At 53.0% G+C, this 244,473-nt stretch overlaps 2 protein-coding genes across 4 annotated transcripts; both read right to left on the minus strand.

The window, feature by feature from the left end:
* Positions 1-18,129: 18,129 nt before the first annotated feature.
* MYL9 (myosin light chain 9) lies at positions 18,130-24,672 on the minus strand. Its single transcript, XM_066236460.1, has 4 exons — positions 24,545-24,672; positions 21,525-21,734; positions 19,538-19,699; positions 18,130-18,836 (listed from the first exon to the last, which is right to left on the minus strand). The coding sequence occupies exons 2-4, from the start codon at positions 21,706-21,708 to the stop codon at positions 18,664-18,666; spliced, it is 519 nt and encodes a 172-aa protein (XP_066092557.1). The 5' UTR covers positions 21,709-21,734; positions 24,545-24,672; the 3' UTR covers positions 18,130-18,663.
* A 9,016-nt stretch (positions 24,673-33,688) lies between these two features.
* Positions 33,689-208,787, minus strand: DLGAP4 (DLG associated protein 4). 3 transcript variants are annotated; one of them, XM_066237976.1, is made up of 13 exons: positions 208,677-208,787; positions 153,153-153,370; positions 102,283-103,351; positions 99,301-99,542; positions 97,059-97,173; positions 94,499-94,549; positions 90,601-90,841; positions 48,179-48,540; positions 45,599-45,687; positions 44,689-45,101; positions 37,241-37,332; positions 36,177-36,332; positions 33,689-35,386 (listed from the first exon to the last, which is right to left on the minus strand). In XM_066237976.1, the coding sequence occupies exons 3-13, from the start codon at positions 103,276-103,278 to the stop codon at positions 35,168-35,170; spliced, it is 2,976 nt and encodes a 991-aa protein (XP_066094073.1). In that variant the 5' UTR covers positions 103,279-103,351; positions 153,153-153,370; positions 208,677-208,787; the 3' UTR covers positions 33,689-35,167. The 3 variants fall into 3 exon arrangements, with proteins under 3 accessions (XP_066094073.1, XP_066094074.1, XP_066094075.1); XM_066237977.1 differs by lacking the exons at positions 90,601-90,841; positions 94,499-94,549; positions 97,059-97,173; ... (2 more) ...; positions 153,153-153,370; positions 208,677-208,787 and adding an exon at positions 80,179-81,213; XM_066237978.1 differs by lacking the exons at positions 45,599-45,687; positions 90,601-90,841; positions 94,499-94,549; ... (3 more) ...; positions 153,153-153,370; positions 208,677-208,787 and having other exon boundaries at positions 48,179-48,318.
* Positions 208,788-244,473: the final 35,686 nt, after the last annotated feature.

Here is a 244,473-nt window from a genome sequence, read left to right on the forward strand (position 1 = left end):
GAGCAGACGCTGTCAGCGCTAGGGACTGGGAAGGGAGCTGAGGCAGGGTACCCGCACAGCGAGGGGGCGTCGGAGCTGCTGTGGGCTGGTTGGGCCGAGGAGCACCATCTCTGGAGGTGACATTGTGTATAGACTCTCTAATGAACTGGAAACTCCAGCCATGCGTCCATCTTTGGGGTGGGGGTGGGGTTCTGCAGGCAGAGGAAATACCAAAAGCCAAGACCCTGAGACAAAAACAAGTCGGGCGAGTTTGAGGAATAATAAGAACAGTGTGGCTGGGGCCCCGCAGGCAAAGGGGAGAGAGGTAGGGGCCCAGATTATGCGGGGCTGGTCTGCCAAGGCAAAGAGCGTGTATTTTATTCCACGCACAGGAGATGGGGATGTGAATGTCGTTAAAAAGCAAGGCAGTGGTGGTTCTATAGAGAACAGGCGTTGGGAGGAGGCCAGCGCCCTGACTCCAGAGCAGAGAATGGTGACTGGGACTGACTCTGGGGTGGGCCGGACCAGGCGGAGGAGCAGTTGGTGACATTTCGAAGGTAGAGCCAACAAAACAGATGGGCTGAAGGACAGGATGGGGGAGGGGAGGAAACACAACGGGGGTGGGGCAGTGATGAATTCAACTTGACAAGGTACTTAACATAAAGTCTTTCTTTCGTTGATTCTTTATAACTATTTGAGAAAAATTAGATACCTTTTTGAAGAGTAGAGGAAGTGAAGGCAGGTAATCTGCCTGCAATCATATCCTGGTCACTGGAGCAGGTGAGATTTTATTTCTGTAAGATCAGAAGTTAGGGTCCCTCTGCAATTTCTGATGTTGGTAGTTCCAAGTCTTCTCCCTCTTGTCTTGGTCAGTCTAGCTAAGAGATTGTCCATTTCTTTTCTTTAAAAAAAAATTATTGATCGTCCTGGCCAATGTCCTGAAGCACAGAGGTCGCCGGTTGGTCACCAGTTCAGTCCCCAGTTAGGGCACGTGCAGGTACAGTTCAATATTCCTGTCTCTCTCTCTCCCTTCCTATCTGCTGAAATCAATAAATTAAAAAATAATAGCCTGACCAGGTGGTGGCGCAGTGGATGGAGTGTCTGACTGGGACGCAGAGGTCCCAGGTTGGAGACCCTGAGGTCGCCGACTTGAGAGCAAGCTCTTCTGGTTTGAGCGAAGCTCAGCAGCTTGAGCCCAAGGTTGCTGGCTTGGGCAAGGGGTCACTTACTCTGCTGTAGCCCACCCCCTCCTGTCAAGGCACATATGAGAAAGCAATCAATGAACAACTAGGGTGCCACAACAAGGAATTGATGCTTCTCATCTCTCTCCCTTCTGTCTGTCTGTCTGTCCCTATCTGTCTCTGACTCTCTCTGTCTCTGTCACAAAAAATAAAATAAAAATAAATAATTCATTTAAAAAATTTTAATTTATGGATTTTTAGAGAGAGAAGAGGGAGGGAGAGAAAGAAACATCAACTTTTGCTTATTGGGAGCTATCTGGCCAAGGCCAAGGGCCCGTTAGTTTCAAAATATATATATATATATATATTTTTAGATAACCAACTTTCGGTTTTGTTAAATTTCTCAATTGTTTTTCTGTTTTCTGCTTCAATCCTTTCTGCTCTGACGGTTGTTATGTCTTTCCTCCGCCTGGTCGAGGTCTGGTTGGCTCTGCCCTTTTCCAGTGTCCTAAGGCGGAAGGTTGAGTGACTGATTTGAAAACACACACACACACACACACACACACACACACACACTTAGTATAAGCCTTTACAGAAATGGAAATGATGCCTTGGAAGGAAGTTTAACTAAATCAGACTTGGAAAACTTTTCCACATTAGGACAAAGGCAGTTTCTCATCCCAGCGCAGCGGGACTCTGGAGGCTGGTGCCCTTTATCTGTGTAACTATTTGGAGCAGGACAAGGTGGGAATTTGTAGATGGAGGTGATGGCAGGCAGGTCCTCACCAGGCTCCAGAGGACGCAAACAGAGGGCTGTGACATTAAAAACCATGCACCCACCCAACTGAAACACACACAAAAATTCAGAAGTTATAGAAGCCCCATGGTATTAAACAAAAATAAAAATTATTATTTTTTTTATTAAGTGAGAGGCGGGGAGGCAGAGAGACAGACTTCCACATGCACCCTGACTGGGATCCACCCGGCAACCCCCTGTCTGAGGCTGATGCTCTACCCATCTGGGGCCATTGTTCTGTTGCTCAGCAACCAAGCTATTTTAGTGCCTGAGGTGAGGCCATGAAGCCATCCTCAGCACCCAGGGCCAACTTACTTGAATCATTTGAGCCATGGCTACAGGAGGGGAAGAGAGAAAGAGAATGAGGAGGGGTAGAGAAGCAAATGGTCACTTCTCTTGTGTGCCCTAACCCAGAATCAAACCCAGGACCTCCACACGCTGGGCAGATGCTCTACCGATAAGCCACTGGCCAGGGCCACAAAAATAAAATTCTTAAAAGCATTCATACCTATAAATTTCCTTTCAAGCACTGAGTTAGCTACAGCTCCCAAATTTTGGTATTTTCATTCATTTCGTAGTATTTTTCTAATTTTCCTTGTGTTTTCTTCTTTGCATCATTCGTTGGTTGTTTAGGAGTATGTTGTGTAATTTCCACATATTTGAAAGTTTTCAAAATTTCTTTTGTTATTGTTTTCAAATTTCATTGCATTGTGCCCAGAGAACATACTTTGTATAAGTTCAATCCTTTTAAATCTATTGAGTTGTTGTTGTTTTTTTCTGAAGTTGGAAACGGGGAGGCAGTCAGACAGACTTCCACATGTGCCCGACCGGGATCCACCCAGCACGCCCACCAGGGGATGATGCTCCGCCCATCTGGAGCGTTGCTTTGTCACAACCAGAGCTATTCTAGTGCCTGAGGCAGAGGCCATGGAGCCATCCTCAGCGCCCGGGCCATCTTTGCTCCAATGGAGCCTCAGCTGGGAGAAGGGAAGAGAGAGACAGAGAGGAAGTAGAGGGGGAGGGGTGGAGAAGCAGATGAGCGCTTCTCCTGTGTGCCCTGGCCGGGAATCAAACCTGGGACTCCTGCACGCCAGGCTGACGCTCTACCACTGAGCCAACCGGCCAGGGCCTATTGAGGTTTTTTTTCTTTTTAATTTATTCATTTTTATTGCTAAGCAGCATCTTTTTTTTTTTCCTTTTTTTCTTTATTCATTTTTAAAGAGGAGAGAGAGAGGGAGAGAGAGAGAGAGAAGGGGGAGGAGCTGGAAGCATCAACTCCCATATGTGCCTTGACCAGGCAAGCCCAGGGTTTTGAACCAGCGACCTCAGCATTTCCAGGTCGATGCGTTATCCACTGCGCCACCACAGGTCAGGCTATTCATTTTTAGAGAGGAGAGAGAGGGAGAGAGAGGAGAGAGAGACAGAGAGAGAGAAGGGGGGAGGAGCTGGAAGCATCAACTCCCATATGTGCCTTGATCAGGCAAGCCCAGGGTTTCGAACCGGCAACCTCAGCATTTCCAGGTTGACACTTTATCCACTGCGCCACCACAGGTCAGGCTGAGTTGCTTTTTATACAAAGCTTCGCATGTGGTCTCCCCTGGAGAACGTGGATATGCGCTTGAGAAGAATGTGTGTGCATTTGTTGGGTGGAGAGTTCTATAGATGTCTGCTTGGTCTGAGTGGTATATAGTGTTGTTCAGGTTCTCTGTTTCCTGGTTGATCTTCTGCCCCGTTATTCCATCCATATTGAAAGCCGGGCGTTGAAGTGTCCAACTATAATATTATTGTTGGATTGTCTCCTTCTCCCTTCATTTCTGTCAGTTTCTGTTTCATATATTTTGGTGCGCATATGTTGAGAGATTTTATATCTTTCTGAAGGACTGACCTTTTCGTCATCATAAATTGCTCATCTTGATCTCTGGTAGAGGATAGTATTTTAAACCCAGGGCCTCCGCCTTCCAAGCCCATGCTCCTACCCCCGCGCCAGCTGCCCTGCCCCGACGGTGAGTCCTCAGGTGCCCCTCCAGCTCCTGTGTTCTCAGTCACTGTGGCCTCACCCACATGATCTGTGTCTGCTCCATCTTCCTGCCCTGGGTCTTGATAAGACCAGCAGAAATTCTGTCTCTACTCTGGGGAGGTCCCAAGCACTTCCCACAATGCCTACAGATTTCTAGAAGTTCCTCTTCTCCAGCATCTTGGGCCCTGGAGCTCGCCTGCCTAGCAGCGTGCCCGGTGGTGCCCAGTCTTCTCACCTGAATCGCTTTCCGCCGCCCTCTCCCGTGTCTCCCTGCCCCTCAGCACGCCCTCCCCCCCCAGCACCAGGGAAGTAAGCCAGTTGCCACGGGAGAGTAGGGCAAAGGTGTACTCACAGAGACACGGGGGACTTCCACTTCCATGTGGGAATCCCTCAGTGCCTCAGCTGCTGGGAGCTGTGTCACGGCCCCGCCTGTACCCGCCCCCTCCACCCCCGTTACCTGCTCCTGGCTCGGGTCTCCTCCCCCTCCATGTCGAGACCCCTACCCTCTCCTTTCAGCCCTTTCCTCTCTGGAGCAAAAACAAATCTCCTTTTCTTTTTTTTTTTTTTTACAAGTAAATTTATTTATTTATTTATTTTTTTTTTTAAGTATTTTTTTAATTTTTTTATTTATTTTTTTTATTTTATTTATTCATTTTTAAAGAGGAGAGAGAGACAGAGAGGGAGAGAGAGAGAGAGAGAAGGGGGGAGAAGCAGGAAGCATCAACTCCCATATGTGCCTTGACCAGGCAAGCCCAGGGTTTCAAACCGGCGACCTCAGCATTTCCAGGTCGACACTTTATCCACTGCACCACCACAGATCAGGCTATTTATTTATTTGAATTTTATTTATTTATTCATTTTAGAGAGGACAGGGAGAGACAGAGAGAGAGACAGAGAGAGAGGAGAGACAGAGAGAGAGAAGGGGGGGAGGAGCTGGAAGCATCAACTCCCATATGTGCCTTGACCAGGCAAGCCCAGGGTTTCGAACCAGCGACCTCAGCATTTCCATGTTGACGCTTTATCCACTGCGCCACCACAGGTCAGGCACAAATCTCCTTTTCTGCCAAACCATGTAGCGGCCGGGTTTACTGTCCTGACTTCCCGCTGTCCTGACAGTGTACTGACTTTTCTGGTGGTTGGAGAAGTTCTGTCATTTCTGATAATTTGTGGGAGCAGAATATTTGCAGCCAGGACTTTCCCGAAGAGTCTCGGAGACCTGTGAGGCTGAGTGAGTCATCAGACTGAGGCACCGGGGAACCGGTCCCCAAGCGCCGGGCCTGGGATTTCCGTTGACCCTGGGCAGCCCTGAGGCCGGGCACACCTTGGGTCACCCCCTTCCGCTCCCCTCCCTGAGCCTGACTAACTTCCTGTGCGGGGAATGGGATAACGGCTCCATCTCCTCCCGAGGCGGTTGTTAGAGATCGATGACAAAATGCCTATGCCATGCGTGCTTTGCCCAATATTTGGCAAATAATAAGGGAAAGTTGCACAAAAGAATCTTCACTAGTTACACTTTACGGTCATACAGTTTTGTAATCTGAGCTTCATGGATCGTGCGTGTGTGTGTTACATGGGAAAGACACGCTTCTTCAGTAAATCAAATTAATAGCAAGAGAATACATATTTTTTGCATGGAGTAGCAGGAAGTACCATGAGAAGTCTATCATTTTTGCTAGAGAACAAAGTATATGTCCACACAAAAACTTGTGTGTGAATATTCATAGAAACCTTATTCACAATGGCCCCAAGCTGTGAGCAACCCAGATTTTCACCAACCGGTGAGAAAATAAATTGTTATATCCTCACAGTGGAATACTATTCAGCAGTGAAAAGGAACTACCGGTCCGGTCCATTAATTAACATAAATGAATCCCAAAAAACATGCCAAATGGGAGAAGCCAGGCACGAGAGAGTAAATAGTACATGACCTAGTCGTATGAAATTTGGAACAGGCAAAGGAACCTGAATCTGTAAAACCCAGATCAGGGTTGTCTGGGCTGAAAGGCAGGCAGAAGGCCTTCACCGAAAATAGGCACAAGTAAACATTGGCTAAAATTACTTTCATTTTGCACTTTATTTTTATTTTTAACCATTTTAAGATTGTATTTATTGATTTTAGAGAGAGGAGAGAGAGAAGGGGGAGTGGAACAGAAGCATCAACTCATAACAGTTGTTTCTCGTATGTGCCTTGACCAGGCAAGCCCAGAGTTTCGAACCCGCAACCTCAGCTTTCCAGGTCGATGCTTTACCCACTGCGCCGCCACAGTTCGGGCAAAAATGTAGGCATTTTTGTGTATATATAAAGTAAACGAGAATGGGTTTTTAAATATGAGAACAAAAGACTGTCATGGTGGTCCATGTGAAGTCCAGAGGCCAGAGGAAGGGGCCCCAGGCCAGCTGGGAACCGTGGGATAAGTCAGGGACTGGAGTGGATAGAGTTCTGATTGCAGCACTGCCAGAGTCTGAGGGGAGCCTGGGTGGGACGCCCACAGGAGACGTGGGGGGCGGAGCAGGGGCCAGGATTGGGAGGAAAGCAGGTCATGTTCCGAGCACTGCAGATGAGTATCTCTGGGCGGGGCTCAGGGGCCCTGAGGGGTGAACGCACTGACTGCAGCTCTAAGATGCGGCCAGGACAGGGAGCCAAGACAAGGCCAAGACCCACCCTCGCATGTCGTGGCTTGTGGGGAAACGGGACAGCCTTCTCGGGCCAGTTGGGGATGGCATGGAGGGACTTTGGGGGAGGGTGCAGCCGTCCCTCATGACCCCCTCCTACATGCACTCTCCTCACCTGTTTGTCCCTTCTCCTAGATTTGTCTGAAGGTGGGGGATTTGTAACCAAGTGACAAAAGATCTGACCCGTCTGGTATGAATTCTGCTCTGAAGTTCCCTAGCAGTGTGACCCTGGACAGGTTGCTTAACCTTGTTGAGCCTCAATCTCTTTCCCGGTAAAGCGGGAAATAATATCCTTTTTGTAGGCATGTGACTGCCCACTCTCTCCCTTCCTAAAAAATGCAATTAGCAATTTTCCTGCTACTTTGTAATGTGCCCATATTGTGGACGGAAGGGGATGGGGTAGAGTGTGGCTCTTGGGCACCCCAGAATGAAGAATCCCTTTATTTAAGCTCAAGGGCTCCATGGGTCTGGGTACACTGGTCGCTCCACTGGTCGCTTGAGCATCTTAAACGGGAGGCACCTTGCAGGTCCTAGAGGCAGCTGGCTTCCGGGAAAGCAGACTGGGCTGGGAATTGAATGAATTTTTCCTCCCTAATTCTCTGGGTGACCTTGGGCGACCCCTAGTGGGGAAGTGTCAACACACCATCCTGGCACAATGGTAACCTGCAACATACGAATTTTTTTTTTTTTTTTTTTTAAGATATGAACTGTGACTCAGTCCGTATTTTTGTTCGATATCCGAGTGAAATTCCCAGATACGAGTTGTGATTTGGGAAGCTGCCACTAGTTGGCATGTTGGCGCACGGGTTCAGTATCGGTGGCACAATACCAGCATCTCGTTCTTTCTCACGTGTTACCGGCAGAATCAAGTTGAATCTTGTATGCTGTACTTGTTCTTGCATCATTTTTGCACTTTTTACTAACTTTTTTTGTGTGCTATCATGGGGCTGAAGAAAGTGAGTGTAAAGGACAGTGGTGAGAAGAAAAAGAGAATGATGTCGATAGAAGTAAAGCAAGAAATAGTAGAAAAACATGAGCGTGTTGTATGAATGATTGAACTGGCAAAGATATAGGACTGCAATACATCTACAATTTGTAACTTCCTTAAACAAAAGGATGCCATCAAAAGCACAAATCCAGTGCTTTTGTGGTTCCGGAAAGGAACTACAATTCTGTCCCAAATAAGGGAAAATATCCATGAAGAAATGGAGAAGTGCCTGACCAGGCAGTGGCGCAGTGGATAGAGCATTGGACTGGGATTCGGAGGACCCAGGTTCGAGACCAGATGAGCGAGGACTCATCTGGTTTGAGCAAAAAGCCCACCAGCTTGGACCCAAGGTCGCTGGCTCCAGCAAGGGGTTACTCGGTCTGCTGAAGGCCCGCGGTCAAGGCACATATGAGAAAGAAATCAATGAACAACTAAGGTGTTGCAACAAAAAACTAATGATTGATGCTTCTCATCTCTCTCCGTTCCTGTCTGTCTGTCCCTGTCTATCCCTCTCTCTGACTCTGTCTCTGTAAAAAAATAAAATAAAATAAAATAAAATAAATAAAATTAAAATAAAAAAGAAATGGAGAAGTTTCTGCTGGTGTGGGTGAAAGAGAAAGAGCTGGCAGGAGATACAGTGATGGAGACTGTAATATGCGAAAAGGCACATGTTATTTACGGCGACTTGAAGAAGAAAGAACCATCCACCTCAAAAGAAGCAGCAGAAGATAGGTTTAAGGCAAGTCACAGCTGGTTTGAAAATTTGAAGAAGAGATCTGGCATCCACTCGGTGGTGAGGCATGGTGATGCTGCGAGTGCTGACGTTAAGGTAGCTGAGGAGTACATCGCACGTTTTGCTGCGCTTATTGCAAAGGAAGGCTACATCCCCCAACAAGTGTTCAACTGTGACGGAACAGGATTGTTTTTTTTTGTTTTTTTTTTTTTTTATTATTCATTTTTAGAGAGGAGACAGAGAGAGAGACAGAGAGAGAGAAGGGGGAGGAGCTGGAAGCACCAACTCCCATATGTGCCTTGACCAGGTAAGCCCAGGGCTTTGAACCAGCGACCTCAGCATTTCCAGGTCGACGCCCCATCCACTGCGCCACCACAGGTCAGGCGGAACAGGATTGTTTTGGAAAAAAATGCCCCAGAGAACTTTCATCACCACAGAGGAGAAGAAGCTGCCAGGCCATAAACCCATGAAGGACCATCTGACCCTTGCATTGTGTGCAAATACTAGCGGTGACTGTAAAGTAAAGCCACTGCTAGTGTATCATTCCAAAAATCCTCGAGCCTTTAAAACCCATAAGATTCTTAAAGAAAAACTGCAGGTTATGTGACGCAGCAATGCTAGGGCATGGGTTACACAGCAGTTTTTTATTGAATGGGTAAATCTCATCTTTGGTCCTGCAGTGAAGAAATATCTTCAAGAAAATAAACTCTCGATGAAAGCATTACTAATCCTTGAAAATGCTCCAGCCCACCCACCTGGTCTTGCAGATGACATTCTCGATGAGTTCAAATTCATGAAAGTCCTCTGCCTCCCACTCAACATGACTTCAGTCTTGCAACCTATGGATCAGCAGGTCATTTCCAACGTTAAAAAGCTTTACACAGGCCTGACCTGTGGTGGTGCAGTGGATAAAGTGTAGACCTGGAAATGCTGAGCTCGCTGGTTCAAAACCCTGGGCTTGTCTGGTCAAGGCACGTATGGGAGTTGATGCTTCCTGCTCCTCCCCCCTTCTCTCTCTGTCTCTCTCCTTCTCTCTCTCCTTTCTAAAATGAATAAGTAAAATAAAAAAAATAAAAAAAAAAAAGCTTTACACAAAGTACTTGTTCTGCCGCTGCTTTGAGGTGACTGAGAATACAATTCTAATCCTTTGAGAGTTTTTTTTTTTTTTGTATTTTCTGACGCTGGAAACGGGGAGAGACAGTCAGACAGACTCCTGCATGCGCCCGACCGAGATCCACCCAGCACGCCCACCAGGGGGCGATGCAGTGCCCCTCCGGGTCGTTGCTCTGTTGCGACCAGAGCCACTCTAGCGCCTGGGGCAGAGGCCAAGGAGCCATCCCCAGTGCCCAGGCCATCTTTGCTCCAATGGAGCCTCGGCTGTGGGAGGGGAAGAGAGAGACAGAGAGGAAGGAGAGGCGGAGGGGTGGAGAAACAGATGGGCGCCTCTTCTTTGTGCCCTGGCCGGGAATCGAACCCGGGACTTCTGCATGCCAGGCTGACACTCTACCACTGAGCCAACCGGCCAGGGCCTCCTTTGAGAGTTTTGGAAAGATCACTACATCGTGATATGTTTACTCATTATTGACTTGGCATGGCAAGAGGTTACAAGAAGAACCTTGAACTAGGCATGGAAAAAATTATGGCCTGATGTTGTTGCAGACAGGGACTTCGAAGGATTCGAACCAGAGACTGAGACTGAGGTAGAAGCGTTGGAGGAGATTGAGTCCCTCGGAAAGTTGATGGATCTGGAGGTAGATGAGGGTGACGTAAACGAGCTCATTGAGGAACATGAGGAGGAATTCTCAACTGAGGAGTTGAAGGAGCTACAGATGATGCAACATACGGAGCTTCTGCAAGAGATTAGTAGTGAAGAGGAGGTAGAGTCAGAGGAAGTGACTTCTACAAGTGAAATTAAAGACATGCTGGCAATGTGGGAGAAGCTTTCAAGTTTCATTGAAAAGAAACACCCAGAAAAAGTCAACTGGTCGTGCTTCAGCACTTTTTAATGACACTTGTTGGTCACATTTCTGTAACATTTTAAAAGGTAGGCAAAAGCAAACCTCTTTGGATAGATTTTTATTCACAAGTCCTTGCAAGTGAAAATGCCGAAAATACAGCCAAAAAGGCAAAAACAGGTGATGATTAAATGAAAAATACATAATGTTAAGCTTAGGTTAAGTTTAAAGTTAAGAAAGTGCATTTTTGGCCCTGGCCGGTTGGCTCAGCGGTAGAGCGTCGGCCTAGCGTGCGGAGGACCCGGGTTCGATTCCCGGCCAGGGCACATAGGAGAAGCGCCCATTTGCTTCTCCACCCCTCCGCCGCGCTTTCCTCTCTGTCTCTCTCTTCCCCTCCCGCAGCCAAGGCTCCATTGGAGCAAAAAGATGGCCCGGGCGCTGGGGATGGCTCTGTGGCCTCTGCCCCAGGCGCTAGAGTGGCTCTGGTCGCAATATGGCGACACCCAGGAGGGTCGCAACATGGCGACGCCCAGGATGGGCAGAGCATCGCCCCCTGGTGGGCAGAGCGTCGCCCCCTGGTGGGCGTGCCGGGTGGATCCCGGTCGGGCGCATGCGGGAGTCTGTCTGACTGTCTCTCCCTGTTTCCAGCTTCAGAAAAATGAAAAGAAAAAAAAAAAAAAAAAAAAAAAGAAAGTGCATTTTTTTACAATTAAGTTTTTGTTGTTTCATTTTAAGTAAAGAAAATGCAGTTTTAGTTTATATTTAGTGTTAAGAAAGTGCAGTTTTAGTTTACGTGTCTACAGTGCCTGCATCCCTTCCTCCCTCCCTCCTCCTCCGCCATTCACCTCCGTTAGCCACACTCGTCTGTCTCCAAAGTAAGAATACAGTACTAAATAACACTTTTTCCTTTTATTTCATACATATATTTTGTTATGCGTTGGTAAAGTATACACGTGTGTTTCTTAATTAAAAACATGTCTTTTTTAATAATTTAGGATGGTTTGGGAATGTTTCACGAGGCTGGGACAGATTAAATCTATTTCAGTTATTTTACATGGGAGAAATTTGTTTGATATACGAGTTGACTGACTTACGAGCTTGGTTACAGAACGAATTAAACTCGTCTTCAGGGTATCACTGTATATTTTTGCATGTGGCTTGCTTTTTATTCACTTGGGTGCAGTACTGATATTTATTTTGTGTGTGTGTGTGTGTGTGTGTCAGAGACAGAGAGAGAGACAGAGAAAGGGACAGACAGACAAGAAGAAGTGGCAGAGAAGGAGAGATGAGAAGCCTTAGTTCATTGATTGCTTCCTCATAGATGTCTTGATGGGGGTGGGTGGGAGAGGCTACAGCAGAGCTAGTGACCCCTTGCTCAAGCCAGTGACCTTTGGGCTCAAGCCAGTGACCCCGCACTCAGGCTGGATGAGCCCGCACTCAAGCTGCAGCCTTGGGGTTTTGAACCTGGGTCCTCTGCATTCCAGTCCAATGCTCTACCAATGCAGCTCCGCCTGGTGAGGCGTTATTTTTATTTTATATTATTGCATGCATGAAGTGGGCTTTGTTGGCCAGTAAGTCCAGGGTGTCTTGTTACTTACAGTGTTTCACTATTTACTGATGTAAATTTTTCCAGAGCTTGTGAATTCCTACCAGAATCCTCTTAACTGTATTTACATAACCAAAGTGTTTCTTTCTTAAAACCACTTTAAGATTACATTCAATACGGGTATTTTACAATTCATTTTGTGTAATAATATTTTAAAAAGTAGCATTTTCTGCCCTGGCCAGATAGATCCGTTGGTGCAGTGGTCCCCAACCCCCGGGACATTTGGTACTGGTCCGCAGAGAAAGAATAAATAACTTACATTATTTCTGTTTTATTTATATTTAAGTCTGAATGATGTTTTATTTTTAAAAAATGACCAGATTCCCTCTGTTACATCTGTCTAAGACTCACTCTTGACGCTTCTCTTGGTCCCGTGATACATTTATCCGTCCCCCCCTAAAGGCCGGTCCGTGAAACTATTTTCTGACATTAAACCGGTCCATGGCCCAAAAAAGGTTGGGGACCACTGGGCTAGAGCATCAGCCGGAAGCACAGAGGTTGCCAGTTAATCCTCGGTCAGGGTACATACAGGAGCAGATCGATGTTCCTGTCTCTCCCTTCCTTCCTCTCTGGCTAAAATCAATATATAAAAATAAATTTTAAAAAGTAGCATTTTTCCCATTAAAATAAAAATTTATTAAAACAAAAAACAAAAAACAAAAACTCCAGGGGGACCTAGTCCAAGGGTGTCCCCACACTATTGTGAGATCTACCTCCAAGAACTTGACCATAGGGAATATATTTTACTATAAATCTAAAATTTAGTATTGAATATTTAATCTATATTTTATATTTTGGTATTATTATTATTATTTTTTTAATTTATTCATTTTTAGAGAGGAGAGAGAAAGACAGAGAGAGAGAAGGGGGGAGGAGCTGGAAGCATCAACTCCCATATGTGCCTTGACCAGGCAAGCCCAGGGTTTCGAACCGGCGACCTCAGCATTTCCAGGTCGACGCTTTATCCACTACACCACCACAGGTCAGGCCTATTTTGGTATTATTGATTGATTGATGCGAGAGGGGGAGAAGGGGAAGAGAGCAAGAGAAAAAAGCATTTATTTATTGTTCCACTTTAGCTGTGCACACATTCATTAGTTCCCATATGTGCCCTGAGTGGGGATCAAACTCAGACCTTAGATTTTGGGATAACACTTTAACTGACTGAGCTAACCAGCCAGGGCCTTTAATCTGTGCTTTAATTGGAAAAATCAATTTTTCTCTGTAATATATTCTAACTCCTTATATCAGAATGCTATTAGCTTTGTATATTTTTTTAGTCACACATTGATAACATCGGAAGCATTATAAATAGAAGCTATATTAATCATCTACTCAATCCTGTTCTATTCCCTTCAGGGTAAAAAAAAAAAAAAAAAAAAAAAGTAGCATTTTCTGTGTACCAGATGTTGTTCTGTATATTTGGTAGCCATAGCCTTATTTAATCCTCATAACAACTCTATGAGGTGGGTATCATAATCCCCTTCTATGGACGAGAAACTGAGTCTCAGAGATGTTAAATAGCACGCTCAAGTTCACACAGCTAATAAATGGCAGAACTAGGACTGTAGTCTAATTTTGTTCTTTTAATTCTCCTAGTGTGTCACTTCTGACCTCTAAATTATTTCTCCAGAACTTTCCATGTAGAATTGGGATGCATCTTATGTACTTGCGTATCTTACTCATAAGCCAATAGGTATGAAACTAGTGGCAGAACTTGACCCAACTTAACCTCGGGTTTGAACCCCAGTTCTTCTTCAGGGTGACCCGGGGTTCCCAAAGCTTCTTCTTTTTTTTTTTTTTTTTTTTGCATTTTTCTGAAGCTAGAAACAGGGAGAGACAGTCAGACAGACTCCCGCATGCGCCCGACCGGGATCCACCCAGCACGCCCACCAGGGGCGACGCTCTGTCCACCAGGGGGCGATGCTCTGCCCATCCTGGGCGTCGCCATGTTGCGACCCTCCTGGGTGTCACCATGTTGCGACCAGAGCCACTCTAGCGCCTGGGGCAGAGGCCACAGAGCCATCCCCAGCGCCCGGGCCATCCTTGCTCCAATGGAGCCCTGGCTGCGGGAGGGGAAGAGAGAGACAGAGAGGAAGGTGCGGCAGAGGGGTGGAGAAGCAAATGGGCGCTTCTCCTATGTGCCCTGGCCGGGAATCGAACCCGGGTCCTCCGCACGCTAGGCCGACGCTCTACCGCTGAGCCAACCGGCCAGGGCCCCAAAGCTTCTTCTGTAAAAGGGGGAGAGGGGTGTTGCGCCCTGGCCGGGTAGCTCAGTTGGTTAGAGTGTTGTCCTGATACGCTACAGTTGCAGGTTTGATCCCTGGTCAGGGCACTTACAAGAATCAACCAATGGGTGAATAAGTGGAACAACAAATCAATGTTTTTCTCTCTCCCTCTCTTCCTGCCTGCCTCCCTCTCTTTCTCTCTCTCTAAAATCAAATTTAAAAAATTAAATTGGGGAGTCATCTGAAGAATTGAGTTGTTTACAGTTCTTTCCTCAGATTTATTTTGATGTGCAAAATACATCCTGGAATATTCCCCTCCCCACCACACTTTACACAGATCCACTGTAAAATGTTTCCTTTGGCTCCTTGAAAAATGTATGTACAATGCCTTGAACAACCATACTCTGGTTTTCAAATCCTATGCATGTTTAACAAGGTCACAAATTGGGCGATAGCTCTCATTCTGTTTCGTCCCCACCCCTGCACACGCACAGTGAACATTAAGTTCATTGCATCACATGGTAGTCCACAGCATGCATCCGTCACATTTCACTATTCATTCCCCTCGTGACAGTCTCAGAGGTTCCCTCCAGCGACCTGCTGCCATCGGCCCATCAGTGAACACGCTGCCCTGCCCTGCCCTGCACGGCTGTGTTTCCCGTCACTCACCGCAGGGGCAGTCAGCGCTCTCCTGCCTGGTGTCCCTTTCCCGTCTGTCTCCTCTCCCGGTGTGTGTGCGTCCCCTTCCTCTCTGCATCTTTGCCCGTGTTTGGTATCAGCCATCTCTCCCACGTCTGGCAATCTGATGAGTCTAAAGGGTCTCTCTTGTTTCTGATTGGCTCTCTGAATACCAGGGAGGTTGATCTATTGTACTTGGTTGAAATTTCCCTTTTGTGAATTTTTTTTTTTTTTTTTTTTTTTTTTTTTTTTTTACAGAGGCAGAGATAGACAGGGACAGACAGACAGGAACAGAGAGAGATGAGAAGCATCAATCATCAGTTTCTCGTTGTGCGTTGCGACTTCTTAGTTGTTCATTGATTGCTTTCTCACATGTTCCTCGACCGTGGGCCTTCAGCAGACCGAGTAACCCCTTGCTGGAGCCAGCGACCTTGGGTCCAAGCTGGCGAGCTCTTTGCTCAAGCCAGATGAGCCCGCGCGGGACCTCGGAGTCTCGAACCTGGGTACTTCTGCATCCCAGTCCGACGCTCTATCCACTGCGCCACCGCCTGGTCAGGCTGTGAATTTCTTATGTATAAGCTTTGCCCATTCACCTATCAGATTCTCCAACTTCTTGTAATATTTTAGATATTAATTCCTTGCTTTATTCTAATGCAGCAAAAATCCACCCTTTAAAAAAAATGAGTCTTAACCGAGAGCGGTCACATCCCCCTGCCAGAGTTCCCTCACGCCCCTTCTACAGGTGGTTTTTCTTCCTCCTCTGGCCCCTGGCGGTCACTGAGCTGTTTTCTGCCCTGTAGTTTTTGCCATATCCAGACTGTCATATAAGTGGAATCATAGAATATAGTGTTTTGAATATGCTTTTTTCTTTTAGCATAACGACTTTGAGGTTCATTCATATTGTATACCTATAGGTAGTGGTTACTTTTTAAAAAGTTATTGATTGACTTTAGAGAGGAGGAGAGAGGAAGGGGGAGAGAGAGAGAAAGGGAAGCACTTGTTTGTTGTACCACTGAGTTGTGCACTCACTGGTCACTTCCCGGATGTGCTTTGATTGGGGATCGAACCCGCAACCTTGGCATTTCACTTTTGGAATGATGCTCTAACAGAGCTAATTGGCCAGAGCCAGTTGGCCACCTTTTTAAAATTTTTTAATTGATTGATTTTAGAAAGGAAGGGGAGACAGACAGACAGAAACATCCAGCTGTTCCTGTAAGTGCTCTGACTGGGGATCAAACCAGCAGTCTCTGCGCATTAGGACGACGCTCTAACCAACCAAGTTATCCGACCAGGGCTTGGTTACTTTTTATGGATGAGGATGAATGTGACCATTTGTGTATACAAGTTTTTTGTGTGGATGTCTGCTTTTATTTTCTCGGGTGTATACCTGGGAGTGGAATTGCTGGGTCATATGGTAAGTCTGTGTTTAACCTTCTGAGGAGCTCCCAGACACTTCCCAAGCAGCTGCACCATGTTACATTCCCACCAGCAGCATGTGAGGGTCCCACCGTGTTTTCTGTTATTAGTATTGGCATTGCCGTCCATCTCCCAGTGCCTAATGATGGTGAGCGCCTTCGCGTGTGCTGATTGGCCACGTGCTTGTCTTCTTTGGAGCAATGTCTTTCACATCCTTTGCCCATTTTTAAATAGGGTTCTTTCTCTTTATTTGTGAGAGTTCTTTATGTACAAGTCTCTTATCAGATCTAGAATTTGCAAATGTTCAATTTTTACTTTGTGTGGATCACTATTCAAATGTTGTTGTGTCTTGTACTTTCACCCAGATTTCCAAAAGGCTTGTGTTTGCCTCTTACCCTTACTTGTTAGTTAAACTTTATACCTAGTTAACAATTATTTATATGAAATGATCTCTGTTGAAATAACCAGCGTGGTTCCTGTCCCCTGATTGAATCCTATGCCGGGTTTTTTTTTGCCTGACATGTTGGTGGCGCTTGTCCATGTGGATGCATGGAGCTGTGGTTCCTTGTCATGTGTCTGGCCTGTTGGCGGGCAGGGTGGGTTGTCTCCAGTGTGGGGCTGTCAGAGCGGTGCTGCTGTGACCGTTCTGGCACCCGCCGTTGGGTGAACACGTGCGCCCCCTTCTGTTGGGTGTGTGCACACGAGGAGGGGAATCACGGAGTTCTGGGGTAGGGGTCTGTTCAGCGTCAGCCAAAGCGGTGGTACCTGTTTACACCCCTCCTGCATGTGCAAGAATTCTAGCTGCTGCCCAGTCTCACCCTTACCAGTTCTTTCATCGTCGCCCCTTCCGTCTATGTCAGCCCCATTCCAAGTCAAGTCCCTCTGCTTTCTCCACTGACCTGTCACCTTTGTCAGGTAACAAGTTCCACCGTTTCTGGACTCTCCATTCCGCTGATAAATTTACCCCACCACCAGCGTCCCTAACAACATGCTCCCACCTTCTTCCGGGAAGGCCTTTGGTGCAGAATGACCCGTGATCCTAGCGTCAGGCTGACTGCCCCCATAGAAGGCCGCAGGACCAAGCCAGGCCCCCACCCGCTACCTGACATGTGCTGGGGCCAGGTGGGATGCGTCCAGTCCTGGCCTGAGCCCGCAGAGGGTCCAGAAGGCAGGGCCCAGCCCCCTCTCCGTGCCCCACACACTAGGTGACCTCAGGCAGCCCCTGCTCTTCCTGGCTGTGTTCATTCAGCTAGTGTTTCTGCCCCTCCCCCTCAGCCCAGGCCCTGTTGTCAGTGTGGTCCTCATTCGGTTTAATGGGGATCCCAGCCCCGCCGCCTTGTTGCATGGGGGACAGAGGACATAGGAAGCTGTGGCCTGCTGCGCTGCTGGTCACGTGGCTGAAGTGTCACCCCCCGGTCTCGGAGTGTGCAGTCCAGAGCACCCTGGTGGCTGCCTGGAGCTGACCCCAGGAGTCTGTTAACCCCGTTCATTTCCCACTCCATCCCTGAGCTACTGGGACGCGCCCGCCTCAGTTTCCAAAGTCTCCGTTTTTTCAGGAGCACCGAGGTGTCCCTAGAGACCCAGGCACTAGTCCTGAAGGCCATGTGACCTTGACCCCTGTTCCCTGCAGAGGCCCAGGACCCCCCACCTGGATTTCCTATGGTGATTCCTGTGGGTCCTCCCCACCCTGACCTCTCCCTCCTGGGAGGGGGGTCTCCCTCAGCACCTCCGTCCACTCCCCCCTGCTGGGCTAGTCTCAGCTGAACACTGGGCGTGGGGCGTGGCGGGGAGGGTGAGGCAGCCATGGAGATGGGAGAGCACGGGAGGGTTTGGGGCCCAGGGGACCGCTATGTCACAGACCACAGACACACAGACCCAAGGCAGTGCTCAGCCTTCTATTGGAGACCCCGCCGCCCCGGGACGAGCCGCCCCTGCAGCACCCTCAGGGCCGCTCCCAGAGGGGGCCGGCAGGGCGGAGGGCAGGGGCTGGCATCCTCTCCTCTGAGAAGGGACCTGGTGAGGTTTGTGTGTTGTGGCAGTGACTGGGGAAGGGTTTTCACGCCCTGCATGGATTGCACGTGACATGGGCTCCCAGAGCAGGACACAGGGTCCTTCCTGTGGGGACGGCCCTGGAATGGGCAGGTGACAGTCGAGGCTGGGGCTTTCCTGTGGGGCCTTCCCATGGGGCCTCCAGGCCCCGCCCCCAGCTGACCCTTTCTGGTGGGAGGGTCACAGTGGGCATGTCTGTCTGACGTTGCCTGTGTGACTCTTGCCTGGCCCTGTTCTCTCCTGTTTCCTCCACTGGGATCTGGGCCTCTAAACCCTCAGAGGGAGGCTCCCAGGGGTGCGGAGCTGGTGCGGACGGTGTGGGGAGCAGGTGGCTGGGCCGGGCCGGGGCACGGGGGGCCTGGGGCTAGTCGTCTTTGTCCTTGGCGCCATGTTTGAGGATACGGGTGAACTCCACATAGTTGAAGTTGCCTTTCTTGTCAATGGGTGCCTCGCGGTACATCTCGTCCACTTCCTCGTCAGTGAAGCGGTCGCCCATGGTGGTGAGCAGCTCCCGAAGGTGGTCCTCGTGGATAAAACCTGGGGGCGGGGCCGAGGTCTGTGAGACACAGGAGCTCAGTCCTGGGACACAGCCAGTATCCCCTAGCCCTCTGCCCTGCCCGTCCTTGTTTTAAGAGCATGAGCCCCAGCGTTCTACACCTGAGTTTGAATGTTGATCCCCTTCTTCCTAGCTGTGTGACTTTGGGCAAGTTACATACCCTCTCTGTGCCTGTTTGAACTGGAAAATGGGGATGAGAATAATGTTAACCTGATAGGGGACTGGGAAGGTAGTCAGGAAAATGTTTTGAGCACACTTAGGCTCGGGGACGGCCTGCCCCCCCCCCCCAAAAAAAAACACAACAGAAATGACCGCTGCCAGCCTCATTCTGGTCGGGCCCTGGGCACACTAGCTGTGGGTGGGGAAGTCCTTCTGCAGAGTGAGGGTGGGGCTGGTTTCCGCGCCTGGCTGGCCAGAGGGCCTGGAAGGGTTTCTGGAAAGGTCTGAAGCAGAGGCAGTGTGTTGGGCCAACAAGTGAACTAAGTGGGAAGCCTCAGTGGACGTGGGCCATTTGGGTTTAGTGTCTGCGAGGAGAGCAGCGTGCCCTTACAGTTCTGGTGCCCGAAGCCAGCAGATGGGTGATTCCTGCTCTGGCCCCAAAGCCCCAGGACAGCCCAGCCGCACATACATCCCCAGGTGAGGGGCCCAGCCCCAACCCGCGGGCCGCCAGCAGCCGGCCCACCTGAGGCCTCCTCGTCGAAGCAGGCGAAGGCGTTGCGGATGACATCCTCCGGGTCTGTGCCGTTCAGCTTCTCCCCAAACATGGTCAGGAACATGGTGAAGTTGATGGGCCCAGGGGCCTCGCTCATCATGCCTTCCAGGTACTCGTCCGTGGGGTTCTTCCCTGTGGCGGGTGGGGCATTCGTGCCCGTTGTCACCGTCTGTCCCCTCCCTCCTCCCTGACCCACCCTTCACGGCCCAGTGTGGGCCTCCCCCCCCAGGAGTTAGGACGTCTTATAACTGTCAGGTATGGTGCTGGGCGTCCAGCTGTCTGATTGCCCCCTCCCTGGGCTTCTGCCGGGAGCCGTGATGAGCGTCCCCTCTGGGCTGGGTATGATGGGAAGTGCTCTCGGACACGTACCACCCTGAGGCCGGTGTCCCTGCACCCACTTCACAGGTGTGGAGCTTGAGGCACAGAGCTGAGGGGACTTTGGTCACACGGTAATGAGTGCAGCTGACATTCGAACCCAGGCAGACCCCAGATTCCAAGCCCAGTGTCAAAAGTGGTTAAAACAGTGAGGTTTGGTGTTACACAGGCGCTACACCTCAGTTTCCCCTGCCTCTTAGGAGAATTATGAAGATGATGAAGGCAGAGGTTGTAAAATGCACGCAATGATTAGCACACATATTCAAATCTCAGCTCTACCACTTAGTAGCTGTGTGACCTTGGGCAAATTACTTAATATCTCTGAGCCTGTTTCCTCATCTGTAAAGTGGGAATAAGTCACATCTGCCCACCAGGACTGCTTTGAAGTTTAAGATGGCAAAGATGCAAGCTGTGATACCTGCAGAGCTGCTTGTGGTCATTTTGTGCTGCTCTTGTTTTTAATCTGAGGGTGATGTTCTCAACAAGGCCATGAGCTGCGGCTGGGCCGGGGGTCATCTGCCCAGACACCAGGACCGTCATCAAGTCTCTGGGCTGAGGGCCCCGGTGTAGGCTGCTCCTCATCAGTGGGAGGAGTCATCATGTTCCTGTCTCCTCTGAGCTGGGCTCACCCTGCTGTGTCCCCAGGGATGGCTCAGGCCCCGGAGGAGCAGGAGCTGGGACATTAGGACCCACAGCCCCGCCCTGCCTCAGGCCTCAGGCCTCCTCCCTGCTGGGGGGCCTCCTTGGGGAGGGAGCCTTCCACTCAGTCTGGCTGGAAGCTGGGAGTGGTTTGGTGCCCAGCGTGGGGAGCTCATGTCAGCCTTCCCCACCAGACGCCGTGGGGGTCCACATTGAGGGCCGTGGTCACCAAGTGGGGCCACCCAGCTGTGAGGGGCAGTGCCAGGGAATGACACAGGCCGATGGGGCCCCAGAGCTTTGAGGTTTGACCCCCACAGACTGCTTCCTCTGCTGCCAGAAGTTCCCCTCTTCCGCAGCCGGAGTCTGGCCCCGGTGATCTCACCTGGGTAGAGGGGGCGCGGGGCCTGGGGCTGCGAGTGGTTGTCTGGCCAGCGCACGAGGAGGGCTGGGGCCAGGGCCACAGGCTGGTGTGGGCTGTCTGGAGGACTGGCCTCTAGGCCTCAGTTTCCCCATCTGAGCAATGGTGGCTTGTACTTGATTCCTGAGCCCTTTCAGCTCTGGGGAAGTCATGAGTCAGAGGCCCTGAGAGCCTCGTGTGGGTGATCTTTGAGCGAAGGAAGGGGCTGTGGCCTCCCCTCTAGGCCTCAGTTTCCCCATTCATACAATGGAAAGTTTAGCAGTTCAGGCTTCCTTTTAGTTGCTGACCCCTTTCTTTAAATGAAATGGTACCAGGCAGCCCAACCCACATGTTGGCCTGAGGCAGTCCTGCCCTGGCGTGAGCCTGTCTGGGTTCATATCCAGCGCCAAACTGCTCCGTGCCTTAGTTTCCCTATCTGTCAATGGAGAAAGCGATGGCAGCTACTCCCCAGGGTGGCCCCTACTTGTCGCCGCATGGGCAGGGCCCTGGCCCGCCCAGACCCCACCCAGCCCTGGCCCTGCTCACCCAGCGAGGCCAGCATGTCATGCAGATCTTCCTTGTCAATGAAGCCGTCGCGGTTCTGGTCGATCATATTGAAGGCCTCCTTAAACTCCTGGATCTGGGACTGGTCAAACATCGCAAAGACATTGGAGGTGGCCCGCTGTGGCCGCTTCTTGGTGGTCTTGGCCTTGGCCCGTTTACTGGACATCTTGGCTTCAGGTGGGTGGGGCTTCCCTGCAGGAGGTGGGTGTGGGGGGAGCGCCCGTGACCCTGGGGCAGGGGATCCTGCCGACCCCCCGGGTCTGCAAGCAGTGCCCCAGCCTGCCATTCTGGTGTCCCCCAGGCTTGGGGCTCCTGCCGCCCAGCTCGTCCCAAAGCAGACAAGCGAGGCCCTTAACCAGCTTCCTCTGTCCGAGGGAGTTTCCTGGTCTGGGAGCGGGACATGAGGAGGGCCCCGCAGCAGTGACTGACTGACTTAGTGCCCGAGAAGGCCCTGGAACGGCGCCAGGCACGGAGTAAGCCGTTTCTGCTGCGACTGTTGGGTACACTGCTTAGGGCTGGGTTCAGTGCCAGCCATTTTCATGCTTATCTACTTTAGTCCTCAATATCATTTACATGCTGTCCCTCTCTTTCCAAGTGAGGGGCGGGTTCCCTGCCACCCCCCAGCAGGAGGGAGCCGAGGGCAGCCCTGCATTCCTGACATTCCTCTCCCTCTCCCCATCCCTCTGCACTGCCCTCTCCACTCTGGAGGTCCTGGAAGGCCGCGCTCCGCGGTGTCCTCCCCGCAGCTGCCCACACTTGAGCAGCCCCTCGGTGGGTGGCTGACCCGACCTGGGCCCTAGTCCTCCTTCTCCTCAGTGCTTATAGGGCCGTGAGGCTCGCCCAGGCTGAGAAGCCCCAGCTCTTGTCACCCTGTGTAGCCCTGGCCTTGCCTCCAGCCAGTCTCTCCCACCCATAGAGACCAAGAACTGTACCTGTCACTTCACCTTGAAAGCCTCAAAGGTTCCTGCCACCGTCTGGAGCAGGTCTGGGCCCCCCAGCCTGGCGTTCAAGGCCCTTCTCCCTGGCTGCCCAGGGGCCCCTCACTGTGTGCTTCCTGATCTTGGTCCTGCCAAGCTGGACCTCTGGCTGGACCCTCGACACCCCAGGCTTCTTGGGCCCTCCCGGCTGTGCTTCCCTCTCCAAGCCTGATTTACACCAAGGCCCACAGTGGGGCTGACAGATGCGTGGTTTGTTTGGGTTTTTTTTTTTGGGGGGGCTGATGCTTGTTTATCCAATGACTGTGAGGGTAACTGTGGCTGGTCTGCTGCCCCCACTGGACAGCCCTGTCATGGCTTGTGGGGACTGTGCCCCCGAAGACTTAGTGCTGTGTGCCCTCAGCGGGGGCAGTTCTGGGCCTGGCCATGGCCCCAGGTTGCGGCCCCCTCTTCCTGCGTGCTGAGCCCCTTGGTCCAGGGCCTCCAGAAAGCCCTCTCTGCCTGTTTGTTTGTTTGTTTGATTTTAATACCCCAGATTGTGTGGCTGTGAGTGTCCCTCAAGCTGTCTCCAGACCTCTGTTCCATGGTCCTCTTCAAGTCATTCTTGGGGACTGGCACTTGATGCCTTAGATTCTGAGCGGGGATCCTACCCGTCCCTAGTCTGTCCCCAGGGCAACAGGTGCCTACAGTCATGAGACACTGGCTGCTGTGTCCCCCTCGGCTGGCACACCTGGCCCTCACAAGGTCCTGGGTGGGCACAGTCCTTCTCCCCCATGAGTGGGTGGTGTCGCCGGCAGGGAGTGCCACCCTCTCCTGTGGTTTAGTGCTTGTAGGGGCCCAGTCTTTCCCTGAGCCCAGTGTTCTCTGGGCACTGACTCACGGCACCCGCAGAAGGCGGCCAGAGGGAAGGGAGTCCCGCAGAGGCTGAGGGTCGGCATCACTGTGTCTGCAAAGCTCCGGGCAGACATGGCCGAGGCGGACACGGCCAGGAGCTCCCCCTGCGCTGACACGAGCTGGGTCCCTCCACCTTCATGGCTGCCCCCTCCCCGCCCTTTTCTGCCGAGGGGCGGTGACAGGGCTGCGTGCACAGAACTTTCCCGCTTGGCCATCCTGGCCATCTTGGGGAGCAGGGTGGAGAAGCGGGTGCCCCCACCATGCATTTAGAAGAACCGAGGCCTCAGGAGGGAAGTGGAGTGCCCATGAGAGTCCAGTAAGAAGCCAGGACCCCGGGCCAGGCTTGGGTCAGTGGGTGGCAAATGGCCTGGTGCCCTCCAGGTCTGAACACAGAAGGCTCATGGCGTGTCTGTGGCAGCGACGGCTCCGGGGGCCAGAGGCCGTTCTAGGCTTGGCTAAGGAACTGGGGTCAGAGACAGGCTGGGGAGCCATCACCTCCCCCCACTGGGAGTCCTTGGCTGGGCTGTAACTAGGTGTCCCCCCTCTGGTGCCTGAGACCCCACCCTAACCACAGACAAGGCCTGTATCCCCCATTCCCTCCCGGTCCCTGTAGCTGGAGGTGCTGGGTGCCTCCCTTGTGAACTCACCCCATCTCAGGCTGTTACCTGACTTTCCTGAGAGCAGTCTGAGTCCCGGGAGGGCTGCGAAAGGTCAGGGCTGGGATCTCTTGTCCAGGCTCCTGTGCTGAGCCCCGGGTGAGCCCACGGGGCCCTAGCAGACCTTCGCCCCCCAGCAGGCACAGAGGGGCAGAGGGCCCGGAGCCTTGAAGGCCCCCTTCATGGCACACGGCTTCTGTGCGTATGGTGGGTTTCCTGTCTGAGACGCACATGGGTCTACTGGACAGGGAACACCTGTGACCATCACCGACACCCCGGAGCAAAGGGACAGTGCCCGGACAGTCTTCCTTTGCCAGAGGACCACTGGTTCCCAGAGCCCAGAATAGTCTCCCGGCCAGGATCCCCGCAGAACCTGAGCCACGCCGCAGCCCCAAGCCCACCACGGCTCTCCCTGCTCAGACTCCCCGACATCCCCGTCCGTGGGGTCTGCCCAAGTTCCAGCACCGGCAGCCATACCGCCTACTCTGGACCACCCGGGCCGCCGGCCGGCACCCACCTGGTGCGGAGAAGGGGCGCGGGCTGCGCAGATCGGTGTGGAGCCGTGCGGAACCGTGCGGAACCCGGTGCGCAGCGCAGGGAGCGGAGCGGGACTGAGCGGGACGGAGCGGGGCGGGCGGGGCGCGGCACCCGGCCTTACAAGGCAGAAGAATGTGCGCACGGTGGGGGGCGGGCCGGCCGGGCGGGGCAGGCGCGAGGCCGGCCTTATTTGGCCTCCACCCACGGGCTGGGAGCCGGGAGCCATGGCGTGCTGGCGATCCCCACCCCACGCCCCCTTCCTGTGGTGGCGGTGTCCAGGGCCTCCCATCTCACTGCGGGCGGGGGAGGTGGTGGGTGGGATGGGGCCCGGACTGCCTGCGGAGGGGGTGTCACTGGGTCGCCCCTTCCTCTCCAGTGAGGCAGGCCGGTAGTCCAGCCCTGGACCTTACCCCCAAGGCCCCGCTACCCGGCGCTGCTCAGGGGGCGGGCGTCTCCCACCAGGCCAAGTACGGCTTGTTTCCACGGGGAGAGGCAAAGCCTGGCAGAGAGCACCCGCCACCCTCCCGCGCGGGGCCACCAGCCAGGCCCTGCGGTGTGGGGCGAACTGAGGGGTCCGGTGGGACCGCGCTGGTGCAGCCCCCCCCCCCCCCCCCCGTGAAATGGGAGGGTGGTGGTGAGGCTTCCGTGGGAGAGTGGCCAGGGAGAGCATCGTGGAGCCACCAGAGGGGCAGGGGTGTGGGACAACGGAGCAGCCTGGCGGTGGCAGCTCCCAGTGAGGCAAAAGTCTGTCCATCATTTTAACCCATTAGCCCAGGGTCCTCTCCCCGCGCCCTTTGGTCCAACACAGAAGTTCCCAAGGGAATTTTCCAACACCCAGTTACTTATTCTGTCAATATTGACTGACACCTACCACCCGCCAGGCTCTGTGTGGGGTGCTGAGGGAACAGGGTGAATTCAAGTCTGCACTCAGCAAGCATTTGTTCCTGGGAAGAGAGAAAAACACAATGAACAAGCACAATGAACATGGCGTGGGGAGTAGAAAGAAATGCTCTGAAGGAGACTAAAGCAGGGTGAAGGGAGAGAGAGTGATGGGTGTGTGTGGGTGGCTCCCAGGAGGTGACAGCCGGGGACACCTGCAGGAGGGCCCTGTCCAGCGAGCGTCTAGAACCCCCTGGAGGAAGCTTGCCTAGCTCCCGGTCCAGGGAGCTGTCTGTGACACACAGACACAGGGGTGTGAGTCTGTGCGGAGGGCTGAGCCGCAGCAAGGACCTAGCCTGTGGCTTCTTGGAGGCCACCATGACAGAGGTCTGAGCAGGTGACATGATTTGGCTTAATGTTTCCACTGAATCCCTCTGGGTCTTGTGTTGTAAATGGATGGAAGAGGGCCAAAAGCCAAGCAGGGGGACCTGCAAGGAGCCCCGCCCCCAGAGGCGTAGACTAGTGTGGGCGCAGCAGAGGAGGGGACGGGGGCTCTGGGAGCACCGAAGTTACATGCAGCAGGATGTGTGCGTGGATTGGCCCGTGTGGGAAAGGGGCAAGGCTACTCCAAGGGCTTTGGTCTGAGCAAGTGGCGGAAGAGCCGCCATTTTTCTAAGATAGGCTGGCCACGGGAGGAGCAGGAGTTCTGTTCTGGACAGACTAATTTTTTAAAAACTGTTTCAAACTGAAAATTAAAAAAACTGTACAGCCTGACCAGGCGGTGGCGCAGTGGATAGAGCGTTGGACTGGGATGCAGAGGACCCAGGTTCGAGACCCAGAGGTTGCCAGCTTGAGTGCGGGCTCATCTCCTTTGAGGAAAATCCCACCAGCGTGAACCCAAGGTCGCTGGCTCCACCAAGGGGTTACTCGGTCTGCTGAAGGCCCGCGGTCAAGGCACATATGAGAGAGCAATCAATGAACAACTAAGGTGTTGCAATGAGCAATGAAAAACTAATGATTGATGCTTCTCATCTCTCTCTGTTCCTGTCTGTCTGTCCCTGTCTATCCCTCTTTCTGACTTACTCTCTGTCTCTGTAAATAAATAAATAAAAAAACTGTACAAAGAGCTCCGATAGACCTACATTTAGATTTTCCAGTGGTTGACGTTTGGCTTTATTATGTTCTCTCTCTCTTTCTGTGTGTGACTTAAAATAATATAAAATTTACCATTGTAAATGGTTTTTGGTGGCCTGCAAGTTGGGTGGGTGGGGGGTCCCAGGGAGTCACCAGGGCAGGGCACACAGGGAGCCAATCAGCTGCGGGCCCTCCTGTCCGCTCTGTGCGGGGAGGGCCCAGAGAGGAGCAGTGGCCTCTGCCCTCACTCCTGTCTGGGAGAAAGCTCCGCTCCAGCTCGTGTCCTGAAGCCGGATAGATTCAGTTCCTTGCCATATGTCCCTGGTGCCCTTTGAGCTCGTGTCCCATCGCTGGAGCTCAGAGGGAGTGGGTCTGAGCAAGTCCATGTGCAGGTCCCTAAGAGGAACGCCTGGGACTCCTGCAGCCCTCGGTCTCACTCAGCCACAATTCCCGCTGGTTTTCACAACCAGGAGTTACGGAACTTCTCTTCCTGGAAGTGGAACCCTGGGTTGGATGTTCTGATGCGTGGCCGGGACCCCTCACTCCTAAGGGCGGGGGTCCTCTGAAGATGAAATATCCCTCCCGAGTTTTTTTATTTTTTAATTTATTTATTCATTTTAGAGAGGAGAGGGAGATACAGAGAGAGAGAGAGAGATGAGAGACAGAGAGAGAGAAGGGGGGGAGGAGCTGGAAGCATCAACTCCCATATGTGCCTTGACCAGGCAAGCCCAGCGTTTTTTGAACCAGCGACCTCAGCACTTCCAGGTCGACGCTTTATCCCACTGCGCCACCACAGGTCAGGCCTTTTTTTTTTTTTAATTTATTTCCTTCCAAGTTTTGATTTTTAACGGCCACACATGGGTGAGGGACCTGCCGTTCTGCATCTTCGCCCCTCCTACCAGTCTCTATGTGGCTGCTGCTTCCCGTCCTCAGTTGAGGACTGCTGCTCAGCTAGACTTCACGTGGTTCTGAGTGGTGGTGGTTCTGTAATTTAGCTGTAATTTTGATGTGATCCTGGGAGGTTCCAAGTATTGTATTTACCTTTGCTGCCATCTTGACTGGAACCTACAAATACCTTTTGAGTCCCTGCTTTTGGTTTCTTGGGGAATATACCCAGAAGTGAAATTGCCTGGCCGTTTGGTAGTTCTGTTTTTAATTCTTTTTTTTTTTTATTTTTTACTTTTATTAATTTTTAGAGAGGAGAGAGAATGAGAGAGAGAGAGAGAAGGGGGAGGGAGGAGCAGGAAGCATCAACTCCCATATGTGCCTTGATCAGGCAAGCCCAGGGTTTCGAACCGGCGATCTCAGCATTCCAGGTTGACGCTTTATCCACTGCGCCACCACAGGTCAGGCTGTTTTTAATTCTTTTGAGGAACTGCCGTCCTGTTTTCCACAGAGGCTGTACCATTTTACTTTCCCATCAACAGTGCATAAGGTTTCCAATTTCTCCACATCCTTGCCAACGCTTGTTATTTGCTATTTTTCTTCTTTCTTAATAATAGCTATCTTGCCTGACCTGTGGTGGTGCAGTGGATAAAGTGTAGACCTGGAAATGCTGAGGTCACTGGTTCGAAACCCTGGGCTTGCCTGGTCAAGGCACATATGGGAGTTGATGCTTCCAGCTCCTCCCCCCTTCTCTCTCTGTTTCTCCTCTCTCTCTCTTCCTTTCTCTCTCCTCTCTAAAATGAATAAAAAAAATAATAATAGCTATCTTAGTGGGTGTGAAGTGGTATCTCATTGTGGGTTTTGTTTGTTTTTTTTTTCCATTTTTCTGAAGCTGGAAACAGGGAGAGACAGTCAGACAGACTCCTGCATGCGCCCGACCGGGATCCACCCGGCACGCCCACCAGGGGCGACGCTCTGCCCACCAGGGGGCGATGCTCTGCCCATCCTGGGCGTCGCCATGTTGCGACCAGAGCCACTCTAGCGCCTGAGGCAGAGGCCACAGAGCCATCCCCAGCGCCCGGGCCATCTTTGCTCCAATGGAGCCTTGGCTGCGGGAGGGGAAGAGAGAGACAGAGAGGAAAGCGCGGCGGAGGGGTGGAGAAGCAAATGGGCGCTTCTCCTGTGTGCCCTGGCCGGGAATCGAACCCGGGTCCTCCGCACGCTAGGCCGACGCTCTACCGCTGAGCCAACCGGCCAGGGCCTCATTGTGGGTTTGATTTGCATTTCCCTAATAATGTAAGCATCTTTTCATGTGCCTATTGACCATTTGTATATTTTCTTTGGAGAAATTATTGAAATTTTTTGTTCATTGAAACAATCAGGTTATTGTTGAGTTGTAAGAGTTCTTTATGTGTTCTGGATATTAACTCCTTAACAGGTATATGACTCGCAAAAAATTTCTCCCATTCTGTGGATTTCTCTGTTTTAATTTTTTTTTTTTTTTTACAGAGACAGAGAGTCAGAGAGAGGGATAGATAGGGACAGACAGGAACGGAGAGATGAGAAGCATCAATCATTAGTTTTTTTGTTGCACGTTGCAACACCTTAATTGTTCATTGCTTGCTTTCTCATATGTGCCTTGACTGCGGGCCTTCAGACCGAGTAACCCCTTGCTCGAGCCAGGGAGCTTGGGCTCAAGCTGGTGAGCTTTGCTTAAACCAGATGAGCCCTCGCTCAAGCTGGCAACCTCGGGGTCCTGAACCTGGGTCTTCCGTATCCCAGTCCGATGCTCTATCCACTGCGCCACCTCTGGGTCAGGCTTAAAATTTTTTTTTAATAATAAATGGCCCTGGTCGGTTAGCTCAGTTGGTTTGAGTGTCGTCCCGAAACGACAAGGTTGTGGGTTTGATCCCTGGTCCAGGCACATAAAGGAATAGCTCAATGTTCCTGTCTATCTCTCCCTGCCCCGCCTAAAAACAAACAAAAAAATCCCCCCCCCTGCTGTTTTCAAGTATACAATTCAGTGGTTTTAGAATATCCACCAAGTTACATAACCATCACCGTTGTGTACAATAATTCCAGAACATTTTCATCAGCTCCAGAAGACACCTGAACTCATTAGCAGTCACTCCCACCTCCTTTTCCTCCCCTCCTCTGGCAAACACTAATCTACCTTCTGCGCCTGCATTTGTTTACTCTGTGAATTTAATGCAAATGGAATCACACAATATGCGGCCTTTTGTGACGGCTTTTCTCACTTTGTATAGTGTTGTCAGGGTTTGTCCATGGTGCAGAGCCGTGTCAATACCTCACTCTTTTTATTGCTGCATAGTGTTCTGTTCTATTGCTACACCACATTTCGTTTCCAGCAGCAAAACATCTGGGTTGTGTCCACCTTCTGGCCATGAAGAGTGCTGCTGCCATGAACACTGGTGGACAGTGTATGTGTGGATGTATGTTTTTGCTTTTTTTGGCTATATATCTAGGAGAGGGATTGCTGTATCTTTTGGTAACTGTGTTTAAATTTTTGAGGAACTTCTAAATTTTTCATTCTCACCGGTGATGCCTGAAGGTTCTGGTTTCTCCACAGCCTCACCAGCCTTTCTTCTTGTCGTCCCGCTGGGTGTGACGCGGCCTCTCCTTGTGGTTCTGATCTGTGTTTCCCTGATGACCGGTTATGTTGGACAGCTCTGCATATGCTTAAGGACATTTATTTTCTTTGGAGAAATGGTAATTCAGATGTTTTGCCCACTTTATTTTGTTTTAGTTTAATACTTTTATTTTTAAAGGGGAAACAAGCATAACTGAGAAGTGGCTGAACCCCCCAACCTACACTCACGGGAAACCTTTGTAGTTCTGTTTTGCCTGTTTTAACATTCGGTTGGTTTTTGTTGTTGGGTGACAAAGGTGCTTTATATATTCTAGCTTACCAGATACATGATTTGCAAATATTTTCTTCCATTTTGTGGGTTATCATTTCATTTTCTTGGTAGTTTCTAGAAGCAGAAGTGGTTTTTTTTTTTTTTAATTGATTTGAAGCAGAAGTGTTTTTAACTTTGATGAAGTTCACTTTTTCTTTAGTTTCTTACCATTTTGGTATTGTATCTAACAAACCATTGCCTCTGCCTGACCTGCAGTGGTGCAGTAGATAGAGTGTTGTCCTGGGATGCTGAGGTTGTGGGTTCAAAACCCGAGGTTGCCGGCTTTGCCGGCTTGAGTGCAGGGTTGCCTTTTTTTTTTCTTTTTTGTATTTTTCTGAAGCTGGAAACGAGGAGGCAGTCAGACAGACTCCCGCATGCGCCCAACTGGGATCCACCCGGCAAGCCCACCAGGGGGCGATGCCCTGCCCACCCGGGGCGTCGCTCTGTTGCAACCAGAGCCATTCTAGCGCCTGAGGCAGAGGCCATGGAGCCATCCCCAGCGCTCAGGCCATCTTTGCTCCAATGGAGCCTTAGCTGCAGGAGAGGAAGAGAGAGAGACAGAGAGGAAGGAGAGGGGGACAGGTGGAGAAGCAGATGGGCACTTCTCCTGTGTGCCCTGGCCGGGAATTGAACCCGGACTTCCTCACGCCAGGCTGACGCTCTACCACTGAGCCAACCGGCCAGGGCATTTTTTTTTCTTTTAATATTTTTATTTATTTATTCATTTTAGGGAAGAGAGATGGAGAGAAAGATAAGGGAGGAGGAACAGGAAGCATCAACTCCCATATGTGCCTTGACCAGGAAGCCCAAGGTTTTGAACCGGCGACCTCAGTATTCCAGGTCAATGCTTGATCCACTGTGCCACCACAGGTCAGGCAGGGTTGCCATCTTGAGTGCAGGGTCGCTGACAATGATCCCAAGGTTGCCAGCTTGAGCATGGCGTCAGTGGCTTGAGCACGGGGTCTTCAACCCAGTCCCCATTGCACATACAGAAAGCAGTTGGTGCACAACCAGGTGGAGTAACAAACGAGTTGATGCTTCTCTCCCTCTCTCTCACCCTTCCTCCCTCCCTCTCAAAAAAAAAAAAAAAAAAAGCCTCATGCGATGAAATTTGACACCTATATTTTGTTCTGAGTTTTATAGTTTTACCTCTTAAATTTAGGCCCCTAACCCATGGGGACTCCGCAAAGCTTGGTGTCCCGCAACCCTGGGAAAGCAAAGGGTGGAGGGAGAACCGGGCTTCCTTGTCCGATCCACAACCTGTGGCTGGTTCTCGGGGACAGCGGCCAGTCTCCTGCTCCCTCTGTCCCCTCCCCAGCACCCTGCAGCCTCCAGGGTTCTGTCCTGGTCCTTTCTGTTCCCTCAAGGACTGGGCTTGCAAGTACTGAAGCCAGGGACTGAACTCCCAGCTTCTCTGGAAGTGGCTGTTGGCCTTTCCCCGAAGTGGCAAGTGCCTCCGTGATAGGACAGAAAAAGATGGGACATCATCTAAGTCCCATTCCTTTTCTAACTGGTCATGAGAGTATGGTCATGAGAAAACCTAAATCCAAATTATGCAACGTTTGACAGGACGCTTGGACACTTAGAAACGTCAGTGTCAGGAAAAACAAAAAGTGGGGAAACTGTTTTTGACTCAGTGAGACTGGGACACGATAACTGACCACAGTGACTGGTCCCTGATGGGACTGGGAGGCCAGAAAGGGAAAGCCATGGTGGCCGCCAGCCGGGCACTTGGAGTGTGGCTGGGCCTTCGCCAGTGTTGACGTCCGGGCCGCCTGTCCCGGGGAGGGAGGCGCTCGGGAACCTGTGGAGTTAGATGGTGATGATGGACCTGTGGTCACGCGGGGAGTAGGGTGGTATTTATATGGGGGCGACGGAGCGTGGTGCGCGCCACTTCCTTTCAGATAGTTCCGAGGAAACCGTGTTGATGTGCCTGAGAGGGATAGTGCAGATACCAGGGCAAAGCGTTGACAGTGACTGGGTCGAGGACATGGTGTGGTGTTCATTCTACTCTTCTTTCTCCTCAGGGCAGGGGCCTCCTCCACTGCTGTGCTGGGTGGGCGGAGCCACACAGCAGCACCTCCCTCCTCTCTGTGCTCTGCCGCAGGGGGTGCAGGGTCCCTCCCCGAGACCCTGATCGAACTGCCAAGGTGCACCCCCCGCTGCACTCAGGCTTGGAAGGAGCAACACAGGCCCCTTGGTAGAGCCGGCTGCTCGCTGGGTGGTGGCCCTGAAGTCCCGCCAGGCCGTCTCTTGCATTCACTAACACCGAGTGTCTGGTTCAGACACCTCTTCACCTACCCTTTCGGTCACCCTCGGCCAGGGCTCAGGGTAGGTGGAGGCCCCGGAGGGCTCCAGTCCTGGGAATTCATCAGAGCCCCTCACAGTCGCTGCTTAGCGCCACGAACAGGGTCCACGGGTGGGAGCACACACAGGGCTGGGGTGAGCTCCGCGGGGCCCCACTGCGGAGGGTGGCAGACTGGGCAGAGCTCTTGGGAAGGTGGCTCCGTGCATCCCCTGGGCCCGAGGTCACCGCAGGACCAAGTGTCTGCAGCTTAGTCCGGCTCGAGAGCTTTCTGAGAGGCATGTTCTTACTGCAGGGCATTGGAGCCTCCTTTCCTGCTGCCTAGAATCCTTTCCCAGGTCCCCCTGCATGCCACCCCGTCTGCCGAGGCTGGTTAACACCACCCCTCTCCTCGGCGGCTTTGGTGGCACTGTCACGGCTTCCCACAGGCACACTGTGCTGTCTTTTCTGCCACCTGTTTTAGAGTTGGGCTCGTGTTCCGTGTGTCTCCCCGCCAGGGCGTGACCTCTGAATGGCCTGCAGGCACCGGGCCTGGCAGAGGAGCTGCTCAGGAGGGCGGTCAGTGCCCGTGCCGTCGGGAGGCAGCAGTGGGTGGGGCACTGAGCACCCCAGCCCTGGACACCTGCAGCGCTGGGCCTGTGGAGACAGGTGCGAGCTGTCAGCGCGGGCAGCCATCTTGGCTCCCACACAGCAGCTGCAGATGACGCGTTTATTTCTCAGAGGAAGCTGCAAGGTGGATGTTGTACCCACTTTCCAGGCGAGGGCACTGAGAGCTTCGTTTTCTGGCCCAGGATCATGGAGCCGGTGAGGGACAGAGCCCACACCAGCTCTGTCCGGGGACAGCCTCACGGGCTCTGAGCTGGAGGCACAGTCTGTGCCCAGGTCCGCCCGTCTCCATGGGGCTGCCCTTTGGAAGGGGGTCTGGCCCTCTCCTGGGGATCCACACCCCTGCCTCCGCCCTGCCTGGCCCGTCCCACCACAGAACACCAGGAGCCCTGGGTACACGTTACCTCATTTATTCTCACAACATGCCTGTGAGGTAGGGAGGGGCAGGGACTGTCCCCATTTTACAGAGGAGGAAGTTGAGGCACACAGAGGTCAAGTGACTTGCCCAAGGTCACAGACAGCGGCCAAGCTGGAATGGGGCCCCAGAGCAGGCCCTCAGTGCACCCGGGGCCCCCTGCAGCAAGTGCCAGACATGGGGACATCCCTGGTGCTTTCACCTACGCACAGAGCAGCTGGTGCGCTGAGCGCGGCCGGGCCCCGTCCTCCCGCCTGCCCTGTGGGCCCGGGCCGTTGCAGCTCAGGGCTCATGACACCCCGGGAGTGGGGCTGGGGGCAGGAGAGATGATGGTGAGGGTAAAAAAAACAACAGAAAACTCAGAGGCTGGGCAGGTGGGAGACCAAAAAAATAGGGGGGCTGCTTACACACAAGGTATATATTTTTACACACACTTGTACACACACCTAGATATAGTACATGTAAAAATATATGCTATTCACACACCCGCCTCCTGCCAGGTGCCCCGAGAGCCAGCGGTGGCGCTAGTGGGCACGGGTGAGCAGATGGGCGTTTGTTAAATATACACTCTAGGTCTATGTGCATATGTACACAAACGTACAGACACAGCCGCCCGCCCCCCCCGGGGACTGTACACAGGCTCGGCCAGGGACAGACAATTGGGGTCCCTCTCTCGAGTGTCCCCTGTGAGTCACTCTGAGTCATACGTTTTGCTGAAGGAAGAAGGGGCTGGAGAGAAGAAAAAGGCGGGAGTCTGGAGTGTGACACTGTGGTTTTTATCTTATTTCCCCCCAAAGACTTAAACCCTCGTCCTCTCCTCTGGGAGGCGGGTCGCAGGGAGGGCCGCTTTCGCCGCGAGGAGCCTACATCTGTGTGCGCGCGCGTGTGTGTGACTGTGTGTGAGCACTGGGGGGAGGGAGGGAGTGTCCATCTCTCTGTCCTCTGCGCTCCCAACCACAGAGGGCTGAGAACCAGAAAGCCGCCAGCCAGATGGTGACCCCTGTGTGAGCTCTGCAGGGAAAGGAAACGTAAGAATGGAAACCCCGAGGTCAGAGTGGGGAGCTGGGAAGAGGAGGGAGGACATGGCAGGTGCCCAAGGCTGCCCTGGGCTCTCGTCGTCTTGTAAACAAGCTAGTTGGAGTTCATTAGATAGAACAAGTAAAAAGACTGCAGTCTGCAGCTGGGCCGGGGCTGCCGAGTCCGTCTGTCTAGTCCACCACGGCCAGCGAGAGGAAAAAAGTTTTCTAGTTTTGTGTAGACTTTTTGTGTGAAGTCTTCATAACCTAAAGCTGGGAGGGACCCAAAAAAGCCAAATCGTGAGCCCTTGAATGCATCAATTTGAAAGTTGGCTCAGGGTCTCTGGATAGAATAACCATACTAAAGGTTGAGAAAATTTGTTCCATTTGCATTTAGTTTGTGTGGATTTTAAAATGACTTAAAACGGTTTGCTTCCTGGTCTCAGAGCCGGGTCTGGGCCTCGGGGACATAAATCTCAATGCTGTCCGCACTCTCTGTGGCTGAGTTCTGCCTCACGGACGCCGCCCGCTTGGCTGCCAGGAGTCTCTTGCGCGCCTCCTGACGCTGCTTGTCCCCCGCGTCGGAGGCCTTGTCGCGGCTCACTGCCGGCTTGGATTTGGCTGGCTTCTTTGGGACTGGAGGGGGTGGCTTCTTTTCTTCCTTTAGTGAAACAGTGAGGAGGGAAGAAAAATAAAATAAAGGTCCCACTTTTCGTGTGGCACTGCCACCCTCCGCATGTCGGCCGCTGGCGTCTCCGCCCCGGCCTCCCCGCATCAGGCACGAGCAACACACATTTGGAATCAGGAAGCCACGAGAAGCGATGATAGAATAGCACAAGGCAAGCTCAGAATCCTAGAATGTTCCAGCAGGAAGGGTCGGACAGGTCACCTGTTCCCACCCCTGCTTTGAATCACTGGGAGCCTGAGACTCGGGCAGGAATGAACCTGAGTTACACGGCCCGAGATGGGACTTAAATTCAGGGTCCCAACTCCCAGGTGACATGCTGTTCTAGAGGATCAGAACTTACAAGGCCCACCGTTCAGTAACCAATAACCACAGGGTCACTGGCTGCTCCAGATGGAAGCCTGGGCCTCAGGGCCGAGGCTGGCCCCGTCTACTCCGGGCAGTGTGGCCCCAGGAAGGACCATTGCCTGCCCCTTGAGCTCCGGCAGCCATGCCTACACTAGTGTCCAGGCTGTGGGCACGTTCCCCAGGAGCCCCCCTTTCTGAATGTGCATGGCAGGATGCATGCTGGGGGCAGCCTCCACCTCACAGCGAGCAGCATGCAGGACGGTGCTGAGCATGGACCCCGCGCACGGATGGACGTGAGCCCCCAGCTCAAAGACGACACAGGGAGAAGGGAGCCAAGCAGCACTGACCGATGTGGGCAGCGTTATTGCCGACCAGGCATTTGTCCCTGGACTTCCCCTCCGCACTGCTCCATGCTCACCTTCCTCTTCTCGGGGGTCTCCACCAGCTGCCAGCTGTTGGCCTTGAGGTGGTAGAGTTCATCGAACTTCATGCTGATGTCCTCGATGGACAGCTGCAGCAGGTCCCAGAACCCTGCCAGGTCCTGGGCTGTTGGACGTGGGTTGGCATCAGGGTTCTGTGGGGCAGAGCGGTATCAGTAGGACCAGCGAGGCAGGGGCTTGTCCTGCGCCCCACCCCAAGTAGGGTCCTCTGGCCCTGCCAGGCGTGGCTGCGGGCTCCTGAGGCCCAGTCCTGCTCCCGTTCCCAGGGTCAGTATCTGCATGTCTGAATGGAGCCAATTCCTGGTGGTTTCCCTCCCATCACTCTGTTCTCCACCTCCTCACTGATGGTGGAGATCTCTGGGAGAGAGGCAGCCCTGCACATGGAAGGGGACTGAGGCTGTGGCCACCACTGTAGGGCCGCAGTGAGGAAGGCCCTCGTGCCCCTCAGGCATGCCAGCTGCCGACTGTTCTCATCTGACAGGGAGGAACAAGTTCCTGGCTGTGGGCTCAGCGAGGCAGGAAGCCCGGAGCCAGCCAGGTGGGAGGATGCAGAACCCGGTGGTTCCCCGGCATCTGTTCTCCAACAACGCATTCCTCATCACGACTGCCCGAGCCAACCCACCCCTCAGGTCCCAGACAGGCGCTACTGTCCCTGCACCTGGCAGACAGCCCCCACCAGCTAGTAGAGTGAGGCTCCCACACTCCCAGCAGGTAGGGCTGAGGGACAGGGAAACCCACCAAACCTAGTGCTTGTGTTTTTAGGGTTCTTACCTTGACTGTCTTCTTAGATATAGAATATGTTTATATAAATAAATCAGTGCTAACTGATCTTTAACTTTCACTGGTTATTATTAGGTACTTTTCTACTTCAAAAGGTATTAGCAGCCGGAAAGGATCATTCCAGCCCTTTCCATGCACTAGGTGTGCACATACGGTCATGGTCATGGCCTTCCCAAGGCCCCAAAGCAGCCAGGCTTCCAGGGGCTGAGCCCCTGCGGAGCGGGCAGGAGGCCCTGCTGTTGAGGAAGAGAATCACACTCACCAAGTTCTGCTCGCAGAGGCCCCGGAACTGCTGAAATTTCTGGGACATCAGTAACTGGGCACTGCCCACAGCACTGAGGACTTTTCCTAAGACTGGGAGAGAGAAGGTGGACAAGACTCAATGAGCTGAGGGTTTGCAGGGGGGGTGTGGGGGGAGAGGGGCAGGATCACAGCTGGCACTGCCCCGCCCACCTGAGGAGACCAATCATTATTTGGTGGTGGCAGGTGGTCTTCATTTTATGTGATCCGTTCTCACTGTGAGAAATGCAAACGATACATATAATATAAAGTGAACTGCCTCTCCTGAGTCCTAAGGGCCTTTTATGACAATAAGTTTGAAAACAGTTTAAATGGAAAAAATTTCCAGAAAATATTAGACCAATAACTGTTTTTAAAAACTGAAGCGGAAGTTAAAAATCTTCCAAGAAAAGTGAAGCAAGTCTGTAGTTTTACAGGCGAGATTTTACAAAATCCTTCAAGGAACAGATAATCACTGTCTTACAGTCAAACTCTTCCAAAGAGTAAATATAGAAAATGACACAACTGATTTCAGCCTGACCAGATGGCGCTGTGGATAGAGTGTTGGTGTAGGTCACTGGCTTGGCATGAGCCCCACCCCCACCCCCAGTCTAGGCATGCATGAGAAGCAATCAATGAACAACTCAAGTGATGCAACTATTGATGCTTCTCGTCTCTCTCTCGGCTCTCTCCCTCTAGTAAACAAAGACACTGACCACTCCTTTCAGGAGCCCTGACGGCAGACAGGACATGCCCCAAACAGATCCCTTTCACTATGGACATAAATGTAAAAGTCTTAAGAAATAAGGAAACGGAATCCAACACAAGTGTTAGCCATGAAGTATTTCGCCAGGAACACAGACTGATCTTTCAGTGTGACTTCAGTTTTAAGGTGATGGTATAGGAAATACTACCCCCCATTCTCCTGAGAACTCCCTGAAAAGCAAAATCTGAGTCAACAAAAGAAACGGAATGCGGCCCTGGCCGGTTGGCTCAGCGGTAGAGCGTTGGCCTAGCGTGCGGAGGACCCGGGTTCGATTCCCGGCCAGGGCACACAGGAGAAGCGCCCATTTGCTTCTCCACCCCTCCGCCGCGCTTTCCTCTCTGTCTCTCTCGTCCCCTCCCGCAGCCAAGGCTCCATTGGAGCAAAGATGGCCCGGGCGCTGGGGATGGCTCTGTGGCCTCTGCCCCAGGCGCTAGAGTGGCCCTGGTCGCAACATGGCGACGCCCAGGATGGGCAGAGCATCGCCCCCTGGTGGGCAGAGCGTCGCCCCTGGTGGGCGTGCCGGGTGGATCCCGGTCGGGCGCATGCGGGAGTCTGTCTGACTGTCTCTCCCTGTTTCCAGCTTCAGAAAAATGAAAAAAAAAAAAAAAAAAAAAAAAGAAACGGAATGCAAACCCTCTGACAGAGCCCGGTGCACAGGGAGGACAGCTACCACTGCAGCGGCAGCCACACACGGAGGGGTCTGGCGCTGAAGGTCTCGGACAAAGATGGCCGTTTTGAATTCTCTGAAGTAGCGCAGCTCGAGGGGCGAGGCCAGTAACCTCCTGACATGAAAAGGGGGTGTGGCCTGCAGCAGGGTTTCCTGAACCCCATTCAGCACCAAGGACTCGGGGGGCAGGGGGGGGAGCTGTGGTGGTGGGCAGCCCTTTAGTTGCCTGGGGAAAGACGATGCCGAAAAGACGATGCCGAAGGGACACAGTGCTGGTCCCCCCACAATGAGGTAGTAACAAGAGCTCATTGAAAAATTAGTAATTAAGCCCTGGCTGGTGGTCTAGTGAATAGAGCATTGTCCCAACACGCCAAGATCACCTGTTCGATCCTGGGGTTGCCGGCTCATTTCCTGAGGGTGCTGGCTGGACCCCAAGGTTGCTGGTTTGAGCCCTAGTCAGGGCACATATGAGAAGCAATCAATGGGTGCGCAATTAAGTGGAACAATGAGCTGATGCTTCCCTCTCTCTCCCTTCTTTCTCCTTTCCTCTCTCTCTCTCTCTCAAAAAAAAGGGCAATTAAAAAAGAACCAACATAGGAGGTAAACAGAGGTTTTAAAGAAACAGCAAATGAACGTTCACCAGAAAACTGTTGCCAGGGACTAAATGAAAAGTGTGACATTTCGCTGTGACTATGTAAAACAGCAGGTCAGAGACGGAGGTGCTTTGAACAATCCGAGGCCGTGGCAGGAGACACACGTGAGCTCCGGAACCAGGGCGGGAGGAAGTCCGGCCTCCCAGCCGACGGCGGTGCAAACCTGCAAGGCCCGGTGGCCACGAGTGCAGACGTCACACTGCTGAGTAACAGTGGCTCTCTGCAGGAACAGCTCCGCTGTGGGAATAAAATGAGTGCCCGACCCGAGGGCGTGGGCCTGACTTGGTCTAAAGTAGAGTGGGAATAAAAGGAAAAGTCTTCTGAGAATTCCTAACCGGAAGACTGTACTTGGGTACCTTATTTATTTATTTTTTTTCCCTGAAGCTGGAAATGGGGAGAGACAGTCAGACAGACTCCCGCATGCGCCCGACCGGGATCCACCCGGCATGCCCACCAGGGGGCGATGCTCTGTCCATCCTGGGCGTCGCCATATTGTGACCAGAGCCACTCTAGCGCCTGAGGCAGAGGCCACAGAGCCATCCCCAGCGCCCGGGCCATCTTTGCTCCAATGGAGCCTTGGCTGCGGGAGGGGAAGAGAGAGACAGAGAGGAAAGCGCGGCGGAGGGGTGGAGAAGCAAATGGGCGCTTCTCCTGTGTGCCCTGGCTGGGAATCGAACCCGGGTCCTCCGCACGCTAGGCCGACGCTCTACCGCTGAGCCAACCGGCCAGGGCCGGGTACCTTATTTTTTAAGAAATAAAAGCAGCAGCTAAATGTTTTAAAGAGAAACTATCTAAAGGAATGTGACTGAGAGGCATGGAAAGGAGGGAGACTCAACCAGCATTCTAAAGAAGAGACTAGACTGAATGGAAGAAAAAAATATTCACGCCTGACCAGGCGGTGGCGCAGTGGATAGAGCGTCAGACTGGGATGCAGAGGACCCAGGTTTAAGACCCCGGGGCCGCCAGCTTGAGCACGGGCTCATCTGGTTTGAGAAAAAAAAAAAGAAGCCCACCAGCTTGAACCCAAGGTCGCTGGCTCAAGCAAGGGGTTACTCGGTCTGCTGAAGGCCCGCGGTCAAGGCACGTATGAGAAAGCAATCAATGAACAACTAAGGTGTCGCAATGAAAAACTGATGATTGATGCTTCTCATCTCTCTCCGTTCCTGTCTGTCTGTCCCTGTCTATCCCTCTCTCTGACTCACTCTCTGTCTCTGTAAAAAAAAAAAAATCTAAGAGATCGTGATTTAGAATTCTCCAGAAATGGCTGACCAGTCCTCAGAGTCAGGAGGTCAAATGAATCCCAAGCAAATCCATACTTATTACGGTAAAACCAAAGACAAAGAGACACTCTTAAAAAGCAGCAAAAGGGAAAGGAAAGAATACTGCCAAAGGAATGAATTAAACAGCAAACCTCTCAACTAGAACAATGGCTGAAAACAACATGGTACTGTGAGAAGTGTAGTGACTTAGAATTCTGCATCCAGAGAAACAGTTCTTCAGTAATGAGCATGGAAGCTTCCAGTCAAGATGGCAAAGGCTGTAAACCATACTTGCCTCCTCCCTCAGCCACTTCAAAGTTACACCACCACTACAGAAGCACCCCGTTTAGGACCTACTGAACCACGGCAAGCCCGGTGGGGGGTGGAGATGCTCAGCGGGGCCCCACACCATGTGGTTAAAAATCAGGAGAGCTCTTGGCTGCAGAGGTTCCTGCTGAGGAGTGAGGGGCCCAGGCCAGGGTTCCACTGCTGGGAGGAGAAGTCCCCATGATTTCTGGCTGTGAAAACCAGACCCAAGTGTGGCTGACTGAGAGAGGGGGATCCTGGAGTCCAGGCATTTCTCTTAAAGGGCCCGCACAGACCTTCTCACTGACTGACTCACTTGCTCCGAGTTCCTGCGTTGGAGCAGCAGTCTGAAAGGTGCCAGGCACATAGAGGGAGGAGCTAAATTGTCTGGCTTCAGAGCGAGTGCTGGAGAGGCAGTTTCCTCCCCAGAAGGAAGTGCTGGCAGAAGCCGCTGTTCCTCTGCTGAACCCTCCCCTGCAGGTGCAGGCTGGCACCGTATCTGTGCCCATCAATCTGACACACCATTCGCCCTGCTACAACAGGGATCAATCTTGCAAACATTAGGCAAAGCAGAAGCCAGACACAATTAGCACGTATGGTATAATTCCATTTACATAAATGTCCAGAAAAGGCAGATCCACAGAGTGAGAATTAGAGGTTGCCAGGAGCTGGGTGGGGTGGGGGGGAATGAGGGGTGACTGCTTCTAGTTATGGGGCTTCTTTCTGGAGTGATAAAAGTGTTCTGAAATTAGATAGTAGTGATGGTTACACAACACTGTAAGTATACTAACGGCCACTGTGTTGTGCACTTTAAAAGAGTGAATATTATAGCATGTGAAGATCTCGCTTATAGTTTGTATTGGGTCTAGCGGACAGGCTGTAGGCAGGCCGGGTCGTTATAGCCTAAGGCTTAGTTTTTATTTGTTTGTTTTTTTTGTATTTTTCTGAAGTTGGAAACGGGGAGGCAGTCAGACAGACTCCTGCATGCGCCCAACTGGGATCCACCCGGCACGCCCACCAGGGGGCGATGCTCTGCCCATCTGGAGCGTTGCTCTGTTGCAACCAGAGCCATTTTAGCACCTGAGGCAGAGGCCATGGAGCCATCCTCAGTGCCCGGGCCAACTTTTGCTCCAATGGAGCCTTGGCTGCAGGAGGGGAAGAGAGAGACAGAGAGGAAGGAGAGGGGGAGGGGTGGAGAAGCAGATGGGCGCTTCTCCTGTGTGCCCTGGCCGGGAATCGAACCTGGGACTCCTGCACGCCAGGCTGACGCTCTACCACTGAGCCAACTGGCCAGGGTCAGCATGTGAATATCTTAAAGTTGTTACAGCATGAACAAAAAAAGAAGGCCTTCCAGAAAGAGACGAGAAAAGATCAGAGACTGAGGATCAATCCAGCAGTCCAACATCTGAGTGACAAGAATTTCAGAAAGAAAACAACAAATGGAAGAGAGAAAATTATTTTAAAAAATCAATGCAAGACTTCTCAGAAACATAAGACCTGAGTCTCCACAGAGAAATGCCTATTTATCACTCCGCGCTGATGCTTATGGCTGCCCTCCCTTCTCTCTCCCTAAAATCAATCAATAAAATCTTAAAAGAAAAATACAAAGGACTGAGAATTGGAATGTCATCAAACTTTTCAGTACAAGTAGTGAAACCTAACACACTACAGGTTTGAAGATTCTGACAAAAACTAGTTGCAACTTTATTTATAGATAGAAATTATATATACATATAATTAAATACATGTATATATAATTTATATTTATTACTTTCAACTCTATACCCAGCAAACTGTATGAGGTCTGAATTAAAGACAGGGCTGTTTCCAAAAACTGACTTCCAGTTGAAGGTGCGCTCTAGTAAAAAGGGGCTGAAGCCAAGAAGGAAAAGACCATGTGGTCCAGGAGGCAGGTGTCCACCGTGGGCAGGTGGTGAAGGGCAGCGCCAGGGGGCGACAAGGGAAGTCACTGGGAGCACCCTGGCCAGATCAGAGAGAGAGCAGAGGAGGGCACCAGGAAAAACAGGAAATCATGTCTGCACGTCTGGGGGGTTGGCAGATCCTGTGGAGCATGTGAGAAAATGACAAATAAGAGCTTAGAAAATAAAGTATATAAGAAAGGAGGCAACAATTCATTCTTGGAAAAACAAAATGTATAAGAAAAAGAAATCATAATATATTATTAGGCTCTGCAGTGAACAATATTTACATGCTCCTAGCAAACAAATTTGGTTGTTGTTTAACCCAAAACTGTGATGTAATATAGGGAGGGTGGGCACAGGAAGTGGTGACAGAGCTAACTACACATCTTATTATGGCAAGAAATCAATATATTGATATGACAGTGAATTTCAAAGATGAGATAAAAGGTAATCACATAAGCCTGACCAGGTGGTGGAGCAGTGGATAAAGTGTTGGACTGGGATGCAGAGGACCCAGGTTTGAAACCCTGAGGTCGCTGGCTTGAGTGTGGGATCATGGACATGACCCCATGGTCACTGGCTTGATCCCAAAAGTCGCTGGCTTGAGCAAGGGGTCACTCGGTCTACTATAGCCCCCCCCCCCCGTCAAGGCACATACGAGAAAGCAATCAATGAACAACTAAGGTGCCACAACGAAGAATTGATGCTTCTCATCTCTCTCCCTTCCTGTCTGTCCCTATCTGTCCCTCTTTCTGTCTCTATCTCACATACACACACAAAAAGGCAATCACATTAAAAATATAGGTAAACATAAATGCAGAACACAGGGCTGAGAGACTGACGGTGAAGAAGGCTAAGGCAGGGTGGCGGCTGGGCGGCTTGTTAGAGGCCTTTCAGTGCTCTCCTGACCCTTGCCTCCGCTCCAACCTTTGAAATACTATTACTGTAAAAAATCATGAAGTATATACCTCATGACAGTTCCTTGCACACACAGTGGGTGTGACATCAGAGAGGGGAACTGGCCTCGAGATCAGTGAAAACAGTGACTCTGAATCATCCAAGGGGCTTCTTTAGGCCCCACCCCATCAGGGGTCAGTGTGGTGCTGGCTCTGTCCCTCTGGAGGCCTGTCCTTCCGGAATGTTCTGTGGAGGGGGCTAACCAGGGCAGCACAGGCTGTGGCTCCTGGGACCATGGCCTGGAGCTTCCTACAGGGGCCGGCCTCCAAACCGCCGCTGTCCTATGTCAACCACCTGCAAACTGAGGCTCCCTACATATTTTTAGCTTTCTTGAAATAATTTCTCAGGGGCATTTTTAAAGAGGTCCAGAAAGAATCATAAGAGGAAAAGAAGATGACTTCTGTCTTACCTATTCCCAGTTCCTGTTGAGGCACACAGTAGGTGCTTAATACAGAGCTGCTAAAGGCGTAATTATGGCACAGTAGCACGTTGTTGGGTCGTTCACATGCATTGCCACATCAGTCCTCACAGAATGCTTACGCATTAGAGGGTAGGATTAGCGTCACATGACAGAGATGGAAACCGAGGCTCGGAGTAACCTGATCAAGGTCACTTCACTGGGAAGGGAAGAGCTAGGATTCAAACACAGATATGGCTGACCCCACAGAGTACTCAGCTAGCCACTGCCACCATAAAGCCTTTTTGGAAGGACGTTTGGCTAGCAAGATGGGTCGATGGAAGAAACAATGAAACAAGAGCTGAGCACACGGCAGAGCCAAGAACACCTGACAAACCCTTCTCACACGGAGGCACGGGGTGGGGGGCGGGGCGTATGGCCAGAAGCTGGGAAACCAGCTGTGTCCTTTCTCCCGTCACCCTGGGGATGTCCTGGTGCACCCACCTTCTTCAGAGAGGTTGTTCTCTTTGGTCTCTTTGTCCATCTGGCAGCACCAGCCTTCCAGCCGCTCGGTTTCTGCCTGTAGTAGCTTCAAGAACCAGTAGCCGTCTCGGCGGCAGGCACCGGGCTGTGCTGGCTCCGCCGGGGAGCTGGATGAGGTCTCCAGCCAGGGGTCGGGCGGGGGCAGTGACGACGCCTCTAGGGCAGGGTCGCTGTTGTCTCCATAGGAGAGGTTGCGCTTGATCTGGGCAATCTTGGGGGCCTGCCGGGGGCCAGCATCAATGCTGATGGAGTTGGGGTGCGGGGTGCAGTCTGGGAGGCTCCTCTCAGATGACTTACAGCTCGAGTCATTGGCATCCTGGGTATCTGAGTCGGTGTCCCGCCGGGAGGACATGCTGTGAGAGGGGGCACTGCTTCTGTGGGTGGGGGGTGGAGTAGGGTGGGGACAGGAAGAGGTGAGAGTCACCAAAACGGCCAGAGATCGGAGGCCACCCCAACCCGGACACGGGAGACAGAGAAACGGATGCATCATCTGCTCACCATGCGCCTGAAGCGGGTCCCACAGCCCCCATCTCATTCTCTGCTCAGCCCTGCCCGCGCCCACACGCATACACACACACGGACAGGTCATAAGGTTGTCTGTTTACTGCAGTGGGGCCAGGAAGACCACCAGCATCGGGGTAGCTCATGTCTCAGCTCAGCCTTGGCCCCCTGCGGGCTGACTCATCTCACAGAGCAACTGCTCGTCTGCCCGCCCACCTGCCTGGGCCGCAGCCCACACCCCAGACCCAGCTTGATTATGAGCAATCCAGCAAGGAGGGGTGGGTAGGGAGAGCAGGAGAAGGCGCAGGGGAGGTGAGAGCAGAGGGAGGAGAGGAGGGGGAGAAACAGCCGTCACCTCCACACGACTTACCGCCAGTCGTCCTCTACCTGAACCCCGATGGACTGGAATTTGGTAGCGGGACTGGGCTCCTCTTTTGGCACTGGCTGAATGCAGTCAACCTTATTGAAGGACAATGACAGCAACGGCACGGAGACAAAGACAAAAATAAAAAACAAACACCACACTTGCTGCTGAAATTCACATTAGTGGGACGACGCGAACACAGACGGACGTGTGGACGGACACACGAGGCATGCGGACACTGCACGCGGGCCCGTGGCCGGACCAGGTGAAGCCGGGCACTGCTCATTCGCGCGGAGGCGGGCAGGTGGGCGGGACAGGTTGGGGTGAGATGACTGGCTGTCCCTACTCTGAGGAGGGTGCCATCACATCGATCGCTTTGGGTCCGTTGTCCTCCGAGAGGTGGGAACCGTTCCTTCTAGTCCTCTCCTTTATACGCATCAGAGAGAAGAAAAAAAAAAAGGACGAAAGAGAAAGAACACACACACACACACACACAAAGCCACAGCCGTTATCTGGTGTAGTTGAAGAAGATGGGGCTGTCTTGAGGCAACGGTCAGTCCCCCAACCCTACAGCTGAAGGACAGGCCGGAGGCGCCTGCACTAGGGGCCGGCCTCGGCCAGCAACTCTGGATTAGAACACTGCCACCAAGGCCAAAGCTGCCCAAGTTCCTGGACACTATGGGGTGCCATCCCTGGCCCCTGATCTCACTTGGCTGAGGTCACCTCCAGCACTAGTGGACCAGGGCCAAGTGCAAAGCTAGCACTTGCTCTTTGCTCCTGTGAACTGGAAAGGAACGTGGCAATGGTGACGTGCGCGGCCATGGGCCAGCTGGGCCGGCGGTCTGTCACTGCTCCTCAGTGAGGGAGAAGCTCACTCACAGCTGGCTGAGGGTTCTAGGATTCGAGGCACAAAGGTGTGGGGAAAGGGTGTCAGGCTATCCTTGGAGATCGGGGACTCCATCTCTCGCTTCACAGAAGCAGGGCCAGGAAGGCACTCTGGGCAGGGGCTGGGCACTGGGCTCCTCCTCGCCCCGGGGGTGCAGCCACATTTCCCCCTCAGCAAGCGCCCACTCGGGAAGTGCCGAATCACCAGACAGGAGCATGGAAGGGGGGTAGAAGAGGCGACTCCAGGGAAGGGAAATCCTGGACGGCCCAGAAACTAGAGTCCTTATCCCCGAGTGAACTTCTGGGTAAAAGGAATCAAGGATGAGCCTGACTCTCCTTCAGACCTTCTGGAAAGATGAGAGCATCTGATTTGGCCAGGAGAGGGTGGGCTGCCCAAACTAAGACCCTGGGTGACCAGGACCAAGAGTCAGCAAGCAGGCTACTGTCTGTGTTCCTGGAGCACGGTGCAGGGCAGGGGCTGGGAACCTCATGAAGGAGCCCAGAGAACAGAAGTGTCTTCTGACCAACTCTCACCTGTCTGTGGGGAGACTGAAGTCCAGAGCTGCCTCTTGGGGAAAACATTTCGGGCAAGTGCAAGAAATTGGCCCCCATTCAGTCCCCCTTGGTGTCCCATGTTCCTTCTGCATTCTAGTGCTTTGTCACCTACTTGGCCAGGTCCAGCTGCTCAGGGGCAGCTGGGAAATGGAGATCCTTCCAACCCTAAGCCACAGTGCACACCACCTCCATCTCCTTGATCGTGCCCTGGGCTTCGAGGGGCGGTTTCCATCGCCCCCAAGCTCTCGGCCCACTGTAGCTGCCGTGTGCTCTACTTTAGTCTGGAGGTCTAGCCAGGGCAGGGAGACTCCTCTCAATCTGTATGCATAGCAACTCTGGGAAACTGCACAGCAGGACCCAAGCTCCCCCCTCTACCAGGAAACATCACTGAGGCTGCTGTATGCAGGAGGCGCGGTGCCGGGCACGCTGGCACACCCTGCCCTGCTGTGTGTCATGGCCAGGGGTACACAGTGAACTGGGCTTCCAGGAGGGACTGCTGGCTTTGGCTGCTTGGTCCTGGGAAGCTATATCCCTGGGTCCTTCCCCACGGAGGGCGGCATCTGGAACAGCACCACACTTCTCAATTTGACATGGGCCCGGTGCCTTGAGACACCTACCTGTCCCCAAGGCCTGAGAGGGCTCTGGGCAGAGTTCCCCTCGAGCAACCCCCATGGCTCCAGGGCCCTGGGTCCTGGGCCCCTGGCCCATCCGCGTCTATACTCCACGCTGCTCCCACCACCAGGCGGGGCTGTGGCCTCCACACCCGAGCTGACCTTGGATTAGAGAACCGTTAGGCCAGTCCCGCCTCCCATGTGTCGGCTGGCAGGGCAAAAGGTGGAGTGGACAGACAGACAGTGGACAAACAGTGGACAGGAGATGGCTGGCTGAGTGTAACTACATTCACTGGGACGACCCATTGGAGGAGCAGGGACAGGACCCATGTTGCAGACTGCAGCACACATGGGTGAACTCAAGGAAGGTGTGGCTAGGGCTGGAATTCAGTTTGGCCACTTGGAACTGCTCCCCCAAAATACACAGATACACTGCTTTTGCCCAGGATGCCTAGTGGGCCTCTACCGTATGTAACTACACACAGACAGGCACGCGGAGAGGGCCGAGGACACAGAGTACGAAAGGGTCCCCTACTTGTATTCCTATAGATGACAGTTTCCTTTTGGGGATGGCCTCCAGGTGGGATTCGGAGCTGGTCAGCGTCCCCTGTTCACTCTTCAGAGCTGCATGTTTTGCGGGTGGTTCAGGGGCCTCGGAGGCTGCGGTGATTCCGCCCCGTGTCACGCTGGGTGGTCGGGTACTGCTGTCCAGGCTGTCTGATGAATTGCTCAGGCCTGACTGGCTCGTCACCTCGCTCTTGTGGTCCTGGCTGTCCAGGTAGGTGTCCTGGGCAGACTCAGTACTGCTCTGGACCGTGACTGAGATGAACGGCTTTGACGTGGTGCGTGGAGGGACCGGTGGAGGGGTCTTCTTATACGCCACTAGGCATGATGAGCCTGGAGAGGGTGAAAGGAAGGCAGGGAGAAGGTGAGCCCATGAACTCTCTTAAGCCCCTTTCAAGTCAGAGGCCCTACCTGATTTGGCCCTAGCTCTGGCCTCAGCCGTCCCCACAAGGATTTCCGGAGTGGGAGAATGAGGGTCAGATGCAGCAATGATCAAGACAGGCACAGGCACAGGCCCTGGCCACTCTCATGCTAGGCCAAGTCTAGTGGGGATGCCAACAAGGACTACAGACACCCTCCACCTCATAGTCACACGCAAAGGTATTATCCAGCTGGGGCATGGGCTAAAAGGTAGAGTTCATGGTGCCACAGGCTGTGACAGAGCCTGACCTGTGATGGGGAGGCAGTGACAGCAGAGTCAGAACAACTAAGGAATAGCTGATCTTGCTTTTCACAGGCTCAGTGAGAGATTCCTGCTCATCTCCTCCTGCTGTACCGTCCTCTATCCCGCTCCTCTACTTGGATGCCCCCTCCATGTCTGATCAGAGACCGTAACACATCCTTCAGGGCCCAGCTAACCCTTCCCCCATCTTGCCATTCTCACCTGCCTCCCTCAGTATGTGGTATGTGAAAACAAGACACCCCCTGTCTGCCTCTCTTGAGATTCCATGACTCCTGGTCTGCCTCTCTGTTCACCACCAAGATTCAGGGAACCGGGACCTGCCCTGGGTGGGAGCTGAGGTTACCTCTAAACCCCATTCCCAGCCTGGTCTAGGCAGCCCTCCTGGCTCACAGCAGGGGAACAGAACATCAAAGGCCCACAGCTGGACCCTTAATGCTGAACTTTTGGTCTGAAATGGAAGGTGCTTTGTAAACAACAGGAGCTACTTTCTGTGAGGGGCTGGGTCAGATCCTCTGGCTTTTCTCAGCACCTTAACCCCAGGGAGGACTGTGAAACAAGCCTCTAGCTGGGTCCAGGCCCCTGCTGGCAATGGGAGCCAGATGAATGAGGTTAAGCCCTGCCCTCACTACCACTTAGGGAGACAGTGATGGCCAAATGGAAACCCACAAAATGAGGCCAGTGCCACAGGGGCTGGCCCAGAACGAGGCACAGAATCTAGCCACCTGTCACTATGAGTTATCACTAAACAAATCTAACAGAATTGCTAAAATAGGGTGACAACACCAAAAGCTAGCAACAATGTAGAGAAACTGAATCAGGTAACATTGCTGGTGGAAATGTAAAATGATATCATCACCCTGGAAAATGGTTTGGCATTTCCTTTTAAAGCTAAACATGCAATTACCATACAACCCAGCAACTTGCCCTCGGACATTTATTTCATAGAAATGGTAACACGTTCACAAAAACACGAATGCTCATGGCAGTTTTATTTGCAGTCACCAAACACTGGAAACAACCTCAATGTCCTTCAGTGGGTGTCTGGTTAAAAACTGCACCCAGACCATGGACCGCTGCTCGGCGATAAAGAGATGAACTATTGATATAAGCAACAACCTGGATGAGATCTCAAGTGAACTATGCTGAGTGAAAAAAACAATCTGAGAAAGTCGAGTGTATTTAAAAAAACATTCTTGAAATCACCTAATTATAGAGATGGAAACAAACTGGCAGTTGGCGGAGAGGCCGGCAGGGAGGCGGGTGTGGTTTTAAGGTGACAAGAGGAATCCTTGCGTGTGCTAACTGATGGAGCTATCTGTCGTATCCTGACTGCAGACACATGAACTACACACGTGATGGGACGGCACAAGCTAAATGCACGCACACAGGAGTGACTGCACAGGCCGCATCACGGTGGGGGGGGGGGGGCGGTAAGGCTCAGACAGACAGGCCCCAGCCCAGCATGGCTGCGCCTGGGTTCTGGTGGAGAGAGCCAGGCCTCGATGGGGGAGGGGAGCCAAACTTTTACCACTCCTAGCTACTGGCAGGGAGGATGGGGTGGTCTTCTGACTTGCTGAGGGCAGTTTTTCCTAAGAGTCAGACACTTAGAGCAACCCACCACAGCTGGTGGCCACCAACGCCCAGCAGACAGGGCTCCCTGCGGATTCAGGAATTGACGTGTTGGCCTCTATCTCACCAAGGAAGCATGGCTTCACTGGCATCTTCTGCCCTACATCAGGAAAGGGAAGCCCTAATCTGCTCAAAATGTTCATAGGGGGACTATCTCCCCAAAGAGGGGAGCAGTGAGGAGGAGGAGGCAGAACTGCGCTCTGAGCCCGGCTGAGGCAGCGGCTCAGGGGGGCCAGGCCGACACTGGCCTGGAGGGGTCTGTGTGTGCAGGAGTCTGGTGGGAGGGGCAAGCCCTCACCCCAGGAGACAAGGGGCTGCCCACGGCCAGGAGTCTGGACTGAGGACTAACCCTCCAAACCTGCTCTCACAGTATCTGGACCCAGAGGCCTGCTGATGTATTTTCAGAGGCTGAAGCAGCCACTCATTAGAGGAAAAATAAACTAGTGAGAGGCCAGGCCAGATGGCCAGATGCGATTAAGAGGAAAAGTAAACTTATCTTGGATTCTCTATGTCTCCTGGGGCACAGGTCACAGACAGATAAGCAGTGTGACTAACAGGATTTTGGGGCCTTGTGGGTTCCCTGGGTGGCAGGCACTGCTCAGCTCTGAGCTCTGTCCCATCCTGCCCCCGCCCCAGGCAGGGCGATGAGACCAGATGGCACAGGACACCTCTTCACCGTGTGAGCTGCTGTTTAAGAGGCCGTCACCCCCCTGCCTCTTCCAGCACTGCGCTCCGGACTGTTTCCAGTACCGTCACACTCGTCCCGCCGCAGGGACTTTGTGCTGTTTCTCCTGCCTGGGAAGCTTCTCTCACTCCTCACGTTTCCGCGTCCCCCCCCCCCCCCCCCCCGGGGACCTCCCGACTGTCCTCTACTCTCCTGTCACTTGGGACCTCCCGCAGAGTGCCTATCACCTTTGTCTCAGACTTAGGGATCTCCGTGAGGGTTAGAGGCCAGGGCGTTTGGGGGAACTGTCTTAGCACAGCGGGTCGCATCTCAGAACCAGGCAATACCTCAAACACTGAAAGCTCTCAATAAATATTTGTTGAATGAGAAAATGAACCTCATCATTGCTACAAAACCAGCACCCTACCCTAACCCCAACCCACTCCCCTCTCCTCATTACCAAAAATCATAATAGCCATAGTGAAGGCTCCTGAAGTTCTAGTCCCCTCGCAAACTTGGAGCCCTTTGGCTTGGCCCCACCCATCCACCCACTCCTGCAGTCCCACCTCCTGCCCTCCCACCCCCAGCATGCCCCTTTGCAGCGCCAAAAACCAAACACACGTCGCTTTTCGTGCGCCCAAGCCTGTGCATGTGTCCTTGCTTCTGCCAGGACCCCCTTTCGTGTCCTCCCTGCTTCCCCTCCCCCAGCCAGTCTCTCCCCCCACTTCTTTCCGGCCCAGGCAGTTTCCCTCTCTCTTTTCTCTGTGGATCAGCTGGAGTACTCAGGGCTGTGGCCATGACTACGAGTGACAGTGTGTCCCATGTGTGCCGGTGGCCCAGTGCCCAGCCCAGAGTGCATAACCAGCATTTGCCAATTAAACTTTAGAGAAGCAAGTGCCCCAAAGGGGGCCAGACTTGCACCCTCCAGGATGTGACTGTGGCCCTCCCCGCTCTAGGGAGACGTTCTGTGTGCCACAATGAACCCCATGGCACACGGTCTAACTCTTGAGGACTGTCCCCTGTGCCTGGGGAGCTTAGAGGTGAGCATCCCTCCAGGATGACCATTTCTTCCAGCTGGTTCCCTGTGCCTCTTTTCAAAGCTCCTGACTGGTGTCACTGCACCACAGCGGCATGGGCACACTGACCCCCCCCCCGGGAGCCACATGCTTTCCTGCCCCCCATTTGGCCATGCCAGTCCCTCATGCCCAGGCTCAGACAGAAGCCAGCTGTGCAACACCTCCTCCAAGCAGCCTGCCCTGGCCCCAGACACCCAGCCCGGCCTCCCTGCCCCCAGCACACAGTGCCTGCTTCTTCTAAGGAGATGCTCCCTCTGTCTCATTTCTGCCTTCTGCCCCAAGATTTTTATCTGGCAAACTCTATGGATTAGGTCACAGTGAATTTGTTTCTGCATTTTGTTTTTTAGTGTCAAGGTGTGTAAGATGGCTTCAGATTCAGAGGAGTGGCTGTGACTCCACCTGAGATCCGGAGGACACAGCAACCCCAGGAAGCCAGCCCCCCTGCAAGAACCTGGGAGGCCCAGGCGGACTCGGTCTGAGGCCCAGCACAGCCCTCATGCTTGCCTGCTGCCTCCCAGGGCTCTGAGCGGGGCAGGGGCTGAAGGGGCCTAGAACAGGAATGGGTGCAGGGGACCACAGTCAGCATGGGAGCCACCGCCACAGGCTTTACAGGAGAGAAGGGGGCCCACTCAACGCCCCACAGGAAGGGACAGAGCTGGGCTCAGCGCCAAAACCTCCTTAACTGTCCTGGCTGCCTCTGCTGAGCTTAGGAGAGGCTTGTCAGAGGAAGGGCTGAGGACCTAGAAGATCCCATCCTCTGGCACTGCGGGACCTGTCAGGCCACCCGGCTCCCTCAAGCACTCACCAGTGTGGGGCACAAACGAGGCTCCCGCCGCCCACACTCAGAGCTCCCTGCTTCCCTCTGCTTCTTCCCCCCAAGCAGGGAGGCTGGGAGGGAGCTCAAGCAGCCAGGGCAGGGTCAGAGACAGACTACTCGCAGAGCCATTTTCCTGTTGGCAGCCACGTGACCCCCACTTTCCCACTGTGGCAGTCCAGGAGTCACCTTCCTCGCTGCACCTCAACAGCTTCAAGTGATCACACTTGAATTTCAAACTCCAGCAAGAGGGACCGGCAGCACCTCTCCTCTCAACATCCTCCTGGCTCCTCTAACCCCCTAACGGCCTCTCGTCCCTCCCCTCCCCCACGGACCCAGAGCCATGTCCCCCACACCATCAACAGGGCTGCTCCCTGGCCCCCAGCCTCCTGCCGTTCCTGTCCTTTCTCCACCCCTACCAGATGTTTGAGGGACCCACCCAGTTGCTGTGTGGTTCAAATTCTTTCAGTGGTGCCACAACTGACCCAGTGGACTTGGAACGAACCCTTCAGGGGCATTCAGGGCCTCCAGAACCTGCACCTGCCTTGGACCACCATGTCCATAGGAGTCAGAAAGGCAGCCCGCTGGGGAGACAAAGCCACCAAGCGCAGGGAGCCCTGGCCTGTCCTCAGCCATATCTGGAGCCAGGACACACTCCTGTTGGGGACGGTTCCAATGCCGATGGTGGCCCTTCACTGAGCACTGACTAGGCAAGCACTTTCCTGCATAATGGGTCCCTGTTATTCACAATTCTTTATCTGCGAATTTCCCTACTTGCTGAAATGTATTTGTAACCCCACATCCACATGGGCTTGCATGGTCACAGACACTGACAAAGCCCGAGCCGAGCCCAGCTCCCAGGTGAGGCTGAACAAGGTGGCGCTCTGCCTGCCGCTCCCGCTCTCACGCTGTCGGCAAGTGTCCTTTTCCTGGTCTCCCCCCACACGTCCGTGCTTTCTGCTGGTGATCTGTTGAAGATGGCCCTGTGCTGTGCTGAAGTGCTGTCTAGTGCTCCTAAGTGGAAGAAGGCCATGACATGCCTGTGTGTGATGAGCGTCAGGCATGAGTTATTCTGTTGGTTGAGGGCAATGCTGATAAATCAACATGTTAAATAGGTCTTTAAACAGAAACACACATAAAAGAAGCTTATGTGTTGTTGACTGGTTGGTGCAAATGTGAGCAGAGGCTTGCAAGGACCCTGCGTTTCCCTAGGAGCAGTGGTTCAATATTTGCTAAGTCAGTGTTGGTGAGCCTTTATGAACATAACTACCACAAATAATGAAAACTGACGGTACTTTAGCCAATTGAATCCCCCAAATAGGTATGTGTGAGCCGTCTGTCACTGCCCCACTCTACAGATGAGGCTTGGAAGTGGAGTGACTCGCCTGGCTCACCTCTCAGCCTGGGCAGTGTTGGGGCCGAAGGCTGACCACTCCCTTACGCCCCATCCATTCTGTAACCCAGTGAGGACCATGTGGAGGCGCGCCTTGGGTATGTTCATCGTCTCACTCAGAAAAAGGAGTGAGAGACCCAATGTGCTGAGTAGGAACCAAGGAGATGACAGACATGACAGTGCTTTGTAATCATGGGGTGGGAGGGACCCTGTTAACTCCTGTTACCACGGTTTCTGGATGAAGGAGGGGGGATCCACCTCTGGGGGACAGCCTGGGGCAGGCTTTCTGAAAGGTACTAAGGTTGCCTGGGTCTGGCCCACAGCCACTGAGTGGCAAGGAAAGGCAGGGCTTCCAGGGGAGGGAATCGTCCGTGAGCAAAGGAGCAGGCAGGGGAGCCAGACACAGGAAGGCAGACCTGAGCAGGGCACAGCTTGGCAGAGTGGAATCAGATAATCTAGCTGGAGGAGGGAGACAGGAACAGAGGCAAGGAGGCCTGAGAGAGGGCTGCCTCCTCCCAGACAGGCTTCCCGGAGCACCTGGGCAACAGAAACAGACATCTTCGTTCTGCACAGAATCCCTCATAAAAGTCATCCCAAATTAGCCTGCAGTCAGAGGCCTTTACAGCATGCAGACCTGACCGCAGCTGGCAGGGTGTATCCCCCCTATCTCAGAAGCCCAGGGGATTAGGCAGTTCTGCGTGAAGTGTCACGGCCACCACAAGCTGCGCACGTCCAGCGTGAGTCCTAGTCTCCTCCCCCTCGCACTCAGTTCCACACTCTGGAAGCCTGGAACTCCCGTCTCCCCCATCCTACTCATCCCGTACGAGATCACACTTGACAGAGACCCGCTTCTCTCAGCCCCAGCAGCCTGGTCTGGGCTTCCACTTCCTACCCTCTGGCCTCCGGGCTTTGTTGGTGGCCCAACTCTCCATACAGCAGTCTGAGAAATTTTAAAAATACAAATTGGGTTACTTCCTCCCCTTTCTAAAGCTTTTCAAAGTCTGCCCACTCCATGAAGAGGATCTGCAGTACCCACCTCGCCCTACAACGGGGACTGGGCACTGCCCTCTCTCTCCGGCCTCAGCCCCTGCTCTTTCCTCTTGCTCGGTCCATTTCAGCCTCACCAGTCTCTTGCTATTCCTCAAACACGCCAAGTGTGTGCCTACCTCAGGGCCTTTGGACCTGCTTGAAATGATACCCACCCCCCATATTTTCATTTTTTCTCCTTTTCATCCTGATTTCAGGTCTCAGCTCGGGTGTCATCTACTCAATGAGGGACTCCCGGACCACCCTATTTAAAGCTGTGCTTCTTTCTCTGAGGACTCTGTTTTATTCAAGCACTGATAAACTTATTGGTTCATTTGTCTCTCTCCCCTACCAGACAGGGATCCTGAGTATCTTAAAGAGGGTCGGGGACCTTCCTTAACTGTCTCATAAAATTAGGGTGCCTTCCCAGCACCAGGCCCAGTACCATGGCTGGGCTCAGTAAGTATTTACTGAATGAATGAATAAACCTCTATTTGATAACTGGGTAAAATGAGACTCAGGGAAACTGAATGACCTATTTCTGACTCTTAAGTTGGCATCTAGTGCCCAGGGCCGGGGCTTTGAACTCCCTTTAGATCAGTTTCCAACATATGCGTGTGCGCACACACACACACACACCAATCTGGTGGGAGGTAGAGCTTTGAGCTGTGCTTGAAGTTCGGTAGTGAGACCATAATAATGAGAGCTCAACAAACCCTAAGCACTGAGCATCAGAAACTGTTTGAAAAATAACCATCTCCGGAAGGTGGCAGAGAAAGCAGGCAGTGCTTCCGGCCACATGTTCCCGGCCAGGCACATCATATGTACAGATTTAAAGGCATCATTATGGAGTGAGTCCCGGGCCAGGTGCCACTTTGTTCCAGACACAGGCCTAGGGTAGGAGATCATTATCACTGATGTTTTATAGATGAGAGGCTTTTTCCTTTTAAGAGTGGTGATGGTCAGAAGCTCTGCTCTGCGAGGCTCCGGTGCCAGGTTCCAAACTCAACACTGACGAAGGCCCTAATCTCTTCTGAGCCTTACTTCCCAGCTGTAAACTAAGGGCACTGGCCTTGGAGGTCAGCTCAAATGTCTACGGGAGACTGGGCATCTAACTCCTCTGGCCCAAAGCTGCCCTGAGGAGATTTGGGCCTAGCATTGTTAGAGCTGCCAAATCTGTGCAAAAAGCCAGAAATTTGGACTCAAAAACATAAAACCTCTGGAGTTTAAACTGGTAAGAACAGGTACCTATGTTTGATTTTAGCCAAAAGGCCAAGAAGCGATAAAAAACCTCTAAGTTTAAAAACGGAGTTTGTTAATTCAAAGTTTTAAAAAACACTGTGCAGATCCACGCTTGCCAGCTACCGTGGCCTGTGGCACACAACTGGTGACTGCTGGGGCAGCTGCCCCCAGACCTCCTTCTCCTGCCAACGCTCCAGCCCTCTGCCCTGCTCCCGGGAAGCCTGTCCATAAGAGCGCCTCCCGGGAAAGGCAGGAGACCCACAGGGACCTTGAACTGAGGCAGCCAGAGGCCCTGCTGGTTGTGCCTGAGTCTGGCGGGGGAAATCCCTTTCTGCTGGCAGGCCAGGTCTGGTCTGGTCTTAGGCTTGCGGGGCCCGGACACAGGGGGCAGGCCAGCCCCATCTGGTGCTCAGAGGCCATCTCCCTTCGCGGGCCCGGAGCAGCTGCCTGAGAGGACCCGCCTGGTCGCCAGAGCAGTGCTCGCTGTCCCTCTGGAGACAGGTGCGCCCCAGGAGCCTTGTTCACGCCCCAGTCAGGGTCAAGGGTGTGAGGGGTTTTTGTCCTGGCGTGTTCAAGCCAGTGGGGCGGAGGGAGGGGTTTAGGAGTGCCCTCCAGGTGGACCCCCAGGTCAGGCCAGGTGGTTCTCAGAGGATGGGGAACTGCTCATCAGGTGATGTCCCGAGCTGCAGAGCATCACCCCGGCTCAGCAGACAGATGTGCTGGCCTCCAGTCACAAGCCGGGCTCTGAGCTCAGCCTCCTGGTTCAGAGCCTGCCTGTTAGCGGCTCCTCTACCACACTGCCCAGGGCTGGAGGGAAGGGCCACTTAGGAAATCTTGGCTAGGCCAGTGCTCTAGTCAGAGCGACCGGGGCCTCTAGCCCTGGTCCGACGATCTCCCGAGTCAGATGATGCAGCCTCCGTCTCTGCTGGCCATGGGGGCTGAGGCCTGGTGCCCCTCGTCCCGGAACCTGAACACATGGAGAGAAAGCGGCCCTGGCCGGCCTGTGACCCCTGCTGCCCACAGCCTTCCTCCGGCCCTTCTTCAGATGTGGGGTCCCGGATGCCCTCTCATCAAAAACACCAAAACTGCTGACATGGGTATCCTGGTTACTTAGGACTTCTCCAGCCTGGCTAAGTCTCACTACAACCTCTAAGTAAAGCTCAGAGAGGCGAGGCCACTTGTCCCAGGTCACACAGCACAGACACTGAGATTGGAACGAGTATGTGGAGCTTCCAAATCCCAGGGCTGGAAGGTTGTCCTAGGAGACAGTAACTCCAGTGATCTCAAACCAGGCTTCTTTACCCCACCCACTCCAGGTGCCTGAAAGCAGCTTAGTTTTGTGTTTTAAACCCATACAGAATTCCCACATGATATTTTGAGATCTACTAGACTAATGTGACCTCCTCACAATACAAACAAGAAAACCGAGGACCAGAGAGGCAAGCAAATGCGCTCCCTGAGGGTCACGTGGCAGAGCAGGGACCCCTGCCTGAGGCTCCGAGTATGGGCACGCTCCCTGTTACCCCCACAACGAGGAAGGAAGACGCCTTGAGGCCCTCCAGCCTGGAACTCCAGAGTTCAGGAAGGCAGCCTCCTGGGAGCCCTGCCTCCTCTTGCCCCCGACAGTGGTCCCCAAATAGCATGCCCATTTTCAAAACCATGGCTACAGTATATCCAGTAAGCAACCTGTCAGACAACATTTACTCCTCGCCCATTCTGTGCTGACATCTGCCACAATCTTCATCTTATTTATCCTTAGAAACCCATCTGTGGAGTTGGCTCTGCTAGCAGTTCGGCTCAGGAGCCCCTGCCTTACCCCCCCAGCACACCTTATTACATTACCACCACCCCGGGGAGTCCAAGCTTAAGAGATGCCAGCTTTCAGGCTGTGGTTATTGAGTCACGACCTTCTCACACATTAAAAGCTATCCACTAGTAGTGGGTGCTGATGAACTGGAGAAGATAGCCCTAGTCACTGGCTGCTATGGTTCCAGTCCAGTGCAGAAATTTTGTGTACAGCCCCTGTCTGACCTGGTGCGGTAGTGGCAGGGGTGGAGAATGCAAGATCTGGCTTTCCAAATATGATTTGGCTTTTCAAATACTGGTTCTAACATGTGGACCTTGTTGCTGTCTTTCAAAAGCCCTAGAGTCCAGCCCAGCCTGGGAAGGACTGCTTAGAAGAACCTCAGAAAACCACCCTCACTTCTGGAGGGCTGACATCAGACCCTGGTGATGGGGCACAAAAGCCTGACTTTTTAAAAGCTGTCCCAGGCCCCGGTGCCCAGTGTGCGAAGCCAGACACTGCCAAGCCCTGCACACCTCTAGATTGCTGGCTCCTCTCGTCACTCTGAATGACCAAGCGTATCCCAGAATAGAAAGATTGTGTTAACAGGCTCATTCACTGTGTCTGGAGTGACAGGTGGTATATCGGGTGACAGAATCAGGAGCCAGGAACCCTGGGCGGCCAAGAAATGGGATGAAATGAACAGTACAGAATTGAGTGGGGAAACCACGAGTTCAGTTCAGGTCAACACAGGCAAAGCTGATTGCCTCAGTGCCAGGACTGGGGACAGAGACGTGGGACAGGACAGGGCCTTGTCCTCAGAGCTTATATTAAAATCCTAGTTTTGGGATCACAAGTAAGACAATTACAAAGAAAGCAGCATATGTGGAAAAGTGCCTTAGCGACTCTTGCTGACAGACACATGACCTGAGGCTGTGCTAACAGGTGCAGGGCCAAAGGGGGGCAGCTTCCACTAAACTCTGGATAAGGGGGGTATTGCTGTGATTCCAGAGAAGGGACATTGCCAAATAGGGGTCTGATGAGAAGACAGCAATTCACATGGAGAGAAGTCTCAAACGCACTCCATTATGAAAACTGCTTATTTACAGAGGGGAAGCCTCGCGTGGGGCTCTGGACAGGCCCTACGGACCAAGGGTGAGGAGTCCTTGTCCTCAAGGAACTCACAATAAAGTGCAGAAGCCACAATGAAATGCTTCTCCTACTGATATATGCAGCCACATGGAGCAGCAATGCATGAGAAAACCTGGGACAGGCTGAACAAGAGAGCTGTGACTGATTGCAGTGATGTCTGTCACAGATGTGCCACAAAGGGAGTGTGACCCAAGTGCATGAGTCACACCTAGTCTGTCACGTGTGTGGGCTCAGAGACTGGGACAGTGACCAGGAAAAGAGAGGCAATCGGCAAGGCACGGCTACTGTCCTCCACCACCCAGAGGATGATCACACATACATAGTCCTGGTCGTCACACCACAACCAGATCAGGGACAGGGAGGTGAGGCTGTTAAGGGCAAGCAGATTCTACATGATTATCAGGAGACGCTTTCTAAGAAGCAGAGCTGCCTAGGAGGTGAGGCCAGACATGGGCACGATGGCTGCTGGAGAGGGACTCCAACAAACACCCACGGGTGTGACCTTTAAGATTTCTCCCAGGCCTGAAATGTTCTTGTTCTGCCCTCCTACTTCAAACCCAGTTCTAGAAGTAACATCAGATATCATTTCTGTGGATATGACATTCATAATTCAAATTTTTTTTGTCTCCAGGGAATTGTCATCAACAAGCAGAAAAGACAGAGAACTTCATACAGCCTAGCTACATGGGAAATGATGTGAGGGCTGACGCCAGGGCCTCAGACAGCCTCCTCTGGGAATGTGGCCGCATGGGGCTCCACCTGAGAGCTAAGCCCATCCTCAGAATGTGCTCAGCTGCCAATCGCTTCCCCCCAACACCTGCCACGGAGTTGGCAGCGCACTGAGCACGTGCGCTGGCTCCTGCACCCACTCAGCGATCAATATAGGTTCCCTGGGCTTCAAGTTCCCTCGTCTGGGAGATGTGAACACTGGCTTGCCCTGTCCACTGCCCTGGGACTGCTGAGTCTCTTGAGAACAGATGGGAAAGGCGTTGGCAGGTGAGGGCATGGCATTACAATCACTAGAGAGACCCAAACATCTCCTTAGCAAGGGGGCCCCTGGAGCTGCTGCCCAATCTCAGGCCCTCCGGGGACTTTCCAGACTGGAGGCTGGGGGTTCCTGGCTGAGGCAGAGGTGGGGGTCATCTCCCTGCAAGGGGCTGAGTGAGGAACGTCCAGTGCCAGGCCTGAGGACCCACAGCCACCCCCCCATGCCACTTTTGTGTCACCATTTTAAGATTTTTTTTTTTTTTTTTGGTATTTCTCTGAAGTTGGAAACGGGGAGGCAGTCAGACAGACTCCCGCATGCGCCCGGCCGGGATCCACCCGGCATGCCCACCAGGGGGTGATGCTCTGCCCAACTTGGGGCATTGCTCTGCCGCAATCAGAACCATTCTAGCGCCTGAGGCAGAGGCCACAGAGCCATCCTCAGCGCCCGGGCAAACACTGCTCCAATGGAGCCTTGGTTGCGGGAGGGGAAGAGAGAGACAGAGAGGAAGGAGAGGGGGAGGGGGAGGGGTGGAGAAGCAGATGGATGCCTCTCCTGTGTGCCCTGGCCGGGAATTGAACCCGGGACTCCCACACGCCAGGCCGATGCTCTACCACTGAGCCAACCGGCCAGGGCCTGTGTCACCGTTCTAATACTTTAGGGTGTTGACTACTGGCATCCCTGCCTTGACAAGCACCACTCTAACTTCTCTCCAGCACCCCCTTCATGCCAACACACCATGCTCTCAGCTCCCAGGCCTTTGCACCGGCCACTCCCTGCCTGTGTAACACTGCCCCATTCCACCTTCTCCTGCAGATCTGAGGTCCAGCATTCTTCTCTCTGAGAAGCCTTCCCTGACTGCTCCTGGCCTCTGCCTGGTTCCCCTCACTGGATCAATACCCCAGATTTAGATGCACCACAGGCTCTCGCCACCACACTGTTGTACAGCCCTCTCCCTTTAGATCTGAGCCCTGAAGGAAGGACCACATGACTCCCATCCCTGTGGCCCCATCCTGGCCCAGAAAAGGTACCCTGGCCAATGCCTGCTGACACGAGATAGGACCCCATCGCTGACTTTGCCCCAAGAGTGGTACAGGCCTGCAGGGCCTTCCCACTGGAAGACCCTAAGGAGGCAGCAAGCAGGGAAGTCTGTAAGAAGTGACTTGACAAGCAGAAAGCAGGTGCTGGGCCCAGCTAGGACCACAGGCCTTCCCTCACACCCCCTACCCCGCCCTATTCAATTCTTCCCCCAACCGCCTCTGAAACCACAACATGGTAACAAGCGGGATGATCTCTTTGAAAGAACACAGGTGGAAGGGAAGGTCCCCACCCTATCTACAGAACCCTGCCCCCGCAAGAGCACAGTGGAAGGCACACTTTAAGAACTGGCTGAATATTAGCAGCCAATAGTCAGCAGTGTTTGTCACATACTCAGGAATTGGTGGCTACTGTGTGGCCCTTTCACTGTCTGATGTCCTCATACCCGTGTCTTATATTTGATTCCCACAGATGCTCTCACCATCTCCCCTTGTGCTGTTGGGGAAACGGGGTCTCAGAGAGGCTGAGGGCTCTGCTCAGCATCACAGAGCAAGTCACGTTCTATTTGCTAAATGAGAACAAAGCCCGCAGGTTTCAATCTCCAGAATCTAGCCTTGACAGCGCCCAGTCTCACAAGTAACAAAAAGTGCAAGTGTACTGACCAGCCAGACTGAAACACGTTCCTACGAAGCTTAGAAGCCGTGGTGTAAGAGAAGCCTGGGCTCTCCTCTCTGCCGCAGGAACCCGGCTAGAGTGCACTTCCACAAGGACCTCAAGCCCAAGCCGGCATCCCATGGAGCCCGTGGAGAGTGGACTTTATCTTGGTGACTTCTGCCCCGATGTCTCAGCAAACATACTGATCACCTCCTCAGGCTTTGGGTGTCCTGTCAGACTCTTTTCTACTCTCACAAAGAGACCTGTGACATCACTCAACTCTCAAACAGTCCCTTCCCCGCCCAGGACTGCCACCCATGTGTAAAAGCTGGAGACTGTAGTAGGTTGGGGATGGTACAGGTTCCACTGGGTGTTACCTCAGGTTGATTGGTAGCGCCTGCCTATGTTAAGAAAGATCCCACAGCTGTGTCCAGGCTCAGGGAGAGAGTTTTGATTGATTGGTGCTGTCTGCCACCGGCCTAATATTGGAAGTGACTGCCAAGAGCAAGGTTATTTGTTGTCCCTGGGAAAGATGATGCCACAGAAGTGTTTCAGTACTCTGTGCCCCTAGGCAGAATCCCCTTCCTTTCCCCCCACCAAAACCTCTGCCCCCCATCTTCTCTTGCAGGCCCACTGACAGCAGAGCTCTTGGGCAAGGTTTTAGATCCTGGAAGATGGGAAAGCAACCATCTGGTTCACAGTCTGCTGCGCTTAGAAAGACGGACCAACAAGACACGCTACATAGCTGCAACCTAGAGAGGGAGGGAGAGAGGCTGATGTCAGCCAGTTTCCTCACTTAAGTGTTGAATGACCTTGGGCAAGTCACGTTATTTCTAAATCTCTGCTGCTACCTCTGTAAAATGGGGACCAGGAGGCCTATTTTCCTTGCATTTAACCACATCTGAACAATACGCTAGGATTTTCAAGGCTGTAAAGGGAAGGCTATTATCTGTCTCACTGATTTTGGGATGTACACATGCCAGGAAGTATTGTTCCGTTTCTCAGAGGAGGATGCTGAGGCTGAGTGAGACGGAGGAACTTGGCCCCAATCTCACAGCAAGTGAGCTGCTAATGGAAGAATTATACTTGGGTCCTATGATTAAATCACAGTCTTCCCCATTCCATTACTCCATCTCCACAGGGTTGGGGGGAATGTGCACAGACTCCATGCAACCACCCTCCAAAAAACACCCTAGGATTTGGAACCAAGAATGTCTCTATGAAGAAAGCCTTCCCACAAGATGTCTTTAGACAACTCTGCTGGAATCCATCACATCAAGCTTAGATTTGTAGTGTATATTAACTTGGAGGGCTGATCACCATCAAGAGTTAATTATTCAGAGATATCACCTACTCCCTCCCTTTCTAATATACTTTCTTAAAATGGGCTAGTGCCTGGTCTGTGGTGGTGCAGTGGATGGAACATTGACCTGGAATGCTGAGGGTGCAGGTTCGAAACCCCGAGCTTGCCCGGTCAAGTCACATCGAAGACACCAACTACCACGGTTGATGCTTCCTGCTCCACTCCCTCCCTGCCTTTCTCTCTCTCCTCTCTCTAAAATCAACACGTTTTAAAATCTTAAGAAAAAAGGGCTAGTGAATGAGGTACCTAGAGAGCATTCAAATATAACGCAGAACAGTGGTTGCCAGGGGCAGGGGAGAGAAGAATGGAGAGTTGTTGGGGTACAGAGTTTCAGTTTTGCAAAATGGAAAGAGTTCTGGAGATGGACAGTGGTGACGGTTATAAAACAATGACTGTGTACTTAATACCACTGAACTGTGTATTTAAAAAGAGTTAAAATGGTAATTATGCATTTATCACAATTTTAAAAAATGGGCTGAGACGTCCACTGAAGAATGCTCCACAGTGAGCCCCAGTTACCATACTGCTTTAACTTTTCCACCTAAATCCAAGAGTCACAAAATAAAATATTTAAAGGCATGAATTTTGCCCTGGCCGGTTGGCTCAGCGGTAGAGCGTCGGCCTGGCGTGCGGGGGACCCGGGTTCAATTCCCGGCCAGGGCACATAGGAGAAGCGCCCATTTGCTTTTCCACCCCCCCCTCCTTCCTCTCTGTCTCTCTCCTCCCCTCCCGCAGCCAAGGCTCCATTGGAGCAAAGATGGCCCGGGCGCTGGGGATGGCTCCTTGGCCTCTAACCCAGGCGCTAGAGTGGCTCTGGTTGCGGCAGAGCATTGCCCCCTGGTGGGCAGAGCGTTGCCCCTGGTGGGTGTGCTGGGTGGATCCTGGTCGGGCGCATGCAGGAGTCTGTCTGTCTCTCCCCGTTTCCAGCTTCAGAAAAATACAAAAAACCCCCAATAATAATAAAAATAAAAAAATAAAAGCATGAATTTTAAAAACTATGATTTGAGTTAAATATAGTTGTGAGCAGGGGCTACTTTATAATCTGCCTACAATCTCTTTCCTGAGATTCATGTATAAGAAATAAAAGGAGGCCCTGGTCGGTTGGCTCAGTGGTAGAGTGTCAGCCTGGCGTGCGGGGGACCCAGGTTCGATTCCTGGCCAGGGCACATAGGAGAAGCGCCCATTTGCTTCTCTACCCCCCCTCCTTCCTCTCTTCTGTCTCTCTCTTCCCCTCCCGCAGCCAAGGCTCCATTGGAGCAGGGATGGCCCAGGCGCTGGGGATGGCTCCTTGGCCTCTGCCCCAGGTGTTGGAGTGGCTCTGGTCGTGGCAGAGTGACGCCCCGGAGGGGCAGAGCATCGCCCCCTGGTGGGCAGAGCATCGCCCCCTGGTGGGCGTGCCGGGTGGATCCCGGTCGGGCGCATGCGGGAGTCTGTCTGACTGTCTCTCCCCATTTCCAGCTTCAGAAAAACACCAAATAAATAAATAAATAAATAAAAGGAAAAAAAGGATTTCAAACAAAATATATAAAAAAGATTGGAGGTCTACAAGGACAGTGATAAATATTAGTATTATAGAACCTTGGAAAGGAGCTAGATGGAAGATTGTGTGGAAATAAAAAAAATATTAAAACTTAAAAAAATAGAATTAACTGTAATATATTTTATAATATTATAGAAAATGGGGGGGAGTATTTTTAATCCTATTGTCCTAATGCGATTATCATATCATTATATACCAAAACTTTTTTTTTTTTTTTTTGTATTTTTCTGAAGCTGGAAACAAGGAGAGACAGTTAGACAGAATCCCGCATGCGCCCGACCGGGATCCACCCAGCACGCCCAACAGGGGCGATGCTCTGCCCACCAGGGGGCGATGCTCTGCCCCTCCGGGGCGTCGCTCTGTCGCGACCAGAGCCACTCTAGCGCCTGGGGCAGAGGCCAAGGAGCCATCCCCAGCGCCCGGGCCATCTTTGCTCCAATGGAGCCTCGGCTGCGGGAGGGGAAGAGAGAGACAGAGAGGAAGGAGAGGGGGAGGGGTGGAGAAGCAAATGGGCGCCCCCCCTATGTGCTCTGGCCAGGAATCGAACCCGGGTTCCCCGCACGCCAGGCCGACGCTCTACCGCTGAGCCAACCGGCCAGGGCCTTTTTTTTTTTCTTTTTTTTTTTCCTGAAGCTAGAAACGGGGAGAGACAGTCAGACAGACTCCTGCATGCGCCCGACCGGGATCCACCCAGCACGCCCACCAGGGGGCGACGCTTTGCCCCTCTGGGGCGTCGCTCTGCCGCAACCAGAGCCACTCTAGCGCCTGGGGCAGAGGCCAAGGAGCCATCCCCAGCACCCGGGCCATCTTTGCTCCAATGGAGCCTCGGCTGTGGGAGGGGAAGAGAGAGACAGAGAGGAAGGAGAGGGGGAGGGGTGGAGAAGCAAATGGGCACCCCCCTCTATGTGCTCTGGCCAGGAATCGAACCCAGGACTTCTGCATGCCAGGCCGACGCTCTACCACTGAGCCAACCGGCCAGGGGGACTTCAACTCTTGATAAAGCTGTGTGACTTTGGACAAGTCACTTCACCTCTCTGCATCATTTTCTGTAGGAACAGCAATAATTGCCTGACCAGGCGGTGGCGTAGTGCAGTGGTCCCCAACCTTTTTTGGGTCACGGACTGGTTTAATGTCAGAAAATATTTTCACGAACCGGCCTTCAGGGTGGGACGGATAAATGTAACACGTGACCGAGACAAGCATCAAGAGTGAGTCTTAGACTGATGTAACAGGGAATCTGGTCATTTAAAAAAATAAAACATCATTCAGACTTAAATATAAATAAAATGTAAATAACGTAAGTTATTTATTCTTTCTCTGCAGACTGGTACCAAATGGCCCACGGACCGGTACCGGTCCGCGGCCCGGGGGTTGGGGACCACTGGCGTAGTGGATAGAGCATCAGACTGGGACGCAGAGGACCCAGGTTTATAAACTCCAAGGTTGCTGGCTTGAGCGTGGGCTCACCAGGTTGAGCATGAGATCATAGACATGACCCCGTGGTTGCTGGCTTGAGCAAGGGGTCACTGGCTCTGCTGTAGCTCCCCCAACCCCCATCAAGGCACATATGAGAAAGCAATCAATGAACAACCAAGGTGCTGCAACGTCTAATTGATGTTTCTCATCTATCTCCTTTCCTGTTTGTCCCTATCTGTCCATCTCTCTGCCACACACACACACAAAAAAAGGAACAGCAATAATAACTGCAACTTGCTTCCCTCAGCGACAGAAGCAACGGGCTTTGTGAACCATGCATGTGAAAGGAAGTTAAGAATAAACTGGGAGTGCTGAAGAAGTCTCCTCTTAATGACTTTTTTTTTTTTTTTGAGACAGAGAGAGGGACAGATAGGGATAGAGAGACAGGAAGGGAGAAGGGAGAGAGATGAGAAGCATCAATTCTTTGTTGTGGCACCTTAGTTGTTCATTGATTGCTTTCTCATATGTGCCTTGACCAGGGGCTACAGAGTAACCCCTTGCTCAAGCCAGTGACCTTGGACTCAAGCTGGTGAGCCTTACTCAAACCAGATGAGCCTGTGCTCAAGCTAGCGACCTTGGGGTTTCGAACCGGAGTCCTCTGCATCCCAGTTCGATGCTCTATCCACTGTGCCACCGCCTGGTCAGGCTCCTCTTAATGACTTATAATCGGTATGAAAACCAATAATAAGTATTTGGAAGTTCTGGTGTTAACTGTAAAACATCACTTGTAGTACTTTCATCATCACACCTCTTAATTCAGTAACCTCTGCTTCTGAAGGTCGAGCAAAGCCGCTCGCCTCCGACCTCGCCCGTCCTGCCGGACCAGCACACTGCTCCAGATGGACCAGCACCTCTCCGTGCTCCTTCAGTGCACACACACCTTCCACCTCGGGGCCTGGACCCCATTCCCAGTCTGCGGCTGCCTCCTTCCTTCCCGCCCTCCACCTCGCCTTCCCCGAGCTGCCTCTTCTGTCCTTGCTGAACATCCCTCAGCCCCGACTGTTTCCTTCAGGGCTCCTCACTCAATCTGACAGAATCTTCCGTATCTTGTTACCTGCTTGGACTGGGCCTTCATGCTGGGGGAGGCTCCACGAGGAAAGAGACCAAGTCTAGCTTGTTCCCCACTCTCCCCCGCTCGGCACTCTGAGCACATGAATAGCTGTTTGGAAGGAGAAGTGGAAGCCAGGTGGGGAGGAAGGAGGAGGGCGCTGCATGGCGTGAACCAAACAAACCCTCTTCCCCTGGATTGTTCCCATGCACTGCTTCACGAGCCCCAGCAAGGACCAAGGACCTTGCTGGGCAGCCCCGCCTCTCTAGGTGCTGCCAGACAGGCCCCGCCTCCTACCCACGCCCTGGCTGCACAGCAGGCACCTCCTACTGCCACCACACCCCTGAGCAGGGCAAGAGCCACACCATGAACTGTGGAAAGCTTGGGAAGAAGGTTCCAGGAAAGGCTGGAACTATCAAATCGATCACAGCACACTCAGTAACGAGCTCTCCAGCAGGAAACCGGCCTTCGGAGTGATGACCCTGCAGAAACAAACCCCAGCTCTGAGGGCCGGGGCCACTCTGAGGGGCCTGGGCCTCTCTGAGGGCACTGGGCAGGCCTCTATTGCTTGATCTTGACTCTCCTGGCCCCTGGACAGCCAACTCCTTCCATCCCTCCCTCGCTCTGGGTGTCCTCCCATCCTCCACCAGGGCATACTCCTTTCCCCGACCCAGGGTGTCTGTCTCTCAAAATCTCCGCTCACCTGGAACCACCCAGATTTTGAAGTCCTGAAGCTCACCTCCTCTCTGAAGCCTACCTAGATTCCACACTTGCCATCAGAGCCCTGGACTCAGCAAACAGCCATCAAATGATCAACACCCCTCCAGATACCCCACCTAGCCCGCCTAAATCTTTCCAGGTGTGGGACACGGACAGTCTTCAGCTAGTTCAAGCCTTTTCCCTCCCTTGGGTATCAATTATAAGAGCAGCTAACATTTTTAAAGTGGTTCCTCTGTACCAGGCACTGTGCTCAGTGCTTTACACATAGTCTCTCTCTTGTCTTCACAGAGACTAATGTCAGGTAATACCACTGTCTCTATTTTGCAGGGGAAGAAACTGAGGCCCAGAGAGGTTAAGCAACTTCCACAAGGACTTACAGCTCTAGGTGGCAGCTCAGGACCTGAACCACAGCAGTATGACTCCAGAGTTATGCTCTTAACTACAGGCCTGCATGACCTCTGCGGTATGGGCTTCTCGCTGTGACTGGCTCAGCTGTACACGCTTGGGCTTTATAAATGCCAGCTTTCTACATTCCCGGGGGCAACATGCCTAGGTGTGGATCGTAAATTCAGTCCTTCAGCAACTTTCAGACCACCTACTGTGTGCGCAGCGTGTGCCCTCAGGAAGCGGACCTGAACCAAACCAGTTTTGTGCTTGGGGACCTTGTGATTGTTGACAGGAGAAAAGAAGTACACAAAAATCATATTTCTTGAAGCAACAACATTGATACCATATCTGCTTTGGCAAGTCTGAGACTTTCCTTAGAAAAAGCACAGAGAAACAGGAACTTAAGACCCCAGCTGGTTAGATAACAGCTAATCTTTGAAATTCTCAAGCCAACTAAACCAGGCATTCATTATGCTACTAGCTGCCAAGGGACCAACCGGGATTCCACTGAATAGCAGAGCTGGAAAGAACTCCCTTCTGCAACTGGGGGATCTTAGGTCCCCAGCTGGAAAGGGCCTTGCCTAGGGCACCTATGAACACAGCAGGAAGCCACGGCTCCTGCTTGCCCATCCCTGCCCTCTCTCCAAGTCCCTGCGGTTGGGACTGGGACTGGGACAACAACTGGACTGGGAGAAAAGGCTGTTGAGCTATTTGGGTCCTTAAGAAAAATTACCAGGGGCTGAGGTGAGGGCCTACAGTGACGAAATATCAGTCTTCCTGGTGGAGACATGGCACCAGCTCTTACCTTCAGGGAGAGTGGAACTGTCCTGAGAGCTGGATTCAGAGGGCCAGGATTTCTTTCCCAGCTCCAGCTGAGCCCCGCTCCGGAAGGACGGAGTTTAAAAGGCAGTAGCTCCCCACCTGGGGCCACACCCAGGTGAGGCTGACTGCACCAGGAACCCGTTGGACTGGCTGTCTCCCAGACAGCAGCGGGCCAGAACGCCACCGCCTGGCTGCAGCCTGGCGCCTCTCCCTCGGGGCCCCACCTGCCACCAAGCCAGGGCTTCAGAATGGGGGTGGGAGCCACAGGGGGCAAATCTTGCCCCCTGCTAGTGAGGCCAGCTCAGCCCGGGTCTCCCGGCACCGGCACCGGCACCGGCCCCAGCCTGGGCTGTATCTGAAGCAGCTGCTTCCTGCTTCGCCTTTTTCTTTCACTTTGGTTTTTAACCCCAAAGTGAAACTAAAGCGTGGGACGATATGGGGAAGATGCTGAGTTGAGAGCCCAGAGGATTGAACACCTGGCTTCTCATCCCAGTCAGGCTGACGACTCACTGGGAAATTTGGGAGGATGCCCTAAATTCCAGGCCTCAGCTTCCCCATTGATAACACGAGAGGAAAGAACTAGGCCGGTGATTTTAAATGTCGTTCTAAACTTGAAAAGTGATAGAACTTCCCCTTCCTTGTTCCTGCCACCACCGAGGACTGTGAAATGACCCATGGCAGACACGAAAGGGCCTTCCCAGTGGCTTAGAGGAAGCAAAACTGGCTGCAGTATGGAGAGCCTCCTGGTCTCCTACCTGAGTGGACCAGGAGTCCCAGCTCTCTGCAGCAGAGAACATTCAGGAAGCCCCTAGGCACCAACCACCCTGACCTTGTCTTCGCACAATAAGAGGAGACACCCATAACTGCCCCAAATCCCTGCCTGAGGCTAACGGGCCATCTGCTAAGACTGACAGTAGGCACTCAGGACTGGTCCAAACTTCAGCCTCTCTGCTAACCCCAAGGCACCTGGCATAGTGTTAAGACCACTGTCATCTGTTTTTCTTTGTTGTTGTTGTTGTTTTTTACAGAGATAGAGTCAGAGAGAGGGACAGACAGGGACAAACAGACAGGAACGGAGAGAGATGAGAAGCATCAATCATTAGTTTTCCGTTGCGCATTGTGACTCCTTAGTTGTTCATTGATTGCTTTCTCATATGTGCCTTGACCGCGGGCCTTCAGCAGACCGAGTAACCCCTTGCTTAAGCCAGCGACCTTGGGTTCAAGCTGGTGAGCTTTGCTCAAACCAGATGAGCCCGCATTCAAGCTGGCGACCTCAGGGTCTCGAACCTGGGTCCTCGGCATCCCAATCTGATGCTCCATCCACTGCGCCACCGCCTGGTCAGGCTCACTGTCATCTGTTTTATGGGATCTTCCCACTGGCTGGTTTATCTAGTCTTCCTAGCCTGGTGACTGGGAAAGGCAGGGACACAGCAGCCGAGCTGTCCCTGTATTCAGGAGCTCAGTCAGTGTTTGCTGGATGACAGAGCTCACCAGCCCCGCCGTTGCCAAGCAGGTGCAGCACAAGCCAGAGAAGTTCAGGAAGGAGGGTGTGGCATGGGAGGCGGGACACCTCTCCCTGGAGACCAGTTCACAAACAGGTCCCAAGGCACCTGGAACTGAGTCCCCTTCCCCCATTCCTGGCATCACCCCTGGCCCGTTTCTTCCCTTCATTCCTCACTCCTTCCCATCCCCACCTGACTCTGGAGAAACCTCGTGGCTGAGGACTGCTGAGTGACACTAGCCAACCCTTTACCCTCTCTGGGCTGGGTGGGAATAGTAATTTATTTTGTGACAGAGAGACAGAGAGAGAGGGACAGACAGGAAGGGAAAGAGATGAGAAGCATCAATTCTTCTTTGCTTCTCCTTAGCTGTTCATTGACTGCTTTCTCATATATGCCTTGATGGGGGTAGGGGTGGGGCTACAGCAGAGCGAGTGACCCCTTGCTCAAGCCAGTGACCATGGGATCATGTCTATGATCCCATGCTCAAGCTGGATGACCGTGTGCTCAAGCCGGAGACCTTGGGGTTTCAAACCTGGGTCCTCTGCATCCCAGTCCTATGCTCTATCCATTGCACCACTGCCTGGTCAGGCAGAATAGTGATTCTTAACCAAGGAAATGAAGGGGTAGGAGAAGAGCACTTCAAAATACAGTGGTGCCATGAGATACGAATTTAATTCGTTCTGTAACCGAGCTTGTAAGTCAGTTAACTCATATATCAAACTGCTGATACTGACCCCATGCGTCAACGTGCCAACTAGTGGCAGCTTCCCGAATCCTGACTCGTATCTTGGAATTTCGTTTGGATCTCGAACAAAAATATGGACCGAGTCGCAGCTCGTATCTTAAAAAATTCGTATGTTGGTCTGTTCATATCTCAAGGTACCACTGTATATACATTTTCAAAATGCAAAGGAAGGCAATTTGAAAATTTGAGTTGCAGACTCACTGAAACAGCAATTCCACTTGCAGTCAAGGCAGCCACCAGTACACACACACACACATGCACACAGGCCGGTGGAGACGGGGTTTGATGCAGTGCTGGTCACAGCAGCAAGACTGAGAACAACCTGACTGACCCTGAGAAGAGGGCTGGGAAACCGCTGGTGACGCATCCGTGGGAATTACCTTCAGCAGAGGCAGACTTGTGCGAAGACAACATAGAATAGTTGGCAGAGAACATGCCAGTTTGTGGAATAAAAAGAGAAATTATTGATATAGCTGCCTGCATATGCAGAGTATTTCTGGGAGGAAACATCAAGACTGTTCATAGAGGTTATCTAGGACCCTAGGTGGGAGAGACACTAATTTTTCACTGGGCATTTTTTTCTAAGTCTGAAATGTATTGCCTTTTCAATAAAAATGCAATTTTTATAAACAAAAATAATTCCAGCAAAATGCACCCAGAGAAGCCTCCCCCTAGATCTCAGGCATCAGACTCCGCGGGGCCAGAGCCCAGGCACCTGGATTTTGACATGTCCTCAAGGACTGCCGGCACAGCCGTGCAGAACGGGCGGTCAGCCTTCCAAAGCAGACGGGAGCAGCCCGGCACCGGCGGGCTCTGGGTGTGGGGGAAAAATGTCAGAGGAGACTCAGGAAAAACTTGACCTCAAGTCACAGGAAGGATCTGAAGAGGGCTTTGAATGTGGAACAGGTACAGCTGAGAGGAAGGGGCTCCTACTTGAAGAACTGGGGAAAGAGAGAGTCAAGGTTGGTAAGATGGATGAAGGGGAAGGAATGTCTCTCAGTATGTGATCCTGGCGAGTCCCTTCCCATCCTACGCTTTGGTCCCACTCATGGGAAGTGAGGAGGTTGGGCCAGAGTCCTCCGTAGATCTGATATCCTAGGATCTGCCTTTATTTCAATTCATTTAATATTAAAGTAGGCAGGGAGGGTCTCCAGCTCAGCACATGGTCACAGAGTTCCACACCTGTGCAGACTGTAATCAAATATTTGGGGGCTGCAGAAAACTCAGGCCACGATCTTCAGTACAGCAGCCTTTGGGCGACTTCCTCTGGCGAAGAAAGAGCAGATGGCCTTTTGTTGAGATGCCCTTCCTCACCTTCTTGTTAATAATTAAATCATTACTGAAGACCTCTTTTGTCACTTTGGAAGTTCAGTTTGCAGAGACCTGCAGCTTTGGCTTGTTTTACCATTGTGCTCCAGGCTGAGGGCTCATAGGCTACAACAGTCTAGATCTAAGCCACAAGCCCAAAGTATAGGGGCCTACAGTGGGAGGAGCCTGGGGTGGAGAGCTCAGGAGCGCTGGGGTGAATCCTGGCTAGACCTCAGTGGTACTGTGGACTCTGGGAGGTCAAATATTAAGTCTCTAAGACAGCTCTGCTTGCCCCTGTATCCTCAGGGCCAGCCCACCACCTGGTACATAGCAGGCACTTAATAAATATTTGCTAAATAAATGAGCAGTTCAGCCCATGAATCCCAGAGTGACCTTGGTCAAGTCACTTTGGAAAACGAGGATGACAAGAATAGTAATGATCTCCCAGGATCTACTGAGCTAAGATGGATAAAAGTGTTCTGCAAATAAGCTAAACAAATATTAAGGACCCACAAAATAAAAAGAACGAATGTACAGGACAGTGATCAAGTTTGTAAGAAAGCACTGGCAAAGAGTAAAGCATTAATCAAGTGAAAGGGACAGCACAGGTTGTTCCAGTCCCCTGTTACAATGTCTAATGATATTTCTCAGGCTGTGTGTGCTCCAAAGGAGCAAAAAAAATCCCTCATCAAAGCCTCTGTCAGATTTTGGTCTGCAAAACATGGGTGCAGTTACAATCGCACCCTGCACACAGCTTGGCTCAGAGCATTTGCCCAAGTAAACTGGCCTATGGATCCTAGGGGTGACTGGAGGCAAGGGAGGAGTGGAGTGAGGCCAACTGCCTCTTGTTCGGTTTCTCTGCTTCACGGCCTGAGGCCGAGGCCCGCTTAAGGGGCACACAGAGAATGACTGCCAAGTCTGCCCGCGTTCTAGCTGCACAGTGGACTAACCACAGTGGCCTTCCATGCAGCCACTCGGTAAGTACCAATCCACTTCCCCTCCCCTCTTCCCAAAGGGTATCCCTGGTTGCAGCCTGAGAAATGGGAGCTGGGCTCCATCACCTGGCGCTCCCGTGCTGAGGGCACCTGGGGACAAGTCCTTTCCTGCCTTTGCTGGTAACACTCTGGCTAGACCAGGAGATACCCTCTTCTGGTGGGGCTAGCTGAGAATCCATCCCAATGTGGCCAGTCATGGACTTGCCTGCTGTTGGACCAGACATATATGAGGCCCAACTATGGAGGCTGCTCACAGCCTGGCGAGTAAAACTGCTGATGTGAAGGCCCTTCACTTCCCTCTCCCCCCTTGGAGAAACTCTAAGCTGGCACCTCTACCCTTCCGGATTTTCAGAAAGCAGGGTTTGTGGGCTTTAGGGGATGTATTTGTGTGTCCCCAGGTCAAGGAGCAAGAAGGCTCAGATTCCTGGAGCCCTACAAGTAGGAGTTTCCTTTCCAAGAAGCAAAGCTGAACTGTGGGAAAAGCCAGGGTTTGCAGACAGTCAGCCTTGGCTCTGAGCCACCTTTCCTTATCTGTAAAACGGAGGCGGGAAGTCCACCTGCCTCAGGCTTGTTGTAAGGATTTCGTGAGAGCACCCGTGGAGGCCCTGGCACAGAGCCTGGCATTGAGCAGGTGTACAGCAATGTGCTCAGACTGTTATTCCCTGCCCCAGAGCACCAACACCCAGTATCTTTTCTCCGGCCCATCACGACCCAGCTGAGCTGTGCTCAGAGAGGAACACACATCCTCTGCTATCCCAACCGGCCCTTCCCATTCCCACGGGCTCCATTTGAGCCTCGTCCTTCTCTGCTATCTGGATGCCCGCAATCTTCCTCCCTGTCCTCGCTTTCATTCACACCAATGCCAGCCTGATTCACCTTCTTGAAAACACCCTCCAGTTGTACTAGCCCTGCTCTAAAGCCTTCCCCGGCTCTTCAAAGCCTCAGCTTTTCAGCTGATGCTCAACACTGCCTACAACCTCCCAGCCCCTCCCAGATGTTTTCATACATCACCTTGATGCATCAGCAAAACTAGTCTACTCACTGTTTCCCCAAACACGTATTTACCCTCTCGCCTCCGCACCTGACTTTGTACAAACCTTTCCCTGAACCGTCAGCCCCACCCTTTGTCTCTCTGAATCCAGCCCCCTTTAAGAGGACTCGTTTCCCCTGGCTCACACTCACTTCTTCCTTTTCAGACAATGCTTTTCCTCAGCAGACGCTTAATTACAGACTGTCACACGGTCTCTCATAATTGTAGCCTTGTCTCTCTTGTGAGACCATAGGTTCCCAGGGACTGTGGGCCTGTCAGTTCTTTCCCATCCTGAGAGCCTGGCTCAGGGCGGGGAGTGCAGGCCCCCGATCAGAAGAGGTTTTCCAAACTCAATTCAGCTCCAGGCTGAGCTGAGTCTAGCTCTGCCCACTTGGGATCACTTCCCTTGCTTCTGTCCCGTCAGGAAGCTGTTCAGTGGCCAAACCAGACCTTGGTGCTCCAGTTTTTCCTGGGGACAGCTGTTGACAGAAATGAGGGGGAATTGGGAGGGTGGGCTATGGTCCTGGCAAGGCCTTGCTCTGGGGTCCTAGGCCTGTCCTTGTCTGCCACCTCCCTGCTTTCTTAGTGTGAACATAACACAATCTCTTAGCTCTAGAATACAGATTTTACTGGCCTCTAAGGTAGCCTTGGTTCCCTGGAAAAGGTGGGTGAGGAACCAGCTGCTTCCAACACAGGCTGAGGAAAAGGAGGCCACCATAGCCAGGATGGGAACCAGGAACCTGGACCCTGAGAGGCGCCCATGCCGCTCCTCAACCATCTCATTCAATTCCTGCTGACAACCGCACAGGCTTCACCCTGGCCAGGTGTGACAGTGTCTCCAGCCAGGGGGAAGCAAGGGAAGGGTGACTGGCTTCTGGAAACAACCAATCCTGTCCGGACAGACAAAAACGAGGGGCCAGCTTCCTCCCCAGTGAAACGGGAATGATACTGGTACCCGGATCATGGGATGCAGGGAGCTAACGCCACGAACTGCTCAGCCCAGCCCCTGATGCCCAGTGAACAGCAGGGTAGCAGACAGGTTCCCATTTCTTGAGAGGCTCTTATTACACGGGCTCTCATCCTCACAGCAACCTGTGAGGTAGGTATTTCCCTCCCAATTTGACAGGGGAGAAAACTGAGGCACAGAAAGTCGACCAATCCAAGGCCATACAGTAAGGACAAGCCAAGCTGTTATACAAACACAAAAAACTCTCAGTTCAGCTTTTCCCAAACTGTAGCCCAAAGCCTCTCAGCATCAGACTCTTCCAGAAGGCTGCGAAACGAGAATCTCTGGGGATGGAGCTTAGGCACCTGAACTTTATAAAGGCGAGGAACCTAAGTTTTACATATGAGGAAACTGAGGCACAGAGAGGTAAAGTGTCCTGCTAAGGTCATACTTTCAGCAAGAATGGACCTGGTGCTAGATTCAGTCTGACTCCAGAGACAGCAGGGACTTTCTAGAGGAGGTGACATTTGACAATGTGGGCCTCAGAGCACCACAGAGGGAGGGTACAGCACAATAACGGCTCCGAGCAGCCAAGGCCGAGCCAGTCACTGCTCAGTGTGGCTTGTGCTCCCCGACCCCTGGGAAGCCAAGAAAAACACATGGAGCCTGACCTGTGGTGGCACAGTTGATGGAGCATCGACCTGGAACGCTAAGGTCATCAGTTCGGGACCCCAGGTGTGCCTGGTCAAGGCACATATGGAATTTGGTTCCTGTTCCTACCCCCATTACTTTCTCTCTCCCCTCTCTCTAAAAATGAATAAAATCTAAAATAAAAAGATTTCCTCTTGAATTGTGCGCCTTAAACTATAAAAACAAACAAACAAACAAAAAAACATATGGAGCCACCACTGAAGCCTTGCCCTCAGAGCCCAGGGCAATAAGAGGGAGACTGGGCTGAGTGCGGCCAGGGAGACGGTCCTGAGCCCGTCTGAGTACTGGGAGGAAAGCCTGTCCTGTGGTGTCTCCCATCAGCGGCTCTCACTCAGTAGCGCTCTGGGTGCTCTGGGTGTGTCTGGCTGCTGATCGGGATGAGAAGACCAGGGAAGGTGGTGACTCAGTCCCATCCCCACTCAGCCTCCCCTTAGTCACGGTGACATCTGAGATGAGCTCAGAGGCTGGGGAAATGTTAAACAAACCCTTCTTGTAGGATCAATGCCAGAACCAGAGAAGGTGGCCTAAGGGGTAGGCTCCCAGCAAAAGCATCCAATTCGGAGCAAACTATGGGCTCTGGGGAAAGAAAAGTCAAGTCTTCAGCTCAAGCCTGCCCCAACAAAGCCGCACTGTGGCACCCGAGCAGGTCCCCGTTCCTTTCTGGTCCCCCTATTCTTCATTCACCTGTGAGAAGGAGAACTGCTCCAGCTTCCAACTTCCTCCTAGGACTTGTGAGGAACAATGGTCAGAAAAGTCTGGCAGATTATTACACAATGCCTCACACAGCAAGTGAGAGCGTGGAGTATTAATATTATTTATTAGAACAGCCAGAAGGTGCTGTCTTTGTTACCAGAACCCCAACCACAGGGGGTGGGAGGAGACGGTGAGCATCTGTCTTGTTCTCACAAGAAAATTGATCCAGACATTATAAGGAGGTGAAAGTTCACATTTATTAAGTGCCTACTATGTACTGGGTATTTTTCTTATATAATCTCACTTAATTCCCATGATAATCCAGCAATTTAAATATGATTATCTTGAGTCCAGATGAGGGAACTGAAGCTCAAAGAAAGTAACATGGCCAAGCTTACACAGGCAGTGAGTGATGTGATGGAGATGGATTAAAGCCAGGTGTTAGTGGTTCCAGAATCCACACTATTTCTCCTCTCTGGAAAACTGTGGACAGGCATAGCTCATTTTATTGCACGTCAAAAATACTATGGGTTTTTACAAATTGAAGGCAAGACTCTCTACCAGCAAAAAGACGATAACTTGCTTTATTGTGGAAGTCTGCAAGTGAACCTGCAATATCTCTGTTTAAGAGGCAGAACGTGCCTAGGAGAGAGGCCCAGCTCAAGCACTGCCTTCTCCTGGCCTCCTTTCTGGTCCCTCTGCCGAGACAGAGCCTATCTCCTGCAAAGTCCCACAGTACATCGTCGGCACGCACCTGGCAGCATTCAGCCCAGTCTCCCTCTTATTCGGCGATCAAACACATTTTCACAGGTAAGATGAGATATAGGGACAACAGGCGACCTCTGCATTACCTTAGAATCCTCAACTGTCAGAGCTGGGCTTCCATGCCCAACGCTATCATTTTTCAGAAGGAAAATTACAGAGAGGAAGACTCGTTTGAAGTCACACAGCATCAGGGCCAGGCACAGAACCCTGGCATTCTGCCTCAAAGGATTTCTTTAAGGATGCCACGATTTCAGAACCAGTTTTAGGACAAGGATTATCACTCCCATTCTACAGATACAAAAGCTGAAGCCTACAGGGAAAGTGGTCTCACTTCTAGGCCAGCAAGTAAGCCCACTCTCCGGATTGCGAGTAGTCTGTGTAGTGTGCTGAGCTTAGGTCTATAGTAAGAGGTCAATGGGTGTTAGAGATTGTCATTATACACCAGTGGGCAGGTGACACCAGCCCTGACAGTGACCTCCTCAGAGGCAATGCCATGGAACAGTACCCAGGAGACCTGGCTTGACCATTTGTGGGTTCCTGGCCTCTCTGGGCTTCATCTCTAAGACAATGGGGCTATAATAGCAGATCTAGTCTCTTCCTCAAAAGTTCTGGGACATCCTAGGCTTCTCAACAGCAGACCCCAGCTGTCTGTGGGGCCTCTCTCAGCTCAATACTTTGTCTCACCACCCCAAAGGGAAGCAGGAAGAGCAACCAGAGCTTACAACTACAAAATGACTATTCTCAAATGCCACGGGCCATGCAGGGACCACCCTTAAACAACAATGGGATGGAACGTGGAAAATCCAACTGCTCCCCAGCACAGACACCCAGCCAGGCACATCTGCCTATCTTTCCAAATCGACAAAGAGCAGGCAGGAATCAGGGCATAAATAAGGGGTGGCCTATTTCCTGCCCTGTCCTGGGGGCAGGTGTATTCCTGAATAACTAGGTGGTAGGGGAGTGGAGGGTAAAGAATTCTGGACAGGGTTTCCTGGGCCTTGACTCCTGTCCCAGCCATGCCAAGAACTCACTGTGTACCCCGGGAAAGCTGCTCTCCCCCTTTGGGGGTTCAGATTAAAGACAGGGTGACAGTTCACAAAGGCTATCTAGAGATGTTTCATCTGATGGGGGAGTTGAGACTTGGAGAGGTTGAGGGTCTCACTCCAGGTAACAGCTTCAAGCTGGCAGAACCAAGGGCCCAGAAGTCTCATACCACCAAACCCAATACTCGAGGGGGGTCAGATGAAGAAAAACTCCTCTCTTCCCTCATCTTCACTAAGAGTCTCAGCCAGACCCTTGTTCACCTGCCGGGTCTGATGGCCTGCAAATTTCTGGCACCAAACCCCAAGGCCCAGCTGCCTAAGAGGCCGCACCCCCTGCAAAATTTCATTACTCAAGTTGGCAAGAACGCAGCCCCCACCCCCAGCCGGGTCTAAATAAACGCCCAAGTGATATCACATCCTGCCGGCTCCAAAATAGCCCAGGCCTGCCCACAAGCGATCACGAAGTGCCAGGCCATGCAGGGCCAAGCGGGCAGGGACGCCCAGCCCGTGACACCCTTCACACACTCAAGCAACTAAAGCAGAAGCCTCAGAGCAGAAAGGCCCCCCACTGCCAGCTCCACCAGCCAGCCCTGCCCCTCCCTCCCTGCCCCCTTTGTTGGGAGGCCCAGAGCCTCCTGCCCCAGTGCCAGCCCGCGCCCCAGCGCCAACCCCACTGGAGCCTCAGCCGCGGCCAGCCTGCAGGCAGACTCCGGCCCGACCCAGACACCCCACCACTCACATTGCTTCAAGAGCTCCAGACACAAAGCCATGAGGCCGGATGGGGGTCAGAGACCCAGAGACCGGCCAAGGCAGAAAGGGGAGAGGGAGAGACAGAGGAGCAGAGAGAAGGGGAGACGGAGGACCAGGGCAGAGAAGCAAGGAGGCCAGGAGCCCTGGGTACAGGGACAGGTTCAAAAGGGGCCTTCAGCGCAAGAGACACGGAACGGGGAGACCAACCAGACAAATGAGGTGGAGAGGGGCAGAGAGGGGCAGGGCAAGCAAAGCAGGGGATCCCCACTCAGAAATGGGGGGCAGAGGCCTTGAAAGAGAACAAGGAGAGACAGCGACAGACGACAAACCAGGGGAAGGAGGTTGGGAGGGAGGGATGAAGTCGGTCGGGGAGCTGGGGAGCTCTGGGGTCCCACGGAGACGCCGAGGGATCTCGGACACCCCCGTGTATAGGGGGGGACACCCAAAGAAGGAAAATCCTGAGGAAATGAGGGCTAAGAGGAGGCAAGACCCCAGGAGTCTGGGGTACAGATGGAAGGCAGGGCCCCCAAAGGATGTGCGGGAAGCGCAGGGAAGCAGGGGTGTGGATGGTGTTCCGGAGAGGGCCCCCAAACGTGGGAGCGCCCTGAGGGGGGTCCCGCAGGATGGGGGCGCCCAGGAAGGGAGGCTTGGGGGTGGGGAGCCCGGCGAGGGGCCCGAGGTGGGCAGCGAGGGAGAGGCAGCGCGAGGGCAGAGACAAAGAGACAGCGAGCCGGCAGAGACAAAGCGGGCGGAGCAGGGAGACGACCGAGGGCCGGTGGCCGGACAGAAGGACGGAAGCGCGAGCGGGCGGGCGGGTGGACTGACGGACAGACGGGTGGACAGACGGGGAGGAGGGCGGGGACAGGGCCGGGCGGGGGCGGCGCCCGTCTCCTCGCGGGGCCGCGGCTGCTCCGGCGGCTCTGGGCGGGCCCCGGGCGTCCGGGCTGAGGAGGCGGCAGCGACGACGTGGACCGGACAGACCGACGGAGTGACGGGCCGGCTGGCGGCAGCGGCGGCCAGCGGCGGGCACTCACCCTCCTCCCTCACGCGGCCCGGCCCGAGGCTCCGGTTTTGTACGCCTGAGGGGCGGGGCCTCTGGGTTAAAGCCCCGTGTTGGCCCCGCCTCGCCCCGCCCTCCGCGTCAGCCGCGCGCGTACCCGTTGCCGGGGGACTCTTGGGGCCGGCGGGGACGCGCGCAGCTTGCTCGGCCTTGGTCCGTCACCCACGCACGCGCAAGAGGGCTGCTGCGCACGCGCACGGGGCTCTCAAACCGGCTTGATTCCACCGACTGTGAAAGGGAGCGCGCGCCCACGTATGCACGCGCATGCTTGGGCACAGGGTAGGGGGCTCCGCCCCTCACCCCTCCCAGCCTAACCGGTTCCAGCTGGAACCAGACGCATGCTCCGTGCGGGAGGAAGATCCCTAGAGTTTGCGCCCGTTTACCACTATGACCATCTCGCCGCTATTTGGGGAAACTGAGACTCAGCACAAGCAGCCTGAGCTGGTCTTTTCAGCCCTGTAGGGTCACGTTAGACCTCAGGTACTAATGACTGTATGTCTTAAGTGTCCCCGTTGCTTCAGCCTCACTTCGCTGTCTTCACCCGGAGCCCCCCAGATTGGGTTTGAATCCAGGCTCAGCCTCTGGAGGATTGTGTGACCTTGGATGCACATTCAACTTCCCTGCGCCTTAGCTTCCTCCTTGTCATAATAAACCCTGCACACACGGTGCCCTGGAGAGCAAGTGCAGTAGGTGCTACCTAAGTCCATCAGTCACTGCCTGCTAGCCTCCTGGCCCTCCCAGGTCCCTCCTTCTCCCCTGAGATTCGCCCTGAAGAACAGGGAGCAAGTAGCAGTGGTGGAATACCACAGCAGAAATAAAACAGAAGCCCGATCAAGACGAGAACACAAAGACCAAAACTAGTATCTCTGAGAAAGATGTGGATACAAGAATTTAACTTAGATAGACTTGGTCGGAGGCGCGTTGGTTTGGGATCATGGTTTGTGGAAAAGGAGAGGGAAGAGTCCTGGAACGAGACAGGCCCTCACGTTGGTGCCCAGCCTCCCAAAGGGGGTTACATAAATCACAAGATTTTGCAGGAGCAGATCAAAGAAAATAATGCAACAGAGGAGGAAGAAAAGAGAATGGCCCAGGACCCAGATATTTTCAAGAAAAACAAACAAAAAGCCAGAAAGGGCAGGAAGACAAAAAGAAGAAATCAGCTTCCAGTATTTTGTCAAGTGAATAGATTGGACAGGCTGGAAAATTTGAATACAGGACATTGATTTGGACCCAAGTTGATAACAAGAAAATAAGTCTTCCTGAGTGGCTAAATGAAGTGTTTTATGAAATAAAGAGCGGAATGGGAGAGTTCCAGTGTACTGAAACTGGACCTCCAATCTGTTCTTACTTTATTTTATTTTTTTTACAGTGACAGAGAGAGAGTCCTTTTTCATTTTAGGGGAAAATCAAACAAACGATGAAATTTTGAAGTGTCTGATGGTGATAACCGTGTTGGGCCAACTGCAGTATGAATATAAAGTAAACCTACTAAAAAGAATGTTTAACATTCTCTAGCACAATTCACTTGAGTTTCACTTTCACTGGTGTTTTATGCATTTTCTCGTAATAAGATTTTACATAAATTTATTGACTTGTGTTAATAATTAGCTTTAAACTGCCGTTTAATTTTCTACACATGATTTCATGTTACTCTCTCATGAAAGAACTAAGAGTGTGATAATGTGTTAGTTATTTTGTGGGAAAAAACACTTTCAATTTGCAGCCTCAATTGTATAAAATCTACTTCATAAGAAATTATGTATTTAAAATATAACTTTTGTGGTAAGTAAATAAATAAGAGAGGAAAGAATCATACTGAAGAGGATACAGTGTTTCGACACTACTGCCCTGATTTTTGCTTAAAGGCATAATAACACCTGAGGGTTATTGGGCCAGGCATAGTCCTAAGACTTTGAAAACATTAGCTTCCTTCATTCTATGCTGCACATGTACTATTTACTTAGGGTTTATCTTCAAATTGATTTACTTAGAAAAATTCAGGGGGCTTCTGCAGGTGAGCCTGACCGCATCTTGCTCTGCCCCGGCCACGCCAGGCACCCGCCTATCTCAGCGCCTTTGTAGCACTCCTCCCCTGCCTGGCGTACTTCCCCAGCTCTGGGGCCGTCACTTCCTCCAAGTCTTTGCTCAAACATCTTTCTCAGTGAGTTCTACCCTAGCTACCTCATTTATGCTGTAACACCCCTCCCCTGACAGCACTCACAGGACCCCTTGTCTGTGCCACTTTCCAATAAACCATATATACTTGTGTTATTTTATGCTTATTGTGTCGTCTGCCTCTCTCACCATGTACTCTCCATGAAGACAGGGGTTCCTGTTTTGTTCACTGAGGTATTTGGTGCCTAGGGCACAGCCTGCCCCATTGCAAGTGATCAGTAAACATCTATTCCGTGAAAAATGCTATCTGATTGCAAGGCGCATGTCCTAATCATCATACCATGTGCAACTATCCTGGTCATGGCAGACATCGCTAATCAATGGACGGTGGCACACTTCTCAGCTTAACTAAATCTCAGTCCTGAGCTCCAAGGATCAGGGATGACACATGACTTGAAGTCTATTTGAGTCTCTGGACATGATGGCCTTTGGGGTTCCTCTCAGCCCTCACACTCGGGCTGTTGGAGTGTCCAGCTGGACAGGAGCCTGTGGTGTAATAAGCAGAGGTTGCGGAAGCCTACACCTGGGATACGGCTTCAAGACAAGGCTGACGGGACGGTTGACTGCCGACAGGAATTTTGTCAGCCTCCCTTCCTGTGCCTATGGAGGAGGAGTGAATCAGAAAAGAAACTGGGAGATTTCTGCGGGAGGGTAGCGGGGACGAAGAAGGGAGGACAGCGCATTCGGTGACTTGGAAAAGAGGTGTTCAAGGCTCTCCCAACACAAGCTTTGCAACATAAGATGGAGAATCTGAGGCAGAGGGAGGGGCTGGGACCTGCCCAGAGCCACAAGCAGAGCTGAAACTAGAACTCGCAGCCCTTGAGCCAGGGTGCTTCCCAGGGCAGGAACACCCCACTCAGCCTGGAGTAACCCCATGTGTGTGCGTATACCTGTGTGAGCATACCTCTGTGGGCATGCACGTGCAGGGCCAGAGTGCGGCTGTCAGGAGCGGGGGTGCCACCCAGCAGCTCACCAGCAGCACACCTGGGGTGATGTCCCAGCCTACCTCTGATTCAGCAGGAGTGGGAGAGACACAAAGGGAGGCTGGTGAGGGAGGAGGGCCAAAGACTGAGGGAAGACAGGGACAGAGGGTGCAGGGAGAAACAGAGCTGAGGGAGACAGGCAGAAGGCGGAGATGGTGGGGGGAGATGCAGAGAGGGAAGGGAGGAGACACTGGAAGAAGGGATGGAGAAAGGGAGGGAGGAGAGCAGAATAAGCACTAATGGGAGAACGGCAGAGGAAGAGAAAGGGCACAGAAGGGAGGGTTTTGTCGTCTTCTTTCTCAGAGGCAGAGACAGAGGAGGCAGGACAAGGCAGACGGAGGGGTGAGGGCACCCCTTGGCCTCTCCTAGGTAGGTTCTCTGGCTGAGGAGGGGCTGTATATGCAGCCAAGCTGCTGCTTCCCCCACATCCGAGCTGGAGCTGACCCAGCCTGCCAGTCACCTGCCAGAGCTATTTCTGGAATGCGGAATCTGGGTCAGACTGGGGGAGGACGAGAGGGGGTGGCAGCCGCACTGGCAGCTGGGAAGATGGCCAGTTCTGAGTGGGTGGGTGAGTGGGCACTCCATGCCCTGCCTATGGCCACTCCTGAGGGGTCCAGTGCACAGTCTGCATGTCCTCACGGCTCTATCTCAATAACCACCCCCCACATCTACCTGCCCACCTACCTACGCGTCTGTGTATGGGAGTGACAAAGAGCTGTCCTGCCCCTCAGCAACTAGGGGCGCAAAACAGCCCTCGGCAGTGGTGGTTGGGGGATGGGCTCCGACTGCTAGCTTTTTGGAGACAGACGCTAAGGAAAGGGGGGTGGCCTTTTGAGCAGAGTGACCCCTAGAGGGGCGGCAGTGGCTGAACAAGGACATGTCTGTGTGTTTCTATATGGAGAGAGGTGATTATGGGCAGGACTGGCATGTATGGTTGGGCAAGTTTTACACTGATTAAGGATGCCACATATAAAGGGGTGTGCCATTCACAACAAAGACATAACAGTGATATATTTAGTGTGACAAATTTTTGGCAGATGGCAGTAAAGGATCTTATTCTGATAGAAAATTGTACATCATGACAATTCTCAAGAGATGGTAGTTACGTGTCTGGGGAGGGGGAACACCCTTTTCTAACCCAGCACAAAGGTACCAGCTGGACCAGCTGCGGCCCTAGGCACAGATCTGAAACCTGGTAGCTCTGGTTTCCCCCGAGGCAGGTGAGTTTTATGAGCATAAGGGGATCAGAGGGTGGAGGAGAGAGGAGCAAGTACACAGTCGCTGTGGAGACCAGGAGGGAGGGCTGCCCAGGGAAACATGGGCGTGGGCAGTGAAATGATGTGGCGGCTTCAATCTGCATGAGGCACGATGTCCTCCTGGCTGTGGAGGTGGCATGGGCATAGGAGACACTCATGTATGTAAGTGTGCGCGCAGGTGTATGGGGAGAGTATATATACAGGTAAGAATATCAGTGTGCATGTGTTTTTATGTATGTTTTCATACCATATATAGGGCTGAGGGTACAAAACTTTATGTATGTCTGTAAGTAAGTGCATATGGGCACACATGTCTGGGTAGGTGTACGATGTTGCTATGTGATACTGTCTTGAGTGTTTGGACTAAAGCTCCAATTGAGGATAATTGAAGCGGCACGTTCCTACACTTACAGCCAGATGCTGAATCACCCATGCAGGCTGTGCGGCTGGGCGGGCTGTGATTGCCTAAAATCTGGGCCTCAATTCCCAGTCCTTTCCTGAATTCGTGCCCTTTGCTATGTAACTGCAGCTTCTCCCACAAAATGTGCAGTGCATTTCCCTGGACTTTGGCCTTGAACTCATGTGAGTTACTTCAACCAATCAAATAGCAGATGTGACAGAGACTTGAAATGCGCTTGCAAAGTGGTGTCTGCCCTTTTATACTTCTGCAAACCGCCATGAGGAAAGCATGCCCTGGCTAGGGCAGTGATTCCTGAGGCACCCTTTGGTTCCAGGAGGAGGGTGAAAGACATGTAGAACAGAACCAGACACCTGACCACATATGAATGAGAACAAATGTGTATTATTGTGTGCCACTGAAATTACGTGCTTGTTTGTTACACAGCGTTATTGTGGTAACAGCTGACAGATAACAGAAATTGCTACCAAGGGTGGGATGTGTTAGCAACAAAAATATGTAGCATTGGCTCTGGAAACAAGTAGTGAGCAGTAGGCAAAATGTTACAGTGGGCTTGAAGAATGGTTACCCATCTCATGTAGAGATGAAACACTTGGTAAAACTGTCAATCTACAGTGACTTGAAAAGGGTACACGGATTTGGGCAAAATGCTGAAAGCAAAAGTTTGGGCAGCACTTGCTAAGGACTTCTAAGAAAGAAAAACTTTATAAAAGAAATAGGGAATGACACAGGATGAGATAGAGAGTGTTTAGAGAGGGACTATAGAAGGTGCAGAACTTGCTGAGTGGCAAATAAATCTGTCAGCTGCAGCCTCTCCTGCTAGTAAATCATTCTCAAATTAACATATCAAATCAAGGATAAAGGGCAAAGAGCAAACCAAGGCCATGGTCAGTTAAGATATAACATGTGGACCAGATCAAATCAAGGGTGTGCTTGTAACATCCTTTATGAATAAGCTAAAATAATGAGGTATTATCTAATAGATACTCTCAGCTGCTCAAAAGGCCTTCCAGAAAGCATAAAGGGCTTGGCCCCACAGAAGCCTGAGGTACCCAAAGTAGTCATAATTGAATTTAGAGAGACTGGCATGACTCGAAAATAACTGTGGGTGTGGTTTGGGCACATGGAATTAAGTAGAATCAAATGCATAGAAAACCCATAAAGTGTCTGAGGCAGGTGTGTGGCAGAAACTCTGGTTCACTTAGGCCGAAGGGACTGAGACCATTGCAGATGTGAAACGACAAGGGGGGTCCCTAACTCTCTTCAGGGAGAACACAGGCTAAGGAAGCTGTTCAGCTGCCAGAAGGAAGGGCACATTCTTCAGTGTTCTCTTCAGCAGTGGCCAAAAAGGGGACAGAAAAAGGAGGGCTTTCAGAGAGCAGAGCCAAGAGGCAGGGAGACCAATGGATTATGGAGTTAACCCCCGGGGTGCAGCTGGGGCCTAATCAAGGGAAATTTCCTATCCTAGAGTACTCATCCCACATTGCCCGGCAGGATGTCAGCGTTGCTATGACCCAGTGAGTCTCCGAATTCCTCCTCCCTCTTTCCCAACAGGAGTGTGGGTTGCACATACCCTGTCCCAATGTCACCAATGTGTGCTGGATGTGGGAGGTGGGCGTGGGAGGGGGATAACTTTCTCTTTAGATTTTAGGTCACTAGCTCAAGAGGAGTCCCATCTAGACCTGACATAGGTCATGAGATCTGGATGTTATGATTGGATGACATTTTGGCGGAGGTGTTGAGGATAAGCGTATTTTCTGAATCGATATAGCCAAGAGAGGGGACGGTAGTAATTTGAAGTACTGACCCAGATTCTTCGCTCCTCCCTGTGTCTATGCCCTTTGCCATGCAGATACCGTTTCCGACACAAAGGCGGGAGGGCACTCTTCCACCCCTAGTCTTTGAGCTTAGTCATATGACTTGCTTTAGCCAATAGAATTTTAGCAGATATTTTTGCAAGCAGGAGCCTCAAAATGTGCTTGTATATCATTAGGCTTGGTCTCTGGTGCTTCTGCCATCACCATGAGAACATGCCCTGGCTAAGGCCTCGGATCCCAGGAGGACCCTTCAGTCCCAGAAGCAGAGCGGTCCCAGCTGACTCACACACTTGGGAGCAAGAAACAAATGCTAACGGTTGCATTACACCATTTTGTGGTAGTTATGCAGCACTACTCTAGCAATAGCTAACCAATACAGGAACGCAAACAGTCCTGAGACATGCAGCCCACCACTCGCCCTCGACACACGCCTGAGTGATTGGGGTTGGGGGAGATTAGTGAATGAGAGTTTATCGGTAGAAAATTGCTGGGGCGCTCTATGTCCCCCCCCCAGGCCCACTTTGTACTTAAGAGAACTTTTCATGGGCCTGACGACGTGGGCAATCTTATCCTTTACCCGAGGCTCTGACGGAACTATACAGGACTGCCCGGGAGAGCTTGGCAGGGATGCCCTGGGTTTGAAGGCCGCAGAGCCTGGGCTTCAACCCCCGCTTGGAGACCTGCAAAATGCACAGGCTGGCAGGGCTACGTGTGTGTGACAGCAGGCTGGGCGGAAGACAGCCGCAGACCAACCCATACTTTCTGAGTGCCACAAAGCGAAGACCTCACTTCACACAGCTTTGCAGGAGCCAAGGGAGAAAGCAGGGCTGGAGCGGTCTTCAGAGAATCCTGCCCAAGATGTCTGCCTGGCCTGGCCGGGCCAGGTACCCCAGCAGAAAGAGGCTGAGTGGAGAGGAGGGGACCACTGGCTGGGGGAGCCGAGGAAGAATAAGAAACAGTGGGCTGGAGGCTCTGGCCGGTTGGCTCAGTGGTAGAGTGTCGGCCTGGCGTGCAGAAGTCCCAGGTTCGATTCACAACCAGGGCACACAGGAGAGGCGCCCATCTGCTTCTCCACTCCCCCCCCCCTTCCTCTCTGTCTCTCTCTTCCCCTCCCGCAGCTGAGGCTCCATTGGAACAAAGATGGCCCGGGCGCTGGGGATGGCTCTGTGGCCTCTGCCCCAGATGCTAGAGTGGCTCCGGTTGCAACAGAGCGACGCCCCGGAGGGGCAGAGCATCACCCCCTGGTGGGCAGAGCGTCGCCCCCTGGTGGGCATGCTGGGTGGATCCCGGTCGGGCGCATGAGGGAGTCTGTCTGACTATCTCTCCCCATTTCCAGCTTCAGAAAATTACAAAAAAAAAAAAACAGTGAGCTGGAGGGAGACTGCCCATGCCAAGAAAGAAGGCCATGCGGGCCCTGCAGGAGAGGAGAAACTCCAAAAGCCCCATGGGGAGAAAGAGCCAGCACGGGGCATCTGTAATACAGAGAGCCCTGATGCCAGACAACATCTGTACTAGCCTGAAACCGCCAGGGGCAAACAAGGAGCAGAGAAGACACCACCGTGCCCTGCTGCCGGTGCGTGAGATACTGAGGTAGATGAGACTGAAATTCAAAGTGAGACCAGGCTGGTCTTAATATCTGAAAAACGATGCTGTTCCTTAAGATCTAAAAGGGACCGGAAAAGCTCAGGACCTGCCTCTCTATCACCCAGGCAATAGCAAAACAATGTTTCTTGCTCTGCTCCCTGGAAAGACCAGTTCATTCAGTAAATACGCTGGTTTCCTGTGTATAGACTATCCACAGGATTCGGGCTCATTTATGAACATCAAACACCAACCCAGCACTCTGAACAGCTGTCTCTCTTCGCACAACGATCCAACCCCAATTGCCTTCCATTGTTAGGAAACTCCGAGTCAAGCCAGAAACCTGTGATAACAGCTACCACTTGTCAGCTCCTACTGTGTGCAAGGCCCTGATAAAGACTGATGCTTTCTACGCTCAGTCTTAACGTCATCTCCCCAAGAGCTCCCCAATTTATGTACAGATGGGAAAATGGAGACCCAGGAAGGAGGACCAGCTAGCCAGAGTAAGCTCAAAGCTCTCTCTACTAAACCAAATATTGTGCTACAATTTCCATGGCTTGCTCTGGGACACAGGGTCCTCTCTTTTCTCTGGTCCCGCGTGGGTTATCTTCAGAGGGTTTAGAACAAGTATCAGGAAGCGCAGTTTGTTCCTGATTGTGACTATAAGAGAAACTGGCAAACTCACTCCTTTGAGAGGACTCGAAGCAGATGCCTGCCTCTCCTGGAAGGCTCTGCTGCCCCTGCAGGTTCTGCCCTGCCCACAGATTTGCCTACTTGAGTCCCAACAGGTAGGCAGAGCGTCAGTGAGCCCAGCCGGCCAGCAGGTGGCTGCTCTGAGCCAGGGTCTGGAGAGCCGGGGGCAACGAAGTCCTATCCGAGGCTGGAGCCTTCCCCAACCTTTTCACCCTGACACCAGAGCTGACATCTGCCTCTGTAACCCCCATCTGCGCACCAGTTCACCAGCTGCTGGGAAGTTCAGCGCCAAGGCTTCCTGCTTTTGCTCCTTAACCATCCCTCCCATCCTGGCCAGCCCACCACGAATTCCTCCCCAGCATTTACCTCCGGCTGCCCTGTCCCGCCCCCAAATAAAACCAAACCCCTCTTTTCAGCTCGGAACTCACTCGGAAGCGTGCGACTGTTGCTGAGGCTACTGGTGCTGGGCGGTGGGGAGAGGGACTGCAGGGAGACACTGTCCTCTTCTTGCGAGCAGCCCGCCTGGATGGCGCGCAGGTAGCTGTGGCTGCGGGAGCGGAAGTAGCTTGGCAGCGGCAAGTCCAGCGTCTCCGCCGCTGTCGACTCCGCTTCGCTGCAGGCCGACTCGCAGGCCGCCTCGTACTGGTCGCTTAGATCTGCCTCCCGTACCTGTCCAGGCAAAGGCAGGCATCAGGGGCCAGCTGTGCCCAGCCTAGAGGGATGGGGAACTTTGTGGTCAGCTCAGCTGCAGGGCTGTCGAGTCTGTGGGGCCTCAACCCAGCCCACTCTCCCCTCCCCTTTCCTCCCCATTCCATCTCACTCAGAACCGGGTGAGCACCTGTAGGCCTTTGAAATATACTTGCCCATCTCACCTCTCTGGGCCTCACTTTTCCCATCTCTACAATGGAGGAGTAGCTAACTGCTAAGGATAGTTTCTAGAATATTAACTAGGTTATATCTGTGTGGCCACACTGATGGACTGATAAATTTTGAGGCCACATCTGAGTTCTGGGTGGAAGGGGGAGAGGAGGCTATAATCAATTAGTAAGGTCTGTCAGGAACGTCGGAATGGGGTGCCAATAGGTATGCTAGATGCATACTTTATAGATATTTACCATTTATAAAATGGGGGCTAGTTACTGACCAAATTTTATAGAATTATGGTCAACATTAAATGAGGTAATTCATACTATGTGCAGTGAGGGGTAGATATCTACCAGGGGTACCAGTAAGTGGCAGAACCAAACACTCCAGGCCCTGGCCGGTTGGCTCAGTGGTAGAGCGTCAGCCTGGCGTGCAGGAGTCCTGGGTTCGATTCCCAGCCAGGGCACACAGGAGAAGCGCCCATTTGCTTCTCCACCCCTCCCCCTCTTCTTCCTCTCTGTCTCTCTCTTCCCCTCCTGCAGCCAAGGCTCCCTTGGAGCAAAGTTTGACCGGGCACTGAGGATGGCTCTGTGGCCTCTGCCTCAGGTGCTAGAATGGCTCTGATTGTGGCAGAGCGACGCCCTAGATGGGCGGAACATCGCCCCCTGGTGGGCATGCCAGTGGATCCAGGTAGGGCGCATGTGGGAGTCTGTATGACTGCCTCCCCATTTCCAACTTCAGAAAAATACCAAAAAAAAAAAAAAAAAAAAAAAAAAGAACTAAATGCTCCAAATTAATCAAGCCCTGGTATACAGAGTGGATATTGGGGAGGGGGTCTGGAATGGAGGCAGAGCCCAGGGATGAAGCTGATGCCATAGTCTGGTGAGAAAACAAGACTGGATGAGGGTTGTGGCAGTGAAGATTGATTAGTGATATCTGCCATGGGCAGTCTGTAGAATAGCAGTATGATTGCTATTTACTACCTCATATCTAATTCAATCTCATCTAGAATGCTTCAAAGTGTCCCCCCAGAGAGAACCGAAGAAGATCCTCCAAATCTGCAGCTGAAGGTATGAGCAGAGGGACCTCACCATCCAAACATTCTCTAGGGGTTCTGGAAGGGTCTGCCTGACTCATGTTTCAGGCCATGCTGGTAACTGGGGATCACAGAATATAAGCTGAGGAGTCTGTGGGCCAAAAATGGACACTGGGTGGCAGTCTTGGAGGAAGCTTGGTGGCTACAGGGAAGGAGGAGAAGCTGACTGAGCACCACAGGGAGGAGAAGATGGAAACGGGCCTGGGGACAGCTCTGCTCTGGACCAGGCTGTATGACCTCAGGCCCTCACTATCCTCTGGGTCAATGTTGCCTTATCTAAATGAAAGGCCTGCATACTTGTCTGACACGGCATCAAGTAACATGACATCACGCGATTTGCAGTGCATGTTTAGAAAGGTCTAAATCTGTGCTGTCTGATGCAATAGTAACTAACCATCTGTGGCTATTTAGGTATAATTAAAATTAAATAAAGAATTCATTTCCTTACTCACATTTCATTTGCTTATGCTACCTGACCGGCCAGCTTGGATTACAGAACATTTCTGTCTTCGTAGAAAGTTCTATCGGAACTTCTACAGGGCTGATAAAAGGCAATGTGGCACATTCAAAATTAATTTGGAGGGGCTATGAAAGAGACAGGTGTTTTACTGCCAACGTCCCCACGCTGCCACCTGAAGTATACCGAGAGGCCCCTGTGAGTGCCAAAGGCAAGGAGGTCTTGCTTTGGGATTACACGGTAATGGCACAGCCCTGGAACAAGACCGTCAGGGTTTCAGTCCCTGGTTCACTTCCTCACAATATAAATCTGGGCAAGTCACTTCACTGCTCTGTGCCTCAGTTTCCCAGCTATAAAACGGGGGCTAGTTATAGGCCAAAATTTATAGGATTGTTGTCGAGCTTGAGATATATCACATCACGAGCTTAGAATAGTGTCTGGGAGAGTTAGCACCTGCTAACCTGTACCTACTATTACAGGCAGCTCCGTGGGGTGACTACAAGGATCTATAAATGTTGGTTAAGATGCTCCCAAGCTCTGGTGTGGGGGGTCACCTGGTTAGTGCTATTGGCATGTTCAGGGAACTGCCCTGGGGGTCTGGTATTTGAATACATTCTTACCAAATGCCTGTTGAAGTAAAAGGAGAAAGAGGTGGCCTGGCCACTGTGGACTCCCCAAGGACTCTCTGCTGGGATACTGTGTTCAAGAGGCACTGTGACGTGGGCCGGGAGGCACATAAGGCATCCGCATCTGGCATCAGGAAGTGTGGGGTCAGTCCTACTTACTTTTGCCCCTATAGGACATGTGGCCTTAGACACGTTCCTTGCCCACTTCTGGTCACTATGAGGGGTTGAGCTCAGAGCACCTTTCTTGCTCTACTTTCTGGTCCTGGGGCTGGAATCTGGGAGGGAGGAGAGGGCCACTTCCAGGGGCAGGATGAGCATGCGTGGGAGGGGTCACCCTTAGGATGGTCAGTGCCAGGACTGCACCACATCCATAAACCTTTGTAAAACTAAAAAGTCTCTGCATTCAGAAAGTCCCAACACCCCGACACCCTTAAAGGTCTTGCTGGAGGCCCCAAAAGGACAAAAGTCAGGGGGTTGGCCCTGGCTGGTTGGCTCAGTGGTAGAGTGTCGGCCTGGCGTGCAGAGGTCCCGGGTTCGATTCCCGGCCAGGGCACACAGGAGAAGCGCCCATCTGCTTCTCCACCCCTCCCCCTCTCCTTCCTCTCTGTCTCTCTCTTCCCCTCCTGCAGCCGAGGCTCCATTGGAGCAAAGATGGCCCGGGCGCTGGGGATGGCTCCTTGGCCTCTGCCCCAGGTGCTAGAGTGGCTCTGGTCGCAACAGAGCGATGCCCTGGAGGGGCAGAGCGTCGCCCTGGTGGGCGTGCCGGGTGGATCCCAGTTGGATGCATGCGGGAGTCTGTCTGACTGTCTCTCCCCGTTTCCAGCTTCAAAAAAATACAAAAAAAAAAAAAAAAGGGGGTCTGGGGGCTGGGACCTGGGGGCAATACCACCAATACCACCAGCACCCAGCCTGCCCAATTAGAAGTCTCCCCACGCTTCTCCCCAGCCTGGGGGGAGGCGAGGACAGAGGGAGCCAGAAGACCCTTGGGGAATGCTTTCCCTTATCTGGGGGTTATTTCTTACTCCATTCATAGAACCTTGCTCATTCGTTCCCACTTCTGGAAAGCGGAAACTGAGGCACAGAGAAGTGAAGCAATAGGGCCAGGGAGTAGAAGGTCAGGGCACCAACCGAACCTAGACTCCACCCTCATTGGAGGTGGCTGTCTGGGTGCCGGCTCCGCTTGTAGCTGCCTGGGCTGGGAGCCAGGACCACTCAGGCGCCAGGCCTAAAGCTCAGCCCTGGATTCTGGGTTTGGGGCACAAACGAATGGCAAACATACTGACCTGCTGCTCGTGGCCAAACAACTGCGGAATCAAGGAGGCCTGCCCAAAAATCTGTAAAAAGAGAGGGGGAGGGTTATGGGGAGACCAAGGCTGGGGCTGGGGATGGTTGTTCAGGCTCGGCTGCAAGAGAACTTGTGGCTGGCTGGTCTAACCTCCTCCTCGGACTGGCTGAGGCCCAGGTGCTAGGAGGTCTCACTTGGTTTCCTCCAGGGATGGGAGGCTCACTCCTTCTGGGACTGGGCATTGCTGAGGACTTGTATGCTGCTGTTTACACATCTTACTCTGGGCTGGCCCCTGGCACCATGGATGCCCTGCCTGCTGCCTCTTACCTGGGCAGGCAGCCCCCAGCATCTACAGATTAGGGACACAGCCCAGAGCCTTCTCTTTCCTGGTCAGGGCCTGCACAGACCAACACCTAGTGGGCGGGGGCTCCTTCTGGCAGGATTCAAGATCTCAGGGACAGCTAGAGCTGGCGTACCTCGGACTTTGGGGCCACCAGTGGGGCTCAGGTCACTGAAGCTCCTGGGGTTAAAGGTTTGGTGGGTCAGGGGGTCCTGTGCTAGGACAGAGCTGGGGCCAGGCACGGGGTAATAGGAGGGACCTGCTGGGGTCCCCAGCTTGGCTGAGATCCAGCGCCTTTTTGTGCCACCAGAGGACAAAGGTGTCCCGGTGCCAGGGCCAGGCAGGCAATGCAAATGGGGCAGAGAGCACCATGGAAACAAGACACACCACAGTCAGAAAAATGTGAACCAGGGGAGAGAAAAATGGAGGCAGCTACAGACAGAAGACAGAAAGCCGAGAGAACATGATGGGGAGAGGCAGGGAGGGAGGCCGTCCATTCAGGAAAAACCTACATGCCCTCCTCGTGCTGGGGACACTGTGGGGAACAAGGCAGCAAGGCCCCCGCCTGCAGGAAGCTCAGTCTTAAGAGCAAGACAGATACTAAGTAAATAAACAAACAAATGCAATTATAGATAGTGATACGGGCTGTCAAGAAAATTAAGGAGGGTAAGGGAACAGTGCCCTGCGGGCTCCTTTATGGGAGAGGACAGGTCCCTCTGAGGAGGTGACATTTGAGCCAAGACCTGAAATGCAGGGAAGAGTCAGAGATTTGAGAGAAGAATGCTTCTGGGAAAGGGAACAGCAAATGCAACGACCCGGGCAGGGATGGGGTGGGTGACGAGCAGAGAGGAGGCCAGTGTGGCTAGACACCGTGACGGTAAGTCGAGATCATGTCCCCGAGGGAGGCAGGGCCTCACAGGTCCCAGGCAGGACTCTGGCTCTCAGCTGGACGAGGTGGGAGCCGCGGGAGGGTCTGGGGCAGGGGCGTGGTATGATCTGTTACATCTTCACAAGCTCTCTCCTGCCGCTGAGAACAGACTGGACGGAGGTGGAAGGGCGAAGGCCAGGACAACGGTTCAGGTGGGACGTGGTGGGGCCTGGATGAGGGTGGTAGGGACAGAGGGTCCCATGGCTGGGGTGCTCTACCCCTCCCCACACCTGAGATTAGTCTCCTTGGAGTCTGGGAATGACAGCGCTGAGGGCAGGAGCCTGGGAAAGGGTTGGCCAGGCTAGGAATAAGGGTGTGTTGAGGAGTTGGGGGTCCTAAAGCCTTCTGGCTCTAAGTCTAAGCAGTCTATTAGCCGAGGCCAGGGACTGCACACAGTGAGACCGATAGCCTGTTTTCGCCCAGGGAAAAGGCTGGGTCTGCGTCTGGCTCCCTTGATGCCTTGCTGTGCTACTACTGGCTGGTTTGCCTTCTCTGGGCCTTGCTTCCAAATCCACACCATCGGGGGAGCCCTCAGTCCTTGGCTGGTTCTACCTTTGCAAACTCTAAAGTGCTGTGCACCTGGCAGCGGCCAGAGTACAGGGCTGGGTCCGACAGCCCTGGATCCCTGCCCAGCTTTGCCTCCTCCTAGCTCTGTGACCTCACCTCTCTGAGCCTCAGTATCCTCATCTGTGAAATGGGGATATGAATAATAATGCTCCCTCTGGGGGATGCTGTGAGGGTTCAAGGAGCTGAGCATTCAAAATGCAGCACAGAAAGCTTATTGCTGTTAGTAATCCAGAGTGGAGAAGTAATTTGCGTGAGGACACAGAGCAAGATGACAATAAAGATGGTGAAGGTAACTATCTTTTACTGAATACTTTATGTTCATCATCTCATTGATTCCCTACCACACTTTGAAGTAGAAATGATCACCTTCCTGTGGTAAATCAGGGAAAGGCTCAGGGTGGAGGTGACTTGTCTCGGGTTCCTGTTGTCAGTGACAAGGCTGGGATGCACACCCCAGTTCCCTACCCTCGGGGCTCTGGGGTCTATAGCAGTGGTATGGGTGCTCCTCAGGGCCCACAGCGTAGGCCAGGCAATGCCAGGCCCTGTCACTGCTCTCCAGCCTCAGGACATCGGTGGGCAGAGACACACAGGCAGCTTCGAGGACAAAGACTGAACAGAGCCCAGTGCAGACCACTCTACAGGGGCTGGGCCTGGAGGTCTGTCCTCAGTGGGTGCGGGGCCTCCGCCCAGCACCCTGACCTCCTGGCTGCCCACCACCCTCACCTGGCTGATGCAGCTGGGGTCGTTGAGGCTGTCGCTGACCGGGTTGTAGTCCTCCTCCCAGCTCGGACACTTGGAGGGCAGCAGCATGTCCACAGAATCCAGGCGGTCCAGACTCCTGGCGGGGGTGGGGAGCAGGCAGGGCTCAGCCCATGCATTGTTCAGCCCGGGAAACTGAGGCTCAGAGGGGAACAGACTAGGCAAGGTCATTCAGTGGCAGAAGGGAAAATGGAAGTCACTGCCAGTCCGGGTAGTGGTTGGGGCGGGGGAAGGGGGGACAGTGAGCAAGGGAGCACTTTCAGCTTCCGGAGGCCTTGAGAGGCTGGAGGGTGCAGGAGGCCCTCGCCCGTCATGTCTGCTGCAGCCACGAGGTGGCAGCACAAGCTTGCTTTTGACTGTTTTAAACCCAAAGTAGCCAGTACCAGCTCAATTCTACAGCCCCCTCCCCTGCAGGTCTGGGGCAATTTCAGAGACTTGACAGAGGAAGTGAGGTCAAGACCCACAGCACTGACTTCAGACTAGTGATGCCCAAAGGACATTAATTTCGACACGACGTCCAGGTGGCCTCCACCTGGCCTGCAAAGACTCACCAATCTCCCTACGGCCCCTTCTCTTCCATCTTTCTCATATCTGCCTGACCCTCACCTTCCACCTCCTCTCCTCTAGGGATGAGGCCAGGCAGCCGATAGATCAAGATCTTGATATAGATGGGCTTGGATTGGAATCCAGCTTCCTCGCTGGGTGACCACAGACAAGCCATCACCCTTAAGTGTCAGTCTCCTCACCTATTAAGTGGGGATGACCCTGTGCCTGACTGCCGGGGTTGTGACGAGTAGGATTCAGTGCTGCAGGTTCAAGTGCGCGGGGTGGGGTGGGGGCAGAGGTCCCAGAGTGCAGCAGGCGCTAACGGACGCGCCCATTACTAGTACTACAATATTATTGATTCCCTCTTACTCAAGACCTGTGCCCCCATCCTGACCACCTCTCCAACCTCAGGGCCCACTGGTCAGTCACCAAATTGTAGGATCTCAGGTCTTAGATCACCCAGCTCAGCTCCCTCACTTAAAGATGGGGAAACTGAGGCTTCGAGAGGGACTGACTTGGGACTGGCCGGTGGTGTCCTGAATTGCTCCCTGCGGGCCATTCCCGGCCTTCAGCCTCGTGAGACCCCTGGCTTCTCCCCTCCTCGTCACCTGACCTGTTCTCTTGTCTCTGTCTCAGCCTCCTCCATGAAGCCTTGGTTCACAACCCCAGTAGCCGGAAAACTAGGACTAAGCTTGTTTTCTTGAATTCTTCTGAGTCTTTCTGTTGTTTGTTGCTGCCTTTCTTTTGCTTTTCTTCCTCAGTGGGCTCTGAATCGCCTGTTCCAAGTTTCTCCTGTTTTGCACTCAGTGCGCAGACTTTCTGTACCCCCCCCCCCACTTTCCTTGCTGTCCTAACCCCCCGGGGACCTCTGCATGGGGAAGCCTCACCTCTCTCTCACGGTTTAACTGCTGCATGCTGTGGGCACGTTACCTCGGCTCAGACTTTCACTAACTCTTCCAAGTCTCAAAGTGACAGGATAAGGTGTGAAGAGTGGAATTCCAGGCAGGGTGATGATGGGCCAGGTGAAGGCTTGTCTGTTTCCCTTTGATTTCTGGCTCCTCCCACCTCCCCAGTCCTGCAGCTCACCACAGGGCACGGGCAGAGGGGCCACTGACCTTTCCTGGGCAGGGCTGGCCTAAGTGGTGGGCACGGTCCCCTGACCTGAACTAAACTAGACTGTCTTCTGGGGCGGCTCCCCTATGACACTGGAACTCACCTGGGGAGGTAACTGCTATGGGTAGGGTTTACCTGAGCCAGTCACTCTAGAGAGGCGCTCCTTCTAATTTACCAAAGATTGAGGCTCACCTGTGATCAGAACTTAACTGTGGGGGGCTTATGGGGTGGTTCACCAAATGGAGGGGCTCTCCAAACTCAACTCGTCAAAGTGTAAGGGGCAACCTAAGGATGGGATGTCAGGAAGGGGACTAACCCGAGGACGAGTTTACCTAGAAGTTCTGGATCATTGTGGGTTTGGGTTCACCTGGGTCTGACTGAGGCAAGATTCATCCGTGGGTCTGGGGTCTCTGGGGGCAGCAGCCAGGGAGGAAGTAGAGGTTCCCAGGATAGAGGCATAACTAGGAGGGGCTCGCCTAGGGCGGGGCTTCCAGAGGCAGGACTCGCCTGGGGGGCGGGGCTCCAGGGGGAGGGCCCGCGCGCTCACCTGCGGGGGTTACTCTGCTCACCCAGCGACTGCTGAGTGGCCCTCAGGTAGCTCTGGCGCCTCGCTGCGGTCTTGGGTGAGGGCTTGGGGCTGCCGCCAGACTCATCGCTGTCCTCGTCGCCCATGGCCTTGATGTAGCTGCCGCTGCGCATGCGTCGGCACGGGATGTGGCCCTCGGGTGTGGTGTCCGCCTCCCGTGGGGATAGCAGTGCAGTGCTCCACTCACCGCCACCGCCGGGCACCTGGGGATGGACGGAAAGGCCTCAGCGCACGCCCAGGGAGCCACCGGCCACTCAGCCTCGGCCTCAGGCTCATCACCTGGGTCAGGGCTCCCGGCCCTGAAGCTCTCTTGCTTCCCACCTCCGGAGTTCGGCTTTTGGTGCTGGGTGCTGCCATTGGAGCCACCCAGCAGCCGAGGGCTCAGGCTGGGAAGGAGAGCTGGACTCCGGAGTAGGCGCTGCTGCAGCTTCACTGTGGGTCTTCAGCAAGTCCCTGCCCATCTCCGACCTCAGATTTCTCCATGGATCCCAGACTGGGTGCCCCAGCCAGACGGCCCAAGGCTGTCTGATCACAAAGGCCTCCACTGCAGCGGCCTCTCGGAGCAGCCACTGTGCGCCCATCACCTCGCCGCCATCTCAGAGGATGGCTCATGATCCCACTGCACAGATGAGAACGGCAAGGCCTGAGGGAGGCCCCCAGACCTGACACCGAGAGCCTGGCCCTAGGATGGTGGAGAAGGACAGGTCAGAGGACCCTGGCACATCAGTATGGGGGCAGCCAGTCACAATTCCACATCACACAGGAGGATAAACTGAGGTACTGGAGAGCTGGCTTTCAGGAGTGGAGCAGCCACTCAGTAAGCTGGAAAAGAGGCTCAGTTTTCCATGTGAACCTCGGGGATCCCACCCAGGGAAGGGGGCTGTGATAAGGACAAGTGAAACCACATCTGTGAAGGCAGCCCTGGTACCCAGTGGTTACGGTGGCAGAAACCAACACAGAGGGGGCTTCCTTCATCCTTCCAGGGCCGGGCTCTGCCCGCTGCTCCAGGGCAGCGCCTGCAGCCTACAGCCCTGTTCGGCTAACACACACGGACATGCACATGCAGCGGACGGTCACCTCGCGATGAATGAGCATGCACAGCCCAGCCAGAGTACACAAGCCTCGTCACGTGTACACAGCTGAGAGCGAGCACGCTTTCCCACCCACACCCACCTCACCGAGGCTGCGCCCCAGCAGCCCCTACATCCCGTGTACACCCCCAACAAGTACACAACGTGAACACAGAGCATACTCACACGCCTCACACATACGCTAGCCACCACTGCACTGGGAACACATCTCAACATGTGCGTAGCTCGCCGTGTCCCGCCTCAACACCTACAGCGGGCACACCCTCACTAGCCGGTGCTTCACCGTGCATGGCCAGGTACACGCGTTTGCAGTGTTCACGATATACCCTGCCTTCAATAGGTGCACAAATGCACACTCCCCAATCCCCGTGGCTGCAGAGACACCACATTCCTCTTGGTGTCCACATGGCCACTGACCAATTCCCAGCTGAGGGAGGGTCCCTGTCTGGGAGGGTCCCCACCCGAGGAGCTCCCCTCAGCCTTCCCGAACCCCCTTCCCCAGCTGACTGCCCAGCCAGTCATGAGAGCCTGCACATTCTGACCCCCCAAACGACTTGCTAGTCCAGCCTCCCTACCTCTCTACCTGTCCCTTGGGAAAGTGGCCTTGTATATCTCTGCTCAAAGCCCGTTGCTACCTCAACACAAGCAGGCAGCGCCACCTCAGGGCCGGCAGGCCACCCGTTCCTGGTGTTTCGGAATCATTTCCGCCTGATCACACCAACCACACCACTATGAGAGGAAGCCAGGTCACAACACCTTCACTTATGTTTCTAAACTGGCAAGTGGACGGAGAGCCATACAAGCCTTATAAAATACTGCCGAGATGTCGTTTTCTCCCTACTGGAAAAAGAAATTGCTGTTTACCCCTTAGTCTCACTGTGAAATTTTACATAAAACAATGAGAACTCAGAGCTTTGTCAGACTTTGATGTTCATCTGGTTTGAAATGCATCTAACGTGTCCCTGATGGCTGGCCTAGCTTGCCCTGGCCTACTCCCCTGCCCCCACCCAGGGCAGGCCAGCTCACTGCCCACGCAAGTGGCCCCTTCCATCTTGACATGTACTAAAATCTGCTTCCTGTAACTCCCACCCACATCTGCTTGGGCTCTGCCCCCCTCCCTGCTCCTAAGACACCTGGGGGACGCTAGCAGCTGAGAGCTCTGAGCCTTATGCTCCTTCCCTTGAGTGTGGCCTTGGTGCATAATAAGCGCCTCAATAAACATTAGCATTTGAAAGAAAGAAGCTAGTAAACCCCAGAGTGGGTGAGGGCCTCTGCACTCCTACAGCCCTCCATGCTTGCTTACCTCCAGAACATTGTGTCACACTGACATGACTGTCTGACCATGTGTCTTTCTCTCCCAGTGTCCCAAGAATCGGGGCGACGTCGTATTTATTCCTAGCTCTGTTCATTTAAGTGTCCATCTGTTCACCTACCCCCCTCTCCTCCCCCATTCCTGAGCACTTCCTCTGTGCCAAACGCTGTCCTGGGCTTTGGGGACACAAAGCTGCCCCAGTTACGGTCCCTGTCCTCAGGGAGCCCCCAGTTTGGTGTGGTGGGAGTGGCAGGAGGGTGCAAGCTGAATGCCATGTGATTGGTCCTATCAGGGTAAATGGCACAGCTTCCTGATTTGTCTTCCAGATTAGTCTCTATTCATGGCTGGTCTCAGAAGGGCCCTAATCAATGTCCGCTGAGAGCATGACCCGTGGGAGGACTCCCCTTAGGGACAGGTACCCCAGTGACTCATTTCCTCTTCCTGAGGGATTGACTTTCCAAGTGACTCAGTGACACAGTTGGGCCTCACCCTGTGCCTTCCTCACACCCCTCACCCTGCCCTACCCTGGAAGGGACCCACCTGCAGGTAGTGGTAGGCTAGACCCTGGTGGCAGGATTTAGACTTTAGCAGGCTCTTATCCAAGGTGGCTGAGGTCTTCTGGCAGACCTCGTGGGCGTGGCTGAGAGTCAGAGTGGACCAGGAGCCCCTCTTGACATAGTTGGTGTCGGTGCCTACCCCGAGGCTGGGGCAGGAGGCCGGGGGCGCGGGCGCGGGGGGCGGGGCAGTCAGCTCAGCGGTATTGTTCTTGGCGGCTTTGAGCATGTGCCCGCTGATGGTGTTGTAGGCGTGCATGAAGTAACGCGGCTGGCTGCGCTCTGCCTGGCGGCCCAGCGTCATCAGTCCGGACGCTGGTCCGCTGCGGAAGGCACCCCCCTCGCCGTCCAAGTTGTCATCGGAGCTCCACCAGCCCGAGATGTTGGAGCGGCTGCGCCGTTTGGGCTCCCCGGCCTTGGCCCGCTCCTTGCTCTTGGCCCTCCGGCCCTTGCCGTCCTCCAAGCCGCCTTTCTTGCCGCCGTTGGCACCGATCTTGCCTGCCGCGCCCTCCAGTGAGGGTGCCTTGGTGAAGAAGAGCCTCTGGACGGAGTGGACCAGGTGGCGGATGCGACCGGGGCTCTCGCCGCGGGCCTTGGCCTCGCCGCGGGGGAACTGCAGGGTGCTGAAGCCATCGCGGTGGATGGGCAGCTGCTTCTCAAACTGGTCCAGGAGGTTGGCGGGCAGCCGGTTGATCTTGGTGGCCTGGGCATGGCTGGGGAAGGGGCTCTCCTCCGGCACCTCGAAGTGGGAGTTGTAGTGGATGCGCGGGAAGGTGCTGCTGGGCGGTGGCAGCTGGTTGTTGAGCGGGAAGAGGCCGTCCCCTGGCAGAGCGTTCTGTCCGGGGAAGCGAGCCTCGCGGGCGAAGGCCTCCGTGGGCGACAGCAGGTAGGGGTTGCGGTCAGGCCCTGCGAACAGGGGCTCGTGTGGTGGGTCCAGGCTGTCAGAGAGGTGGCGGGGGCGGCTGTCACCGAGGCCTTTCATGGTCCCAGCCCTTGGGGCAGGGGCCGTCACCCTAGTAGGGTGCCCGGGTCGCCTCTCCCGGGCAGTGGCTCTCCTGGGGAGAGAAGACAGAAAGGGGTCAGCTGGATTTGGAGGGGACAGGGTGCCGGGAAGGTCAGCCAGACCCCTACAGAGGTCAGGCTTGGGAGGATTTCTAAAGAGTCCTGGCCGGCCCTAAGTGTGGTACAAACGGAGGCCCACATACTGTGTGTATGAATAAAAGTTAGCAAACTGTTAAACAAAGTATCTTCTATTCTCCTACCTTGACAAATATATCTGCATGAGGTTCGAACTCAGACTTCTTGGTCTGCTCTGAATTCCACGGAGGAATGTGACGGAGGGAGCTGCCTGCCCTCCCTTTTCCTCCCGTCTCTGACTCTGCCCCTCTCCGTAAGGAGCCACACACGTGGGCTTCCCAAGTTCACTCTACCGGCCCCCAAAACAGCCACCCCTCAGGCCTGGGGAGGGTCCCACTGGCACAGGGAAGATCCCATGCTGGGCCTGGAAGTAAGGGTCCAGTGGCTGAGGCAGGACTGGGCCCCACACTTCTATTCCTCTACATAGCTGCTTTGCAACTGTCACCCCAAGCTCCCTGGTCCCAAACTCTCAAGGATCTGAGAATTAGTTCCTTGGATCCAGCCAATTTCATGACCAACAGTGCCCTAGGCCTTCCGGAGAAGGCTGCAGAGTTTCTATGTATTGACTCCTTCCCCTGTTCTAGGAGCCTGAAGCCCCACCCTCCTGGACACAGCACCGTAGGGACGGTGAGCAGCCCCCTCGGAAACATTTCTGCTTCCACCCGGAGGCTTGTCAGAGCCTTTATCCCCTGCCTTTATGCCCTGGGGCGGGGGGGGGGGAGTCTGCTGACTTACAGCATTATCTTCACTACACCCTATCCTCACATGAGGACAGCCACATGAGGTGGGGGACCATTAATTCTATTTTAGAGATGGGGAGAGGGAGCTGTAGTCAAGTGAAATAGGTAACTCAGACTTCAGCCAGCAGCAGCTCCCTCTGGGAAAACCTCTTCTTGGAAATAGTTTCAGGAAAATGCAAAACCACCCCCTAACCTCCTGCCCTTTGCTTGGCCTCCTGCATCCCCTGGGGACCCCAGTGACCCCTGGGCTCAGGGACCAGCCTCTCCGCACTCCTGCCGGAGAACTGTGTGTGCAAAAACACGCCCTTGTGCTGCTCAGGTAAGGCCGGCGACACTGAAAATAGAACTGTTTGCAAATATGGCTCTACTCACTGGGCAAGGGTCTGAGTCCTTCACAATGCCACAGTGGACCAGGCTGGCCACCAGGAGAGGACAGCGGCAAGCCCTGCCCCAGAAGGGCACACTATCCTCAGTCCTCCCCGCCCAGGGCACCTTCCTCCAGCCCTCCCAGGGGGAAGCTGCCTTCAGTCTGACATCAGAGGTCCTCCTGACGCCAGGAACCCAGGGCTGCTCTAGGAGGACTGTGCGAGCCTGAGCCCACGGCTGCCGCTCCCAGCCTCCGACTGTGTGTCTGCCACGCGGGGTGGGGGGTGGGGGGCAGGAGGAGGAAGTGAGGGAAGGTGGGGGAAGATGGGGGAAGGTGCTCAGGGAACTGTGAGGTTCTGGCCTGTGCTGTTCCCTGGGGGACAAACCCCACCCCGAGTCCTGGTGGTCTCAGCTGGTGAGACCCCTCGCCTGGCTTGTAGGGAAGGTGTTACACAGGTGCCTACTTGGAGGACTAGAGGAGAGTGGGGGCTGCCACCTTCAGGGCAGTGGTGGGATTCAAATAATTTAACAACTGGTTCTCTGCCCTCATGACCGTTTTAGGTATAAAAGAATGATACACCAAAAGGTAATTTATTATTTCATGCATGTAATACTTAAATAAAAACAATAAAAGAGGTACACAAAACTAGATTATGTTATAAGAAAAAGTTTTGAAATATTAATAAAAATATCAAATAATAAATAATGCCTAACAAAAAACAATAAAACTGTTATTTAAGATACTTCCATATTGCTTCTTGATTGGCGTCCTCACTTGCAATTTTTTCACCTACGGACGGAATGAACATGGCCACCGGCGCTTAGAACACACTGTTGCACAGATGAATGTTAAAAAAGAGTAAGGAATGTAAATGTGAGCTTTCCACATCAGGCGGCTGCCCAGGCGCCCGCCTTAGAGAGAACCTTGATTACAAGTGCCATTTTAACAACCGGTTTGCTGAACTCAACAAAAAATTAGGGATCGGTTCTGCCGAACTGGTGAGAGTGGCTGAATCCCACCACTGCCTCAGGGAGACCTGCACAGACCAACTAGATGCTTTGACAACCACAAGTGACCTCCCAACTTCTGTCCTTTCTGTGACTGGGCCCTCATTGTCAAGAGTCTCTTCCTCTGGCTCTGGGACCCTGCGTATCTATCCTCCTGTCCCACCTTAAATGCCGGTACGTCCCAGGGCTTTGGGTGGGCCCATAGTGTCCCCACATCATTGAAATGCTCCAATGTCACCCAGTAGGGGCTCAAGCCAGACACCTGGGCATCTCCCCGAGTTCTTCCCTCCCCTGACTTTCATGTCCTTCCCCTAGTAACAGCCCGCACTGTGCCTGGCAGATGATTCTACCGCAGTCTCAGGTCCTGTGATTTAGGTGGAGCCAGTCCTATCCCAGAACCCCAGGTATAGACATATAACTTAGGCCTGGCCAATTGGAGCCCTACATCCCTGAGTACTGATTGGCTCAGAGATGAAAACAGGATCCTTGCTAGCCAATGAGAATTGGCTCTGGGATTATGGCTGAACATTTGAGGAAGAGGTGCCTTCCTTTCTGTTAGAACTGCTGTGGTTGGTATATTGTCAGCCCGGAGTCCTTTGTTAAAATCTTGCCTGGCGTCTCAGATACAAGAATCAAGAGACAATCTGCTTAAGTCTGAAATGAGTTTCTGTGTCTTTCAACAAGAACTTGACTGATACAGGCCTCATGTCCGGTTGGTCATTACAGCAACAACTGTGGGTGGCCCACCCATATCTCCTGTGATCTCTTCACTGTGGTGCCCTGTAAGCTGTCACTATCTGCATTCCTGTAGGGGGCTGGAGGGGCTTCTTCTAGCAGCTGAGCCTCCTCTGCTCACAGGTGGCCATGGCCTGACCTGGCTGCGGCTCTCAACCAGGTGGGACAATTGAGGGGTGGGCTCTACACTGCCACCTGGAGCTGCCTGGTGGGACTGAACTCCAGCTGCCCTCAGTGGTCACTTGCTTGATAACGCTCCTTCTGTGGGCGGTCTCGCCTTCCCCGCCTTACTGCTCCCTCCCACACTGTGCTGCCCGTTCCCAGATGAAGTACTTGCACTTGAATCCTTGTCTTGGGCACGCTCCCGGGGAACCCCTCCTATGACAGTCGCTGAGTCACGGTGATTCTGCCCTTGGTTATACTTCCGGGGGTTGTCTCCTCTCTGTCCCCTCTGCCTCTGTCGCTCCCGCCCCTCCCCTGGACAGCTCGGGTCCCGGATGCTTTCTTTTCTCCAACACCTTGCTCGCATTTTTGAGCTGGAAACTTAATTCACTTATTGCCTGACTTCCTTACATCTAATAAATGTGTCATTGGGAAGGCGATATATTTCTTCGAGTACTCGTTTGGCCGCATCTCACAGATTTCATTTCCCCACACGTTTTTCCTCCCTTTAAAAAAGAATTGAGGTGAAATTCACACAACATAACATCAACCACTTTAAAGCATACAATTCAGTGACACTGTAGTACATTCACAGTGTTGCGTAACCACTACCTCCATCTAGTTCTAAAACGTTCTCTTACCCACTAAGCAGTCACTGCCTGTTCCCTCCTCCTTCCAGCCCCTGGCAACCACCAGTCTGCTTTCTGTTTCTATAGACGCACCTAGTTCCCATGGGTCTTGTTTTCATTGCCACTTTAACTATTTGTAAGTGTACAAGTTCAGTGAAATTAATTACATTCATAATGCATGCAGCTACCACCATTACTAATGTGCAAGGTGTGTCCATCAGCCCAAAGAGAAACTCTGTAACCATTAAGCAGTAACCCCTTATTCTCTCTGCTCCCCAAGTCCCTGGTAATTTCTAATCCACTTTGTGTTTCTATTACTTTGCCTATTCTAAATATTGCATAGGTGGGATCACACAACACTTGTTCTTTAGTGTCTGGCTTATTTCACTAAGCACCATGTGTTCAAGGTTCACCCACGCTGCAGCACGGATCAGAACTTCACCCCTTTTTATGGCTGAATAATATTCCATTGTTATGTATTGGCACATTTTGTCCATTCATCTACTGATGGGCATTTGGGTGTTCCCACCTTTTGGCTATTAGGAAGGAATAAGGCTAAAATAAACATTGGCATACAAGTATCTTTGTGAGTCCCTGCTTCTAATTCTTTTTTTTTCTTTTTAAAAAAGATTTTATTTATTCATTATAGAGAGGGGAGAGAGAGAGAGAGAGAGAGAGAGAGAGAGAGAGAGAAGGGGGGAGGAGCAGGAAGCATTAACTCCCATATGTGCCTTGACCAGGCAAGCCCAGGGTTTTGAACCGGCAACCTCAGCATTTCCAGGTTGATGCTTTATCCACTGTGCCACCACAGGTCAGGCAGCTGCTTCTAATTCTTTAGGGTATATACCAAGGTGTAGAATTGCTGAGTCATGTGATAATTTTGTGTTTAATATTTTGGCCCTGGCCGGTTGGCTCAGCAGTAGAGCACCTGTCCGGCATGTGGATGTCCTGGGTTCAATTCCCGGTCAGGGCACACAAGAGAAGTGACCATCTGCTTCTCCACCTCTCTTCCTCCCCCTTCTCTCTCTCTCTCTCTCTCTCTCTCTCCCACTCCCACAGCCATGGCTCAGTTGGTTCACATGAGATGGCCTCGGGTGACCTCCACCTCAGGCATTAAAAAAAATGGCTCGGTTGCTCGGAGCAATGCCCCAGATGGGCAGAGCATCACCCCCTGGTGGGCATGCTGGGTGGATCCCAGTTGGGGCACATGCAGGAGTCTGCCTCTCTGCCTCCTCTCCTCTTACTAAAAAATAAAAAAATTATTTTTGAGCTGCCAAACTGTTGTCCACAGTGGCTGCACTATTTTTATTTTAAGATTTATTTATTGATTATTTTACAGAAAGGAGAGAGGGAGGAACAGAGAGAGACAGAGACAGGAGAGAAGGAGGGGAGAGGAACAGGAAGCATCAACTCATAGTTGCTTCCCATATGTGCCTTGACCAGGCAAGCCTGGGGTTTCAAACCGGTGACCTCAGCGTTCCAGGTCAACACTTTATCCACTGCGCCACCACAGGCCAGGCAGATGCACTATTTTACATCCCACCGGCAATGTGTGGGGCTCCAATTTCTCCACATCCTCACCAACACTTGTTATTTTCTTTTCAAAATATACCCATCCTAGTAGGTGTGGCCTAGCACCTCACTGTGGTTTTGATTTGCACTTCCCTGCTGCTGATGATGTTGAGCATCTTCTGATGAGCTTACTGGTCACTTGTATACCTTCCTTGGAGAAATGTATATTAAGTCCTTTGCTCATTTTATTTATTTATTTATTTATTTATTTATTTATTTATTTATTTTTGTATTTTTCTGAAGCTGGAAACGGGGAGGCAGTCAGACAGACTCCCGCATGCACCCGACCGGGATCCACCCGGCACGCCCACCAGGGGGCGATGCTCTGCCCATCTGGGGCGTTGCTCTGTTGCAACCAGAGCCATTCTAGTGCCTGAGGCAGAGGCCATAGAGCCATCCTCAGGGCCCAGGCCAACTTTGCTCCAATGGAGCCTTGGCTGTGGGAGGGGAAGAGAAAGACAAAGAGGAAGGAGAGGGGGTGGAGAAGCAGATGGGCACTTCTCCTGTGTACCCTGGCCGGGAATCGAACCCGGGACTCCTGCATGTCAGGCCGATGCTGCACCACTGAGTCAACCGGCCAGGGCTCCTTTGCTCATTTTAATTGGGTGATTTGTCATTTCTGGTGTTGTTTTAGGAGTTCCTTATATATTCTAGATATTAAACCCTTATCAGATAAATGATTTGCAAGTACTTTCTCCTATTTGGTCCCTAACTGGTTTTTAATAGTTCATGTTTTTCAACATTTCCTGGACCGCCCACTCACCTTTTCCTTCCTCATCAGCACTGATGGCCTCCCTTCCCTCCAGCATCCCCTGGCCTGTCAGTTCCTCAAACATGAGTCCCTGTCCCCATAACCTCCCTGTGGCCAAAGGCTGGTTCTTCTCATCTGAGGGACAGAGGAACGGGCAAGGGCCTGGCGACGGGCAGGTAGGGGATGCCGCTGGTGGGTGCACAGGCCTCCGCCGCAGGGTGGAGGCACTCACACCTCCCGTCACCAAGAGCCTTGGCTGCTGACAGCGCAGAGCTGGGTACCCGCTAGACTTGCTCTCAGACAGAAGGAGATGCCTCACCGAGGTAACGCTCCTCCCTCGGGGGCAGCCTGCGTCCAGGAACTGGGGATGTGTGCAGGCACTAAAGCCTGGCGTGTCTCGCCCAATTCAGAACAACCCTCAGGGGCCACCCCAGCTCCAGAGCTCCCCGTGGGATGAGCTGAGGCCTTTGCTCTAACTGCATCTCCTTTCAACTCCTCCCTCTTCCCAAGCCTGCAACTCACCTGTCACAGGTGTTCCCAAGAGACTCCCCATGCAAACCTCCGAGTGTTTCCTGACCCTGAGGCAGGACTGAACTGGGTTCTACTTTTTTCCCTCCTTACTGATGTAATTACTCCTCCAAAGCCTCAGTTTCTTTGTCTATAACATGGGGGTGACGACTTTTCCTTTTCAAGGTTATAAGGATTAACTGTGATATCCTATAGGAAGCCACTGGCCCCTAGGTGCTCGATAAATAAATATCAGTCACACTGCCCTGCTCACCTCACAGTGCTTACTGGGGACAGGCCGAGGCTTCCAGTGTAGGGATACTGCATAGCTTAGTGGACAGTGCCCGTAGCTGGGCCTGGATTCAAATCCTGGCTCTGTTCTTTACTCTGCTCTTTACTGTGACTTTGGACTGGTCCTTCTCTTGGGGCCTTAGTGTCCGTCTCTAAGAAGTAGGAGGTTTGAGTGACAGTGGCCTGGGTATCCCATCACACTGATTCCCTGAGCTCTCTTGGTCAATGTTCCTAAAACCCTGGGCGTCAGCCCCTCAGCCACCAACACCCAGGGAGGGCAGGAACCTTACTTTGGGGAAGTCTTAAAATAGGCAGGACTGGGCCTCGCAGGAAAAGCAGCTGGCGGCCTCGGCTCCCTTTGTCTCTGAGCTATACTTAGGCCCATCCGGGTGCCCATAATTACCTCTCATTAATATAAGCCTCATTGCCCTCATGGAAACATGGAGAAGCGGTAGAGCTGCTGCCTCCCTGGGAGCTCGGCGTGCTCCATGGTTCCTCTGTGTCTGTGGCCACTCCCGCCATCTGCACAGAGTGGGGCCTTTCCGCCCTGGCCCAGCCCCTCCTGAAGCTGGAGTTGGCCTGTGAGCCTGGGAGAGCTAATTAGGGACAAGGCCAGGAACAGAACCCAGCATGGCTCCTCCTAAAGCAAATCTCACCTGATTGTGTCATTTTGCTAATCTAGAACCTTCTGCGGATCCTCTTTCCACCTCAGTCCAAACTCCTTGGTGTGGCAGTCAAGACCTGGCTGTTCTAACCCCAAACACCTTTGCAGACGTTACCAATCCCACTTGTTTTCTCCACCGCCCCTCCCTTTAACCAGCCTAGATGTCTTATGATTTCCTACTCATAACTTCTGTATTTGGTGCTACTAGAAAGGTTGCATTAACAGAGACAGAGAGTCTAAATGAAGGGAGGGGATAGTCCTGTTTAATGCTGAGCACTATTGTTAAGAGAAAGACAACTAGAGTGGGTGAGTTGAGTGATGAATGGCCGGAAATAATGTGGGTGGAATGGCCAAACATTCTGGGATGTTCACAGCAGTCCATGGGGGACTTAGCCACTGCCATACTGAAGGATTGAAATGTAGAAGGGAAGGGATGGGCTCTATGGGGCCCCTGTTGCTGTCTGGGGTGAGGGAAGGGGAGAGGTAGAGAGAGGCAGGCTGTGTGACACTGCGACTTCATCTCTGGGTACCCGTCCCATGTTTCCCCCACATTTCTTGCCACACCTGCTCCTTCTCTGCTGGCCTTGCTCCTCCGACCTCTAAACATGAGCGGAACTGGGTGCGCTGCTTCTCTCTACAGACTTTTCAGCTGACCTCATCCAAACTCGTGGCTAAAACATCACCTATATCTGACAACTCCTAAATTTACATCTTCCGCTCGCTCTTGCTCTCAAATACCTGACTCGTATCTCTAACTGCCTCCTTGACATCCTGCCCTGGATGTCTGACAGGTCCAAAATCAAATGCCTGATCTCCTACCCACCCTGACCTGTTCCTCCCATAGTCTGCCCACGTCAGCCCATGACAACGTCATCCTCCTGCATGCTCAGGTCAGAGACCTTGGCATCATTCTCGGCTCCTCCTTCTCTTACCTCTCCCACCCCATTCAACCACAAGTCCTTCAAAAACAACTTTACCTTGAACATATCCCAGAACCTCACCACATGCATAGCCCTACCAGGGCAGGGGGGCAGGTCCCCATCGCCTCCCACCCAGATGACAAGATTCCCACGGCTCTCAGACTGAAAGTCAATCTCCTTCCTCCTCTTCCCCCTTATTGCTTTCCAGACCTCATTTCCTGCCCCTGCTCTCTCGGGCTTCCGTTCTGTTCCTTGAACAGGGATCATTAACTCCCGTCCTGGGGCTTTTGCTCTTACCAGTACGTCTGCCTGATGCTCTGCGCCCACTCTCTCCCCCGCCCCCAAACATGCCAGCTGCTCCTGCACTTCGCACAGGGCCTGGAGCACAGGCCACCTCTGCTGGGAGACTGGCCACGGGGCCCCCTCACCGGCCAGCCCTCTCTGCAGTATCACCTGGACTTATGTCTGGTGGGGCCTGGCCCAGCAGGGATGGGGTCTTTGTCCCTGCTCTGTCACTAGCACCCAGCACAGGGCCTGGGCACACAGAGGCTCATAAGGCTTTCGCTAAATGAATGAGGCAGGTCTTGGGGACGTCTAGAAAGGATGCAGAAAATGAGGCGGTGACTGGGTGGTCAGTTTTCGGCTCACAGCTAATCACAGTGATTCTTTATTGAGCACGTACTTTATACTAGATGCTTCCCATATGTGAGCTCACTGAGTCCTCACTGCGGCTCTTCCTGGGGGGATGCTGAGTCCAGCGTGGTAGCCAACCACCAACCTGCACCTTGGGGACCCCCACCTCCTAGTACTCGGGTTCCTGCGAACAGCCCCCATCGGCAGCACAGGCAGGGTTGACTGTGTAACCAACAGGATATTGTGGAAATGACCCAGTGTGACTTCTGAGCTAGGTCAGAGCAGACCGTGCAGCCTCTGCCTTCTTTTCTTGGCTCACTGGCCCTGGGGACAGGAGCTGCCATGTTGTGAGGACACTCAAGCAGCCCAGAGGAGAGGATTGCATGGGGGAGAAACTGAGGCCACCTGCTGACAGCCAGCATTCACTTGCCATCCACAGGAGTGCCCACTGTGGAAGCAGAACCTCCAGCCCCAGTTAGGACCTGAGGTGGCTGCAGCCCTGGCTGATGACCTCATGGGAGACCCTGGGCCACCACCACCGAGGCCGCTCCTGGGTTCCTGCCTCTCAGAAACTGGGGGAGATAACACACGTTTATTGTTTTAAGGTGCTGCCAAGGTTTAACATACCGTGTTTCCCCAGGTATAAGACGCACCCTTTTTGGAAAAATTTGGGGTCTATAAACTGGGTGTATCTTACACAGTGGGTTGTGGCATTTCAAATGCCATAGATGGAACTGAGGACGAGGCAATATATGAAGACAGTGATTTGTCATCAGACTCAGATGAGAACAAGCTCATGGATGGGACTTTTGACAGTGATGAGGAGTTGTATGAATTTTATGATGAATAAAACTTGAGGACAATAACTTTATGTAATACATTTTTCCCCCAAATCTCGTGCCCCCAAATTCAGGTGCGTCGATACACGAGTAATATGATGATTTTTACACTCTGCAGGAATAGGTAGCTAACACACCCATGTTAGAGGACAGAAAGCAGTCCAGACAGCTAATGTCACCTGCTCTAGGCCCCCGAGCCAGTAGTGGGTCAAGTCTGGTGTGAATCAGTCTGACTCCTATGCCCACATTCCACAGCCTATCCCGCCAGGCGGAGGTTCCGGGGTCTTTTTCGTCTATGACAGCTCTGTTTATCCTGATGGATTCAAGGTCCAAATCGTTTCCACCCTAAGTCTGTGTCCATAGCAACTGTTTGACAAGCGTGACATTCAATCAACTGGCTGTTTGGTCAACAAGATAGCAGGCAATGGCTTGAGCAGAAAGCCTGGATTGGGCTGCTTGGGATGTGTGGCCGGCACTGTCCCCACCTCAGGACCCCTCCTCCGCTTGGAGCTCAATTCCTGGGATGCCTGTCCTGACAGTGAACTCTAAACACTGGGCCCAGGATGTGGGATCTGCAGCCCCTCTGAGGTGGCAACTGCAGACTTGGGGCTGAGCGACTCAGTGGAGACAAGGCTGCTGTTTACCAGGACTCTCTCAGACCATGGCGAATTTAAACCTGCCCGCCTGCCACTGAGGCTCAGAGGTCACACCTCCCCCTCCCCCAGCCCTGCTCAGCATCCGTCTTTGTGTTGCAGACACAAAAAGCACAGACGAAAACACAGACCTAGAACCTCAGAACACGGGGACTGCAGAGGCATCCTTCAAAAACCCCGAAGAGAATCAATCTCTTCACCCAGGTCCCTTAAAGCCCTTCAAGGCCTTCCCTGTCCTCAGGCAAAATGCCAGCCTCCTCATTATTTCTCCAGCAACCCAGCGCTTTCCTGCCACAGGGCCTTTACACATGCTGTTCCCTCTACCTGAACGTTCTTCCTTTCAGCTCTTCACATATGCAGTTGCTTCTGTCTATTCCAGTCTCTACTCACACACCCACCTCCCCACCTATCCACCTCCGGCCCTCACCTGGGGGCTGCAACCTGACACTCCAGGCCTGGCTGTCTTGCTCCAGCCACTCCCCGGGCTCCAGGGAGGATGGGTACAGCCCTGCCCCTGTAGGCAGTGCAGTACGGCGACTAAGAATGTCTGGAATCAGCTTCCTCATGTTTGAATCCGGGTGCTGTGTGACCCTGAGCCAGCTACTGGACCTGCCCAAGTCCAGTGTCCTCACAGGGTTGTTGGGAGAGATAAACAAGTGAATACACATGGCTCGGCCCGGCATCGGCACCTGTGGCTGTCCTCACCAATGGGACCCACCCTCAGGCAGACGGCCCCTGTTCAGCCACTCAGAAATTCAGATGAGGAAATGGGGTTTGGTCTGGGTGACAGAGTACATTGGTGGCAGCTGAGATTTGAACCCAGGGCTCTGGACTTTTAGGCCAGTGCTCTCTGGAGGTCTTAAACCAACAAAAGATGCGTGTGTTACGGGCTGTGGGCACTTTCTGAGTGGTCCTCACCTCTCCTCATGTCCCCAGAACCCAACTGTCTAGGCCTGCTCTAGACATTTAATTAGCCCGAGATAGAATTAAGTGAAAATAAACATTCAGTTTCTCAGGTGAGGCGCACTAGCCACATTTCCAGGGCTCGATGGCTGCAGCTGGACAGTGGCCACCAGAGGCAACACATATCGCTCCCATCAGCACAGACAGCCCTGTGGGACAGAACTGCCCTAGAAACTGGATCGCTGCGCATGGTTGTTGCCCACAAAGCTCACATGGGACTGAAGGGGGATAGTGGCGGGTCTCCGCGCCCTGCAGTCGCCATGGAAACCTCTGTGAAGCCTATGAGCGGTGGAATGTTGCTCAGCCCTGAACCTGTCGTCCTTGGCCAACCCTCTCTTGCTACACTGTGCTGAGTGGGCTCAGACCGGGCCGGGACTTGCCCAAGGTCACGGAGCAGATGGAGGCGGCCAGGGGCTCGGTCTCCTGACTCTGCACTCGCTGCGCCCCAGCACCCCGCTGTGCAGACCGACAGTCAACAGTGGGCACGCTTGGGAGAGGTGCTGGCCTGCAGAAACGGTGCTGTGCTGGCGAACGAACAAGAGCCAAAAATCCGCCCTGGAGGGATGGCGGGGGACAGCTGGCCGCAGCTGTCAAGCCCAGGGGACGGCTCCCTGGTCAGCAATGGGACAACTAGAGTGCTGGGAAGGAGGCAGGGGTAGGGTGCCTCTCCCTGTCCCCTTCCAGCAGGGTCTGGAGGGATCTCAGTAACCCCCAGGACTTGGACCCTACGTCCTGGCTGACTCCACATGTGGCCTCAGGCAAGTCACCTCCCCCATCTGTTTTCTCACTTGGAAAATGGAGATGATTATCCCAACCCAGTGGGGCCCTTGCGAGGGGCGGGTGGGCGAGCTGGATGGGAGAGCGTGTGCTCACCCGTGGCGCTAGCTAGAGGCGGGAGATAACAGGTGTTGGGACCCCTGTGACCTGGGACAGAATTCAGCTCCACCTCCTCCCAGCGCTGTGACCCTCTGCAGGTCAGCCGGCCTCTCTGAGCCTCGGTTTTCTCACCTGGGAAGTACGGACAAGATATGTCACTTGCCGTACACAGAGAGGGAATGTCGTTCAGCCCCAAGGAAACAAAGCGCTGGGACCGCGTGGACGAACCCCGCAGACACTGCCCTAGGCAGAGGCCGCCGCCACGAGAGCTCACACATTGCGGGGCTCCATTGACACGAGACGCCCAGAACGATTCAGTTCGTAGAGACAGAGAGCAGGTCAGGGGTTGCCAGGGGCTGGCAGGAAGAGGGAGTGAGGAGCGATTTCTCTAATGGGTACAAGATCTCTCTGCGAGGGGTGATGAAAGGGTTCTAGGAATAGTGGGATGCTTATGTATTCAATGCCACTGAATGATAAGACACTCTTAAGGGTTAAGGTGGCACATTTCGTGTGTCTCCTACCACAATTTAAAAATTAGGGGTTTTCACTTGTAGGGTGATTGTGAACTTCAGCGGGTGTGTCTGGTAGGTGCTCCATAAAGAGGAGCTGTGGTTGTTACAGGGACCCCAAAAGGCTTTCCAGACCTTTCCAAAGCTCATTTACCAAGCGCTTCCTACTTGATATGAATTGTTTCATCGAGTCCTCAGATCAGCCCTGTAAAGGGCATCCCATCCTTAGGCCCCTTGAACAGAGGACGGACGAAGGCACCCTGCCTCCAGCCACCGCCCCGAGCATACAGGCAACAGTGTCCCGTCTGCCACCACCTCGTGAGAACCCCGAGCTTGGGCTGTGCTCAGGGGACACAATCTCTGCCTGCCTGCTCGCCACGACCTTCCCGGGAGAGGAATATTACAGGAAGGTCGTCCAGGGGACACACTGTCCTGCTCTCCGGCCTCAGAGCTCTGACTGTGGGGCAGGCAGGCCCCCGAGGTCACCTGCCTCAGCCTGTTTCATTCTGGCTCCGCAGAGGGATCATCCTGGAAGGGGGTGTTGGCAAACGACAGAACAAAATGGTCAGGATGCAGCAGTTGCCAGCACATTTAATTCAATTCCTCCAACGTTAACGGGGCCTGCTCTGTGACTCAGACAGTTCCAGCCCTTAAAGAACAGGCAGCCAAGAGCAGGAGGGAGAAATAGACACGGCAATTAGACAACGCACAAAAATAAATTCCAGGAAGCGTCGAAGCCGGGGTGTGTGGCCCAGTGAAAGGAGGGGTTACTACTTACTGGGGAAGGCTCCGTGGAGGAGGTGGCATTTCAGCCAACTGTCTGAGAACAAGGAAGATTCCAACAGATGAAGGTGCGGGGAAGGGCACTTCATAAAGGGAAAAGCACACACAAATCGTGGTCAGAGGTGAGAGGTCGAGGCAGTAAGTTGTCTCTGTAGTGAGGTGAAAGCTTTGACGGAGGTGGGGAACAGATGTCCAGGGTCAGATCAGGGAGGTGACACCCTAGGGAAGTTTATTTAAACTATAGGCTATCCACCATCAAAATAGAGCAGGGCCTCAGAGACCAGCAATTCTACTTCTAGGAATTCCCTAGCAGCCTTGTCTCATGCACCTGGGTAACGGGGCTGCACAGGGTTCTTCTTGAAGCACTGTATTAGCAAAAGCCTGCGAACAACCCAAACGTCCATGAGGAGACTGGATAAGCAAATTATTATGGAGTCCTATGCAGCTGTAACAAAGAGTAAGGCGGCTCTCAGTCCTGACACAGCAATTAGAAAAGCCCTCCAAAATACACTGCTAAGTGAGAACAGCGAGGGGCGGAACAGGGTGACGGGGTCTGCCTCAGTTTGGGTTCTCTCTGAAGCAGACCCCGGCCCAGGGCTTGAGTCTCTCTGGGAGGTGACTCCGGCAAGCACAGCGAGGAAACAAGGACAGGCAGCGAAACACGCATGCCCGAGCCGGGGCGACTGAGCTCAGTCCGGGGAGGGGGAACTCCGCGCCAAGCTGGCGGAGGGCGGCCCTGGGGGCACTAACTCTCCCGTGCTGCCGCCCACCCCGCGGAGGCTGAAACACAGCCCTGAGCTGGAGAGCCGGAGGTGTTTCCAGAGGCAGCGGTGGGCATGAATAACACGACGGAATGACACTGATAATCTAAAAAGGGGGCAAAAGATCATTACCATATTCACTTATCTGTGGAAGGGTCTTCCCATAACTGGAAACAGGATTGATGGAAGAAAGGGAAGGAGGGGGACTTTTACTACGTTTCTTTAGAATAAAAAAGGCTTTTATTTTAGAAGAATTTTAGATTATTCCAGGTTGCAAAGATAGCGCAGAGCTCCCATATAACCTTCACCCAGTTTTCCCTAACGTTCACACTTTACATAACAATGGGACATTTGTCAGAATGGAGAAATGAACATCCACACATTACTATCAACTAAACGCCAAACCGTGTTCGGAGAGCACCAAACTCATGAATGTCTTTTTTCGGTTTCAGGATCCCATCCAGGGTCCCTACCATAGGGCATTTAGTCTCTAGGTTCATGCAAATGTATTCTCTATTTCCAAAATGTATTAACAAACAAAATAACCTGCAGGCTCCTGGGAGTCATCAAAGGCTTCTGAGCAGGCACAACCTGACCTGAGCCCCAGCCCTGGCTCCCTGCATCGGTCCCCACTCCCCAAAACACAAGATAAGGACGAAACCTGCGGAAGATGCCCTCAAAGCCCCCCACCTCACCATATCACGCGTCAAAGGCTGCCTCCTGCAAACACCTGTGACTCTGCCTATGGGGCCAAGTTCAGACCATGCACGGATCAGTCAGGAGATACCACTCCTTAGACCCATCTACCTCAAAGAGCCTACCTAGTACACAGCAGGTGCTTAATAAAAGCCTGGTGCATGAATAAACGGATAAGGAAACTGAGGCTCAGAGGTGAGGGGACATGTCTGGTTAATAGCAGAGCTGATGTCCCCAGAGGTAGCCCTTATCCCATGATGGACAGGAACTGGTGGATAAAGCTCCAGCCTCCTTACCCCCTAGAGTGCCAGTAGCCCTGAGCTGTGCTTTCTGCTCCGCCTCTCAGGGTCCCCAGACATCCACAGGCGTTTCTGCCTGGATAACCTTTACTGGCCTGACCTGTGGTGGCGCAGTGGATTGAGCGTCGACCTGGAACACTGAGGTCGCCAGTTCAAAACCCTGGGCTTGCCCAGTCAAGGCACATATGGGAGCTGATGCTTCCTGCTCCTCCCCCTTCTCTTTCTCTCTCTCTGTCTCTCTTCTCTAAAATGAATAAGTTAAAACAAAAACAAAAAAACCTTTACAACTCCCTTTTCTCCCCTTCCCCACTCTCCTGTCAGGGTTCCTGAGATCAGTCCCCCCAAATCTCCCTGCAATCCTGTCTCGGGGTCTCTGGGAAAACCCCGACTGAGATAAAAGCCAAGTCCTGTGGCCCGATTCCCAGGCTGTCTGTGCCCAGATTCCTGCCTCCCCGCTCAGCAGCCTCGGCCGGGAAGCCACACAGAGAGGCCCCACAGGGCTCCCGGGACACGGATGTCTCTGAGCCCGTGCCTCTGCATGCGCCATTTCCTCTGCCTGGAATGTCCTCCCTCTCTCTTACTGCACATGGGCCCAGCTGGAATGCCATCTCCTCTGTACTTCTCCGACCCTCAGGGGGCACACTGTACTACAGTCACCCCCTCCTGCACATCTGGAGCCTTTTCTTCCACACTCTGTGAGCTCAGGAGGGCAAGACACTCCTGAGACCGATCTACCTCACAGAGCCTACCTAGTACACAGCAGGGGCTTAATAAAAGCCTGGTGCATGAATAAACGGATGAGGAAACCGAGGCTCAGAGGTGAGGGGACATGTCTGGTTAATAGCAGAGCTGGAGTTTGGACCTGGGTTGATCACACTCCTGAAGTCTTTCTGCTGTTCCCCACCCCCAACTCTGGCAAGTGGGAGCGGAGCCCACCGACTAGTCCTGGGCCTCAGTTTCCCCATCTGCACAATGTGGACTGGCTGGAACAGGAAATCTTAAGGTCTCTTCCAGCTCACACAATCTGTGATGCCAGACACGGCCAGCTGGCGGCCCTAGGTGACTGGGACTCAGCCCTGTTCCCTCCGCTCTGAGGGGCAGGGAAGGGGGCGTCAGGCACAGTCCTCGGTAATTACAAAGTGTTGTTCAAGGTCAAGAACCATCCGTGGTGCCTGACCAGGCTGTGGCGCAGTGGATAGAGCGTCGGACTGGGATGCAGAGGACCCAGGTTCGAGACCCCGAGGTCGCCAGCTTGAGCGCGGGCTCATTTGGTTTGAGCAAAAAGCCCACCAGCTTGAATCCAAGGTAGCTGGCCCCAGCAAGGGGTTACTCGGTCTGCTCAAGGCCCGCGGTCAAGGCACATATGAGAAAGCAATCAATGAACAACTAAGGTGTTGCAACACGCAATGAAAAACTAATGATTGATGCTTCACATCTCTCTCCGTTCCTGTCTGTCTGTCCCTGTCTATCCCTCTCTCTGACTCACTCTCTGTCTCTGTAAAACAAACAAACAAACAAACAAACAAAAAGAACCATCCGTGGTATCCAAACACCCTGCTTGGAGCCACACGCCCCCTGCAGGTGCTCCATCACCCCTTCCCAGCCCCTAGAGCCGAGCAGGGTGCCTGTGTCTTGCAGAGCAGAGGTGACTCATCTGATGTGATTTCAGAGATGAACATTTCTCTTCCACCGAACCCCTTGCCAAAATGAGGGCCTAAGCAGGTGGAACAAGGGGTGGAGCTCACCTTCACAGGGGCCCCCCTCCAGAGAGCCACCTTCACGGTTAGGACCAGAGGCCCCAGCCTCTTCACGGGTACAATAGTGTGCTTTGGGCATTGTCTCAGCACCTCCGGGGAAGCATCTTGGGCCTCATGGCTTGTTCTTCCCTTGGGCCCTCTGTCAGCGAGTAGCCTGGCACACTTTCATGGTAACCCTCCACAGAGGGCCTGGCTCAGTGTCCTTTTAGGTCTGGGTGTCCCAATACGGCTATGTCAACTTTGGGGTACTTTCACTCCATCCTCTCCTCTCTGCCAATTTTAACAGGTCACCCAGATATTGTAGGGTGGTGGTATCCAACACCCTTCCTCCCACATCCAATGCAGGACTGGGCCCTCGTTAGCTCTGGTCCAATCAGTCTCCAGCCCCTTGAAGCCTCCCTGGTCCACCCACCATTATTGATTGATTTTTTTTTTTTTTTTTTTTGAGAGAGAGGAGTGAGAGAGAGAGACAGAGAGAGAGAGAGAAGGGGGAGGAGCAGGAAGCATCAACTCCCATATGTGCCTTGACCAGGCAAGCCCAAGGTTTCGAACCGGCGACCTCAGTGTTCCAGGTCGACGCTTTATCCCACTGCGCCACGACAGGTCAGGCCAACCACCCACCATTATTAATAAAATAGCACATGCCCGGGATATGTTCAGAAAAGAGCAGGTCTCCTTCCCACCTAGCCCCCTTTCCCCAATACAATTTCTTGTGTGGCCTTCCAGAAACGACCCAGGCCTCCCTCCCACGCGTATACAGCACGCACAGTGACTAACACTTGCACAGCCTCACAACGTGTCAGGTTCTGTTCCGAGCACTTTGAGCAGCATCCTAACTCATTGGAACACCCCCCGTGGGGTAGCTAACTACTATCAGCACCTCCATCTTACAGATGACAGGTGACTTGCCCAAGGTCACCAAGACTGTAAAGCTGGGATTTGAACCCAGCCTGCCTAAGCCCAGAGTCCCCACTTTTAGCCATTCTACGTTTCCCCAGACTCCAATCGGGTCCTCCTTTACCAAGGACCCCTCCCTGGCTGCCCTGCTCCTCTTGGCAGTCAAGGCCCTTTGCAGACCTGCCCCACCACTTCTGTGACAGCGTCACCTCACGGCATCCGCTTTTCCCAGGACACACTCCCGCCAGGCCACTGTGTGTGCTGTCTCCTCCGCCTTGAGAGCTCTTCTCCTCCACTGGGTCTGGAACAAGGTGCAGCTTGCTCCTCCTCCAGAGGGCGCCCTGACCTGCTCACCAGCGGCCCCCTTGCCTGCAGCCTGGATAGAGGGCTAGCTCCCCCTCCAGGGGTTCCCGCACCTCACAGCGGCTGCGCAAGCATCTTGCACACTGTACGGGACTGGGGGCTCCCCACAAGCTGAAATGGCAGCTTACTAATTTTTGTGTCTCATCCACCCATCCATCCATCCTATCAACAAATATCAATGAACATCTCCCATGAGCTGGGCTGATGCTCACCAGTGGAGCCATCTTGTGCAGCAGACCGACATCACACACGGAAGCCACCTATGGAATTTCTGGTGTGGTCTTCCAGAAGCGGCTCACGCCTCCCTCTCACGTGTATGCACTTACAATAGCTAACACTGTGTGTGAGACTCTGCTCCCAGCACCTTAAGCGCAGATATGAACTCACCTGCCCAGCCCCACCCCGTCTGACCCCCTCACTCCACGCCGCCCGCTCTCCCCACATCTCTCCAGAGCAGCTTCCAGAAAGCGCTCTCCGTAAGGGGAGACAGAGGAAGTAGAGTCCAACCTGTGTGGGTTTTTCTGGAGCGAAGGGATGTGCCTGGTTGCCATCTACCTGCAATGGCGACACCCCTTCGCCACAGCAGAGGTGGCCTGGCCCCCGGAGACGGCATCCTCAGGGCAGGGGAAACACCCTACACCCTATCTCAGTGCCCCTTGGTGACTCTGGGGTGCCCACAGGCCTCCACTATGCCCTCTGGCATGCCCTGCTCCTGGGTTGCACCCCTTGCGGCTGACCTGACCCTGTGTTCACCCTACCTCCGGTCTGAGGGACCACGTTTCTTCACCTCCACTGCACAGAGGGGGAAACTGAGGTTTGGAGGGGACACCTGAACTGGAGTGTACAGTTAAGGATTCAAATTCAATCTGCAATAGCCGGCCTCCAAGTGGCCCCCAGCGAGTCTCGTCTCCTGCTGATACCCTTGGATATCAGTCCTCTCCCAGGCTGACGAGGGCTGACCTGCCAATGGCATGTTGTGGAAACAACAGTATGTGACTCCCAGAACCAGGTTTAAAAAGACATTGTAGTTTCCATCTTGCTCTCTTGGATCCCTTGCTCTGGGGGGAGCCAGGCATTATGTTATAAACACACTCACCCTATGGTGAGAGGTCCACGTGGCAAGGGAGTGAGGGCTCCTATCAACAGTCCTGTAAGTGAGCTTGGCAGCGAATCCTCCAGTCCCAGCCAGGCTTCTTATGCAGCAATAGATAACCAATACACATCTCCTCTGGAAACATGTGGGCTTTTCCTTACATACTTCCACAGATGGGCAGCTCACTACCTCACAAAGCCATTTCCACCAGCTCAGACAATCTATCTCCCTGGGGCTTCTTCCTGGGCCCTAGCTTTGCCCTCTGGGATTACAGAAAACACAGGCTCCTTCTGCCCTGGGCTGCCATGCAGAGATCGCATCTCGTCTGGCTTCCTCCTCTGCCAGCTGCAGAGCATATTCAGCCCCTCTTTCTGCCTTCCTTTTTCAGAGGATAAGATTCCAGCTTTCTCCCCACCTGTGCTCTCTCTTCAAGCCATTGTCTAGATCAGGGGTCCCCAAACTTTTTACACAGGGGGCCAGTTCACTGTCCCTCAGACCATTGGAGGGCCGGACTATATAAAAACTATGAACAAATCCCTATGCACACTGCACATATCTTATTTTAAAGTAAAAAAACAAAACGGGAACAAATATAACATTTAAAATAAAGAACAAGTAAATTTAAATCAACAAACTGACCAGTATTTCCATGGGAACTATGCTCCTCTCACTGACCACCAATGAAAGAGGTGCCCCTTCCGGAAGTGCGGTGGGGGCCGGATAAATGGCCTCAGGGGGCCGCATGTGGCCCGCGGGCCGTAGTTTGGGGATCCCTGGTCTAGATGATCATGGATCTAAGTGGCCAAAAGGAAGTAATGCCAGCTACAGAATCTGGCAAACCCAGGTTTGAAACCCTGTTCCTCCATCCGTGTGACCTTGAATAAGTTGCTTCCCCTCTCTGAGCCACTGAAAGATACGGAGAGTGACACAGGATCACTGGTGGGAGTAAATGAGTTAATTCAATGGAGATGACAGCATGATCAAAGGAACTGTTTCATTCACTGGCCACATAGGATCCACCAGACACCTGCACCCACCTAACAGTCTTGCAGGAAAGAAAACAGAGCCCAGAGAGGCAACATGACATGCCCAGCTGGAAAGTGGTGGAGCTGAGACTGGAACCCCAGGTCAAGAGAAATTCTATCGGGGCAGTTCCTTGGTGTGTGCCTGATCCCATCAGCAGAGCTGCGGCAGGGAACTTGGACCCAAATGCACAGGGAACCTGGAGCCAAATGCACAGACTTGGTGCCCCTCCCACCAGAGTGATGCCCATCTTCCCAGCCCGGGCTCACTGGTGGCTGTGAATGGTTTCACAATTCATCTGTTGAACAGAGATGCAGCATGAACTTGGCCGCCTGCTCAGGGGCCCTGTCACTGTCCCCAGCTTTCTTTCACCCCACTCTCCGCCTCACTCACTCAGCTCCAGCCACGCTGGTTTTCCTGATCCTCAGCTTCACTCAGCACGTTCCCACCTCAGCCCCTTTGCACCTGCTGAGCCCTCTGTCTGGCATGCTTTCCCCGATTCAGATCTTGGCACAAGTGTCCCCTCTCCTGGAAGGTCTCCCCTGACCCTTCAAGTCTATAGTAGGTGCTGCCTTTTGTTTCCCCCCAAGATAGCAACCTGACTGTGTCCTTTGCAAATCTCATCTCTGCCCAATACAGTCTTTGTGTACATGTTTATTTCTGTCCCTTCCTCTGCAAGGGTGGGGACTGGACTGCTTTGTTCACGGCAGTGTCCCCAAACCAACCACAACGTTGGCCACAGCAGCTACTAAGTGACTGTTTGTTCGATGAATGAACAGGAGTTTCGGGCATGCCCAGCACCTTGCTCCGCGCTGTGGGTGGGGAGAGAAGTAGGACGGGGGTGTTGGTAACCCACGTGCAAGTGAGGCCAGGCAATCCTCAGGAAAGGGAAGACACTCGCCCGAGCTCACACGAGGCCTAAAGCAGCTGCACGAGGGCTGTTGTTCCGCTCAGAACCCTTCCTCATGCAGGACTGTGCGCGCCCGCTGGGGAGACAGCTGGAATGCTGCTTGATATGCTGCCTGGGACTGCTTGGAACGAAATAAAATATTTATCTGTGGCTGGAGGTTTGCAGAGGACATCTGAGATGGATTGCGTTTTCATGTGCCTATGAAATCTAATTGGATTCATTGTGAGATATTTGGTTTCTCGGAACAGACGCATCATTTTCCCAGGGAGCAGAAGCCCCTGCCACCGGGGGACTGGGCGGGACTGGGCGGGGCTGGGGTGGCCTAAGGCTGTCTGATTGGCTGGGCCTAGTTTGGGTCTCTGGTGGCTCCGAGGGTGGTGGCAGGAGATCTGTCTCCTCTCAGTGGGGTGGCCTGAGTTCCTCTGGGGTTCCTGGCCAGAGATGGCCACAGCTCTTCCAGCGAAGGAAGGGAAGAACTAAAGGCACATTGCACCCCCAACCCCCCATAGCCAGTGCCCTATGACACACGCCGGCCTGGCCTCCAAACCATGTCTCAACTCTGCTTTCTCACCCCGGGGGCCACAGTCAGCCCCTCCTCTCACCCTCACTGCCTGCCCCCGACACCCCGCTGGCATCCTGCCTCCATGGCCCTCTCCCCACCCCAAAGGGAGACAAATCTCCGTTAAGTATAAGCTTCAAGTTCTGCCTCCCACTTGCCACATGAGGAAAGGTAAACTTTGCCTGGCCTGCGGTGGCGCAGTGGATAAAGCATCGACCTGGAACGCTGAGGTCACTGGTTCGAAACCCTGGGCTTGCCTGGTCAAGGCACAGATGGGAGTTGATGCTTCCTGCTCCCCCCTTCTCTCTCTCTCTCTCTCTCTCTCTCTCTCTCTCCTCTCTAAAATGAATAAATAAAAGTTAAAAAAAAAAAAAAAGAAAGAAAGAAAGGCAAACCTCTTCCCTCCCTGGATCTGTTTTCCCCTCTGAAGGGGAGGGGTGGCACAACGGCAGTGATTCTGAATCCCATTCAAAGGCGTCAGACCCCAAATCCCATTTTTATAGCAAATATTTGGTAATGACCCCCTTTATTACTCTGAGGTGAAATTCTTAGATAATGTTACCTACCTACCCACATAATTTTTAAAAAACACAATGCCCTAACTGAAACATAAAAGAGAAGTGAAAGGAATGTAATTTATAATATCGTGTATTATAAAGCGTAAGTGCTGGGACCCAACTCCACTAGAAGGCATGCTGGCACCTACACGCAGGACCGGTGACAGCAAATGCAGACAGAGAAAGATGTGCTGTTGAATCAGCTACTCAAATACCACAAGTACCACCAGCTGGGGGGTGTGTGTGTGTGCACGCTTGTGGCTTTTCTAAAATGGTGACCAACTCCTAGTAAAATTCTGAACAAGTGAAATATGTCCTTTCCTTGGTATACATCAGGGGTCGGGAACCTTTTTTGGCTGAGAGAGCCATGAACGCCACATATTTTAAAATGTAATTCCGTGAGAGTCATACAACGACCCGTGTACATTATACATTATCCAATAAAAATTTGGTGTTGTCCCGGAGGACAGCTGTGATTGGCTCCAGCCACCCACAACCATGAACATGAGCGGTAGGAAATGAATGGATTGTAATACATGAGAATGTTTTATATTTTTAACGTTATTATTTTTTAATTAAAGATTTGTCTGCGAGCCAGATACAGCCATCAAAAGAGCCACATCTGGCTAGTGAGCCATAGGTTCTGACCCCTGGTCTACATGAAAGTTACCTTCCTACGTATATTAAGTCTGCTCATTCGTGTACATGAAATATAGTAAGCGGAAGGGCTCAGGGAATTTGAAACAGATTTTTTTTTTTACCTGCCGGAATGTCTGGCAGGACATTTGAGAGTCACATGGGATGCAGTGGGGACAATTCCTCACTGTGAGGAGCTGAGCATTCCCAGTTCTCTGCTCTGTAAATGCTAGTAGTGCCTGCCCAACACTGTGGCAACAAAACGGTCTCCCTGAGAATCTCTGGACTAGAGCGTGAACGGCAGATATAGAACTTGCCACCACTGCTGTTCCCTGCACCTGTGGCAGACATGGCTAATCGAAAGCTCACTTTCTCACTGAACGGATGAGGCCTGGAATCCTCAAATCGGCACTCTATGAAATGCACTGGAATTGAATCATGAGATGAAACTGGGCTCAGCGTTGAAACGGACTCAATTATCGCAACGTTATTGAATCTGACAGAGCTAAATGAAGGACCTGTGAAGCTCTCTGCAGCTTCAAGCACAGGGTTCCTGCCGTTCCCCAGCTCAAGGACCACTGGTGGCGAGCCACCACCCACAGAAGGCAGCTCTGCTCCTTCGGCCTGGTGCTCTCAGCTCTCCCTGAGTTGGCCCGGCAGTGACACACGCACAGAGCACTTCAGAGACTGCAAAACACTGTGAGGTAGGCAGGGCAGGGGATATTGCCCATTTCATAGATAAGGAAACCCAGGCTCTTTGAATAGAAATCAGCTGCCCAAGTCACAAAGCTGGTAAGTCAACAACAGAACCTGATTCTCTTGAGTATAAAACCCTTACCCTCCCAGCCCCGTTCTGTTTCAGGCGATCCAAGCCCAGTCACAGTGGGTCGCACGTCCCTGCCCAGCGCCCTCCCGCTGCACCTAGGGAGCAGCAGTGTGGCGGCTCACAGCCTAGGAGCTGGATTCAGATTGTATTTGGCTGGCTTCAAATTCTGTCTCCATTACTTGGAGATGTGTGAGTTGGGGCAAGTGACTTCACCTCTCTGGTTTCCATGTTCTCGCCTATAAAATGGAGATGATAATGATATCGACCTCATGGAGCTGTTGAGAGGATTGAACGAGTCAGTGTGTGTAGAGCATTTAGCACAGTGCTAGGCAAGTAGTAAGAGCTCAAGAGCTGTTAGCTGGCATTTGTACTAACATCCTCACAGTTTCCACCACCTGACATGCCCTTCTGCAAGGCTCCCTTAGTTGACAGTGGACTCATTCCACCAGCCGGGGACTATATGTCCTCCAATAAACGTTACTCCCTGACCCTGCCACCCTCACCCGATTCGTCCTCTCTTCTTTGGATCCCTAGCAAGTTCCACCACTGTTCCTTTTTTTTCCCTGCAAGTTACCCCCTACCCCATGCCCTAGTCCATGCTGTTCCTTCTGGGTGAAATGCTCTTCCTGTCTTGCCTATTAGGTTAACACATCCTTAAGGAGCACCTCCTCCAGGAGGCCCTCCCTGAGACACACAGGCTGGGTCAGAAGTCCCCTCTTGGCTGCCACAATCCTTGGTTCTTCCTTCTAATACACACACACACACACACACACACACATACACACACACGAGCATTGACACTGAACATTATGAAGGTATAGAAAGTCCTGACCCCAATAATTAGAAAATATGTGTTTTTTTTCCAACACATGTGCAACAGTAACAAAAACTGGCCGTGTTTTGGCTATAAAGCAAATCTCAACAAATGCCAAAGAAATAGTATGATACATCCATTTTTAAAACAACAACCCCAAAGCAGAACAAAAGATAACTTAAAATTGTTCCTATGTTTGAAAATTTAAAAATGTATACTTCTAAGTAAATCATGGGTTGAGAAAGAAACTCATGAGACCAATTAAGGTCACCATCGGGGTACAAGGTCTTCAGTGGACCCCTGGAATTACACCAGAGGGGGGTGATGTGCGTGCGTGTGAGTGTGTGTGTGTGTGTGTGTGTGTGTACGCTGGGTGAAGGGTTAGGGCTGGGAGGCCCCTGGCCCTATGCTATCAGGTTATCCTCTCAGACTGGGGAACATTAGACCTGGAAGAAGACTCAGGTTGGCTGAGTGACCTCACTCAGTGCACTCCTGGGGTGCTGAGGGGCCGATGCTGGCCTGAGGTCACCCACCAGGAGGAGGCCTACCTCAGAGGGCCGCAGTGCCCACTGCCGTGATGCTATTTAAATGGTGCTCCTGAGACAGCTGTTTGCAGGTGGTGACCTAGCAGCTGGCAGCAAGCACTGGGCTTGGGGGCTGGCCTGGGCAGGCCCGGGCTCCAACCCCATCAGCCTGGCCAGCTGCAGGGCCCCCAGGTTCACTGTGAAGCCTCAGACCCTCATCTGGAAAGTGCGAATGATAACACCTGCGCCTACCTCACGGAGCTGACTGTGAGGGTCATGGAGACAAGATGTGAGGAAGAGCCAGCTCAGGCCCGGCTGATATTCACCGGGCCCCGATGATGCGCTGGGGTTAAGAATGGTGACAATCCTATCACCGAGGCCAGGCTCTGGGCTAAGGGCTTTAGGTTCACTCATTCGTTCATGGAACAGGTATTTACTGAGCACCTATATGTGACAGGCAATCCAGGCTCTGGGATATGGAGCACAGAGCAGGTTCCTGCCCTCAAGGAGCCCACATTCTGCAGGGAGAGGCAGACGAGATAGAGAAGTGTATGTAACGTCATGTCAGGTAACAAGACCTTCCTGGACACCAAGTAGAGCAGGTGATGAAGAATGGGTGTGATGGAGGATCAGGAGAGGCTTTCTGGAAAAGCAGTATTGGTGCAGAAGCGAGGGGTGGGCACTGGAGGCACTCAGGGGAAGGGTGTTCCAGGTAGAGGGCTAGCAGGTGTGGAAGGGGGGTGCTGCCGGCGTGTGTGTATGTCAGAGCTGCCGAGTAGGTGCGAATGGGACAGAGTGTGCACACACGAGTGTGACTGTGTGGGAGTATGTCAGTGGGTGAGCGTGTTTAGGGTAAGGGCCTTCGGGCAAGGGGCCGGCGTGGCAGCAACACAGGGGAGTGTGTGAGAGGAGGCACAGACCATCAGGGTCCTGTGGACCACGGCAAGACTAGACCTTGCACATGGGCTGTCACTGTCCCCAGGCTGCACAAGCACGGCGGCACAGCTGGGCTCCGACCCGGGTGGTTGCACGCCAGCACCCGCGCTCGTTCCACGCGGCCTCAACGAGTGTTGTAGGAACCTGGAGCTGACCGTGAATGAGAGGCGTGTCCGGGGAGAGGCCCCTGAACCCCGAGCTTTCAGAAGCCAGAGCCCTACGATGTGGGAGGTGAGGCAGGTCAGATCTGGGTCATAGAGAAGCCGGGAGGGGAGCTGGAGGGGTGGCAGGGGCAAGCCACCTGGGGCTGGGGTGGGTGGGGGCGGCCTCTCCATGGAGACGGTGTCTGGGAGCACCGCTGGAATTACTCACGGAGGCCCGCATACACATGCGCATGCGCATGCGCCCAGGGCCACGTGCTCATACATGCACCACAGAACCTACGCAATCCTAGCTCATCTCAGAAGCCACTTAATAATAGATGTCACACCCTGGAGGGGGTGGGGACCATGGAGTATGTCTCAGGAGTAGGTAGGGGGACAGGTGTCCAGGAGGACCAGCAGGGCCAGGGCTCCCCAATACCCCCTGCAGCCTCAGAGTCCCACAGGACAAGAGCAACACCCCAATCACCCATCCAACTAGTGCTTCTTGTGGCCCTACTCTGAGTTAGGGCCTGTGGAAACCACAAGAAACATGGTCCCTGCCCTTAGGGGCAACTGGTCAGTCTCTCAGGGGAGAGAGATCATAGACCCATAGCCACACAGATAAGTGAAAATGACAGCAGTGACCACAGTGCAGGAGAGGGGGTAGGTGGGTCAAGGAGAGCGTTTAAAGAGAGAAAGTCAGACAAGGCTTTCTGAAGACAGTAAGGTTTAATCTGAGGTCTGAAGGATGAGTAGGAGATGACAGGATGAGATATCTCTGTGTGTGTGTCTGTGGTGGGGAAGTTGGGAGGAAGTGGGGCAGAGATTGCTCTAGGCAGGAAGCAGCAAGTGCAAAGGCCCTGAGGCCAGAAAAGATTCACAGGCAGGGAAACAGAGGCCAGTGTGGCATGGGAGATGGAGCTGTGTCACTGAGGTCAGCCTTCCCTGTGTGTAGAGTAGGGCCCAGGGTGAGACTGTGGGCTGAGGGGGAGAAGAGTCCTTGAGCCAATCTACACCCAGGCTCCGGCCACCATGCCAGCCTGTGGGCGTCAAGCCTCAAGACCTCTATTCAGCAGTTCCCACTGCCAGGAGAGCCTTCTCCTCTCTGTCCGCCTGGCTGACCACGTCCTGGCTTTGCACCACCTGCTCAGAGACATGCCCCTGCCCGGTGAGGGCTGCTTCCCCCTCTCTGGGCAGGTGTCCATTCCAGCCTGGGCCCTCCGGCCCTCACCCTGCATCCTCCAACCCAACTGCTAATCAGGTTCCAAACGCAAGTCAAATCTAATTCTAGACGCCTCACCTCCATCACCTCATATCCTCTGCATGGAACCCATGTTACAGAGGAGGGCATAGGTTAAGTGACTGGCCCAAGGTCACGTAGCACGTAACAAACTGAGTTAGGATTTGAACCTAGGGCCACCTGACTCTAACATTGGATTGTGAACTCTGGTAACAGGGATCCCCTTGGGCTTTCTTCCTTGGGGCCTTCAGAGCCCAATGTGCAGGGATGAGCACAAGAGTCAACGTCCCAAGGGGAAACCCCTGGCTAAGAGGGCAGACGTTACCTGGGAAAAGATTCTGGCACAGTCTGAGAACAATCCCAAAGGGGCAAGGAGCGGCCGAGAAGGTAAACTTGAATGCGAGCAGAGGCCAGAGGGGCGCTGGTGGAAGGGGAGGGGGGAAGGGAAGGCCCGGAAGATCTCCGAGGTCTCCGACCTACCGACCTACCAGTGCAGGTGGCGATGGTACAGGGGGCTGCTCAGGGGCAGGTCCCCAGACCACTTGCTTCCTGTCACCAGCCCCACCCTGTGAGGTCAGAAGGTTCCCAGAAGCCTTTGCAACGTCTCCACAGGGCAACCTTAAGCTGCCTCCCTTCCACAGTGATCTGAATTTTAGCTGAGATTCTAGACAAACCTAACATGACATCCGCAGGCACTGTGACAGGCTGCGGGCGAGCGGGAGCAGGTCCCGCCCAGGGCTCGCGTGGCACCGGTTGGCTGGTCAGGGTGGGGAGAGTACGGCAGCTCCGCTCTGCCTCACTAGCTCCCACTTCCCAATCTGTGGACGCAGGGGCTTCTGTTCCATTTGTAAGACAAAGAGATTGGCACTCAGGGATGGGGAGCGACTCATGGCAGGCACCCCGTCAGAAGCCGAGTTGCCGCCTGCCTCCAGCGCCCGGTCCCTTTCGCTCAGCCGGGCTTGGTGGCTGCTGGGAATAACGCTCGGAGTCTCGAGTCTCGTAGGGTGCAAGAGAGGGGGCAGCTCTGAAACGCTGGAGCTGCAACTTCAATTGGCGACAGGTGGACTGTGATGAGGGCTCTCTGAGGGGGATGTGGTTTGAAGTTTTTGGGGCTTTGGAGAATGAATAGAGCCACTCTGGCCCTGGTCCCTGGGGCTGGCTTTATCATGAAGGACACAGGTTTTATAAATATCTCAGCCCTCACCATGGACCACGTGGTGTGGGGAGTAAGCTCGGAGGCACATTAGGAGGAGGGGGAGGGAGGGCTTCAGCTGCGCTGGCAGCTCATTTGGGGACGCAGAGTTCAGGGTCAGAGAGGGCAGGACGAAATGATTTGTCTGTTGCCCACAGCTACTGGTCTCCAGGCTGCTGGAGGCCAAAGCCATGGTGTGGGTGTGTGTGTGTGTGTGTGTGGGGGGGGTGTTTGAGACAGAACCCTCAGTGAACAATCTGAGTCAGGAACCACTGGCCTTTAATTTTGGGGGCCCTCAGCTGAGTTTCTAGCAGTTATGGGAGAAGTGCTATTCATGTCCCCTCCTGCCAACCATCTGGGCCAAGATCAGAGCTCAGTCTGGGGCCAGGGTCTGGGATCCGCCCGGAGAAGGGGTCACGACTCAGTCTTGGATCGAGGTCAGAACCAGTCTGTGGCCAGGGCCAGGATTTACACTGGCGTCAAAGTTGGGGCTCGGTGTACATCCAGGACTCCCCAGGTGAGTATTTCAACTCTTGTATCTGAGTCTGACTTAGGGACAAGCCAGCTCTCTCACAGGGACACAGAGGCCCGAGTCCAAGACTCTGCTCTGTCTTGGGGAAGAGCTATGAGCAAGAGAAGTTCAGTTAGACCAGAGGGAAGGGCAGAAGAGGCATGACCCTCCCTTCTCAGGGCTGCTATTCGGGCCTCTGGGGGGCACAGTGTGAGAGTTACATGTAAGGCCCCACGGGGCAGGCAGTGGTGGATAATGACCGTGCAGGAGGCGAGTCACAACCCAGAGCCGGAGCCCCGGTGACAGGGGCTGCTGGGTGGGGGTGAACTAGCCTCGGTCAGGGAGGCAGAAGGCTTGGGGTTGAAGCCTGTTATGTCCCTACCTCTCTGTGTGACTTCAAGGTCATCCCTGCCTTCTCTGGGTCTCAGTTTTCCACCATGGGGAGGGCAGTTTAACTCAAACCTCTAAGTGCCCTTTATCTGAGGGAGACCACAAATAGATGCTCCTCCCCTAGGAAGGACCCGGGGGGGATCTCATGACTTCCACCTTTGTTTCCATGGTCAAGTCTTACTTGGCCTTCGAGGCCCAAGGCAAATACCACCCTCTCCATGAAGCCTTCCCCCAGCTGACACTCACTGCCACTTGGTCCAGTTTGCACATTTCTAAGCCCTCATTTCAACCTGGAGCCTACTCTGTCCTGCAGAAGGGTCGGTGTGGTGCTGGCTGTCCCCCCGACCAGACCGACAGGCCAAGAGCTCAGGCTGCCCCGCCCCTCGGTGTCCTGGCCTCTAGGGCCCCCAGTCACGGCCCCCCAGCCTCAGATCCTTTGGAGACTGAAGCCAGAGCGGCCCCCACCGTCTCGGTTCTTAGCACATGAATGGCATGGAAGACATGGTCACTCAGCACACAACTGAAAATTAATTGCCTTCTTTCCTTTCAAGGGCACTGTGAGTCATGACACTTTGTGTATTTCCCTTTTTTTCTTTGTCTACCAAGAAGCTCTGAGGCAAATTTATAGCCTGCCTTTAACAAAGTATAACCTCAATTACCTCATTTCTGTCTTTATTTCCTCTTCTCTTTAATCTTTTTTTTTTTTTTCTTTTTAGGGAGAAAGACAGGAAGGGAAAGAGAGATGAGAAGCATCAACTTGTAGTTGCAGCACTTTAGTTGTTCATTGATTGCTTGCCTTGACCGGGACGGGGTGGGGGAGGTTTCTAGCTGAGCCAGTGACCTCTTGTTCAAGCCAGCGACCGTGGGGTCAAGCCGGTGACCCCACGCTCAAGCTGGTGAGCCTGTGCTCAAGCCGGTGACCTCAGGGTTTTGAGCCTGGGATCTCAGCATCCCAGGCCTACGCTCTTCCCACTGTGCCACTCTTACTGGCTTCTTTTTCTTACTTACAAAAGGGAATATACACAAAGAAGTGGGGAAGGAAAGGAACAAAGTAACGAACGGGGAAATCGTCATAACTCAGACTCACAGACGTAAACGATAATTACCAGAGTTCACAAGGAGAGTGTTTAGCCCATGACTTGGCATTCCTTGTCTCCTGTAACCCCCACCGCTGCTCTGCGGGAGAGGTGGGCCTGAGCAGCGGGCGGGAAAGCGGACGCTTAGAGAAAGGAAGAAACTTGCCCAGGACACATGGTGAGAACGAGCTGGAGTTGAGACAGGAAACTCTGCCTTTCTAACCACTGTGCTTCCTTACACACACACCCCCAACCCCAAGGAGACCTCCGCAAGGCTGCTTGCACAGTGCAGCAAGTGAGAGAGGAAGCCAGGAAACAACCAGTGTCCAACAGGCAGAAACTGGGGACATAACTCCATCCATCCACACTGAGAAATACCATGCAGCCACGAACAAGGACGAGGCCCATCTCTCTGCACTGACCTGGAAGAAAACCTCCAAACCATAGGGTATGTGAAGGAAGACTGCAGGTTAACTAGGGGGTGGCTCTGTTTGTGAGAAAAGCACACAAAATCAAACGTCATCCTTGCAATTGCAGAGAAAAAGGTCTGGGAAGATCTGACGACTCCCACATTTCCATCTGTGGCCTGGATCCCTCCGCCGAAATCTGGACTCATGCATCTAACTGTCCGCTCAACATCCCCGCTTGGACGTTGCACAGGCATCTCGAATTTGACATGGCCAAACCTACACTCCCGACCTCTCAAACCTGCTCCTCCCAGTCTCTCCATGCCGGTTGATGGTCACTGCACCCTCCTAGCTGATCAATAAATTCAGCTTTGACTCTTCCTTGTCATCCCCACGGTTAGACCAGTTTCCCAGACATAGGTGGCGATGGTGGTCTTTGCCCTGGCCAGAGCCCATGTGGGCGCCTCTTTCAGCTCTCCTGATAGGTTGGCATGGGACAGTGACCAGCATGAGAGCCACAGAGAAGTAACAATCACAGGGACAATGTCAACAGCTGTCATTTCTTGAGCAACCCTACCATGCCCAGGACTTGTCATGCTCCAAATCATTTACATCTTCCCTTGACCCTGTGAGGTGGATGATCCATTACCTCCAGTTAATGAATGAGGCTCAGAGAGGTTAATTGACTTTCCTAGCATCACACAGCTAATCAGTAGGGGAGCAGGAATCCTAACTCAGCGTGTCCGAGTCAAGCTCAAACACGCCATGCTATGTGCCATTGAAACCAAGTCCTTGAGGGACGCTGGAGGGAACGGAAGTGACTGAGTTTGGGAGTCTGGAAAGAAGAGTTGAGGTGGCCGAGGAGGAGGGACTTGTGTTCTGTGGGTCCTCAGGGAGGAAGTGAGTCACAGGGGGGCCAACTTCAGCTCAATGTAAGAGTGACTTCCAACCCTCAGAGCTCCCCTTCCCCCACAGGAGCGGGCTGCCTTGGCTGAAGGGAGTCCCAGCTCCAGAGGTGCCTGATGGAGCATCACACTACGGACCCCGTTCCTGGCAGCAAAGCAGAGTGGAAAGAGACCATGAAGAGGAATCAAGAGGTCGGGGAAGGGCGTGTCTCATCAGATAGTAAGCCACATCAGACAGCTGTCTGTGGCAGTCTCCACAGTGGCCAGGACTGCCCTCCCTGGGTGATTTGGAAATGCTGGCGCAGTTCTGGTTGTAGTAATGATTTGAGGGGTGGAAGGATTGTTGTTCTACTGGCATAGAGTGCGAGACTGGACCAGGGATACCAAAGAACCTGTAATGATCAGGACGGGCCAGGCCAAGACAGAACTGTCCTACCCAATGCCAATATGTCTGATTAGTATAGAATTGGAATAGTCAGAGATCAATGAGACAGAACAGAGCCCTCAGAAATTGATCCATAAACACCTGGGCACTGAAACGTGAAACAGAGATGGTATTTCAAATCTGCGAGAATAGAATGTCAGTGTTCCACAGACGCTGCTGGGACAACAGGCTATCCACATAAAAACGCATTAGACCCCTACTCCGTGCCCCGTGCAAAGATTGCATCCCAGATGGAGTCAAGGCTTCAATGAGAAGCATAAAAGGAAAACGAAACTTCAAAGTTATTAGAAAGACATACAGTGTATTCTTATGACCCTGGGTGGGGAAGGTCTTCTTAAACAAGTCCCAAAGAAATAAAAGCAAGTAAAGGGGAAAATGATGGTTCGCTATATCCACAATTTAAACTTCTGAATGAGAAAGATGCCAAGTTAAAAGACAAGCAACCCACGGGGAGAAAATATCTGCCACAAACGTAACAAGGGCTGATACCGACACGTATAAACATCTTTAACAAATTAGTAAGAAAATTAGAAATGACCCATAACAAACTGGGCACGGTATATGATTAGGCATTTTGCAGGACAGGAAATCCAGAAGACCATTACACACATAATGGAGCTCAGACTCTCGAACAGCCGGGTGATGCTAATGAAAGGGAGATGTTTGCGCCCAGCAGACTGGCGAAATTAAGGAGGGACACATCAATGGATGGTGAGGTGCCGAGGAAATGGGAACACAGACAAGTCACCAGCAGGAGTGCAAAGTGCCATCACTACCTTGGAAGGCAATTCAGCAGTGTTTATTAAAACAGAAAACCGTAATGCACGCCCACGAGGAAGGTCACCGCCATGCCGCTTCTGGTGAAGAAAGGGAAACGCCACAATGCCCATCAGCAGGGGGATGGACGAAACGGGATCAACACACCATGGAGGGCTGCTCAGCAGAAGACATGAATGAGTGATAGCTACAGTTGGGCTTGGCTCGGTGTTTTCAAAAACATGATCAGCCTGACCAGGCGGTGGCGCAGTGGATAGAGCATCGGACTGGGATGCAGAGGACCCAGGTTCGAGACCCTGAGGTCACCAGCTTGAGCGCGGGCTCATCTGGTTTGAGCAAAGCTCACCAGCTTGGACCCAAGGTCACTGGCTCGAGCAAGGGTTACTTGGTCTGCTGAAGGCCTGCGGTCAAGGCACATGTGAGAAAGCAATCAATGAACAACTAAGGTGTCAAAACAAAAAACTGATGACTGATGCTTCTCATCTCTCTCCGTTCCTGTCTGTCTGTCCCTACCTATCCCTCTCTCTGACTCTGTAAAAACAAACAAACAAAAACCAAAAAAAAAACCACAACAAAAAACCAAAACCAAAAACAAACAAAAAAAACATGATCAGTGAAAACAGCAAAATGCAAAGAAAGTTAATTTCTTATGGTATCATTTATGGGAGAAAACCCTTCAAAAGACACCCCTGAGCTTGGGTTTGTGAAAGTTCCCTCTACCTGGAAAGTCTCTCAGCCTTTTCTTTCTCCCTTCTCTTCTCTTCCCTTCCCTTCCCTTCCCTTCCCTTCCCTTCCCTTCCCTTCCCTTCCCTTCTCTTCCCTTCCCTTCGCTTCTGTTCCCTTCTCTTCCCTTCCCTTCCCTTCTCTTCCCTTCCCTTCGCTTCTGTTCCCTTCTCTTCCCTTCCCTTCCCTTCCCTTCTCTTCCCCTCCCTTCCCTTCGCTTCTCTTCCCTTCCCCTTCCCCCTCCCCTTCCCCTCCCTTCCCCTCCCCTCCCCTCCTTCATTTAGACATGCCTGCTCTGTGCTGATGGGTGTTGAAGATGAGGCCAAGGCCGCCAGCTGTATCCTGGCCATGAAAAGCCTCCCACTGTGATTCCAGCCCCAGAATGACCCCTGATCTTGGCCCCAGACTAAGCCCTCACCTCAGACCCCATGTCGCACTGTCTCCCGGGGCCTCTGACATGGAGATCATCCCGAGTCCCGCTGTCCGCACAGGCGCTGAGAACGTCACAGGAGAGTGTGCAGGAGGCGGGCTTGCATCTTGTCAAGTGCACGTGGGAGGGGTAGTGCTGTGGCGGACGGCAGCCTCGGCTGCAGAGGGTGGCTGGTGCCACGTTCCCTGCCTTCCTTCCCCCGTTCTCCATCACCTGCCACTTTCCCTCCGTTACTTCTTCACTTTGCTTTAGTGCCAGGCCTTGGAGCCAGGGGAGCGTATGGGGAGGGACGGCCAAATGTCTGAGCCAAGAGCTGAGGCCTCCTGGGCAGGGCTAGGGAGTCAGATTGCTCAGACCATAAGTGATCGTAGGAGAAGGTGGCCTCCTCCTCCTCCCAAAAGCCAAACAGCTGCCACAGGGAGTAGCCACCATCAGGTCCTGGGACTCAGATGGTCACAACAGGGCCCTGGAGAGAGGGTGGTCCAGGACACTTAATTGGGCATGACAGCAGCCCTGTGGGTCATATTAAGCTTGGAGCTGTTAGGGTAGCTGGTGGCAGAATAGCAGAGCTGGCCTGGCCAGTGACCCCCACAGGGACACTTGGCTCTGGAGCTTGCGTCTGCCTGCCTGAAGGAATGTCTGTCAGCTGGGGCTGCCAGGTGCTGCCCCAACCTGCCTGCCAGTCCTGTTGGGACGTGGCACCAGTGGCTCAGGGTGGCACTTCTAGGCCCTTCTCTGTGCACATCTTCTGATACTTGCTGTGCCATCTTGAGGGTCCTCCCTCCTTTCTCTGGGTCTTGTTTTTACTAACAACTACTAACCTGCCAGCTCTTCCCCCTTACACTGTCCCTTCTGATCCTCAAAGCTACCCTGCAGGGTAGCGATGACAGCACCTTCTCCTAGAGATGGGGAAAGAGGTCCAGAGAGGGTGAGAGGGACTTATCTGGAGGCACGCAGCCCACAGAAGGCAGATCCGGGATTCGAACTTTGGGCCTCCTTTCCACCTAGTCCCTGTTTGTGACAAATACTAATTCTCATCTCCCTGGAGCCTAGGCCAGCGGTGAGGGGAGTGTGGTGGGAGAGGAAGACGTTCTCTAGTCTGTCCTGCTGCTGACACCATGCCCTCAGCAGGTCACAGCCCGTCTCTGGGCTGGACCAGATGACACCCAGGTTCCTTTCCACCCTGATGTTCATGTCTGTGGTTTCTAGTCTTTAAGTCTTGGCTCACCTCCATCACTTTCTAGCTAAGTAACCTCGGGAAGTCTCGCCTTTCTCCTTCCATATCCATAACATGGAACCGGTTTCTCCTCCCAGTACACTCGTGGGGGTAGACTGAACAGATTTGTCAAGTGCCCTGCAGAGGGGCTGGCACATAGCAGGTGCTCCGTACAGAAATATTTCCTTCTTCTCTGTACAATCCCTGGACCGCACACCCCCTTTTGGAGCTGGCTCAAACCCCACACTTTCCAGGAAACCCCATGAGAGTCTAAGGGCACATGTTTAATGACCCAACCCTGAATCAATTTACAAAGCCCAGCTGCACCCAGTAGCTTGTGTAATACCCCCACCCACCTTCCTGTTATGACCGAGGAAGCCGAGGCTAGAGAGAAATAGGGTACCCGGGCCACTTAAATTCTCTCAGCCTCACTTTGTTCACATCTAAAACAGGGATACATATTAGTACCTTGCTTGCGGGTAGACACTAAGAAATAAACGGTGCAGTACATTAAAAGTTCTTAAAAGGGCCCTGGCCGGTTGGCTCAGTGGTAGAGCATCGGCCTGTGTGCAGGAGTCCTGGATTTGATTCCCGGCCAGGGCACACAGGAGAAGCGCCCACCTGCTTCCCCACCCCTCCCCCTCTCCTTCCTCTCTGTCTCTCTCTTCCCCTCCCACAGCCGAGGCTCCATTGGAGCAAAGTTTGCCCTGGCACTGGGGATGGCTCTGTGGCTTCTGCCTCAGGCGCTAGAATGGCTCTGATTATGGCAGAGTGACGCCCCAGATGGGCAGAGCATCGCCCCCTGGTGGGCGTGCCGGGTGGATCCCGGTCGGTGCACGCGGGAGTCTGCGCGGGAGTCTAACTGACTCCCCATTTCCAACTTCAGAAAAATTAAAAAAAAGTTCTTAAAAGGGTGCCTGGTAGATAACAGCTTGAGCTCAAATCCTATCTCGGATATAGCTTCGATTTTCTCAACGCCAGGGCCATTGCCTCTGACCTCCCAGCCCGTCTGCAAAATCCCAGAGTCCCGGAAATGATTCACGAGAACTCTGAAGACAGAACCATGGATAGCATCCCCGAAGGCTGGGATGAGGCCAAACCGTCTCTTCAGCACCATGGACAACACCTGACCCTCAACAGCAGGGAAGGCACACCTCCAGTGAGCACCTGGACAGCCCAATGCCAAGGTCAGTGTCAAAATCCCCTCTTTCCATGCTGGCTACCTGCTCCAGTACTTGTGCGACCCAGAGTGGACTATATCCCATTTCTATGTCCGTTTGCAGGGTTTTATTATTATTATTATTATTTCAAAGGCCCGTTTTCTCGTTTTTCACCCAGTGATTGAGGTATGTTGAGAAGGCTTTCTGGGGGTATGAGGTTGGGAAAACCCACCTCCCCAGGCCAGGAGAGCCTCCCTCCCACACCTTTTCTTTTTTTTTTACTCCCGGACTTATTTCAGACCCAAGTAGCGAATGCCACTGGGCAGAGTGTCACAGCCCAGAGTGGCAGCAAGGGCCAGGCCCACTGCCACTTCATCTCAAGGGTGGGCTCGCTGCCCTGTTCTCAAGACAGTGACTAAAGAGGAAAAACATTTCTGGTCCTTCAGCCTGTCCCTTGCCATCACTCATGCCTGAGGCCATCTTTTACTGGCTCCTCGCCCGTTTGATGAGAGCTGACCTCGCTGGCTGCCTCATGGCCTCGGAGCACACATCTTGAGTTGTCTTCTCCAAGGACTCCCCGGGCTTTTGCTCCATGGGGACCCTAACAAGGCCAGAAACTCAGTACTTCTGAGACAGCAGAATGGGAAGGCAGGGCACACAAGAACACCGTGTCTTCCTCTGATAAATGGGAACAAGGCCAGCTCCTCAGAGTTGTGATAACATGAGACTGTGTGTCCAACTCCATGCCTGACACATAGTAGGGGCTCAGGGCATGTCTTTTCCCCTCTTCCCAACAAGGAAAATATAACAGTATCAATGATGATCCCTACTTATGTTGAGTGCCTATTACGTGCCAGGTGCTAGGTCAAGGTCTTTGGGGGTAGGAAAGACAAGGATTATGATACCCACTTTGTTGATAAGGAAATCAAGGCTCAGAAAGCGGTCAAGAAACTTGCCAAAGGTCACATAGCTGAGCAAGTGACAGAACGAGATATCCACCCTCAAATTTCAGGCTGCTTCTTCCCCTCCAGATGCCTGGTCATCACACTCATCCGTACTCCGCCCCCAGGGGAAGCAGCACAGCCATTCCCTGCTGGCCCACACTTTAGGCCGGAAGACCCATGCCCAGTTGGTTGGCTGAGGACAAGTTTCCAGGCCCAGATACTGCAGCAGGTGAGGACGGAAGCAGGGCCCAGACTCCAGGAGATTTCAAGGGGCTCAGGTGCAACTCCTTCCCATCCCAACAGTCACCTCCTCTCCTAACGTGGTAGGTTGGCTTTTAGGCCACCTGCCTCTGTATCGTCTACACACACAGAGGAGCAGGGCTCACAAAGTACCCACTGACACTCCCAGTAGCACTGATGTCCCACACAGGGCCGCTCATATCTGTCACAGAGGTGCGGTACGGCCCAGGGAGGGGACGGCACTTACCACAAGAAACATGAACAGACAGGATCTCAGGCCTCCAGACTCCTTCTCCAGTGAGCAAGCCCCTCCCCACACCCGGCACTTGGCTGTCCTCTAAGACCAGCGGTTCTCAACCTGTGGGTCGTGACCCCGGCGGGGGTCGAACGACCAAAACACAGGGGTGGCCTAAAGCCATTGGAAAATACATATTTATTATACAATACATTTTAAAATAAAATATATATTTCCATATTTATTATACATTTTAAAATAAAATATGTATTTCCATATTTATTATACATTTTAAAATAAAATATGTATTTCCATATTTATTATACATTTTTAAATAAAATATGTATTTCCATATTTATTATACATTTTTAAATAAAATGTGTATTTCCGATGGCTTTAGGAGACCCCTGTGTTTTGGTCGTTGGACCCCCGCCAGGGTTGCGACCCACAGGTTGAGAACCGCTGTCTAAGACGCTCTCTGCGCATTCTGGGGTCTGGCTCTGAGTTCCCCTGAGGTCGCCACTCTTACCTGACACCACCTCCATTTGGACACACAGGTCCAAATCTTCCTGCAAAACGTACCTGTCTGAAGTCCTAGGATTCTATTCAGATCCGGACCCCAGTGATGTGCTTTCTCTTCTCTGCACACCCAAGCCTACCTGATCCACGACCCCCACTGCCTGCCTGCAGGTGTGCACAGCAGGCGCTCAGTCTCTGTGGACAGACCTCCTACTTCCCGTCTCTCCCCCACCAGGGTCCTGCACTCACCACCTGGCCCTGACATTCGAGGCCTCCAGGATCAGGCGCCAGCCAGCCACCTTCCCAGGGAATTTGAGGGAACACGCTCCTGCTGTTCCCTCGGTTCCCCACTCTGGATCCCAGTCAGCAATGGTAGGGGCACCTCCAACTTCAGGTCACAGAGAGGTCCCCTCTGGCCACCCTGCCCTGAGCAGGTTCCCACTACCACCACTCCATGCCACCCGCTCTCAGCCCCTGGGTCTCTGAGTGCAGCCGAGAACCTTGTTAATTTGCTGTTTGCGTGTTTGTTGCCACTAGAACCACAGCTCCTCGAGGGCAGGAAGCAAGCCCGTCACTCCATCAATCCCCCACCCCAGTGCCTGGAGTGAGGCCCACTGCTCAGGCTCAATCAGGAGGTGCTGAATGAAGCTCAAACCCGCTTCCCGCTCCTTCCTGCGCCTTCCCGCCCCCCCACTTTCTACTCCAGCCAAATAGAGCTACGCAAGCCTCCCCGGACTCTCCTACTGCAGTCGGTGCCCAGAGCCTCCCCCAGCTCCTCCTCCAGCCAGGCCTTCTCCTCCCTTCCGTCCATCAAAACCAAGCTGTTCGCTGTCTCACGTCCTCAGGATGTTGCTTTCTATCTCAGCACCAACAGGATTCAAGCAGATGGGCATTCCAGACTCCCGCGGGGGTGAATGAAACTGAGACAGAGAGGGTGTGTGCACGTCCGTGCGCACGCACACGCATGTTCGTGCGTGGGGGGGCTGGCTACCTACCTACACTCTCCCCTGGACACGGCAGCCTCTGTGCGTCCTTATTCTTGTACTTTTGCCTCTGGTTATTCCTAGTTGAGCTCATTCTGAAATGCCCCGGCATTCTCTAAGTAGCTATAGCTGTAGGAAAGGAGAAGAGAATACACTAATATTTATCAAGCGCCTATTATGTACCAGGCATTGTTCTTGGCCAAATAATGAGGATGATAATGATGAGAGTAATAGCGGCTAGAATTTGTTAAGCACTTAGCATGAGCCTGACACCATCCTAAGGGCTTTTCATCAGACAGATCCTATGATTATCACCCTCATTTTACAGAGGAAGAAAAAGAGGCTCAGAGAGGTGGAGCCACCTGCCCAAAGTCACAGAGACCTAAGTAGTCTTGGGCTCAGGTTCCTAATTCAAAACCCGCTCCGCTGCCAAGTTGAGCTGGGCAACACCCAGGTGTCGGTCTGGGGTAGGGAGGAGACACCGCTTCCTCCTGCAGACTCTCGCTGCCTCCCAAGGCAAAGATGGAGGCCACGACTTCCTGACCAGAAGCTCTCCCAGGAGAGGCCTTGGCTGGTGAGACTGACCCTAACCTGCAAGGCTGTCGGACTGCGCTCCAGCCGCCCGAAAGAAGTCACGGGGTGGACGGAAGTCAAGTAAACCTGGCTTCTGCTTCCCCAGGAAGGTTGAAGATTTTCCCAACAGCCGGGGCCAAATATATCTGCCAATCCCCCTAAGCCATTCCAGCGCGTCTGGAAATGTCAGCCCGTGTGGTTTGGAGGAACGCAGGGAGAGTTTTCCTCTAAATAGCAGGGACATATGGGAGGCGGATGGTGCCCGCCACCCCAACCTGCCAACTCTCGCTCAAGCTAGAGCTAAAAGGGGCCCAGAGGGTCTGGAATTCCTGCCACCTCTAGAGAGGCTGGATGGGGGTTGGAGACAGAGACAGGGGCAATGAGGAGGGCAGAGAGTGGGTCCCGAAGGGCGGGCGGGCAGGCAGGCAGGCGGGCAGGAGTACCCGACTGACAGGTGAGCAGCCCGAGGCCCTCAGATGAAAGTCACAAACGGAAGAATTCAGCATGACATCACTGATAGTCCTAACAGCCGCTACCCGTGAAGCACCTGTTAGGAACCAAACTCGGGTGAAGCACTTTGATGTCACTTCAACTTTGTAACCAACTCTAAGATAGGGGCTGATATCTTCCCCACATTACAGGTAAGGAAACGGGCTCCAAGGAGGAAAAAAACAACAGGAAATCAGACTTCTGGACTAGAAAGGACCTTCCAGATCCTCAGATGAATCACAAATACTCTTTTTTGTCAAATTGTGGTGCAGCTGTTGCTTAAATGCTCCAAGTGATGGGGAGCTTGCTACCACCTATTAGCAATGAGCAATTTATATCCAAAAGGTTTTCCTAGTCTAAGCTAGAATCTCTTTCCCCAGGTCGGAGTGCAAGATTCAGACCCTGACTCCCCATCGCACCCCCCAAGCCAAGAGAGAAAGGCAGGGAACAAAGCCCCTGAAGGCCCCTGGTGTCACCTCTGCAGGTGACACACCCCAGTGCCCTTGGCCACCTCTGCACCCACGACCACTGTAGCCAGAGCAGCCCCCAGTCACTCACTGTGTGCCAAGCACTGTGTAAAGCTGCCCAATACACACCCTCCTCCAGACCTCCCCAGACTCCCTGGAGAGGTACAGTTATCAGAGCAGCAAACAGGTTTCACGAGGGGAACAGATTTGCTGCAGTCATCCAGTGGGGACAAGGGGACACTGGAGGTATCACCGGGCTGCTGCTCTAAGTCTCATGACAGCTGAATAGGTCCCTGCTGGCCCTAGCTGGGGGCCCCTCTCACCGACAGTGACCCAGCCTTTGCCGGGATTCCTCTGAACACTGGACCATAGGGCTCCCAAGCCCACACCACCCTCCTCCCTCTCCCTTTCTGCAGCGCCCTCTAAGTCCCCAAGTCCTGTGAGATCTCCCTGCTAAACACCCCTCTGCACCATCCCCGTGGTCCTGCCCTGTCCACTGTCACCCCAGCTGTCACCAGTCCAATGCAAGGACCTTTCTAACACCCAGATCTCCCCTGCCTTTGGCCCCCTTCAACCCCAAGGATCAAATGCAAACTCCCCAGACCAAGAGCTGAGGCCTCCAACTGTGGCCCGGGCCACACTTCCCCAGCCTTCTTTCCCCTGACAGCCCCTCGGACCCCGGGACCGAGGAGTTTAGCAGGAAGCAGGTGAGATCTCTCCGGGGCCCAGTCCTCGCTCTGACTCACCCTCCCCACTGTTCCTCCTGAAGAACCCCTGCTCATCTTTGAAGACTGATCTGGCCCCGGAGATCCCTGAGTGATGGGCACCTCCAACTTGCCGTAGATCGCCTGCTGTCTCTGATGGACACCTCCCCCCCCCCTGGACTGAATCGCAAACACCCCTGGCTGGGGCTGCTCTGGTGCATCTTTGTAGCACAGCGCCCGGCACATGCTCGGTGCTAATAAATGTTTGTGGAGTGTGAGAATGAATGATTGAGCGGGGGCCCTGGGGCACAGTGAAGTATTAGAAACGACCCATAAAACGTGGCTCAAGCATGTCACAGCTTTGATGCATCAGAAACAAAAAGTGCTGCTGTCAAACACTAACAAAACACTGGATTCATGAGGGTTTTGCTGGCTGCTTCCAAATTTAGAAGGGTATCAGGGGATGATTTGGCTCGGTTGGAGCTTCCAAAACAAAGCTGCCTGAGTCTGAGTAGATGAAGTAACCAGGGCTCACCTGCAGGGTGGGAGGAAGGCCACAGAGTGGGCAGGGTGAGAGAGACCAGGCCCATGTTCCCGACCTGCCTCTAACCTGCTCTGTGTTGTTGCAGAAGTGGCTTGGCCTCTCTGAGCCGCCGTTTCTAGTCTGTAAAATGTATAAAGGGCATTTGGAGAACCAACGGACACAGATGTGTGTCCAAAGGCCTCAACACTCCCTCTGCGGTCAGGCTGATGGCACTCTGCCTGCCCCTCTCCATTCAAGCTGGCAGCAGGGTGTGCAGACACCCAGGGCTCCTTGGTCTTGGAACCCTGTGGCCAGATAGTACAGGCCCCTGCCAGCCCTCCTGGCAGGTCATTTGGGAGAGAGGGCCCGGTGGCAGGGAGGTGTGTGGGAAGTGTTCCCGGTGTGCCTCGGGCAGTGGCAGGACTGTGGACCTGATCCTGTGAAGGAGCTAATTAGAGGTAGAAGGAACAGAGAGTGAGCTCCCCATCTCTGAGGGGCACCTCGGGACAGGAATCCTGATCCCCAGTGGCAAAGAATTTAGACCAGCAGATATTGAAAGCTTGTTGGAAGGGCCACTGGGTCTTTTCTCTGTTTCCCCACGTGGAGCCTCAACCTGACCCCTCCAAGGTTATACTCTCGGTACCAGCAAGACTGACCTTGCTGACACATCCCTCCTCCCAGGATATTCCTCTAAGACTCCCCATTGCCTTCAGGATCAAGTTCAAGCTTGACCTTGGCATTTAAAGCCCTTGTGGTCTGGACCTGCTGCTGCTCACCCGCTGGCTGTCCCTCCACCACATGCCCTGGACATATTTATCTTCCAACAATGGTCTTCCCATACTCTACTTGGCTACTCAGCTTAGGTGTCACCTCCTCCAGGAAGACTTCCTTGCTTCCATGCTGGCCTTTCTGTTCCCTCAGCCTCTCTATACACATCCACATTGCAGATGAATCATCTATAGGCTCCTCCCACTCCCCTAAAAACCACAAGACCCTTGCGGGCTGGACAGCTCCCTCCTGGGCCCAGTATGGACTCTACACAGAGACTAATGTCTCCTGAGCTAGACAGGCACTTTGCAGATTTTGATTTTGGGATACTAAAGCTATCTCAATAAGCTTCTGATTATAAAATCTATGCTCAGGACTCTTCAATAATTATAGTGGGGTTTTTTTCTGATTTTGAAAGTCATGCATCTTGGGAAATTCTGATTAGTCCAGAAGTGGGGATTTGCTGTTTGGCCGCTGTTTGGCCTATTTGGGTGACAGCATACATTTTTGTTAGGAGTAGCTACCCTTTCCCAGTCTCTACTGGTCAAGTTCTGGTGGTGTTGACTTCATTCCCTGCTGGGAGGTGGTGCCTCGTCCCAAGTGGCCAACCACAGCAGTCGGTTGAGGGGCAGGCACATCTCCAGAGTTGACCAATCGAGGCCGAGACTCAGTTTTGAGACTTGTATCTGAGCTACCTGGGAAGAAGTCTTGCGTAGTCCTCCGGACAGGCATCTTATCTCCTGTACCAGAGAACCCTATAAGAACACGGGAACAGCCCAGAGGAAGCAGAGCTGAGAAACGGAGAGAGAGACTGGGTTCCGGTAGCAGGGTCTGAGCCCCTGGGTCCAGCTGAGGCCGCCGTAGTCACCTCTGACCTTTACAGTTACAAGCCCACACATTTCATCTTTGTTCAAATCAGTTTGGGCAGGGTTTTCTGTCACTTGTACTTGAAAAGTACCTGAACGATACAAGCAAAAATAAAGTACAACTTGTCTGTATCTCGGCAGCCGGAGGAAACCTCCGTGAACAGTGTGATGGCTTTCCTTCTGGGTGTTTCTCTTGGCAGGAGCATGCATCCATTTATATATACATTTTTGTAACAAAAATGAGATCAGACACCATTTTTTAACCTCCTATTTTTCCCTCAACAATGCACCACAGACATGTTTCCATGTCAACAGTACAGATCTATGGCACTGTCTCGACAGCCTCTGAGAACGCCGTTGTTTGGCTGGGCCATAATTTATTTAACCATTTCTCACTGATAGATAATTGGGCAGTTTCTAATTTATCACCACCATCCAGAGAGTGCAGTGAACTTACTTGTAAAATGCACATATTTGCTCTTGCTGGATTTTGAATGCGTGAGATTCCACGGTTCCAACAGTTTTGACTTGACGAGTGTACGTCTCTCTGCCTGAGATTTAAGATTCTGTATCTGTCTTTCTGGGCAGGTTTAGTGGTGACCAAGAACAAGCGAATGCAGGGCCGGGTGTCTCCACAACAGTGGCTCCGGTGAGAGTGCTCGCCAGCAACGCCAATCAGTCGGTGGGGAGGTAGCTGGGGCTCGGGGTCAGGGGTTTGGGTGGTGCTGGCCTGGGGCTAGCTGGCTGTGTACCCCCAGCTAAGCTGTCCACCTCCCTGAGCCTCCATCCCCCAGTGGGGTCTGACTCTCAGTAACAGTGAGGAGAGGGGAGGGGAGGGGAGAGGAGGGGAGGGGAGGGGAGGGGAGGGGAGGGGAAGAGAGGGGAGAGGAGGGAAGGGGAGGGCAGGGGAGGGGAGAGGAGGGCAGGGGAGAGGAGGGGAGGGGAGGAGAGGAGATCCTCAGTGGGCAATCACCACTGAGAGCCCAGGCAGGACATGATGAATACAGAGTAGGCGTCACCTCTGGCGGTCACGGTGGTAACAGCAGCAGCCACTAGTGATGCAACACTGAAGTTGTTCTGGCCCTCTACAGGTTTTTTGTTTTTGTTTTTGTTTTTTTTTGTATTTTTCTGAAGTTGGAAACGGGGAGGCAGAGAGACAGACTCCTGCATGCGCCCGACCGGATCCACCCGACACGCCTACCAGGGGGCAATGCTCTGCCCATCTGGGGCATTGCTCTGTTGCAACCAGAGCCATTCTAGCGCCTGAGGCAGAGGCCACAGAGCCATCCTCAGCACCCGGGCCAACTTTGCTCCAATAGAGCCTTGGCTGCGGGAGGAGAAGAGAGAGACAGAGAGGAAGGAAGGGGGAGGGGTGGAGAAGCAGATGGGCGCCTCTCCTGTGTGCCCTGGCCGGGAATCGAACCCGGACTCCTGCACGCCAGGCCAACGCTCTACCACTGAGCCAACCAGCCAGGGCCCCTCTACAGGTTTTAACTCACCAAAGCCCCACAACCACCCCCTGACCAAGGTCACACAGCCATTAAGTGGTAGAGCTGAGGCGTCACCCCGATCTGCTGATTCCCCGACCCACATCTTTTCTCATTTTACAGGAGAACTGCTCCAGGCTGGAATGTGGAAGCCCTAACACCCCATTTCCCTTCCCAAGTCCTAACACTGAGGACGGACTCTCAATCCAGAAAAGTATGAAGCAGACAGCACAGGTCCCCCGGGTCCCCACACCCCGGAAGGAGCCCTTGCGAGCAGTTTTCAGAAACACACATAGTTCTTACAAAAAAAATGACATCATGCCACCTCTGCTGTTTTATAACCTCTTCTCTTTCAACTCTGTGACACACTATGAAGTTCTTTCTGCAACAGGAAACTTAGATCCGTGGCCCCGTTCCTAACACCTGCAGATCCGGGTGCCTAACACCGCAAGGCTGCAGTGAAGGGGGTTAACGAGTCCCTGGTGATAGACAAGTGGGTTCCCAATTGTCTGCTATCAACAGTGCCACAGTGAACACTCTCCAGCATGGCTGGATCCTTGTCATCCTTCAGGTCCCAGCTCAAATGCTGCCTCCATAGAGAAGCCATGAACCATTCCATGTCATGCAAGCCCCCCTCTCTGTTCATCTTTATAATGTCACCATGTTAACTTCCTTCACTGCACTGATGGAGTCTCGGCTTATTCAGTTTGTTTGTTTGGGTGAGTGTATAATATTTGTTGCTTCCCCAGGCCATGTGCTCTGTGAGGGGCACAGACTAGCAGAGAACAGCACTCAATGAAGGTCTTGAGGATGCAGGAATGCCTCTGGGGCAGGTGCCCATTTCAGAGCCTGGAGACACCCTCTGCCATGCCACCCTCTGGGCCACATACCAGCACCAGTTCAGGGACCCAGAGATCTGCCAGTCACAGGCTGCTCAGAGCTTCCATGCACCAAGCATGGGTCCCCAGGCCTGAGCAGTGACTGCTTTCCACACAGGGAACACAGGGGTGCCAGAGCCCAGGAGAGCTGGCAGGGAAGCTCCGCCGCTCACTGGCTGTGTGGCCTTGGGCCAGTCCTTTCCTCTCTCAAGCCCTTAGTCCTCTCATCTGGAAAATGGGGCCAATACTACTGATCTCACAAGGTTGTTCTGAAGGTTAAGGAAGATAAGGGATGTGCTTAGCGCACAGTAGGTCCTCAGGATATTGGAAGTTCAGTCCCACGTGCAGTTAGGTCAGAAGTGAGGTCTGACCTCGTCTCACCTAGATGACCTCTTTTCATCTTGAGTGATTCCGGGTTATGGCCTGGCCTCCTCCTCTGGCCTGTGCCTAGGGATGACCCACTCCCATCCTTCTACACTCGTGAAATGGCCAAACGCTCTCCTCTGACCCCTAGTCAGACTCCCAGATGTCTCATCTGCTGCCTGTTGTCACAGATACTGCCTGGCCTCGCAAGCCTGAAAAACGTCTGAGGAGCAACTGGGGGACCCCTACCCTTCGGGGAGAACTTCCTGGCCCCGAATCCTCGAACACGGGCAGCGATGCCCACCCAACTCAGCCTGCCCGCTGTCTCCTCCCACTTCCTGCACCCGAGCGCTGCGTGGCGAGTCTTCGGCTGCAGGCCCTGCTCCTCTGTAAAATGGGGGAACGGTGGAATCCGTGAGGACTCAACGACATAAGCTAAAACACTTAGCAAGAACCTGGCATTTAGAAAGTGCTCAATAAATATTAAGTGTTATTGTGACAATTGCTTTCCAGCTTTTCTTTTTTTTTTACTGTGAAATAGAATGCCGAGAGAAAAGGACATAAAACAAGAATGTTTACTAAGAATTGCCACGAAACAGAGTTGTGTAACCACCGTCTGGGTCAGTGACTAGACAGTGCAGCCCCTCAGAAATCACTCACTCCCGAACCCCCTTCCCAGTCCTTACAGACTATTTTCTCCACAAAGACAATCCCTTTTTGCCTTTTATAGTGCTATTATTACTATTATTAATAATAAACACACTTAAAGAAATAACAGCATGGCTTCTCTGCCCCGACCAAGCCAGGCTCCCGGGCCCCTGGCCACCTCTGTCCTGGGAACGGAGACTTCCCCTCCGATTCCTCTCCTTGGGCTCTGGCTGGTCTTTAAATAACCAGCTTGTTAGCAAAATAGCAGCAGTGACACCTCCCTCGCTGCCGCCCAGGCCTGCAGCTCTCCTTGTGACGCTGACGGCTGCTCCCCCAGCTCGTGCCAAGGAATCCCGTTCTCCGTCACTGGGCCACACATGCCAGGGGCTGCCAGCTCTCTGTGTGCTCAGTGGCCATGGTCCCGCCCCCCTGGCTGTGCCTGGCCTGAGAGACAGAGGGGGGCACCGAGGGCAGTAACTCACAGGTAAGACCAGGATATCCACAGCTGGGCCATCTCCTACAGGCCCATGTCTCAGGGGGTTCCCATCAACCTCCCACGGGGGCATCAGGAGTTTAACTGAGACGATGAGGGAAGAAAAAGCACTTAGTGAAATTCCAGGCACATAGTAATTGCTCAAGAAATGCTCAAAGTTATTCAGGAAGCTCCTGGTACATATCTAGTCCCCAGGGAAGACATGCAGGAACTCGGGAACAACCAGGCGAGTTTGCAAATGATGAAAAGCACTCACAGTTCTCAGGCTGAAATGTTCTCATCACTCCTTTTCCTGCAACAGGTTCTCAGCCAAATGCGACCGCTGTCTGCAGTCCCTACAATAAGCCAGGGGGCGGGCCAGGGGAGCTGGGTTGGGGGCAGCTAATTAATAGGGACCGTGTCACGGTTATTACTAACAAGGCTGGTGCTACACGAGTAGGCAGCTCTTTGCTCTTGAAGAAGCACTTCTACTTACATTATCTCCAGCGAACTTCACGGGTGTTTTTTTTAAATTATCCTATCACATTTGCATTTGATACATATTGACCTATCTTTTCCCTTCTCATAACTATCTAACCAGGGAGGCTGGGCAGCTGTTGGCAGAGGAGAGACTAGAGACCAGAGGAGCTGCCCAGCCTGCTGAAGGCTGGAGCTGACTGCACATTCTCTGGGGTCCCCAAGGACCAGCAGCTAAAAGGCCAAGGGGCTCAGGGGTCCCGATGATGTCTGGGTGGAGGGAGGTGAGGGAGCCTTCTCTCCTCTCCCTTTCTTCCTCCTCCTACAACTATTTACTGCGCACTCACTGTCTTCCAGGCGCTGGGCCAGGTGCTGGCCATCAAGTGGGGGGTGAGGCAGTTATTTCTTCCCCTTGGGGAGCAGAGACCATATGAACAGGCAGATCAAGCCAACGGTCCCTGCTGAGTGGTGGCTGGGTGACCCTGGGCAAGCCCCTGGACTCATTTGGGACTTGGCCTCTTTGTGAACTGGACTAACCACATGCGCGGCCTGGCAGGTGGCGGTGGGATGAGACAAGGGAACGCGGCGAGTGTCAGGTGCTGTGCTAGCACCAAGCGGGGTGTGACTTTGGAATCGTTGTGGGAAAGATGACAGGACCAGGCTTGGGGCGCTGTGGGCAGGGCTGGGCTGCACATCCTGAGGACAGTCAGAGAGACCACCGGGCCCTGCACCTGATCCCGTGCTGGGGTCAGTCCAGGTGGGAACTGGAAGAATGTGGGCAGAACAGACTGGAGGGGAGGAACGCCAGGGCTCCCCAATATTTGGGAACTCGGATGGCTTCCCCTCAGCCCAGCACGGCTCACCCCTCCCCTTCCCTTCCTGAGCCCGTGTCACTAACTGTCCCAGTCCCTTGGGTGTGGCCAGGACTGTCCTTGGAGGTGGACAGAGCTGGGCCAGCTGTGCATCCTCAGACAAGGGGCTTCCCCTCTCTGTTCCCTCTATAAGAAGGAAGCTGTCGCCATGCCCACACCTTCGGCTGTTGGGAGGACTGGATAAGACAAGCAGTGAGACTACAAACTGAGCTCTCACTGAGGTCCCTTCGCCAGCATGTCGGCGTCACAGGGCGGCAAAGCCGAGCCTTTGCCAACTGTGCCGAGCACGGTGGGCGAGTGAGCAGCCCCGCTGTGTGCCCAGGCCGGCAGACGCAGGTACTCACCGACCAGGGAGCCACGTGCGGAGGGGAGGCAGGAGCCAGTCGGGGACCAGCGGGCGTCACCTCAGGAGCAGGCGCTGGACCTGGGGCGGGCACACACATCCCTCTAGGCGCTCAATCAGAAGTGCTGGCAGCAACCAGTGTGGGGACAGGGGTCCTCCAGTGCCAGGAGTGACCAGTTTCTGAGCATCAGGCACCTGGCAGAGAGGCGGCACCAGTGCCTGCAGAAATTGAGGAGAACGCCAATTAGGAGGTGCCCAGGATAAGCTCTCTACCTTGAGACCCTTGGACTGGCCCTGGCGACGCTGGGGAAGAGGGCACCAGGCAGCAGTCTTAAAGCCCGAGTGTTTGTACACTACATTTTCCTAAGCACTCTGGCGTCCTGGCTCGTGTGGGCCCCACACTGTTTTTCAGAAGTGTATTTGCATATCATACATATTTACGATGCCTTTCCCACCACCTACAGAATCCCCACAGCAGCCGAATTCACACAGCAGTGGGGGAAGCTTGGTTTCAAAGGCTCTGATCCTCTCTGTCTTGTTTCTCCCTTATCTCCCCTGACTGGGGGCAGTCAGGAAGGCCACACAATCCTGAGTTCGAGTCCCAGCTCAGGCCCTCACTTACGGAACAACACTGGGGCTGCAGCTGTCCTGTTCTGAGTGTCAGTTTCCTCGCTTGTCAAATGGTACAAAGACTGCCTCCTCTGAGGTTACGGGGAAGATTTAAAGAATAATGCAGGTTGAATACCTGGCTGAGAGTAAGTGCCTGAAAAAGACCCTTCAAAGAGGCTCTGTCCCTGTCTCTTGTGCTCAGAGCAGGAGGCCCTTCATTGCATCACTCCCTCCACCACCCACCTCCATCACCCCTCTATCACCCCCTCCACCACCCCTCCATCACCCATCACCCCTCCACCACCCCTCCATCACCCATCACCCCCTCCACCACCCCTTCATCATCCATCACCTCTCCATCACCCCTCTATCACCCCCTCCATCACCCATCACCCCCTCCACCACCCCCTCCATCACCCCTTTATCACCCCCTCCATCACCTCCCACATAACACATCTTGTGCAAGAGGCAAAGGGAGGCCAGGTGTCCTCTCCACCCACTGCTCCTGAACAGGTGCCATGCTCCCGCTTGGATCTTTAAATCCACAGGAACCCGGCCCTCCTGGGAGAGGAGAGGGGCTCGCGCAGTCCACACCCTGCTCCCAGCAGCCTCTTCGCTGCCTTGGAGGCCTCAGTGGAAACCCCCACCTTCCACCCTCTCATTCTGCAGGTGGGGAAGCTCAGACACAGTGGGAATCAATCCTGTGGGGGTCAGCGATCCAAGAGGCTGGGCTGGGATCTGAACCCCGACTCCCACCTCTCAGCCCTGGGAGGGGAGGCGCAGGGGTCAGTTCACAGGAAGGATATGGAGAAAGGGGTCATCGATGGTGGGAGAGGGTCACCCCAGGGCCCTGGAAAGCCCTCATATCTCTAACCTCCCTGTATTCCACCTACTCTGTGCCACACCCCAACAGGCTTGACTACATCTCTTTTTTTTTTTTTTTTTAAGAGAGAGACAGTCAAAGATCTAAACATAAGACCTGAAACAATTAAGTACATAGAAGAAGACATAGGTACTCAACTCATGGACCTGGGTTTTAAAGAGCATTTTATGAATTTGACTCCAATGGCAAGAGAAGTGAAGGCAAAAATTAATGAATGGGACTACATCAGACTAAGAAGTTTTTGCTCAGCAAGGGAAACTGATAACAAAATAAACAGAAAGCCAACTAAATGGGAAATGATATTTTCAAACAACAGCTCAGACAAGGGCCTAATATCCAAAATATACAAAGAACTCATAAAACTCAACAACAAACAAACAAACAATCCAATAAAAAAATGGGAAGAGGATATGAATAGACACTTCTCCCAGGAAGAAATACAAATGGCCAACAGATATATGAAAAGATGCTCATCTTCTTTAGCTATTAGAGAAATGCAAATCAAAACGGCAATGAGATACCACCTCACACCTGTTCGATTAGCTGTTATTAGCAAGTCAGGTAATAGCAAATGTTGGAGAGGCTGTGGAGAAAAAGGAACCCTCATACACTGTTGGTGGGAATGTAAAGTAGTACAACCATTATGGAAGAAAGTATGGTGGTTCCTCAAAAAACTGAAAATAGAACTACCTTATGACCCAGCAATCCCTCTACTGGGTATATATCCCCAAAACTCAGAAACATTGATACGTAAAGACACATGCAGCCCCATGTTTATTGCAGCATTGTTCACAGTGGCCAGGACATGGAAACAACCAAAAAGCCCATCAATAGATGACTGGATAAAGAAGATGTGGCACATATACACTATGGAATACTACTCAGCCATAAGAAATGATGACATCGGAACATTTACAGCAAAATGGTGGGATCTTGATAACATGATACGAAGCGAAATAAGTAAATCAGAAAAAAACAGGAACTGTATTATTCCATACGTAGGTGGGACATAATAGTGAAACTAAGAGACATTGATAAGAGTGTGGTGGTTACGGGGGGGAGGGGGGAATGGGAGAGGGATAGGGGGTGGGAGGGGCACAAAGAAAACAAGATAGAAGGTGACAGAGGACAATCTGACTTTGGGTGGTGGGTATGCAACATAATTGAACGACAAGATAACCTGGACTTGTTATCTTTGAATATATGTATCCTGATTTATTGATGTCACCCCATTAAAAAAATAAAATTATAAAAAAAAAAAAAAAGAGAGAGACAGACAGACAGATAGGAAGGGAGAGAGATAAAAAACATCAATTCAGAGTTGTGGCACCTTAATTGTTCATTGATTGCTTTCTCATATGTGCCTTGACAGGGGGCTCCAGCCAAACCACTGACCCCTTGCTCAAGCCAGCAACCTTGGGGTTTTGAACCTGGTCCTCAGCGTCCCAGGCCAATGCTCTATCCACTGTGCCACTGCCTGGTCAGGCTTGCCTGCATTTCCTTCTCCCCCCAGCCCTACAACGTTATCCTTGCTTTTCAAAGGAGAAACAGGCGCAGGGAGTTTCAGTGCTTACCCATGGGCACACATACACCAAGGAAGAGGCAGAGCATCCAACTCCAGGACCCCGCACTTAGCCCCACGTTACCCTGCCTCCCCCAGAGGGAAACCACCGACCAGGACAAATAGGCATAACCATCTGGATGAGAAGAGTTTAAGCAACAGGACAAGAAAATACCAAAGTCCAAAAAATTCTGAATTAGTGGACACAAATTCTTAAAGATGCGTAAAAGATTTCAAGATGCACCATGGGGCGTGAAAATGCCAGTGCGTGAAAACCAGGGTTTGGGAGGGCGCGTTCCCAAACAAGTCGGGACTTTTAGCCAAAACCAGCGAGAGCCCAAAGCCGAAGGGAGAGAGGTGACGGCAGAGAGAGGCGCCCTGTGCAGGGCAGCGGGGCAGTGGTCTGGGTCTGGGGGCCCGAGACCTGTCCTGGAGTCCCCCTGCGTCCTGAGGACCGGAGCACCTCCTCTCCCGGCTTCCCCACTTACAACAGGTGGGAGAAGCACACAGACAGTCTCTCAGGTCCCTGCCAGCTCTGATGGCATTTAGGTTCTGGGACTTCCAACGTGACCAAACCTTGAGAACATTATGTGAAGTAAAAAAAAGCCACGAAAGACCCCAGAGTGAGTAATTTTACTTCCAGGAAATGTCCAGAACAGGCAGCTCTGCAGGGACAGAGAGGAGCTGAGTGGTTGCCGGTGGGGGGCCCTGGGAGGGGTAACAGCTAAGACGCTCCTGGTCTCCTTCTGGGATAATGAAAATGTTCTACAATGAATCACGGTGATAGATTCATAACTCTGTGAATATACTAAAAACCACTGAACTGTACACTTTAAATGGATAAATTGTATAGTATGTGATTCTATTTCAAAAAAGCTGCTATAACAATCTAACACTATAAAAAAAAAAAAAAAAAGGATTCTTAGGCTTCCAGATGGGTAGCTATTCTCTGGGAGTCTGCAGCCCTCTCAGGGTTCTTCTGCTAGGGCCTAGAAAACCAGGGAGTATTTCCCAAGAAGCACCCCATGTCTCCCAGGCCCTCAATCCCAGAGGCCATTACACTTCACATTTACCTCCTCCAGGAAGCCCTCCCTGACCTCTCAGCTAGGTCAGCTCCCTGGTTCCTGGCTCCTAGGATTCCACGGTGTGTCCTTCTTAGACCACTTAGGGTGCTGATATGAGGAAACCATTACCATGATTACTGGTTGACCCTGCTTCCTTCCTCCAGCAGACTGGGAACTCCATGACAGCAGGGATCACTGTCACTGAGCATCACTGTCAAACACTGAGTGCACACAGTAGGTGCCCTAGAAATGGTTGCTGAGTGAATGAATAGATCAAAGTTCCAAACCCTGTGATGCTTCTGGTCCTAGCTCCACCACACTCCGGTTGACTGACAGCAGCAGGTCGGGTAACCCGACAGTCTCCACGCCTACCTCAGAGTAGCCAGGGGATTAAACGGGATAACGAACATGGAGAGTACTTTGTGAAGTGGTTCCTCCCATAGCTGCCCCCATCTTGGTTGATGGAACCCCCTCCTTCCAGTCACTCAGGCCCAAATCCTGGAGTCATCCTTGACGCCTCTCTTCCGCTCACCCTCCACATCTATGTCCACACCATCGGCCACTCCTATCGGATCCACCGTCACAGTCTACCAAGGAGCCGATGCCCAACCTGCTCTGCTCCCTCCACTGTGAACTGAGCCATCGTCATCTCCTGCCTGGGTCCTTCGTGCCCTCTCTCGTCTCCTGCTTCTGCTTTTGCTCCTGACACTGAAGCCAGAGGAAGCAGATTCTGTCCCTATGCTCTAAACCAGGGGTCCCCAAACTACGGCCTGCGGGCCACATGCGGCCCCCATGAGGCCATTTATCCGGCCCCCGCTGCACTTCTGGAAGGGGCACCTCTTTCATTGGTGGTCAATGAAAGGAGCACATTGACCATCTCATTAGCCAAAAGCAGGCCCATAGTTCCCATTGAAATACTGGTCAGTTTCTTGATTTAAATTTACTTGTTATTTTAAATATTGTATTTGTTCCCGTTTTGTTTTTTTACTTTAAAATAAGATATGTGCAATGTGCATAGGGATTTGTTCATAGTTTTTTTTATAGTCCGGCCCTCCAACGGTCTGAGGAACAATGAACTGGCCCCCTGTGTAAAAAGTTTGGGGACCCCTGCTCTAAACCCTCCATGGCCTCACTTCACCTCAAGTAAACATTGACGGCCCTAAAGATGCCCCAGGCACCGCCTAGAGATACTACCTCCAATTCTCCTCTCTACTCTCTGCTTCCTCCCTTTGTCCCAGCTACAATGGCCTTGGGGTGCTGATCCTCAACTATACCAGCTGTACTGCTGCCTCAGGGCCTTTGCACTTGCTCTTTCTCTGCCTGGAATGTTGGTTGCCCAGATGTTCCGTAAGCCTTACCCATCCCCCCTTACCTCCTCAGATCTTTGCTGAGACCTGACCTTGTCAATGAGAGGCCATGCAGCATAGTGGATAAGAATCATAACTTCTGAAGGGCATGGGCTTGAGGCGAAATCCAGGCTCTGCTAGTTACATAGCTGAGTGACCTCGTGCAAGTTTCTTATCTATGACTCGGTTGCTCATTTCTAAAATGGGAGTGATTACAGCACCCTCATAAGGTTGTTGTGAGGGTTAAATGAATTCAGTGAGCACAACTTCCATGTCTGCTGACACTCAACCCCCTCCCACTCCCCCTGACATTCCCAGGGCCTGTCCCTCCCTGCTTTACCAGTCTCCTCCGGCACCTGCCACTATATAACAGGACATGTAAACGAGTGATTTATCCTGATTACCGCCTGCCCTCCCACTAAAATGTCAGCCCTAAGAGGCAGAGAGCTTTGTCTCTTCGGTTTATGGCCAGATCCCCAGTGCGTAGCACAGCACCTGGCATGGGGAGGTGCTCAGCAAAGACTTTGCTCAACAAATATTTTCAATGCTGAATAAATAGTGATTGGCTAATTGCCATGAGCTCTGGCTTTCCCCTCCTTCCTGCCACCGACATGTTCCTCTCCAGCCCAGCCAGAGCTCTAGGTCCGCAGAGCCCAGATTCCCACGGGCAGTCCTGCCTGCCATGGTGTGGACACCTCACGCTCTGTGTGTCCAGGGCCTGGTCGGTGACCTTCCCTGGAGACCTCACCCTCTAGCATCACTGCCCAACCTGGTACCTGGTACTGGCTCACCTCTTTGGTAACCAAGAAGCCAGGAGGCTCCCAGGTCCCTCCCCCCTTCACCCTCATCCCCTCACATGTATAAACCCAAGATCATGTCCTATATTTTTAAACCCTCCTAAATCTCTCTCAAGCCCCTTCCTTTTTATCCCCAGTCATGTCCCAGTCCCAGCCAAGCCCCACCTCCTGTCAGTCATGTCCCAGGCCCAGCCAAGCCCCACCTCGCGTTCAGACCAGGCGCGGGCCTCCTCCCTGGGCACCCCACCGCCTCCCTCGCGGGTTTCCGTGCAGCCTCCGGGAGGATCTTTTCAAAACACACGCAGAATAAAAGGCGCGCTCTGCAAGCGTGAAAAATCAAATCCTCGTTACTCAACACACAAATCGACGGAAGCTTTTCAAGAGACTTCGACTCAGGGCTCCGCAAATAATAAACGGCCTCCCCGGGCCCAGGTAAAATGGTATTGGTTGTACAAAAATTTAATTTACAAAATGGGTTTACCTTTTAGCTCAATAAATATTTGTGGAGTTGAATTGAAGTGGAAAAACAGTTTTTAGAAATAGCATTGATGGCATTCCCTCACACAGCAGGGGCTTCTCACGCCCCCCACCTTGCGTTTACTCCTCCCAGCAAACCAGGCAGGCGGCAACGACTCCAGTGTTCAGATGAGGCAACTGAGGCCCAGAGAGGGGAGGTGACTTGTCCAAAGTAACACAGCTCCCAAATCCCCCTGCCGCGTCCTCCCAGAACCTAGAGGCTATGGCCACAGGGGCCAGCGGGACAAGGAGAACACGCTGAGCGGTCTGCTCCCTGGCTGGTGGCCGCGGGCTCCAAGGGTCTCAGGGCCCCTGCACAAAACTTGCCCAATCCCCGCTCCCTGCCTCTCTGCCTGTGCGGTTTACCTGCTCAGGGTCACTGTTCCCCAGGCTGGTCTCAACCCCGTCGCCCGTTACGACCCACCTCTAGCACTGAGTCCCTCCAGCCCTGGCTGCTCGGACACACTGCCTGCAGTGACTTCTGGTTCTTCCTGATGTGGCCCTGTCCTTTCCCTGTGCGCTGTGTTCTGCCCTCGGGGCCATGGTTCCTTCGCCTCCTCTGATGGCTGTTCCCTCCAGCCCCTGTCCTGAGTCCACGTGGACCTCCTACGCCTCTCTAGGCAGCCTGGCCTCGCATCTGAACCCAATTGAGGCTCATCTCCCAAACACGTGGACATGAATTATCAAGGTACCAAGGAGTGCTTTTGTGCAATGATGGAAACGCACTCTTTTGCACCATCCAATGGTAGCCGTGGGCCCCATGTGGCTACTGAGCACCTGAAATGTGCCTAGTGAAACTGCAGGATTGAATTTTAAATGAAATGAAATTTAACTAGCCATATGTGGCTTGTGGCCACCCTGCTGGATAGCACAAGTCCAGACAGCTGTCAACATTCTCAACCCTGAGACTGCATTTCCAAACGCTCACACTTTCTGAGACGCAACTCAAAAAGCATTCTGACATTTTGGAGAAAGATTTCTACCATGTACTGGTCCTTGCTTTAATAAACTAAGGCTACCCAGCACCCACAAGTTAAATGCTTTTTGTACAAATTCAAGGTCATTTAAGTAAGAGCTGCCAAACTCCTGCTCCACGCCAGGCAGTGAGCCAGATGTGAAAACTGACACACTTGTTCCTCTCCCTGGGGGGCGCAAGCTGGTGGAGGAAATGTCCTACATTAGGGTCTGCAACAGAGCGGGTCGGTGCCAGGACGAGGTTCATACACGGTCTGGGAAGCCGGGGGGTGGACAGGGGTGACTAGCTCAGCAGGGGGCGTCCAGGATGGCCACACAGAGGAGGGAACATCGATTAACATGGTGTCACAGTATTTCACAGGTTGCAAGGCCTGCCCACAACCACTGTCCCATTTGCCCCCACTATGGCCCTGTGATGGAGTCCGAGCCGGGCCTGGCCTCTGGTTTTCTGGGCACTGGATTCACATGAGCACACACTGCTGGAATGGGCACTGAGGGCAGGCCACAGCAGTAAGCTCTGGGAGCCGGAAGCCAAGACCCTCGCAGTGGGCGAGGGCAGAGCAGGCTTGGTCTCCCAGGCCAGCGCTCGCCTGGACCCCTTACACCTGCTTCTTGGGCAGGTTCACCCGGGACTCAGCCTGCTGCTGCGCAAACTTGGTTCAGTCAAGGACATGGGAATCAGATGTTCCCCAAAGCCTCCGAAGGGCCAGTCTTGTAAATCCCTAGACCTTCCGCAGTTCTGACAGGACCCCGCTGCCCCTCACTGGCCGTCTGGCCTCCTCTCAGCTGGCCCGCTGGCGTCCAGAGGCCACGGCAGGTCTTTAGTTAACGACGTTTCCCTGTAATCCGTCATTTCAGTCCGCCACGCTCAGGGCGCGTCGCAGCGGCCGCTGTCATTGCCCTACTTTCCCTGTCCCTGGGTCCTTCTCTGAGCTCATGCGTGCTTCATTCTGTCCTCCTTGGAAGACATTTCTCTGCACTTCCTGGAGGTGCTCCTGCCTGGGGGCCTGGGAAGTTCCAGCCTTTCCATTCTCCCCTTGTTAACATGGAGTCCAGAGGGTCCCTCGTTCAAAGCCTGAAGCCCCTCCGGTTCCTCATGGTGGCTTTGGGGCAGGGGGCAGGGAGCGCCTACTCTGTGCACGCCCCAAACCAGGCCACATGGAGGGCAATGGGATGAGTTGGTCAGCAGGGTGGCAAATATGCAAACAGACATGGCAGTCCAAGGGATGGAAGCCCCGGGGCCCACGGGAGCCCTGGCCAACCTGGGGGGCAGAGAAACATCAAACAGGAGGTGAGGCTCCGGCTGGGCCTGGGAGGTGCCCAGGGTCTGCTAGGTGCACAGAGTGAGCAAGGGCACTGAGGCAGGGAGAGAGGGACAGAGCCTGCTGTCTGGGCGCTGGGAGGACTTCTGCACAGGTGGGGACTGGTGTGTGCGCTCCAGGGAAGAGGGGCAGGAGGGAGCAGGGCTGGAAAAGCAGGCGGGGCCCCATCGTGAGGGCCCTGCAATCCCCGTGCGGGGAGTGTGCTCGTTCCCCTGGGAGCAGTGGGAGCCCCGGGGCTGAGTCAGGTCTGGGTGGTAGAAGTGTCACCCCAGAGGTGGCGGTGTGACCCAGGGAGAGCTGACAGTGCTCTATCTAGGGCAGGGCACCCGGGCGGCTGGGTTCAGGACTTGGGGCTGATTAGATGTGGGGGTTGAGGTACAGGAACTCAAGGATGACCCCAGGTTTCTGCTCTTAGTGATTGGGGGATACAGTGAATACAGTAGTCCCCCCTCGTCCTTGAGGGGTACACTCCAAAACCCCCAGCGGATGCCTAAAACCGCAGATAGTGCCAAACTGTATATACACAGCATTTTTCCCTACGTACCTACCTATGATGAAGTTGAATTTGTCAATTTGGCACAAGAAGAGATTAACAGTAAGCCATAATAAAATAGAAAAGTTACAATAATATACTGTAATACAAGTCATGCAAATATGGTCTCGTTTCCAAAATATCTTAATTGTATTGTACTCACTTCTTCACTTAAAAGGAGCACTTTACAGCTTCTCTGTGGTATATCCAAATTGCCAGCAACACTACTCAGGCACCTTGGGGCCATTCTTAAGAAAAACAAGGGCTACTTGAACACAAGCACCGTGACACTGTGACAGCTGATCTGATAACCCAGACAGCTGCTAAGTGACTAAGAGACGGGTAGCACATACAGTGCACAGACAGTGGATAGAGGGATAGTTCTTGTCCCGGGAGGGACACAACAGGACAGCATAGGATTCCATCATGCTGCTCAGAATAGTGTGCGACTTAAAACTCATGAGTTATTATTTCTGGACTTTTTCATTTAATATTTTTGGACCATGGTTGGCCGTGGGTAACTGAAACCATGGAAAGCAAAACCACAGATAAGGGGAAGGTAGTAATGAGCTAAGCTTTTGGCTATAAGTCAGCAAACTTTTCCTTAAAGGACCAGTGGTAACCATTTTAGGCTTGTGGGCCATTCGTTGCTCCAAAGCTGCACAGATGACACAGAAGTGAATGGGCGTGGCTGTGTCCCAACAAGGTTTGCAGAAAAACAGGCTGGCCATGGCCATAGTTTGCTGACCCTTGAGCTATAAACAATAATAACAAGAAAAGCCATCCGATGCTGGCTTTAACAATAAAGTGAATTAATCAACCTATATGACTGAAAAAAGTCCAGAATTTTCGTGGATTTCAGGCACATTTCAATCAGGGTTCCAGCTCTGTTTTGTTAATGTTTTCTTATCCCGGTCGTTATCAGCTCCATCCTAAGTCTGGCTTCTGGCATGTAGGCAAAATGGTTGCAGCTGTGCCAGACAACACTTTCCCAGCAGGAGGAAGGACTTCTCTTCCCACCCAAGGCCTCAGAGTAACTGTGATTGGACTTGCTTATGTCACATGTCTGTCCAGGGACCAATCATCGTGCCTGGGGAATGGAACACACTGATTGGCTTAACCACAGTCACATGCTCAATCTCTGAGTCTGGGAGGAAGAGTCAGTCTCTCTGGAACCACATGGCCGCCCAATGGAAATCAGGGTCTGGTAGGATGGTGGAAGCAAGGGAGGAATGCGAGAGAAACAAAAGCATATATCCCCACAAAGACTCATGTGGATGTTCATAGCAGCATTATTCATAATAGCTCAAAATCCAAATACCTGGTGAACAGATAAACAAAATGTTATATAGCCATAAAATTCAGCACCATAAAATAATGAAGTACTGATACATGCAACAACACAGAGGAACATAAAGAATAATGGCTAAATGGAAGAAGCAAAACACAGACTACATGGTGTTCATGGCCGTTTACGTGAACTTTCTAGGACAGGTAAAACTACAGAGACAGAAAGCAGATCAGCGGTTGCCTGGGGTGTGAATATGTGAGGGCAGACTGACCGCAAATGCGCACAAGAAACTTTGGGAGGGTCCCGAGGGCTGCACGACTGTATAAACTAAAATTCAGCAAAATGAACCCTCAAAATAAGTGAACTTTAGGGTATGCAAACTATACCCCAATGAAGCTGCTATTTAGAAAGGCTGAAAGGAGGCAAGAAGGTGCTGGGTGTAGCCATCAGGGCCCACGCAGAGGAGGACGGTGCCCCTCACTAGTCAGGGGCCAGGGTGGTAGGGGCAGGCCTGAGCGGAAGTGCTGAGATCGCTTTGGACAGGCTGAGGAAGGGAGGCTTCTGGTACGTAGGAAATACCATCCATGGGAGCTCAGGGGAAAAGCCAAGGATGGAGCTGGGGGTGTGGGGACTGTGGGTGTTCAGAGGGACACTGAGCAGTGGCAGATGATGAGTCCTGCAGAGGGTGTGGTCTGAGAAGGAAAGGCAGCCAGGACAATGTCCTGAAAAACAGAAACATTTGAGGGACTAATGGAGGGAGAGAAGTCAGCAAAGGTGGTGAGATGGGACAGCTGGACAGGCGGGGCTCACAGTTCCCACAAGCTGTGGCGGGGTGGTCGGGGCCTGCGTCACTGCCCAGAGCCCAGGGAGGGGAGGACCGAGCTGAAACAAGGAGGTTCTGGCGGTCTAGGTCTCGGTGAGAGCAGTGCCCACACAGGGGTGGGGTGGGATGCAGGTTGCAGCGGGGGAGGGGGAACTGGAGTCAGTGAGCGTAACCCACACCCCTGGGCAGCGCAGCTGGGAGGAGAAGGCGGGGAGCGGGGGAGCTGGCAGCTGCGTGAAAACAAAAGGCAGAAGCAGCAGGTTAAGGAAAGTGGAGGCAGCGGGCATGGTCTGCACTCTTGACTGGTGTCGCTGGGAAGAGGAGGAGACACCGCAGTGTGGGGGCAGATGCAGCCACTCCGAGCTCTGTCATATGCTCCTGGAACCAGGCAGCCTGCCTGACACCTCTGCCACCATGTCCCAGTGAGCCGCTACTCACACTGGGGGACGGCTCACACTGGGGCTGGCTCCTGACATGACTGGGGACCACTGCCCGGCAACCAGGACAAGTGGTAGCTGCATCTCAAGGTCGCAGCGCCCAGGGCCAGGCTGAGCACGGAGGTGACATTGAATGGGGCACAGAGGACGGCTCTTAGTCTCCCAGGCACTGGAGTTCTGGCCTTTTCTCCCGACACGGGCCAGCAGGTCCTGGCTTTCTAAGACAAAGTGTGTGTTGTATGATTTCTCTGTGGGCACATCAAGTGAAAATGCGCCTGGCACCCCATCCCCCATGGGGTAACCTAGATGCCTGTCAGCCCCAGGAGCATGAGACTGGCACCTGTCAAGGGCATCCTGTAGGTCCAGTTTGCTCCCCCCACCCCTACAGCACTGACAGGTTGTCATCATTACATAAATCTGGCTGACAAGACTGAGACTCAGAGAGGTTGAACGGCTCACCTAAGGTCACACAGCAAGTGAGTGGCAGAAGTAGGCTCAGCACCCAGGTCAGCCTGCCCCCAGAGCTTGCTCCTTCTCCCCACCGACCCTTGACAAAGGATGTGGAAAACAAAAGGACAGGAGGGGGTGGGGTGAGGAGGAGAGTCCTAAATGGCAAAGTAGCGGTCTCCGGTTTGAGCACTGGCACCTACGGGCAGGGCAAGTCACTCTCCCACACAAGGCCTCAGTTTCCCCAGCTACACAATGAGCTCTTTGGCCCCTTGTGCTGCCACGTGCTGAGTTCTGTGAACGGTGGTTATTAGAGACACTCTGTCCTCTATGATGGAAATGCAGACAGGTCTGGTTGGGGGCGGACAGCAGGAGGGGCCCCCTCTACCACACCAGCCCCGGAGGCGCTGCACCTGGGAGCCACAGCCAAGCCGTGCCAAGCCAAGCCCAGACGCTGGCTCAGCGACCTTGCTGGGACAAAGGCCCGGCTTCTGGTCGCTGTGCCCTGGGCAGGGGCCACCCCTTCTCAGTCGTCCCAGAGGGACCTGCCATGGGGCAGAGGGTGGGGGAATGGTGGCATGGGGCCCTACACAAGTCCCTCCTCGCTCAGCCATGGCTGCCCTGTCCTCAAACTCCCCCAGGAAAGCCACTCTGCGGGACCAGCTTCCTGCTCACCCTCAGGTCTGAGCTCAGCAGGACCCTGCCCCCCCCCACCCCCCCACCCCGTCTTCCACAACTGAAGGCCCCTGGAGCCTCCACAAGAGATGCCTGAAGGATGACCCATCAAGAGTCAGAATCAAGACCTTCCAAAAGGACTGGAGGCCCAGAGAGGGAAGGTGCCCAGGCAAGGTCACACAGCGCACACAGGGGCCAGCACGGAGTCTGGGCCTCCTGACCCCCCAGCTCATTTCTGCGGCCCCCTCCGTTAGTGTATATGAGGAAAGGGTTTCTTCTTCTTTAGGTCTTCATGTTCTGTTATGTTTATAACTGAGACCTACACCCTGCCTTTCAGTTCACCAGACACATTTCCAGTCTCCCAAACGTTATTCTCTGAAGTGACCATGAGGGTCCCTGCCTCAGTGCCCTTTCTGCCAACACAGGTAACCTCTTCCAGTGTCATGGTTTTTAATACTAACTCCTCTCTCTGTCTTTTCTCTTCTCTCCCGCTTTCCCATTCTCTCTCTCTCTGTCCCCACAGTCAATCCATCAGGAAATCCTGTGGTCCAACCAGCCCTCACCGCTTCCGCCTCCAGTGCCCGGTCCAGCCACCACCGTCCCTCTCCTGCACGAGAGCAGTGGTCTCCCCGCAGTCTCCCTGTCTCTACTCTTGAGCTCTTCAGCCTGGATCCCACACGGCAGCCAGAGGGCCCTGCTAAGAAACAAGGCTCTGCTCAAAGCCCTCAGTGACTCCTGTCTCACTCAGATGTCACCTGCTGGAACAGTGGACAAGCCCCTTGTCAGCTGTCATGTCATCTGATTCTCCCCCCACAGAAATAACAGGCAATATCAGGCCCATTTTACAGACTGCGAAAGTGAGGAATACATTTCTAACAAGCACCTGCAAACCCAGGCTTCTGAGGAAGTTGAATTCAGAGTCTCAGATCAGTCAGAATAGGGCAGCTGCTCAGCAGGGGAGGGACTGTCCCTGGGGCCAAGGGGGTGGGTGAGACTGAAGGAGGTCACGCCCACTGTCCTGCCTGGGAGGGGCTGCCCTCACCATGACCCGGGTACTTGCTCCCGCCTCCCACAGCCCCCAAGGTAATCACTCACTACCGCATCTGTGCCCCGGCATCCACAAGCGGACTATTTCTCCAGCACACGGGAAATGGTGCGAAGAGAGGAGCGGGGGCAGACAGGCCCAAGGTCAAGCTGAGTGAGGGGGACAAGCCACCCTTGGCACGTGCCAGCCTCCTGCCTCCCCATGCAGGTCACTTTCCTGTCCCCAGGTATCCCCTGCAGAGACCTGTCTAGGGAAATCAGGCAGCCACCCGGGACCCACAGGCGGAAAATGTGGCAATTCTGAGATGCTGCGGCACTCCCTCGCTGGGGAGCCGTTGGGAAGAAGGGCTGTGCCCAGCAGGGCTGGTCCTCCAGGGACAGGAAAGTGGGGCTGGGACGGGGAGGACGTGGAGGTGGGGAAGGCAGCCCATCTCCTGGGGTTGCTGGTTTCCCAGAATCACCTGGGGGAATTCACTTTCTAAGAAAGAGCCATGATTTGTTGATGCAATGACCAACCATAGAGTCTATCATCCAAACCAGATACTTATAAAACTGAAAGAAAAGCTGTTAATAATTGCTCCAGAATTGACCTAGGACCTACTATGTGCCCTACTATGTGCACCCATTATGTGCCCAGATGAATGACAGACACTTGATCTCCGTGGTCACTTTTTAGCCTCACAATGACCCATGGAAAGGCACTGCAGCCTCCCTGGCCTCCCTGCTGTGCTATCATGCCTCGGCCTAAGGTACTGAAAGCCCCTGTTACAAGGCACACCCCCTCACCCCCAGGCGCCCATCTGCGCAAAATCATCCCATTTCGGTCACTGTGACTTCAGCATGGATTCATTTCATGAGAACAAATTTCACAGTCAGGGTATGAATGGTTTTAAGAGGAGAGAGGTAAGTGGGAAGGAACTGGGGAGGGAGATAATGGGGGTCTGGAAGTGGAACATAGGGGTCCTAAGACCCCTTCAAGTGATGGAAGGAGAACAGCAAAAGGAAGGGGCTTGTATAAGACGTAGCATCTGAGGCCCTTGGCAATCTAGATAAACCCCACCTACCTCTCTGAATAGATCATCTACTAGCTCATCCCACACCACACACCAGGCACAACCTGTTTTTCCTGCCTCCACCGCTTTGTGCGTGCTGCTCCCCCCTCCACAGTGCCATCTGTTCATCTCAGCTGGGTAACATCCTCCCCACTCTTCAAGGCCTGGTTGAAACACTACTGCTTCCAGGAGGCCTTCCCGGATGGCTCCTCCCTGGGGGTCAGCCTTCCCTCCCCTGGGCCCAGCACCCTGCTCAGGCGTCCGGTGCCTGCCGAGTGAGCACCGAGATCCGGCTGAGGGTGAACAGGGCTGCCTCATCGGTTCACCAGCCCCACCGCCCAACTCCTTGAGACAGTCAGGACAGCCTCTGGCGACTGATGACAAGCATGGGGTGCCCATAACAATGCGGACACTAGACTCTGCCCACAGGGGCTCGGATCCCAGGGGTCCTGCTGGGGCCAGGAATCTGTATCATCGAGTCCCTCCAGGGGATTCCCACATGTGCTCAAGTTCAAGGCGCTCTGTCAAGGTGAGAGTGTCAATGTCCACTGGGATGAAAAACCCGTAACAGACCCAGGAGGCAGCGGCCCCTGATGTCTGGAAGGAAAGACCTCCCTGGCAGGTGGATCCCGCTCATTCATTCACCGTTTATCAAGCACCTGTTCCCTGGTCACATGAACAATGGCTGACACTGGCTGGCACTCACCACACTCAGGCTCAATGCTCATACCTTCTGATCAAATCTTCAAAACAACCCTATAAAACAGGTGCCATCATTCTCTCCATTTCACAGATGAAGACACTGAGCCTCAGAGGGGAGAAGTGACACCCGAGGCCTCCCAGCCGGTAAGTCACAGAGCTGGGACCTGAATCCAGGCTCACTGGTGTCGAAGTCCACACGTAACCACCATGCCTGGGATACGCACCAGCGCTGAGATGTGGCCGTGAACAGACAGTCCCGGCCCTGTTCCTCCCCCAGCAGGGAAGAGACCAAACACACGAAGAATACAAACTTTCAAATTAAGGCACAAGTGAGGAAGGCAGAGAAGGGATTCCCCCAGAGACAACTAACTGCAGGTCTCCCTGAGGGTGCTCTTTGACTTAGTTTTCTTATCTAATTAAAAGGGGCCACAGAGCCAGCTGATCCCTGGGAACCTTCCAGGTCGAATGTCCCAGGAATCCGGCCTTCCTTTCTCTGAGCCTCGGTTTCCCCATCTGTACAGTGGGCTGGAGGGAGAGCAGAGCCAGTGGTGACCCCAGGTCCCTTCAAACTCAGCCCCTGGGCTTCCCAAGGGCAAATCAGCCTGGGGCTCCTGGAGCTGGGTCTCCGGAAATGCATCCTCTACCCGTTGCCATGGTGACAACGAAGCCCAAGATGAGGGTGTGGTTATGCTGGGCCCCCGGAAGTGGTGACCTGGCTCCTTTCCTCTCAGAAGGAAGGGCCAGCGCATCCAGTGGATTCACTGAGTCAGGGGGAGGGTGGACGCCTTTGCTGGCTCATCCAGAGCCCTGCTGCCTCCGCAGACTGAAAAGGAGGTAGAGGGTCCTACTCCCCTGAATATATAGCCTGCCATCCAGGGCCCCAGGCACAGCGGAGGCTCAGTTCCCTCGCCTTAGCCCAGGCCAGGAAGCCGCTAGGCACTGTCCGCGGTGCTGAAACCAAGCTGGACTCCCGAGACGGGGTCCCCCCATGGCAGACACTTCCAGGAGCTGGCTCTTCTGGGGGTTGAGAATTCAGAAAGGAAGATTAGTACTTGGGGACAGGCAGGAAACCATGACCCATTAGGCTCCACACTTGCCAGCAGGGTGACCTTGGCCCAGCCCTTTGCCTCTCTGTGCCTCAGTTCCCTCAATGTAAAATGGGGACAATAACCATACTGACCTTGTGGGTCTCCAGTGAAGAGTAAATGCCTCTGTGGCGCCTAGAGAGGCCCAACGAATGCCAGCTCTATGGTTCTATTAGGAACTTGCTACTACTTCAGGAAGCTAACTCTGGATGGGCGCTTGCTGCGTGCCTGGTCTCTCAGAGATTTCCCGGCTTCTACTCACAGAAGGCTGGTAAAGTAAATACTAAAATGGGTATAAAAATACAGATGAATACTCTGAGGCTCAGAGAAGTGAAGTGAGTCACCCAAGATCACATACCAGTGAGCTGGGGAACAGAGATTCCCGTGAACCTTTGAAAGCATTGAATCTATCCCATCCCACTTCCACTGTCCAGATGGGGCAACTAAGGACCAGAGAGGCACTTGATTTACCACATGTCATCCAGGAAACCCAGGGTCTCACCTCCCAGTGCAGACTCCCTCCCACTGCTCCAAGCCAGTGGGAGGCTTCCCTGGCAAGGTGAGCAGGACTCCCCCACGCCTGAGGCCGGCAAGCACCTTCCTCCACAGTGATCCCTCTGCCCGGCTGGAGAGGCCTCTGTGAAAGGCAGAGACGTGAAGTGGCCCACAGACAATGTGTGTCAGCTGCAGCCACGGGCCAGCGGCCACTCAGTGCCCGCCAGTGCCCTTGCCAGCAGGCATCTGAGTGCCAGGGAGAGGGCGGGGCGGAGGCAGTGCTGCTGGGGCCCCTCCAGCTCTGGCCTGGTTTCCCAGCAAAGAGAAGACCTAGACACACCCATGCTGCTCCCATCGCAAATTTCCTGCTGAGTGGAGCATGCGCACAGGCGCACTTAGATACAATTCAAATCCACCCAACGGGGGGCTCCTGGCAGCCTCAAAAACCCATTTTCCCCCTTGAGGAGGTACAGCCTTGCTCTCAGGTGGGAGATAAGGGGAAAGTAAGGCATTCAAGAGAGGTGGGACCCTGGCTGTGTGGCTCAGTGGAGAAACTTTGACCTGGGGTGCCAGAGGTTGCAGGTTCGACCCCCGGTCAGGGCACATACAAGAAGAAATAAGTGAGTATACAACTAAATGGAACTCAGTGAAATTAGTTGATTCTCTCTCCCCACCTCCCAAACCAATGGGGAAGTCAAGAGTGGTGGGACCCAGAAGCCTGGCTTCCCATCCCAGCCCTGCTCCTCCCAAGCTGGATGACGTTGAGTGAGTCATAAAGTTGGTCCGATGTAGTGATGCCTCCAGGAAACGGGGTTCCCAGGCACTGGTTGGGGCACCACAGGGATCGCGGGTAGGAGGAGCAGGTTCTGAGGTGGAGGAATTGGTCAATGCCTGCAGCGGGTGAGAGACCCCAGGGTCGGGTCCTCCTTGGTCACCTTTGCCTTCAACTCTCCCTGTTTCCCGTGTGCTCCTCTGATTCACGGTCACAGAGAGGGGGTGCTCGTTGGGGAGTGGAGAGCAGAGCTGCCGGAACACCTCTAGAGCCCTCCCAGTGCACTTAGGAAAGGGCCCAAGCCCCTGGTGGGGGCCCAAACAGCCCCTGCCCCCTCCACCAGCAACACCCTCACTCAGTCCGGCAGCGCCCTGCCCTCCTTGCCCTTCCCTGACCACACAAGCCTGGGTCTCCACTGAGCCCACGCCCCTGCCAGCCGCCCCACCCAGCGCCTTTCCTCTCGGCACTCACATGACTGGCTCCCTCTCACAAATGTCACCTCCTCCGAGAGGCCTTCCCTGGCCATCCTGATGTCTAAGACACCTCCCAGCACTGCACACCGGCCCTGGCTTTTGGTCTCTGCTGCCAGTTAGAAGAAGGCTCTCTGATGACAACCAGGGGCACAAAGTGTGTGCGCCAGGCAGCATGGGGTGTGCCCCTCAGGCTGCCAGCGGCCAGTCAGCAAGACCTGACACTGAGGAGTCCTTCTGCCGAGTGGCCCTGCAGGTCACCTGCTCTCCACAGGAACTGTGTCCCCACCAGGACCATGGTCAAAGAAGTCCACCTCTGAGACCTTGCAGCTGGCTGCATCTGCCTCTATCCAGCCCCTGCCCTGACAATGACCCATTTGTCTGAGGTTTCTCTGAGCTCAGTCAGTTGCTTCCTAAGGACCCCAATCTTATAAATCATAAGCTAAGTCCACCGAGTGGGGCAGCTGCCGGCGCCTGGCCATTGTGTGGCCATTAATCACCATCAGTGGTTATGAGGCCATCACAAGTTGGCTTTGACGGGAGCTGGGCCTGGCCTTCAAGGCTGCAGAAGCTGCCAGGCTGAGGCCCCCAGCTCCTCACAGACTCCCCTTGCCCTGACAGCTCCCCTGACTCAGCCATGCCCACCTGCCCACCTTACCTAATCCCCTCCCCATTCACTCCACAAACGACCCCCTCAGCCTCCGGGTCCTCACAGTACACAGAGACTGGAGCCATCCTGCACCCACTTCATCAGAGAAGAGTCTCAGGCACAGAGAGCAGGAGTGATTCACCCAAGGTCACACAGCAAGTGTGGGCCCGGCTGGCTGCCGCACCCGCGTTCTCGGCCCCCTCTGCCGGCCTCAGGGGTCTGCTCCAGCTGCCCCGGGGCTCCTGGGAAATTAAAGCTCTCCTCCCGAAGCCCCACTTGAACAGGTTGCCTCTGTTCCCCCTCTTCAAACTGCTCAAAGAAATGAGGAGAAAATCGAATGGGGTGTCCCCAGGACGCTGAGGCCGTGCGGCCAGTCTGTGGGAAGGTGGGAGGCGGTTGGGGTGCCCACTGGGTGCTGAGGATGATGCCTGGGAGGCGGGAGCTGGGGGGACAGGCTGGCTGTTCCCTCAATGTCTGGGTGACCTGGGAGAAGCCTGTCCTCTCATACGTTCACCTGACCGATATCTATCAAGCGCTGCCTACTGTGTGCATTCGAGTGGAGGGGATGCGGGGGCAGAGCCTGTATTAAGGTACGGGCTCTGGGCCGACTGCCCGAAACCAAATCCTGCGTTCTTCCTGCAGGAGCGATTCCTCGACTCTAAAATGGGAGTGATGGAAACTGACTCTCTCAAAGGGCTACGGTGAGTCAAAGGCCTGTGAGGGTCACGCCATGCCCAGTAAAGGCCACGTATTTTTATGGTCGTTGTTGTGCCATACCAGGCGCTGGGTTAGAGCACCGAACACGACTGATGGGGACTCTGAACTCACAGCTATCCCCCTGCAAGGGTGAGACAAAACGGGTGAAACAATGATAAATCATGATGGTGTCCCAAGGGCCTGGGACAGAGAAAACCAGGGGCCAGAACAGGGTTGCAGGGGGCGCCTGTGAAAAGGCCAGCAAGCTGAGAATGTTGATGGATAAAGAACTGGGCAGTGCTCTGGACAGAGGGGACAGCTGAGCAAAAGCCCCGAGGCAGGGAGCAGCGTGGCATCAAGTTCAAGGACCGGGAGGGACAGCTGTGTAGGCAGACGACTGAGCACGGGGGACCGTGCACCTCCTCTGGGCCTCAGTTTCCCTCTCTGTACGGAGGGTGACAGAAGTGCTTCTCCCCTCTCCTCAGGGCTCCCACCTGAGCTGTGGGCACGGGCGGAGGCTGGGGGACAGGGGGGGCACTCAGGAGGCCCAGTCCACACTGCTCCCATGTGACCTTGGCCGTGTCCACTTCCCTTCCCCCCGGGCTGACTGAGCTGAGGGCTGCCTGACTCACTACTTCAGTGACAGCTGATTGAACCACCCCCTCCGCCTGCTGGAAGGCAGCACCCGCAGTGAAGCACTTGACTCCTGGTCCCCCCTTACCCATCCAGCCGCCTGACAGCCCCCGAGGGGCCGGGCCTAGCTGCTGGCACCACCTGGGGTCTCAGGTCCTGTCTGAGAAGCAGCTTCCCCGCTTCTTCTCACATTTTTCAGTCCTGTCCCCCCAACCCTGCGCCTGGACTCACAGCCAGGGGCCTGGGCGGGCTGGGGTACAACCAACATCTCTGATCTGGTACAGCCATTTTTGTGACCACAGGGACTGGAGCTCACTGAGACCAGGAGAGACTCCTGACCTAAGCTGGGGCACCAGGCACAGGGCTGGCAATTGTAGGGAGCCCCTGATGACTTCCTCCCTGAGCCCTCCACCCCCCACCTGTGTCCCTGGGAAGCTGAGTCACTAAGTCCTGCTCATACTGCCTCTGCTCCTGTGAAGCCAGCCAAGAGCAGGTGAATCACACGATGGGGCCTAGTCCTCCGTGTGTGCGGGTGCCAGGGACACCCCTCTTTGGGAACATCCAGAATCTCCTGAGAGAGGGACTGGCGGATGGCCAGGAGAAGGGAGAAGCTGACACTGGGATGTGGGGGATCCCCCACCCCATTTCTACCAGGGGCTCCATTCGCAGAAGGAGAAGGTGTTGGGAACTTGGACCTCCCTCTGCCACAGAGGAAAGACACACCCCTATCCACCCCCCCAATGTCTATTAGCATATTCATGAGGGTCGGCATGATCATGAATATGCTAAGCAGACACCACTGGCTACTCTAGCTTCCTCTGCCTTCCCTGCTCCTAGCCTCCAGCTCAGCTGTTGCCAGGGGCTTCCCTTCCCTCGTTCAGCCTCACCCTCTGGCTCCCACTCCCTGGCTGCCTTGGGCCTGCCTCCCAGCCTCATCCCAGGCCTTCAGACTTGCCCTCAGCACCGCTGCCTCACTGCTTCCCAGAATGCCCTTCCCTCCCTCTTCACCTGACTAGCTGTCACTCATTCTTCAGAGCTTAGCTCAAGCAACACTTCCTCAGAGATGACCTTACACACACACACACACACACACACACACACACACACACACGTGCCCTAACTAGGTTGAGGCCCTCCACTTTACAGCACAGATTTATTTAGGTGGTTTGAATTCTGTCTCCCTGAGGGCAGAGAACAGCCTGAACAGGGCCTTGCACATAGGTGGCGCTCAATAAATGTTTACTGAGTGAATGACCGGTGGCTTCTACTATTGCTCCAGATGGGCTCCTTAGTTCTCCTCAGACTCAGGGAGATTCTCTGCTGGCACCCAGCTCTGAGTTCAGAACATCACACACAGTTTAAGCAGCTTCTCCCTCACTCCTCGGACCATCCTGGCTTCCCAGACAGCGCAGGACCATGTGGCTCAGGGGCACAGCTGCAGGCCACACCGTGCGGCTCAGGGGCACAAGCTGCAGGCCACACCGTGCGGCTCAGGGACACAAGCTGCAGGCCACACCGTGCGGCTCAGGGGCACAGCTGCGGGCCACACCGTGCGGCTCAGGGGCACAGCTGCGGGCCACACCGTGCGGCTCAGGGGCACAGCTGCGGGCCACACCGTGCGGCTCAGGGGCACAAGCTGCGGGCCACACCATGCTGGCTGTGAAGCCAGCACAGGAACTCAGCTCTGCCAGACCCCTGTGTCCATGCCTCTCGGGATCTGTGTCCTCATCCTTGGCCAGGCCAGGCCCTATTCTCTCTTGGCGTCGGGATGAGGATGAAGGGAGATTGGGTAGGGTAAGGCCCCCAGGTGGTAGGCAATAACAGCCTAAGCCTTCTTCCTCTTTGCGAGGCCCAAAGGGCACAGAGTGTATATGAGCAGGCCCTGCCTATGGGCTCTCACAGGACATGGTGGGGAGGGAGGGTAAGTCTGGGCTTAAAACATCCTGGGTGTGGATGCTCCCCCTCCAGAGGGGCGGTGTTAACACTACAGTTCCTAACACTGCGACAGCAATCAACGCTCAGGATGCCAGAGCCCAGGAAGCCAGAGGAGCCCGGAGCCCATGTCCCCACCGTCTGTGGAGGCCCGAACGCCACCGTCTAGGCCGCTGACCCAGCTTCCCATGGGGGTCTTCGTTCAGTGCTCAGTGGCTTACGCCTCCCTTTAACATGGACTTCCCTTGCCCCTTCTTCACCTTCCGGAGGCATCTGCTCGTCGCCCCAGCCCCAGATCTGGACTGGCTTCTGGGAGTGCACCCCAGAGTCTCGGCCCCTCCACCCTGGGTACCGGTGCCCCCCATCCCCACACACAGCAGCCACAGGACACAGCAAGGTCATCTGAAAGAATTCTTGTGGGAGTGACCCTTAAACCCCTGGGTCCTGGCCTTGCCCTCAGGCAGGTGAATGATGCTGGGGTTGACACTGGGCTCTGTCTCTGGGGCGAGTACCTCTCAACCTTTTGAGTCTCAGCTTTTAATTTGCAAATGGATGCCAGCATCCCTCCCTCTGGAGAACAGGGAAGCCGCTGTGGGTCTTCACCACCTGCGCCCCCCATCCTCCCGGCTCCCCGGTGGTAGCTTCCTGCCCCCCCCCCCCGAGTCCGAAAGGTTTCACCATGAGGTGGAGGCAGGGAACATGGGCACAGCAGGGAGAAGGCAGAGGCAGGCTGGGTGCTGGCGGGACCCATGGAGGGACCCATGCCGTAGGAAGGAGAAGCAGGCGTGTCCTTGGCAGGCAGGGTCAAGCTGCACCCATGCCCTTGGCAGCCTGAGGACCCCAGTCAGGGTGCCCTGAGGGAGTAAAAGAAACCAGAGGAGGGACAGAGGCTGATGGTAGGGCTGCCCTATGGACAGAGAAGGGTCCTCCAATTACCCTGCCCTTGGGGTTGCTGGACCCCAAGATGTCCTCCCCTCGGTCCCCCCTACATGCCACATGTCAGGAGAGTCTGCAAACCAGGCGGGTCACTCAGCCACAACATCTATTGGTAGTGCATGCCAGCCACCCCTCTAGGGATTGGAGACAAGAGGTGAGCAAAACAAATGTGACTGCTGGCCTTGAAGTCCGCGGCAGAGGTGGAAATTAAACAACTGTATAACCTGTCAGAGTGTGACCACTGTCGTGAGGCAGAATACTGCAGCATAAGAGGAGGTGACATTTTAACTCAGGCTTGAATAAAGTGAGGGAAGAAGCTCTGTAAAATAGGGGACAGAAAATTCCAGGCAGAAGGAACAGCAAGTGCAAAGTCCCTGGGGCAGAAATTGATGACAGAACTACTCGCAATGGTGAGGTGAGTAAGCGCGGTATGGGACTTCGACATTTGTCACCTGGGTGACTTTGGGGGTGAGAAACTTCAGCTCTGCAGCTTTGTCTCCTAATCAGTCGAATGGGAACAGAAAGATGTCATAGGTGGTGATGAAGATGAAAATGGAGGAAGTCAGTGGAGGAAGCACCTTGTAGCTCAGGGAGACACACAACGGATGCTCAATAAATGTGGCCTGGACTGGCAAACCCTCCACAGAGAACGGGCCAGCGGGTGGGGGCTGGGGGCGTGAAGGCCGGCCACAGGATGGGAGCAGCTGTCAGAAACAGAGGGCTGCAGGCCTCTCCTCCACAGCGTTCCCTGGACCTGACCTGCCAGGTCCTGCAGGAACCTGGGAACAAACCAGCAATGAAAGGCAGGAGACCAAGTTCCCTCAGAGGGAACGCTCAGGCAGCTCTGAGCACCCGGGTCCCAGGGAGGAGGTGGCACCGCCACACCTGCATCTGGAAGATGTCCAGGTGGCCAAGGGGGAGGGAGGCACCACAGATGGGAAACAGCAGGTGCCAAGGTGAAGAGCAGGTCAAGTCTCCCGCGTGGTCCGTCCAGGACAAGAGGAGGAGAAGAGAGGGGAAGAGAAGAGAGGGGAGAAGAGAAGAGAGAGGCTAACGTTTCCAGGGCACCTGCTATGTGACCCTCGCGATCTTGTAGCCACAACATAATCTGCATTCACAAAGTGTTCAGTTTGGGCCACATGTTTGGATCTTCTCTGTTCCTCTGAAAAATGCTAAGAGGCAGGCACTCAGCCTTCCCATTTTACAGATGAGCAAACTGAGGCTATGGGCAGTTAAGCAACTTGCCCAAGGTCCTTCAGCCAGTCAGCGGCCAAGACAAGACTCCAACCCAGATGTCGCCCACAAGCTCTCCACCACCAGGCTCACAACCTCCTGCAGGAAGGGGACTGGAAGCCAGGTAAGGTTTTGAACAGGAAGCTAATGTCATGTGACCAGTGTGGGGAAATCGGAAGGTTGCATCACAGGACAGTGACTGCTGCCATGGTGTCAGGGGCAGGGCCCTGCCTTAGTTCCCCGAGGAAGGGGCTGCAGACCCCCATGAAGACGCTCCCTGCCCTGTGAGGGGTGAAGCAAGCGCTCCACAAGGCCTCCTCCCACCTACCGGGGGTTCAGGCGCCAGTTCTAACCTGCAGCTTTAATTAAAAGGCCTTTTCAAACCATTAGCAGCAATAATAATAAAACCCCAAACAGGAACAATAAAACAGTACAACTGTCGGGGAATTAAAATGGGCACCTGGCGTTCTGCTACCCCCAGGGGGCAATTTGGGGCACAGGCGGGAGGCACGATTTTCACCTCCAGTAGACACATCAGCCCTAGACACTAGCTGGGGGGAACAGGCTTCAGAGAAAGGGACCACCCTGTTCCGGGGACCCAGCCACGCCCCACGCCATGTTAGGGGTCCTCCTAAGGAGCGCTCTGGCTGCATAAACCAGCTCCCTCTCAGCCAGCACCCCCGCCTCCAGGGCTGAGCCCCTCAACGCCTCCATGTCCCCTGCTCTTGTCCTAACTTGGTCCACTTTCATCTCCCCTGAAAACCGCACCAGCTTCCTATATGGGGTCTCTATCCGGGCCCCTGCAAATTGCACTCAAACCAAAACCTGCCTCCAGTGCCATCCCCCTTAGATGCCACCAATGGCTCCCTACTTCCTCTGTCACTCTCCCCTTACCCAGGACCTTGAGTCACACCCCCTCTCATTTGTTCCCTTAGTAAGACCAGCCTTTTTCTACCTCAGGGCCTTTGCACCGTCAGCCCAGAAGACACTGCAGCTCACACTTCCTTGACTGGCTTCCCCTCTCGTTCAGTAGAGCTCCACCTCAATAACACTTTCCAAAAACCGTCCAATACTTGTGTGCCTCTCCCAGGCCTGTCCCATAATTCTTTTCCACATTGTAGCATTTCTGTCGATTTCTTGTCTGTCCACCCTCTGCCCTTCATATGAGAGCCCCGTGAGGGCAGGGACTGGGTCTGGCTTGTTCATGGCTCTGCCCAGTGCCAAGCACTGTGCCTGGCACACAGTAAGTGTTCAGTCAATGCTTGCTGAAAGATCCAGCAAATACCACCTCCCGCTGCCCAAGTTGCCGCTGCTCCCCAGGTATCTGGTCATCCCTGTGGGTGGGCTGGGTGGGGGGTGGCCTTCCGGTCTCCAGGTTTCCAGCTCTACATGCAGGTCCCATGAGACTTCCAAGCTTTTGCTTTCACTCCATAATAGCAGGGACCAGGAAAAATGGTCTCCAAGATTACGAATCTAGGTTTTGCCCATCCTTGGGGGGCTTCCAAGTCAGCAGGGGAGAGCCAGGCACCAAGACTTGTGCTATAAAGTGACATGTGATGTGCAAGGCAGGGGGGAGCAGTTTGTGGGGAGAACCACACGGCCATACTCTTTTTGAATCCTCACTTCACCACTCACCTTGGGCAAGTGACCTCGCCTCTCTGAGCCTCAGTTCCCTCGTGGACATGTGGTGTAATCTTGCCTCATGGGACCACAAGCAATCAAACCCATACCCTGGGTAAAATAAAACAAAAGGGAAGATGGACAAGGGGATCAGAAAGAGAGAGAGATGGGTGTGACTACCTGAAGGAAATCAGGGAAGGCTTCCAAGAGGAGGTGACACTAGCACTAAGCCTTGAATAATGAACAGAAGTCCAGGAGGCATGAGGGGAAAGCAGTGCACAGGGGGAATGAGGAGTTTGGGAGGAGAGAGCAGACTTCCCTGTGGCAGCAAAGAAGCCTGACAAGGAGGGGTGGTCTTCCTCCCAAGGAGACCAGCCTGCCGAATGTTTCTTGTTTTTCAGTGTTTTAAAAACCCTCTTCTTTAACTCCTTATGATGGAAAATGTCAAACTTGCCCAAGTGCAAGGAGAAGAGGCTCATTCTCCGCGGGGTGAGTAGGCTGTTCTGATGCCCTGTCTGACCCCTGCCGTTCTCTGTGACCGCAGAGGGAGACCAGTGGGCCCAGGAGGAGGCTGGAAGGCCACCAGCTCTGAGGCACCCCCCACCCTAGCCAACCAGGAAGAGTCGGCACCAACCATGTGCAGCCGTCAGAGCTGGGGGTAGCTTTCTTTTACTAACTAGTAAAAAAAGAAAGAAAGAAAGAAAGACATTAAATCTTTCCCCAGCCAGACTACAGTTCCTGCATCTGAGAGGGTGAGAATTTGCTCTTGGAAGGAAAGTCTCCTGTCTGGAGCCTCCTCTTTGAAGCTCCATGAATATACATGGCAGCAGGCAGAGAGGTTCTGTGAAACGCTAACAAGCCGCCTTACCTGGGAAATCGAGGTCATCCGCTCTGAGGGGCCCTTGACAGGTAGGGGGCTGGGCGGGAGAGGAGGTGCTGCAGAGACTGGGGATCTGGGTGGCCCAGCTGACTCAGGCAACTGCTTTCCCCTCTGAGCCTCCATTTTCTCTCCTGTGATATGGGGACCCTAGTCGCTAGGGCTGCCAGGGACAGAAGAGGACGCAGAGTGAGGTATCAAGCTCAGCACCCGGTACACAGTAGGCATACCCAGCCCGGCATCCGGTACACAGTAGGTATACCCAGCATGGCCTCCAGTACACAGTAGGCATACCCAGCTTGGCATCCGGTACACAGTAAGCATATCCAGCATGGCCTCCGGTACACAGTAGGCATACCCAGCATGGCCTCCAGTACACAGTAGGCATACCCAGCTTGGCATCCGGTACACAGTAAGCATATCCAGCATGGCCTCCGGTACACAGTAGGCATACCCAGCATGGCCTCCGGTACACAGTAGACATACCCAGCATGGCCTCCGGTACACAGTAGGCATACCCAGCATGGCCTCCGGCACACAGTAGGCATACCCAGCATGGCCTCCGGTACACAGTAGGCAAACCCAGCATGGCCTCCGGTACACAGTAGGCATACCCAGCATGGCCTCCGGTACACAGTAGGCATACCCAGCCCGGCCTCCGGTACACAGTAGGCATACCCAGCCCGGCATCCGGCACAGAGTAGGCATACCCAGCCCGGCATCCGGTACACAGTAGGCAAACCCAGCATGGCCTCCGGTACACAGTAGGCATACCCAGCTCGGCATCTGGCACAGAGTAGGCATACCCAGCCTGGCATCCAGTACACAGTAGGCATACCCAGCTCGGCATCTGGCACAGAGTAAGCATACTCAGCTCGGCATCCGGTACACAGTAGGCAAACCCAGCATGGCCTCCGGTACACAGTAGGCATACCCAGCTCGGCATCTGGCACAGAGTAGGCATACCCAGCCTGGCATCCGGTACACAGTAGGCATACCCAGCCTGGCATCCGGTACACAGTAGGCATACCCAGCATGGCCTCCGGTACACAGTAGGCATACCCAGCCCGGCATCCGGTACACAGTAGGCATACCCAGCTCGGCATCTGGCACAGAGTAGGCATACCCAGCCTGGCATCCGGTACACAGTAGGCATACCCAGCCTGGCATCCGGTACACAGTAGGCATACCCAGCCCGGCATCCGGTACACAGTAGGCATACCCAGCCCGGCATCCGGTACACAGTAGGCATACCCAGCTCGGCATCTGGCACAGAGTAGGCATACCCAGCCTGGCATCCGGTACACAGTAGGCATACCCAGCATGGCCTCCGGTACACAGTAGGCATACCCAGCTCGGCATCTGGCACAGAGTAGGCATACCCAGCCCGGCATCCGGTACACAGTAGGCATACCCAGCCTGGCATCCGGTACACAGTAGGCATACCCAGCCTGGCATCCGGTACACAGTAGGCATACCCAGCTCGGCATCTGGCACAGAGTAGGCACGTAGTGCTTTCCCGTGCTTATGTTACAGAAACCCAGAGCTAGGAGGGACCTTTGGGGCAGTTAAAAGTGGAGAGCCTGACCAGGAGGTGGCACAGTGAATAGAGTGTCAGACTGGGACGCGGAGGACCCAGGTTCGAGATCCCGAGGTCGCCAGCTTGAGTGCCGGCTCATCTGGTTTGAGCAAGGCTCACCAGCTTGGACCCAAGGTCGCTGGCTCGAGCACAGGGTCACTCGGTCTGCTGTAGCCCCACGGTCAAGTCACAAATGAGAAATCAATCAATGAACTAAGGAACTGCAACGAAGAATTGATGTTTCTCATCTCTCTCCCTTCCTGTCAGACTGTCCCTATCTGTCCCTCTCTCTGACTCTGTCTGTCTGTCTGTCTCTCTCTCTCTCTCTCACACACACACACACACACACAGTAGAGAAAGACAGGTTTAGCAATCCATTGCTCTGGGTTCAAATCTTTGGTCTGGCTGCTATGAGCTCTGTGCCTGTGTGCAAGAAAACATCACCTCTCTGTGCCTTGCTCTCCTCATCAGTAAAATGTAAAGAATTCTCTTTATATCACAGGTGCTGTGAGGATGGAATGAGCTAAGATTGTGCAAACCTCTCAGCAACACTAATGTACAGGGCAAATTTTAGTCCTGAAGGCTTGTGGTCCTGTCAGTCTTGGCCCCTGCCAGTGGCTGAGACCTGGGGCGGGGGGGGGGGGGGGGGGGGGGGGGGGAGTGGCCGAGGCCTGATCAGTGCAGGGGAAAGGCTGCAGGCTAGGCTGTCAGGCAAGGGGCTTTTGAAATCAGCCCGTTTCTTTTATCTATTTATTTAAATTTTTCCATTGATATGGGGGGAGGGAGAAAGGGGGGGAAAGGGGAGAGAGGGGCAAAGAGGGACAGGAAGGGGGGTAGGAAGGGGCAGGAAGAGAGAGAAAGGGTGAGGAAGAGAGAGACAGAGTGAGGAAGAGAGAGACAGAGTGAGGAAGGGGGAGAGTGGGGGAGGAAGGGAAGAGAGGAAGGGAAGAGAGGAAGAGAGAGAGAGAGAGAGAGAGAGAGAGAGAAGCATCAACTTGTTTCCATTTAGTTGTGCACTCATTGATTGTTTCTTGTATGTGCCCTGACCTGGCACTGAACCTGCAACTTCTGATGTGCCAGGAGAATGCTTTATCCACTGAGTCACCCAGCCAGGCCTCAGCCCATTTCCTGGTAAGGAAGATGAGGCTCAGAAGCTGGGAAGCACTCACTGGGAAGGCAGGAACCCTGGGCCCTGCCCAGCCCCGATTCATGGCCCCGCCCCAGGACTCGCTCTCCTCAGCACCCCTCCCCCTCAGGCCAGACTCCACCTCCACCGGGAGGGCCGGCCCTGCCTCTACCTACCAGGAGCCCCTTCTCCAGAATCCAAGACTCATGAAATGCGAATGTGATCATGTGACCTCGGCCCTCCGAGTTCTCCAGTGACTCTGGCCTGACTTCCTGCAGCTCTAGATCCCTCCTGTTTCTATGCCCTCATCTCCTGTCCGCACACCCTAAGCTTTTCCAGCCACACCCAAACACAGGCACAGTCTCCTTGGCGCATAGTTGGTGCTCAATAAACACCTGTGAATGCCTGCGAGTTAAGAAGTGAACAGATGCCAGGAAAACCGCATTGTCTGAGCCGTCTCCCCAGAGACAGAGCAAGTGGCCAGCAGAGGCTGGGCAGGCAGCGTGCCAGCAGCCTGGGTGACCCCTGCCCGGCTCCTAGTGCTGCCCAGTCTGTGGGTCTAATTGCTACAACGCCAGAGCAAAGTGAGTTAATGAGGCGGATTAATGTTCCCTGTTGCTCCTGTTCCCTCCGCAGCCACCAGGGAGCTGGAGGAGAGGCAGCTGGGGATCGGGGAGGGGCCTTTGGGTGGTTGGGGCAGCTGACCACATCCCAGCCTGGCCACGTGGCCTCCCCCACTCTTCTCCTTGTTGTCCGGCAGGGTGGGTCAGCCACAAAGGGAAGGAAACAAACATTAGGTGCCTTTTGGTGTGTGGGCACTGGACATGGGGACCCATTTATTCTTCACAAGGCCGAAGTTACGGTCCCCATTGGTGAGAGAGGACATCAGAGGTTCAGAGAGAAGGGGTGGCCTGCTCAAAGGCCCCCAGCTGGGTTGAGCTATCTCCCTCGTCTGGCCAGTCCCCTCCGCTCACTACCCGCACTGGAGGCAGTGATGGATGACTATAAGAGTAATAGTGATAGTAATACTAATAACAATAGTAAGAGTAACAGCAATAGCAATAGTAATAACAATAGTAAGAGTAACAGCAATAGTGATAGTAATACTAATAACAATAGTAAGAGTAAGAGTAACAGCAATAGTAATACTAATAACAATAGTAAGAGTAAGAGTAATAGTGATAGTAATACTAATAACAATAGTAAGAGTAAGAGTAATACTAATAACAATAGTAAGAGTAAAATTAACAGCAATAGCAATACTAATCGTAATCATAATAGTAATAACGTGACATTTACTGTTCACTGGGCACTGTGCTAAAAACCAAAAAGTCGCTGAAGCCTCAAAACCCTGTAAGGCAGATCCTATCCAATGCCCATTTTACAGATGAGGAAACTACGGCACAGAGAGGTGAAGACGCTTGGCTGAGGTCACACAGTGAGTGAGTAGGTCTGGCCCTAGAATCCGTATCCTCCACCACCTCCCTCCATGGCCTTCATTCAGATTCTGAACCGGGCTCTGGCCTCGGGGTTGGGGGACTGGCCCCTAGCCCTTCTCCAGCCTCGTCACCCCCTCCTCTGGGCTCTGGAAGACATAACATTGTGTGTCACCTGTCATCATTTTTTCCTTATTACAAAAGTGATATATGTTCACTGTACAAAACTGAATGAAAACCGAAAGGCTTTTTTTTTTCTTTTTAAAATTTTTTCTTTATTTTTTATTTATTCATTTTAGACAGGAGAGGGAGAGACAGAGAGAGAGGAGAGACAGAGAGAGAGAAGGGGGGAGGAACTGGAAGCATCTACTCCCATATGTGCCTTGACCAGGCAAGCCCAGGGTTTCAAACCGGCAACCTCAGCATTTCCAGGTCGACGCTTTATCCACTGCGCCACCACAGGTCAGGCCCCAAAAGGCTTTTGGAAAGTAAAATGATTCCTCTCCCAGAGATGACTGCTGCTGGGATTTTAGTGTGTGTCCTTCTCGTCTTTGTATTTTCCACATAGAATCAATACCTAGACACCCCCCAGCGGCACAAGATTTGCTTTGTTCTTGACCCTGTGCTGCATATTTTGCCTACATGTTTACATTTAACCCTCATATTATCTCATCTCACCCTCCCTATGACCAGGTTATAACATACAGATAAAACCCCTATTTTACTGATACGCAAACAGAGGTTCAGAGCAATCAAATAATCCGACCAGAGTTACATAGCTGGTCACTGGTACCAGCCAGGTTCAAACTCACAACTTTTGACCCCAATAATCCAAACTGCTTTCTTATGATAACACCCTGGATCTGGAACTGCCAGGTCTAACATATGCAAAAGTCTAAGTTTTTGAAATAATTCTATACCAACCTGCCCTAAAAAAAGGAGATTTTCGATTTACACCCTTGCCAACAGAATCCAGGAAGGCCTATTTCCCTATAGTACTCATGTCCACATGGACCTTTCTTTTTTAAAACACCTGTCCATTTGATATTCAAACAAAATGCACCATCACTCTTTTTGATTTCTTTAATTTCACTGTGTGTTTTTTTAGCCTCTTGGTGTGGCTCTGGATCCCAACGGGCCAGGGCCTGCCACCCCGTCTCACTCAGCACAGGAGGTCCCAGGAGTAGCCCGGTCATCAAATCATACCCAGTAACCTGACACCTCGGCTACTCTGTCACTTAGAATTCTATTTTCAGCAAAAATAACTTTCAGAAGCAAAGGTTAAAATAAAGTCTTTTTCAGACATAGAAAAGTTGCAAGAATTCATCACGAGCAGACCCACACTACAAGAAATGGTAAAGTCCTTCAGTCTTAAGGAAAATAATATCAGAAAGAAATACAGGGATACTAAAGGAGTACAGAGTACCATAAATAGTAACTACATGGGTAAATATACAGGGTTATTTTTCTCATCATTTAAATCACTTTAAAAGATAACTGATTGTTTTGATTAAAAAAAAACAATAGAACAAGAATGTGATGGTTTTACAACATACATGAAATGATATATCACTTGAAACAGATTGTAATAAGTTAAAGCTATATAATATAAACAATACAGTAACAGTAATCACTAAAATAATAAAATAAGAGTTACAGCTAATACTCGACGAGGGAGAAATAAAACCATAAAAACATTTAATCTTAAAGAAGTCAGAAAAAGAGGAAAGGAGCACAAAGGACAGACCGGACAGATAGAAAACAAATAGTAAGATAAAAGATTTAAACCTAACCATATTAACAATCACACTAAATGTAAACAGTATAAATATTCCAACTAAAAGACAGAGGTTTTAAGACTGGAAATAAAATAGACCCAACTATATGTGGCCTATAAGAATACACTTCAGATATAAAAACACAAATGGCTTAAAAGTAAAAGAATGGAAAAATATAGACCATTTTGACAGAATCAAAAGAAAACTGGAAGGTACCTGACCAGGTCGTGATGCAGTGGATAGAGTGTTGGCCTGGGATGCCGAAGACCAGGTTCAAAACCCTGAGATTGCTGGCTTGAGCTCAGGCTCACAAGCTTGAGCAAGGGGTCACTGGCTTGGCTGGAGCCCCCTAGTCAAGGCACATGTGAGAAATCAATCAATGAACAACTAAGGTGCCACAACTATAAGTTGATGTTTCTCATCTCTTCCCCTTCCTCTGTCTGTCCCTCTCTCTCCCACTTAAAAAAAAGAAAGAAAGAAAACTGGAAGGCTATATTAATATCAGAAAAGTATGTTTCAGGGGGAAAGAAAGTTATTTCATAATGACAAACAGGTCAATCCCTCACATGGGACAATAATCCCAAGTATTTATGCATTTAATAACAAAGCTTCCAAATACACGAAGCAAAAAGTGCTAGAAGTGCAAGGAGAAATAGACAAATCTTCAGTTTAGTTAGATTTCTATACCCTTTTCTTAATAATTGACAGAACATGTAAACAGAAAATAAGACATGGAAGATTTGAACGACACTATCAACCTACTCCACCTAACTGGCATTTACAGAACACTCCACCCAACAAAACACAATACACATTCTTTCCATGGAACACTTACCAAAACAGACCATTTTCTTGGCCATTAAACAAGTCTCAATACATTTTTATAAATTCAAGACATATAAAAGTATGATCTATGATCACACAGACTTAAAGTAAAAATCAGTTAACAGAAAAATCCGAGAAAATCCCCAAGTATTTGGAAACAAAATACATAACACACTTCTAAATAACCCATGGGTCAAAGGGAAATAAAAATGGAAGTCAGAAAATATTTTGAACTAAATAAAAATAAGAATATGACAGCATAAAATTTGAGAGGTGCTGCCAAAGCAGCATTTAGGGGAAACTTTATAACAGTAGCTGCCCATATTAGTGAAGATGACAGATTTCAAATCAATGACCTTAGCTTTCACCTTAAAAAACTAGAAAAATAAATTAAACCAAACCAAGCTGGTAAAAGGAAATAATAAATATCAGAATAGAAATCAATAAAAGAGAAAACTAAAAAGCAATGGATAAAAACCAGTGACATCAACAGCTCATTCTTTGAAACAATCAATAAAATTGATAAATCTCAAGCCAGACTGATTGAGAAAATATAACAGATTTTTATTTAAAATGTTATATATAAAATATAAAGAGAGAAAGAGGACGCAAATGACCAATATCTGCATGAAGGAGGTGAGGTCACTACAAATTATACAGACAATAAAAGAATAATAAGGTTCACAACAAAGCTATAGTAATCAAGTCGTATGGTGTTGTCATAAGGATATATCAATGGATGAGAACTGTGAGTCCAGAAAGAAAATAACCATGGTATTTATGACCAGCTGATTTTCAACAAGGGTGCCAAGACCATTCAATGATGGAAAGGGCTGTCTTTTCAGCAAACGGTGATTGGAAAACTGAATATCCACACTCAAAAGAATGAAGTTAGACCCCTACCTCACACCATATACAGAAAGCTATGAGAAAAAAGCCAGCCTGACCAGGCAGTGGCGCAGTGGATAGAGCGTCGGACTGGGATGCAGAGGACCCAGGTTTGAGACCCCGAGGTTGCCAGCTTGAGCGCAGGCTCATCTGGTTTGAGCAAAAGCTCAGCAGTGTTGACCCAAGGTCACTGGCTCGAGCAAGGGGTTACTTGGTCTATTGAAGGCCCGTGGTCAAGGCACATATGAGAAAGCAATCAATGAACAACTAAGGTGTCGCAACAAAAAACTAATGATTGATGCTTCTCATCTCTCCGTTCCTGTCTGCCCCTATCTATCCCTCTCTCTGACTCTATGTCTCTGTAAAAAAAAAAAAAAAAAGAAAAAGAAAAAAGCCAGTCACCAAAGGCCATATATTGTATGATTCCATTTATATGAGAAAGGGGAGCGGAGAAGAGAAAGGGGGCGGGGACAGGAAAGGGGAATGGCTGCTAATAAATATGTATTTCTGGGAGGGTGATGAAAATGTTCTGAAATTGATGGGGTGATGGCTGTACAACTCTGTATATAATGGTATTAAAAACCATCGCTCTGTACACTTCAAATAGCTAAACTGTATGTATGTAAACTATGCTGCTCACAAAAATTAAGGGGATCTGGGAACATGCAGATACTCCAGTACTTTCAGCCTTTTATACAGTGCATTTTCACCAATGGAATAAAAGTTGGTTTTGTATCTCATTTGCATAATTGAACAACTTTCTTTGACTTGTCGTTTGCTTTTCTGATGTTCTTGTTTAATTAAAAAAAATCAAATGCTTTTTTTAATCACTTTATATTCATTTTGAAATATCCCCTAATTTTTGTGCAGTATATATCTCAATAAAGCTGTTATTTTTAAAAAAGGGATAAAGATATATTATCAACAACTTTATGTCAATAAATTCAACAGCTTAGATAAAAGGGAAAAATTTCTTCAAGATACAAATTACCAAAGCTCATCAAAAAGACAGATAACTTAAATAGTTCTCTATTTATTAAAGAAATTGAATTTGCAGATAAAACTTTCCCACAGAGAAAACTCACAGCTCAGATGGCTTCACTGGTGATTCTATCAAACATTTGGAAGAAATAATATTAATTCTGTACAAACTTCTTATAAATGATTGAAGAGAAGGAAATACTTCCCACTTCACTTCTGGGGCCCTGACGCCATCCAAACCAGATATATTTAATATAAGAAGTTAAAACTACATACCAATATCCCTCATGAACATTGATGCCAAAATCCTAACCAAAATGTTAGCAAATCTAATTTTTCAATAGTATATCAAAAGGACAAATGGGGCTTATCCTAGGAGTGCAGGGTCAGTTAACATTTGAGAATCAATTAATGTAATTACTTATACAAACAAAGAGAAAAACCATGTGATCGTCCCGAAAGACACATAAAAAGCATTTGACAAAAATCCAACACTCATTCCTGATTAAAAATTATATATCCATGTAATATTTGGAAACTAAGAATAAAAGGGAACTTTCTCCACTTGATAAGGGCATTTGCAAAAACCCCACAGCTGGCCCTGGCCGGTTGGCTCAGCAATAGAGCGTTGACCCAGTGTGTGGAAGTCCCAGGTTCGATTCCCGGTCATGGAACACAGCAAAAGAGCCCATCTACTTCTCCACCCCCTTCCCCTTCTCTCTCTCTCTCTCTCTCTCTTTCTCTCTCTCCCACTCTCCTCCCACAGTCATGGCTCGAATGGTTCAAGCAAGTTAACCCCGGGCACTGAGGATGGCTCCATGGCCTCACCTCAGGCGTTAAAGTAGCTTGGTGGCAAGCATGGCCCCAGATGGCCGAGCATCAGCCTCAGACAGGGGTTGCTGGGTGAATCCCGGTTAGGGCACATGCGAGAATGAGTCTGTCTCTGCCTCCCTGCCTTTCACTAAATTAAAAAAACAACAACAACCCCACAACAAACATCACACTCAATGGTGAAAGGTCCCTCTGAGGTCAGAACAAGACAACATGTCCACTCGCACAAGTTCTATCAACAGTGCATCGGAGGTTCCAGCCAGGGCAATTAGGCAAGAAAATGAAACAAAAGGCATCCAGGCTGTAAATAAATAAAACTATCTTTACTTGTAGATGACATCCTCCTCTATATATAGACAATCCAATAGAATCCACACACAAAGAGGAATTGTAAGTAATAAGCAAGTTTACCAAGGTGCAGGATACACGATCAATACATAAAAATCCATTTTATTTCCATATCCTAGCTACAATCAGAAATTAAAACTTAAAAAAATACCTTTTATAATAGCATCAAAAACATGAAATACTTAGGAATAAATATGACGGAAGATGTGAAGGACTTATTTATGGGAAACTATCTTTTTGCTAAGTTTTAAAAAAACACCTAAATAAACTGAGATAACTCGCTCATGGGTTAGAAGATGCAATATTGTTAAGCTGTTCTTTCTCCCCAAATTGATCTTTCCATTCAAATCAATCGCAATCAAAATCATAACAGGCACTTTTGTAGAAATTGATCAGTGAAGAATAAAATTCATGTGGAAATGTAAAAGGACTTACAACAGCCAAAACAACCTTAAAAAAGAAACGCCAAGTTGGAGGGCCTGGTTTTTAAACCAGTCCGATACTGGGACACAGATAGACAAATAGATTAATGGGACAGAGGAGAGTCAGGAAGAGACCCCCACACACATGTGGACAACTGATTTTCGACAAAGGAGTGCAGAGAATGCAGTCAAGCCAGTTTTCTCAACAAATGGGGCTGGAGTAAATGAATTATTTATCAGCAAAAAGTAAAATTTAATACCTCCCTCACACTACATAAAAATGAACTCAAAATAGATCACAGTTCTGATGGGAACCTAAAATATTCCTTAAAGAAGAAAACACAGACTAAAACCTTCATGCTCTTAGGTTAGGGAAAGATGTCCTATATATGACACCAAACACAATCCATAAAAGAACAAATTTATAAGCTGGACTTCATCAAAATTGAAAATGACTATGCATCAAGAGACAAGCCACAGACTAGGAGAAAATATTTGCAAAACAGATCCTTCATAAGACTCATATCCAGAATACCAAAAGGGCTCTCAAAATTCACTAATAAGAAAGCAATCCAATTTCGAAACGGGCAAAAGATTTGAAGAGACACTTCACTGAGGACGACACTTCACCAAAGAAGACATATAGATGGTTAATAAGCACTTGAGAAGGCACTCAACATCATGGCCATTAAGGAATTGCAAATTAACACCACAATGAGAGATCGCACCTATTACAGAATGCTTAAACTTAGAAAGACTGACCGTGCCTAGGGTTGGGAAGGACGTGGGGAACTGGAAGGTCTGTTCACGGCTAGTGGGAATTTAAAAGGGTACGCCTGCCCATTTTGGAAAATATCTTGGCGGTTTCTTGAAAAGTTAAACACACGCCTAATATACTGTTCAGTCATTCTTCTCCTAGAAATTTTCCCACAAGAAATGGAAACATATGTTCATACAAAGACTTGTACACACACACATTCACAGAAGCTTTATTTGTAACAGCCCCAACTGGAAACAAACCCAAATATCCATCAACAAGTAATTGACTAAACAAACTGTGGCATATCCATACAATGGAATACTACTCAGCCATAAAAAAGAAGTTACTTACACATTATAACAAGGATGAATCCCCAAATAATTACGCTGAGTTAGAAGCAGCCAGACAGAAAGAGTATGTAAGAATCTATTTATATAGAATTCTAAGAACATAAATGAATGCTTGCCTTGAGAGAGGGAGGAGCAATGTAGAGGGAGGTTGGGGGGGGGAGCAACAGGGAGGCTTTCCGAGGGCCACAGAGAAACCCTTGGTTGTGATGGCTATGTTCATTATCTTGAATGTAGTGATGGTTTCACAGATGTATTCATTTGTCAAAACCTATCAATTTGAACACTTTAAATATGTGTGATTTATTATATATCAATTATACCTCAATAAAAGCCATTAAAAATAAGTCAAGTTACACTGGAAAAGAAAAGATTAAATTAGAATACCTTAATTGGTTTTTTTTCCAACTTAGATGTTCTACAATTCTTTTGAGTCTTGAAATGTTAAGTCTCATCTGTTCAAAGATCCATAATCATTTATTTCCAGAAATGTAAATACACCACGTTCTGTCATTTGAAGATAAGTGTACTGAGATTCTAAGAGGCATTGGTACAAGTAGGATGCCATAATTCTAAATCATTTCTCCTAGAAAGTAGCACTCGTAATCTGAGATGCCGTGATAATATCACTTTATCAATCTTATTTTTTTCTTCTCCAAACACAATGGCTCTAATTTCATCATCAGAATTTAAATTTGCTCCCGCTTTAGGGAGCCATTACACATGATGCTTAGGAAGAGTCTGAAGTAATATGGGGATGGGCCTCCACCATAAGAATGAGCAGGGATGGAGGGAACAGACGTGACACATAAACGTGTTCTGAAGTGTCAACCGCACCATGAAAACGAAACCCCCTCCAGGGAGAACCACCAATGGGACGGATTTTCAACACTGCGGTGGACAACTGTAGTGATTTTTAGTTTCAGCTTTTTCCTTTGTAATTTTTTATATTTTACTTTTATTATTTATTTATCTAATTTTTTTTTTTTAGTGAGAGAGAGCGATAAACAGGGACAGACAATCAGGGATGGACGGACAGACAGACAGGAAGGGAGGGAGATAATAAGCATCAATTCTTCGTTGCAGCACCTTAGTTGTTCACTCATTGCTTTCTCGTATGTGCCTTGATGAGGGTGGGGGGCTACAGCAGAATGAGTGACCCCTTGCTCAAGCCAGTGACCATGGAGTCATGTCTATGATCCGGCGCTCAAGCCCACGACCTCAGGGTTTCAAACCTGGGTCCTCAGCACCCCAGGCCGACACTCTATCCACTGCGTCACCACCTGGTCAGGCTTTTACTATTTATTTTTAAATTAAAAAGCTTTCTTTTCTTTAGCAACTTGAAAGTCACAGAAAAATTGAGCAGAAAGTCCGAGAGTTTCCACACATTCTTTCTACTTCCCCCTTACAGTTTCCCGTATTAGTAACATCTAGCACGGGTGTGGTATATTTCGCTACAACTGACGAACCAATATTGATCATATTATTGATGCATTATTATTAACTGAAGTCCATAATTTACATTAGGTTTCTCTTTTTGCATTGTATGGTTCTATGGGTTTTGACAAATATATAATGTCATGTATTTTTTTTTTTCCATTTTAGAGAAGCGGGGAGAGAGAGAGAGAGAGAAAGAGAGAAGGGGGTGAGGAGCAGGAACCATCAACTCCCGTCTGTGCCTTGATGGGGCAAGCCAGGGGTTTAGAACCCGTGACCCCAGCGTTTCAGGTCAACGCTTTATCCACTGCGCCATCACAGGCCAGGCTAATGTCATGTATTTCAGTATCACACAGAAGAGCTTCACTGTGCTACAATCCTCTGTGCTCCAACTCTTCCTCCCTCCCTCCTTCCCTTCCCCCGAATCCCTGGCAACCACTGATCTTTTTCCTGTCTCTTAATAGTTTTACATCTTCCAGAACGTCGTATAGTTGGAATCAGACAGTATGTAATCTTTTCAGATCGGCTTCTTTCACTTAGTAATTGTGTTTAAGGCTCCTCCATGTCTTTTTTTGTGGCTTGATAGCTCATTTCTTTTTACTGCTGAATAATAAATATTCCATTAAATGGATGTACCACAATTTATTTATTCGTTCCTCTACTGAAGGACATCTAGGTTGCTTCCATTATTTTACTCTTTAATTTTTATTTTATTGCTTTGTCTTTGGTTTTTCATTTCTTAAAAGTCATGTAAATGTTGGCCACAACCTGAAAGTCCAGCATTTGGAGGCTGGTTCGATCGAGGTGGTCTGATTGCACAGCCAGAGATGTTCACCTGAAATCTATGTGCACTTATTGATCAATGTCACCCCATTAATTTCTAAATAAAAAAGAAGTGACCGCCCAGTGGAGTCCCCGCAGCGATCCGCGTGGTGGTGAGGATGTGGAGCACCCGGACCCCTTGGGTCCTGCTGGCGGGACGGAACCTCGGGACACCCACTTTAGAAGGCGGCTCGAAAGTGGAGAGAGTGGGAAATACCCACCCAGTGGCATGGTAGGCAGTGCTGTAACCGGATGAACTGCCAGCCCCATAACGACACGGGTGAGTCTCACAGACAAATGACGAGCAAAGGAAGCCAGACCCCAAAGAGGCGTCCTGTATAAGCCCATTTTATCCGAAGGTCCAGAACAGGCTGGACTACGCAGTGGTTTTAGAAGTCAGAATATTGGGTACTCTAGGGGCGCGGGGTGGGGAGTTATCTAGGAACAGACATAATCGAGCCTCCGGGGGGAGCTGGAAATAGCCTATATCTTGGTCTGAGGGGTAGCTGCAGATATGGTGTGTGTGTGTGTGTGTGAGAGAGAGTGTGTGTATGACATGATGTATGCAAGGTGGGGTAAAGGAAAGTTTACAGTTGTAAGTACATGAAACAGCTTATTCTTGTATTATTACTTATCAATTATTGTATTCTTTTCCATACAAACAACCATAAACCGACTTTTGCCCCACCCTGTATATAGGAATCAAGCTATACTATACATTTAAGATTAACACACTCTACAACACGCTACATCTCCATATAAACATTTTGTGTGAAATAATACTCTGCAGTCATGGACTCAGAAGGACAGCTGGCACCAAGGGGAAAAGCAGCTATGGGTGAGCAGGGCTAACACGACCCGACTTACGCAAAATCATCTAAACAAACATACGCACTTCATGTAAAGACGACTTCAAAATCATATAAGCTACCATTTATGAGCACTTTCTGTATGCCATTTTTTCATCCTCAAAACAGTCTTATGAGGTAGAGACCATTACTGGCCCCATTTTACAGATGAGAAGACTAAGGCACAAAGAAGTTATGTAACTTGCTTAGAGTCAGTATCAGCTAAGTGGCAGAGTTAGATTTGAACTCAGGCCTTGTGGCACCAGAGCCCATGTTCTCATATAAATCCCCAAACCCATGAGTCCCAAGTGGTACAGTCCCCACCACCACCCCCATGCTTAACCTCACCCTTCTCCCTCACCCCAAGACTCTAGCCTCCCCATCTTCCTTTCTCTTTCCCGAAAACACCACTGCCCTCACACCACAGGGTTGGCGTATCTGCCATTCCCTCCACCAGTAAAAACTTCCCCAGCTCCTCTTTGCTAGGGTAACTTCTCATCCCTCGGCACAAGTGTCACCTCCTCCAGGAAGCCTTCCTGATGCCCATCTGGGCTGGGACCTCTCCTTTGTGCCCATAGTTCCTGTGCCCCACCCCTGCGGGCCTCATTGCTGTTTTTCCTGCTTTTTGAGTTCCCTAAGATCAAGGAAGTGTCTTTCACTCAGAGACATGTCCCCTCTGTCACCACAGGCAGGCATGGAGTCAGCACTCAACAAATACTGGATGGATGGACGAACCCATCTGCCAGGGCTGATGGACCGAAGACATCGGAAGGCTGACATCGAAACATTAATGGTGGTCACCACAGGGAAGTAGATTCCAGGGAATTCTTACATTCAGTTTTGCATTTGTGGTTTATCTGGTTGGACAGTGTTCTGGGGCAGGTACCATTTTCCAGCCCCTCAGCGTCTCCCCTGCCCGGGGACCCGTCTGTACGCTCCCTGCACCCGCACACACTCTCCCAGCTCTGCCTGCAGCCCCAGTGGGCGGCATATTAATAAACGGAGGGAGAAGGTCACCCAGCTCGCAGGCACTGAGCTGTCCTTGACTCGGGTACAGATGAAATGCGCTGAGGCGGGGGGGGGGGGGGGGGGGTAGCCGCTTCACCAAGCGCTGAGCACGTGTGAGCTATTTCTGTTTCCCACCCGACCGAGCTGGGCACGGCACATCTGCTGTGGGAGCCGCGCAAGCCTGGCAGGCAGCGGGTGGAACCACTGCCCAGCGGCTCACACCAGACCCAGCCACTGCCCCGCTGGAAACCCGCCCACAGCTCTCCAGTGCCCAGGGGAGGGGAGGGGAGGGAGTGTCCGGCAAGACCCTCAGCCTGGCACTCGGGGCCAACCTCCCTGCTCTCCACTTCCCCAAGTACAGCGGGTTCTCGCTCAACTTGTGCCCTCTCCACATGCGGTTCCCTTTGCCCAGACCGCCAGCTCTGTCCCTGTGGTGGCTCATTCCCACTTAACCTGTAGGACCCAGCACGGACCACTCCATCCTCCAAGAAACCTTCCCTGACCATGGCCCCAGCTGGGTGCCCTGTTGTTCTCGAGCTCCCTGTTATGACCATAGACATCTCCATGTTGTCCCAGTGGCCTGTGACCCCTCGCCCAGACCGCGGTGTGGCCACCTTGAGGGGCCTCGTTAGTCATCTCCACGTCCCCAGCGTCCAGCAAGGGCCTGGCCCACACCAGACACAAACCCACACTTGACACTGACTACCCACGGAGAACGCGTTCTGAGTGCTGAGAGGCAGAGGAAGGCGGAGCGACTCCGGGGAAGTGGGAGTCAGGGAGAGGATGACTGAGTTTAGCTGTGACTTGGAGGCCAAAAGTCAGAGATGTGGCCCCGGGGACAGCGAGGTGGGGGGGAAGACCTGGAACCCTTCTGACAGGTATGCCCACCCCTGTGTGGCCAGCAGCGCCCAGAGCTCCCGAGGCGGCCCGGGCTCCAGGTCCAGGTGTGGCTGCTCGCAGGCCCTGCCTCCCCTACCCTGGAACACAGTAGATGTGGAATTTGTACGGAACAAAGCATTTTGTCTAAATATATCTGCTCCCCAATGCAGGACACACAGGGAGAGTGAGGGGGGGCATGGCGGGCTCGCAGTTTTGGGAGCAACTGCTGACAGGACCATGGCCACTGGCCCTGGCAGAGGGAGTCCACCCTGGGGCCCAGGGTCAGGCCTGGGCGCCTGGGTGGGCTTCTCCAAGGAGGATGCCCACTGCCTGATCTACCACCAAAAAGCTGCCGCCTCGAATGTGGGCCATGTACAAACCAGGCCAGCAGAGGAGGGAGGGGACACAGAGGTAGGGCTGGGGGAGGGGACACGGAGATAGGCCTGGGGGAGGGGAAACCGAGGTAGGCCTGGGGGAGGGGACACGGAGATAGGCCCGGGGGGAGGGGACACCGAGGTAGGGCTGGGGGAGGGAAAGGCAGAAGCAGGCTTAGGGGAGGCCCAGGAAAGGGGACCTTGGTCCCAGGCCATCCCGAGTCCAGGCTCTTCCCAACACCTTGTTGCAACAGAGGCGCAGAGAGGGAGGCACCTCAAACAGGGTCACACAGGAGCCTAGGGGCAGTGAGGGCTGAGGGACCCAAGTGTCCTGGCTCCCAGGCGCTCTGAGCATTTCTAGAACTCTCTTTGGCTACTTGAGGTTCTCCCGAGACTCCTTCAGAGTGGGATGGCGGGAAGAGCCCTAGATTCATGGCAAGAGGCGTGTGATTCAGCCCTGTCACGCTGGGGCCCTTGGGCAAGTCCTAAGTGGATTCCCACCTGCAAAGTGGGGATAAGCGAGTGTCCCCCGTGTGCTGCTCTCACGGGGAGGCCCAGGACCCGCTGTGAGCTGTTCTGGATCGGGGAGTGAGGAGAGAGCGCCAGAGGGCTGGGGGGGCACTCACGACAGAGCAACACCAGTTGGCTGCTTTTTCTTGAGCACTTACTATGTGTTGGGCCCTGTCCTAGGTACCTGCACACACAGTACCTCACTGCACCCTCACACCGAGCCTCCAAGGTAGGCAGTGACTTGGGGGACAGAGTCAGGACTCAAACTCAGGCCAACCTTTAGAGTCACTCACTTCCTCCTGTGGGTGGACAAGCTTGCTGGCAGCCACCCAGGGAGGTCAGCCTGTGGCTCCAAAAGGCCTTCCCAGGGTCCTTGGGACAGAGGCAGTTGCCACCTTTCCACTCAGTTTTGCTCTTTTCATGAAAAAACCAGAAGGATGCCTGACCTGTGGTGGCGCAGTGGGATAAAGCGTCAACCTGGAACACTGAGGTCGCCGGTTCGAAACCCTGGGCTTGCCTGGTCAAGGCACATATGGGAGTTGATGCTTCCTGCTCCTCCCCCTTCTCTCTCTGTCTCTCTCTCTCACTCCTCTCTCTCTAAAAAATCAATAAATAAAATATTAAAAAAAAAACCCAGAAGGAAAGAACCCCCCCACACACACACACAAAACCCTGTTCATTAAAATGGCTGGACACAGATACTGCTATTGACTCCTCATCTTAAACAGGCACCAAAGCCCCACCCAGCTGAGGCCTCCCTCCCCGCCCTCGCTGCTCTGACCCTGGGCAGGAGGACCGTGGTTTAAGAGCCTGGCCAGTCTGGTCTCAATCTCGGCTCCAACAGCACCCGGCAGAGGGGGCTGAGGGGCGTCACCCTCCTCTCCGAGCCTGAACCCCCTCCCCCCACCCGTGCCCAGACGCTGGGCGGACTGAAGGGACTGCTGATGTCTAGGTCTGGCCCAGGCCTCGAGAAAAGAGCATCTCTCCCAACTACCCTACAGAGGACGAGAGTCTGAGCCCCAGGCCCGCAAGGCGGCTCCTGGAGATAGACGGGGAGTGTGTGTTATGAGAAAGATAATAAATGTCTACCAGTTTTAAGCCACTAAGTTTTGGAGTAATTTGTTACGCAGCAATAGATTACTAACACAGAAGGTGAGCCTGAAGACCAGAGAGGAGAGGGAGCGACCTGGCACTGGCTGGCGGGGGGTGGGTACTCTGGGGGCGGGGCTTCAGGGGTCTCTGGGGGGTGGGCTCCAGGGGTAGGACCCACCCCGCTCCCAGGCTGCACGTGCCTCCCCCTCACGTACGTGCCTCCCCCTCACGTCAGCCCAGAGATCCTCCGCCCCTCCCAAGCTCAGCCTCCCTTAAGGCTGCTGTTTATGATGGTTTCCAGACAGAACAGACCTGGAATAACTCCTCCGACCCACAAAGCCTACTGTGCGCCAGCACAATTTTGCAGTAAATTCTCACAGCAGCCCTTTGGAGCTGAATGTTAGTGTCCCCAGCGCCTAGGATAATGTCTGGCACAGAGCTGATATTTGAATCAGTCAGTGTGGACTAGGCTAAAGTAATACATAGGCCCCAAAATTTCAGGGGCTCAAAGATTGAGAAATATACTGTTCACAAAAATTAGGGGATATTTCAAAACGAATATGAAGCTATAAAATATCCCCCAATTTTTGTGAGCCGTGTGTATATTCCTTTCAAACAGTCGGGCTTCTCAGGTTGGCAAAAAACAGCCCCGGGGGGCCCACAAGCTAGAAGAAGCCAACCGACCAACCGACTTCCCTCTTGCTCAGGCTCTGAGAACCCCATGGTGCCCCAGATGGGCTCACGCAGCCACGGGACGCCTCCTGGGGCTGGGGAAAAAGACATGTGGGGCCACAATGGGACGTCAGCCCAGCCCCTGCCTGAGACACCGGCCACGTGGCCGGGCCCCTCTGTGGGAAGGGAGCGGAGGGGCACATGCTGTACTCTGGATACTGGGCTCCACGATACTCATGACCTGTGTACCCACTGTGTGCCAGGCCTCAGCCTGGCCCCTGCCTGGGGGGCCTCCACCTGCTGGGGAGGCAGACACTGAGTGGACCTCACAGTCCACAGGCCCCTGGAGTCCGGGCAAGGTAATCCTGTGGGATGGGAGAGCATCTTCAGGTAGGGCGAGGCCTGAGCTCAGCGTCAATAACAAACAGGCGTTACTGAGGGAGACTTCGGGGGAGGGTCTTCCGGTCGGAGAGGACAGTAAATGCAGAGGCTGGGCAAGAGGGCATGGTGGGGGCAGGAGGGGCTCACAGGGACGCACGGAGGCATCAACGGCTCTGCGCCCTGGGCCATGACGGTGTGAACAGCCAGGTGTGGCTCCTGGGTCAATCGCTGTGCCCAGCTGTGGAGGGCATGCGGGCAGGGGCTGGCGGCCCAGAGACATGAAAACTGGAGCCACAGGACGCCAGGGCGGGGAAGGAGGGGCGGGGAAGGAACCCGATTTCTACTCTGTAGCCAGACCCCCAGACCCACCCCAAGGGCTCCAGGCACAGGCTGCCCCCTCCCCGGCCTCCAGGAATGGACGTGTCACTCAGCAAACCCACCTGGCACCCTCTCCAGGCTGCCCGCTGCCTTTGTCTCCGCCCTGTCCAGCGTCAGCAGAGTTTGGCGGCACACAGGTCAGCAGAGGTCGGTTGGCTCAGCAGAGGCGGAGAGTGCACCCTCTATGCCAGCGCTGGGGAGGCCCGGGCATGACTGGCCAGGAGCGCCCCACGGGTCTGCCCTGCTCTGAAACCTTCTGGACCCTCAGTCTCTACCAGAGGGAAGCACTGTGTGGGGGGAAGCTGAGGGGCTGTGAAGAGGAGGCCTCACCCCACAGTGACCAGCCACAGGACCTCAGACAAGTTGTTTAAATGTCCTGAGCTGGCCCCAGGGATGGCGAAGGGCTGGTACAGCCAGGGCAGACCGCCCAGGAACCCCTCAGGGATCAGATCCACGCCAGCCATTACCTGTCCCACCTGGGCAGGCGGCTGGGCCTGTCGGAGCCTCGGTTTCCTCATACCCCAGGAAGTATTCCTCATACACCCTGCAGCCCAGCCCCCTCCAGCTTCAGACTCTCACAGCGACCAGGCCAGCCCCACCTCCGGGCCTTGGCCAGACGGGTCTACCCAGTGAGCGCCTGCTCACTCTCGCGGCTCAGCCGCGGGGTCCCCTCCCTGGGGCGGCGTGGCAGGACCAGCAGGCTTCTGTGCCTCTCAGTGGTAGCAGCACCTTCACTGACGGGAGTTTACACTCATCTGGGAGGTTCTATCATGACTGCTGGCCTCCCGGGAGGGGTCATGTGCTTCCTGGGAAGGGACGGAGGCTCAGATGCTGACACACGCCCAGCACTGCCTTGGCCCCTCAGCGGCCACCTCACCCGTGTTTCCTGAATGAATGCTTAGAAAGAGAAGGTGGGAGGGAAGTCCAGAGGGGTGATGGTATCTACCTCCTCGTGCTGAGAGGACCTGACAACCTATGAAAAGCCTGGCCTCAGGGGGGGGAAATGTCACAGACACACACCCCACCTTCACACATGCCCCCCCCCAAACACCACGCACACTTGCATGAACAGGGCTGGGAAAGGGCCTGAGAGCAGCCCTAGCTCCCTGGCCATCCTGCACTCTCCCAGAGTCCCTGGTGAACCAGACACACGAGGCTCAGACGCACAGACAGGCAGAGGGACGAGGGTCAGACACAAAGACAGGCAGAGGGCCTGGCCTCGTGGCTGGCCAAGATCCACAGGCTACCCAGAGCCAACCAGCATCTGCTGCGCCCATGCTGTCCCTGGAAGGCCTCTCACATGCCCAGTCCTCCAGGAATCTCTCACCCCCCAAAGTGCCAGGTCCCGCAGAGCAGGGGCCTGCTGACATGCTGACGCCTCCCGCCCGCCGTCACACCTTGGCGCTGAGGCTGGGAGCTGTGGGGGTCGGCGAAGAGGCTCAGAGAATTCCCAGCAGTGTCAGGGGAGGACTCTGAGATGGGCAGGGGCAGCCCCCACCCCGGCTACTATACGGACGGGGAAACTGAGACCAGAAGGGGGAGAGGGAGGCTCGCAGCCACCCAGCTTGCCCCGCTTGGGGCCTACTTTCCTGCCCGCATGCCGGCATCACAGAGACGGAGGTTCATGTCCTCACCCACCTACCGGGATGCAGTCTCAGTTTCCTCAGATGTAAGATGGGGGGATGACCACAGTACCCTCCCCCTCCACTGCAGGTGCACACAGGGAGGGCACAGGTGGCACAAGGCCCTGGAGCTAACTAATCCTGTGTCTTCAGACTACAACCCCACCCTCCAAATAGCAGAAAAGTCACAGGTGACCCCTCACAACTGTCACTGAAAAGCTGCCCGGTCAGCCTCCGAATTCTGAAGCCCGTCCCTCCCAGTCCACACTGCCCAGAAAAGGCAGGCCACCAGGCCAGGGCCACACAGCAAGGCCCCGGCACGCTGAGACCTGAACTTGGGCCCTGTTCGGCTGAGCCTCCAGCCCTGAGCCTCCTACCATCCAAGTGGAGCTGGCAGAGCTGAGGAGGTGCCAGGGCTTGGCAGCAGCCAGGGGAGGTAGGCAGGCAGGCAGGCAGCCGGGGGTGGTGGGAAGAACCTCTTCCCCCCTGTCTTTAGCAAACCCGGATCCCCGTTTCCATGTGCTCCAGAGCCCTGGTTGCTGCGTCACCACGCGCAGTCAGCCTGCAGTGGGCGGAAGGACAGGCCCCCTCCCTCTGGCAGGGGTGGGGGACAGGGAGAGGCGGGGGCCAGGCGAGGGTCGGCAGTGAGGACAGTGAGGGCTCCCTGACACCTCCCAGGGAGAAGCCCAGCACATTCACCCCTGGAGTCACAGAGGGCTCAGCTGGGAGAGCCCCGCAGACCTAACCCCAGCACCCCAACAAACAGATGGAGTCCAAGAGACCCAGAGAGGGGCTGGGACTCAGTCAGGGACACACAGCAGCAAATCAGCTCACTACTCTTTCCTCAGTCCCCCTCCTGAAGCCTCCTCCCTCACGGCAGGCTCACCTGCCACAGCAGAAAGGAAAGTACCTGGACCCAGAGGTGGGGCTCTTGCTCCCTGTCCTGCACAATCTCGGCACCCCATCTCACTGGGCGTGGTTCTGAGCCCCTGTCGTGGGCACAGCGCTAGTACCCAGCAGGCGCTCAATCACTGGCCCCGTACTTTATTCACACTCCAGGGTGCCTGCCCCAGTTCTGTTATCAAAGACAGAGCCCGCCCACATCGTGTTTTCTAAAGATGATCCCCTCACATGCCAAAGGTCGCATTAGCCCTTTCTGAAGCAAACTCCCCGGGAGGGACGGACGACCTGCCCTGGCCTCACACGGAGGGGAGGAGGACGCTGCCGTGTTCCCTGCCTTCTCAGGTGCACCTGCGCCCTGTGACTGGGTCCCCGGGGGCTGCGGTGAAGGCGGAGGGGTCTGCCCCTTCACTGGACGGTCCCAGACACCAAGCATTTTGTCTCCCTCTGCTGTGTAGCTGTGGTCACTTCTCAACACCCGTGTCACCTCTTGGCTCAACCTCCCCCCCAAGCCCGAACAATGGGCACCTTCCAGAACTGTGTGTGAGGGAAGGAGCTCTCACTAAAGTCCACACCGGGGCCTCTGGCAGGGCCTGGGAGGAGAGGCAACGAGTGGCCACTGATGTGCAGGGACACTCCTGCGGTCACCCTTTCAGACCAGGCTGACCTCGGCCTCCAGTGTGTGTCCAGGCTCTCCAAGCCGAGATCCGGCTCTACGACATGTGATTCCTACAGGCCTGACGCCCACCCATCACTCTGGTCGTGTTAAACAAACGGGAACATCAGACTCTCCAGGACACGAGAGTGTCCAGATTCTAAACTCTGACTCTAAACACTGTCGGCCTTAGACAACTTACTCTGTGCCCCAGTTACCTCATCTGTAAAATGGGATGACAATAATAGGGCATGATGGGACTCAGGGGGGAAGCCGGATTTAAGGTGCTGAGAGCTGGTGCTCATGCAACAAAGGGCCCAGCAGCGTGCTGACTCCGGAGAGATGGTCAGTGATGCTTTGTTGAATGAGTGGATGCCAGGCAAGGATGCTGTTGTTATTACCATCAACATCAGCAGGGATCCCCGAGCCTGGTTTTGTAACCAGCCCTGGTGGAGGGTGTAGCGAAATTCTCCAAACAAAATTTGCTTCCATTCATTTTGGGTTTTTGAAAAGGCCACGTCAGACAACTTGGTGGGGAGGAGGCGGCATTGCGAAATCAGCACAGAGGGAGCCAGGCAGGCCCGGCTCATGGGCTCATGAAATGACGTGTTAGCAGCTGGCAAGAGGGCCCTACCTGCTGGCACCCCGGGGCCCAGGGGCAGAGGGTCCTGCGCTGTGGGCTTACCCCCCACCTTATGACTGACCTTGGACACCCCCTCCAACTGCTTTAAGCCTCAGTTTCCTCATCTGTCAAATGAAGACAATACCCTTTGCATTGCTGCCCCCTGGGGTAGCCAAAAGATGTGGGATTAAATGTGTCCTGCGGACTGCAGAGAGGTGCACCCCCCCACACACAGGTCTCGGTCCTGGCCGGGGCAAACCCCAGGAGACTGTGGAGGGGGTGCAGGAGCAGAACATGCCACAGGCCACCGTAGAAGAAAGGCCACCTGTGAGTGTTCAGGGCCCTCCAGGAGAGTTTGATAAGTGGGCAGTGGGCATGTCCTTGGGCCCCCACAGGAAGCCTCTCCTCAGTGACGGCCGGGGCAGTGCGAGTTCGCGTCGTGGGACCCTCCCTCCAGCCCTGGCAACTCCCTCAGTGACGGGGCCGCCTGCTAGAGTGCTCCAGCCTCATCAGCCCCCTGCTGACCCAGGCCCAGGTGCTCACACACACTGCCCTCCAAAGCCACGGGAGGGAACCAAGCCCAGCCCTGTGACAGCCCCTCACATACCCAAAGGAGAGGCAGGGCCTGGCGGACTCCATTCCTGAGCTGCTCGCATCACAGACGCCTCTGAGATCACCCAGTGGGTCCAAGCCTTCGCTTTACCACATGACTCCAGAAAGGGGACACGCTTCATCCAGGGCCACACAGCAACAGGGCTCCTGGCACAGACTGGACACACTCCATGGTGGCACACTGCCCTCCTCCATGACCAGCCCGCTAGGGAGGGCCACCTCCCATATGGACTTGCGATCCCCCAACCCCAAGCCCGCCTTGCACTGGGCTTCCACTGTGCCTTTATCCATGCCATCCTCTCAGCCTGCGTGCCCTCCCCTGCATTCTCCACCTACCAACATCCCTCTAATCCTCCAAAATCCACTCCGGATCTCCTGCCTGTCCTCCAGGATGGAGCTCCCACAGGTCCACACTAGTGGCCCTTCCCAGCACCTGGACAGCTCCAGACCCCATCGCTGGGAGGGGCCTGGCAGGATGACTACAGTTTACAGAGCAGGGCCCCTCCCATCTGACCCTGTGTACCCAGGCCGGGCACTGATGGGGCCTTAGGAAATACTGGTGGCCAAAAGAAGAAATGGAAGACTAGGAAATGGAGGGGTGACCAGCTGGGGACCTAGTGGACGAAAGAATGAATGAACAAGGAAACAGATGATGACGTAAGCAAATGAACTGATGTGGCAATAAATGCCCAGTCAGACAGGCATAGGCACACTCCTGAAAACACAGTGTCCTGCCCACCTGTGGACCCTCACCCTCTTCTAAAGCCTCTGGGGTCCCATGGACACATGGGATTTTAGAGGCCAGAAGCTTATAACTCCCACAGAACCCAGCCTAATGCCTCTGAATTTGCAGACCCAGGTGAAGGCCAGGAACTCATGGGGATGGTCGTGCTGGCAACTATGTCAGTCCCAGGTTCCCACCATGCCCTGCCACCCAGCCCTCAACTCAGAATAGCCCTGGCCATGTTTACCCTTTTATTCCACCAAAAAAAATGGACTCAAGGCTGAGGAAGAGCCAAGACCTGTCCTCAGCACCTGGGGAATGACAGGAAGAGGCCGGCGTGACCCTGCCCCTCCCCAAACCAACCACACCACGAGGTGTCCAATGAGTGGTGACTGGGTAGTGAAGATAGAGGCCCAAGGGGCTATGAATGTGGTGACAGGGACACAACCTGGCCTGGGCATCAAGGAAGGCTCTCTTCTGGAAGTGACGGCTCAGCTGAGATCTGGCCGATGAGTAGTTAAGTAGGCAAATGCAGGGAGGGGGGTGGGATGTTCAGGTAGAGGAACCAGCACGTGCAAAGACCCTGAGGCTGGAGGGAACGTGGCCTGCTCCAGGAAATGAAAGCAGGCTAGGGGTCCGAAGCCAAAGAGGGAGGAGGGGGGTACAAAATATGTCCAGATAGGTGGCTAGTCGAGAGAGGAGGTGGGACTTCATTCTAAGAGCTGTGGGCATTTACTTAGTATCTACTGTGTGCTTTTAAAAAAAAATCTGCATTCAAGCTTTTATAAATTCACGTTTCAAAATATTGAAATGGAGGTGTTTAGAAGGCAAGATGGTCAGATAATGCTATTTTTAATGATTTTTTGAATGAATGAATCTATCAATCACAGATGTATGAAAGGGTAGAGACCACCTGCTTCCTGTCACATAAAGTATCCAACACCATTCCTCAGAGCCTTCCCATCATGTAGAGACACTGACATTTATCAAGCCAGTGGCCCAGAAACCACGCAAGAACCTAACGAGATGCCAGTAGGTGCCCCTGGTATGTCCAATATGTCACCGAGTCTTCCAAAAGCTCCAAAGTACACAATTTATCTTCAGTTCCCAAATGCTGTGCGGACTCCCCTCAAAACCCCCGACTCCGCAGCCAGGCAGCCTGGTGCCCAGGGCATGGCCCTCAAGCTCGCAGCTCCATCTCAGCGCTGCCCTGGGTCCCACCTAACTCAGCCACTAGACCCGCTCTACCCCCCCCCACTTCCTCTCCAATCTGGGCCCTACACTCTGTCCCCAGCACCCAGCACAGATGGCCTCCCACACAAAACAGGGGCTTCCTTGAAAGGGGGGATATCAGGCCATGCCGTGTCCCAGCACCCGGCACAGGCCTAACCTGGCCTCCCATGGAGGGACAAGGGGCGGGTGTCATGGACACCACGCACAGGCACACTCACAGAAGTTGAACTGCTGCCTCTTGCTCTATGAGGACCCCGGAACCCTGGCACACCACTGCCCCCCGCGCAGGCACACACACGCACGCACACCCCATGTACACAGCCAGTGTCTCCCGGAGCTGCTGGGAACACACGCGGCATCTGCTGCTAACTGGACAGCAGCCAGCTTTGGGGCCTGGCTGTGGCTCCCAACACTCCAGCCACCAATTGGCCACTCAGCTCTGCGGCCCCACCCAGCTCTGCTGCTCACAGCAGGCTGACTCAGGCCCCCCAGGCCACCCGGGGATTGGGCAGCCCATAGTCCCCTCTGTGGGACAGAAACTGGGCTCCTTCAACAGCCACTTTTTGAGATGGTCTTGTGCAACCTGGCTCCACCACCTCCAGCACAGCAGACACACAGCCCCTCCCACCAGAGCAGGCACAGAGGCAGGGAGAGCCAGGACCCCAGGGAACCGGGCTGGGGAGACAGGCGCAATGGGGGACACGCAGGCAGGTCCGGCCTCCCTTGTCATTTCCACTTGCGAGCAGGTGGGGGTGCAGGGACCCTTCCCCCATTAGGACTGCCCTCCAAGCTCGAGGTTTCCCATTCTCAGGGCACCTCACTCCCCCTCTCACCCGCACAACTGGCCTTCACCAACCCACAACCCTGCCGGCATTTCATTTTCCTAAAATCAACAGTCTCTGGCGGCCCCTCTGCAACACTCAGGCAGCGCAGAGGGAGAAGGGAGAAGGGAGAAGGGAGAAGGGAGAAGGGAGAGGAATAAAGGGAGAGAGGAGGAATGGAGGGAGAGAGGAATGGGAGGATGGTGGAGGATCAGAGGAGGTAGGTTTGGTCAAAAGAGGCCAGAGGCCATCACATGTCCAGATAGCACATGTCCCCTCTCAGAAGGCACATCTGGACCCAGCTGTTCTCTCGGGCCACCTGGTCCACCTGCCATCCGCTCTGAATGCGAACCCCTTTCACTGCGGGGGGGGGGGGGGGGAGCCGCACGTGGGGGCCTCCCCTAGCCATGTGAGCGCCCCCCCAGCCCAGGTGCTCTGGTCAGTCCGGCCCCTCCTGAGTAGCAAGCAGGAAGGGGGCGCTATACTGTGCTTGGAGGGAGGGGGTCTGCCCTCGCCCCCTCTGCAGATGCTGGGTCCAGAAAAGGAGCTCAGGAAGGGGGGAAGCCTGCTGGGCAGGCTCCCGGGGCTACTGAAGCGGGGTGCAGGCAGCTGGGTTGAATGGAGGAATGCCCGGCCGGCAGTCAGAGCTCCCTCTGCTTAGCTCCGAGGTTGGTGGGCAGCGGAGAGGAGTCTGCCTCAACCGCTGGCCGCCCTGCGGATTGAGGATCAGCCCGAGAAGGGGCTTCCCAGCTTTGGCAGTCCCTTGACATGGGGGAGTCCACGGGAATAAGAGCTGACATGGGGGGGCGGGGTCTGGCCCTGGATAGGGGTTTCCGGGCCCCAGCGCCTCTGACTCCCCCATTTCAAGGTGCGGGGAGACCTGGATTAGGGGGATCCCTCCCAGAGAAGGGGGCTTCCCAGCCGCAAAGCCGCCCCCTCAGACCAGGGGCTAAGCAGACAGAACTGGCAGGGGGAGGAGGCTTTTCTGCGCCAGTGCCACCCCTCGGTGTAAGGAGGTCTATCAGGGAGGAGAGCCAGATTTGGGGGGCTTCCGGAGGGACGGGGCGTACCGGCCTCAAAAAGGGGATCAGGGCCGCCGTGTGCGCGCGCGCGCGCGCCACGCCACCCCCGCGCCCTCACCTGCGTCCCGCGCCTCCGCCGCCTCCGGCCAGCTCGGCCGCTGCGCTGTGCCGCCGTCGTTCGGGTCCGCTCGCAGGTCCGCCAGCCTAGGCCCCGGCCCGCGGGCGCCCCATGCCTCTCTTCTGACCGGCGCGGCGCCCCAGATGCGGCTGCAGGAGGAGGAGCCGCACGGCCCGGTTCCCCCGGAGCAGCGGGGAGGGGGCGGGGGAGATGCGCGCGGGGGAGGGGGCCGCGTGGCTGCGCCCAAAACCAGGCGCGGATCCGGCCACTGGCTTGGGGCTAGGAGGGTGGGGGGCGCTATTTCCAGAGCTCACCTCCCCTCATGCCTTACTGGAGGGAGATAGGGTCTCCGTAGTCAGCGACGCTTAGTGGCCAGCCGGAAGGGCACTCAGAGATCCTCGGTCCGTTGCCCAGAGAGTGTAGGCTAGTGGTACAAGGTCACACAGCAGGGCTGCAGTAGTGCAGAAATCTGGAATCCTAGGCTGCAGAGCCGGTCTGCAGGAATCTTGGTTGACGATGGCTGGCCGGTGGAGGGGAGAAACTGAGGTCCACACCGAAAGAACCTGGCCCTGGTCACATGTGCAAGCCAGGAGGGCCCTGGGATTTGAACTTGGGGCTCCTGCCTCTGGGAACGTGCGCCCCCTCCTGGTGACCCGTTTCCTGCAGAACCCTCTCCCAGGTGCCTTCTCACTTATGGCAGCACAGGGGTTAAAAGCAACCCCTGGAGTCAGATGGCCCTGGGCTGTATACCCATCCTACCTCTCCTGGGGCTCTGAGATCATAGACTAGAGACTGATTCTTCTGAGACCCAATTTCTCCACCTGTAAAATGGGGACAACACTAGTATAATATCCCAAAGTTGGGTTGTGGAACTAAAGAGATAATGTTAAGCTCCTTGCTGGTGCCTGGCATTCAGTAGGTGTCAAATGAATGTGCTTTCATCCACCCTGGCTCCCACATACAGCCACCAACAACAAATACCAGCTGAATGCAAATTGAGTCAGAACAGTGTTAAAGGGTGGCATTTAAGTGTCCTCAGAGCCCTTTTCAACCAGCCACATCTACCACTCCCCCCCCCCACACTCTGCCCACATTTCTCCTCCCAGAAACGTCTGTTCCAGGGCTTCTCGGCCTTTCCCCGAGTCTCAGTGCCCTCTCTTCTCTACCAGACAAACTCCTATTCATCCGTCAAGGCCCTGAGCAATCTACTGCATGCCCCAGCTGCTCACACTCCCTAACAGTCCCTTTGTTATTTCCAGTGTCTGGTCTAGGTTTGTCTCTGTCTTTGTGGGCCCTGAAAACTCTGGTGAGAGGATGTCACTCAGAGGAAATGATACCATAAGGACCAACATGCCCAAAAAGGTACCCTGGAGGAGGTGGGGCTTTAGCAGGGGCTGGAAAGAGAGGTGGGTTTGGAGCTCTGGGGGGAGGAAGGAGAGTATGTGGCAGGCAAAGAGGTAGCTGTACGTTTGGACAGGTTGTCAGTCAGTAGGGAGAAGAACGAACTGCCTGAAGCAGATTAGAAGATCTTATCATCTTAGCTGGGAGCCCTGAGAGCCAAGGGCTGGACAGCGACCTGGTGATAGAAGGTCAGGCTGAAATGAGCAGACTTTGCTCTGGAGACCGCCTCACACAAGAGTCCCAGGAGACACGTACAAGGATGTTCATAGCAGCATCATTTGTAATAGTGAAAAACTGAACACAGCCTAACTGTCCATCATCTGGAGACTGGATGCATAGTGAAGAATTCAAACAATGGAAAACTCTCCACACCATCATCCTCAAAACAGCTGCATTCAAGGCACGCACACACATCCGTGAGGATCAATCTCAAAAACACACTGTTGATTCAGTTCGTGAAAATTCAGAGTTGTACACTTATGATCTGAGTACCCTTTGTATGAATTTTATACTTCAATGCAATTTTTTTAAATAAAAAAATATATATTGTTGGGTAAAAAACAAGATGCAGACAGAAAGCACAGTTTGATGCCAGATATATATAAAGTTTGAAAACATGCAGCAGAATACTGTGTATTGTTTAGGGACACATACATGTGTAACACAAGTGTAAAAACACGCCTGGGAGTGATAAATAGCAAATTCAAGAGAGAAGTGGCCCTGAGGGAGAAAGAGAAGGAAATGTAAAAGGGGCTTCGCACAGACTCGCAATGGTTTATTTCTTCAGCTAGGTGGTGAGCGCGTGGTTGTTTACTATTCTGATCTCTAGACTCTTTTGTGAACACGAAATATTCGATAATGTCATCATCCTTTTTTTTTAAGTCAGGTGGTGCCCAGAAAGGCAATGGGGAGCCATTGCCGGTTCTTGAGTGAGGTCAGTGGACTGGAAGGGGCAAGACTAGAAAAAGGGGAGGCTGGTGGGACCCTCCAGGTGAGAAGTTTGATGCCTGAGCAGGGGCAGTTACATGAAGGAGGGGAAAGATGAGAGAGTTAGAGGAATTAACAATGGGTGTGCTCAGGCAGGGATCACAAACTTCAATGCCCACAGGGCCTGGGCGGGTCACTTAAGGAAGAGTCATGGGGACTGTGATACACAGCCTGGCAAGGGCAGCCCCTGCTTAGTGCCTGCTGATTGTTGCCATGTAGGAAAGGAGCCCCAGTAGGGACACTTTTTTTCCCCCCAAGTAAAATCAGCAATTCAGATTTTTTTTAAAATGCAAAATCTCTTGAACTTTAAATCTTGGCAACTAAATTTAAAAAAAAATTTTTTTTTAACTCTGTAGGGGTCAAGCCATACAGATTTGCAATCTTGTCAGTGAGGAAGAGGTTCCAAGAAACAGAATGAAGAGACAAGGACACCAAGTTTTCCTGCCTGTGAGGCTGGAAAGGCTCACAACCTGAGCAGCAATCAGGGAGGGCTTCCTGGAAGAACTTACACCAGGCAGTAAGTGAAGAGGGAAGGTATTTCAGGCTGAGAGAACAGCAAGTGCAAAGGCAGAAGTTGAGTTGAGTAAGCTCAAGAAAAAGACAAAAGCACTAATGGAGCTTTTCACAGGGGGAAAGCACAAGGCCAGTCAACAACCGAGGGGATGCCTGACCTCATTCCTCGCCAAGGAAATGTCAATCAAGACAGTCATGCGGTGCTACTTCACACCCATTCTACTGGCCAACCACTGAGTGTCAGGGGAGACTGGGTCCTGGCAGCTCTTCTAGACTGCTGAGGCAGGGGGTACCCATGTACGCCGTGCCCAGCAAACCCACTCCTGGATACATGTGCCCAGGAAAAGCCCTGCACACACACACTGGGCCAGTGCTTCCCAACCTTTAACAGTCCAAGGATTCCCCCAGGGATTATGCTGAAAGGCAGATTCGCATTTGGCAGTCCCGGGCAGGGTCTGAGGTGCTGCATGTCTAACAAGTATCCAGACGAGGCCGAGGCTGCTGGGCCCCAGACCACGTTTTGCAGAGCATTAGGAGACATGCACAAGAAAAGACTGTGTGTAACAGCAGAAAACATGAACACAATCCAATTATCTATTGACAGGAGAAGGAACAAATAAATTGTGGGACAGTCACACACAGCCTTCAAAAGCAAATGAATCGCGACTAGACACAACACAAATGATTCTCACCAACATAGCACTGAATTAAAAAAAATACAAGACCATATATAGTATACCTTTTAAAATAAAATGAATAACTAAAAACAAACAAGAAATTGTTTAGGCGTTCGTACATGTAATAAAACTAAAGCGAAAGAAATTAGGGAAGGAGAATCCCAAACACAGAATACTAAAATCCTAGGGGCTTAGCAGAGAGCCGGGGGATGGGCAATGGGCTGGAGCACAGAGGCGGATGTCAGATTTGGGTTCTGTTCTAGTTCCTGGGGTGGGCAGTATACTCCATTAGTGCTTTTGTCTTTTTCTTGAGCTTACTCAATTCAACCTCTGCCTTTGCACTTGCTGTTCTCTCAGCCTGAAATACCTTCCCTCTTCACTTACTGCTTACAGGTGACATATTTATTATGTTATATTTTACACTATATTGTGTTAGATCACATACGCAGGGCCATGCACGGACCAATGCTGAGATCCTGTCATGAACCAAGAATACTTTAAATTCAGTTGTGTGCACCTGAGGTCCACATTGTGAGACCGAGAGAGATGGGGATAGAGTTGAGTACAAGCAGGTCCACTTGGGAAAGGGTGGTTAACCCTTTGAGTAGTGAGTTTTTCTATGCCCACTGACTCCCGGTAGTGAGGTTGTGTTTTTTTTTTTCCAAAAAATGAAATTAGTCCCAGTTACAGTGTTATTAACTTAAAATCATGTTTGTTTGATAACCAATCCATAGATAGAAACAAGAAGAACATACATTTGCCTTTTTTTAATGTTACCTTACACATTTTTAAAAATAAATCGATCGCACTCTGGATGGTCAGGAGGCACGAGGACATACGTGAACGTTTGTACTAATCAAAGGGTTAAACACAAGCACAGCATGAAGTGTTCAGGGATCTGAGGGGAGCACAGTGGTGTGACTTTGGGATGATTTCCTGACCCCGCCCAGGGGCCAGGAGCAAAGAGGCTACTGCATCTTGGGTGTGAGATTCATTACCAACTCTGCCACCAGCCCACGGGTCCAGACCACGCTGAGGCCAGAGCCATGGGCTTCAGGAAGGACCCTGGAAGGGGAGAATGACTCAAATCAAGCGGAGAGAGTTTACTAGACAGCAGGTAACCTCCAGCCCTGGGTAATGACACACTCTGATAATGGCCAGATCCAGGGAGTGACCGCATCTAGCTAACGATGAGACTTGGCTTGTGACCAAACCAGACGATGTCCAGACCCATCGTGATTGGATCAAGGGATGCCTGGCCCCAGATCAATCAGGCATCTGGTCAGCTTGGGCCAGCCCCTTGGGAGAGTGGAAAAGAGGTCTCCCAGGGCCCCTGCAGCCAGGGAAGATTGGTCTCCCTCTCCTCACCCCAGTCCTCTTCTAGAACGTTCTTCCCTAAACAGCCCTGGGTCTGAGCCCTCCTCCCCATTGCTCTGCTCCTGCCCTGGCTCAGTCCCTGCATCTCCTGGCTGAACCACCACGCAGGGCTCCTGCTCCAGCCGGCCCCTAACCAACAACCCACCTTCCACACCAGCCCCCGAGACCTGTGCTAAACACAGCCTGCGCCCCTCCCCGCTCAGAACCCTGCGCCGGCTCCCTAGCACGTGGGCAGGAAGTGTGAACCGCCTAGCCTGGTATTCGAGGCCCTTCGTCATTTGGCCTTTGCACCCACTCCTAATTCAGTTCTGGTCAAACCCCATTACTCAGGCACAGGCTCTGCAGTCTCTCCGGAGACAGGGAGTTTCACATCTCAGCTCGTGGGCCCCTTTTCCCAGCATGCCTCTTCCCCGTGAAATACTCACATTTCAAAATGTAACTTATATGTCACCTGCTTGGGAAATCTTCCCAATCCTCTATGCTCTATTTCCCGTTCCCAGTTAGTCACTCCCAACATATTTCAGTTCCCCACTTGGTATCATCAAGCATTTCCTGTTCCCTTTAGAGTTATTGAGGTGCAATAGACAAACAAAAATCATGTATATTTAAGGTGTACTGCTGGGTGTTTTGATATGTGTAGACGCTCTAGAATAATTATCTCAGTCAAGTCCATGAACACGACCTCACAGTTACTTTTCTGATGTGGTGAGAACGTGTAAGATCTACCCACTTAGTAAATTCCACATACACAATACAGTGTTGTGAGCTGGAAACTCCTCGAACGCTTATAAGGTCGTAGTTCGACACCGTGCCTCTAACTCCTTAGAGCACACACTCTCGGTGCCACCTGGGGTCTGGCTACAGCGCTGCGGGGTTGGATCTCTCCGAGACATTGATGGCCTGCAAGCGCTCACCAGGTCTCTCCACTTTGGGGTATTTTCGGCATTTTCTGAAGTTCCAAGAGTCTTCTCAGCCCCAGCACAGGACAACTCGGGAATGCAGGGCAGTTATTGTCCTCAGGTGCCATCTTCAGTCATAGGGGACGGGAACCACTGGGTAAGTGCCCAGCCTCCTTAGCTTGGGGAGATAGTTCTGAGGTCTCTTCCTCACTGTTTCTCAGAAGGTCCCCAGTTTAGGTGGCCACTCACTAATGCACGTTTGACTGACTCTCTCTCCTCCCGTCATGCTCTCCCCTTTCCTGTTTCCTACGATCACGTCCCGGATAACCCACCTGCACTCGAGCCTCTGTCTCAGAAACTGCTTTTGGAGGAACCCAACCAAAGACACATCTGTTCGCCTTCATCTCTCCCATCAGACAGAAAATAACTCTGTGAGGCCTGGGCCACACTGAATTCACCTCAAACTGTGGCATCCAGCAGTCTGGGTTTGCATCCTGACTATGCTGCTTGCATCCGTCTGACCTTGGCCAGGTCACTTCCTTATAACCACACACTGAACCAGAATAAGTAGAAGATTTCCAGACTTTTTTTTTTTTTTTTGTATTTTTCTAAAGCTGGAAACAGGGAGAGACAGTTAGACAGACCCCCGCATGCACCCGACCGGGATCCACCTGGCACGCCCACCATGGGGCGAAGCTCTGCCCACCAGGGGGCGAAGCTCTGCCCACCAGGGGGTGATGCTCTGCCCCTCTGGGGCGTCGCTCTATTGCGACCAGAGCCACTCTAGCGCCTGGGGCAGTGGCCAAGGAGCCATCCCCAGCGCCCGGGCCATCTTTGCTCCAATGGAGCCTCGGCTGCAGGAGGGGAAGAGAGAGACAGAGAGGAAGGAGAGGGGGAGGGGTGGAGAAGCAGATGGACGCTTCTCCTGTGTGCCCTGTCCGGGAATCGAACCTGGGACCTCTGCACGCCAGGCCGACGCTCTACCACTGAGCCAACCGGCCAGGGCCCATTCCCAGACTCTTAACGAAATACAGTGTGTTCGTAAAGTCATGGTGCACTTTTGACTGGTCACAGGAATGCAACAAAAGACGATAGAAATGTGAAATCTGGCCCTGGCTGGTTGGCCCAGTGGTAGAGCGTCGGCCTGGCGTGCAGAGGTCCCGGGTTCGATTCCCGGCCAGGGCACACAGGAGAAGCGCCCATCTGCTTCTCCATCCCTCCCCCTCTCCTTCTTCTCTCTCTTTTCCCCTCCCGCAGCCTCCATTGGAGCAAAGATGGCCCAGGCGCTGGGGATGGCTCTGTGGTCTCTGCCTTAGGCGCTAGAATGGCTCTGGATGCAACAGAGTGACGCCCCAGAGGGACAGAGCATCGCCCCCTGGTGGGCGTGCCTGGTGGATCCCGGTCGGGCACATGCGGGTGGAGTCTGACTGCCTCCCCGTTTCCAGCTTCCAAAAAATGAAAAAAAAAAAAAAAAAAATGTGAAATCCGCACCAAATAAAAGGAAAACCCCCTCCCAGTTTCTGTAGGATGATGTGGCAGCATGTGCACATGTGCAGATGATGACATAACACCATGTATACAGCGGAGCAGCCCACAGCCATGCCAGTTGAGATGTGGACAGTACAGAGGAAAGTTCAGTGTATTCTGTGGCTCGCTAAATTCAAATCCGTGACCAAAGTGCAACGTGAATATCGGTGCGTTTATAACGAAGTGCCACCACTTAGGAATAACATTACTAGGTGGGATAAGCAGTTGAAGGAAACCAGCAATTTGGTGGAGAAACCCCGTTCTGGTAGGCCATCAGTCAGTGACAAGTCTGTAGAGGCTATACGGGATAGCTACCTAAGGAGCCCTAAAAAATCTGTGCGTGAGCCCACATCGAACTGCACTGAATAGGTATGAAATTGGGAGAGTTTTCCTTTTATTTGGTGCAGATTTCACATTTCTATAGTCTTTTGTTGCTTTCCTGTGACCGGTCAAAAGCGCACCATGCCTTCACGGACACACTGTATATCTGTGGAGGGGGGAGTGGGACTTCCCCCTCTCCTTCTTTCATGTCTTTTCAGTTTTTCTGAGTGTTCACGTATTCTTTTGCTTTGCTTTGCTTTGCTTTGGCAGTGTGGAAGGAGTGTGGGCTATGAAGTGATCAGGCCTGGGTTTGAATCTTGGTTCTCTCACATACTAGCTGCCACTGGGTAAGTCATGCAACCTCATTGGGCCTCAGTTTCCACATCTGAAAAGTGGACACGAATATGAACATCCACTTTTGCAGGATGACTACGACTTCTACCATGGAAGATCTTTATAAGTCCCGAAATGAATCGTTAGGCCTGAGTTGCTGTCTTCCTGGGATGAAGGGGTATCAGGCCCGGCGTGGAGGAGGGACCTGGGCAGTGTTTAGAGAATGAGTAAAGCGACTAGAGGAAACCCCAGAGGGTTTCTTATCGCCTTCATTCATCCAGTGTTCACTGATGCCCACTTGGGCCAGGCCCTGCACTGCGTACTGGGGATGCAAAGTTGCAGGAGGACCATCTCTGGCCTCAGGAGGCTGGACATTTTCAGGGGAGACCCAAGAAAACGCATCAGTCCAGAGGGGTCCTGACCCAGTGTCAGGGAACTACGGGAAGGCCTCAGGAAGAGGTAATGTCCGAGTTGTGCAGGATTCGGCCTGATGAACAGAGGGAGGATAGAGAAGACATTCCAGCGTGAGGGGGCTTTGTGCACAAAGGCCAGCCTGAGGCCGTGAAGCCACTACAGACAGCTCATTGGGGCGGAGCAGTCAAGAGTTCAAAGGTCAGTAAAGACTGGATCGTCATGACCACTGAGGTCCTCTGAGGAGTCAGGACTTCTATGGAAAATGAGGACAAAAGACTGAAAAAATCTTTTTCTTTGTGAACCAGGGCAACTTATTTGGCCTCTCAGAGCCTCGGTTTCCTCCTCTGTACAATGGGAACAAAAATATCACAAAAGATTGTTCTGAGGAGGACTTGAAATGAGGTGGTGTGGTCACTGCCTGGCAGGGGAAGGCGCTCAGTGGATGGGAATGGAATGAATGAGTGAATAAATGAATGAATGATGACCTTCTGCCAGGTTAAGGAGCACCCTGCACCTTCGCTCACATTATTCTAAGCCTGGAACTCAGCCCACTCCCCTCAACCCTTCCTTTTCCCTGTCCGGCCCTTTGCAGTAGGGCCTCCTACTTGCTTACAAGCCAACAGGCTGGAGGCCTGGGACTTTTCTAGGGTTGAGTGACTCAAACCCACAGCCAGGTCCCGAACCCTGTCCCTGCTCTGCGATGTCAGAGATGCTTTTTCTCTGCCCCTCAGTAGAGATTCACCTCCAGGCCCTGCCCTGGTGCTTGCTGGGATGGGGAGGCGCTTGGGTTCCATTGTCTCCTTGATGGGCCAGAGCCACCTGCCTCTGCCTCCAGATGCCTGAACCACCATCTGCTCCCACCCAAGTCCTCGGCTCTTTTCTTAAAATAATTCCTCCCGTTTCCTTGGAGACATCTCTCACATTGAAGGAAGGAAGGAAGGAAGAGGGGGAGTGAGGGAGGGAGGAGGACAGGTTGGATCCCATTTCCTGAGCACCTACTGTGTGCCAGGCCCTGGGCCAGGCAGGGGGCAGGAGGACCATCTCAGAGATGAGTAAGACAAAGCCTTCTCCGTTGAAATGTTCACAGAGAGGGGGAAGAGCGGGGACAGAGGACGGGTAAAGGCGTCACTGGGCCGCTACTTCCTGCGCATAGCACCATCGCTTCAGGGGACTCTTTCGGGGGATCCTCCCAATACCCCAGCCCCATTTTCCAAAGAGGGAACTGAGCCCAAAGAAGTAAATTCACTTATCCAAGGATATGCGAGGGACAAGTGGTGAGATCAGAATAAAGTCCCAGATTATGCAAAAACCACAGAGCTGGTTTGCTGGACATGCCCAGAGATCTGTACAAAGTACCGCTGGGGGTGGGGGAGGGGTGCGGCCGGGAGTCCAAGGACCCCTGTGTGGGGGAGGGGAGTGAAAGGGTGTGGACAGCGGGGTCTCAGCCCTCTTGAGCCAGCTCTGATGCTGACACCACCAGGCTAAGCAGAGGGACAACCAGATCCTATCCGCCCTAGTGTCTAGTGAGTCGCACTCAGGGCATCTCAGACAAACACCTAACCCAGCAGACACCAGGTCAGCCTGATGCCCTCGCGCCCTCTGGCTGGCCCCTACGCAAGCAGTCCATCTGGCTGACCCACTCGTCCAGATCTCGGGTTTAGAGCTGCTCTCCTATCTGATCACTAAGCCTAGGGGAGAAGAGGTGATTTCTAAAGATTTCCGGCAGAAGTGGGATCACTGTCGCATCACCATGCCTGTGCCACACACCATGTTGTGTGTGTTTAGATTCCACTCTGGCTTTCTCCCACTCTGCGGTGCGGGCCCTACTACGGGGGCAGTGGCTACCCCGCTGCAGGCAGGTGCAGGAGGTGGGGAGTTCTAGTGTGAACAAAAGGACAGTGGAGGCACCAGCGTGAACAAAAGGACAGAGGCACAGGGGACTCAGAGAGAAGCAGACAGGCAAGAGCAGCAAAGCAGAGGCCAGAGAGGGGGCCTCAGAGGAGAGACCTTGAGGGCCAGGTGAGCGGCTCAGCCTTCATTCGGGAGGCCAGTGGGTGCCATCATGGGGTTCAGATGCTCTAAAAGGAAGGAGGTGTTTAGGGAAGACCTTTCTGGTGGTCAGTGTAGAGGATGGCTGTCCAGCGGGGGTCAGAGGCAGGAGGCCAGGGATGAGGCCACCATGACTGCCCTGAGGCGAGATAATGGGACCTGGGCTAGGCTGGAGCTGTGCAGAGGGAGCGGAAGGGGCCAATGGGGAGAGAAATCAAAGAGACAGAATCCACAGTGGTTGCTGGTGCTGATGTGGGGCGAGGTTAAGGGGAGGAGGCCACAGCGAGGCTCGGTGCCTGGTGTGGGTGGCTGGTAAGGCTGCTCTGGGGAAGGGAGGTCTGGGCCATGGGCCGAGGGCCGAGGGGAGGAAGGGAAAGAAAAGTTCACCAGAGGACTTGCATCATGTACGGTCTATGGCCCTGGTCGGCAAACTGCGGCTCGGAGCCACATGCAGATCTTTGGCCCCTTGAGTGTGGCTCTTCCACAAAATACCACGTGCGGGTGCTACCTCGATAAGGAATGTACCTACCTATATAGTTTAAGTTTAAAAAATTTGGCTCTCAAAAGAAATTTCAATCATTGTACTGTTGATATTTGGCTCTGCTGACTCATGAGCTTGCCGACCACTGGCCTATGGGATACTTGGTATTGCTCCTCCTGTGGGCTCCATGTTTTACGTTTCACAAACAGTGGTCAACCCAACTCTTTGGTTGGGTTGCATCCAAGAAGGTTCTAATCCTGGAACTCTCCAACAACCCTGCGAGGTCAATGCTATTTTTCTCAAAGAGAAAATTCCAGGCTCAGAGAGTGGTGGTGACTGAGCCCAGGGTTCCCTGAGTGGGTGATGAACTAGGTGTTCTGCCTTTAAGACCAAGGCTTTCCATCTGTACCTAAGAGCCTCCCCGTTGTCCAGGGGCTTGCAGGAAGATGTCCGGGGAAAATGGGCAGGAGGGAGAGAGTCTGGGGCTGGGGACGGAGCGGCTAAAGGCACAGAGTGGACAAGGTCCTTCAGAGAGAGGACATCCACAGGAACAAGATCACCTGGGCAGGACCGCAAGGAGCGGCAGCCCGAGTCAACTCGCAAAATCAGTTGTGTCTACCTATAGGAGCAACAAACAACTAAAAACAAAATATAAGCAAATAATATCATTAATAGTACCTCAGTCCACCAAATCCTGAGGAATAGCTCTAAATAAAGATGTGTAAGACTTCTACAGTGAAAACCGCACACCCTGCAGAGAGAAATCAAGGCCCTGAGCAAATGGAGAGAGATGCTCCCCTCACGGACGGGAGGACTCCCTGTGTGCAATTTGTTGGTTCTCCCCACGTTAATCTATAGACCCCAGTCCCAGACAAAATCCTCTCAAGGTTATGATGAGCTCATTCTAAAATGTATATGAAAATTCACACAGCTTTCAATTATAGAGACTATAAACTGGGGAGGTGGACACACTACAATATACAGATGATGTATCGTAGAATTGCACACCTGAAATCTGTGTAATTTTATTAACCAATGTGACCCCCCAAAAAATCTTAATGAAAATTAAAGTAAAGAAATGAACTCCACAATCACAGCCATGTGCTTATCCATAGAACTCCGTGTATAAGACAGACAATTTAATTTTTGGAGAAGAATTAAATAGGCTAAAATCCCCAGGGCCATCTGGGCCAGTTACCATGAGAAAGGGGAAAGGATTTTCATCTAGAACTTTCTCCACCTGGAAGAAGATAGCACCATGCTTCTTTCCACACAGAGGGTAAAAGCCAGAGGATCAGCCATTTGTGGTGGGACTGAGATCACTCCAGAGGCTGGCCAAAAGGACAATGGGCTATTCATCTTGAACTTAATCAAAAGAAATGGATTTGGCCTACCCAGGCATAGATAGCCCTCCTCTGGTGAACACAAACAGCCAAGCCCTAGACTAACCATCTTTCTGAGGCATCACTTAATAGTTCCTGTGTGTCCACAACCCATGGCCCTCTTGCCTCACAGATATGCACTGGAACCCCAGGTCCACCACTTACTGGCTGTGTGACTTTGCTCAGGTTGCTTAACCTCTCTGAGCTTCCATTTCCTCATGTGTAAAACAGATCATTAAATTTCCTACCAACCTCTCCCCCAAGAAAAAACCCCAACTCATAGACACAGACAATAGTATGATGATTACCAGAGGAAAGGGTGGGTAGAAGAGGGTAAACAGGGGACAGTGATGGACGGGGACTTGGCTTTGGGCGCTGAACACACAGTACAGGGATGTATCATAAAATTGTACACCTGAAACCTATGCACATTCAATAAAAATTTTTATTGAATAAATTCAATAAATGTTTTTAATTGTAGAGACTATTATTGATGAAGAATAAAGCTATTGGACTCACATTACTAGATTTCAGGGCCTACGGAAAACTATAGTTTGGAGAAAATAATTGGCAACAATGGACTGAATACACAAAAGAACTCCCAGAACTCAATAGTAAAAAAAATTAATCCAACTAGAAAATAGACAAGAGATATGAATAGACAGTTTAACAAAGGAGACATGCAGATGGCAAATAAGCACATGAAAAGATGTTCAATGTTATTAGCCAGTAGGGAAATGCAAATTAAAACTACAATGAGATGCGAATCTACAGCCTATCAGGACAGCTAAAGTGAAAGGGAGTGACAGCATCAGATGCTGGCAGGGGTGCGGAGAGACCGGAGCTCTCACACATTGCTGGTGGGAATGGAAAATGGAAATGGTTTGACAGTTGTTGTTGTTTTATTAAATAAAACTAAACAGGATCCCTGGCCAGTTAGCTCAGTGCTAGAGCATCGGCCTGGCGTGTGGATGTCCTGGGTTCAATTCCCAGTCAGGGAATTGTGTAATTTCACACAGGAGAAATGACCATCTGCTTCTCCATCCTTCCCCCTCTCCCTTCTCTCTATTTCTCTCTTCTCCTCCTGTAACCATGACTGTGATGGAGCAAGTTGGCCCTGGGCACTGAGGATGGCTCCATGGCCTCTCCTTGGGCACTAAAATAGCCCAGTTGCCGAGCAATGGAGCAATAGCCCCAGATGGGCAGAGCATCGCCCCATGGTGGGGCTTGCCAGTGGATCCCGGTTGGGGTGCATGTGGGAGTCTGTCTCTCTGCCTTCCTGCTTTTCGCTTAAGAAAAAAAAAAAAAAACTAAACATGACCTTCAGGAATTAATAAGTGATTATAGCTAGGTTGCAGGACACAAGGTTAATATACAAATTCAATTGCTTCCCTATACCAGCAACGAACAAGTGGAATTTAAAATTAAAAAACAGTATCATTTACATTGGCAACCCCCCAAAATAAAATATGTAGCTATAAATCTAACATATACCAGATCTACATAAGGAAAACTATAAAACTCTGATGAAAAGAAATTAAAGAACTAAATAAACGGAGCAATATCCCACAGTCATGGATAAAAAGACTCGATATTGTTAAGGTGTCAGTTCTTCCCAACTTGATCTATAGGTTCAATGCAACTCCAATCAAAACCCCAGCAAGTTAATTTGTGCATATTAACAAACTGGTTCTAAAGTTTATATAAAGAGGGAAAAGCCCGGAATAGATAACACAGTACTGAGGGAGAAGAACAACGTCAGAGGACTGACACTACCCAGCTTCAAGACTTACTATAAAGAGATGGTAATCAAGACAGTGTGGTATTAGTGAAAGTCTAGATCCACGGGACAGAGTCGGGAGCCCAGAAATAGACCTGAGTTAATGAACAGTCAACTCATCTTGACAAAAGAGCAAAGGCAACACCATAGAGCAAAGACAGACTTTTAACAAATGGTGCTGGAACAACTGGGCATGTACATGCAAAAATATTTCATCTAAACGCAGACCTTACACCATTCACAAAATTAACTTAAAATGGATCATCGACCTAGATTTAAAATGCAAAATTATAAAAACTTCTCAAAGATAACATATGAGAAAACCTAAATGACCTTGGGTATGATACCTATTAAAGTACAACAGAGAGCTCTGTCTGGCCAGATAGCTTGGTTGGTCAGCCACGTGTGGGGAATGTTAGGGCTCTTGTTGCCACTCCAACTGTGTGCCCCACACCCTCCAACTCTGACCCACTCGAGATGCTTGATGCGATTTGAGGTCTCAGGTGTGAGGAAGCCCCCCGGCCGGCAGCTCAGAGATGGTCCCCAGGAATTCCATTTTTTGTAACCTCTGCTTTCATGATCAGATGAGGAAACTGAGGCACAGAGGGACTGACCGTGACTTGCCCGAACTCAAAAGGAAAATAAGTGGTAGAGTCAAGATTTGAATCCAGGCGGCCTGACTCTAGAACCTTCTGTGGGAAGAGCTATATAGTGACCTGTGGGATCACTAGCCCCCCGGGCATGTCTGAAAGTCTCTATGCCGTAGCAATGCTAACAGAGAAATAATAAACAAGCACAGTGGACAGCTAGTGGAATATTTTTTGAATTTTTAGCTGTCTGACTTCCAGAACTAGAAGGGACCATGGAGGTCAGTTAGCTCAAAATCAGGGTTCGCTGTCCTGGCTGTGTAGCTGGGTTGGCTGGAGCATCGTCCCAAAGCGCAGAGGTTGCCGGTTCGGTATCTGGTCGGGACACACACAGGAATAACAGATGGACGTTCCTGTTTCTCTCTCTCTCTCACTCCTTCCCTTCCTCTTTTGCTAAGATCAATAAATTAAAAAAAAATACTATTATTTTTTAAAATCATGGTTTGCTGCTTTGCACTCAGGTTCAAGAGAGGTTTTCCTAAAATGCTCCGGCATCGGCGAACCTGCCGTCCGTGGACGAGAAGCAGATACAAATCCACGACTGTTCACGTGCACAGTGAAAACCTGAAGAGCTCTATAAATGGAGAGTCCTCCTCTTCCTGGTAATTGGTGGTTGACTCTCTGCAGGCAAAAAGTCTGACCTCAACTGAGGGGAGTCAGTTTTATCCCAATCAGTGTGGACATTTACATATTTTGCTGCGGAGATATGAATCAGTTTCTTCAGAGGCGCTACTTCAGAGTCTATGGGGTCACAACAGAGATGACCCACACCGGCTCGCAAGAGCCGTTTGTTAAATATTCAGGAATTTTGTGACCGATGCAGTCGGCAGCTTGAAATTGGCCGTGGCTGCAGTGTTTACATGAAATCAGAATGTGCTACAAATCAGGAGGTTTTGTTTTGTTTTGTTCTTTAATTTCCAAGAGCCCGCTTACCGGGGCGTCCCTGTCCTGCACTCTGCCAGAGGGGTCACGTGTGTGGACTATGTGCCACTTTACCTTTCCAATGGATTTCATTTAATCCTAAATTCAATAAAAGAGGGGGGGCAGATTTGAACATACATCACATAGGCTATCAAAATAACCAGTAAACATAAAAGGTGTTCCATGTCATTAGTCATTGGGAAAATGCAAATTAGAGCCATGGTGCAAAACCACTACACCCCCCCCCCCCGTGGCAAAAATTAAAGACCACGGTGCCAAGTGCTGGTGAGGATGTAGAGCACTTGGAACTCTCGCATGTGGCTCGTGGGAGAGGAAATTGGCACAACCGTTTCCAAAAACTGTTTGGCAGAATCTATGAAAGCCAAACACCCATATACTGAATCGCCCAGTAATTTCTCTCCTGGGTATTTACCCAATAAAAATAAGTGCTTATCGTCACCAAAAGTAATAGACAACAATGTTTATAGCAGCTTCATTCAGAATAGCACTAAACTGAACACAATCCAAAAGTCCATAATGGGAAATTGAGTAAATGAATTGTGCTATATTTATCCAACAAAATACTCCACAAATTATTACTACATATGATAATGTGGATGGATCTCACAAATACTACATCAAGATAAAGAATCCTGCATTATTCCATTCATATAAAGTTTCACTAATAATCAATGATGGCAGCTGTCATAATAGTGGGTCCTTCTAATGTCTTGTAGACTTCAGTTTAAGAAAATGGTTCATTTTAGAGAGGAGAGAGAGAAAGAAGGGAGAAGCACAGGAAGCATCAACAACCATATGTGCCTTGACCGGGCAAGCCCAGGGATTTGAACCAGCGACTTCAGTGTTTTAGGTTGATGCTTTATCCGCTGTGCTACCACGGGTCACGCATGGCTCAATTTTTAAAAGTATAAACAATACAAAATTAAGTCTGTGGTGCTCTCGGGTGCTCATCAGGAGCAAAGTCAAATTCCCTGGAAGAAAACACCCTTCACCCAGTCCTCAGTGAATCCCATAGACAATTTTTAAAAATTCAAAGCATTTAAGAAACTTGTCACCATAAGCAAGACAGAAGAAACAGCAAACAACAGAATCGGTCCCCTTTAGATGTGTGCATTATAGAATTAGATATAAAATAAACACAAAATGTGTTTAGAGGAATTAACAAGGGAAGTCGAAAACATGACTAAGGAGCAAGGAACTCTCCAAAGAGAATGAGCAGATTGGCGAGAGAACCAGGTCACATATCCAGAAATGAAAAATGTATTAACTGGAACTTTAAAACTCTTAGAAAGGTTAAACAACAGGTTAACCTCAGATGTAGAGAAAATGTGAACTGGAATCTGAGGAAATTATCTAGAACATGACAGAGGACGAAAGAGAAGGGGGGAGACAGGAAACAGAAAGTCCAGGACATAGAGGATGGATTGGGAAGGTATCACAAATGTCTTCTCGGAGTTCCAGAAAGAGGACCTAGGAGAGCGAGAGGCAGTGCTCAAAGAATCCTCCAGACATGAATCCGCCTGTGGACAGAGGGTAGAAATGAGCTGAGAAGGCCTAAAGAACAGAAATTCACCAGGCATTTAAGACACACTGAGCACTTAGGGCATACACACTACTGTGCCAGGCCCCGTGGACGGAAGAGAGACTGGCTACAGCCGGACTCTGCTCAGAAACAAGGCAAGTCATCGACATTTCCTGAGCACCTACTGTGTGCCAGGCCCCGTGGACGGAAGAGAGACTGGCTACAGCCGGACTCTGCTCAGAAACAAGGCAAGTCATCGGCATTTCCTGAGCACCTACTGTGTGCCAGGCCCCGTGGACGGAAGAGAGACTGGCTACAGCCGGACTCTGCTCAGAAACAAGGCAAGTCATCGACATTTCCTGAGCACCTACTGTGTGCCAGGCCCCGTGGACGGAAGAGAGACTGGCTACAGCCGGACTCTGCTCAGAAACAAGGCAAGTCATCGGCATTTCCTGAGCACCTACTGTGTGCCAGGCCCCGTGGACGGAAGAGAGACTGGCTACAGCCGGACTCTGCTCAGAAACAAGGCAAGTCATCGACATTTCCTGAGCACCTACTGTGTGCCAGGCCCCGTGGACGGAAGAGAGACTGGCTACAGCCGGACTCTGCTCAGAAACAAGGCAAGTCATCGACATTTCCTGAGCACCTACTGTGTGCCAGGCACCCCAGTAGGGTGCCCTCCATAGTTCACCTAACTTCTCGCAACCCACCCATGAGGTGGAAGCTATTCTTGTCCCCACTACAAGACCACATGGCTGCTAAATGGCAGAGCTGGGATTCAACCTAGATCTGCCGAATTCCCAGCCCCCAATACTATTTTTTCCCCTCAAATCAGACCGAGGTCGGTGGTTTTTTGTCTTAAATACCCACTGAGTGAACCAGTTTTAGAAAGAACAAACCCTGGAAGCAAACCAGGCCAGTCTCAGCTGGAGCTGTGGCTGGGGTCGCACTCCTGCCCTGAGGCCCTGCCTTGTCAACAGGGGCCCCGGCCTGGGCTTCACCCCTGTCTCTAGGGAATCCAGGACACCTGAAGATGACCTCATTGCACCATGGAAAGTCAAGGAAGGAGAGCTTGGTAGAGGTCCCCACCCCATCCCCCCAGGGCCCCCAGGTGGACTGACACAGGACTGGGGCATCCCAGGGCTCAGTCCCCCCCACGACACCCCGAGGGGGGCCCAAGGCAGGGCCACTGGTGAGGGATGTCCCACTTACTATCACTGCAAAGCAGTCCTGTGCAGGGAGGGACACAGCCGAAGCCCTCGGGGTGCACTGGGCCAGCTCCCACCTGATGGGAGAACACTGTAGACTTCCTGGGGTCCCTGAGGGCCACAAGGGAGGGGACGACCCTGCCCTAACTCCAGAGCTCCTACCGGGAAGAGGCCATAGTTATCTGTTGTAAATAATGAATGTTAAAGAGAAATGTTTTCTCTTACCGGGGAAAAAAAACCCACTGTAAAACTTAGTGACATAAACTAACCAGTAGACACTGAGCCTCCCCAGGGGCAAGGACCCTGGCTCTTATTCACCTTTTTAATCCTCAGCATACAGTAGGTGCGTAATCAGAGACTCCTAAAACAAACCAAGTGCTTCCCTGGCTCGGCCAGGCGTCCCCAGTTCATGTGGGTGGGGCTCCCGAGGGTTTGAGGTGTGGTGGCCCAATGAAGTTCTCTGCCACCGGCTTTTCATTTTCCTTCCGGTTCTATTTACCAGAACCACCTGCTGAGCAGCCTTCCCACCTGCCGACTCAGGCCCCCACAGTTTGGTCATCACAGCCCACAGACCAACAAACAGCCACAGGCTTTGACATCTCTTAAAAACCACTGTGGGTCAGGAGAGCTCATGCACTTTTGGAGGGTGTCTTACGCTGGTTTCTCCTAGATGCAGGGTGAGGGTGAGGGCACCTTGCAGCAGGAGAGGCAGGGAAGCCATCGGCAGGCACCGGTGGACACCAGCCGGGCACAGCAGCCTCTGCCACAGGGCAGGACCCAGACAAACATTGTGTCATAGATGAGTGACTGTTAACAGACGTCATTACCCCTGGCTTGAGGTGCAGGTGAGAGGGGGAGAGAGAGAGAGGTTCTGGGAACTCCAGGTAACTCTGCTCCTTGATCTCCCACTCAAGGGCACAGGTGAGTGGGCAATACCGTTATAGGAAGAAATCTGAATTTACTCAAATGGATCATATTGAGCATAAATCACTTGCAGAACTGAAGACTCTAAGTTACGCATGCACTGATCCTTGAATCCTGCTGGAGAGGTTGGAAACCAGCGCCCCAAAGGACAGAGATAATAACAACAATTTGCCCTCTGGGTCTGAGGCCAATTCCCAATCTGCCCCGCAGGCTACACACTCCAGCCCCTCGGGTCTCCCTGCAAGCCAAAGGCCCCCAGTTGACAAGAGGAAAGGGGTCTTCCAGGGCCACCAAGTCTGTGGCATGCAGGGTAGATTAGCCGTTTCTTCAGCGGCCCCCAGAGGTCCCCTCCAGAAGCGGGGTCTCCTCTGATCTTCTCCTTTACCTCTTAGCAGCCACCTGCGACCTGAGGCTCCCTGAATATGTCTAGACCAGGGGTCTCAAACTCGTGGCCTGCGGGCCGCATGCAGCCCGCCGAACAATTTTGTGCGGCCCGCAGACTAATCCACGAAGTTCAAAATATTTTGGATAAAATTAAGTAAGCCTAGGGGCCTACTTGTATTTGCCGAATGGCTGTGATCTTGCTCTGCGGCCCACATGCTGAGTTGAGTTTGAGACCTCTGGTCTAGACTCTTCCAGAATCCGCTTCTTCAAGGACCAGCTCTGAATAAGTACCCATGGGACACGACACTGAAAATAACAAAGCTTACAATGTCAGTAACAACAATAACAATACTTGTTTCCTGGAATCCTTTTTAGATGAACACAGAGAAAACCTACCATCTGACATTCTGCAAGTCACCGAATGCTGTTTCAGATGTGAATTTACTGAACATTGTCAAGTGGCAGGTGCTGGGGTTATGACAATGAACAAGATGGACAGAGTGGTCCCTGTCCTCGTGGAGCCCACATTCTGGTGAGAAAGATGGACGAGAAACAAGCACTTACAACAAAGCATGGTGATAAGCAGTAACATTTCACTAGCACGGTGTTTGTGACACTAAGTACTCGAGTCTGCATGGATTGCCTCATTCAATCCTACAACATGACTTTGAAGGGACAGTGTTTTTTTCCCCAATATACAGATGAAGAAACCGAGGAACAGAGAGAACAGGCAATCTGCCTGAGGCCACATAGCTGGCAAGTGGCACATTTGGAAATTTTGAACCTAAGATTTTCTGATTTCAAAATCTAGGTACTTGGCCCTGGCTGGTTGTCTCAGTGGATAGAGCATTGGCCTGGCATATGGATGTCCCAGGTTTTATTCCCGATCAAGGCACAGAGGAGAAGCGACCATCTTCTTCTCTCCCCTTTCCTCTCCCCCTTCTATCCCTCTTCCGCTCCCGCAGCCATTGGCTTGATTGGTTCAAGAGTTGGCCTGGACACTGAGGATAATTCATGAGAGCATCAGCCTCAGGTGCTAAAAATAACTCAGTTATTAGAGCATCGGCCCCAGTGGGGGTTGTCGAGTGGATCCTAGTCAGGATGCATGTGGAAGTCGGTCTCACTTACTTCAAAATAATCTGCATACTTAACCATGCTATCTCACCCCTTTGCTCTCTGTATCTCAGTTTCTCCATCTGTTAAATGGGAGCAAATAATAGTAGCCTATTGTCATGATTAATCAATACAGTGATGAGAGCACTCTGTAAATGGTCCAGTGTGAGCTGGTGGCTTTCTTATTCCTGGCTGAAGCTCTGGCCTCTTGTGCCTGTCCCTTGCTCCTGATGGCTGCCCATGCTTGACCTGGTCCACAGCCGCCTTGAAGGGTTCTTGGTTTGCAGAGAAATCACTGTTTACCTTCACCAGCTCTCTAATGACAACACGGCTCTATGGCATCTGTGCTGGTTTAATTACAGATTAATCAAGAGACCCAAAGCAGGCTCTCCCGCTTTCCCCCATCAAGCTGGAATGTGACCCCGTGTGCACACAGGAATGTGAAAGTCAGAGGTGCGCCCCCTCCCGGTCCCTGCTTCAGGGGCTGAAGTAAGTCATCACCCCTCTGTCTAGGGCTCACAGTTCTCCCAGACCCCAACTAGCCAGCACATCCCGAGCAGAGTTCCCATTGCCAGGCCTGTGCCTTTGCTGTCTGTCCTAAATGTCCTTTTTACTCATCCTATCTCTATATAGCCACGTTTTCAAAGTTCAGCCTAAAAGCCACCTCCTGCAAGAAGCCTTCTGTGATGCCCCCAGTTGGGATGAGTTTCTCCTCTTTTGAACAGAAGATGACCTGACACTTCCTACCCTGAGCTCACCTCCCTCATGAATGGAGATCTCCTTGAGGACAAATACGTCCCTAGTGCCTGTCATAGGGTCAGTCTTAGAAAACTGACTAAATGGATAAGTAAATGGAGTGAGTCTACATAGAAATTCCCAGGGGCTGGGAGAACCTGGAGCCAAGAGCCAGCCTCCCTGCAGGACCCTGCCTCCTGATGGACACGATGGCCCCTGGCAGAGCTCACACAACCACATTACCCCGTGGCCCTTCGCCAGAGGCCGGACAGCTCCCTTGAGCTCCGCCTGCCTTCCTAGGGACTGGCCTCCCCACGCTCACTCAGGTGGGGAGCTTGGATCAGCTGGCAGGCCCAGAACAGAGAGAAATAGCCCCCTACACAAATCCTCCCCACCCCTGCCCCCGCCAGAACGGAACTATGCACCTTCCTGCTGCCTTCTTTCTCCCCCAGAAACCAGACCAGGTGAACCACTGCTCAGCAGCAGCAGTGACGTGGACAGTGAAACTGCCTGAACCCCACTCCGTGACCACTTACTCCATCACCTCATCCAGTCCCTGAGTCACCCAGCGCAGCGGCAGTACTGTTCCCTTTTGCAGATGAGTAAACTGAGAGGTGGAAAGACTTCATCAGAAGGATTTAAATCTCGTTTGGTTCCAGAGCTCCTTCTGCCCAGGGACGCCCCACACATGCTGTCCCCTAGGCCACCTGCCGGCTCCAGCTGGAGCCTTCAACCCCTGACCCTGGGTCACCCTCGCCAGAGGCGGGGTCCACGGACCCAGGTCGCTGCCCACGGGCCGCCTGGCACCTGGCATCCTCTAGGGTGGCATGAATGAACCTGCTCATGAATATGTAGGCCACCCCACACGCTGAGCACTCTGCTAAATCTGATCACAATGCCGGATAAATTAAGCGGCAGGAGAAATGTATTAAAAAAACACGGTTGGAGGAACACGCTGTCCAGGGAGGGGTGGGGGGGGGGAGCAGTAGGAGAAGCTCCACCAGGCTGCCAGCCACTCCCAAACAGTCCAAAATGAAGTTCCCATCCGCGGGGGAGGACTCTCCCCCAGTTCCTATGGAAACGCTGAGCCAGTTTAGGAGGGAAAACGCCTGGGGATGAGCGATTGGGGAGGGACTAAGAATAGCAGCTGGGGACAGGTGTCCACAGGGACTCTTTCCTGACATGAGGTGAAAGAGAGGGCCTGGTCCAGCCCAGCACCCCCTCGGGCCCCTGGCAGCATCCAGAGAGGAGGGCTGGGGACAGAACAAGCTGTGACGACTCAGGGTCGAGTGATGGTGGTGCCCTTGGGCAATAACATAATACTAACAGCAGCTAAATACCCGCCAGGCAGTTGTTCAGAGCCCCACACAGGGAGGAAGGCTCTATGACATCTCTCTGTTACGGGGGTGGGATGGGGAGTGAAAGTCAGAGGTGTGAGGGGACTTCTCCAGCATCACACAGGTGGGCACTGGACCAGGCAGCCTGGCTCCCGGTCTCTCCTTTAACTGTACTCCATGCCCGCCAGGGCCCCAAACGGTCATAACAATGTCTTCTTCAGGGGGCAGATCTCCATTCATTCAGTAGAGACTGGCTGAGCAGCTACTATGTTGCAAGCACTTACTCTAGGCAATGGGGATGCAGCCAGGAGCAGGACAAAGTTGCCACCTCCAGGGAGCGTGTTCCTATTGGATAGAGATGGGTGGTGGTGAGAATTCCTCTCTGGCCCTGACAGGCGGTGGGTTCCAGGGTCCAGGCCAGAGAAAGGTTTTGGGCACCAAGGACAGAGTTGGAGGGAGCTCAACTGATAAGAGATCCTGACTGGAGTTTGGCTGTGTGACAAACATGAGCTCTAAATCCAGCCCTGCCACCTGCTGGCTGGGAGATGAAGAGAGTTACTTAACCTCTGCACCTCACTTTCTCCATCTATAGAATGGGGATGATTCCAGCAGCACCTGCCTCTTGTGAGTAGTAAGGTACCACATTTAAATTCCTGGGACGGTGGCCCTGGCCGGTTGGCTCAGTGGTAGAGCGTCGGCCTGGCGTGCAGAAGTCCCGGGTTTGATTCCCGGCCAGGGCACACAGGAGAAGCGCCCATCTGCTTCTCCACCCTTCCCCCTCTCCTTCCTCTCTGTCTCTCTCTCCCCCTCCCGCAGCGAGGCTCTATTGGAGCAAAGATGGCCTGGGCGCTGGGGATGGCTCCTTGGCCTCTGCCCCAGGCGCTGGAGTGGCTCTGGTCTCAACAGAGCAACGCCCCGGAGGGGCAGAGCATCGCCCCCTGGTGGGCAGAGCGTCGCCCCCTGGTGGGCGTGCCAGGTGGATCCCGGTAGGGCGCATGCGGGAGTCTGTCTGACTGTCTCTCCCCGTTTCCAGCTTCAGAAAAATACAAAAAATAAATAAATAAATAAATAAATAAATAAATAAATTCCTGGGACGGTGCCAGGCACGTATTGAGTGCTCTTAACTGTTAGCTATTGATATTTTTATGAGACCATTCAAGGGAGAACCACCCCAAGCTGAAGGGGCCAAGGGAATTAGTCTGTTCTTTCTCCAAACCCTTCTGACTTCAGTCACCCAGAAACTGTCCCCCTGGGTTAAAGAATGGGGAGGTGGCCAGCGGGCTCACAGGTCACTGCCCACCCTGCCTTCCAGAATCAGGTTTAGCCACTGGTGTTTTTGAAGGAAGCACACCATTGCCCGCCCACTGCTCCCAACAGCCCCAGTACAGAGTGGGGGGAGGAAAGAGGAAAGAAGCCACTGAGAGGTGACCGCCCCCCAAATTAGGTGACAAAAAGGGACCTAGTTGTGGCAGGGGAACTTAGTAGAGTAACTCTGATCAAAGAGCTGTCTCTCCAGCCAGTGCTGCAGAGGGTCGAAAGCTCACCGCGTGGGCGGTCGTCCGTCCCCGTTCTCTCTGGGCAGCTCTGATACATTCCTTCCTAATTTTTCAACTGCAGTTGACATTCAATATTACATTAATTTCAGGTGTACAAAACAGCAGTTAGACGATGTCCTGCTTCTCACAGGGGAAAAATAGACACAAGGTAAAATGTTCACAACAGGGATTGGTTGAATTAAGTATGGAGGAGGAATATGCAGGATGCTATGTCGCCACTAAAAATTATGTCGTACAAGTGCACTTGTTGACTAGGACAGATGTTGTGAATATATGATTGGGAGAAAATGGCAGGTTCTAGAACATTATGTTTTGAGCCACCCGCTCTTTCTATACTATGGACTCGGTCCAAAGTCCGGATGGGTGTATGTTTGGATATTAATGGTCGTTTTATTTAGAGGACTTGGTAACAGGAGGTCTTAGTTTTCATCCTTACACTTTCCTGATTATTTTACAATAAATATGCATTATTACATAATTTATAAAACGATTTTAAGAAGAAAATACAAGTGACCTCTTCCGAGAATGCAGACAGTGAGGAGGCAGTGAGCGGTGGGAGGTGGACCCCATACCCGACTCCGGGGCAGGAAGGGGGTGACGCATGGGCAGAGGGCTGGGCCTGGGGCAGCCAGCCTGAGCCGGGGAGACGCCCACCCTGTGCCGGCCGCGTGCCAGCTGAGGAAGCACCCCACCCACCCCCCAGGCCTGCTCTCTGCCAGCCACCCTCTGGAATTAGCTTGCAGAGACTGTTTTAGGAAGCCCGTGGGCGACTGGAAACAGCTTGTGAGCGGAGCTGGAGGCCGGGGAGAGCTGTGGAGAGTGAGCGCCCAAAGGCAGACAAGGCAGAAAATGCGGGGAATCCAGGACCCTTTCCCAATTTTCTTTTTGGTTTGATTTTTTAAAAAAAACAAGTTTTCTGACTTTCCTTGCTTTGGTCCAAACATTTCCTCCTCTGCCTTCCCCCATTTCCTTCAGGCCTCCAAAGAAGGGTCCAGTCTCAGCCTGAGAGGCCAGGATCAGGATTCCAGTCTCATCAGTATCGATAACTTGCTGTGCAACCTTACACCACCCACTCACCCTCTCGGGGCCTCAGTTTCTTCTGTCCAATTGGTCCGGAATGGACTCAACACTCTCTTCCCACTCTGGGATTCATGCTTCTGGGATTCCCTCTCAGGAGCAGGGCAGCTGGAGCAGATGTCTCCACGGCCTCTACCGCACCGAGATTCTAATAATTGTGCTGTGAGAAACTGAAATACGCTGGCACAAGCCTCAGGATTTATTTTGCAGTCCATGGTTCTAGAACACAATGGTATTAAATTGCTAAGATTCTAGTCTAGGTTCCAGCCACGGGGCTGTTCAATATATCAAAGACCCTGTCTTGCTGACTAGGCGGTGGCGCAGTAGATAGAGCATCAGACTGGGATGCGGAGGACCCAGGTTCGAGACCCCGAGGTCGCCAACTTGAGCGTGGGCTCATCTGGTTTGAGCAGAGCTCACCAGCTTGAACCCAAGGTCACTGGCTCGAGCAAGGGGTTATTGGTCTGCTGAAGGCCCGTGGTCAAGGCACATATGAGAAAGCAATCAATGAACAACTAAGGTGTCGCAACAAAAAACTGATGATTGATGCTTCTCATCTCTCTGTTCTTGTCTGTCTGTCCCTGTCTATCCCTCTCTCTGACTTTCTCTCTGTCTCTGTAAAAAAAAAAAAAAAAGACCCTGTCTCCCTGCCTGAGCCTGGTCATCGCCTGGGCACACAGTCTCGCAGTCCTGAGTCCCTGTAAGCGAGACACGTGAGTTCAGACCCCAGATAGCCTCCTGAAGTAGATGAGGAAATGACAGTTCACGAATACGATGCCCTCCATGTGTGCCAGCCTGCAAATGAGTGGCCACCTGTGAGCTGAGCCTCTGTCCCAAGCCAAGAGCGACCATCTCTGTTTATTCAACACTCACTGTGTGCCAGGCCTGGGAGCTACAGGGGTTCCTGGTTCCAAGAGGTACTATGTTCATACCCACTTTCCAGATGAACAAGCTGAGGCTCTGAGAGAACCAATGACTTGCTGAGTTCACAGAACTGCACGGTTGAGCTAAACCCTGAATCCAGATTAGCTCACCCGAGAGCCCTGCTGAGATGCTCTGCCACCTCCCTGCACACCCCAGTCCTGGTGGCCCCCCATTGCGCAGGGGCAGCTGTGGGGCCAGACAGGAAAAGGCTTCCGTACAGTCAGGCTTCCAGACTGTGGTGGCGCAGTGGATAAATCCTGGAGTGCCGAGGTCACCGATTCGAAACCCTGTGGGCTTATCTGGTCAAGGCACACGCGACCAGCGTGCCCCCTCCCCTCTCTCCTCTCTCTAAAATCAATAAAATCTTTTTAAAAATTAGGCTTCCAGAACTAGGACCCGGTGCACACATTCTGCCTACCTCCCCCAGCCAGGATGGCTGAGGAGGGGCCTCACAAGCATGTTGGGCCCGTGTTCACGCACATGCATGTGGTGTCTCTGTCTCTGTGTCTGTGTGTGGGTGTCTCTATGCATGAATGCATGATGTGTGTGCATGTCTGATGTATGTGAGCAGTTTGCATGTGGCTGCTGGTTGTGTCTGCTCGTGTGTGCACTGCTGTATCTGTCCTGGATCGAGTGAGACAGACAGAGAGCGTGAGAGGAAACAGGAGTGGGAGATGCTGGCATGTGCTCCCTCCCTTCCTCCTGTCAGGTGGGTGTACAGGCCTTCAGAGTTCCATGGCCTTGGGCCCCTAAAAGGCTGCCTGTCCCTCAGGTAGCCCCTCATTCTGCCCACTTGAACCCAGGGCCCCGGCTCTCCCATGCACTGCTTTCCCTGACTCCAAACCCTACCTGAGGGCTGGACACACCACCCAGCTCCACCCCAGGAAGCTTCTGTGCCGGATTAGGATCTCACACCAATGTTGACCTTGATCCATGGAGGATCAGTGAACTGATACAATTTAACACCAAACAAACAAGAAAAACCCAAAAAAACACCCAAAACAAAAACACTGAACAATCCCATTGAAAAATAGGCATCTGATCTGAATAAACATTTTTCCAAAGAGGACATACAGATGGACAGCAGACGTATGAAAAGATGCTCTAGATCACTCCTCATCAGGGAAATGTCAATTAAAACCACAACGAGATAACCACCTCACCCCTGTCAGCATGGCTATCATCAATAAATCAATAAACAAGTGTTGGTGAGGAATTAGAGAAAAGGGAACCCTCACGCGCTGTGGCTGAGGGCTGGTGACCGGACATGGAGCAGGCACAGCCCCCGCCCAGGAACGACCGCGTTGTAATCCGGCGCATGCCCGGGAACGGCCGCGTTGTAATCCGGCGCATGCCCGGGAACGGCCGCGTAGTAATCCGGCGCATGCCCGGGAACGGCCGCGTTGTAATCCGGCGCATGCCCGGGAACGGCCGCGTTGTAATCCGGCGCATGCCCGGGAACGGCCGCGTTGTAATCCGGCGCATGCCCGGGAACGGCCGCGTTGTAATCCGGCGCATGCCCGGCACGCAGGTCCTGACGCGGCACACAGAGGGGCTGCCGTGTCTTCCGCGCAGCCCCCTGCTCCTGGAGGTGAGGAGCACCCATATCCCTGCCCCTCAGGGGCCCACCTGGCCCCAGGGGAGGCGTGAATCTTGTCGAGCCACAGCCTGAGAGGCTCAGGCACCGTGAGCTGGGGCCCGGCACAGCCCCCAGCGGCCACTGGGCCCAGCGGGCCATCTTCACGTTCCTCAGCCCCGCTGCCCGGGCGGCTTCCCATCACTTTGCCCTCTGACAGCTCCAACAAATGGCCAAGCTGGTGTTCAGTGTGGACCACACGGGAGTAAAGGGTCTGAGTTAGGGCAGGGAAGAGGCCTTGCTCCCCTCATCTCCCCCACTTGCCCCTGGGTCTCGTAGAGAGGGGAAGGAAAAGAAGGCATCGCTGACCGCTGTGTGCCGGGCACTCGCACATTTTTACTTTGGGTGCTCATCTCTTATCTGAGAGGTGGCTCTGACCCCCATTTAGCAAATAAAAAAACAGCACCAGGCCCTGGCCGGTTGGCTCAGTGGTAGAGCGTCGGCCTGGCGTGCAAAGTCCCGGGTTCAATTCCCGGCCAGGGCACACAGGAGAAGCGCCCATCTGCTTCTCCACCCCTCCCCCTCTCCTTCCTCTCTGTCTTTCTCTTCCCCTCCCGCAGCCGAGGCTCCATTGGAGCAAAAGATGGCCCGGGCGCTGGGGATGGCTCCATGGCCTCTGCCCCAGACGCTAGAGTGGCTCTGGTCACAGCGGAGCGACGCCCCGGATGGGCAGAGCATCGTCCCCTGGTGGGTGTGCCGGGTGGGTCCCGGTCGGGCGCATGTGGGAGTCTGTCTGACTGCCTCCCCGTTTCCAGCTTCAGAAAAAAAAAAAAAAAAAACCTAGCCCCAGTGACCTCCCTAGTATGACCGTGATCAGTGGCGGCACTAGTGTTCAGTATGGACCACATGGGAGTAAAGAGTCTGAGTTAGGGCTGGGAAGAGGGCCTTTCTTTCCCCATCTCCCCCACCTGCCCCTGGGTCCCAGAGAGAGGGGGGAGTGTAGCACTAAAGCACCACACCTGTGGCTCAGTAAGCATGCTGACCCAGCCCGGACAGCTCTGTCCCGGAGCCGCTGTGGGTTACTGGCCATTCACCCCACCTCGTTACTACTTTTCAACATCCTCGCCCACGAAAGTGGGTAACGGGTCTCCAACTGCTCTCCCAGGTCCCACACAAACTCCTACCCTGTCTGCTTCCGGGGCCTTGCCTTTGTGACACATCCAAGAATGAATGAGTGTGGGGGTAGGCCAGGGCAGAGCCGGGCCGGGCAGAGCAGGGTCGGGCAGAATAGGGCTGGGCAGAGCAGGCCAGGGCTGGGTTGGGCAGAGCAGGGCTGGGCAGAGCAGGCCAGGGCAGGGTTGGGCAGAGCAGGGCTGGGCAGGGTTGGGCAGAGCAGGCCAGGGCAGGGTCGGGCAGAGCAGGGCTGGGCAGGGTCGGGCAGAGCAGGGCTGGGCAGGGTCGGGCAGAGCAGGCCAGGGCAGGGTCGGGCAGAGCAGGGCAGGGCAGGGTCGGGCAGAGCAGGCCAGGGCAGGGTCGGGCAGAGCAGGCCAGGGCAGGGTCGGGCAGAGCAGGGCTGGGCAGAGCAGGGCCGGGCAGAGCAGGCCAGGGCAGGGTCGGGCAGGGCAGGGTCGGGCAGAGCAGGGCTGGGCAGAGCAGGGCCGGGCAGAGCAGGCCAGGGCAGGGTTGGGCAGGGCAGGGCCGGGCAGAGCAGGGCCGGGCAGAGCAGGCCAGGGCAGGGTCGGGCAGAGCAGGGCCGGGCAGAGCAGGGCTGGGCAGGGCAGGGCCGGGCAGAGCAGGCCAGGGCAGGGTCGGGCAGGGCAGGGTCGGGCAGAGCAGGGTCGGGCAGAGCAGGGCCGGGCAGGGCAGAGCAGAGCTGGGCACGGCAGGGTTGGGCAGAGCAGGACCGGTCAGAGCAGGCCAGGGCAGGACCGGTCAAAGCAAGCCCAGGCAGGACCGGTCAGAGCAGGCCCGGGTAGGGCCGGGTAGGGCCGGGTAGGGCCGGGCAGGGCCGGGTCAGGCAGGGTCAGGCAGGGTCAGGCAGAGCAGGCCAAGGCAGGGCCAGAGCAGGGCCGGGCAGGGCAGGCCAGGACCTAGCAACATCCACCTCTGCTCAAGGCAGGCCTGTTCTCCTGCCCGAGTTGCATGGAGACCCCCCCTGGATTAGAGCATTGTCCCCCAGCCACACGAGAGTGCAGTAAAGAAGAAAAGTTAAAATCCACCAGCTTGTAAATGTGCTCTTGGTTGGCTGGCTGTGGTGTTTTTAAAAATCCTAAGTTTGCTGCCAACATTTAAAAATAGAGAAGTTTTACATAAAAACCCGGATTCCCAGCCTCCTGGTGAAAACTGGGGACCCTGGCAGGCCTGCTCTGCACAGGCTGCGCTGGGCCGCCTTGGGGAGCAGAGACAAGCATCTGTCCTCTCCGCCTCATGGCCGCCTGGCCTCGGTCAGTCAGCACCTGAGTTTGCCCCCCTGGAGCCAGGGGGCTGGAGTCAGGCCGCCCAGGTTAGTGGCAGCGCTGGGCTCCACTACAGCATGACCATTGGGAAGTTCCTGACTTCTCTGGGCCTGCTTCCCTGCTGGCAAAACGGGGGTGCCCATGGAACCTCCTTCCCATGGACAGTGCAGGACTGCTCCAATATAGCCCACCGCCTGGCACACAGCACCCAGTACACGGCAGCCATGGTCATGACCACTGCCACCCTCTCCCGAAAGAGGCCAAGAAGTCTGGGACAGCAGCAAGTGGCACTCGATGCCCCCCACCCCCTCTGGCCCATCGCGTCCCCCCCTCCCAGGTGCACCCTCGCTCAGGTGCAGCAATAACCTTGCCTGGGTGACGCATCCAAAAGCAGATCAGTCGGCGCGCCAATGCCATCACCGAGGCCCGCAGCAGCGCCCAGGCTCTGGCTAGTGAGTTCGGGCTTCTCTCCCCTTTGGGCATTCAACAACTCACCGTGCGGCCTTGGACGAGTTCTCTTTCTCTCCTGGGATCTCGGCTTCACCAGCTGCAGGACAAGTCTGTGGTCTCCAAGGCTCCTTTGAACTCTGACATCTTAGGAGTTACTCAGACAGGCCGGCTGGCAACAAAGGCAGAAGCCTCCCACTGTGGGAATGAATTAAGCAGGAGTCTTTTAACTACAAGGGCAGAAACCTGTGGCAGAGAGGTTTAAAGGGGTAGGCGGCACAGTATTTGTCTTTCTGTGCTGGCTTATTTCACTCAGCATAATGCCCCCGTGGTTCAACCGTGTTGTCACATATTGTTGAATTTCCTTGCTTTTTTACGGCTGACTAATAGTCCACTGTGTGGCTAGGCCGCATTTTCTTTCTCCACTCATCTGTCGATGGACATGTTGGTTGTTTCCCCATCCTGACTATTGTGAATAGTATGAGGTATCTAAACTAGTCAGGTTCATAGAATCAAAGGAATGATCGTTTCCTGTGGCTGGGGGGAGGGGAAAGGAGGCGTTACTAATCAACGGACACGAGTTTCAGTCAAGCAAGATGAATAGGTGTAGAGATCTGGTGTCAGCATTGCACCTACAGTCAACACTACTGTATTGTACACTTAAAATCTGTTGAGAGGGTAGATCTCATGTTGAATGTTCTTAAGCCAACAAAGTAAAAAAAAAATCTTGAAAAAAATTTTAAGTATTGTATTGGTTCATGTAGGAGGGAGCCTGGGGATTATGGGCTGTAGGTAGGGCTGGATCCAGGTGCTCTCTAGCTCTCAGCTTTCTGCTCAACTTCCATCTGTGTTGGTCTCATCCTCCTCTCTGATGGGAGGAATTTTTTTTTTTAATAGGCATAATGAGCCCTATTAGGTCCAGCTGAGAATCCTGTAGCACCCTAACTCCAAAAGCAGGTGGTATCCTTCTGCACCTTCTAGAAGAAGCTCCCCAGGGGAGATGCCAAGTGACCTAGGTGGAGTTGTGCATCTGTCCCTGTGGGTGGAAGGACGGGGTGAGGAGCTGTGATTGCTGTTCCTACCAGGCATGACAGGAGTAAAGCACGTCTCCCTCAAAGCAAAGGAAGCCTGACAGCAGAAGCGAGAGGGACAGGAAGGAACTGTGCCGTCTGCCGGACCAGCAACCAGAGCCGGGGCCTTCTCAGAGACAGGGAGGGGCCCCTCCAATCAAGGAAGCACTTAGGCCCTCGGCCGCATGCTTGGAGCAAGGTGGTGCAGAAGCTTGAGCAGCTGCTTCTAGCCCCTGAAAAGCAACAGGAGAAGCCCCGCCTACCGCCGGGGGCTGTGACACCAGGGGCCAGCTCTGTGCAGTTCTGGCTGTAAGTGCCCAGGGGATGGGGAGGCTTGTGCGAAGCCCCTGGTGGCAGAGGGAAGGACGAGGAGGGAGGCCTGAGACGAGGCGTTAGGACTTAGAGTCTGGAGAGGACAGACGGAGAACAGGTGTGACAAGGAGGTGTGGGGATGGATTACGTGGTGCTGAGGAAACACGGCCCTGACCGCGGCCAGATACAAAGTAAAAAAAAGCACAACACCCTGCGAGAAACCAGAACAAAATACACATTAATAAGAGATCTCCTCTTGAAACGGGAATGGATGCCTAAGCTTCGAAGCAATGAGAACAAATCAAGAATAAGCTCAACGTATTGGACTCAAAAAGGAAAGGTAAATAGGAGGAAATGGTTCTAATATTAAGATATCATATGACAAGATAAATGCATGTTTTTAAAAAACACAGAGATCCAACAGAAAAATGAGCAGAGGACACAAACAATTTGCAACACAAACAAACAAAGCATGGTGAAGCTTTCATTTAAAATGGACCACAGAGGCCCTGGCTGGTTGGCTCAGCGGTAGAGCGTCGGCCTGGCGTGCAGGAGTCCTGGGTTCGATTCCCGGCCAGGGCACACAGGAGAGGCGCCCATCTGCTTCTCCACCCCTCCCCCTCTCCTTCCTCTCTGTCTCTCTCTTCTCCTCCTGCAGCCGAGGCTCCATTGGAGCAAAGATGGCCCGGGCGCTGAGGATGGCTCTGTGGCCTCTGCCTCAGGCGCTAGAATGGCTCTGGATGCAACAGAGCGACGCCCCAGAGGGGCAGAACATTGCCCCCTGGTGGGCATGCCGGGTGGATCCCAGTCGGGTGCATGCAGGAGTCTGTCTGACTACCTCCCCGTTTCCAGCTTCGGAAAAATTAAAAAAAAAAAAAAAAAAAAAAAAAAGAACCACAGAGAGCCCCAGGCCCCCAGACCCCTCCGTGTACCTTCAGAGTCCTAGACTTAGAATAGAACAGCTTACTCATCCTGGGGGGCAGCGCAGGAGGCAGAGGGCCTGCGGACACTGACCCGGCCCCTCACGGGCCCCACATCCGCCAGCACCTCTCGCTGAAGCCCGTGCTTTTGCAAACTCAACAGCAATTCTGGAAGGACAGGGTGGGAGACGGCTCCGCTCGGCTGGACCCCAGACTGGGCAGCCCCTCAGGGCCCCAGTGGTCCTCAGGAGAGCAGACGTAGCCTCTTCCGAACCGGATGCTTCTCCCCCTCCTCCCACACCCAGGTGCCACCTCGCCCAGGCCGGCGGGTCCAGCGTGCGCACAGGCCAGATACAAGCACGAAGGGGATGGGGAAAAGCTGTCACGAACCGAGGCCAGTGGGCCGGCCCAGCACCCGTGTGAGGAGCTGACACTGCGGGTTGTCAGCTGGCAGCCTCGGATCCACTGGTAATTATCGCAGATTATGTAACCGTCCTTACTGAGGAGCGCTGCACAGTGGCGGGGCAGGGCTGCACTCGGACGGACAGACTGCCGGGCTGGGATTCTGGCTCTGACCCTCTCGCCTGGGCCTCGCCACTCTGAGCCGCGGTTTCCTCGCCTGTGGGACGATGAGTGACGAGACCTTCCCCGAAGACCTGGTGCTCCTCCTGAGTAAAGGGAGGAAAGGACCCCAAGCGTCCAGCAGCAAGAAGAGAGGCCGCACTAGACACTGGCTCACAGGAATCGCCTCGAAGTCCGTGGAAGTTCCGTGGGGGAAGCAGGGGTAGGGACGATTCTTGACCAGAACAAATCAGGAACAATGGGGACTTCACATATCCTCCATGCCGTCAGTCACGAGAACACCTGAACATCCAGTGGTATCCTCCTCATTGCCACCGGCAGGGAGGACACCCACAGGGGGGCTGATGGTGTGATCACTGCCCATCACGGCCCTCTGCCTCACCCACCACTTCTCCCATCCAAGTACTAACCAGGCCCGACCCTGCTTAGCTTCCGAGATCAGACGAGATCGGGCGCGTTCAGGGTGGTATGGCCGTAGACACCCACCGCTTCTCAACAGAGCCCTCTCGGGTCCCCGCACCCAAGATGCTTGTGACAGCCCTCCTGGTCCAGCATCATTGCCGGCCCCCCCCAAATGCACATTTGGGAACAGGAAGGGCTGACAGATCCCATGACGGGACAGTACAAGGGGACTCCTGAGGCAGGGGGAGCCCCAGAGAGTCGTATTCTGTTCAGACTCTGAGACTTCTGAGAAGCGGGGGTTATCAGGCCAGAAGGGCCCTTGAAAGACATGTGGTCCATTCTCGCCCGAATCACGACTACAGCCCATGTGCACACCTGATACCGCTCTGATCACTGTCACCTCTCACCTGGGTTGTGACACGAGCCCCTTCCTGGTCCCCCTTGCCTCCACCCATCCCTGTGCAGTGGACATCCAACACAGCAGCCTGCAGTCCTGTTAAAATGAAAGTCAGATCACATCACATTTCTGCTTAAACACCTCTAATGGGTCCCCATTTCACTGAGCAAAAATGCCATGTTCTTCCAGCAGCCCCTAAACCCCGGATAATCTGATCCCTCTGCAACCTCCTGAATCTCCTCCCCCACCATTCTCCCCTCTAATCACTTCACTCTGGGCATACCAACCCCTCCTGGTGTTCCTCCAACATGCCAGACATGCCCCTGCCCCAGGGCCTTTGCACATCCTCTGTTCATTCTGCCTGGAACATTGTTCCCCAGATAACCTACGGCTCATGCGCTCGCTCACTTCCTTCAAATCTCTGCTCAAATGTCACCCCATTTAAAATGCAGCATCTCCCCTCATCCCACCAGTTCTCTCAATTTCTCTTATCCATTTCCCCCCCAGAATATTTCTTATGACTAAGATATCTATGATCTACTTATGCTATTGTCTGCTGCGTCCCTCCACCAACTAGAGTGTAAGTGCACAGGGGCAGGAGCTCAGGAAGTGTTGGCTGGATGAGGAAGGAGGGGCGCTAGCTCCGACTCCCTGTCACTTTCCCATGGCCCCCAGGCTCTGCATGGAGGAAGGATGCAGGGAACCCCTCCTCCTTCCCGGGCTCTCAGACTCTCTGCTCTTTGGTGAAGGTCCTGCATTTTTCTCCCACATCTTCTCACGTGGCAGCTCCCTCCTCAAGATGGAACTCCATCTGTCGGCCCCTCCCTACAAGTGTAGAGCCCAGGCAGGTAAAAATGTTTGGAGGGAGACAGAAGGACAATGGAGAGGTGCGGGGACGGAAGAGCAAGGCAGAAGAGCCAGGGAAGAGACCCGGGGAGGCTCTCTCTCCCACAGGACTGCTGACGTCAGACCACCCCCTGAAGGGCCCCTTCTCCCACTGAGCATTTGAACCGACAGTCTGACAACTCTCAGGATCCCTGTGTTCCAGAGAAATCACGTGAGGTGAGCACCAGACCCAGGACACAGGACAGAAGGCTCGGCAGGTGCGGGAGGGGCTGGACACTC

This window comes from Saccopteryx bilineata, chromosome 6 (genome assembly GCF_036850765.1).
Source record: "Saccopteryx bilineata isolate mSacBil1 chromosome 6, mSacBil1_pri_phased_curated, whole genome shotgun sequence".
NCBI classification, from domain to species: domain Eukaryota; kingdom Metazoa; phylum Chordata; class Mammalia; order Chiroptera; family Emballonuridae; genus Saccopteryx; species Saccopteryx bilineata.

Excerpts from the sequence above, each read along its gene's own strand:
- MYL9 (XM_066236460.1), bottom strand. The coding sequence starts at position 21,708 with ATGTCCAGTAAACGGGCCAAGGCCAAGACCACCAAGAAGCGGCCACAG. Across the intron at positions 19,700-21,524 it reads TGACATGCTGGCCTCGCTGG|GGAAGAACCCCACGGACGAG; the intron begins GTGAGCAGGGCC and ends CACCCGCCACAG. Across the intron at positions 18,837-19,537 it reads CTTCGACGAGGAGGCCTCAG|GTTTTATCCACGAGGACCAC; the intron begins GTGGGCCGGCTG and ends CCCCGCCCCCAG.
- DLGAP4 (XM_066237976.1), bottom strand. The coding sequence starts at position 103,278 with ATGAAAGGCCTCGGTGACAGCCGCCCCCGCCACCTCTCTGACAGCCTG. Across the intron at positions 90,842-94,498 it reads TGTTTGGCCACGAGCAGCAG|GTACGGGAGGCAGATCTAAG; the intron begins GTCAGTATGTTT and ends TTGCCTGGACAG. Across the intron at positions 37,333-44,688 it reads GAACAACCTCTCTGAAGAAG|TCTTAGGAAAAGTCCTCAGT; the intron begins GTGGGTGCACCA and ends TCTCTCTCCCAG.